Source organism: Grus americana, chromosome 5, assembly GCF_028858705.1.
Source record: "Grus americana isolate bGruAme1 chromosome 5, bGruAme1.mat, whole genome shotgun sequence".
Lineage (NCBI taxonomy): Eukaryota > Metazoa > Chordata > Aves > Gruiformes > Gruidae > Grus > Grus americana.
In genome coordinates, this window is record NC_072856.1 from 11,977,992 (window position 1) to 12,221,895 (window position 243,904).

Sequence of the window (243,904 nt, forward strand, 5' to 3'; positions counted from 1 at the left end):
GTGTTAAACAAACTGAAGGCCTGAACTAAGAGCAATTTAAGAAATATAGCATAAGGTTCCTTCTTTAGGAAGATTCCCCTCATCCACAAGTGCACTGAACTTTGTACTTTTTCTGTCACAATTTGATTACACACAGTCAGGTACCCTGTACACTCTGGCATGCAGTAATCCAATACATCAACTGCAGAACTATGACCCAATCTTTCTTGCATTTAGCATGTGATTGGAATTCTTGCAGCATCATGAGAGAGAGATTTGGGTGCCATCCCATATCCCTCTCAGATTTAATTTTGAAAATTACTTACTGCATTGAAATGTGTGCATAAGCCTAGTAGCCCAAGAGAAAAAGAGAAGTGCCTTCCTAGGAATATACTTACAAATGAAAACCAATTCTCACTGCTGCTCATCAGTGCCCAGCAGGGTTGCACATGACATCTCATACTACAGCAGCAGCTTTGCACTTCAAGCAGCCTTGAGCTCCGTGGTTGCAAGATTCTGTTTATTGTAAGGGACGGTAATGTTATGTCCTTAATAAGACTCCTTAGCTATTACAAGAAAGGCATCTATATGTTTTTTAAAATCTCCCTCAAAGTCATTATATATAGGTACTTCATTTTCCTACTGCAAAATGTAAATCATTGTTACAACCTGAGAACCCATCTAAAATAAAATATCCTTATTAATCCTCACTGGAAACACATTACAAGCCTTTTAAAACCCTTCAAGGCTACTGAAAATGCCTCTTTTTTGTTTTTCTTCAGATTTTTTCAGTGAACTACCCAAACTGTCCAATTTTCTGCAGATGCAGCAACTAAGAGCAGCCTCCTCCTCAGGCTCTGTACTTTTCCTCTGAAGTCTACTTGATCTCTCCTACTCCATCAGAATCACAAACTGGTATCTATATCTATGCATTTTTACTGTTGTCTATATCTAAGCATTTTACCCAGGGAATATTCAGTGTAAAATACAGAATCAAATTTTGGAGAACAGACTAGAAACCAGGCCTGCTCTCTTCCAGGTAAATGCTTTCATCACTGGGATATGGGTTGAGGCATCCTTCCCTCTCTAGCCCATGCAATCCTGCCCTTTTTTCTGCACAGAGATACAGCTTTAACAGGAGCAGCGAGTCTTACCTCACCTCTGAATATCAATCCCACCCAAGAAGGGCATACTACCTGGTAAGGAGACTTTTCTGGAAGCTTGAGAAACATACCTGAAATTCATCAAGGCTTGAGGTAAAAAACACAATTGAATCACGCTTCACATATGTAAGACCATGGCAGGTGTGAAGACATGGGCTTTTCCGTACCCTTTCTGGATCCTCAATGGAACAGACACCTTCCAGTCCTTTCTACCCCTGTTCCAGCATCTATCAATTCTTCTGTCTCCTGACACAGTTGTCTCTCATCTTGCAATCTGAGAGATTGCAACTTTTATGTTTTTCACAGTTTTTGCCTAACCAACTCCAATTCCTGAATTTTAGCCCGTATGAAATTATTCACCAACTTTACCAGGACCTTTCCTCCAAGACTAACCTCAAAACATCCTTACAGGAAAACAGGAAAAACATACTATTAACACACTGGAGAGAAAAGCAAACAGGACATATGTGCATTACAGGAGACAAAATAAGATGTCTGTGGGCATAGATAGCCTATCTTCTGCTCTGAATAATTAAACATAAATGTGATGCCTTCCTCATGCCTGATCCAGATCAAATTTGTGGTTAAGTGATCTAGCAGAGCACAAATCCATTATTAATGACTGAAACAATTTGTGGCTTGAGTTATTTTATGTATCTAGCCTTACAAGTTGAGTACAGAGCCCATTAAAAACCAAAGAAAATACTTTATTGACTACAGTAAATTCTGAGAGGAAAAAAGAAATCACATAGTAAAAATATTTGAAAAAAATTGGAAAGTTCATGTTTAAACCTGATTATTCAGCCTGAAATGAAGAATTTTTAAACATGAAAATATATATCAACACAACCAACTCTAATTGGCTCTTTTGCCCCAAACCAATCCTAATTCCTAGTAATTGCAACATATTCAGTAATTATAGCCATTTAAAAGAGTGTATTTTATACCCTATTATTTAAAAACAAAAAACCCCCCAAAACCACCCCAGATTTACAGAACTCCATTCTGACTTCTACACTGAATTAAGACATATTTGTCTAAAATGAACTAAAGTAGAAGAGCCTTCTGATGGAAAAGGTACTAAAATTAACACTATAAAAATATGAATCCAGTATCCAGCTTTGCCGCCAAGTTCCCCTGTGACCCTGTACTCTCCATCTGTACAAGAAGAATCTTTTTCTTTCAACTGTACTGTCTAGTTAGACTGCATGCTCTGTCAGATATGGTCTAACCATTAGTCCAGATGTATAGTGCCATACAGAGCAGGACCCCGGCCCTTAGAGGATTTTTTGAGTGCTACCAAAATACATTAGAAGTCATGTGTTCTTTATGTATCTAGGCAGTAAACTTCTAGAGCTCTCCCTAATAATTAAAAACTAATTAGGAAATATATGCCAAAAGGCATGCATTCTGCCTGCTGACATGCAAGCTAAGCCATTTAAAGTAAATAGATTTTCTAAGAAGGTTCCTTCCATATCACGTTGTTTGGCACAGGAAAGGTAGTAAAACATAATAAAAACATGCAAAAATGTATGCTCTATTCTTAAAGGAATTTCTAATGGTTTTACTGTCTAAGCAGAAGGCCATATACTATCACAAACGCATAGGGACCTTGGAGCATTTAAATCTTCTAATACTACACTATGTATCTTCCACATGCCCCGGAACACACACATCACAAACACAACTCCAAGTTCACTCAACTGAGAACAGTAATCTAGTTTATGTAAGAATTGCATCTGAAGATGCCCATTCCTACAGGCTGCAAAGCCACCTCTCTGCCATGTAAACAAGAGGTTAGCAACATTCCCAAGATAGAAATTGTGACATTTCAGATGACAAACCTCAGTATTTTTCCCAAAACAACTGCCCTGAATCAAAATAATAAACTGGTCTCTTATTTTACATGTCACCTCATATCAAAATCATTCTACGAAGCAGGAAAAACAGTGGAGCTATTGGAAGATGACAAGGAACAATTAGAAATATTTCTGAAAAGTTCTCAGCAATGGATATTTTCCATCAACCTAAGAAGATCTGAGAATCACTCTCCATTCCTGCACTTGGAGTCTGTGACACTGGAAGAAACTAGGAGCAGTGTTTCCCAGAACCTGCCAAAGTCAGGTAAAGGGAATTGTCATGTTAATGAAGCAGTGTTAATCTTCCATTAGTTACTATTTGTTGCCCACTCCATCACTCCTTTCAAGGAGTCTTTAAGCAATCTTTTAGGTCTATTGGACAGGGGAAAATTACCTTCCAGAGACAATGTGGCTGCTTTCTGGGTTTTTTTTTTGCAGTTTAGTACTTTTCCTCATTTACCAGCTTTCTAAATTGTCTTTAGTAAAATTTGATCAGAATCAAATTTAGACCAAGGAACTGCAACATTAGTTGGAGAGATTATAGCAGAAAGAGACCTGCTTGAAAGCATCAAGAAAAGCTTTGATGCTAATCAATGTGCAATCCTGCAGTCAGACAGTACTGACAAACATGGTGGAAATGTAGTTTTATAACCAAATTTTCCCAAGCACTGGGTAATGTGTCAATTTGGTGGGAGTGGAGTTTATTTTCTTAGCAGTTTCTTGATATTACTTATTTCTACAAGGAAAAACACGCTACAGTTGCCAGTCAGCAGTGTTCTCAGGTGGCCAAGGCAGACAACAGCTGTGTCCACGATAGGCTCTGCCCAAGGAGAAAAAACTTCTAAAAGTCAGCTAATTTAAAGAGGACTCATCTTGCTCCTTTTGAAGTTACTGAAAAAGGTTCCGAGTAAAACTTCTACAATTTTTTAGCATACTCATTTTCTTACTCTTATGAATATTCATCTATCATTATTCTACCCAGATCATCTTATCAGTAATATAACAGATCCTTCTCTTGCCTACTGTTCTAAAGACCTCTTTTGGTCTTCATGAAATCCCAACAGAATTGTTACGTATGCCTGTGAAACCTTTTGAACACTGATCCTATCTTTCAATAAGTACCAACTGCCTCTGTAGAAATGATAGCATGACTTTAAAACAACAGGAAGCCCAAGAGCCACAAAATCTTTAAGCTCTTCCTTAAAATAAACTGCAGTGATGAAGTACTAGAGTAGCTTTCAGCCTGATTTAGCCATCTGTAGAACATTTATTCCCATTAAAGAGTCAGATTCTGCATTTACTGTTCTCAATTAGAGGTCACTGCTGATACATTGATATTAAGAAAAAGCATGTAAATTTTTTTTTTTTTTTTTCCCAAATGTGGGCTGTTCAGGTTTGGTAATGTAAACCCCATGTATTCTTAAAAGAACCGATTTTCAAAAGTCCTCACAGATCCTACAAATTTTTTTTTAGAAGAAGCAAGAATAGAAATGTGAAGCAGCATTACACAAATACTTATGCTGATTTTCACATTAAATGCCCAGCAGGTTCAAAAGAACGGACTGATATATGTACTCCAACTGAATTCCAGCAGAGCAGATCAAACTGGATGTTTGCACAGAGTTTCAGTGCTCAGTGGCATGCCATGACAGTTTTATTTCACTTCTCCAGGTTGTCTGGCAAACAGAAAGCCTTCTGTAGGCTCTTGCATGATCAAAAAACATGCTCTTTCCCCAGGAAGCCCTGCCACCTGCGAAAAGGTATGGCAGAAGCACAGAGTTTGTCCTGTATACCTACTAGGGCTGCAGGCAAAGGACTAGGCCACTGATTAGGCCCTGGCCTGAGCTTAAGCCAACTGCAGAGGACATGGAAAGCTACTGAACATGACAAGCGAAAATGCCAAAGGTGAGAAGCTGACAAGAGTTACAGATAGCACTGTGAAGAATGAATGCGCTTCACAGATGGCAATGGGGAAGTTACATGAAAAACAGATTCCATCAATAACTGAAGGAGAATGCTGGGGATTTTCTGGAGACCTGAGTTGTGCAAGGCCAACAAAAAGCTGAGATTATCTAGGTTATGGTATCAGAAATGCCATGGGTATAGAGACAACAAAACTGGGACCAACAGCTACTGGAAAAAGTAACTGGGGGGAGGAAGACAAGGGTGGAGAAAGGGAGGTACGTGGGCAGCGAAAAGGAGGGCCAGGAAATGGGAAAAGGGATAATAAGGTATAAAAATCATGCTGCCTTGGGGTGTCTGCTGGAAAGCCTTCTGCTAGATCATCTCGGCCTAAATCAAGACAATAACCCAAAACTTGTTGTTCCGGCTATCCCACACAGTCCAAACCAACTGCCATGGTGAGGAGACACAGGAGGAAAGGAGTACTTGTCCTGGCAAGCAAGGGAACACCCCAAATGGACAGATCAAGTACACTAGTATTGCTGTGACAGTGCCTGTTGCAGCAATGGTGCTACCCACAACCTCATAACTATCACTTATTTAAGAAGCTACCGAGTGTCTTTGAGTCCTGATGCTCTCAGAGAACTAAACACTACTGTGGCAATTATTCCAATGCTGCTGAATCCAGCTACAGTACAGAACCTAGCTAAAATATGCTGCTTTTATCTAGTGTCTGGTTATTGGATGAACAGGTGTCTTAGAAAGCTTATTTCCCAAAATGAAACAAAAGCAAAAACACTGAGGACAGCAGAACGCATTCACCAAACAGATTTAGAACTCAAAAGTCCCTTCAGAACAACTGATGTTAGGTTTTTGTGTTTGGTTTTTTTGAACCAGTACGTCAGACATGCAAGCCAAGACTTGCAAGCATGTACCCATATGAAAAACAAACAAGTCTTTGTGCCATAAAGTATAATTTTTTTTTTTTTTTAATAAATGGTATCTAGAGCATGGAATTCCCCGCACTGCAAATAGAAGAGAGTTACACCATCACTTACTGGCAAGAGCATGCTATTTATATAAAGACTCTATTAGCTAAAACACTTGTAACCAGGATAAGGACTACTCCAGGTCCTTACTACAGCATGATTTGCAAAGCGGTCTAAAGCTGCATTTGAGATACTCAGAACTAATTCAGATTAAAGATTAACATTTTGCCTCAATGGACAAAGCACACGACTAACACAATATGTTACATTCATCACAGCACTGAGTTTAACTACTGGCTGAATTTAGAGTTCTACCATCCTGTTATACCTGATGTATGGTTGTTGGCTGTATATAAATGCCAATTTTAACATTCTCTGACTTGGATTTTTACCAACAACATCTTTTGCTTCTCACTCTCAGAAGCAAGAAGAACTGCCAGTGGCTGTCTGTGCGTATTCATAGTTATTTCACATTTTCCGTTACATTTCTGAGCATCCTGTTTTATGGAGCTTGTATAAATACGTGGGCGAGCATCTGCATCACAGGCCATGTAACTGCAGAACTGTTAGATATTAGTAAGGAAAATATCTTTTCGATTTGAAAGATACCATTCTCACACCTCGGTCAGAAAGGATCACTTTCCACAATGCAGACTGCTATTGGCCAAACGCCTCTCTTCAAACCATATGCAATGCAGCAATATAAGCAATAGAGATCTGTAATGCAGGCACATAGGGTTAACGGAAGAAGAGGTTGGTTGGGTTTTTTTTTTCCAATAAAGGAGAATACAAACCCTTGAGTATGCTAGGAGCTTGCGCACCCAAGTATTTTAGGCTACCCAAGCAATGACACGCAAACAGGCTGACACTGTGCCAATCTTTAAAGTACCACCAGAACAAAGGACACAAAAGGCAGCTGTTTCTCCTCTAATCAGTGCACAGAGCTATCAAGGCAATCATAGCCTCTGCCAAGGATCCTCTAGTCACAACTCACTGATCAGCTGGACTGAACTGAAGAGGAAGACATAAAAAGATTGAGTCATGCTTTAGCTTCAACCATGTTGGGGGGCAGGGGAATGGGGAAGGAGGGAATCTGAGAAAATCTGGGAAGGAGGAGAACACAGTTAAAGCAAACTCCTAAATTAATGGAGGAATATACAGAGCAAGTCATCAAAAAGTTGTATACTGAAGAAGGGTTTCTCTCTAAATTCATCTAAGAATGCTAACTATCTTCAGAGCTTCTGCAGTCATTTTTCCTATGATACATGGCTGTCATTCTTTATTCTTTAAATAAATCAATATATACAAATACAGACTAAATTAATAAAGGCAACAAAAATATTAATATTTCATGTTTGATGGGACAAGACTGTTTTCTGACAGTGCTTAGTTGAAGTGGAATGGTCATTTTATTGCAAGCCCGCCAACTGCCCTTCCAGTTACAAAAAAAAGCAAGTTTGTCATATCCCCTTTCACTATACCTCTTTTCCAAGCCAAACAAAAGCACATAAACAGTCTAATGAGACACCTTGCAGGTTTAGTCCTTTCAGACACTGCAGATTCAGCTACATCTACTTAAATGCAGTTTTTAAAATAGCACTGAGGTATACCATTTCCACCGTGTTTGAGGAGCAGGAGCCATTCTAAATACACTATAAAACAGACATTTATGCACCAGCATCAGGCACTGGAAAAAATCTTCTCACAAAGCAAGAAACCATTAGGATTTCTCCCAGGGTGTAACTGCAGGGTTCTGAACCATCAATCTGGAAATACTGCATACAGACTTCTTGATGTAAGTGAACAGTGCTGCAGCCTCCTCAGCCCTTTAAATGCTTTGTGCAACAACTGCTGCTAAAAAAAAAAAAAATTTTAAAAAAAACAACCTGTTTTCTCATCTTTGATCTCCAGCCCCCTAGACATTTTTCTTAGGTCCAGGAAAATCAAACAATCCCAGAGTTTTTAAGATCCCTTTTGCATGTTGGAAACATTGCAGATACTCGATAATCCTCAGTTATGTCATCAAGAAGTGCCCTTAGGCAAACTTCACAGAGCTTCAGTGTTATTTTTAAAAAGCAGTGTACTTCTGAAACAGGAAACTGCTATGCACTAGTGGCCAAGAGTACATTATTAAGGAAAAAAGGAGTTAAGTCCTTGAAACGTAATGAGGAGGATTATTGCAACATGAAGCCACCCTCTTGAAACAGATTATATCTGGAAAAGAATTCAAGTCCCATTAGAAACCAATGGAAGCAAGTTTCAAAGAGATTGCAAAGTAATTCTCTTTCAAATTACTTAGTTAATTTAAATGTATTAAACCATTAAATTAACAGAACACGTTTAAGTTAAAGAACTTCCCTTAAAGTAACTTTGAAATCAAATCTCACTGGATTCAAGTATGGTCTAAAGGTTATTTAGTTTTAATTACCACATTAAAATAACCAAACCTTTATCATAAAAATATATACTTGAATGTGTTAGAGCCCATTTTACCACTCCATACGATTTTCTTCATTTCTTGGTCACACCAGTATCACCTGATTAAATGCAAAATGTGCTACTACACACTAACAATACAGGCTTCAATCTCTAGTGAAGCCAGTGTTTAGAAAACAGGACTAGAGACACTGCAAAGAACTTTGATAGCAGAACAAAAAATGACAATTAAATACATGTGTATAAAAGTATCAGAAAACAATTGCATTTTGGGTTCATTCTTTCAAATATACCTAGTACCTTAGATGATACAAACCACCACTGTTTTTCAAAAAAGTATTTCAGGTGGAAATATGCAGAAACAGCTCATTCTAGGATTTATGTTCATATACATATAACTTAAGTAGCATGAGGTTCTCCTGTATAAGTCACTATAAAAATAAGATTTTAGCTTATTTGTTTTCTACCTATGCTCACTACAAACCAGCAAGAGACAGGGATCTTTTAATAATTCTTTGCAACTGTATAGCAAAGGATCTCTTATAAAGGTAAATTAAGTGATCTGAGCAATGTCACTCCTGTCAGTGGCACCATTAGGAACAGCATGGAAGTTAATGAATCTCACAAATTTAAGGAAGGTTTTCGCAATTGTCTGGCTGTGCTCTCACTCTTTCAACCTGATTAAACTCCACTGACATGAAAGCTAGTTAGCTCAGAGTTCTACATTTGCCTGTAACCCTTTCTGAGACCGATGGGAATAAAGGAGGTCATTCCTGTCACGAGCAGTTTCTTGAGCGCCTGCAATTTCCAAGTCACTACGGCCCAAGCAATTCTTCAGTTTCTAAATACAGCTTTAGTGATGTCTGAAAATGTAAGGAGAATATAATCCAAGCTAGCTGTTCTAGCTACCTGCGTTAACATTAATTTAGTACCTTTTATACTGGAATCAGAATTACCTGAAACAGACCAATGATTACAATTCAGTGTTGTTCTGATTCAACAAGAATTTCAAAACCCAGAACTCCAATTGGAAATAGGCTTAGAATGTCTTATTACTCTCATTTGGGTTAATAGCCCAGTTATGATTCACTTACTTTCCTGTTTGCTGGACTTGATCTGCAGCTCGAGCAGCATCACAGTTGTTTAATTAATATAGTGCCAAGGAAAACGCAAATACTGTCAAATCTTAACTAGAGAAATGAGCTTGTAATGCTATTGTCAGTAGGCAAGCTTGGCTAACGTCCCTTAGTTCAACACACTAGGAAAATTTAAGTTGACTCAATTGTGCTTCTTATAGCACTAGCAGTAATCCAGACATGCATCGCCGCACACAAGAATATCCACAAAATCTTCATGACAGCAAGTTTCTCTTGAAGCTCCTTGCAAACCTTTTAGGTTATTTAAAGTTTCTATTCATGCGAAAACCAATGCAACAACAAGGTCCAGCTTTTTAGAGAGTTTGATTGTTATTTTTAACAATTCTAGTTTTACATGTTCATTAGAGCAAATGTGACTTTGCGTAGTGAATGGAGATCATTTCTCACTTTTTCTAGAGGGAGGCTAGTATACAGCCTCCTCTTCATACACAGGGAGTCTTACACATCCTATTAGGTTCTGTCCATTTCACAAATACCTTGTTGCAGCAAGCCAGCTTCATAATCCAAGTAAATTGATCACTGGGGGAAAAGTTAACACTAAAACCGCTAAGATAACCCCTGCAATGACACGGGATTTACCTCTCCGCATGACAAATGCTACTTTATAACCAGAGTTACAGATTAGGACCACAGCACTGTACAAACTTCTGTGTTCCTGCTGCCCATCAGTAGAAATTAGAGAACACATTCTGCATTATTTCTCCACGCACACTATCAAATAGATTCATGTGAAAACGTCTGATAAAGTATTTGGCTGATAAGAGTAAGTTTCTCTACATGCATTTTCTTTTGAACTGGTTAGGTTGTTATTAGAAATGTTTAGTAAATATACAACAAGAAAAAATTTCAGCAGAAAATGTTATGTTCGGGGGGGGCAGCAGGGGGGAACAGAAAAAACTCACAGATTTTTCCATACTTTTAATATAGCTTCTGTCAAAAAATGACTTCCTTGTGTATAAGGAGAAATTTTGGTCCTGTGTGTATATATAAATATATATATGTGTGTATATACATATATATATAAAGACAAGAGTTGTGGCTTCTGCACCATTTAAAAATTTCTCCCTATTTCTCTGCATCAACCTTTGACCCACACTCACTCCTGCCTCCACTGTGTTGATGTAATTGTGTGGGAAGTCGCTTTACAAACCAGACAATTGAAATACTTGATTTGAAGGTTTGAAAGAGCAGCTCAATGGTTAAATCATCTCCCCAGAATCTAAGAGAAATGTTGAACAGGATTTACATTCAAACATTCTCCTCCACTGTGCATGTATCAACCAGTGATTGATTTTTTTCCAGGGAATCTCCAGTTTGATGGGGTTTTTTTGTTAAAAACTGGAGATAAACTCAGGGGGGTGGGGGGACATGACAATAGCTGTCTGAGAAACAGTATATGACTAGGAAAACAAATATTCTTAAACAAGTCACAAGATAGGAATGTAGGTTTTCATCTGTGCCTAACCAGCAAAAAATAAATTATAGTTCATATGTAAGTTGCTTTGGTAACTGATAGATCCTTTCACCATGAAGACAGGATGGGTGGTATAGACTTTTTGACTCATTTGCCTAGGAACAGTGGCAATCTCTTTTTATGCACTGAGCCAGCTAGAAAAAGAAAATTCCTACCATTTTATGTAAACAAAAAAAAGTAGAGTCAAACAAATCAAGACTATCATTACCTGGAACTCTATGAAAATAATGTTGTGGGAACATTGACAGGAAAGCTGCAAAAAAGTGTTCAATCTCTTTTTGAGCTGTAAAAAAGTGACTAGAAATGTCAAAAGTTGATAGCTTCCCCAAAAGGGATTCTAAAACTTCCGAATTTATGTCAGTTGGTATTTCTGCATTTCTAAAAGACCAAACACAGAAAGCTCTGAAGTTACACTCTAATTCTGCAACACTGCTTTGATGATCACAGTTTAATGAGAAAAGCCACAGAGAAGAGTTGAGAGGTACTTGCTGCAGAACATATAATGCAAAGTAACAACATAGATGACATAATAAAGTAACAATAAAAGTGCTAACTGCTCTTTATGAAGAAAACAACAGAAATGCAACATAGAAAACTGAGGAAACTGATTTTCCAAAGCTTGATTCAATAGTGGTCCTTCAGCCATTTTCTTACTATACTATTAATTTAATTCCATACCCATTGGAGGCTAAGGGGGGAAAAGTTCATAACTTAGGAAAAATAATGATGCTGGTACAGTAGGATTATTGTTTTTTGTTCTGTAGTCCACTTAAAAACAGATAAGCCGTTTCCTCTTCTCTTCCTTCCACTGCCATCTTCCCCATGGCATGAAATGATTAGTAACCAGGCTGTCAACTATTTTCATGATGACACCTTACAAAAGAAAACCTTCAAGACTCCCAATAAGATGCTGAACAAACCTTAAGAGGTGAAGTAATGAAGCAAAAATGTAAAAATAAGTTGGTGCTATATTTAGGGCATTTCCAAGACAGAAATCATAACCCAGAATTGTAGCTGTAACTCTCAAACAAATAATGGTTAAAAAAAACCAAAACCCAAAACCAACCACCCCCCAAAAAAGCCTGTTGCTATTGAAACATCAAATAAAAGAGACTGGTTCTCAATGAATGTGTGCAAAGCAATAAAAAGGAGTACAAATGTAAACTATAACTGCAAGAACAAATAAAAAGATGGCATCTATGATCAGTAACAAGCCTGATGTGCCAAGACAGCCAAAGGAGAATCCAGGTAAGTTGGAAAAGTGGCAGATTGTTTCTATGGTATTTAATGTGGAATGGACTCTGACCAACGTACCTCGTACATCAAAACACAGGAGGAAAACACTTAATGGTAGATGCCATTTTTAATGCAAAATGTACTATCCTTCAATCTCTCCAGGACCTCCCAAGCAGAACTAGGAGTCTGATTCATTCTTTTTTCTTCACTTTTGCCACCTTTCCCTCCTTTAAGTGTCTATGGGGTTACATTGTTTAGAAGTAACATATACCTCGACTTTACATGTATTTCATATTGCAGATAGTTCCAATGAAACCAGAAAGACATTCATTTCTCTTGCTATATTTTCTGTTTCAATTTTAGAAGATGCAAAATTGATTCCTGTGAATTGTACTAGATTTGCCAAACATGGAGAGGAAATTCTCCATTTCTTCATACAATAGATAGGAGCAATTTAATTTAACCCATGTATCTTAATCCTGTCCCAGAGGGAGCATTTCTAAGTTGACATCTATACCCAGTTTAATTTTAATAGTTTAATCTTTGAAGTCATTAAAAGTGCTAGTCAGAACAGGATTACAGGTGCCTGCAAGTAAATTTTGTGTCTAAATACCCCAAGTGTGGTGTCAAATAGATACACTTCTTTCGCCCTGCTGTTTCCTAGAGGCCCCATTAACAGTACCATGAACATAGATTAACTATTAATCTCTTCCTACCTACAATTCAGGAAATTACCTGATACTTCAATTATCACTGCATTAGCCTTCTTTCTTTATATGACGTAGAAAGCACAGATGTGGTTAGCAACACTGTGCTGCATTTCCTTATACGCATGTTTTCTTCTGAGTTCAACTAAATAATTTCTCATAGACTGCTACGTTTCATTCTTAAAATGATTCCCACAGTGAATTGGGACAGCATGTTGGATCAATACCTTCCAGTCTGACTCTTCTTAACAAACTCCTGCACTAGCAGAGATACTCACTGTGCTACAGATCTATGTGTTTGGATCACTACCAGTGGGAGAAAAAAATTAAATGTTGCCAGTGTGTCAAAACATCTAAATGCCACTGCAGTATTTGTTTATGAATTGTGTGATTCAAGGAAAAAAGAAAAGTAGTTTCCCTTGCTGTTCAGGGAGATTCTTGCCATTAATCGCCAGAGTAAGAGGTAAGACATAGTCCTTTACATATACTCTTTTCCCTTCCTTAAAGCATCTACTTGTGAACCTTTTTAAGCTTGTATTTAAGCCCTCTTTCCCTTCCAGGCCTTTGTTTATCTCGTTATTTCAGATTAAGCAGATACTCCTCAGAAGTTTATCAGATAGATATTAATGGGGTTTTTTTCCCCAATACCTAGTCCACTGTTGCTACTACTACATCTGAATTCACACTCAAAAATACTACTGCAAGACATGTTCCCAAATGTAAAACAGAGTACAACTTCTTCCAGTTTAAAACTGTAACAAATCAGTCACAGTCTAAACAAAATACTAAATACCCTGTTACTGAAGCATAATCAAACTTAACAAGTGAGTAGTATTTAATGGAAAAACTGATCTACATGATCATATTGGAAAGCATCACTGTATCTCCAGCTCAGCTCCAGGCCTGCACGACTCCATCAGCTCCTTAGGCTTCCCTCAGGCAATGTTCAGACAATATTCACACATTAAGGAATGCTATTTCAGCACAGAAGCTAATACCAAGCACAATCTGTGATATTACCCTCAAATCACACCATTTTTCTTTATCATCAGTTGGCTGGTTTTGTCTTCAATATTAGAAATGTAAAGAAATAAATTTACATTTTTTTTAAAAATTCTTAATGAGCACATAAATGAACATAGGAAGTATTGTGAATGCGACAGAAATAGCCACTTGAGAGCTTCCCTGTATAAAAACTGATACAAAACCTGTTCTATATAGCTATATTATGCCATTCAGTTCATGTCTCTCTATTTTGCCAGAGGGAAGGTGAGAAAAGGAGGGAAGATCGCGCTTACAAACTTCTACTTTTCAACAGGAAGATCATGACAACTGACATTCTGAGATAATTATACAATCAAACCCATTAACAATTTGCATTTCAATGCCTAATGGAAACATATGTTTGGGATAAGATGGAATAACCACACATCCCAAAAATTAAGCAATTATGGATGAACACAGAGAGAAGAGGTTTAGGTTTACTATTATACATATTAAATGTCTGATGAAAAAAAAACTGAGGGAGGTAATTTTCCCAGTTACACATAAAGGCCTAAATATTCAAAGTGTCTCTTCTCATCAGTAAATGCCTGTATGATCATACTGTATGTCAGCTTCTCATTTTTAGTGAATGACTCAAATGCACATTCTGAGCACAACTCTGAAGGCTTAAGCTGCTCAGAATATAATTATTTCAAGATAAAATTTTTATTTTGTATTTCAGAACACAAACAGGAGTTAAAGAGTTAAACCTACCTTATAAATAATCTGTAGTTACATCATACGCTATGCCCAGAATTCAAACCAGTGCGAGACTCAACTACTGCTTGCCACTGTTTTGCTGAAAGTTCCTTCAAGAAAAAAAAAATAGAGCAGAGCTAGGATTGGGAAGTCACTCATCCTGTAACTTCTAGGGAACATGAGCTCTAAAAAATGAATGCAAAAGACTATGCTTATAACAAAGGATAATAAAACAGGTTTTTTGAAAATTAATGGATTCAAAAGAGGAAATGAAAAATGGTTTAAGCTGCCTTGTACTATCTTTTACCTATAAACTGGATAACTCCTTTTTAGCACAAGACCAGGCATGAAAATACTGCTGCAACATTCACCAATAGCTCCCCCAAAATTAATCAGACCTTAGGGTATGAGGTGTATTTGTAGATCCTGAATACTCAAATACCATTATCAAATACATTAATCATTATCATTGCCAACATTTTCAATAGAAATGTCAAAGAAAACTGAATATAAATACTAAAAGTATATTCTTCCAAACAGGAACAAGAAGTCTGTATCAGAGTAACGTGAAACCAAAGTACCATAGTACCAAATCACTTCACTTAGCGTGGACAAAAAGATGCTAGATTCCTGACTGCATTTAGTAGAGCAGATACTGCAACAAATAAGATTCTCCTCTCTGGATGGGATGTTTCTTGGTATTCATGCAGATGTTCTACAAGCACAGGTCCGACATCCCATTTGCTCTTCAATTATCCTTGCATTTGTTCCCCACTCCAGAGGCTGTAGATGGGGTCAGGAGACCATGCACAAACTGTCATCCATCTCTTTAGCAGACACTGACAAGGAATCAGCCTTGTCAGTGCCTAAAAGACCAAGGCAAGGAAGGCAGCCAGGGGCCACGTACAAGCTGCAATAATTTAGGCCTTCTTATGTTTGTACAATAACTCAGAGATGAGACTGGAATACAAACATGCTGATTTGGCATTTATGGGACACACATGGAGTAAACATTACTGACAACTGAAAAACTTTCTAAGTTAAAACAGATTGGCATACTTAATCTCAGTGCTGTTTCAAGCTGTTCAAACTTGCATCAGCTGTTTAAACTAGCATCAGCTGTTTAAACTAGCTCTGTGGGAGCAAAAGCCATCATAGTACAGAAGTTCCAAACTCAGCCTCGGTGCTTCACTTTCAGTCCACATAAGTGTTTACTGTAATATGTGGTCACAGGGAAGGCAGAGGAGGTTCCTTCATCCATATAAACTTTATCCCTTCTGCTCTGACTTTGAATCAAAGTAATGTGACATTGAAGTATCAGAGATATGAACTTCACAAATCACCTTAAAGAAATATAAATTTCAAAGCTCATTTGTGGCCAATATATGCTGACATTGTTACTGTCGAGTCAGAGCACCAAACATCTGAGTTGTGTCACTGAAATGTAATTATAGAGGGACAGCTGTGTGCTGTTCTGTGTGACCCTGAGGAGTAGTGCAAAATAAAATGCCACAGAACCAGAAGCATCCTGTGACAACTTAATGGAACACAGGCAAACAAAACCTATGCGTGATATATTTTAAATTGCTGCTTCTAATGGAGCATTACAGAACATCAATTAATGAGCAGTTTAGCTCACTGGCATAACCTAAAATGACTTTCAGGAGTATATTTAATAGAGTTAAATCTCTCTCGTATACCGAATGTATGAAATGGGTAGCAAGTGATGGAAAGGAATGCAATTTTGTCCACTCCACGACAACCACTTCTGTCTCAGAACTGTAGAAAAGCTACATCTCTTGCGTCACTTCACACTGGAGAAAGGAATGGCTTTATTTGTGCATGCTCCAAATGAAACAGATAAACACATACTCGTGTATGCAGAGGCTCTGCTGAGGATTAGGAGATGCAAACATTGTATTGGCATCCTCTCAGTCCCACGGTATCCCACTACCATCCACAGAGATCCTACTGTTCCAAGGACAGTAAGAAGGAGAAATAGGATTGGCCATGTTGGAACATCCTATAGTCTAGGGAAGGACATCCCTTCTGGGTCCGCAGAATAATGCTCCCTGCAATCCCTGGAAGCCTTTCTGTAACCTATATACTGGGAAGTTCAATGTCAAGGATTAGTGAAGAGCAATACTGTATGGCAGGGTGCAACATTTTTCCCCTAGACAGGAAAAAAAAGCTATCCTTGGATATCCAGTTAACCCGTGGACTTCTTGCCTCAATTTTCTGGGAGAAAATTTAAAAAAAAAGTAATTCTTTAAATTCAATTGATTTGGATTTTTCTTCTGAAAGGCATGTCAGACAAGTAATACTTTCTCTCTTATTACACATTATTTTATCCTCTGCTAAAAATAAAGATGAGCAAATACTAATGAATACAACATATAATCTGTCTTTTCAGGCTAAAAGCACAGAATTCATGAGAACAGAAATGAGTTTTATAAAGCTTTAAGGTAAAATAAAGTTTTCCACTGATATCCACATCTGTATACCTAAATGATGATGATTTAGCAGAATCTTTTTATTCACTAGCTCTATTAAAACACCCACAATTTTAAGCCAAAAGACTAAATAAGGTTAAATATGAAGTGAAAAAGAAAATGCATTGTGGAGTATCATGTCCACCAAGCACAGGGGAATTGTTTGCAACAGACTCATATTAATACATTCTCTTAATATCTGAGAATCTCATTCAAGTGCTTCTCTACGCAATTAAGCTTCACAAATTCATTCCCCATTCAGAAACACACTAGAATCACACAAGAAAAACTAACTCCACAGATCATCATTAACATGTTAAGCACTTTTTTTCTTAAAAAAAAAAGATTTCTTAAAGCCATGAGGTTAAATAAACCTCTTTAAAACTTACAAAAAAATACAAAACAAAACAACCAACCCAAACCCAAAAAACAAGCAGGTTTCAGGTTTATGAAGGCAATGCCTTAGTGTTACCACAGACCTAAGCTAAGAGTGACATCCAGTGGAAAGACAGTCCATACCCTCCTCTTTCTTCACGCTGTTGTGGAGACAGCTTTAGCTCAGATAAAATGTGTCCTGATAAGTTTATGTTATGAATATTCAGAAAAATGTCTGTCTTGTATTATACATGGCACTAGGAAGGCAGAGGTGTGCGAGAATGACAAATAGCACTGGATTTCCATGGAGTTGAAAGTTGTGCCACACCTTGATTCATGTGGCCTAAGAGACAAAATTCCTATCATTGTTTCACTGCAACAAGTTATCTGCCTTAGAGTTAACTATTAACCCAGGGAGCAATTGAAGATTTTTGCATAAAAGAATAACATGGTTCTGATAATAAATTTGCAAAGGTATTTATTGTCATACACAACTAATTACGTTATCTTTGGTAATACTCCAACTTCCTAATCGCATTTAATTTTACAAGGAAAGAGAGGTAGTATAAACATGGAAGCTGCTATGTTTTGATCTAATGGAGTTGAATAGTGAAAAAGCTAAGCAAAGGCTGACAAGGTGAATTTTTTTTGTACGAGATGGAAGCAACTGGAAGTGAACAAGACTGTTTCCCTGATTCATCTCTTTTGATATATACTCTTCGTGAGGTTACATCTTCAAGTAATTTTCCCAATGTATTCCGCATTAATAAAGAAAAGATAACATTTAAATTTCCACCATTCTGCAATAAAGCTAATGTATTCAAAAGATACTGAAGTAATTACAATGTTGAGTATTATTCCAAATTCCTAGACAAAAAAAGGCATCAAAGCAAGAACAAGTACTCATCTTCTTTTAAGAAAGGCACATTTTCAGTGCTTAACTTTCCATGCACAAAATCTAACAAGGCTTTAGTGTACTGACAATCTCTTAATTCCATCAAATTATTTTTTATAACTATAACTATGCATAGTATCAAGTACTGTAGCATAAGTGGGGAGAGGGAATTCATTATTCAGATACAATATTCTTTTCATAAGTAAATAGTGAAACTATTTTCCTTCAAAATTTCCTTACAGTAGTGGGATCTCACCAGGGTAGTAAGGAAAGCCTAAATGAATGATCAATGGCACTATCCAAAAGCAGAATTTCACTCCACAAAACCAGTTCCTACAGGCACAAAGCACCAATCTCTCAAAGACACAACAGATCAGATGTACATCTGCATACACAGAATCTCACGTCTCATCAGTATGTGCACATCAGATAATATTATAAACTGCTAAGTGTGCAACCAGCTGTGGGAATAAGTTGCATAGCTAACCAATATTGCATAATAGAGTGTATTTTAAAATATACAAGAAATCAACTAAAACCGAACACTTAAATATCCCCCTGTAGCAAACAGAAAATGTGTAAATCATCTAATTATTTCATTGGAGAAGATGGAGCTGGTTAAACCAGGAACATGACTGGATATGTGAAATACATCTTTCTTCAGAGACAGAAACAGTGGCTATAATAATCAGGAATTATTATAAATCTTATCAGCACATTTTGGATGGGAAACATGGAAGACAACTTGGATAAAAATAGAAAGGCATGCCTTGATGCACTGGGTATGCTATAATTATGAGTGGAATTTTCCTCAGCAGAGAAAAAAAAAGCTCTTGATTATCAAATCCTTTGAAAGTAAATTGTCACTTTTTCCCATCCATTTATACCTCAAGTCCTGCAGCTGGAGCTGCATGAAGAGGCATTTATTCTTTTTGTACTACACCTTTTAGTGGGAGATTTCATTTCAGTGGAAAATATATCAACCTTAATATCTAGCACATTTATGCAACAGCTCAAGAAATATTCTTTCTAAGGATGGAAGCATCAGTCTGCTTTTTTGATAGAACTTGTCAAAAGCCCACTGTTGTCTCACTGTAATTAAAAGCAGCCTGGAAAGTGAAAAAATAGTCCTACTTCTGAAAAACAGATGTAGTTACAGAAAAGTAAAAAGATATTATGAACCTAGTACTGAAAACACTGAGTACATGTTAAATTGCAGGCACTGTGAATAGTCTCAGTCATTTTTGTGTGGCTACTTAAGTAGCTACAACATGGCAAGTACAGTATAAGAATCACAAAAACATATTAAAAACAGAGGACAGTTCTTTCATTTGTTTAAAAGCAACATAGTTCCATTTAAATCCATAAAGCTGTGAATGCTGCATCAGTTAAAATGAGAATTTGACATATTTAGACAGAAAGGCAGCTGATAACAAAACTGCAGTTTACATGTGTTACCTGACCACACTGGGAAAAATTATGCAAACAGGGTGTTAGTGTCACTTCAGTAGCCAAAGAGTGACCGCAGATTAAATAGGCTTAAAGCTACAAACAGTGATAACCAGTTCTTGAACCCAGGACACCGAATCAACAGCCATTCCTATGAAGTCAACGTTGTGAAAGAAGCAGAGGAACACAGTAAGAAGACATTAGGAATGACTTGCATAGGCAGCACAGAGCAAGGGACTAGAGTCTCCTAAATAAGCAGAATAAGAGGAGATTAGAAAGGCTAAGGGGTAGAAAGGGATGTTTCTGGTCCTCAAATCTTGCTCAAAAACAGAAGAATAAAACAGTTCCCTCTGGTACAAATTCTGCAATGAGCAAAGGGAGGAAAGATCGCTGTGTCCACGCCAAAATTCCATCAGCCTGGGCTGAACTTTTATATACCCAATGGTTTGTCAGTAAAAGCTGACAAAAAATTGAAAGAGTAATGATATGGGACAGAGGGCAGCAAGTTAAAAGTCAAGAAAGAGTTGTGTAACCAGATTTAAAGAATTTGATATTAAAAGACAAAGGGAATTTAATTTCACAGTGCAAAGTACACCACCTAGGGACAAACCAAAAGAAGGAAGTATATATTAAATAAGACAACTGTACTGCAAAGTTGGTAAAAAGAACTAATGAGGCTCCCTGAAGGCAATTCCATGAATTTACCAGCTCACACTGACAATATGAGAAGGAAAAATGGGTACAAAGATTCATTGCCCACACAGAAAAACAGACACAAAATACAATGCCACTCTCAAGGCAGGTTTATGTTATTGCTAAAACAAATTCTGATTAAGTACGATCTGTGTATTCTTACTCAAGCTTCTGAGGCTTTGAGGGATGAGCAGTCATTAAGTTCAGAGCTCTAAGTTTTCACAGTACCTCATGTGGCATGACAGACAAATCTGAACAGGGACCCTATAACTACTCACCACAAAAACAGGAGGAAGGAGAACTTTTAAAGTATCCATCCTTTCTCTCAATTATTTTCTCTGTGTCAGGAATGTGGCCTGAAACACTGAATAGCACCATGCAGACAGTCATTGTGTTTTACTTGTCAAAACAGCTTCAGAGGGAATGCAAATCAGACTTACTCTTTTACAGCAAGAATTCCACTGGAACTATAATTAAATACAGAAGCAGCAAGATAAATCTGCCACTGGTACCAGGAAAAGCTCAAAAAGCATCACAAAAATAACAACAAAACATAAAAGAGGACACGAGCCTTCTAACAATGAAACAGTCTTTAAATGGAGTGGGAAACATGTTCAATTTGCTGTAAATTATAGCCCTGATAGAATACTGCGCATTAAGTAACAACATTGAGTGGCTGCTACAACAGGCATAAATTCTCCAGAAGTGCCCAGTACTACAGCACTGCCAATCAAAGCGAGTGTCTCTGAGGCGCTCTGGAAAATACCATTACAGGAATAGTCACTGCAGATGGCTTGTGCTGAAACAAACCCAAATGAATTCAAATAGCAATAACAGCCTTGATCTGCTGTGTTTGCCTTACAATTAATGGTCCAGGTTAACGCATTCCGTGAGGATCATAAGGGCGTCAAGAAGTTTTGGCGCGTTGGTGTGGTTTGTTGGGGTTTTTTGTTGTTGATTTTGTTTGGGTTTTGGTTTATTTTGTTGGGGTTTTCTTTATATATGTATTACAGCAGCATCTATAAGCATCACTAGAGCTTATATCACTACAGCATTTATTAACATAAATGTTAATTACTCTTTTTTTCACAAGCTTTTGAGAAACCTATGTGGTAAGGAATTTAAATACTCTGTATTGTATTCTACCATGGAAACGAGCATAATATGTTCTAAATTTTTAAAAGAAGGCCCATGCTGCAATCAAAAGTTTTGTGATTCAAAAAATCTGAGGGCAAAAGCTTTGAAGACTAAACTGTATGCCTAATTTTATCCTGACTGTATTAACATAGTGTTCTGCCTAATAGAAAAAAAAATTAATATTTAAGAATATTGATAGAGAGATTAAATTCTTTATATTCAGTCTATTAACTCAGCCATTGTCCGCCAGATAGAATATACATTATGTTGTATCAGGAAATGGCAGAACTGTATTCCATTAATCTGTATATATGTGAGAATAATTCTCTTACCTTAGAGAGGATTTAAACCATTTTAACTCATTCCAAACTGTGCCAGAGGGCAGCTGCACAAAAACTTGTATAAAATTGCCACCTCGCCAATGGTATCTATTCTCTACAAACCTTCCCTCAGGGTCTTGAGTGCATCAACAGCCCTTCAATACCCTGACCAGCCTGACCTGGGACCTGCACTCACACCACCACTGCCCAAGGACCTTGCTGTGAGACTGTGCTGTGGTCGACTAGGGCACTGTCCTGCCTGTGCTGTGGTCACCTTCGGCTCCTGGCTCATCCTCCCTCATGGAACAGCCCACATTTGATCTCAGTGGCCAAGATGTTAATTAAAAGCTACTAGCAGGATTCCCTCTTTCACAGCTACAGCAATTTCCTTTCCCTAGAATTAAAAATTTAAAAGTCTGTCTTCCCCTTCCAATTAACTTGCCAACTCCTTGTCTCATCCTCCACTTAAAGACAAGTTGGAAATCACTGCAATAACAGCAGAGACCACCATCAGTGACCAAGGCCTGCCAGAGACAACGCTGAGCCAGACACCCAGTTCTCAAGATTAAAACTGGTGTGCCGCTGCCGACCATGGCAATGAGGCATCATCAAGAGGGAGCACTGGCCTTTGCTCACACCCATCGTGGCAGCACAATGAAACTAATTAAATATGAGTAAAATATCTGGGAAAGAAGTCAATACTTCAATGATTTCATGACAAGCGTTAAGACTGAAAATCCAAATTATTAGTTGAATTTGGTCCAAGTGTCAGGCAGAATGTTCTTTATCTCACAAGGACTTCCAGCAATTTCTTCAGACTAAAACTCTTACAAATTTTAACAGAATGTATCGCTATGTTACTCTGTGAACACATCAGTGAAAATATTTTAGACTCATTCATACATAACTCTAGAGTACAAAGCAGTAACATTTAGAGAATTTAAGTGTTTTAATAAGCAAAATTTGGAGAAGAATGAGATAAAGATGTCACTACAGGATTAAACCCATCTTTAAAAAAAGGAAGGCGAGATGAAAACAGTATCAGTATATAACAGTTCCATTTCTATCTCCTTTCTTTCCACATTCAGTACCTAAATCACTTCATAATGTTTGCTTAATAACATCTTACTGTTACTCAAATTACCATCAAATTGTGTTCCTGAATTAAAGCATTGTTGGGGGTTTATTATCCCCAAGCATGAAAAAGTAACTACTGAAATGTGATACATGGACGGAGTCTCCAGAGACCCTGAAATGGCTGTCCCTCTGACATTGTACTCTCCCAGTCATTTGACTGTCATGATAATTCTGAACATTTATACAATTAAAATATCAATAGCACTGTTTTCCTGCTATTTTACAAAAAAAAAAAAAAAAAATCAAGTTGAGGAAGTCAGGGGATCCATATTCAAGTCCATGCTCTGCCTGACTCCCAGCAAGGCAAGAAAAACTGCCCTCAATCAAGAAGAGTAGAAATTTAAATCTAGATCTCCCACATTTCATGCTAGTGCTTTATGAATGATATGCATATTGGTGATAGACACATGCATACTTCCCAAAATAAAAAACCTGAAATTCTGACTTTGACAGCCCAATTTCAGAAAAATGGTCAAAACATTTCATACTATTCTGGCATGAAAGAGAAAAACAACTTGAAACATCAGGACTTCCTGAAAAATGGAAAAATAGGTGTATTAAGTGTAGATTTGCACAAGTGCCTTACTATGAAAACCCATTTTATCTTCTTGAGGAAGGAGGTAAGCAAGCCACACTTGCCCAAGTCCTAATTTATTTAGCCTCTCAGTGAACTGAGAGAGTGAAGACATGGTTTTTTGCTTTGCTTTTGATGTGGTTTTGGTTTTTTTAAAGGAGTAGTCAAGCAATGCTTCTTTTACAACTCTTAATTCCAATCTCTGCAAATCCCAGAGTATAAAGATTGAGGTAAGAGAATACTAAAAATAAAATTTACAAAGGATAGAGAGGAGAAAGAGAAGAGACAGCATTAAAAGTTGTCTTACAAGCCTGGGAAGGAGCTGAAGAACAGTGGCTTTCTTCACAGGTCCATAAAAACAACTCTGATATGTGCTATAGCATAGCATAGACTTGGACAGAAGTACTAGTACGCTTGAGTTTGATCTTGAACATTTACATATCTTCCAGACTGAACTGTCAAATGAACTTCACCCATCTTTGTTTCAGCTACTCTAAAACTACATTTCAAAATGTTTTAAATAAGGTTGCACAAAGCTGCCTTTAACTGAGAGCATGGGACAGGATATAATACCAAAAAAAATTAGAGGTAATCATTGAGTTCTACTCCTATGGTCCTAATTTTTATTAATTCACTCATTTTTATTGTGTCTTTCTCATTAAAAAAAGTACAATATCTCATGTTGTATGACATCTGTCATCTGAGATGTTCACATACAAACACTAAAAGATCTGAAATTTACTTGAAATATCTATGAGAAAGTGACTTTTTCCCATTTGCTTCCTACATGAGAAAATAAAGATTCTCACACATCAAAGTAAACTAAAATAAGTTTTTAAGCCACATTTAGGAACATTAGTAAATAGCTAAGTTACTTCCTTATCAGGAAGATAGACTCCACAAACTAAAAAAAAAAAGGGGGGGGGGGGCCTATGTTATAGGATTTCAGAAAATAGATATCAAATTTGGGAATATAGGGTTAAACACCATGTTTTCTGGCAACACAAACAGTTGCTTCATTTAAAAGCCCATTCTGCTTTGCCCTTCTGGCAGACGTCACCCTCCTTGTATTGTCTAGCAATGAAGAAACCAGAAATGGCAGTCAGCTACAGTCACTCAATACCCTCACCTCTTAAAAGCTCTTTGTTGAATTTATTTACAAAAATATTTGATGTGCGGGGGGAAGGAATTTAACTGTATTTTAGATAAAAAGTAAAGATATCTGAGTCAGATATACTACATAATGTATAACAGGTACATAACGTGCCACTAAAATCATCAGCCAAGTTCCCTGGTCAGTCAGATGATAGCTTTTACAGGCTAGTCTCTTCTTCATTGTAAAGCCCCTTGCCACAACAGAAGAATATCAAAAACACAAAAGAAAATCATGCCCTCAAGACAGAGTAGGAAAATGAGGACACCGAAATACAGTTTTCATGAGTTAGTACACTGGAACAGCTGAATTAAAATATTATAAATTATGATAATAATAATAATATCAGATTCTTTTCTTCTTGGTCAATATATCAAAACTTAGTTCTGCACGGAAACTTTTCAAATAGAATTCAGAGTTCAATTCAGTGGAAATTAAAGAGCTGCTCATCCCAACAATAGTTAAATTGAAAATCCTCAGAGGAAAATTGTTATTAAAATCCAAAACTTCAGCTTCCCAAATGGAAGTGTTCCATTTTGGCTCACTAAAGTGATTAAAGACATTTCAGCCTAATTGCAAGCTTTACCTCATTGCTGCACTACTCAATGTTTTGTTACAGGAATTCAGATTCTTTCCACTTTTTTGCATAATTTTTTTCCCACTACTTATATGAACAGTTTCAAAATCCCATGAATAGTTTCACTTTTTATCTTAGAAAATATTCTAATGGAAATCTTACTTTTCTGTATGTTACATAATGTTTTTTGGATGCAAAGATGAACGGTTCGTTCATATGACTAGCAATCTATTCATTCCTTTTTCTTTTCATATTTATAAAATACGCTCCTGGCTACACTAAGTTGTTTTTTTTTTAATTTCCCACTGAAACATATGCAAATGTCATAAACAGAGCTCTGGTTTAAGTAGTTCTATTAAAATTCATACATTGACTGAAATAACAGAAGAACTCAAGACAAATTTTTGCAAGCTTTCTAAGTCTGGTTCATACAGTTCTCTAGAACAAGACGGTTAAAAAAAAGTTTCTCACAGCTTTAGGTAGGTAACAAAAAAGCAAAGCAAGTTTAAGAGTCAACTTAAATAGGTTCTTTATAATAAATGTCAGTTGAATTCCTCCAAGTAGCAGTACTTGCTACTACATTGCTCTGTCATACTTCTCAGACTTCAAAGATAACTTTACCCTCAGAAGTTCACTGGACAAATGTGTGTACAGAATTTTTTTTTCTTCTTTTCAAATAATGAAAAGGCTGTAAAACATTCTCGTCTGCCTGCCTGACAGGTTCATAATCTACATTTCTCACACAGCAAACAGGCTGAAGAGAACTGAAGCTGACAGAAGACTTGAAATATAAATCACCATCATTAAGGGGTTTTGCCAAACAAATATAGAAATTGAAGTCGTGAGGAGTCTGGCAAAGAATGATGCATTTGTCATTTAAGCACATCATAACCCTCTTGCAGGTGATGTTGTGTGACACACAACAATATGGCATGCCTAAACGATAAAACATCAGCTCTTCACTGAACAAGTACACACTTATTGACACCTTGGTAAGCTACAATCACTTCATATTTCTATGATAAAAGAACAAAGAAAATTGCTTGTGGCGTAAATAGAAAAAATGTCCATGTGCATTATGTGCTTACAAGCAGGAAAGAAAAAGTTAGCTGACCCTTAGGAGCAGAACTAAACTGCTGTATTTCACCTTCATCTCCTCTCATCTTCTCATTTTACCCCCATACTTGGATTTCTCAGTATTATGCATTTCTTTTCTTTCCTCAAAAGGAGAAGAGACAACATTGGTCTGTTACTTCACGAGGTCAGTCACCTCACAAATAGGGATATAGACAAGACAGATGTTTAATGTGTCTTTTACCTCCGTCTTTACCACCAATGATGGGCCCTAGGACCCCCAGAGCCTCGTGCTGGAAGACTGTGACTGGAGGGATGATAAACTCTCAGCTGATTCACAATTTGTTCGAGACTTGCTGCTCTAGCAGGATGCTCATAAGTCTAGGGGGCCCAATGGGATTCATCCTAGGGCTGAAGTTATTGCAGGAACTCTCTTCATTACTTTTCAACAGTCTTGGGAATCCAGAGAGGTCCCAGTCAACTGGAAGCTAATAAATGCTGTCCCAATTTTCAAGAAGGGTAAGAAGGAAGACTCTGGTAAGCCTGTCAATCTCACTTCAGTGCCCGGTAAAATTATGGAGAAGGTTATTCTGTGAGTTAGCAAAAAATACTTGAGACACAACTCCGTCGTTCATCATAGCCAGCACAGGTTCATGAGGGGAAAGTCCTGCTTAACTTAATTTCCATTTATGACAATGTCACCCATCTAGTTGACCAAGGGAAGCCAATAGATACATGGGGGTTTTATTTTAGCAAAGCTTTTGGTACTGTCTCTCACACTATCCTTCTGGACAAAATGTACAGCACACAGCTAGAGAAGCCCATTATACATTGGCTGAGCAATTGGCCAACAGGTCAGGCTCAGTTATAGTAAATGGGGAGATTACATCAGGCTGTCAGCCAGTCACCAGTGGGGTCCCCTTTGGCTCAATTTTAGGGGAGTGCTCTTTGTTTTTTATAAATGATCTGGATGCAGGAATCTAATGTACATTAAGTTTGCTAATGATACTAAACTAAGTGGTGCTGTGGACTCCCTCGAGGGTAGAGAGGCCTTACAGAGAGATCTGGATAGAGCAGAAAGCTGGGCAATCACCAACCATGTGACATTTAACAAGAGCAAGTGCCAGATTCTGCACCTGCTATGGAGTAGTCCTGGTTATACATACAAACTGGGGGACAAGAGGCTGGAGAGCAGCCCTGCAGAGACCTGGGAAGTTGGGTTGATGGCAAACTGAATACGACTCAGTGTGCCCTGGCAGCCAAAAGAGCCAACCATGTCCTGGGGTGCATCAAGCACAGCATAGCTAGCTGGTCAAGGGAGGTGATTGTCCCACTCTACACTGCACTGGTGCAGCCCCACCTTGAGTGCTGTGTGCAGTTTTGGGTGCCTCAATATAAGGACATCAAACTATTAGAGTGTCCACAGGAGGGTGACCAAGATGGTGAAAGGTCTCAAGGGCAAGTCTTATGAGGAACAGCTGAGGTCACTTGTCTTGTTCAGCTTAGAGAAGAGAAGGCTGAGGGGTGCCCTCATCGCAGTCTACAACTTCCTCAAGGGGGCAGCAGAGGGGGAGGTGCTGATCTCTCTGGTGACCAGCAATAGGACACAAGGAAATGGAATGAAGCTGTGTCAATGAAGTTCTTCACTGAGAAGGTGGTTGGTGACTGGAACAGGCTCCCCAGGGAAGCAGTCACAGCACCAAGCCTGTCAGTTCACGGAGCACCTGTATGATGCTTAGTCATGTGATTTAGTTTTAGGTAGTCCTGCAAGGAAAAGGGACTTGGACCTGACAATCCTTATGGGTCCCTTTCAACTTTATTATACTATTACTCCTCAAATTCTTTGATTCTTCCTATGTCTATGAGTTATCAGAAGAATAAATGCATGATTCTTATGCTTACAAAACACCATTTGCCTGTGTCAAACAGTAAACCCTTACTAAGCATTTAATAATGCAATTCCAAAATAAAATTTTCACAAAACAATATTTACTATCCTGGATGAAAGTGGGATAAGTGTCAGTTTGAAGTAAAACAAAACTATGACATCTGCAATCCAAATAGAGCTAAGCTTCTTTCACTTTGTATCAGTAGTACTGTATTTAAATGGCTCAATTAATGGTAAGTTGAATATCACAAACTAACTGGCTAGTACAAATAAAATTCTGCAGTCAAAACACAAAGAAGTTACATTAGTAACATGCTTGGGATCTTGATAGTCAGATTCTCATATCTTGCAGTTGGAATGCGATGTTTTACAAACAAGCTTTGAGAACATACAAAATTAAAAGACATGAAGTAACCTGCTCCTGATTCAAGGTTTCTTCCCAATTGTCAAAGCTCACAGCTGTGCAGAGTCACTCAGAAATTACCACACTAATATTATTTCGCTCAAATACAATTTTACCTACTGTAGACAATTTTAATTTTATAAAATATAGTTCTTTGAATAGATTTGTCCCCTGTTAAAAAAACTCTTCCTATAATCCTAATACAAGGAAAGTATATTTTAAAATAAACTTCATGTCTAGTACAGCTGATGAGCAGAGAAGGACACAGCTAGCCTAAATCCTATGACAACCTAGGTTCTTACTTACATAGAACCTGTATTTTTGTTTTAACTGATATATCCTGATATCCTTAGTCTTCAGCAGGGCTGATTATGAAGCTGCAACATTCAGAATATAATTTTTATTTGGAAGTAGATCTGTTCTTTAGACAAATATGTATTTGCCATCATGCCAGAAAGTACAGCAGTATGCATCCTGATATTAATAACAATACAAATACCTGTCTAGGTCTTCTAGTTTTCAGTAAAGGGACAGAAAAAAATCCAAGCTTTTTACATTTGCAATTCTTCCAAACAGAGGACATAGTATAACCTGAAATAAAAAAACTGGATACTTCATACACTCAGAAAAAGCTGAAATTTTTCTGTACTAACATTTGCACAGCTCTAACACTGCTACTTACCACAGAATTCCCATACAGCAAATAGCTATTAATACTACTTCCAATTTCATGCTTAATTTATGAAATCTTCATTTAAACCTCCTTGTCATCAGAGGGTTAGAAACTCAAGATTAATTGTGCTATTTTTTTAATTTCAATTTAAATTAAGCATATCTTTGGTAAGTGGATCAGAGGACTCTATGGGATTTGGAGGGGTGGTTTGGTTTGTTGTTTTGTTTAAAAAAAACCACTCATTACTATCCTCACAATTTCAACAGATCAGTCTGTGAGAAAGGGCATCTGAAAATCATGATGCAGCAAAGATAAAAGCAATTCAACAGTAGCCACAGAAGATTCCACACTAAGAATAATTAAAGCATAAGTAGAATAAAATGATAAATACAATGAAAAGCATTGTGGTGGGTTGACCCTGGCTAGACACCAGGTGTTCACCAAAGCTGCTCCATCACTCCTCCTCAACTGAACAGGGGAGAGAAAAAAATAACGAAAGGCTCACGGGTCAAGATAAGGACAAGGAGAGATCATTCACCAATTACCATCATGGGCAAAACAGACTTGATTTGGGGAAAAATTAATTTATTATATTACCAATCAAATCAGAGTAGAATAATGAGAAATAAAACAAAATCTTAAAAACACCTTCCCCCCCACCCCCTTCTTCCCAGGCTTAACTTTGCTCCTGAATTCTCTACTTCCTCCCCCCAAGTGGCGCAAGACAGGGAATGGGGGTTGTAGTCAGTTCATGACACTTGATGACACTGCTGCTCCTTCCTCCTCAAGGCAGGACTCCTCACGCTGTTCCCCAGCTCCAGCATAGCCTCCGCTCTCCCCACAGGTCCTGCCATGAACCTACTCCAGCGTGGGCTTCCCACGGGGTCACAGCCTCCTTCAGGCATCCACCTGCTCCAGTGTGGGGTCCTCCATGGGCTGCAGGTGGAATCTCTACACCCCCTCATCCTTCCTCCATGGGCTGCAGGTGGATATCTGCTGCACCATTAACCTCCATGGGCTGCACGGGGACAGACTGCCTCATCATTGTCTTCACCACAGGCTGCAGGGGAATCTCTGCTCTGGCACCTGGAGCACCTCCTCTCCCTCCTTCTGCACTGACCTTGGTGTCTACAGAGTTGTTCCTCTCACTTCTTCTCACTCCTATCTCCAGCTGCAGTTGCCACAGCAGGGTTTTTTTCCCCCTTCTTAACTATGTTATCACAGAGGCACTACCACCATTGCAGATCAGCTCGGCCTTGGCCAGTGGCAGGTCTGTCTTGGAGCCGGCTGGCATTGGCTCTATCGGACATAGGGGAAGCTTCTAGCAGCTTCTCACAAAAGCCACCCCTGTAGCCTCTGTGCTACCAAAACCTTGCCATGCAAGCCCAATACAAGCTTACATTCAGATACTGTAAGAGGTATATTTTGGTGCTTGGTCTCAAATCAGAGTCTGTGACCTTAAGAGAAGTTGCCACATGCCCTACACAGGGCTCAAGAAGGGATAGAACAAACTTGCATCCACAGGAAAAGAGTAACACTGCCAAAAGCTAGTATAGAAAAAACTTATTTTTATAGAGAACAGTATGTCTCTAAATATCTTTTTCAGGTTTGATGGAAAGCATTTTCATTCACTAGAGATCTGTAGCCTAGATCTCCCCCCCCTTAAGAAAGGTATAGATTCCTTATAAAGCTGACTGGCATCTGTTCTACTCCTGTAAAACATGACTTAAGGGAAAAAAGTTTCTATTGTTCAGGAAAGAGCCTAGCAATCACTTATGAAATAAAAAGCTCAGCTTTGATTTTTCTCCTCAGAATAAGGGAGCTCAAATTTGTGTCTTCCATTTTCCCAGATTAACAAGAAAGCTGGAAACTATTCTACAACATTCAGCTGAAGCTGCACTGCTGTAAGAAAAATAATTCAAGACTTCTTGAGCCAGGTAGAAGGATCACATGAGAGTGCAACTCAGCATCTCATTAATGGTTCTTACATTTATTATTAGTGATAGTGATTTGACTGGAAGCCAGAACAAAAACTCAAGATATTTCTCTTCTCAGATAGATGGTCTATTAAGTGGAATATAAAAGTATCACACATTTTATTGATGGCACAAATACAATTACATGTCCTTTGAAGCCTGTTCACCACATACTTACAAAAAAGAGTAACAGTTCCTTTAGTTTCTAATGCTCAACTGGTCAAAATTGGGAAAGTTTTAGTCATACTAGGGAAATTTCAATTACAAATGCAAAACAAAAACAGACTCCATGCACTACCAGAAAGCACTTGCAAGCTTTTTCAGAGCTACAATTTAAACATGTGAATTTGCCAAAAATGATGCCTTTAAATGCCTAATCTTTTGGGAGCAGGAATAAGATTCAGGCTTTTACTTTAAGACACTGAACACATATAAACAGAAAACAGCCATGGAAAGACAAAAAGAATGCAAAATTCAGAATGTTTCAATATGCTACAGTCTTCCACTGTTAGTCTTCTGACAGGGGTTTGATGTTTTAAAGAATTAAATGTCCTATAATGTTTAGTAGGAGCAAACACAGGTCAGTCAGGAAACACGTAAGTTACATTTCTGCCTTCTGCAGTCTCATTTTCAACATGCAATGCTACAAGGAAACAAATGTGGCATTTTTCCATGTGCCTATCCATTAAACACAATCCTCCTCCAATGTAAACTTACCAGGGAGACAGGTAGCACCAAACTGACATCCTCAAGCGCTAAAATGTCTCATTTCTGCTTCCCTACTACAGTTCCAAGCTTGAAATCATTCCACAGTATTTGATATCATCTACCAGATAATGATATTCTTTCTCTGCCGTAAAGACAAAAAGTATTTTGAGAATAACTTTTTGGAACATGCAAAATAACCTCATATCTGACAATTGCAGCAACAGCTCTACACGGAGCAGAGACTGAACTATTCTCTCTACCCCTCACAGCTGACAGCTCCAACACATTATAACCTCATTTGTGGAATGCCTACCTGATTGCAAAACAGAAAATTTTATGTCCCTATAAAAACAGCAATATAAGATCATTGTTTGATGTTAGACCAGACACAGAACTCCTAGAGAGGAAATACAACAGGAAGTTCATTTAAAAATCTTCCCCAATTAAGTGTTCTTACCTCAGGTGATTAGATAAGTGCCTGAGTAGTAAAGATGTCCAAGAGAGTAATCAAACAGTTGGACTAACCAGGAGACAAATACTATCATTGTTTAATGGAAAGTTAACTTAAAACTAGCTGTTATTTCAGCAAAATATGTAAAAAATGGTGTGTTGATACTATTAAACTAAAGGAAAATATTTGGCATTAAACATGCTCAAACTGTTCACGTTGCTTGTCACAATAACATTCTTGATAAATAACTGAATAAATCTGAGTCAAGCTCAGTCTACTGCCTCTGAGGAACTAGAGGCTCATTACCAATATCATTATCTAAAACTAATTAGTAGTTGGTGATTATAGCCTGCTGGCACTAGGAAGCTGATTAACATTCCTCAGAAACAAATAGGGCTGGGGGAGGGAGGAGAGGGATGTTTCCCTTTTGCTTTAGCCTCAAATAGCAGAAAGGGAATTAAATAATTAACTATTTATACCTGTGCACATTGCAGACCAGTTTATTTCATTAATCTATAAAACACGGTGATGTTGGATGTGCTTGAGGTATTTTCATTGTTTGACATACATTGAGTTCTGAATTTTTTTGCCTAGTCAGATGACAGAAATCTTAAAGTGCAATTAAATATTTTATTACCATTGTTTAATTAAATAAAGACTGGATTAACTTGTCAAAGCAGACTTCACTGGCATGCTAGAACAGCATTTTCATTTTTCTTCATGAATATAATCTGCACCTCAATGCTGTGATGATTAGTATAATTACTTTAAATAGCACTGGGTGCATTAGGGGAGAGGGATAGACCAATTGCTGAGTATTCCATGGAAAACAGTTCCTTTCATTTCCCTAATAATATTCTATATAACCATTTTCCTCCTTTTTTAACTGAAGAATGAGTTCATTTAAAAATCCTGAACTGAAGTTTAGGTCAAACTTAAGCTTCATATCGGAAGAAAACCCTGCAGCATGACATAGTCTCAGTGTCTTATTCAGTGAACACAGTAAGAGTCAGACTTGCCAATAAACTTTCAAAAATTTAGATATCTGTATTGGAAAACTTTCCAATGTAAATCCCTGCCATAGTAAAAGGTCAGATGAGCAGGAAGAGGTCAAGTTTTACTCGATCTCTGTTGATTTCTATATGGTGAGAAATACATAACTGTGCATGTATACTAATATACACACATACACATGTATGGAGAGAAAACAGATCTGTCGACTCTGCTGCAAATAAAGTTGTTGGGGTTTTTTTGAAACCCTTTTTTCTTTTGGTTAATATTCTGAAGCACTAGATTTAATGACTGTGACACAGCTGGGAGGAGTCAATGCTCAACGGCACACTGCATCAAGAGCGTTACTGACCTCCAGTGGACGCAGGTGTTCAGCACCATCATGGAAATTCTTAAGGCTGCTGAGATTCTTCTTGAGTTTAAGTATTTTCCTTTATTTGGAACAGGACTATGTGAGATTATTCCATTGCTTTTATGAACCGGTAGAAAACTAGCACTCATGAAGTCCTAAGTACACAAAAATATGCTACATTAGTATTATAAAGTATATTTGGTTTTGACAAAAAAATTAATTACTTAAAGCAAGAAATAACATGGCACAAATTAAAGGACAAGCAGTATGCTGTATCTAAATTTAAAGTCTGTATTTGTGCCATACCTCAAATACAAGTTCTAGAAATTTTGTTCAAACTCATTTATTTGTAACAAGATTAATTACAGCTCTCACATAATGTGTGCAACATTCAAATTGTGCCTCAGTGCAACAAATACACAACTAGCATGAAATATTTGTACAAAGTAATGAGCAGTACCAATAACACTAAACTGGACTATGTTCATTACACTAGAACAAAATGAAAATGCTTAAGTTTCTTAAGCTTTGGATTTTAATGCAGGTATTTATAAGGCTGTATTTGTGATGCTCAGACTCAGAAGAAATATTCACAATTCACATACAGTAAGGGAAAAAAATTACATAGACCTTCCTGATTAGAGTAATAGTCTGTAACAAGATTGATACCTTTTATATAAATACATAAATACATATATAAAAAATGCTACAGAATTTTACAGTTGAAATTGGAGAGCATGCATTCTATGATTCTAACCTAGGTTAGGAGGACATCATGTGGCAGAATAACATATGAACAGACCCTGTAACTTTCCCACACTCAAAAACCCCCTCCGTCTACAGCTACTACCCCTTGCAGCCAAAAATATTAAATACTGCTGACAGACTCTATGTATGTAGAAACGATGTCCAATATCTGATATTAAGATAAAAAAGAGGATTATTAAGATGATCTGCAATACTGTTACAAAGGTGTAGATGAACGATTGGACTCAGAGGAGGTTTTCTCGGTTACTAAGCCCTAAGCAGCTATTGTAAAATTTTAGAATTACACAGTCTCATGTACAGGATTAAATTTCTCCCTTGTATGCATTTAGATCAAACTTTCTTTGGCAGAGCCCTACCAAAAGCAGTAATTTGTGCATCTGTGACCTGAAAGCATTCATAAGCAACTCCAAGGAACATATGAAAGAGCCTCATCCTACCTCATCAGTAAAATCTCCCCTGAACAACTCTGTGATTACTAGCACATGAATCCAAAAAAATACAGTGCTAGACAGGTATTTCTGGAACTATGTAATTTATGTTGCATTTCTCTAAAAAATCCGTATTATTTCCCTTGTCAGGGGCCAGTAATAAATCCTTAGACTATCAGATGAAGATGGAATCTACTTAAGCCTTAATTTTTAAAATTAAAAATAAAGCAATCTGCCTTAGTTATACTACTAGTCATAAATTATGGAATCAATTCAGATTGTTACGGTATCAGTCCAGGAAATCAGATAGAACTGGAAGAACAGAGAACAATTTTATAGCATGGCTAAGGATGGACAAACCTCTACATGTTTAGAATTTCATTTCAGATAATCACTGAAGACAATGGAAGTTCTTAAAAAAAAAAAAAGCTGGAAAACAGAAATTCTGATGAGATATTTCTCTTTCCTGTTTCTAGCCAGAAGACATAGGCTTGGGTCATGCTATTTCCTTTCACAAAAGCATAGAATCATTCCTGAAGTATTTTGTTTCACTGAATTACAAAAGCTATCATAGAGACATTAACATTACTTTTCAATGCATTCTAAAATTAAGTCCTCCCTATGGATGAGAAGAATTCTGTAATGCTGACTTTAAACACACAATTGAAATGTCCTGAAATATCTCTGTTTATAAGGCTTTTGTAATCACTCTCATCCTGTAACACTCAGAAAAGCCAAGCATTTCGTCCCATACTATAGTATCATTTAGCAACCCTGGCTCTTCCATCCTATTCCTACATTCTTTAGGAAATACATATTGACAAAATAATAGTTTGCACATTCCCATAACTCACTTCAGTGAGCTATCTTTAAATAAAGCTTGAAGCAAACCTCCTCGGATGAGTTTTGACAACCCAAGAAACTGCACAATCAAGTCTCCGAGCTGGGTAACTACCTTTCAAGCACAGGCTGACTAGCCATGAAGGCTGGACAAAGAAATCGGGTTTCTAATCAGTGGGGTCCCTGAACAGCATTCTGACAGGAGTAACTGGAAAGAAACAAACACCTACACGCACTATATTTTCATGTGTGTATCCTGCATTTTATCAGTTGAAAAAAAAGCTTACTTAGCAGTAGTGCTGTTAGAGGAAGGGAAGTCTATCATGGAGAGGCCTTCTCTGCTAGCAGTGAGCAGAGCTGAGGCCTCTGAAGTTCATGAACAGCATTTTTAAAACAATGCAGGATATCTCAGTACAAGTGACGTGTATGAAGAAGTAGTTTCAAGACTGAGTTTGGCTGTTTTTAACGGGATTTATGAGATGTAATACCTGCTGCAGCAGAGAGGTGGATTCTAAGATCCAAAGAGTCACTTCCAATCTCACATTCCCATTCTGCAGACAGAGTTTGGGAAAGTACTGGGAAAGTAATAGCAGCAACTTATGCCAAGACCATAGCTGTTCACTGCCTTGGTCAGAATCAAACTTACATACAAAAGAAACCTGCTTTTCAGGTTACCCTGACAAAAAAGGAAAAAGGCATGGCTAAAACCACACCATATAAAAAGGGTCATAGGGTCACTAAGTCTCCTAGCGGCTACATTAGGTAAAACTCGTAACTGACTCAAAAAAAAAAATTGTTTTTACCTGCTCTCATCGAATCTGCTGTTGAGTAGCCAACAGTATAAAGTTGTTCTTCTGTCATACCCTCACTTAATCTCTTCTACTTTTGCTTTTTCCTAGGCAAATACATCGACACAATATAAAAAAAGGGAAAAATCAGTATAAATGGAAGCACATTGGTGTTGCAGAGGAGGCTTCTATTTGAGCAACAGATCCCTCCAAGCCACATAAGGATTACAGAGAATGTACCACCAGAGCGTTATTTTATCTCCATGAATGGGGGAAGGGAAAAAGAGGTGTATTTACAAAAGAACATACTGTTTTTAGAACCCTGAAGGAACACTTCCCAAGGCCTATCTACCAAATACTCCCTGTGAGGGACAGAGAAATCTCTGCATGCCAGCAAGGGAGCTTACACAATGAGATTTCAGTCTCACCTGCTCTCATCAATCCTGCCTGGTAAAGCCAGTAGGATAAAACGCAAAAAGTAGGAATGCAAATTTCTTCAGCCACAGTGCTCAGACAGCAAGGAAAAGGCTTCTATCAGCCAGCATCCAAAATAACCCAAGGTCAGATTTCCTGGAACTCAGCTGCAGAGGGCATGCACTTGAGTGTACAACCCTCTGCCATTCTTGTATCTCCTGATTCTCTCCAGGCTACTGATTTACATCTCCCACCTGCTGGGTAGTCATATGCTATCTATCAGTAAGATCTATTCCCACTGTCTCACGGATTGCTGTTCTTCATCTCTGGATTGTTGAAGTTCAAAATCTCAGGTCACTACCCTCCAATACAGTTCCAAATGTAATCTGAAGGAGTTTCTAATTGCCTGAGACAGGATTGTAGTCTTGCTTGGCAGGTGTTTTGAAAGGATTTTCCATCTCATCTTGTTGCCTTTCAGCAGTCAGATGAAAAATTTCTTGAGCATCTGGGATGACATGTATTTGGGGTTTTACACTTAGTCAAAAAAATATTTATCCAACAGATGGAAACGTGATAAACTAGTCTCTAAAGTAAGCATGCCTTTTGAAAATCTCTTGCCTGAGTCAACATCCATAGTTGGCAGTAGACTGTTATGATTTCAAAAGTGTCATTGCATACAACAGAGAAAATGTCAGAATCAGTCCTCCTCCTTCTTTATATTAAAAAATGTGCTTATAACCTAAGAAACATATGGGTAATCTGAGTAATTGAGAAAAATCTAATACCTTAGAGGAACTATTTGTACACAGGATGAGTCAAAATTACATTTGTTTTACATACGGTAATCCAATCTTTGCAAAAATTCTCAATAAGGCCTGATCTACAATTAAAAGGTTTTGCCATCCTAGCCAGGTTGGCTAAAAGGATGACAAAAAAAATCACAACCCTAGTCAGTACTTTTATGCAGCAATGCACTCCATAAAGACATTTGAGAAAAGAAAATTGGTTATGAGTTTATTTTATTAAGCTGTAGAGGCAAAAGAATTATCTGTTTAAGTTGTTTTTATGCAAGTGGGGATTGCCAATGTAAGCACAGAAAACTATGGTAGGAAACAAACTAAACGCTGGACCTAAACTAAATAACATATTTAGCATTGGTCATCTTTGATATTTAGTTCCAGATCTGAACTTTGCAGACAGAATTTTTATCTACCTAGTAAGAGGTGGTACAGCTGTGTTTGTATTAGCAGGCCCAAATATTACCTCGATTTCCTTTACTTCCATCACATACTGTGGCCTCAGAGTTACAGAAAACTGGAAAACCTTCTGGTCATGTAGAGATAATAAACGCTTTCCTAACAAAAAATTAGTCACCCTAACATTTTGATTGTACGACTTATCACAAGCCACAGGAAAAAAAAAAGATGTGACATTTCATCCTGAAGAGCCTTTTGTCAATAATTATTCATGGAGGTAAAGTTCAGGAAAAATTGCTTTGTACTTCCTCAATGATAACATTTATGAATATCACAAATTAGATTGTAAGAGTATCTTTAAAGCTTTTGTTCTACTTTAAGAGACTTTACAGATTATCTGTACATAATATATTAACCAAATAAGTAAGTATAATCTGTTTATATTACCAGAACATACCTGTCTTTAGTCTTCACTTTTTTTTTCAATTTAAATATGCACTGCTGCCTTCTGGAATAGAAATTAATGAAAATGATCTTCTCAAGACTTCATAAACATGACTGTGAACTTGGAAATCAATTATTTCTGTAACACCTAATTTTTGGTAAAATAACTTCCACTCTTGTGCAGGACTTTCAACTTGACAGATGTCAAATAGCACCTTGAAGAAAAAAGAAAAAAGCAGCACAAAATATGTTGTCTTTTACTACTGAGAAAAAAAGCCAAAGTATTTCCTACATGAGTTCTTCAATCATCTGAATATATTCTTTTGAGATTATAGGCTATGGTCATTCTGTTAAGGTTATGGTAAAAAATTTCAGAGGTGAATGAAATTAGGATTTTAAAGTATACTAAGCTCATACAAAAAAGTTTTCAGTTTCCTTAAGTACTCAAAATGCTCAACTTTCAGTGATCTTGACTGTTCAGTACTTATGACAGCGTATTGTATCACATGTATCTAAATGCACCCGAGTGTATTTGAGAGTCATCTATTCAATTACAGTCACACAGATTTCAATAAGCAGAAATCTTTTGAGTTGAAATCTTTTTTTCTGGATCTCACTTACTGATATTGCCTACTTTTCAGATCAATTAAGTCCAGGTAATTTAAATTCTGAGGCATTTCCTATTTTTTAAATGTTTTAGTTTGCAGACTTAATACGTTTTCTTTTTCTTAGGATACATATATACCTTTTGTGATGATTTCTGCTTTTACTTGTAATTATCCCATTACAATTGGAATATAATTCCAATTGTATTTGAAGTTAAGTAAGTTTCACAGAACTAAATAATCAGATCACAACCCTATGGAACTAGTGAAGTTACACTCAAGTACAAATAATTTTTCCCCAGGAAAGTCTCTCTGAGTTCTACAGGTCTGCTCAGTGAGTAATTTTTGTGAAGGTATTTGTGGGGTCAGACCTTAGTACATAATGTTATACTTTCTTCTTTGCTGCTTTCTCAAAAAAGGTGCTTTTAACCTGCATATTACACTTACTCATTGCTCATAAATTGTCACAACGCCCAGAAATTGTTGTTCTTTCCCTCCATCTGTATCCAAAATTTTAAAGTAACCTCTGATTTCACCATCAGACACACTGAGGAGCTCCCACAGGTGTAACACATACTTCAGCAGAACTAATTCACCATCTTTACAGTGCTGCTGATAGATGTTTCAGCCTTAAACGTGTATTGAGAGCCACCATTTCTCAAAAGGCTTCAGAAGAAACATACTTTTAAGCTTCACTTCAATCAATAATAATGAACAAAGATTATATGGGCAAAAATGTTGTGTAGTTATTTGTTCTCTTAGGTCTCAAATCAGCTGGCAGTAAAAGTCCTGACCCTCTCTGTTGCAGTTATCATATGAAAGGTTTGAGGAGGGAAATGACATTTTGGTGATTTTTTTTTTTAACCACAGTTGCTTAGCTGCTAAATACATATGAACATGCAGAAAGATCCAGAAAACCAGACTGTGAGTTGAAGAGAATGCAAAGACCTGCAGGGAATTAATTAATTCTTACACATGCCATAGCCTTTTTTCAAAAAACAACCCTTAGGGATCAAGTAGCACTTAATAATCAAGCAATGGTGAGAATTACTCAGGACCTAAATATGATTAAAATGTGGATGTTCACAGTAAGATATCAAAGCTCAAATGCTCAGGGGTCAGAGACTTTTCAAATGTGTTGCACTAGACTATACTCTTCTTTCCCAAATGAGAGGCTGAGGACGCTGACAGAAACCTAGCAGAATTTAAAAATCCCTCCAACTCAAACAAATGAAATGCTGCTCACCAGGTGATCTTAAAATCAGCAGTATGATGAAGGGACTTCTCAACTCTGGGATTTCTGCTGAGTTCTGAAGGAGATATTGGATCTCCTAGCCAACTCCCTCGATATGTTATGGCGCTAAACCCATGCTAGCTTTGCTACCAGCCTTTCACAATCTGCAATCATGGGTTGCCAAAACCTGCTGTAGACTGTATTCTGGCAAAACTCCCACTGACCAGCATACATGCCGACGTAGCACTAAAGGAAGTACCACATGTGAAGCACCAATGCATAGGAGTTCAGAAAAGGGGAGACTTTAAAGAATGCTCATTTTACACATTTTTAAAAATACAATTTTTTAGTTATGGATTGATTTCCTTTACATAAAGCCAATAATACCCATGTTTAAAGCTACATAAATGCTGCAGCTATTGTGCTAAGGCTTGTAAAAGCTTTGGTAACAAATTTCTGTATGGCTCATTACCTCTGCTCACTTGATCAATTACCTATTTTTAGTAAAGTCTGCATAAAAAATGAAATGGCCTCTGTATTTTGTTTTTACCTATGTGGTATATATTATGTCACCAGTTTCCATTCAGAACCATACCAAACATCAGTGCAATAAAGCATTGTGCGTTCAGTTATTTAAACAGAGTTTGAACACTAAGATGTAGGGTTTGATTCCATCGTGCTTTAGTATTCCATTATTAGGCTACCTCATGAAAATGAATGCATTCATTGCTCAGAGCAAGTCCTGCTTCATCTGAATAAGACTGCGGAATCGGCCTCCTCCTATCGTCTTTCCTCATGGGCTTCTGTGCTAGAGCTCCTGTAAACAACCGCAGTCTCAGAAGACAAGCCTTGGCAAGAAATCCATAATTCTACTAATTTCACAAATGTTTGAATTACATAACCTTCTTCATTTCCATCATTATTACAGAACTATCATATTTCTCTGTATTCACTGCTGTAGTATTTTACAGTAACAACTCAGAAGAATAAAGGTAGCAATAGTCTCACTGTATTGTCTGCAACTAACACTATAGAATTAAGTGGTGTCCTGGATTTCATGCAATGTCTTAAATTTATCAGTTTTCAGATTATGGAGAATAAAATTTTGAAATCAGAGAAAGTTCTCTTAGCTGTAGCTTTACAAAAAGGTAAATAGTGAAAGCTTTCGAATAGTAAAATCACATATATAGAAGATACATTTCTGTCCATGTACCCTCCATTTTAGCTTTGAAACAGAATGTCATCATTTACCAGGTTAGTCCTTTGTTATTAACCTAACAAGCAGCTTCCATTGTGAACACTCTTATATTCTATCATGTCTCCCTCTCTCTCATCCTAGCATAGAGAATATATACTGGCATAATTTTTTTAAGCATCAGTGAATATAGAGATAATTTATTTTCAAAAGGGAATTCCCTACAGTCTGGCTGAATATGTTAGCTTTTCAAACCATCCAATCAATGGATGCATCTACATGAGTCTTTAAGTTCAGATCAGGAGTATGCTTTTGAAGCGAGTCTCCTGTTCATTCACTCTTACCTTACTTTGTTTCATATGGCTGAGATCAGAGAGTACAGCTAGATATCCCCCAAATGAAACAAAGCTGAAAGATACACTCTACAGAGCATCTAATGTGCTCCAACTATTACTGGACTTTCAGTTCACAGGAGCAAACTGGAGCTAGTTCAAAGCAGTCCTTTCCCCCCACTCACATATAATGTGGACATCAGGTTCTCAGCACCAACTACAGATTGGCTCTTATTGCACAACACTTTCTAACATAGACACGGACAATATTAGCTCAGGGCGGTGAGGAGGCTGGAGCCAAATTTTGCATGTATTTCCTTCTTACATCTCAGCTTTCTTCTTAATAAAATTTCCTTTGAAATTATTTTAAAAATAGATCTTTTTGTTTGCATAGGACAAATGGATGCAAGTTAGATTCATGTATGTCAGGAAGTTCAAGATGGAAACTCCAAGTTCTAGCAATAGCAGTCTGACATGTTACATGCATGCAAGTGCATGTTATCTGCATGTACAGAGATGAATATACTGAATGCGTGGTTTATATTGGACAGTTTAGCGGATTCCTAACGGGATGATGCAAGCCTCTCTTTAACCTATTTGGTGGTTTATATGGAATATACCTGTGTTGTTTAGTTTACATCAGAGATGTACGTCACCATAACCAGCATTATCTGTCACCTATTTTTGCAGTTCAAGGAGGGGCTAATTGCTGCATAGGTATGTAAAAGTGAGATACCATTTCCTCTATAGAAATGCTCTCTTCACTTTAAATTGGCAGAAATGGAGGGAGAAACTTATGCTATTTTCACATGTTCTGTGTCCTCTGCTACACAGTCTGCCTTCTTTGCGCACTCAGACAAGTGATAGATGATGACCACAAACTGTCTTGTGGGCTAGCCTGAGCAATAGCGTGCTATCACTGTAAGCGCCCGCTTGGCCTCATCAGCCTGTGTTTCTCTCCACTCAAGAAGAGTAACAATGTCTCTCACAGAGTCTATGCACACTTCCAGTAGGGCAAGAGTGAGAGGGTTTCAGCATCTCCCTTCCAATCTCCCATATCCTTGGCACAACTGACAGCACCACTAAAATACTATACTGAAATAGTACAGTGCAGTCCTACAGCTTTTCTCTATATCTCCTCAACTGTACTTTTAACTTTTTACTTTGTTGGCGACATGGACAGTGGGATCGAGTGCACCCTCAGCAAGTTTGCCGACGACACCAAGCTGTGTGGTATGGTCGACACACTGGAGGGAAGGGATGCCATCCAGAGGGACCTTGACAGGCTTGACAGGTGGGCCTGTGCAAACTTCATGAAGTTCAACAAGGCCAAGTGCAAGATCCTGCACATGGGTCGGGGCAATCCCAAGCACAAATACAGGCTGGGCAGAGAATGGATTCAGAGCAGCCCTGAGGAGAAGGACTTGGGGGTATTGATTGATGAGAAGCTCAACATGACCCGGCAATGTGCACTTGCAGCCCAGAAAGCCAACCATATCCTGGGCTGCAGTAACAGAAGTGTGACCAGCAGGTCAAGGAAGGTGATTCTCTCCCTCTACTCGGCTCTTGTGAGACTCCACTGGGAGTACTGCGTTCAGCTCTGGAGCCCCCAGTACAAGAAAGATACGGACCTGCTGGAGTGAGTCCAGAGGAGGGCCACAAAGATGATCAGAGGCTGGAGCTCCTCTCCTGTGAAAACAGGATGAGAGATCTGGATTGTTCAGCCTGGAGGAGAAAATGCTCCAGGGAGACCTTATAGCAGCCTTCCAGTACCTGAAGGGGGCCTACAAGAAAGCTGGAGAGGGACTGTTTACAAGGGCATGTAGTGACAGGACAAGGGGTAATGGCTTTAAGCTGAAGGTGGGTAGATTTAGATTAGATGTTAGAAAGAAAGAAGAGGGTGGTGAGGCACTGGAACAGGTTGCCTAGAGAAGTTGTGGATGCCCCATCCCTGGAATTGTTCAAGGCCAGGTTGGATGAGGCTTTGGGCAACCTGGTCTAGTGGAGGGGGTTGGAACTAGATGATCTTTGAGGTCACTTCCAGCCCAAACCACTCTATGATTCTATGACACTTTGCCAGACTGCCTCAGTTCCTAAATATGGCAAGTGAGCTTGAAGAGGGGAGAAAAAAAGTTGTGGTGTGTGAGAAATGCAAATAATAGAAGTGCTATGACAGCAAAGCAGGGAAAAGGGTTTAAACCCTACCTCCACCTGAAGCCCCATTCCATGGAATCACCCACAGCACGCAATAATTTCTATTTTTAAATGCTATAATTTCTAACATGAGTCAGTTACCAATCTATTTCTGATCTGAACAGGAAAGACAGCAGAACAACTTTAATCACAGCTGAACCAAAATTAGAACAGAAAATGGATCAGTTCAGTTCCTTTATTTATACTAACCAACTTTAGGTGTACCTATATGAGTCAATCAGAATAAAAGAAGAGTAGCCGTAAGCTCCTTCTGTAGATAGTGAGGATCAGAAGCTGGTTTAAAGTGTAATTCAAAACACAGAATTGGGTATCGGAAGGGGCCTGTTCTCTCCAAAGCTTTTACTTAGAAAACTGGCTAAGTCATTCAGCCAGCTAAATTAAGTGATCATCTAAGTGGTGGTGACAGTAGCATGCCTAAGCAATACCTCTAAGATTCACCTCTACACCACTTTGGTTTCATTATGGTGTTTGTGCAGATCCAAGCACACCAAGGCCCTGACAGAGATGGGGGCTTCTAAACACCAGTATAGAACAGAGCAGCAAGTTGAACGTGAGTCAGCAATGCACTTCTGCAGTGATGAAGGCAAACCACACACTCAACTGCATTAGCACACGCATAGCTAGCATATTGGGGAAAGCTGTTATTCCCCTTTGCTCAGCACTTGTGAGGCCACATCCAGAATACCCTTTACTGGAATACTGTGTCCCGTTTTGCACTCAGTATAGGAGAGAAAAAGACAAACTGGAGGGGGACCAGAGGCAGCCTCTGCCAATGGCTAGGGGACTGCAGCACATTATATGAGCTGAGACTAAGAGAACTAGGTTTCTTTAGCAAGTTAAAAAAAAAAAAAAAAGCTGCAAGGAACCCAAATGTGGTTTTCTACCACCTAGAGAGCAGTTACAGGGAAAACAAAAGCACACTCTTTCCAGAGGTGTGCAGGGAAAGAACAAAAGGCAATTCTGACTGTGCACAAGGAAAAAAAATCTTCACCATGAGAGTAGCTTATGCACTGCAGCAAGGCAGCAAGGCCCTAGAGAGGCTGCACAAACTCCATCTGTAGAGATTTTCAGAACCAAACAGGACAAGCCCTGAACCTCTGAGATTAACCATGCCTTGAGCAGGACTGTGAACTAGATGACCTCCACACATCACTTCTGACCTGAATTCTACAGTTCTAAAACTGAGACTCACACATGACACATACGAATATACATGTTAAAAATCAATATAAAGTAGTTTAAAAAAAAGGTCATGCCAATGTGTGACATTGGAAAACCTTTTTCTCCATGGCAGAACAGTGATAGTCTAGCTACAAAAATGACACTGACGAAAAGAAAAATAAATCCTTAGTAATAGACTATGATGCTATTGAGGACATCTTATTATTAGAAGATCAACAAAACAAGCTCGATGGCACTAGAAATGCAATCAACCACCAAGATGGCAGATATGAACTCATTAAAATATTAAATGTATAAGCTTTGTTAAAACTGCAGAAAGACTGCTGTCTGTACAATCTGCTGAAGCCCTGCTAACTCATCAATCTCATAATTCCTTTGGAAAACTTGCAAACAGAGAATTACATAAATCAAAATCTTACAGAGGAATTAATAAAAATATGGAGGTATCCTGATGTACAAAGATATCGATTGTAGTGGTTAACATATAAATAGCTCTTATTTTAATAGCCCAAAAGACAAAAGTAATATTCAGCAGCAAGGCTGCCCTTAAAGCTAGTTGCATGTAAAAAGGAAAAAATCTGTGTCTTTTTCCAAGCTATTTTGACTACTAACAACTCAGGTTCAAGATAAATTTAATATGGGTAATATATGCAGCATGTTTACATTTGGCGTTTACAGCTGCACTTAGGTAATTTTATAGATGTATGTATAGATAAGCATAGGGTCAGGCATGGATACAGCAAACTGCTTAATACAAAGATGGAGATTTCTTGTTTAGTTGCCTAGCAATAAGATCTGACTCCTGAAAGCTAACAAATACTGATTAGAGAATGCAATAGAATTATTTAATGTATCATACAAAAAGGAACATAAGGCAATTGAAGAAAGGGAAATGCTAGGCCAGAAAAAATCAATTCTATCCAGTGAAACCTATTCAGGAAATACATGATATGAAGAAACTACAATATCTAAATTAAAGAAAGCCTCAGTCTGTTGACTGTCAATATTTTTCATCATTCTTCTTTTAGCAGAAAGTCTAATTCCATGTTGGCTAATGGATCTGGCTTTTGAATTGCTGTGTTTTAACTTTGTTCAGCCCCCTCAATAGAGTTTGGAAGCTAGAGAGAGAGAGATTTTTAAAAATTTAACTGGATTAACACGATAGCATTTCTCTTCTTGGAAAACACAGTATGATACTAATTGAAAGTTTGATGACATTGACTACACTGGTGGAGGGGCAAAAGCCCACACTTGTATTTTATTTGTTATGAAGAGCTTTAAAATTGCACTGATGCCTTTTAACACATTTATAAGGTCTCTTCTTTCAGTTCTTTCAATATTACAAATGTTTTTCTCTCAGTACTTTAGAGGTAGAAGAGGAAGGTCACAAGCTAAGGATAGGTAGCATACTACAAGTCCAGCATAGATTGGAAGTATTTACTTCTGGGCGTAGTACTGACATTGATCGTTCCCCTTATAATCTAAATTTAAATAGATTATTCTACATTAAAACTTGGAAAACAGAGGCCACTGGATAGTATTCCAGCATTATAAGCAGTGTGGACTTGTAATACACTATTTATGAATTATTTAAACTTGAAAGAAGACACGTGACTCCTCTTTCCAACCTTTCTTTAAAACATTCTTTTTTAACAAAGCCTCTAAAACTGTACTTCCCAAAACCTGCTCCTGTTGGAGCTGTCACTTAACAGTATTCCATCTGCTTGGTACAGAAACAGTCATAAAATTCCTTTCATGTGTCCTGTTATACCAGCATAAATCTACAATAACTCCACAGACTTCCTGTGTGACGCACTCACTCGGGGTTTGTCTACACAAGCAAGTAAACATAAAGGGAAACTAACCTCAATTCAGACCACAGTACCAACTGTGAACTAACTCCCAGTGTAAACATTCTTACCACACAGAAAGCAGCTTTTCCCACTCTGAATATGGATTAAAATACTTCGAACAAAGACAGTTCTAGCAAAATCCAAAGGTGTAATCACATTCCACAATACAGTGCTTTACAAAAATAAATTAAAGTTTCAGTATCAGAAGCAGCATGTCTTTCATCTACTCATCTATATCCTGCTTCTCAAATGTTCTCTAACTTAATTTAGGGGTAGTTTTAGATACTGTACACAGCCTTGCATTTTGGCATGAAAACACCCTTTCACTGTTCGTAACATACATAGAATAACCCATAACTTTGTACTTAAACAGCACTGATTTTTCCACTAAGACAATGCCTTTATTTCTTAATCTTCCTTCCCCAGTTGCAGAGACTGCTACACAGACTAATTAACTACTTCTTGATTTGGTCTTGTACTGTGGCTCCTTTGTCCTTGTTACAGCAGTGAAACACCCTTAAATGGGACATAAATTATATTTACTACATGAAATGTCTTAATAAAAAAGGAATTTACATTACTGATTTTTCTGTGTTGTTCAGACACTATAGTGATGGAAACTACATAAATATCTAGAAAAGCAAAAGCAGATAAAAATGAAGGACACACAAGTGAAGATTTTGACGTGTGAATCATGGTAATTCAACCACTGCTAATTTACTGAGATACAAATTGATTTGCTGTTTCATTACAGTACTTTATGTATAATAGTAATTTACAGATTTCTAATACTTGAATCACCTATGCTCCTACCACCTATATGCTGGGATGAAAAGCATTGTTCCTAGGTCTTTCTAAACACATTTGAAATTTTGAGACTGTATAAAAACGTGTAGTCAACCCTCTCTACCCATCTCTCTCACAGATCCCCAGAACAATCTGGCACTAAGGAAATCCATGTGGTCAACGTAAAAAATCATAATCTCATTGGAAAAAAACTGTAGAGGCAGTGGGGACACAGAGGTGGCTCTGATCTCTTGTTGATTCTCAAAAGTTTCATACACCTTATGTGGTACAAATAGTGACTTCAGAGTGTTTCCAAAAAACAAGAAATTAGATAGAAACCTCCAAGGTAGGAGTAATTAGTTTCCTCATTTGGGGCAATGCGGAAAACTTTGCATCTATTCTGATATCATAAGTATAGAACCCAACTTTTACTTTTTTTCCTATGTCATAAGAAATAAAAGCCTAAGGTATTAATTTCAGTCACATGCACCCATAATTTGAGCTCTGCTCTTCACTCCATTTTTTTTATTTTGATCTCTTTGTCAAGTCACAAGAAATGTAACATATTAAGTTTGAACTCTTAATTCATTTTGAACTCTTAATTCATTGTGACAGTAGTACACTGTCTACCCTACTTTCATATTTCCACATCACTATTGGCTTAAACAATATTCAAAGATCTGCTGTCAATTACATAGCAAAGATCATGTCTAATTTGTAAGATGAACTGAAAGGAACTGGTATTTATAAACATATCTACTTACAATACTCACACTTGCAAACAAATCTATGTTGCCAATGTACAAGATAACGTATCTTACTTGGTGTATTATGACAGTAACAGGTTATTCTGCATTTGACATTTTCCAGTGCTTCACACTGCACAAGAAACCACAATACTTCATGTTCCCAACCAAGATCCCATAATCTGGTTACTTATGGTTACTCCAGTGTGGAGAATGTGGAGGGAGACGCTCTGGTGAGTATGTATACACCCCCTGTATGAAGTATGACTACTCTTTTCTATCTTTTTATCTAAATTACACACCAGCAAATAGACAAGAAACTGTCTTAGGAATTACATTTCATAATAAAACGTATGTTACGCATATATGTAGCCCAATACATTTTTTTAGTCTGGCCTAATAGCAAAGGTTATCAAGCTAAACGCACTATAAATTCTACTCATAGTATCATAAGCAAGGTAGCAATGCCACTCTTTCTTCAATTAGATGTCACTACGGTGTACACTGCTTTAGGTAGTCTCATCCTCTTCCTTTTTTACCGCTCAAACCACAAACCTTGCTTTCAGTATCTATTTCTAAAATTCCTTTCAAAAATTTTTAATTACAAGGCCTGCATAAATCCTGCATCTGAATAACAAAAAAGACATTTTGGTGCAAGCATATTTTGTATACTTTTATCTACAGATGTGGAGATTTACACTTCCTATCTAAGTAACCATACTTAAAATTGAGATAAAGCAAGTGTTCTACTCTCTCACTGTAAGTAGGAAACATCCATCCCACTTTCTGTGTTTGTCATCCTCTTAGCAAGGTACACCTCAGGTATATCCTGCCTGTCAGGCAAGATATTGTCCTTCAAGCAAATCCCTTCGAATTCTCCTCTTAAGAAACAGTCCATGAAAGCAAGAATCAATGTTATAGTAGTGTGACCATAATTTTTTTAGATTATAGTTAATGACAGTTGTTATCCGTAATAGGTTGTTAACAACATACAGAGGAGATGGCATCATATGAGGCTAGATCATCAACTGACATCAAAAGGAGGCCAACAGTGTTCTCAGTTCTTTTTTTTCCAGGCAGCCCTAGCTGCATTAGTAGTGATTTCCCTTCAAGAGCTCAGTGACAGCAATTCTGAGAGGGGGCAGCAGAAGTCACAACTTTGGATCTTGTAAAAGAACCAATGGTTTGAAACATCAGTGCCAACCCTTTTAAGATCAGCTCTAGCAAGACTGAGGAGTGAGATTTCTGACATCAGGGGTTTTTCTTTACTTTCCAGTAAAGTTTCTAGCTGCAAAACCTTCTTTTGGATCCTGAGGTTCACAGATTCTGAGACCTTGCTGGCCTAGAGTATAAATACTGAAGCATTTCTTTCCTCTTTTTCTTGATAGCTGGCTAAACCCCAAATAAAACAATGAATGCTTCTTAGAAATATTTACAGGGATTGGGAAAAAAGATATTAAATAGATAATATTTTTATATGAATTTACATGTGAAAACATAAATACCATGGTGATGTTCTGCATTTTTTAAAGCAGCCCAAAGACTTCTTTTAGATTCTTTCTGCATAAAACATGTAAATCAATGAAATAGCAGTTTGAGTAAAGGAGCAATAACTAACTGATCAAATTTTGCCATATCAACTAGGATGTGTTTTCTGTTGAAATATCCTTGATCTTCATAAAGACTTGTAACTTGTGAAACCTATCTATCCTGCAAAGATTTGTGGAAAGAGATCACTATCAGAATGGAGGAAGTCACTAATGAGTTTAATATATCAGCGACACAAATACCAGATTTTCAAATGTTGTATCTTACTCAGAATTTCTGCAGATCTGGGCAGTCACTGGACCTGAACATGAGTTACAATTTCTTTTAAAAGACTTTTTGTTCTTATTTCCATTGAGAAGTGACAACAATCTCCAGCAAGGATAGAGTTAAATTTCCTCTTCCACTTTCACACAAGTGCTCAAGGTAGGGTAAAGAGGCTGCAAACTGGGTAAGATTACGCTCAAACATTTAGACGGTCTTGCAACTTTGATAAGAGGAGAGAAAGGACTTCAGAGGACGTATCCAAAACATAGCTGCTGGAAGGTAGAGTACATGCCCAGGTGGGTTGGGTTTTTTGCGTGTATTCTATCTGATGTTTCTGTAGCAGTTACGATACAATTTGTGCAGGCTGAAGCTTGTTACAGATAAAATCTGTTTTCTGTAACTTGGCTTCTACTGCTTTGCAACTTTTGCTAACAGAATAAAGAAAAAACAGTTAGAGGGGAGCACTCTGCACCCAAAGTTCACCTCTAGTCAATTCAAATGGAGTATAACTGTTCTTGGCATCTTTCTTTGCCTTGCCTCTTCATGTTGTACTGCTGCTAACAATTCACAGAGCAATCGTCAGTCCCTTTAAGTGTAGTCTTCTTAAAGAATATCTTTTCTGCAAGTGACCCTCTTGGCAATGCATTATCTGTAGATACAGTTATGTGTTAAGGAAGAGTATAATGTTGGTTGATTACAGGTAGGAGGATAACCTCCTATCCATAATATAATCTACCTTTGTACTAGTTCTTCCTCATCTTAGTCAATTGATGTGACTACACCTGTTGCCTACCAAACTTCATTATTTATGTCCTGGAAAATAATGCTTACATTGAAGAAATTCATGGTATCCATGGTCCTTGCTAGGAAATAACAGAGGTTAAGGATGCCACCCAAAGGTGTTGTTAAAGAAATAAATGTACATTATCTTTGTACTATTAATTGAAAGGCACAAAGATGAAAATCAGCAAGCTGTATCTTTTGTTTATGAGGAAAATGTAAGTCAGGAAAAGACAAAAAAGACAGAACAAAAATGAAGTTTATGCTAAATAAAGCACAAGTGATCGTTTTCCATTTTTAGTACACCCAAATGCTATAGCCTATGTCACTAATATTTGTGCAGGAGTAATGTACCATTTGTTTTCCTTTTTGTAACTGCTAGTGTTACCAAAATAAGCATTTTTTTTTCTGTACATATTCTATTTGAAATCAATCCCTTATGGGTTCTGATTGGCATAAAAAGTGAAACTGGGAAATGTGGCTTAGAGTACTGAAAAAGGAAAAGAGTTTTATAAAAACTCACGGAATATAGCTATTGTTTCACTCCACTTTAAAGGCAGACAGCTTTAGTCCTTATTTACCTATATGAGGTGAACTGCTTTGCTTAAGTCCTTGGACTTTTCTCTGTGGCATCTATGTAGGTACACACAGGAAAAGTAATCCTACTTATCTTTTTAAATTACCAGTTCAACTGTGCTATATTTCTAATCAGACATTCTTATTGCTCAAAATTAATTTGGTTGAACTGTTGGTTTGTTTGGTGTTTTTTTTAACATACTTAGAAAGTGCTTTAATAATTTAGTTTAAGACATCCGGCTGAAAGAATCCAAGTTCTAATTTCGATTAATCCAAAAACTCTGTGCATTTGGACTCACCTTCCAGAGTGTTCTCCTGCTGACGCATCCTCAGCCTTGCACTTTTTGCATTTGTCACAGTGCTATCATGATTCTATATCTGTTTGGCTGAAAGACATAATGCAAGTATATTTACAATGTGGTTGCTGGAAGCAAGATGAATGGGGAGCTGGCTAAGAATGCATTTATTACTTAAGAAAATCAGGACCAAAGAAGAGAAGGACAAGTGTAAGGAACACCAGAAAGCTTTTACCAAGCTAACTGAGGATGGAAATACCGATTGGCAGGAATAGTTTTGACATCATCTGTATATGTTTTGGCTTCTCTAGGTACTTTAGTCCCTTAGAGGAGAAGGAAGCTGAGCTCTTACTGAAGTTTTCTACTGTAGCTTCTAATCTGCAAAAGTGGACAAACCAAACTGTGTCCTTCAATCAGAACAAGCTTTAAACTTAAATTACTGACTCTTGTTTTTCTTAAGCTTTTCCACCAATGTTATTTAGGAAACAACAGTAATAAACCTATCTAATGGAGCTAGATGAAAATCAGAGTTAGTATATTTGAAGCAAGCACCCTATAGCTCTGCTTTCAACTAATTCTCTGAGAGCTGCTGCATTCAATAAACTACTCAATAAAGTATACAATATAGATAAAATGCTGAGTCAAATTAATCCCTGATAAAACTAACATTAAGTCAGTAGTTAGAAGACTATGTCCTTTTGTGTTCATTTAGAGCCTAAACAGAGTTCCACTTGCTAAAAATACAGTACTAAAAGTCCATAGAAGGAATAAAGGGTTTTGATTAGCTCCAGTGTTTTTTATTTCACCCTCTTAAATACTTCAATCCCAGCAGGCTCAGCTCTCACAGTATGTGAACAATGCTGAAACCAGAAATTATCTAGGAACTTAATCTTTAAAAAATTTTGTAATTCAACCTAATATCATCTCAATCTAGGGATCCAGCTGTTTACATCCGAAACAAACGTGTCCGTGGCAGATGTGCTAACTTGGATTCACTGTATGTGGGAGTTCTTTCGGACACACAGCATGTAAACGCTAAGCCTGAAAGCCTTGCAAAATTAAAATAATTTCAGTAAACCATTTATATTAACCAGAATAACTACTTAGCATGAAATTATGCTTACTTGTATTTTTTCACTTAAAAAACCCCAACAACAACAACAAAAACCAAACCAAACGAAAAAACAGAAACAAAACCATTTCCTTTTTACCAAGGAAATCCAGGGAAAAATGCCCCAGTTGGAGATTCTTCTGTTTACAGGTATTTCACAATAAGCATATATACAGCTTACCTCTCTCCTGTCACCCCCCGCTTCACCTTGCAACCCTACATGAGATTCCTCACCAACCATAATACAGCAATTCCTGCAGCTGCACGTGAGGTTGTTGCCAGGTGGCAAGGCCATACTAGCTCAGAACCTGCAAAACCCCTAAGTTTTCATAATCTTTTCTTCCTTCCACTTTTACTTAAAATTGCATAAGAGAGAATCCAGAGAAATGGGATCATGTTATTCAAATACATCTCTGAAGTCCTTTTTTGCCTTTTGTAAATGATTATTAATTTCCTAAGTTCACTAAACTTGTGAAGCTGGCTAATGGGAAATAATTCTATGGTGCTGAAACGGCTTGTATTGCCCCAGAGTGTTAGGTATTTTCAATCCGCAGAACACATTTAACATTTTCATAGAATCATAGAATGGTTTGGGTTGGAAGGAACCTTTAAAGGTCATCTAGTCCAACGCCCTGCAATGAGCAGGGACATCTTCAACTAGTTCAGGTTGCTCAGAGCCCCGTCCAACCTGACCGTGAATGTTTCCAGGGATGGGGCATCTACTACCTCTCTGGGCAACCTGTTCCAGTGTTTCACCACCCTCATCGTGAAACATTTCTTCCTTATATCTAGTCTGAATCTACCCTCTTTTAGTTTAAAACCATTACCCCTTGTCCTATCGCTACAGGCCCTATTAAAAAGTCTGTCCCCATCTTTTTTATAAGCCCCTTTTTTAGTACTGAAATGCCTCAGCAAGGTCTCCCTGGAGCCTTCTCTTCTCCAGGCTGAACCATCCCAACTTTCTCAGTCTTTCCTCATAGAAGAGGTGTTCCATCCCACTGATCATTTTTGTGGCCCTCCTCTGGACATGCTTAAGTTTTACTGTATGATGTAAAATCATGCCACATGAAGCCAGAAATACCTACTGGCTAGCTTCAGAGTCAGCTCTAGCTTTTTTTTTTTAACATCTGAGAGTCTTTAGATGTTTGGCCTGATTTAGGTCATGTTCTGATACTGGTTTCAGTTCTCTTCCCCTGTCTCTCTTCCCAAAGTAAGTATAAGCAACAATTTGGGTACAAATGGGAAAAAGCCTCCTTTATGCAATTTCTTTAGAAACCAAACTGATTTCACCAGGAAAAAATTACATAATTTCAATGAGTAGCTGCACTTGCTTTAAATGGATAAAGGACTAAAGAATGCCAATATAAAAATACTGTACAGAAATGCAAAACAATTTTAACACACTGTAAGTAGACTGGATTTAATAAAGGGAACCATAGGTCAAACAATGGAAATGCTGTTTATTGTAATCTAATGGTTTCATGTCCTTGAACCTATTTAAAAATACAGGTTTGTAATAACATGCTTATATGTACAAGTAATCATCTTACATTAAGGAAAGATTTTGAACTTTTCAGACAGTTAACAAGGGAGAACTGAAGGACTTCACTGACTTCCAAAAGGTTAACTTGGATTTATAACTGTTTGCCTGACTTCCCTGTAGTTTTGCTTTCTCTTGATGACTGAAAATGCTAAGTAGCTTTTCCTCACCCTTTTTCTAGCTCCAGTGGATCTTTGATCCCTAAATAACAGAAAATCTGGCTGTTACAGAAACCTAATGTAGTATTAATGCTATCCTTTGTCATTAATAGAAATCATATTAACAGCAATCATTGATAACTATCATATGTGAATATTACCTTAAATTGTAAGAAGACACACTACATTTCTGCCCATGTAAAAGTAAGGCAAACAGCAAGGAGTGCCTCACTACATCCAACAAAAGCTCTTTTCTACAAGCAACTAAAAGTATATGCATGTTCTGTGGTGTATTCCTAGTGTTTCCTATGCACACAAACTGTGACACAGCATTTTCTGCAATGAAAAAGATAATACAAAATGATTTTGATAACACCAAATGCAGCATTTTAATAATAGTAATTTACTATCCATGCTTCTGAGTTCATCAATAATATATTTTTATAAAGATAAGAGTAATGCAATGCAGCTATAGGACACTCTGATGCTCTTCCAGCTCAATCAGCTGTAATTTGTGTTCAGCTTCAGTAGGTGTTTATGAATATGGTAAGTACTTCATATAGAAGATGACTGCCACAAAACCACTTAAACAGCCAGATTACAGTGGAATCAAGCCAGTATATTTTAAAAATGATACTAGGATTATTACTTCTTAAACGTTGTACAATTAAACCACAGAACTCACTAAGACATAATATTGGAAAGGCGTAAAAGGTATCGAAATTAGACATTAACATAGAAAATGGAAATACTAATAACTATAAAAATTACAAATTATAGACATGCTTTAAGGTAATTCAAACATGAGCTGGTAATGGTTAGGAGAAAGAAAAGCTCTTCTCTTGACAAATAATGAAAATGATAAATTTTAAAGCCTTCTTACTTTACTGTAAAGCTGGTGCTAACCAACGTCAGAAACAGAACATTGCAGTATAGCACATTCACTCTGCTGATGCTAAAGAATATGAACAAATCTGTCATTTTAGAAGACTAGAGAACATAAAAATTTTGCAGCTTACATGTTTCACTGAACTAGACCTGCTGAGAAGACAGTCACTGTTGGGTTTGGATTTGGGGGGGTTTTTGGTTGTTTTTTTCTTTTCCTAAACCATTCTGGGAATACATATGCAATCTTCCTCTTTGAAAGTTATGATGATTATGCATTAGTACAATTATATCAGCTAAAAATATTCACTGTTCTAAACAGGACTCTGAAAGCAAAGCGAGCTGTACTGTTATGGGCACTGCCTCACTTTCCTTAGTTGCCTGTATAAACATTCACTGACGAAATACCACTATCTCTGACACTTGAGTATTCTTGGCAGTTTTCACTGGCTAACTGTAAAGTCACACCCCAAACATCTTTCCAAATTTCTGACAAAGAACCACCATAAGAGTCCTGTGCAGTTGGAACTGTCAGACTAATTGTTATAATTAAGAAATCTATCAAGTCTTTAGGGTCTTAAATAGAGAATAAGGACATTTTTTAAAAAAAATATATCTGATAAAGTATGAAGGACTGGTTCTGAGCAGCAGGAAATCCAGGTGCTGAGTTAAGGTATAGGGAACAGCATTTCCAAAGACAACTGGATGAAAGCAAAATCATTGGTTTTATTAGATAGAAGACTCACTGAAATCTGCTGCAAAGGATTTTCCAAAGAAAGGGAAAAGAGAAGTGACCTCCCATGTGGTTAAGGTCCACAACTGTTTAGAAGGAATGCTCTTGCCTCAGTGAGTATTGTTAAATCAGCCTCACTAAAAATAATCTCTACAGATATTCATAAGTTTAATACCAGTATATGCTCTGCAAATTAATATCCTGTAGAGAACAACCACAAAGCTTTCCGCGACACTTTCACACCACCCATACTATATTGTACAAATTAGGCAGAAAACCAATATATTAGTGCATTTTTCCAAAAGACAATGCAAACAATTCTTCTAATAGTGCTTCTACACAGTATAAATGGGTTTGCTGTTAAGAGCATTCTGCTTCAGTGGAAGTGCCAAAAAAATGTTTAAATGAAAAATATAGGTGTGTTTTTCAGTTTGGGTTTGTTTTTTGTTGGTCTTTTTTCCCCCCAGGCCTTTTTTCTACAGTACAGCTCTCCTCGAGACAGACTTCTATTGCAGGAAAAACTGAGTACATTTGGTTAAAAGTTCGTGACAGCTGCTTCATTCATGGGGTGGGTAAGAAACTATATATACGTGGCTTTGGAGAAAAATGAGGCTCACTTGAAAAGGCAGGCAGAAAAACTGTTTGGAAAGTAAGTAGGTGCAGGAGGTGATTATGTTGGAGAAATTAGCATAAAGTAAACCAGGGTGTGAATTTTCAGTGAATTACTTTGCAGTAATTCTCCACATGGAGGCTTTGGTTCATACTCTATGCGTGTCTATACTACATTAATGGGGCACTCTGCATAAAACCCAACCTAGCTAGATCCAAAACCAGTACAGTGATGAGATGCAGTATTTACTGGGGATGGTAGAGTGCCACATAGCTACAGCTACCCTGTCATCAGCACTCTGTCTGGAATCTCCACCCAGCAGGGCTCAGCTTTGTAATCACTGCAATGCAACCTACTACACAAGGTAATCACAGTGATTCCAGCTTGGCAATAGTAAGAAAAACCTCCCAGTTCTGCAAAGCTCCTTTCCCACATTTTGTGGGTTGTGTTGGTAGATGACAACAGCCAGTCCGGGTTCTGAGCTATGCCATATGCACAGCAAGAGGCATCCCTCTTCCTCTCAGCCAGATACTGCATCTGTGGCAGCAACTCCTGTTTCTGTGCCACATAGTGGTAGCTTCTTCATGACACTTTACCGAATTCTCCTGCAAATAACCAGTGGCAGTGCACTCCAGTTGGAATTCTGCATAGATTCTGCAAGTTCAGACTTGCAGAAACAAATCCAGAACTGCCACTATGTCAATTGTAAAACAGCTTATTTGAATTAAAGCATCACTGGTGTTCAAGGCAAGTGGAAGACAGAAAGGGGGAAAATCCAAGGGCGGGGGGGGCAGGGGGATTTAAACAATGTACTAAGGTGATTGATGGGTGCAAGGTGATACTGAAACTGAGAGCTATTAAATTCCATTTGCTGATTATTATTTTTTAATTTTTTTTGTGAAGTCAAGGGGACAAATTAAAATATATAGGTATATTTGTTACTGAATAATCATATAAACAATTGGGCTGCTACATTCTCAGACATGAATAATGGTGTCTTCCACATTAGTTTATAGAATTTAAGAAGTAGGTGAGATGTATAAAATAGAAAGCATTTCACAATCGCTTTTGTCCTCTGTACTAGGGTTCATTGCTTTCATCAATTGTACTAGTGCAGCTGGTCTATAAGGCTGACAAAGTGTGGCACAGATGTGAAGGAAAGCTATGAGCAGCCAAGCGCAGAAACTTCTTAGGTTCCCACCTGCCAAAGTCAGTGTGAGCTACAGAATAGCATACATCCTGCTGGCCTTAACATAACGCAGGATTGAGCCCTAAAAAACCAATCATAGTTTTAAGAAGTACCTACCATGTTTTACAGGTTTCCCATTCTCTTATCCTCTTCCTCCCCCCACCCCACCCCCCAAAAAAGATAAATTCTCATTAATTTTCACTTATGGGGTCTCTCCCCTAAACAGTGTTGGAATCCTTATGCTGGCAACAGTGCATGAGAATATTCTGCCATCCAGTGCAAAACAAAATCCTTGCTTTTACTTCCATTTTTAATATTTGCAAGTATTTTTATTACATTTTACTCTGAGAATGTTTATTTCAATGATATTAACTGGTTTAAATATTGGTTTAAATCCTGTTGACTTTGCTGTTGCTTCTGTGCCCATTGACCCCTTCTTTCAAACTGGATTCCATTGATTTCAGTGGAGTTCTGCACAGTTCTGTTGTTCCAGATTCACATGGAAGGTCCAAGATCTTGCAGTAATATGACTATTGTTAAATGCAGGAAAGTGTTATTATATAAAAATTCTGGTATGACAAGTACCCGTCACTGTTATGTCCACACTTATGCAACACATATGTGCTCAAAACTTACTTTCAGGTAGTTTATTCAAGATTTTCCTTAACACAACCTGATAAGTAAACTGTCCTTAATGCTTACGGGTATGAGATGGGGAAACCTATCTTGAACAAACTTCATCCCAGCTAAGATGCGATGTAAGAACTCCTGTATGACAGCACCTTTTAGGCCTTATATAACCCTTGGGACATTGTGGCATGCTGTGTTGAAAGCATTAGGAACGAGGTTGGCTCTGGGAAACTTGAAGTTCTGCAATATCATTTGTTTGGACTTGCCGTCTATATGGTTCAAGAGTTATTACATGTATCACTTTCTCCCAGTCATCTGAATTATGAGTCATACAAACTGAAAGCGGAAGGCGTACGTGTGAACAAAGCAGATGTGGATGTTTGTGGAGTTTGTTGTCAGGTTAACTTAGCTCTGGTTTTCTGTCCTGCCCCATCTAGGGCAAGTAAGTTCAAATCTTTGACAAGTCCAGGTAGCTGCTACCTCAGTGACAATCTGGGACAGAGACCTGACCTAAAATTTAAAACCTCACACCAGTAAGTCTCTGCAAGTCTCCCATGACTCAAACTTCCACCTACAGCTAAGAGCCTGGCCATCTTTGTTTAACTGAACAGGAGCAAGAAAACCCCACATAAAAATGTCTCTCAAGAATCCTGGTTGTCCATGGGTTGCCTGCAGGACACCCTGCCACGGACAGGCCAGCTAATAGCTAAAAGCACATGCAGAGATAGAAATAGTTTCCAAACCCAGAAAGCAAACCTGAAATTGGATCCGTACAGACAGGCTCTTGGAGCTCAAATGGCAAGTCTCCTCCTTCGGATCTGATTGCAAGCTCAGGACTACAGTCTGTAATCAGCTAATTTTTTACCTCAACTAAATTTGAAATGTGGGCTGACTGAAGTGAAACCTAAGCTTAAATATATTTATTAAATAAAAAACCAAACAAAAAAAACCCTTATGAGAATACATATATATTAAACTACCCTTCTATGAACGTGACAGAATCAACTGTAACTCACACTCTAGGCCTCTAGAACTGAGGCTCTGTCATGGTTGAAGCACACGAGCAAGCAGCGAAGGAAAGAGGCAGCCAAGCTACCGCCATTAACCGAGTACGCCACTTGCGCAAATTTCTCTTCCTTCCTAAGCCTCACCGCCAACCATGGGGCGTAACGGCTTTCGCGAATACGGATGCTGCACTGCGGCGGTGGCACAGTTCAACCAAACTTCCTCCCTCCTCCGCCCACTTCGACGTTAAGACCATCCCCTTTCTCGGTTGTGATTGGCAAGACGGGCGGAGCCCTTGGCGGCGATTGGCGGCTGCTGGAGGGAGGTGGGGTAGGTTGTGTGAAGGGTAATAAAGTTAGTGGGGCTGCCTCCGTGCGCTTTAGACGCGGCAGCGAGTCGGCTCTCTATGGAGGTGGCGGAGGGAAGTGTTGGGCCGTTGCTGTTCCTGCTGTGGTGACTCGGAGACTCGCCCTGTCTCGCGCGCTCCCCCCTTCCCCTCCCCAGCCCCGGTCCCCGGCTCCCTTCCCCTCCCCCCCCTTCTCTTGCCTTTTCCCCTGCCCTTGGTAGCCGCCGGGACCCGGGGAAGCTGACAAGGCCTTAGGGAAGGTGAGAAATGCGGGAGTGGCGGGAGAGCGATCTGGGGCCGGGAGGGAACGGGTACTGTTGCTGTAGCCGTCGCTTAAAATGGCGGCTGCCCGAAGTGGCCGCCATTTTCTTGTCGGCCGCTTCTCACTTTCTTCCGCACAAAATGGCGGCTCAGGTCGATGGCGGTTCGTGCTGTCCGCTTTAGCATTAACGCAGACGCTAAACGAGGAGTTAGAGGAGATCGGCAGCCTCCCCGAGGCGCGGAAGGGAAGCCGAGCAGAAGCGGTTGGAGTTAGAGCCGCATATCTGCAGCAAGGAAGATGTGGTCTGGTAGTGCCGGTTTGTAGCTCAGCCTTTCGGGGGATCCGATCGGCTGCAGGATCCTCGTCTCTAGCTGTGGTCTTTGGGGGTCCCCGGTGCCCGAGAGGTTTGCCCTTGCAGGGGAGTAGCCTCGATACACGTAGCGTGCTGCGGTTTTTAGATCTTTTAGTATCAGTATTGCTAGGGGGACGGAAGGAGGGGGTGAAGTTACTTGTTCCCGAGAGGATGGGTTTTTTCCGCTCATTTACTCCTGTCTCTGTTCTGAGTGAGCGGACTACCGGATAGCTGTCCTTGTTGGCAGCAGCCTCGCCTTGCCCATGTTTCCTGTTCAGGCTTGGGCGAAGTCTCTGCTTGAGCGGAGGTGGTGATGCGGGGGATACCGCCAGCTTCCCCCCTCCCCCGCGGACCGAGGTGGGGGCCGCGAGTGGAGGGCGCCGTATCCGTCGGCGGCGAACGAGCGGAGCCCGCTCACTTCCCTCGCAGAGAACAAAGAAGCGGCGGAGGTCCTGGCGGCGCCTGAGCTTGGAAACGGGCGGCGCCCGGTGGGGGAAGGGGAGGCGGTTCGGTGCGCCCGGAGCCGCCAGCTCCATGCGGCAGGGTAGCGCCTGCCTCCTGCGGGGGGCGCCCCTCCCGCTCCTGCAGCCCTTTTGTTCGGCGGCAGCCATGTTGCGAGCCCTTCCGCGTGCCGCCGGTGGCGGTGTGCGGAGGGTTGTCGGGGCGCGGCGGTAACGGCCGCCGCCTTAGTGGGGAGAGGTGCGTTCTGTTGGGCGCTTTTCAGGCTGGCTTTCCGAGGAGGTGACTGTGTGCTCAGTATTATGTGTCGGAGCAGATCTGTGATGGAGCCTCAAAGTGCCTGTAGGGTTTTTTTATGTGCTCCCCAGGCCTGTCTATCCCCGTGATGAGCTTTCTGCTACGTGAGCAGTGCAATGAAAATCCTCCTGCTCCTGCAAGCTAAAGTTTGAGGTGGGGAGGGGCAATATTTATTTTCGTCATTTTATAGCTTAATTGGCCCTTTGGACTTAGATCTAGACTACATTCCTATATTAAGTGTGCATTTTGTGATCTGGTACTTCTCACTTTGAAATTTTGACTACTTTGTCTCGCCATAATTATAGTTTGTAAAACATACCAATAAAGGATTCGTTTAATTATGGTGTACTAACAAAAAAAACCCTCTTTCTGCTAGTGCTGTTGGCAGGTTGACAAGGTAAATTTGAGGATTTTACTTTCTCAGTTCTTAGTTTCCTTATGTCTCCTCCCTCACCTCCATTGGCAAATATGTCGATAATTATGAAATTTGCCTTCCTGTGAATATCCTGAGTATTACATAAATAAGAGTTTTCTTGCCTTTTGTGAAGTTTAGTGTTTGAGGGTTCCCCTTCTTAAACAAATGTTTGTACTTCTATTGTACGTTAGATACCATGCTAGTAAAACAACTATAATATGAATGCTTGATTTGTCTTTCTAGGTTTTGTTTTTCCCCACCCCGTCAATTTAATTTTATTCTTTTGAAGATTCTTCGTTGTCAAGCCGCCAAAGTGGAGAGTGCGATTGCAGAAGGGGGTGCTTCTCGTTTCAGGTACTAGTGCTTTTTGTTTGTTTGGACACTTGGCAGTGGAAACTGTCCTTTGAGGAGAATTTAAAACTTGTCTCATGTTTATACCAAAACTGATAAGTAATTGAAAAAGCATTAGGATTTTGAACTTACACAGGATTACATGGTTGTTTTTAACAGTGCTTCTTCAGGCGGAGGAGGTGGTAGGGGTGCACCTCAGCACTATCCCAAGACTGCCAGCAACAGGTATGTCATCTTGCTGTTTGATTTGGCATGATTTTCAAGGCAGAGAATGCTTGATGGTGAATACTGACCTGAAAATAGAGTATCTTAAAGTTTTACAAGGAGTACCTACTGAGTTCATGACCTGTTAATGTACTCCAGTCTGTGGCAGGAAAGCATATAATCTATTGAAAGTGTGGCATGAGATGCACAGACTTTCTCATGCATTCCACTTAGAGGGTTTTCTTGGGTGTCTTTTTTATTGTTGAATAAATTTGTTGACAATATTGTTGAATACTATGCAGCAGATGTTGCAGTGTTGGTAAGGGTAAGTGCATGTTCCTTAAAACTAGTAACATAATTAGCTTAAGTAAAGCAATACTGAAAGGTTAAAAGGTCAGTTCTTGAAATTGTTTGTGTCTCTTTAACAATCATATTCTTGAAAATTTTACAGCGAGTTCCTGGGGAAAACCCCAGGGCAAAACGCTCAGAAATGGATTCCTTCACGAAGCACTAGACGAGATGACGACTCCGCAAACGACAAAGAACGACATGATGCAATCTTCAGGAAAGTAAGAGGGTAAGTTCTTTGTAAGATAAATACTTTCTTTGTTACTGTTTTTTTCAGCAATATATATCTCTAATAAATGGGCTGGAAGAAAGGAAGATATGTGGATGTTGAGTTCTTTGGGGGGAGTGGAGTGGTGTCCTTTGGAGGGAAGGATGCAGAAACTGACAGGCCTGCAGCAGCAAACACTTGAGATCTTGTGAGAGGATTATTCTTTTCAATAATACTTTACATTCCAAAGATCTCCCCCCACCCCCAAAAAAAAGGTTTGATGGAAAACTGCACATTTCAATCTTCAGTAGACTTAAGAAGTAAAGGTAAACTTGGATCTGAAATCACTTGTCGTGTGCTTACAATATCTGTAATCTGGATTTTTATTTTTGTTTGTTCCTTTTTAGCATACTAAATAAGCTTACTCCTGAAAAGTTTGACAAGCTATGCCTTGAGCTCCTCAATGTGGGTGTAGAATCTAAGCTCATCCTAAAAGGGGTCATACTGCTGGTAAGCTGGCTGCATTTCTTTTAACTACAGTTTTCTTGCATGTTACAAATAAAGATGTTGGCTGGTTTTGATGGGATACAGAAGTAACATGGCTAATGTGGTGTTTGATAATCCAAACATACAGAAATATTATTCCTTCCTTTTGTGTCAAAAGGTTATATTGGAGGAAGTAGACTTAATGCTCTAACTTTCTGTTTTGGAAATCTCAAGAATCACTAAATGTGATTAGGGGATTTTTTTTTTTTAAATAAGATTGCTAACTAGCATCTTATTTCCTTGCCCTGCCTCTTCCTGTTTTCTTAACAAACAAGCCTAGTGGTCTTAGAAGAGCTACCATGGGTGACCTGGTACACTGATCTCTCATGTCACTTTGTATAATCTCAGATCATGTTGGTGATACCAACTTCGGTATTCTGATGATAAAATTTGTCCCATTTGATGGCTAAGGATTATGGAAACTCTTTATGAGCATAGAGCAAGTTTTTCCCTTTGCTTCAACATTAAGACTAGTATTAAAACAAAATCCATTATTTCTGTATATTTGAAATAGCATAAAATAGATGGTCCAGATCACACAGTGGTAATATTCCATTGTGTGTCTTGCTAGTAATGTTTGCATCCTACTACATGCTACCTTACTCAAATTTATTTAGATCGTAGACAAAGCCCTTGAAGAGCCCAAGTATAGCTCACTGTATGCTCAACTATGTCTGCGGCTGGCAGAAGATGCACCCAACTTTGATGGCCCATCAGCAGAGAGTCATCCAGGACAGAAGCAAAGCACAGTGAGTATATCTCTCGGTCTGGAATGATAAATCTTGCTAGCATGTACAGTTGCACTGATTAGCTTAATTATTTTCTTTGTTCTCTTTTCTTAGACATTCAGACGCCTCCTAATATCTAAACTTCAAGATGAATTTGAAAACCGAACCAGAAATGTTGATAGTAAGCTTTAAAACCACTTTATTATGGAATTTATTTATCTTCTCTTTCCACAGCCATGTTAAACAGGCTTCTTTGTTTTTCAGTCTATGATAAGCATGATGGTCCCCTCCTCCCTGAGGAGGAGGAACAGAGAGCCATTGCCAAGATCAAGATGCTGGGGAACATCAAATTCATTGGAGAACTTGGCAAGCTTGATCTTATTCATGAATCTATCCTTCATAAGTGCATCAAAACAGTGAGTATTCAGATTGGGTGCGGGCTGAGAGCAAAACAGGACTTTTAAATTAAAAAAATTATGTGTTTATGCTGCTTTGGGAATCTTTGAGCATAAAATGCCATAAAAATGTTTCCTGACAATTATCTACCCCACTGTTTGAAATAAACAGTCTTTGGTATGATTAAAAAGTAAAATTGGCTTTCTTCAAAGCCATGGGAATTGTCCTCAAGATCTAGTTTGGCCTAGACAGAAGTACCACAGGTACTTCAAAGTACATACACTTATGAATAATAAGTACTTCAGTTAGCAATTCTTAAACTAATTTTCAAGTCCACTTGTCTTCAGAACAAGATGAAATGTTTCTGTATGTGCCTGTGTACAAAGCTGTTGCTTACTATAAATTGTCATCTATAAAATGTTGAAATACCTAATTCCCCTTCAATGTTTCAGCTTTTGGAAAAGAAGAAGAGAGTCCAACTCAAAGATATGGGGGAGGATTTGGAGTGCCTCTGTCAGATAATGAGGACAGTGGGACCTAGATTAGACCATGCAAAAGCCAAGGTATGTGCGTATCCACTGTAGTCATTAAACCAGTTAAATTCTGTGGTTAAGACTAATTGCCTTCTGTATTCAATGTTCTATTCATAAGTACAAAACCGAGGACTGACTTTCAGAGCGCAAGAGTGCCAGCTACTGCTCCTGCATCAAATCCCTTGATAGCAAAAGGATCCAATCTTTGAAATGGTTTTAAATGTCTTTCCAGAATGCAGTTAAGGTCATTAGGAAGTCATAGAAGTGAGTGGCATTTCTCTAAATGCTGCTTGAAAAGGTGGGGTGAGGAACTCTATTCTGAATGTAGATCTGACATGTATTTTGGACCCTGACTTGCAGGTTCTGAATGTAAACTTGAAATGGTGTCATAGTAATGACAACTTCAGCAGGTTTTTACCTTTGACTCAGATGAGATGTCTTGATGCATTAGCTTTCCTTAAGATCTACTGCTGTCAAGGAGACTGAGATGGCAGGAAAGGGCAGGCTGTTCTTTGATCTTGGATGTCTTGGATGTGGTCACTTTTCCTGAAAATACTGAAGACATGGATAGAATTATCCCTGACTCATAATATCACTTTTGTTCCCCTAGTCCTTAATGGATCAGTACTTTGCCCGTATGCGCTCCTTGATGTCAAGTAAGGAATTGCCAGCAAGGATTCGTTTCCTGCTGCAGGTATGATGATAAAATGGCTCACTACTTCCTTTTTCTTGCAAAGCTGTCTTGAATCCTTTCCTAATAATTCACTTTGTTCCAAGGATACTGTGGAGTTGAGAGAACACAACTGGGTTCCTCGCAAAGCTTTTCTTGACAATGGACCAAAGACTATCAATCAAATCCGTCAAGATGCAGTAAAAGTAAGTGTTGCACATAAAGTCTTGTGCTTGGCTTTTGCTTAAGTGTTAAAGTGAATCCTTGGGCTGTTTACTCCATGCCACAAAACTTATGCTGTGCACTTAATGAGTAGCTCTCACAGCACAGTATGATAGTAAGGGGTTAAGGATTAAAATCAGATTGACTTTTATAGTTCAGGGCTAAAAATTTTCTCAGGGACTATTACTCCAAACTGATAAAAATTCTAATTCCTGTTTTAAAGGATCTGGGAGTTTTTATTCCTGCTCCTATGTCTCAAGGGATGAGAAGCGACTTCTTTCTGGAGGGACCCTTTATGCCACCCAGGATGAAACTTGACAGGGACCCACTCGGAGGGCTTGCTGATATGTTTGGACAAATGCCAGGTATACTGAAACTGCAAGGCAGATGTGATAGCTGTGGCTGTACTGTATTGAGCAAGTACTAAAATTGTTTGTCTCCTTAATTCAGGTAGCGGAATTGGTACTGGTCCAGGGGTTATTCAGGATAGATTTTCACCCACCATGGGACGCCATCGTTCAAACCAACTTTTCAATGGCCATGGGGGTCACCTCATGCCTTCTGCTCAATCCCAGTTTGGAGAACTAGGCAAATCTTTTCTGAAAAGTCAGGTAAGGAAGAAGTTGTTCACCGGATGACTTCAGCATGTTTAGAAGCTCTTCTACAGATGCGTATGTTATGGATTATAGTCTGCTTATGTTGAAAGACTTCCTCAGATTTGATTCTGATAAGAACTGATGCTCAGCTGACACAAATTCTAAACCACTTTTTAAATTGTGCAAGAGATGCAAGGAATACACTTATTTTTTTTTTTACTGCAAGAAAAGGTGCATGTGGCTTTGGTGGGTCAGAATGGTGTGTTTTAAATAAGATAGCCCTGTTTTTAGGGATAGATGCTACTCTCCCACCACCCCTGCTCCTTCTTTCTCCCTTCCTGGCAAATAGAATCTTTGTTCCTCTGGTCCCTCTGGTACTACTTACCATATGATGTACGCCACTCCATCATCTGCACTTCTTTCTCTATATCTCCCTTTCTGAAATAGGGGCAAAGCCAGCTCTACCATAACCAGAATCAGGGACTCTTATCCCAGCAACAAGGACAGTCGAAGGATATGCCACCTCGGTTTTCTAAGAAAGGACAGCTTAATGCAGATGAGGTACATTACATGCCTACATTACTTAAACCCTATTCTAAATATTGCCCAATGATTATAGCAAGACGCGTTATTATGAGGACTAATGCTGGAACTCTTTCTCCTCCTCCTTCTTTGTCCCTTCCTCTTTCACCTTACCCCCCTCCCTTTCCTTAGGGTATCCAGCGTCCTATGACCAAGACTGAGATATGAGGGCAATTTCTTGGGGTCCTTTCCCCCACACCTCCCCAAGAACACTACTCTGACATCAGTTCCCATGCATCATATTGATAACAATACATTTAATTAAAACTTCAGAAAATCCTGGACTTCAGAAACTTTAGAAATCCTGAAGTGCTGGACCAGTCTAAATTTTTTTGTAACTGGCTAATAGGCAAAATATCAAATGCAAAGTAAACTGCATTGTTATCTTGAGTGATAACCACATTTGTATCCTCATTTCTGAGCAATTGATAGAGTTCTATCTTGGCTGTAAAATACATCAGCAAACATGCTAAAGTTGGGTCTCTAACATACTGCATCTAAACGGAGCAATTCCAGATCTTGATACCAATGGCACTAAATACCAGTAACTTGCAGCAACTTGTGATTCAGCGAGTCGTGCTTTTGGGGGCGTTTCAGTATATATGTGGCTTAATATTTGAGTGTTAACATTGTAGAAGTGGAAGAGTCATGCTTCAAGTGGGATCAGTTGGTGTGAGTCCATGGCTGTGTGTATTCTTGGTCAGCATACTTGCAACAGTTTGAGGTTTTTTTCTGACTTAATCTGTTTACAGATTAGCCTGAGACCTGCTCAGTCTTTTCTAATGAATAAAAACCAAGTGCCAAAGCTTCAACCCCAGATAACTATGATTCCTCCCAGTGCTCAACCACCACGCACACAGACACCACCTTTGGGACAGGTAAACAGAAAAAATTACTGTATATTGTTGGCTGTAACTAATTTTTTCATGCATGTGAAACTTAGGCTGGTTTCTAATACAGGAAGGGAGAGAGAAGCCTTTCATTGCACAGAGCAGGATATAGGAAAAGAAAGTACGAAAACCTAATTTGACTGTCATCTGCCTTTGTACATACTTAATCTTCCTCTACCTGCATGTATATCAAGCTTATATACTGCAAAGAAACAAATTCTGGTATCTCTTTCAGCCTCCTCAACTTGGTCTTAAAACAAATCCACCACTTATACAAGAAAAGCCTGCAAAGACCACCAAGAAACCACCTCCTTCTAAAGAAGAGCTACTTAAACAAACTGTAAGTATTTAATAGTGCTTTTTGAAGCCTTGTATATGTTCTTTTAAAATGAATGTTTTATTTAGCTATACTTTTTTTTCTCTAGGAAGCTGTTGTGACTGAGTATCTGAACAATGGAAATGCTAATGATGCTGTCAATACTGTGAGAGAAATGAGAGCTCCAAAACACTTCATTCCTGAGATGTTGAGCAAAGTAATCATTCAATCCCTAGATAGATCAGATGAAGACAAAGAGAAAGCAAGCACTTTGATCAGCTTGCTCAAGCAGGAGGGAATAGCCACAAGTGACAACTTCATGCAGGTACTGCAGTCTGATAGGCTCACAGTCCCTGTTGCTTGGCTGTTCATGGTGTTGAGCTTGCATGAGGGCAATGTGCAAATTTTTCCAAGTCTTGTTGATCTGAGGAGGTAAAAACATAAACCTGTGAGGGGCCTAAGAAGTGATGAAAGGAAGAAATATAGGTACAGGATTTCAGGAACTGGAAATGAAGAACCTCTTGGCAAGTGATTCAGTGCAGAAAAAAAATGTGGGGCTCCTGGGTAGTGAGACTACTACTGCTTGCAAGAACAAAATTCCTTCAGAATTTAAAATTGTGCATGTTCACTGTTTCTTAGGCATTCCTGAATGTATTGGATCAGTGCCCCAAACTGGAGGTGGACATCCCATTGGTGAAATCCTACTTAGCACAGTTTGCAGCCCGTGCCATTATTTCTGAACTGGTGAGCATTTCCGAACTGGCTCAACCACTGGAAAGTGGCACCCATTTCCCTCTCTTCCTGCTTTGCCTTCAGCAGTTAGCTAAGTTACAAGATCGTGAATGGCTAACAGAATTGTTCCAACAAAGCAAAGTGAATATGCAGAAAATGTTGCCAGGTAAGAGTTCCATATAGCTCTTATGACACCTTATGTTACTGTATGCAAGATGGTTTTTTCCTTTATGTTTTTACACCAGAATAAAACAATGTACAAAGTTATTTTGATGCAAGTAACTGTCATGATTCCTAAGAATGGTGTTTCTTAAGAGGTGATTAGACTGAACTATTGACTAGGTTTTGATTAGTACCAGCACTTAAGTGTGTCTTTCTTGTTTACTTGTCAGAAATTGACCAGAACAAGGACCGCATGCTGGAGATCTTAGAAGGGAAGGGGCTTAGCTTCTTGTTCCCGCTTCTGAAACTGGAGAAGGAACTGCTAAAACAAATAAAATCGGATCCATCCCCTCAAGCCATCTATAAGTGGATTAAAGATAACATTTCACCCAAACTTCATGTAGATAAGGGATTTGTGAATATATTGATGACCAGGTGAGATACTATCTTGGATGTAGTATAGTAGCATGTGTTCAGTTAAGTAACTCTGTAAAGGCTGACATGTAGCTCTGTGCAGAAAAAGCTATGGTACACAGGGAGATAACTGTTCTGAGTGGATCTTCCGTGTATTGAATGTCCACTGTATTTGAGAAAAGCATGTCTCTAGGCTTGCATTGGTGTCAAGTATTGCATTTTCTTGGGAAGAAGTCTAGACCTGTGCGTTATTTCTGAAATGTTTCAGAGCTGTAACAGAAGCAAAACAAGGATTTGTGGTGCACAGTCCACCACAATACTAATCCACTTGAGCATGCACCTAACTGCTGATACAAGTAGGGAGAGGTTTTTTTAGAAATAGTTAGCAAACTGAACTTGAGAGTACTTGTATTACTGTTCTAGAACATGAAATCTAGCTGGTCTAACAGTTTACAGAACTTAGTTGGGGTTTTTTGTTCAGTTTCTTGCAGTATATTTCTAGTGAAGTAAACCCACCTAGTGATGAATCAGATTCTTCATCTGTTCCATCTAAAGAGCAGCTAGAGCAGGAAAAACAACTGCTGCTTTCCTTCAAGCCGGTAATGCAGAAGTTCCTCCATGACCATGTTGATCTGCAAGTGAGTGCTTTATATGCACTCCAGGTGCACTGCTACAACAATAACTTTCCAAAAGGTATGTGATCTTACCCAGAATTCAACTTTTGGTCTGCTTGCTTGTGTTTGTGTATGGCTTTCAGGCCTGGCACTATATTTCTTGGAGTCAAGTAAGCTGTTTGAAAGGCGATAAAGCTGATGAAGTTTAAATTTACTTCCACAGGCATGTTACTGCGCTTCTTTGTTCATTTCTATGACATGGAGATCATTGAAGAAGAAGCCTTCTTGGCATGGAAAGAAGATATTACTCAAGAGTTTCCAGGGAAAGGCAAAGCTTTATTCCAGGTAAACTTGTTAACTCTATTCTAGAGTTGTCTTTTTTTTGTGATCTCTGCTGCACTGGAGCCTTTGAGAAGACTTTCAGACAGTGTTTAAGACCTGTTAATGTCTAGAAACCTCATGGAGTATTTAACTAAGAAGGAGTGAGGCAAGATGAACTAAATCTCTTGTGGAAACCTACATGTAGTGCAAAGTGTGGCTGAAAGATTTTTAAATGAGATTGGGGGGGGGGGGGGAAGCAGTGCTCTGCAGAAGCAGATAGTGGGGAAGTAATTCCTGCTGCCTTCAACCAGTTTTATGTAACTGCAGGTAAACCAATGGCTAACCTGGCTGGAAACTGCTGAAGAAGAAGAATCTGAAGAAGAAGCTGACTAAAGAACCAGCCAAAGCCTTAAATTGTGCAAACATACTGTTGCTACGATGTAACTGCATTTGACCTAACCACTGCGAAAATTCATTCCGCTGTATTGTTTCACAATATTTAAAGCAGAAGTATGTCAATAGGATATTCTCTGCAAAAGGTTTTTGTAGTATGTCTTAATAGTCTACAATAAAAATATTTTAGAGTATCTTTAATGTTTAGATAACAGTGTATTAGCAGCATGCAATAATTACATCATAAGTTCTCGAGCAGAAGCAGTCTGTTGCAAGGGTCTTCTTTGCTGCCAGTTATCATAGGCTGTTTTTAAGTTAGAAAACTGAATAGCAACACTGAATACTGTAGAAATGCACTTTGCTCAGTGTAATACTTGAGTTGTTGCAATATTTGATTATCCATTTGGTTGTTACAGAGAATCCTTAACTGTAATCGATGGTTGTTGCCGTAATAGTATATTGCCTGTATTTCTACCTCTAGTAATGGGCTTTATGTGCTAGGTTTTAATATCCTTGAGCCTGGGCAAGTGCACAAGTCTTTTTAAAAGAAACAGTTTACTTGCACAAAAACTGATCAGCTGAAGAGATGGTTTAATGCCCTTTGAAAGAGGTTTTTGTGGGTGTGAAACATGACATGGTGAGAAATTTGAATTGGTCCCTCTTTATAGTACTGAAATTAAGTCTACTTAATTTATCAAGACATGTTCATGCCCTGATTTTATATACTTGTATCTATCAATAAACATTGTGATACTTGACTTGTTTTTGAATGTCTCCCAGTAGAGAAGCTTTGACTGACAACTAGTTTACTTATAGAAGGAAACATCAGTGGGAGTTGACATAGTCTGGGACCATCTCAAGAGTCTTAGGATAGTTACCTTAATATGCAAATGAGTTCTGAAGAGGGTCACAGATAAAGAGTAGACACTACACATCTGCTGTGACAGGAAGAAAACTAAAAAATTCTGAAGAAATGGTAGGAGTTTGCCTTGTGGTCCAATGTATGCTTTATCAGTGAGTGTATGCTTTTTAACTTCCTAATGCTTTGAACTTCCCAGGTCATATGCATGTTTAATCAAGTGACACTATAAGCTGCCTGTTTCTCAAATCAGCAAAAAAAAATCCCACAAAACAGTTTAATGATGTTGCATTGTACAGGCTTGAAATGTCATCTATTAAATACTCGAAATAACTTACTTCCTAGAAGCTTGTCCCTAGTGAAATTTTTTCCTCATTTAACTGTTAAAAGGTGATGTATTTGTAATGGCAGAACAGTAGTGTCTCCTTGGCTGAAATTTGTTTCTGCCAGTGATGGAAGTGCTTAAGACTACATGCTGTCTTCTGCATTGTGGGAGGTAAAAAGGTGGAGCATGATACTACTACTAGAGATCATAAAAGGGCTTGCTTTGAGGGGAGGGATAGTTTGCATTTATGCACCTGATAGTGCTGTGTCTGGGGGAGTGGGCCTACCTCTTACTTTCCTGGCAATTAGCTGTGAAAGACAGGCTTCCTGATCTGTAGCTACAAGTAGTGGCTTCTTGCCTACTTCAGTAAGGTTCCTTCAGTGACTTTCTCCAAATGCCTTGGTAACTTGCTCTACAGCGTGTAGCCCAGTAATTGCAGAGGTACTGTGCTACTGTAAACAAAATGACATTCATAAGTGGTATGTAACTGAATTGCTATCAAAAATTCTGTGACGCACTGCTTCTGCATTTCAGAAATGTGTATCTAGCAGTAAATGGGAGAGGAGGATATTTCTGTGGATTCTAGCTCAGCTGAGAGGAAAGCACTACCTCTACTTGAGCATCTTGAGGTCAGGAGCTGGCTGCTTTTGGTGTAGCTGCAACTTCTGTAACGGGTGAGCAGTGACCTCATGGGGCCTCCAAAAAAGTTCATAATAGTATGTTTTTCCTCCCAGTCGTGACACAGTAGTCTTCAACTTAGGAAAGTATTTCCTTTCCTGGCTGTAGTCTGTAGTGTAATGGGAGTTGATGCTACATCTGTAGGGTTTACTCCTCACTTCATGTCCATTCTCAGATAAAGATGCTTATCAGGTGGATGTCCTACATACTTAATAAGGTTCTGCAGTTAAATAGCCTTTATTGGGATAGAGGAACATAAGTACAGTTTCTAAGCTTCATTTACTCCCAATGAATTTTAAATTCTGTTTCAGAATTGTACCTTTAAGTGTAGTAAGATGAAGTAGTGAAATTTGGCATTGTTTCAATAACAGGGTTTTTTGTTAGTTTCATTTGTGTTTTAAACTTTGCTGTTAGAGCTGATCAGTGGTGCCTGCCACTAGAATACTTGTGTACTTCAGTTACAGGTTACTAGATACATGAGGCACTTCATTCCCATGTGCTGCAAAGCTGAAGACAGGGAGGAACCACAAGTTATGAAATAACAGTCCTAAACAGTAGTTTCCAACTAAAGTGGTAGGAGGTGCAAGTAAAACAATCCCTAGTTAAAATTTTAGGAGAATAGAATCAGAATCTGCAACTATTGTTTGCCAAAGTTTTGGAGAAGGTTAAGCTGGCAGCTGTAGATTATTTGATTAGCATAACTAAGCCTTGTATTCTTGCCCAGTCTAAAATGTAATTACTACACTCTTACCTACTTGTGCATGGAGGCTTTGCTGCTTGGCTTGTTTGTAACTAGTCACCAAGTTAGGAATGCTGTTACAGAAGAGTAAAACTGTCAAGAACCATGACCAAACTGTGGAATAGAACAAATGCAGTAGAAAATGCCACTAACTGTAGAATTGCTCGCCATTATGAGCCACTTGCAAGATTGACATGCAGTTAGTATGAGCAGATCTGGTTTCTTGAAACTGGTATATAAATGGTTCTTATAACTGCAGTGTATACATAAAAGTGCTCTTTTTTCCTTATCTATGGAAATACCATCTTAACTTGATCATCGGCTGCTTGTTAAGTTTTTGGTGCTTGACTGCAGTGCTTGTGACTTAATCTGGAAAAGGGGATGAGTGTTCAGTTGATCTAACTCTTGTGTGGCTTTTAACTATGAGTTGTTGCATTGTACTTTAAATGTAAATAGAGCTTACTCAATTTTAAGTAGTAAAGTCACAGTCAAAATTAAACCAATGTAACTGATCAATGATAATGGCTTTTATTAGTATTAATTGTGCTAAATGTTAGGTATAACTACACTCACAGGAGCATTAGAGAAAACTGCGTATTAAACACACTTGCTACCAGTTAGTCATGAAGTTTACCTTCTGAAATACTGAACTAGATTGCAGTCACAATTCAGGAAAGTTCACTTCCATGTGTTGGAGTTGCCTGGTGTGCTTGACAGCATGTCCATTTAAATGAGTCGATCCATATTAGATGTAAGAGAAGTTACGGGTTATTGAAAATGGCCAGTTGTGAATTCTCACCTTTTCCAAGAAATCAAGCCTAATCATTGGATTGCTGTCTGTCACTGTTTATACCAGTAGAAGACTTTTTAAAGCTGCAATTGTCCCTGATGCTTAGTTATATTAAATTGGGATATTTCAGGAGAGTTCTGATCAAAGTTTCCAAAAGTTGAAACACCTTCAGTATTTTTGTTGAGGAACATGGGAGGAAGAAGCCAGAAGTATGACTTAGGTGACCTGTTTTTGTAGCAGATGGAAGCTTCCACCTGAATGCTACTTGGATTTGGAGGGTTTTTTCCCCAGAGTAGTGAATAAATCCAAATGATTAGATAACTTCAGCACAGTCTTGAATAATAATTGCTGTGAATTTTTAGAAAGCATCTGAAACATGAATTATCATAGCTGATGTTGTAATCTAGGCTAGCAGCTGCAGTGGCTGATAAAAAATGAGTTTATTGCCAGTTCATGCTTATTCTCTAAAACTGGTTACCAGAGAGCTTACTCTTACATGTACCTGAAGAAAACTACGTTTATTAACTGTTGCCTGCTGCAGTGCTTACTTCAAATACTGCTCATCGAAGGCCTCAACTGTGGCAAACAAGTACATTGGTATGTCCTTGTCCTGTGTGCAGGGGGGTTGGAGTATGTGGCACCACTGATGTCACAAGTATTCCCCTAATCTAGAACAAATCAGGAGGAGGTTGGTATTTTCAATATTGATGAATGTTATGTTGAAATAATACAGTATTGCTGAGGCATAAGTGTATGCTGTGGTTAAAACAGGGCCTGGAGTCAAGTATTTTTGGAATATTGTCACCATGTGAGACCTGTATGTTAGCTTTGAAGAGTTGCTTAAATAATTAGTTGTTGAATACAAACCACTCTTGAAGCCAGTGACTTCATACAATTATGATTTGAAAAATAGGAAAATGGAAATGAGAATGTGAGACTAGTGGCAGAATGTGGCAGATGTCACACAGAGTACTCAATTATCAAAGGCACTTGTGTGAAGTTGCTTTTTCCCTCACCTCACATAAATTGCCATATCTTCTTGTAACTTCATCATCACTGCTTTTTATCTTGAATGATGTTGGCCAGAGACCAGTATTGAGCAGTCATCGTGCCTCTACAAGCAGATACGGTCTCAGTTCAGGGGGGTAAAGTCTGCTTACAGGCACACCTATAAATTAGTACAGTTACTTGTATGTTGTATCTTCAAAAGGAAAATAAAAGTAACTGTATGCAGCTGAGATTGAAGCTACTCACTGTAATAGGAAAGGAAAAAAATTGTACAGCAGATCTACAGTTGGCAGATGTTAGGGTTTAACAGAACTACTAATAGTAATTTAAAGAACTCTGTATCAATACAGTTTTGAGACTTCTGCAGAGTTCTTCATCTGCTTCCAGAACAACAGAGACAAGACATCCAAAGAAAGCATGCCATTGCTTCAAAAATAACTGCATGGAAAAACTTTGTTATCTCATAAGATATAAAGCAGTTACAGTATCTCCCTAGATCTATTCCTGTCCATGTAGTGCAGAATAAACTTCGCTTCTACATGACCAAGAATTCTTGGGAACAAAACCAGGCCTTTACCTTTGAGGCTCAGGGACTGAATAAGATTCTTGAGGTAGAACGAGTTCCTGGAATGGTGTGGCTTTTAATGTTTATGTGATACAGGCACATCTGGATTCATTTTATAGAGCCCACATCCATTTATCCATTTCCTGTAACAGATTCCATACAGCTGATAGTTGGAGACTAGTGAAATGTTATTTTTAATGAGTTGACTAAGCAGCCATGACAACAGAGTTGCACTTGGCATAAATAGATGGCTGGAGTGAGGAAAGCAACTATCTGAGTGGGATTTTTATCTTCAAATATTTTGAAGTTTATAACAACATAAAACTTGCATTTAGTTTTTGTTTATGTTAGCAGTGAGAGTGCCTGAAGGGTCTGATGTGTGAAGTGTTCCCAGAATTTTATTATCATCTAAGAAGCTATGCAAAACACTTTTAAGTTTGAAAGGAAAAAGGATCTTTAACAGGTTTGATACAGTACATGGAGGATGAAGAGTTTATAGAATTTGTTCTGTTATAAAATAGATGGTTTTGGTAGGATGAAGTTTGAGAAATGAAAGGTAAGTTAGCAAGAACATTAAGAGTTAAGATTGAAATACAGGTGAAAGTTCGATTTACATTTCTATGGTGATTCTGTTTAAGCTTTTAAGGAATGATTGCATGTTCTTTCAGACTTCATAGACAGTTGAAGATTTAATCACATTAGAGTATAGAATACTGGGCAACTGGCCTTTCCCAGAGAAAGCTTGCAGATGTGAATTAAATATCCAAAATAATACTAAATTACACCAAAGTTAGAGATCACTGTGGTAGAGGCTTGCTTTGTTTCTGCTGTTAGCCAGGGCTAGCACTACCATCTGCATGAGCTGAGGGACCCATGGTATTATCAGATACTTGACAATACATTTTATTGGAATCAATCTCTTAATGGTTTTCCTATATATTTTATATATATTAGTCAAATTATGAACCCAAAGTCTAATACACTTTCATGTTGGGAATTTACACTCTGAGAAAGTGAACTTTGCAGATTCCTGTGATACTACACTGCCATTATGATTCAGTGATAGGTGACATACAAATACAAGTCTGGAGAAGCAGTTCACAGCTGCTCCTTTAGAAAACAGTTAATCTCCAAAGTAATAGCAAAGTAATAAACAAGGCACCAAGCATGTGTGTTAGGCCATCTCTGCATTCCTTCCAAGCCAGATGCATAAAGTAGGGGAAGTACTTAAAGCCTTGGGTTTTTTTCTATGTGTATCTATATACACACAGATGTATATTTTGTGTATGTACATTACATACATATTATATATATCCCCATTTATTTGTATTCTTTTTGTTCCTCTTAGAGTAACTGAATAGCATCTATTATTTTAAGCTTACATTGCTTGCTGAGTTAACATTTCAGATTCTGATTAATAGTAGAAGCATTAATACTAATCGCCCTTTGCAGAATCATAGAATCATTTAGGTTGGAAAAGATCTTTAAGATCATCAGGTCCAACCATAAACCTAACACTGCCAAGTCCACCACTAAACCATATCCCTAAGTGCTACCTCTACATGTCTTTTAAATATCTCCAGGGATGGTGACTCAACCACTTCCCTGGGCAGCCTGTTCCCGTGCTTGATAACCCTTTCAGTGAAGACATTTTTCCTAATACCCAATCTAAACCTCCCCTGGCACAAGTTGAGGCCATTTCCTCTTGTCCTATTGGTTACTTCAGATAAAAGACCAACACCCACCTGGCTACAACCTCCTGTCAGGTAGTTGTAGAGAGTGATAAGGTCTCCCCTCACTCTCCTTTTCTCCAGGCTAAACAACCCCTGTTCCCTCAGCCACTCCTCATCAGACTTGTTCTCTAGACCCTTCACCAGCTTTGTTGCTGCTCTTTGGACACGCTCCAGCACCTCAATGTCTTTCTTGTAGCGAGGGGCCCAAAACTGAACATAGTACTCGAGGTGTGGCCTCACCAGTGCTAAGTACAGGGGGACGATCACTTTCCTAGTCCTGCTGGCCACACTATTTCTGATACAAGCCAAGATGCTGTTGGCCACCTGGGCACACTGCTGGCTCACATTCGGCACCTCATTCTCGGGCGCTAATTTGCCAGATACTTCCATAGATGCACAAGAAGTAATTCTTAAGTTTAGCTGACACTGAGAAAAAGCTTGCTGTTGACATTTGCTGAAATAACAGACCTAAAATACAATTTGGGAAAACCCCTAAATGTGACACACACCAAAAAAAAAAAAAAAAAAGAAAATCTCATAAAAGCTAAAATATGAAGGGAAGTGGTAGATGGATACCAAATGTATGCAAGCCTGTCCTCGGAAATCTCCCTTTAAGTTTTAGAGTGTGACCAAGACTCACATAAACTTGATCCTACCCCATTGTCCTTGGGGAAGAGGGGAAGAAGAGGGGTAAATTATGTCTAAAAGTGGAAACTAATTTGAATGAATAACAAAGATAATGTCTGAGCTACTGTTTTGCTGGATGGGATTCCTCTTACTTAAATTTAACTATCCAAATGTTGAGTGTCTAGACATCTATACGCTCCTTAGGCAACAGACAGAAACAGGTTCCTCAGAAAGTGATTCATGCCACCTACCTTAGATAGTTATCTTCAGATAGGATGATTTGCCCTTGGGGGATGCCAGCCCATGGCTTGTACGAGGCGTCTAGATTGCTAATTTTTAGATGTCTGAAGATAAATGAAATTCATCTAAATCACTTGGCCATACAACACTGAAATAAAATTTGCCATAATGCTGTATTAACACATAATTGCACTGCACACAAATTGTGTGCTGTCCCAGTGCTCTGCCATGATTAGGCACATCCATGTTCCAACACCTGCTGAAGGCATAGCACAATGTCCCTAAAAAGCATTAGCATTTATAGGTGCCTGTTACTTCATCAAGACAACTGAAAAACTGCAGTTGAATCCTGCTCACAGTGTTGATTTTTTTGTTTAGTTGGTTTTGGGTTTTGTTTAAATATATATCCCATGAGCTACTTAGACCATGTTTAAGAAAATATATTCCACGTGTTGATCAAAATTGTCATCCCCACCAGGTAGTTGCAAATCTGAAGGATTTTACTTTGAGAAAAAGAAATCTGTTGGCTATGGAATAACCAGCCTTACTGTATCTTTTCTCCTATATCCCAAAAGTTACAACACGTGACTAAGATGAGCTAATCAGATTTACTAATTCTTAAAAAGCAATGATAAAAATGCCTCCTCTTAACTATTACTAGAAGCAACGTCTGCATTTGTAGCAATTAACAGCATCATAAGACAATTGACCAGTGAGTTCACAGCAAAGGACATTACAATTGGGCATTAAACTAAATCAAATTGGAAGGCAGGGAGAAGGATACTAAGTAATAGTATGTAAGTAATACTAAGTATTAGGATAAGCCCGTAAGTCTAGGGAGACAGTCACTATACTACCCTTACTGCAGTTCTGATTCACTGATTATATCATCTGTGAGCTTGTAGGTTTGTCTAATGAAGGTCCAAAAGATGAGATGAACATTTCTATAACCCAGCATCAAGCACAACTCAAATACCAAGAAGAAATTTCCTAGGCAGTTGTTTAGTTGGGTAGCTTCTTCATAAAATTCTGAAAGAAGCATCTAAGCTGAAACACATCTGCCATGTCCTTGATGAGGATTCCTCAGGTGTGACTGGAACCCTTTGTACTAGCTACCTCTCAAGTGATTCAGAGCACTACAGGTGCCAGTAGGAACTAGAACCTTACAAGTCTTAGGTACCTTGGGCACCAGATAAGGCTTAGTATGCTTCAGGCACCAGGAAAGTATCTTCTCTTTCCCCTATACATTAGAAGAGCTAACTACAGCATGATAGTTCTGTTAGAGTAAGATAGCTGTCAGTCTTCCCGTGATTTACAAGCTGCTCACTTATACTCATCTGGGTTTTGGGAGGGTTTTTTTCTGGGTTTTTGGTTCTGCATCTCATCCCCCCTGCAATGATTGGTTTGTGGTGAGTTTTTTGGTTTGGTAGTTGGTTGTTTTGGGTTTTGTTTTTTTTCCAAACAAATCTTCATGGAAAGTTTCCACAAACAAAATAAAGGCATGTGATTATTTGGCAACCTCAGTGATTGTGCAACTATAACCACAGCCGATGCTGAAGCTTTCCAGAAGATATTGATTAATTGCCTACAGAAAATACTGTGTAAAAGCAAAGCAGCTTTGTAGTGATTTACTTAAGACAGGAAGTGAATCAGGACAGGTCTGGCCCAAAACCTAGTGCTTCAATGTGGAGATCAACAATAAAGATTAACTTTTAGCAATAAAGGTTTAATTCTGTAAGACAATTCTGGCCCTAATTTGTTTGCAAGGCATACTCTTGGCCAGGACTTCAACCTTTCTAATAGTAAAATTATGTGTTTATATTCTTCTGGTTTTAAATTAAGCCATTCAAAAACAAACCCAGGTCATTTTCAATAGCCTTTCTACTATGAAGAAGGAGAAAGAGGCTGTTGTACATGTTGGAGATAGTATCCTATTATTAATCAAGCAACAATGCTTGCCATTTTACAATCAAATAAGATACAATTTATGCTTCAAAGACCTTGCAGATCAGGCAAAAAGGGTCTGACATGAATTACAGGAGACTGTATTCTCCTGTTGTGAGTTAATGGCCAAAAAGGGTAAGTCATCTAGAATGTGAGTGAAAAACATTGACCGAATCTGTATTTTTTTTTTTGTAGAGTGATATTTTTTTGCCACAGTAACAACTACATATGCTTTCAATAATCTAATTAAAGAAAATAAAATGGTTATAAACAGAACAACAGTTCAGCAAAATGTTACTGCATTATTATTAAAAACCACCATCATAATAAAGTAATAATAAATATGATTTTAAAATACAGCTGGAGATCTGAACAAATTTGGGTTGGAGTATTTTAGGTAGGTACTGTATGAATCAATAAGAAATCATCCTGGCCCAAAGCAGCTTAAATTCTATTCAAGTCACATAAATCATGAAAGGAGTAAGATGACTGAGTGATTGTTACTCCACACATAGGTATTAGTGAGAACACGCAACATGAAATTCACGTCTCCTGATACACGATTTGTGTCCCACCTCTTTGCCCACCTCCTTGTCCACTATGCTTTCTTACACGTTTCTTAAAAGTAAGATCAAAGACAAAAATGTAAGAAAACAGTAAGAAATACTACATCGCTTCAGCTGGAATAAAGAAATGGGACATTCTGCAAAAGTACAATTGCAGGTAACTGCTAATGTTTGTAGGCAATTTAGGCCAAGACAGTGAGCAATTGAAAATTTGCAATTCTTTTTTACTGAGGATCATTTCAATGTAAATACTAGAGATGTTACCAACCTTTCTCTTATGTACAAGCTTGCATTGCGGCCAGCTGATGCAAGTCTTGGGTTCTTCTTGGATCACAGCACTATTTGACTGAACTGGAGAAATCAGCTTAGATCCATGGTGTAGATATACCACGGCAGTTCAGAGAGGTGGTCAAGGCACGTTTTTCTGCACACAGTCCATTCACACTTAACTTCCTATTAGGAATGCACATAACTCAACTGATTATGCTGCTGCTGCTGCTTATAAAAAAAAAAAGTACCTCTGGCAACTGCAACCATGGAGTGTATGTGTGAATGACTGTCTCTAGATGATGTCTTTTGTGATATATTTTTTCTATTTTTTAATGCATATTTTGCTTGATTTTACTGTTAACAATTTCTACTCTCTGTTTTCACAGTTGGATAGATCAATAGCTCTTGCATATACACTGAAAAAAAAATCCTTTCCCCTGCACTGTTTAGAGACAAAGGAAATTGAAACACTCGTGGGCAAAGTGAATGTCTCTTTGAACATTCATTATGAATAAGTGAGTGCAGAGCAAACGAAAGCCAAAATACAAGATCCAAGTTAGAAATATGGAGACCCAAGTAATTAAGCAGCAAGATCATAAATAATGTATGTACTTTAAGCACTAATCTGACACATCATTTCTTTTTGTTTCTTTCCTTTCCTATCCCTTATACCATTTTGTTATACAGTAACACCTAATTACCTTATAGCCATAACTCAGCTAATGCTTGTAAGGCTCTTTTGCCTTGCACAAACCACGAACAGCATACAGACTGGAAAAGAGATGAGGAACACTCTAAGAAAGAGTTACAGGTTAAGACTCCTGTAATTACACATTCATCCCCTGATGCAGTGACCCTAAAACAAAGCAGATGAATAAATATGAGGACTAGTCTATATGAATACTAGGCAGAAAACCCAGTGCATACAGGTATACATCTAGGGAAATGCTTTTTTATTGTCTAACCAGCACAGTCTTCATCTATAAGGAGCAGGAGCACTTAACAGAAACTCAGCTAAGTGATAATAATCTGAGAAATAAGATCTGATCAGAAGTAAATTCTGATATTGAGACACAAATTCCAACTTCCTGTAGTTCATCAGGAGAGTGAACAAGTTTAATATCTCTGTTAGAACATCATCAGAAGCCCACAAACATGCCCCAGAAGTAGTTTGCGCCCACCATTAAGTGCAAGTATTCTTAACAAGTATGTCCTTGCTGAAATTCAGAAATAAGTATGCTGGAGGTTAAAAATGTACGTCTCTGGAAAGTCAAGATCATTTTGACTACAATGACCAACTTGAATTTGTGCATGAATATGCTTAGGTCCTGCAAACCTAAATGAGTCATAATTCCTCTTTCCTATTTAGTGCTAGAAAATAGTTGCTGACAATAATTCTTCCTCCCTAGCTGGTCCAAGACAGCTCCCTAAAAGAAAAAAGAACGTTACCTTTTCTTAGACAAGACCGCCTTAAGAATGGGACATGTACGAGACATAATTTAGTACAGCATGGCAGTAAGATAGCAGAGCCAGTTTAAAGTAGGTTGAACTCTATTGAAAGTTGGAACAAACCAGAGTTATCTGTCTTGAAAGAGTGGAGATGGATGAAGAGATGTTTCATATTCTCTGATGCCTCTTCAAAATTGGTAGTAAACTGTCATCAGTGCAAGGGAAATCAAGACTGGTATTTATTAGTATCTGGTCTCTGCTTGAAAGAGTCTTGCTTAACACAGTCTGTTGATTTAGCAGTGCCTGTATAGCCAGAACCTTCAGGTGCAAAGGTGAAAAGACAGTGAAGACAATTTTCTCTGAACAGACTTGTGGAAACAGCCAGAGGGAATATAACATTGCAAGAGATTCTTAAACTGCAACCTCCTCTGTCCTATTACAGAATGAGCAGCTAGCAAAGATTAAGTTCTCTACTACTATCTTTGTGACCTGAATTAGAAAGTCACTTATGCGTTAGAAAATAGGCCTACGCCAGAACATCCCAGGCTATATCCGTCACTGAAGGTACTGTGTAACCAGTGAACTGCACCTTTGACAGGATGCCAGTGATCTGAGCCCTAAAAAACCCAGAGTGGACCCATGATATTCCTCAACATGTCCAAGAATGCTTTGGCTGTTGCAATTAGCATATGGTATTTGCACAGCCTTAAAGAGAGGCAAGAGAACAGATTCATCTGCTAAGAACTCTGAAGGGTTCAAAAACCTTTAAAGAGCCAGAGCATTGCTTGGACCCTTTTAAGGCAGCAGAAACTACCACTGAAGCCACTGCCACCTGATGCTCACTCTAAGGTACTAAACAGAAACTGTTTCTTTGGCTTAAGCAGGGTATTTGTAATTTTAACCAACAAGGAATGGGTGGGAAACCATGAGACTCTTGTACGCTCATGAGCTAAACACAGTCTATCTGGAGTTCAAGCAACACCATAACAATGTTGGGGGCATCTCTGAACAGTCAAATACAGTGACATGTATAAGATAAGGATGATTATTTAGAAGCAGCAATACGGACTCTTTAGCATCTATCATTTCAAATGGAGCTATAAGAAAAATGTAAACTCATTAAAGTGTGCCGATACAACATAGTTTGCAGGCCAAATACTTAGCCAGTCCCAGACTCTGGAGGTTGCAGAGAAAGGAGGAATTTTTGCCTAAGGGTAAAGGAAAAATTAAAAAGGGTAAGAGAACAACCCAGAGAGACAGATCTATCCCCGACAATAAAATAAACTTAATTCAAAGAACATGACTATGATGACCATTCTTAACTTCTCTCAGTTAAGGACCAAAGGAAACAAAGACACGTTATGAGCTGTATGACTATACAACTGTACCTTCTACAGGTTCTACTAAGACTAAAAAAAAATCCTACATTTTCAAGTATTTCTAGTATAAACCAGACAAATTTTGAGTGGATACGTAGACTGAAGTTCACAGATAGGATAGAAATACTATACATTTTCAGTATACTTACTTAGAATTTCTCTCCTAAGTATTCCCATATTTGGTATTCCCTTAGATTCTGTCTCCAATTCAAATCCTCTTCTGTAGAGCAACTACACTGTTTAGCTAAATACTAAAAGACTATTATTAGGAGAACAGTAAGTACTACTAGCTGAGAAGAATAAGTATTTGGTTACATATCCTTTTTCACATCCATTTTGTCAATTTGTTTTGTTATCCATATTTTAATACTGACTTTGTCCTTGCTGACTGCAGCTCCAGCTGTAGGAATATTTCCAGATAATTTCTGAAGTCAAGATTCATTTACTCTAAGTTAGCTACTACTATCCATCAAGTAGATCATCAGAGCACTACATCGTAAGAGAAAAAGAAACTGCACAAAACAAATTAGGAAGGAAACTTATATTAAAACTTACAGGCTTTCTGAAACAACATATCCACAGTATTAATCAATCCCTAATGTAGCAGTTTAAATCTGTGCAGGAGGAAAAGGCCTTGCTACAACAAACATTGCTCTGAACAGTGAAATATTTAGCAGGGAAAGCAACTTACTCCCAGAAAGAGGCCCTTCCTTATAAAAAGAACTGATATAATTTTAGCTGCAGTGCTCCTACCATAGGTCTTGCCTCGTCCAAAGCATTCCTTGGCAGCACATTCCCAAATACATTCCTGCACCTTGCTCCTATATGTGTAGACCACTGTTGTTTTCAGTTAAATTAACAGAAGTGCACATTTAGAAAGAGAATGAATCAACTGACACACAGATGCCTTGTTATTCGGCAGTGACAGCTACTCCTTCCACCAGGTACTCACCTGGAAAAGTTTCTGAAAAAAAAAACCCCACCCAACACTTTGAGTAGCTGGATTAAAAACAAAACAAAAAAACCCAAAACCCAAAGCACGCAACAACTCAGCCACTTAAAAAAAAAAAATTAAAGTCACATTTGACGTGTTTGTTCTGTGAAGAGCCTAGTCTATAAGTTTCAGGTACGAGATAATTTTTTTTTAAATCAACTGCTTGCTAACAGCAAACTCTACACAATCTTTTTCTTCTGTATTCTAGAGAAGACGTGCTTACACATGAGGAGAGCAAAATGCCAAGCTGCAACAGAGCTCAATAGGAAACACTTTTCATACAGTCATGCAACTTGTTAATGGATGCATAACAGAAACGAGGAATAAAATACTTCTATAGCAATGCAGTATTACACTTCTAACTCTCTGTATTTTATTCTGCAATGGATTACTGCTATAAATAAAGGAATTTAATAGCTGCAAGCCAACCACCTACTTCAGAAGGCAAGGAATGCTGCCAAGGGAGAATGACAGCAACATTATTCCACCGCTGCACTTCCATAAAACAAGCATTAGAAAATATGAATTAAGCTAAAACATAGCTTTCTCTCCAGTTACAGCAACACGTGACTTTTATATATAAACCTTAATCCTTCCATTAACCCTCCTAATCAAAGGGAAGAAAAAAAGAAAAGCTGACTCCTGCATTTTAGGTTTTGGGGTTTTTTTTCCCCTTTTGCTCAGTAAAAGCAGGGAAAGAGAGAAGCAAAAGCATCCCATCCCTTCTTTCCCTGCTGATTGGCCTCTTGTATATCATGCATCACAAGGCCTTTCAAGTCATAACCTCTTCTTACAAGCCTCCTTTCTGACCGTGGAAAGCTCAAAAAATGCACTTACTTACTCAGACAACAGATGTATGGAAACCCATTTTACACTTACTGAAAATATTTCACTCCCACTGGATGTCAGATCTGAAGACCCACTCAGCACTTTAGATAGCTAACTTTTACCTTCAGAAAATATATTTTGCTACATCCTGCACTAAACCAAGACCTTCAGACCTTTCCTAAGAAAGATACAATTAATAACACAATAGAGAAGGCTATAACACTGAAGACGTATTTAAGGCAGAAAAAAATTTCTAAGATCCTATAGTAAGTGATGTACATTTTCTTTTTCATTCCTACTGTTAGAAGCTGGTTATTCTCATCCTTGCCATTTCTGCCAGTGCTCCATTTGTTTCACCTTGCATGTATTAGTTTTCCTTAGTTGCATTAATTTCCTCACACTTCTTTCTTGATAGCTTCCTAAGTGAAGCAGTGCGACATCAACTGTACATACCTCATCTATGCACTGTTTCCTTGTGATTCTGAAAGAGATGAGCACCTGGGTCATGATTCTCTTGATAGGAGAATCATTTTCTAGAAGGGCCACAAATTTCCTCAAATGCATGTTTTCAAAGCTATCTAGCTTCCAGTCCTGGACTGTCACAAATCTTCCACCTAAGTGACTATATCAACAAGAAGACCAAGTTAAGATTCAGTTTTGCTCTAATCCAACAAGCATGATAGCTGTTCTTCTATTCTGAATGTTACCAAGCATGTAAGTTTTATGTAAGACCACATATAGAAACTTGATCCCAAACTGAGCCACAAAAAGAGACATCTCAACTGTTCTACATTCTGCTTTGCCTGCTATGGTTACTAACAGCCCACAAACACATGAAAAAACCATACACAATGAGAACAGCTAATGCTCACAGCAAACCAGAAATAGCAGCATGGGAAACTTAGCTTTCAGTTAGTACTTGAAGTGAACTATCAGTAGTGACAATCCAGACCTCCTAAAAGCAAAGCAACATAGTTTAGGCTATAGAGTCTATTAAAAACAGTAGCAATACACTATCTAGATATACATAATGTTCTTTTAGCAAATGCTTAACATAGGACTTGATGACCAATGAAAAAAGTTAGAAAATAAAAAAAAATAATTTTGGACTGGTGCAAAAGACTGATTTTTTTTTTTTCCCCAGAACTGCAGAAAGAAATCAGATTCACTTTAGTCTACAGCAGAGCAATTTTTCATTGTTGTCCCAGAATATATTATATATAAGGACTTAATTCCAGAAGTCACGGACTTAAACTAAAATAAAGTTACAACCATTTCCTCAAAACACACTCCTTTGTAAAATTTAACATTTTCAGGTTTTCTGCTTATACTTTTTAAGGGGTAAAATAAACCACTCCAAGCAAATAAGCAGGAACAGTTTATTGTGACACTGGCAGCTTTACCCTTCCTTCTCAAGTAATACGGAGTTCTCTAATTTTCTTTTTACCTGCCAATTTAAATATTTCATCTACATCTGCATCATTACTTTACAAAACTTACTTTAATATCTGCATCTTTTCACCCGATTAACACAAAAACAGAAGGAAAAGAAAAAATTCTTGGAAACATAAGGAGTTGTATCATGGCAAATGTATTCTTTAATAGAAAGTAAGAAAAACCTCCCTACTGACCTTTATTCAGAATGAGGAAAAAGATAAATATCCATAGCTCTTTGTTCCATTTGGTAGGATTTTAAGATCCATCTATGCATGTATAAGCACAGAACACACGGTTTTAGCCACACTGGAACCACCTAGAGATTTTTATGTTCCATAGTTTTTACATGCATTCCATCCTTGGTGTGCTGATTATAGTAGAGGGATTCTGTTCTTCACCTACAGCAGTTTCAACTTAAGAATACACCATAAGCCAAATGAGAGAAACATCCATTAATTGCTAATAGAAAGAATCACAGGAAGGTCTCACAACAGTTTACTAAAACATTAAGGGTTTTTTAAATCACAGTTTTCAAATATAAAAATTGGATTTTCCCCATAACTGAAACATATTTACATAAACATTTTAAAAAGATGGTCTGTAATTTAGATCTAATCACTGTCATCTGAACCACCTTCAGATCCCTCATCATTGGATCCTTCTGGTTCAGATTCATTACCAGATCCTCTGCCAGATCCCTCGTTGTCAGATCCTCTCTCAGAATCTCTGTCTGAGTCAGCACTGCGAGAAGCTGGGCGAGATTCATTTTCTGAACCACCGGAATGACTTCTCCCCGACTGTACAGACTCATTGTCAGACTGCTCTGAATCTGATCGCCTCCTTTTTCTAGCCGACCTGTCACTGTCGGAATCTTCCTCAGATGGGTGGACACTGGACCTCCTTGGACTACCTGCCTCGCTACCAGATTTGTTTCTGTTATCAGAATCACTATCAGAAACAATACGTTTACTGTGCTGCTGTTCCCCGTCATCTGAATCACTGTTGCTATTTCTAGCATGTCTGTAGGGAAAAGAAAAAAGATCCAGTATTAAAAGATGCTATCCTTAGCTTAAAAATAAAATGAAACACCAGGATTTAAGTAATGCTAGTGTTATCAGAATGAGAAGAATGAGTGGAATTAATTTGCAATGGAAAGCGATGTTGTGAGTACAATGAAAGGCTTCTCATTATCTTCATATTATCTCATTAACACTGCAGTTTCTTTTGAAAACATGCATTGAAACTCTAGTACATACAAAGTTAATTAAGATTCTTACCCATCATCAGCAATTTTGAGTTTATCCTCATCAGAAGAATCATCACTTGATGAAATGATGGCTTTTGATTTGATCTTTCCTTTCATTGAAGGAGGCAGACGTTCTGGTTTGGGCTGTATAGAGGAAAAACAAAGGGTTGTTTGTTCATATGGCTGGTTAAAGCATAGTGCCCAAACGTAGAAACGTATTCAGAAAACCAGATACGCTTTTAACAGTTGTTCTAAAGTTGTCAGATCAAAATTTTCCATTTACTATCACTTAATTCTAGATGGCTTCAGAAATGTCCTTTTCATCCTTGAAACAACTACAGCAACAGGGGAGGAGGACAAAAATAAGCTCGAAGGCAGTTTGCTACAAGAAGTTTTGTTGTAATTTTCAACACTAATAAATCTCTCGAGTAGGGTAATACTGAAGTCCAAATGCATATTTAGAAAATGATGCAGTTGCTCGGGGGTTAACTTACAGCCTTCTTTTTCTCTGCTTTGGGTGGACGTCGTTTTTTAGGCCTTGGAGCATTTTCATGTTCCTCTTCATCGCTCCCCTCATCTGCCTTCTGGGGTCTTAAACAGAAATGTATTTTTTATGATGTAAATCATAACATCACAAAAAAAATTAACACATGCAAAAATAGCAGTCTCAAGAAATGTCAGGTTGATCAAGTGTTACTCATACTTCTTTTGCAGAATGGCTGTTTAAGTCTTATAATGTGCATGTATAAATAAAAATTAATCACGTGACCTCTTAACAACCATTCATTTTTTAAGTCTTTATGAAAGACTGCATGAGATTATACTTAAAAGCCATACTATTTCTCAGGGAGGTCTAACATTAAAATATCATACCTCCTCCTCTTCTTCTTCTTTCTCTCACCCTCCTCTTCTTCCCCATCTTGTTCACTACCACTGCCCTTCCTCTTCTTTTTCTTTCTAGACATGGGCAGATCTTCATCACTGTCATCGTTGACAAACTCATCAAATTCCCCTGCTCCTTTTTTGGAACGCTATAATAAACGAAAACCCCACAATATAGCCTATTATTCACCTTCCAGTTAAAAAGCTACCAAAAAACAATTCAAAATAGAAATTATCTGAACAGGTTTTCAAAAATAAGAAAATATAGACCTTCTTGTGCTAGTTTTCCCATAATCTCTAGATTGATGTCATTAAGAAACTGACTCCAAATTTACACATAATAAAACAATCATCATCTGTTACTTTAACAGCTGAATAGAACAGACTTTGGTAATGCCACCGTGCTTGGAACTTTTAAGTATGAGCTTCTAATTTTCACACTTACATGGGTATTAAACCTGTGCAATTTCATTCAGTAGAGCCTAGGAGCTTGAAACTAAAAATGGGTGCTACTGCAAGAGACCATACATTAAAAGGAGAAAAATGAGGGAGATTAAAAAAAACCCCAATAATAATAATCTGTTCTACCCTGCCTCCACCGCCACCACGTTTTTTCTCCTTTGATCCTTCTACTTCACCAGTGAACATCAGAATATTCTTGGTTTTCTCCACATATTGAGCTCTTTGTTCCAGAAGTTTCTTCTGCTCTTCTTTTTCTCTTAGGCGCTTCTCTTCCTGAAACAGAGAGAAAACTAACCGTTACTATTGTATTCGCAGATCTGCAGTGATATAATCACAGGCATATAAATTATTTGCTGACAAGAAATTGTAAAATTGACTTTTGACAGTCTATGTCATAGCAAAAGGTCCACGTCAAAAAAAAAAAGTTTTCTACAAGTCTGTGGTAGACTAGGCAAAAGTCCAAAAGAACTTTTGCACCAGGTGCTTCCTCATCCAGCCTATCAGTACAGAAATTTGATAAAATTGATGCCCCAGAAGGTCTGTTATTTCATTGTAACAATAAAAAAATTATTTCTGAGGCTATGGGGAAGAAAGAGTAAGTATAACCTGATAGCTGTAACATCTTCTGCTAGTGCTTAATATAGCTAAGAAAAACAGGTACTAGACATTTTATCCGTAACACCAGGTACCACTACAGAGCAACAGAGGCATATATATTGTTGATAAGTATACTTTTTAAAAATATAGTATGCAGAATGTAACAGAACAAAACCTGTTCTTTAAGTAGTTTTTGGCGAAGCAGCTCCTTTTCCTGCTCTTGCTTCGCACGCAGCTCCCTCTCTTCTTCATCCTGCTTGCGTGCCCGAGCCACATGATATTGGGCTTGACTCAGTAAGTCAGAGCATTGCCTGTAACATGCAATGTTTTCAAGTAAAGGAAGGTGGCAGGCACATACTACAACAAGAAACAATTTTATAAAGGGCATGCATCACAACACTATGTTCATATCACTAAAGGAAAAAAACTTACTAGCACAAGAGTAGTACAAATTTTTGAGTACACAAAAGCACTTCCTAATAAGCAAGTTTATCTTTAAATTGCAATATATAATTTCAGAACATGCTGCTTCACACTTAAAATTTAGCTAATTCCTATACAAAAAACCCCACATGAACATAAAAGGAATCATCTCAATTAACCTGGACAGCTTCAGAAGTATGGTTAATAAGAACTTGAATTTAATCACAACATACCAGCAAACCTTATCAGAAAGGCAGGTAGAAACTCAATCTTAAAAAACCCAATTGTGTAAGAGGTAAGGTTGCATAAAGTGTTCAAGTCTCATGAAACATTATAGCAAGGTGCTTTCGATACCCTCTTAGAAATGTCATCGTAATAGTAGCTTTTAATATTAAGATTGAAATTCTCTTCTCTGTGCAAAGTGCTTTAATGACACCCATTTAAGACGCACAGTGCATGGTGGCCAACAGATGTTATTTGTATATGGCTATGAAAATTCTAGAAGAATGCGCAATAAATGAAACACAAGGCATACCGAGTGAAAATCTAAGAAATAAGCTTACAAGGAAACTGATTTGAACAGGCTTGTGTACAAACTCATTACCCTAAGCAAAAGTCAAAGCAGACTAGACTCTGCAAAACAGAAGTTTTTTGTGTTTCAATAACTGACCCATGCTATTTACCCATGAACTACCTCAAAAAAATCTCTATGAAAGCAAACCCTACTGTTAGATTATTATGTTTACAGTCAAAACAGTAAGAGCTAGAGATGTTTAAATAAACATCACTGCACTCTCATTGATGGAAAAATCGCCATTAAACCAGTTAAAGTTTCACAGGCTCCAGCTAATGACAGACACCAGAAGTTGAGAGTTTTAGACCACACAAAAACGTTAGAAAGCAAAGACAGGAAAAGACTGAAACAGTAATAGGGACTAACCCTGCACTTGTGCTTCTACTGTTCTAAGAAACTGTCAGCTGAAATTTTGGAATCCAGTTTTAGTATGAAAAAACAAGACAAAGATATTCCACTTTGTATATGAATGAAGGACCTGTTTGTGGTTTGGGTTTGTTGGTTTTTTACCTGGCTTCCGTAGCAGCAAGTGCCAAGTCAAATCTCATCTTATCACCTACTTTACTCAAGTAACTGAAGTACCTGCGGAAAAAAAAAAAAACCAACCAACAAACCTCAAAGATGGTATTACTTACATATTTATTATAATTTTGCCTTCAGCATTTACTCCTGAATTACAATCCTATAAAACTCCTACAAAACTCAACAGATGAGGAAACCTCACCCATTTTCTCTGTGTGCAGCCCCTTTCAATACAACAGCATAAAAGTACATTCAGCGTTCTCCAAATTTAAAACATTCTAAAACCACTCTAGATCAAAACAAAACCCCAGAAAAATTATAAAGAGAGTTCTAAGATGTCATTTATTGGCTCTTAGCTGACCCCAGCAGATTTATTCTGTATCTGTCACAGCTTATGTGCTTGAAACCAGCAGAAGAAAACAAAGGAAAACTTATTTTTTAAAAATCCTTCCAGAACAGGCTCCTTGAACTTAATTCACAGGGACCTGTGAATACAACATACCTTCAAGTAGATGGGTAAGCTATGACGATCAGTGTTTTGAAAACAGTTTCTCCAATTCATTTAAAGGAAAACAACTGTCTAACTTTCAAGGTTGCCACAGTTTCTTCCCATACTCCATCAGAGACATTTTAAATAAAGTCTTTTTGTGCTAGACTGAATTCAAATTCTTATGCATATGAAGAAAGTAAGTCCTTGCTCAAGTTTTAGATTATGGAAAATATTTTCCAAAATGTGATAGACATCTGAATTTTTAGCTAACGGGTACAAAATAAAGGCTTTCATGCAACTTTCTCAAGACAATAAATAAAAAGCTTCCAACTGAACTTAAGTTATAATTTGTGTTTGAATGTTCAGTTTGCATTATGTAAAGCACTAGCATTGTGAAATGTTTGTATTAAAGGCTCGCTTCAGTTGACAAAATTACTGAAAGGCAACATCTATCCTTGACATAACAGTAGAGCAAGGAATGCATAAAGCAAGCACCAGCTATACCAGCAATACCTAGGAGCAGAATAAATGGTTGAAAGCTTTTTGTTCAAAGATGGTGACAACTGGATCAGATTAATCACATTGTTTTCTGCCGCACCCCCCCCCCCCTTTTTTTTAGGATAACTAAAAGATCTCAAACACACTTAAGAAACTGCTTCTGTTCTTAAGCCATGACAGTGTTTAAGGCTTTACTTGTAAAAGGAAGGTAAAATCAGTCTTCAAGGAGTACCAGTCATTAACTAGGCTTACATAATATATATAGATTTGCTTTTGAGCCCCATAGGTTGTTTTGAAAGAAATCGTCAAAAAAAGTATTAAATTCATAGAATAATTTTCAACATTTTTTTCAACTATGCCCTTCCAGGAAGAAATGTATCTTGGTCATAGTAATACAAAACCCTTTGAGAAATACATATTGGCCACCTGGCCAAACAAAACTGGATTTGGAAAGCCAAGTCTGTATAAGTAGCTTTGTCAGCCCCACTCTTTGTTTTCCTACTAGAAACTCTAGAATTACATACGGTGTTTCATAGCAGATGATTGCTCTTCTAACCAGATTGGTGATGTATACTACAAGTTTACTGTAAGGGAACAACAAAATAGATTATAATGATTAGAAATAAATCATCTTTACCTGTGGGCTAGCTCCAGTTCTTTCACTGCATTAAGCACCTCCTTTAGATTGCTTTTTTCATCTTTCAGGACAGAGGTAGCTAGTCTTTGTAGCACTAAAGCCACATTAAACATAAGGACTGTATCACTTGGTGCTACATGCCTCGCCTGTAATAAAAAGTATGGTTTAAATATATTCTGCAATGTAATACAGAGGTATACTGAAGCAATATACAGAGAATAAGCACCATTATTTAAACCCCAAAGTATCAAATTTAAGAGAAACAAACATGCATCAACTTACAGTAATTTCATTTTATGATATATGTTGTTTTATATTCATACCTTTAACAAAGTTTGTTTGCATTCTTGTAATTTGCCACATTTGAAGAGTGCCCGGGCCAAATATAGCAATACTTCAGTATTTTGATGCTTATAGAACTTTCTGAGGCAGTTTTCATACTGAAATGGGAAAAAAAAAAAATCAAATTAAGAGGTCACAATGGTTAGTTATTTTGGTCAGCTAACTCCAGCAAATGTTTCTATTCCTAAAAAGCATTGCTGCTAATACGCCTTTTGTTTTTTAAAGTAGTGTGTCATGCCTCATGGATGCCTCCTTTTCATTAATCAGAAAATTCTTTCTGCTATTCTATAGCAAGTACCTGATTTTTCTAGAAACTGGCAGCAGTCCAGGAGGCTCTGCAGGTCTTAGAAACACAGAATACTTTACAAGTACCATCTACTGTAACAAAGTCCAACAAACATGACTCATTGTAAAAGCTCTCAATTATTCTCTGCAGTATGGGGGGAAAAAAAACCAAACCAAACTATTTTCTTTATTCGTATAAGATATTTTACAAATTGAAATATATTTAATGTAGTAATTCCATATATCTGATGCAATTAATTAAAAAAAAAATTCACATCTTTCAGATAACTCCATGTCAAATTTGTTCTGTCCACTTAGCTGAATAACTTGGCATGCCAAGGGGTATCTAGTTGTTCTAAAGTATAAAAGACAACTTCTTACTACAGGGTAAGTGGGTCTAGAATCAAAGTTTTAAACAATTATGAAACTTCAGTAACAAGTGCCTTTTGTTTGACACACTCTTTTCTTAAGAAATCATTCACTCTTTCTAAACCTCCAAAATAATAAGAAATCCAAAGTCATTTTATTTCCAGCTTAAATGCAGAAACTGCCCTGAACTTTAATGCCTGAAGTTACTACTCTTGGATTGCACTGTGTTGTGAGCTCCCAATTTTCACTCACCTTTAGAGTCAAAGATTTTCTATTTAGCTTAAGTCTGCCTTGCAATTGCATGCTTTATGGTAGAGAACTCACTAGAGTAAATGTAGTGGCTGCAGTGAGCTAGGTTATTAAATTCAATTTGTCTCCCTTTGAGTCCAATATCACGTATTTTAGACTGTGGCTTGTACAGACTACATAGTAGAACCCAGGGAACAATAAAACACCTCAGTAAATACACATTTCTACTAACAGCTTTACTTAAATACATTAGCAGACGAGTACCTTTTTCTGACATATCAAAAGGTGAAAATGATACCTAGTTTCCCCACTGTAATTCACTGCTTAAATAATTGCTAAAATGAGATTTTAATTAGGCTTTTTGTCAATAAAAACAGGTAAGGTGTTAAAAACACAACAGACCCCATGCAAACACAACAGAATGAATCTGATCACGTTACCAAAGCTTTTTAACAGTAGTTCACTGGAGGATAGCACCTACTAAGGTCTTGAGCAGTAAGAAAGGCCCAGTATCTCTTCCTTATAATCATCACAAAAAGCTTCAGGATAGCTCTGAATTAAGTATTTTTGAGCCTCAAGGTGGATTCAGTCTTAATGAAACAAGTTTGTTCTGAGCCTCCATCCTGTCCAACATAGGCTTTTTTTAAGCTTACTTGTATGCTTTTGATCAGCTAATTGAGTCAATTTAGTTAGAATAGGTTGATACTTGGAAGTTTGCTTGCTTGAGCAGGTTGAACTAGATGACCTCAACAGATTTCTTCCAACAGGAATTACCTTGTGATGTTAATTGTGGTGAAACAAATCATGGCACAGTCAGCTTTTCAGACAGCTCTGATTGTTATTTATGTAATCACTTGCAAGAACAAAAATAGGAAGTTTTGCTATTAAAAAAATCCCAGCAGCAAACTGCATTTACTTACTTCAGTAACACCTGAATGTAAATCACATACAATAACTACACTGACAGAAACCTCTCTGACTAAAAATTAATTCCGAGACCAAAATTCTAACCCAATTATGTTTTAACTCTGCTACAAAAAAAAAAAAAAAGCATGTAAGTTGGTAGGTACTTTGTTACCCCTGACATTGGCAGTTTGTTTTTAAATCTAGACTTGACAGGCAACACCATGCTCAAAATAGACCTATAACTTGTTAAAATATTATTCAGAAGCTTGCACAGCTGCTATGGCAGCAGAGAAACATCCAGAAGTCATCTAACCCAACATATTATATAGTTCAATTTTAGAGATTTTACCATCTGCACAGCACTGATGTACTGTTTCTGTTCTACGTAGATATGTGCCAAATTCAGCCACACATCACTGATATCCGCTGTTGCCTCTCTCACTTGGGCAAAAACATCACGAGCTTCACGGAAATATCCTTTATGTGCCAAGACAGCTCCTAAGGGGAAAGTATAGCGTAAGTTTCCAGGTTCATGTACTATGTACTCCTACCAAAGAAAACAAAATATTGCCTAAATAAAGTTCCCCATTAAAAACTAAGTGACATAGCTGCCATACAAAAGCTATTCTTTCCTCTGCTCTACTACTTAGTGTTCAGGCCCTGCAAAAACAATTCTATACTAAAGCATGAAACAAGAATATGATCACCTCTGAAGGAAAATTAGAGTCTAATACTCACCTATGCCATTAGCAGCATACAAATTCTTTGGATCATTTCTGAGTACTTGCTTGTAGATTGCTAATGCACGGTCTTGATGACGCTTCTCCTGCAGAAAGACATATCCTGATTGATCACTCGTTTCTATAATAGGGTATTAAAAGATCTACTCAGAAGTTTTATGGACTATAAGATGCCAAATAGGCATCAAGAAATGTCTCTGAGTAGCTAACATCATACAAAAATTAAATAAAGCCACACACAGGGCAGAGATATGCCCATTACCTTTTCTCTGTCTCTTGTGGGTTGATGTAGAGTCTGCAACCAGACATTGCCAAGAGCCAGCATAGAATAAGTATCATTTTGTGTGGAGGGCTGTTTCAATATTCTTTCAAATTTCTTCTGTCCTGGACCCCACTCTTGTTTAGCCAAATGAAGATTGCCGATCAGAGACCAAGCATCTGGATGGTCCTAAATAAAAATTCACTGTAAGTTGCATAAGCACTGTTTTCCCTTAGAAGGTTACTTTTGCAAGTATAAAATGCTATTCTTCTTAAATAGAACTCCATATGTTAAAAAACCCAAAAAACACACAGAGAACAGACTACAGTAGTTCTCTCTTCTTCCCCTAGTTTATATGAAAAAAATGCAACAAAAGGAAAACAAAAGTTAAAGTTAAAACACTTGAAATACTAACTTAAAGGGTTACAAACCTGATTTATCTGAAGTGCTTCTTTAAACCAATCTGAAGCCTCATAAAAATTTCCTTTATCCCTAGCCATAGCTCCCAAGCGCAAGTAGCCTAAAATTAAGAGTAGAAGATAAAATAAAAATCAGGTAACAGGTTAAAGTCATCTCAAAGAAAATATCGCCCATGCCTGAATTTCAAAAGCAATCTTTTCCTTGATCTGCCAAGGACAGCAAACATTGAGACAGCTTTCATATTCTTCTCAGAATGAGACACACCGTGTGAAGAGGAACGGCCATCCACAATGGTAATACAGAAATTGCAGGTTTCTAATAGTTAAAGCAATGTAAATGTTTTTAATTGGTTTCATAAGTTAAAGACGATTGAGAAACCTCAAAGAAAGAAGGATGCATCAGTTACATAATTCTCCTCCCTCCACTTTAAACAGCCCTCCCATCCCTGCAAGCTGTGGGAAGAGTATCAGTTAGCAGGTAACAATGGAAAACAAGCAGGAAAAAAGACTATAGATTAGGCTGGGGCATGCCATGTGCTGCAGCTTGCTGAGCAAGTGCTACCACCTCACCTTTGCAGCAAATATCACAGATCAGCTACTTGAGGGCAAGAGGAAGATCAGAGTGAGGAGAAAAAACAGGATGTGCCCTAGAAGCTGTGCTAACACCCTCAACAGCCCTTCTTCCCTGGAGGAAGGCCAAGGTCTAAAATATAGTGATTCTCCCAAAGGGCCTCTATTTCCACCCACACAGGTAGAGTTGCAGAGCCTGGGAATATCAAGTGGATGGCCTTGATTACACCTGAGTGCTGAGGTGCGAAGGCTTTGCTGGGGGTGGGGAGCAAGTGAGCAAAGGCATCCAAGTCTAGATAAGCTAATTTTGCTAGGTTTTTGGAGTACAGTATGATTTACCAATAATTAGAAGACCTAAAGCTGGATATTGGACTGTAAGGATGATGCAGGCCTTAAAAAAAAAAAAAAAAAAAGTAGGGAAAATAGTGGGTAGGTAAGCAGGCCCCAAAACTACTAAGAAAAGAAATGAAGACAGATATAAGGAGAACAAAAAACACTCTACATGGGAAGACTTTCGGTATTATAAGAATAACTTTGGAACTAAAATACCAAACATTTCTTACAATCAACGTAATTAGGATGTTCTCTTAAAATGTTTTTATACAGCTTTTCCGCTTCATGAAATTCACACATCGCTTCATATAGTCTGGCAAGGTTATAGGACGTTGTTACAGAAATAGCATTGTAATAATGCTCATCATGTTCAGCTTCTGCTTTTGCACGATCCAGTGATGCCAAAAAATATTTCTAAAGTATAAAAAGAAAAAAAAGGAATAAAGCACTCCAGAATATTCTTAAAGGAAAACTTCTGGGTAATCAAGAAACTCAATTCAAACTTTGAATAATTACATACCTTTGCTTCTCCTAGGTTTCCCAGCCTGAAATGCAGAGCACCCACATTATTCAAGATCTCTGGTGGGACATCAGCCTGTACTTTCTCTTGCAGAATACGTGTGGCTGTACCATAAGCTGACAATGCACCCTTTACAAAGAAAGAGAAAGTAGATGAAAGAAATAAAAGAATGAGCTCTATGTGCTCTTATGAAAAGCACACACATAATTCACCACATGTATATTAACAATACCTGTATATCAGTCTGTTCTAGAATTTGGGCTAGCTCAATCCATGCCTCTACGTCATCAGGATACTGTTCTGTGACTTTCTTTAGATGTCCCTGAAAAACAGCAGAAAATAATTATGCCTCTTTGCAGATGAACAAACTGTTTATAAAAACAATAAATAAAATCAAAAGAAAGAGTGAAGGTATTAATCTTAATACTAGAAAGATATACCATACTGCAAAGGAAAACATCCTAAATGTCTTCACAATTTGGTCATGAAAAACTTGCATTAGTTTCCTACCTTCATTACTGTATTTTTCTGTAGAACGTAACACCTGATTGAAGTCTTAACAGAAGCAGAAACTATTACACCAACATGAGAAGCTAGAAAAATTACGTCTACCATTCTTTGCATTTATTTACCCAACAATAGATTTAAACCTCCTGTCATTTTTTTAAAAAAAAAAAAAGCATAACATTGTCCTTCCAGATAAGCTAAAACAAGTGTTTTCTGGAAATCACTAGCTAACGTACCATCTTTAGAGAATTTTAACATATACGGAAAGAATTCTGCCCCTCTACCAAATACAAATGTGAGGCTGAGGCTCCTCTAAATTCCTGGACTTGCTTTAGCCAGAGCCCAGTAGAAGTCTCAGTTCTGTCCAGAACTTGTGACTCTCCACAGTTAGGAGGATGTCTCGTGACAGCCAATAGTAAATATTCTGTATCTACAGCGAAATAACCCTGAGTTAAGGTACAGCCTGATTTCAAGTCTGATTTTCAAGTTCTACCCTTGTATGCAAAAGTATGACGCTGGCAGAAGCAAAACTCACCTTTGCAATATCCCGTTTCTCCTGGTCTTCTGAAGCTGCATAAAGAGATCCAAGGATCTTCATAGTTTCATAATTGTTAGGATAGGCTTTCAAAACTTTTTCAAAGCATTGTGAAGCATTCTCTTTGTCCCCTCGATAAATGTACATTTGACCCAATCCAAAAAATGGAAGGACAAAAGAGGATGAGGCAAACTGAGTGGCCTGGTAATAATACTGGAAAGCTTGATCATAATCTTCCTAAATAAAAAGAAGTAAATAAAGAATGGGCAGTATTTTCACGGGCAAGCTTTGTATGAGCTTTCACAACAGAGATTTTAAAGTGTAATCTCAAAGGAGGCTTTTAAAAACTGCCATACCTGTACATGAAAAGACCTAGCCAGCTGATAACAACTCTCTGCCTGCATTGCTTCAACTTCTGTATTATGGAAAGCATGAAGAGCCAAGTGTTGCACTTTACCATAGTCCTGAAAAAAAAGGAAGTTAAATGAAATTTGAAAGCCTTTATTTATAGTTAAGTAATTTATTATTTAAACAAGGATAGCTGGAAAATACATAAAGCTTTAGCCATAGCACTAACTAAATTAATGACAACAGATTTAGTTTCAGTGGTTACTGTTCTTTTTTGTATCTCGTATTTTAAAGCACGGAAGAGGGGAAAAAAAAACCCCAAAACAACCAACCAAACAAAACCCCTTCAGGACACAAAGGTGACCTTGACTTAAGATGTAAGTGTACCTTTTCTTGGCTTTCTTGAGAAAAGTTTATATAAAATTTAAGTCAAAACTTTACACTTGTCCGTTTAGATTAACAGTTCTGTATTAGGCACCATTTAGTCTGATGAAATGAGATTGAATTTAACACCAGAATCCTTGCTGTTCAGAGGTTATCAAATATTTAACTGTAAAATTCCATAGACCTCTTACCTTCTTGAAGAAGAAGTGATTAGCCAAGTGATTCAACACCATTGGATTACTGGGATCAATTGTGTAAGCCCTAGAGAGGAGTTGAACACCATTCTTGATGGAATCAGCCTAAATGAAACATTGAGAGGTATCAGCAGCATCTCAATAGCTGGATCTTATTAACATCTTCAAAACTATTCTTCAGTCTAGGCTGATGCAGAAACTCTGACAAAACCTTGCTGGGCTCACAGAAAAAGGTAAATTCAGCTACTAGCTTATCTCCCTGCAGTTTATAGATGGAAAATGGGAAATGAAGCCACCACACAGGCATAGAAAAAAGCAGAGTAGGAGTTTCTAGGGAAAGAAGGAAATACTTAATCTTGGTGTCCTTTGACATTTCATACTTACACTCTGATAGCCTTCCTTCTACTGTTCAATGTCCCCAGTTCCTGTTTGGTTTAGGTTTCAACTTTTTACACAACAGTGAAATGAAAATATTCTCATGTTCAAATTCTAACCAAGAACTTCAGATGTTGAATTAAGAGCTACTAGTACTCAAGTTCTAATTTAAAAAAAAGGTAGAAGTTTCTGGTGTTTACATAGGAATATCATTATATCAATTTACTCTTTTCTAGAGAAACTTTACAGTTTAAAAAAAGTCTTCTATGGCTACGAATTTACTTACCTACAAGTTCATATCCATAACTGACAAAATAACTGCTATTTATTTGGGACACTCATTAGATCTGTATCACAAGCACATCAGCTTAAATCTGTATTTATTTCTGAACAAAACCACCAAGAATGGTATCTAGCAATCATGTAACATCTGTGCTTTACTTTGCAATTACTATCAGCAGAAAACTATCTTATTGAACAGATCAGGTTTTATGAGGTTGAGACATAAGATTAAGTCCAACAGGCAGCTAAAAAACATAAATTCAGTTTGAAAAGACATTATCTTTCCAAACTTAGCATAACAGTATACCTTGATTAGGAGATACTGAATCACTCTTCGTTTAATTTTCAAAGGCAAAGAGGTTTTAAAATCACACTATGTATATATTTGAGTTCTCCAATAATTTGGGTCTCATATCCAATTTCAACCAAATCCAATAGATGGTTAGTTCTCAAAGCTCCTAAGCACTTTGATTAAAGAAAACTAGAGATAAGACAGACCTCAATGAGAACACAGTGTAATCTCAACTCTGATTTGACATCATAACATCTTCTAGGAGGGAGAAACATTAGAAATATCTAAGCACAGAAAAGATGTCGTAACCCAGAGAGAATCTTTCCCCCAAATAAAGTGTTCTCCCTCCTCTATGTCATCTCTTCAATGTTATACTAACTTTGCTGTGCAAATTGTGAAAAGTTTGAAGTAAAGCACAGATGATACATTTCTTAGAAAGAACAAAAAACCATATTTGAGCGGGTCAGCTTTTAATCACAGCTTTTCGAAGCTGAAGGTGAGTGGGCTCATCCCTTGACTTTAGTCAAAAGATCTTCAGGGGGAAAAAAAAAAAAAAAAAAAGATATCAGATTTCATTAGTTTCTTGCCTAGGGAATTATTTTTTAAAATTTAGAATATTTTTGGTTGTCTCCATAGTTTTAGGAAAGAAAACTCTTGTGCCCACATTTTTGAGAATTATTCATGGAAGTCTTAATAGTTATTTTTTTTTCTCATGAGATAGTAAACTAAGTAATTTTCAGACATTCTGTGCTAACAAAAGATCTTTCTAGGGAGCTACGTGCTATACAGATAGCATAACACTAAATTTTAGCAACATACAATTATGTAACAATTTTTTATTTTTTTTTTTTTAACCACTCAAAGGTCCCATCCTCCACTGATAACTTCCTTATCATGGATTAACCATCTTGGATCTTATGATCCCAATTAAGCTATATGAGCATATGTATTTTTCTAATGATACAACATCTAGAGAGGCAGAATCATCATTCTATTGTAGTTTCATCAGCTTAGTTAAAATTTGTTCTTGTCTACTCTTTGGTTTACCACGTGGCATGCATGCTAAGGCAGCTTGAATGCAACTTTAACACTTGTTTCAAAGCTTATATTCTTTAAAACCCAGGCTAATCTTCAGGGACCAGGTCTTTTACCTTGACCTTCCTGTTAGCATGATGCTCTTTTAAAACAAAAAAAATTAAAAAAAATAAATTCCTGATGCTCTGGAATAGAGCTGCCATTACAAGTGAGGTCTCAAAGTATTTGAGGACTTTCAGAGAACCCTGAGTACCAACTGATTTAGTTAGCCTTCACAGAGTCACAAATGACTAAGTAAGGCTGGCTATTATAACTATTGCTCATTAAACTAATTTTTTTAAATCAGCACTTTTAGGGTTTTTTTAATTGATTGGACATACATTCACACATCTCACCACGGATTTTTATTACTTTAATTAAAACAGTTAACCTAGCACTGTTTCTCTGTACTTAACACCTCTAGAAGCAACAGACTAGAAGATTTTTAACAAGAGAAGAAAGTTATTCAGAATATGCTGCTCACATCACAAGTACATATCCATAACATCATTCAATAGTGGCCCATACTTAAAATGATTTAACCACTAAGTTGTCACCCCTTTTAAAAACTGGACTACCTTTCAAAGGATAAGATGTTTGTTTTTGCAGATAAGAAGAAAGTAAACTGAGTATAGATTCTTGTCAAGTCAGACCCACCTCTTTATTATTGAGTTCCAGAACAGCCAGTCCAACCAAAGCCCCTACGCATTTTGAATTTAGCTCCAGAGCCCTGCTGAACGCTAAGCGAGCTTTTTCCAACTTGTTCAGTTTCACGAAGCAGTGGCCCATACCTAATCGAACCTCAGCTAGAGAACAAGATGACACCATTCAGAATCCCAAAATTTCAACTTTATGACTTTTTACATTCTGGACATCAATTAAAGTGAAAGCAGAATTTTTAATATTTCTTTAAAGCCTGTAAAGCCATCTAATGATTTGCTGTTTTTAAAGGCAGCCTCCCACACTTGGCAGCAAAACTAACTTTAACAGATTAGTAAGATTTTATTTCTTCATACACCCCAGAATATCGGTCTGTATCTCCAAAAGACTCTGATACTAAACAAATAAATAATTACTTTTATGGAACCGTATTAAAAAATAATAGAGAAAGGCACTAAAAAATTGCCAGATGAAAGGGCTGGAAATTTCTTATGCAGGGTAAGTTCACCTGAAACTAGTCAGCCTCCAGAAAACGCAGACAAACAAACAAGTTAGCTAGACATTCCTCCTCAAATGATCAACTGTTTCACTGCTAACAAAATGCTGTTTATCATCCTCTAACTTCCATGATCATGTACAGATGAGCTAATACAGGTAATTCAAATCACATTGCCCTTTCAGACTGCCTATGAACTAAGAATACAGAGACATTTATACAGTAATTTCAAATCTGTGTACGTGAAAAAGGAGAGTGAATGAAAAATGTTTGTTTAAAAGTAAGACTTGCATTTCTAAATCCACTTTTGCAGCTACGATTCTTGTGCTAAACCAGACTACAGAATACACATCAACTTTGTAATAAATTCTTTTTCAGATAGGTTATGGTAAAAGTATGCCACATCTCTTAAGAGACTTTATTTATGATCCTCACGCAAATACCCTGAACTAATACCTCTAAATCACATGCATCAATTTTACAGCCATTACTGATAAGCTTTTCTAGATTTTTACATTAAGAAAAATCATACAACCCCAGGAAAACCCACATCATGCACTTCAGGTAGAATTTTACTTTTCATGTCTTGTTTCAGTATTTCTTAACCCTTATTCCAAGAGTTCACATATAGGTTCTGCAACAGTCTCAAACAGTTCCCCTGCTACCATACAATTTTAACTTCTCTTACATGCAACTTCTCATTTTTAATAGCCCTTTAAAAAGTAATAATAAGAAAAAATGAGAAGTATTTTCCTAAGCACAATTTCCTTCTCTAACAATTAAGGAATGCTCCAAATCAACAAACACCTGAAATCCTCTATAATGATGGTTGCGTTGTGGGTTTTTTTGACAGATACAGATCACAAAAAAAGTCTTTAGGTATTTCAATGAGGAAGACCTAAGTTATTTGCAAGCACAGTAAATATTTCCACTAACAAATACTTTCTGTCTTACCTGGGCAACCGGGGTTGGTACGCAATGCTTTCTTGTAGTATGCAAGGGCTCCTCTATAATCTTTCTTGTTGAAAGAAATGCACGCTTTACCTGTTATAACATACCAGTTACAAATAAATCAGAAATATAAACAAAGCAGTTATAAATCAGAAGCTCATAAATATTTGGTAAACTTGTGCTGTGCTGACTTTCAAAAGTTATAGTTAAAAACTAACATAAAATTCAGACAACTACAACTTTTATTATCTTTGATAATGTCAAGTATACAAAAAAAAAATCAAACATGGGAACACATTAAAATTTACATTTTCATGGTTTGCTGCAGAAGCTTAATTCTTTCCCGATCCAGAAGACAGACACTTACTAAGACTAGTTTAATTAGCGAACAAATTAAAACACAAGTCTTACAGCCTGCTGACCCCTCACTACTGGTTTCTTCACCTTTAACAGAACATACAGCTTCATTGGCATCATCAGGGAGCTCTAAGTAGTCGGACTGGATGTATGCCCACACGTCTCAGAAGATGCTAGCTAGCATTATGACTTTTCCTAGCTTTTCCACCTACGTATACTTCCCATGTTTAAAGTCATCTCTGTCATGCGATTCTGGTCAAAAGTGCACACTTCTTTATCCCATTCTTTCTCTCTATTCACATACACACTCTCTTCTTAAGCACATAATTAATCCAAAACTCAACTAGAGAGACCAGGGTTTTACACAGATACCCATGAACTCATACCAAGAAGGGCAGGAATATTATTTGGAGACTGGTTGAGCACGAAGTGGAACTGTGCATCAGCTTGGTCCATCTTATCACCTTCAAGGAGACAAAAGCAGGCTCTTCCCAACAAGTGATTCTAGATAAGGAAAACAAAATTGCAATACATTTAACTTTGTAAAATATGAAGATTAGACTACAAATATGGATTTTTAAACAGATTTTGGTTTTACCTGATCATACATGATAATTTTGTCAGCCATAGTATACAACAAGGTAGCTTGCGTAATGAGCTCCTTCTTGTTATCTTTGTTCTTCTCCTTTCGAGCCTGCTGTACATAGTATGCTGCCAGAGTATCAAGACACGTCATCTGATCTTTTTCATGGTCTCTGTAGTCCAAGTTACCATCTATGCGTGCAGCTTCCAACAGCTTCACAAAGTCTTCTGTTTTTCCTTGTTTGTAGTATTCCAGCTATAAAACATACAGTTTTAACAGACAATACTACCCTAGAGAGTAAGCAACATATCAAGTTGATGCTTTAGGTGTCACACAGATTCTTCTTCCAGAATGTAGGGATAAATCAGACATAAATGTAGGGATAATCAGACAAAGGCATTCCGATACCACCAAATATTTTTCTGTCATCATCCCAACTTAGTATTTTTACGTGAAACACAAGTCTTACAGCCATTTATAAATGAAGAATCAACTGTTTTTCCTCTGAACTGCTTTGAGGTTTTGTACATTTCACCATACCTTCCATAGTATAGATACTGCCCCCTCATTTTTTATGAGGTGCATAATCAAAGGCACAAACCAGGAAAACTATGGATTGAGAAAAAAGACTTAGAAAGCAGGCCTCAAGCAGCATTTTTTCGTGAAAAAAGATTAAATCAAAATCTTAATATGCATGTCAAATCAGAACTATCTGGCCTAGAGTCAGTGACCGAATAACCCCATTAAGTTCCTGTTCAGAATTCAGTTATCCCTGGTCATAAAAGTAAGGAAGTGGAAATTATTATTTGATTTTCTGAATATAATATTTAAGTATACGATTTCTAGATATACTAACCGCTAAGGCAATCCATATGTGCAGTTGAGTGTGTTCCTGTTTCAGTATACTTATAACTTCATCACCCTCAGGCAACTGATCGAAGTCAAGCTCAATAACCTAGAACCAAACAATACAGATTTTCTTTTCACAAAGCATTAATAATGTTATCTATCACTGAGCTCGAAGGACATTTCAGAGCACAAAACATAATTTTCTTTTCACAAAGCATTAATAATGTTATCTATCACTGAGCTCGAAGGACATTTCAGAGCACAAAACATAATTATTTGTGTTTAGACACGGTAATGGACAAAGAAAGAAGTGATAATGTATTGTATTATGTACAAGACAAAAGTGATGGTCTCTCACAAGTATCAGAGAAAAGACAGCCCAATGTTTGGGATACTAGTCAGGGACAATAAGCAGAGATGCTAACTCAACTGTTTTCACCATAGACTTCAAGCTCAGAATTTGCACAGTTCAGCTAATAACCAACTTGGCTGCATCAATTTCTAAAACTTTTCCTACAGGTAATACAAAGATCTAGGATACAGTCAAAATCTTCCAAGTAATCAGGTGTCAGAGAATCAATGCCTAAGACTTATCCCACAGCTCCAAAATTTTACAGTCATCTTTACGCCCAAGAAAATGAAGAGGTTGTTGAAGTGGCAAACATTATAAAGAATGGAGTAAACTTCTGAATATTACAACCATAGTCATCAAGAGCAAATTACATGAACAACTTTTCATCATACAAGCATTATTTTGCAAGTACTATTTCCCCATGTTGATCTACTCTTCTGACACAGAAAGTGAGGGGAAAAAAATGAGGAAAAAGGAACAGATATTCCCAAGGTGGGATGTTTGGGACCACATTTTAACTGCCTGTTAGTTCACTTACTACTCAGTCACGCTTCAATATTAGTCACCTACACTACAATTTAATTTTACAGCAAGGAAGAGGCGCAGTTGTTGTACCCAGACTTGTACCCCGATTACCAATGCAGGGACTCTTTCTCCAAAGCCTAGATTAGAGCAATCCAGTTTATAAGGGCTTATAGTTTTGACTATGCAAAACTTGAGAGTACCAGCAAAAATATTTCTGCTACTATCATTATTTTTAGTTTGAGTTTGTCTTGCGCAGTACCTCCTGTTTGACAGATAATGATGTTTTTAGGTTTGGGCAACCCTTATGTATAAACTAAAATAGTAATGAGAAATAGATATTATCAACACAGCAAATAAACATGGAAGTTAAAAAAGGCAGTTAAAAAAAGATATGTTATAGCAATCCTTAGTGATTAATTCAGAACTTCGGGATCGAAGTAGTCCCAGGCATAACTTGAACAGCAGCACCAAGATCAACTATTCATGTTGACATCTCAGACAGAAACTTCTGTCACAGAGAAAAAAAGTCCTCCAACATGTAACCTACAGAGAGCAAAGCACCTTCGTGAAACTTAAAAACTCAACGGCACTTGTATGGAAGTTTGTTAGAGTATGGACATATGTTCACAAAATACATTCTTCAACCTATAAGCAGTATGTTTCAATACCTTATTTAGCTACAGTATTAATTTAGTATCTGCTGTGGAATGACTCAAGTTCAAACTTTATAATACCCTTTAAATTTCCAAGTACTTCTCTTAAATCTTTTTAACCTTGGCTTGTAACAGTCTACCTTAAATAAAGAAAAGTTAAATAAATTTCTACCGCCACATTGAAATAACTTTACAGAATGGACCAACTGCCCTACCTGTATCTATATGCTGATTTAAGAACATGCATGCTGTTTACAAATCAGCGCAGTCAGAGAAATTAGTGTCTAACGAACTAAGGAGAGAATTTAGCTGGACAAGGCTGTTCTCAACAGATTCTTCACTCCTGAAGGATGCATATGCCTGAAGCATATATTGTGGGAGAAAGGGCTGCCCCTTCCTCACAGACATGTGGTACCGAAGGACCCCGGGCAGACTGCCTGAATGTTCGCAGCGGCTCTCCTTCACCAGCAAGCCACTGGACAAGGACAGGGAGGTTACGGCTAGCAGAGGGCAGACACTGTTCACCGAGGGGCACCGGCGAAGGCAGGTTCGGCTTTCTTTCCACCAAGCGAAACATCCGTGACCCCAGCAACTCGTCCCGCTCAGGGAAGGGAGCTACAGTCCCTCTCGAGCCCGGGACAAAACTATGAGAGGAAGCGACAAACGCTCGCACTCCTTCCTTCCACCCCTCCCGGGACCAGGCCGCACCACCACCTCCCAGCCCCCGACTCGCCTCATCGGTGTCCCGGAGAGGGATCTCGATAGACCCCCGCGACATGATGGCGACACCGCTGTCCGCTCAGCCGCCGAGCCGCGAGAAGGCAACGGCCCGCTCTGCGGGCACTTCCCCTCACAAACACCGAATGACCCGGACGTGCTCGGGGGAAAGGGCGGGGAAGGTGGGCTGGCTCCACCCCCGAGGCGCAAAGAGCCAATCGCAGCGACGCACGAGCCTCGAGGGCCGCCTCGCGCCTGAGGAGAAGGGAGGGCTTCGAGGCTGGGCGCGCGCGGCCCTGTTGCTGCGGCAACGGCGGCCTCGCGGGCGCCCCTCAGCGAGCGCCAAGGCACCGGCGGGCCGGGAGCTGGGCGGGCGGGCGGCGCCACCAGCGCTGTCTCCGCCTCGGGCTGGAGCAGTACGTGTTGCGCTGTGAGACCTTCCGTGCGGCTGCTCGGAGCGGTCTTCCGTGTGGTGGCATTTTAAAATGTCAGCAGTCTCCTCAGGACAGAGTGAGGGCTTACTGGCGACTTGCAGACAGGTATTAGTCCCGCTAATTTATACATATATATCACATACTTACCTATGGAAATAGAGAATACCAAGAGATACTGCTGTGTGTTCATACACACACACTGATAAATTAAATAGATTTGTACCTGGTTGCTCTCTGGTCTTGAGACCACGACTCCCTCAAGTTATGCATCTCATCATATCATTTTAAAATCACTAAAGATTTCCAACCAAATGCATTAAAATGTGTAGATTTTCCCTTTTTTTGGTGGAAAACCAGATAATGTGTAAATCCAAATACATATTACATGACTAGCTTAGGTGGTGTAATATTGTTAATATATATTTACAATTTTTTAGCCACAGCTTGGCCAACTATTTTCAAATTACCAAGTGTTTTAAATTACAAATACTGAATCTGATAAAATGCTGAATCCTGAACCTAGGCACTGATCCTGGAACTTGGTTTGTGTGAGGCATTCAGCCACATGGAGGTGCATGAGTTACGAAATTGGGTTCCCAAATTGTTTTTTCCCAATTATGATGGCAGATGCACTGATCTATTTGGATAAAACACAGCATGCATAGTAACATATGACAATCTTAGTTATTTTGCAGCTATACCAAGCAAAAAAAAAAAAGTAGACTAAAAGATCCTCTGGCACATTTCTACTAAGAAGATTAAAAAATTAATAAATCTGTGACCTTACTTACACAGCCTATTACACCCTAAAGCAAACTCAATTTTTGCCCTGTAGCTAACCATCTACAGAATACAGAATTTCAATTGAACAGATAGTCACAACTATAAAGCATTAAATTACTAGATTTGATTAAAAAATTGTGAATTACTATAATGATGTAGTAGTAACAACTAGCTTACTTGCAGTGTCACATGTTCTCTGAAGCCAAAGCAGGTAGTCTTTTTAATTACTTAACATATCAAATCTCAACTTCTGATTTTTATTTATGCAGTAATTATTCTGAACTGAGTTACCTGATCCAATGAAGTATAACTAGCATTTCTCCTACTCATATAGGTCTTTGAGTAGGTATGTGTCATAAGTACCTTTTGTAGAGAAACTTTTGCATGTGGCAAAGCGGAGTAACATTGAAATTCATAGGAGTGAAAGAATGTGTGCTTTGTTCATTACAAACATGCCAAAAACAATGTTATGCAGAGCAAGATGCTAATTAAGAGTTCCTAAGCTTACATTTCTGCTTTATAGGCTGATTTTTCACAAAGAAACTACTTTTTAGATATTTTAATTAATGTTGAAGCAATTCGGATTGAAAAGGCAACTATGAAAACTATTGACTTTTATATTCTTTGAAGCAGGAAGACTCCTTTTTCCATATACACTTTTTTTTTTTTACTTTCTGAATGCTTAGGAGCATTTTAAGAGACTTGTTGCCTCTTGCTGTCTTTTTATTTCATTGAAATTTTTACTATAAAAATTTAAATTAGTACTTTTAAACTTGGATTGTTATCAATATCAAACATACTGATATAAATAGAGAGTAATCTATAACAAATTGAACTTCCACTTGAGATATGTTATATAGACAATGGAAAATAATATTTAAAAACTTCATTACCACATATAATTATAAGCCTCTTTCAGGAATGAAAATTGAGCTTAACTAAGCTACTAGAATAGCATAATAAAAAGGCTTCTACCTACCTGACCACTACTCTTTGTAAGCAAATTACTATTTATGTTTGAGGTGTGTATGCTTAAATAAATAGGCCTCCATTTAGAACAGTTGAGTGGTGAGATCAGGGAATTTTAGTAGTAAAGTTAATTTACTTTTGATTGTTAGAACAAATAACTTCTTTCTTCAGGGTTTTGCATTGGGTTTTTTTTTTAGAATAAAGATAGGTATGGTTTTAGAAGTCTTCAGAATGCAAATTAATTCCATTCCAACAGTGTGAACCATTACTCCAGTAGTCTCTTGTTAACTTTCCCATTCTGAGCTGTGAAAAAAAAAAAAGAGATTCTACATTGGTGGTTTGAAGAGTTGGGTGTTGCACATCAGGGAGCAGTGAGGGCCACGGCTCCCCCAGGGAGGGAACCCAGGAGCTGAGCACATACAGCCAGCAGGGCAGGGGCTTTGCTAGTGAGACCCACCCCAGAGTACCTGAGTAGGGCAGATATTAGGCAAGTCCACAGTGATGAAGCAGGTCTGAGGTGAAGCTAGAAGGGCCAGCCAGTGAAGCAGGGTCTAACACAGTCTAGTGATGGCCGGGCAAGTTCTTTCTGACAAGACAAGGTAGAAGTCAGTCTTCAGGCAAAGGTCCAGATCAGGGGATATCAGTGGCTAGGTACAAGCCTAGCTATAACTGAGCCAAAGACCAACACTTTTATAGTGTAGCTCAGACTAGGACTGTAGGTCCTGGGGTGAGCTTAAACGGGCCTCCAGGATGTACCAGGTGAGTCTGGTCAGGGTCATTAAAGCTTATTAATGCACTAAAGGCCCTGGTATGGTGTATGTTATATTCAAGAGAGAGTAAATAGGTTTAGCAAAATGCTGGGGTGTTTGGTTTGTTGTGTTGGGGTTTTTTTCTTTTCTTTTTGAATTTACTTAAGAAAGTAGTAAAAGTGGAGCTAATAGGTATATCAATTATTTTAATAGGTAGTTCAATATTGTGCTGGTTTCAGATGCTATTGTGTTTGTGTATCTCAAACTTGCTATGGTAAGGAGTTAGGAATTCCTGCCCTACTAGTAAGGAATATTGAAGCAGACTGTATTAAATGTATGCTGAACAATATTAGAATTATTTTCTTATGAAACTAGCTTTTTTAAATTTTTGTTTTACTTTATTTTAAAGTGATGTGAAATGTAACAAGACAGAGCTGTGAGAATGAATGGTCTTTACTGCTTTATGTTAATGTTTTACTTGAAGGTGTAGTATTTTTACAGACCAAGAAATATTTTGTATAGCTGCCAAAAATGTATTATTTTATATATAGCCAGGATTGTTAACTTGTTGTTGTTGTTCACACTTCTTTAAATGATTGTATTTGCCTTATTTGATTAGTATAATTATGTTCTACTGGGTTAGATAGTCACCCAAATCTAAAGAATTGTTTTGCAAACAAAAGCTTTAAGGTGTGTCTGTAATAGCTTGTGTTTTACAAGCAAGTTGTATATTTGAAGATGGAGAGAGAATGCTTTTGTGTTTAAGGTATAAAACCCTGAGATGCTTATACTTCATGTGTAACTGTACTACTGACTTCTTTCTAATCCCTATTAATCAATTAACTGGTTGCTAGCCTTTATTAGAGCTCTTATTTCTATTAACCATATGCTTATTTGAGTTCATAGTATCAGCAACACTAACAGCAAAGTAACTTGAATTATAATTTCTAACATCAGTACCTAGTGTTAAAAAATTTGCTTGTGCCCTGCAAGACCTGAAAGATGCAAATAACTCCACAAAAAATGGTGTAACACTAGATTTGGTCTAAATATTCTAGTATATTCTTTGAGTCTTAAACCTGTTACTCTACTGACCCTCTTACCTAGCACTAGTATGCCAAGTATTTCAGCTTTGTACAAATCCACTTCTCTTTACTATACCATTGGTTGTAGTTTCCCTGGGTTGCATAAAATGTAACATGTCTGTACTCAGGAATATCGTGGAACTGAGAGCATAGCTGCACTACTTTTCAGAATCTTTCTTCCTGTGGGCTGCAGGGAAGCTTTTATGTTTATTTTTCTGTGGCAGATCCTTGTTCTGACCCTGGTATGGTTCATGGTTGGCTTTCAAAGGATGATTTTTTTGGGTAGTTTTTGCACTGATAGCCTTCTGCTTTCTGTGTATTGCATTTAGCTTTGTTTAGCAGGTATGAAAGTGTAGCTTTAAAAAAAAGAAAAATCACAGAAACAGTGTAGTCTTAGTTTTGCTTTATAGAGGTTTTCTTAGAAAACTCTAGAGAGGCAGTTGTAGGATGCAGGAGACTTTCATTCTGTTCTCTGTGGGGCTAATGGACAATGAATAGTGCCATGAAATGTTAGTAGTACAAATGTAATTCTAGAAAATTAATTTTTTAATGTTTTTAAAACTGACAAAAGTTCTAAATATAAAACTGTCAAGGAAACACTTTGTAAGTACGGTATCATTATTGCCACCTTCAGGCAACAACAGGAATGATTCATTTTCTGAGTCACTATCCAGCATTCTGTTTACAGAGGATTTGGGCTTATACTGTGAGGTTTAGTATTTTTCACAGTCACAGTCTTGCATTTCCCTATTGGAGTCATTTTTTTTTTCTTTGGCCTTAGTATGTTCCAACATGTCAAAAAAATGTTTATTTGTTCCAGGAAGCTGTGATTGATAAACCCCTAATTGTTCAATGATACATTTTATTTGAATGATAAACACCTTGTATACAAAGAGCTACTTAGTAAAGGCAGAATATATTTATTTTTTTCCTTCTCTTCCTGGTGAAGGCTTTTTCAGGGATTATGCAATCGCATTACAGATTTAAAATGCATGTCAGCAATTAATAGGACAAGTGAGGATTATACAAAAGACGGTAGAGGTATCAAATGAAATTGCAGTGCTGAAATGTAAAGAGCAAAAGTATCACTGTTTTCTAGTGTAGATGGAATTTGTGTCTTTAATCAGTTTTACACCTAGAGAGAAAAATGAGTTTTTTCCTAACTTGCTTACGATGAACTTCATTAATTTTGCATTCTGTGTTTTTAAAATAGTTTTACAAAAGCTTGCATTTGAACAGAGCAAAAGTTTTTAAAAAGAAAAAAAAAACTGAGATGGAGACTACACTGATTATTCTTTGCCAAAGCTTTCTTCCAGAAGGACTCCTGAGTTTTGATACCATGTTCTTTGAAATGAAAGTGCTCAACACCTAGATCAATATTACCTAATGTTTTAACAGAGATATTAGTAGCTAACCCAAGAATATTGAAATCTAGCATCTTCATAATTCTCTAGTCTTTTTGATAAAATTAGTTGTCATATAATGTTTTTTGGCAGGTACTTTGACATAAAATAATGACGTTTCATAATGACAGTTATTTTTCATAAAATACTTAAAATATGCTCTCTATATTCAGTGAAATGTTATCTGTGTACCAAAAATCGAAACTAAGAAAATACTACAGAATCAGTACAGAACTCAATGTTGTCTTCTACTATAATTGCACTTTTGAAAATGTTGTGGAAGCAGTGGAAGGACTACATCTAATTTAAAGTATCTCATCCTTGCTTTGTATCACTATTAAAACAATTCTTTTCATTCTAAAATCTTGCATGATCTCTAAAAAACAGGTTTTTAACAGAAAGTTTAAGGAAAGGAAAACACATTATGCAAGCAAGTACTTGAGTGTAGAAGTCAGTTCCAAAAATAACAATGAACACTTGTGCTGAAATTCTCAGGAAGGATGAAGCCTGAGAATCAGCCTGAAGATGAAGAGAGCTTTTGGGAATATGTCAACAAATCTTTCACTTTTTCCTGGGGGTGGCTGGTTGTTTTCAATGTCCTTTTCATTAATGTGATTTATGATATAAACTATATACTGACTTCTATACATAGAGACACAAAAATTAATTGTTTTTTCTGTTTAATTTCTAACATCCATAGTCTCTTTTCTGATTATTTACTTTTATGTCTTCCTTCTTTTTTTCTTCTACAGAACCCTTCCCACTTTTGTTTAAGCACTTAAAGTGATAATGTTTAAACAGATTGATGACCTTACTTTTTGTGGGCACATCTCTATCCTGCCAAATGAGATCCAAAAGATCTGTTCAATAGCCTGTGATTGCAAATGCCCCCAGTCTTGTTTTTAAAAAAAAAAATAAAATTACAAGTTTATATAAATCTCTTTTGCAGCACACAGAATTCTTCTCAAAACTTAAAGCCTATTTCTAATGTGCTTAAAAACATGGAGAGCAAAATCCCAAGTCTGCATGAGGAGAACGTTGAATGTCATGGATGTTGCAGAACCTGGGTATGATTTATATTTTAATTCATAAATTCTTTGGACATCCTGCCTGTGTAGATATTCTGAATATGTAAGTTTTAAGATGTAAACAGGAGACCCAAGCTTGGAAGTTTGGGTTCTGTGTTGATTTTTAAAACCTATCTTTTCAGTATTTTTTCTGGGTAAACATGTAAAGCTATTAAAAGCTTATTTGACAACCTTTTTAAGGTCAATTTTTTAAATGTAGAATGTCAAAGAAATATTTGTGTTTTGAAATAAAGTGTGTATATATATACATACAGAGATATATATTTTCTTCTTCCTTACACATGTGTACTTTATATAGTATATTATAAAATATATTATACATTAAATATTATATGTTATGTATATATTTAAAATAATAAACTGTAAGCAGCCTAGCTCTTATGTCTGGTTACATATACATGAACTTAGATTTCATGGATATTTCCCTTGACCTTAATAGAAACACTGTTAGAATACATAGCTACAGGTTGAACAGTATTTACTCCTAACCACAGCAGTAATAGTCAGAGATGCTGGGACTTTATCAAGGTTTATTTTAAGTCCTCACCAGTGTATTTTCATACAACTTCTCTCCCCTACTCCCCCTCCCTGTCCTCTGCCATCTCTCTTACTTCTTACAAATTTTTGTTGGGCACACTAATAACTTTAGGTCCCCTCAAGATGCAAACTGTTATTCTACTGGATCTAATTACTAATTGTGATGTAAGTATATTTTCTGTAATGTATTTTATCCCAAGAAGGAAAAGTGAACTTTTAAAACTTGACCTTTATGCCAATGATTCTATATAATGTCTTAACATGTGTCTTAATGGAAAACACTTTATTTTTTATCATCTTGCATTGTGGATGAAAAACACAAATCAGATTACTCTAAAACTCCAGTGTAATAGCACAATGTGTGTCTAGCTGTTAATTTATTTAAGAAATGTCTGTTCTGTGTTTCTGTCTAGCACTTGATGTGTTTATTTCCACATTTTTCTTAGAAGGCCAGGGACATTTTGTTCCGTTATTTGAGAAGTAATGTGGATGGATGCCATACTTGAAGACTATTTTCATACCTCCTATCAACATGTAACTCAAGTTTACAATTAACTTGATCCATGCGAGTGGAGCCATTGATTCTTAACTTGACATGTGCCTAGCTATCTTCTTGAATTAAAGCCTCGGATTGGAAGAGAACCAGTAACTCTTATCAGCCAGAAGCAAATGTTATTTTAAGATGTGAGGAGGTATTCTAGGTACTGGTTCACCAGATAATTTGGAACCTATTTCCATGTGTTGCTCTGAGTATAATTTCTTGCTCAACTTCTAAAGCCATGTGGCAAGTGGATAACACTGTTGTGTGAGCCACATGAATATCCATTTTAAAAGTAATTTAACTGAACAAGTAGCTGTTAACTGCAACTTCCCAGAAGCAGGTAACAACGTCTAGAAAGAAAAATAACATACAGTTGTAAGTTTCCAGGCATTCCTTTTCCCCTTCTCAAGATACCTTTTAAAATCAGTATTCCCTGAAACACAGGAAGATATTGGACTTATATTCTCAACCCATGTTGTTAATGGAGTCTAGGCTACAGTTCACAGCAGTAGCAAACTACCAGACTGGAAATACTGTGTTGCAAACTGCCTGAAAATTCTTGGTTTTGTGTATTAATAGAACAGTATCTATCATCCTTAAAGTGAGTAAGACTGAATAGCGTGACGAATGAAACTGGCCTCTCTCAGTAAGTTGTGTATGGATGTCTGCCTGGAGTTCAGAACTGATTTCATTTGCCAAAGGGCAGTAGTGGTACTGTTAGTGTCTTGTAGTCCTCTGCTGGAATTGCTGTCCATGATGCAGTATGTTTATAAATAAAACTCTGTTTCTATCTGTAAGCTCAGCCTGGGATGTAAAGTCAAGTTGTGTTCTTTCCGGCTTGCACATCACCACTAATAGAGCTGCTGCTGGAACTTAGTCAAGAATTCTGTTGATTCAGAAGCCAATAAAGAAACTCCCAGAACTATGTTGCCTCTGCAAGTATGAGTAAAAGTTTATTTATATCAGTCAAGTGACTATGCATGCATACATATCAGATCATGTAAATGAAGGAAGATGCAACTTTCACAAGTTACTACTGATTATTATCTTACTGGGTAAAGAGGGGCTTCCATTTTTGATGTTACCTTCCTAAGTAGAACCTGCCAAGAGTTAATGAAAATAAATTACACCAAAATCCTTTCTTTACTAAAGATTGTAACAAGTTTACCAAGTTCTCTATTGCTTGCACAATTTTGTATATGTAAAACTATAGCTGCGGCAGCTGGAGGTTAATGGCTGCTAATTCTTCTGATCATTCTGAGCTTCCAGGTTTGGGAGGTTTCTTTATCATATCCTTTTTAATCTCTTCTGCCTTCAAGTTACCTGTGTGGACTTGCTATTGTAGCAAGGAAGGCTGATAGTTCTCTTTGGAGCTTTTTAACATGCTTTGGTTAGGGTTGTTCTGTGCCTCTGAAGGCTGCTGTGAGGTAGTCTAAACCTCTATGGCATGAGGGAGAAGAGACCTACTTTGACCTTATGTGTGTATATACAGTTTCCAAACTGACCTTGTAAAGGTATTGATTGCTTATGTTCTCTGCCATAAACCTAGAGATTCAGCCTGCTGTACTGATTTGAATATTAAAGAACATTCTTCAATTGTTTCCTTCCTTCATCATCAGCAGAGGGCAGTATTGAGGTATAAATAGAATAATAATAAAGTGAAATAAGTGTTGCCATGTGGTTTCAGTTTTCCTTCATAGAATCACAGAATAATTTACCATGAAAGGGGTCTCTGTAGGCCATTGGGTCAATCCGTGTCTCAGAGAGCCAAATACAAAGTTAGATACAATCAATATGGTCATGGTAATGTGTCTACATTGAGTATTCTATAATAACCTGCAATCAGATTAGTTTTCTCTCCAAACCACTCATATCCAGTTGTGAGACTGAATGCAAAACATGCCCAGAGATGAAGTGTAGTTATTTTGTCTGAATAATACTAGGAAAAAATGTTTAGCCATTTTTGTTTACAGGATCAGGAAACTATTTTTTAATGATTGCTCTTATGTGTTCTCACAACTTTAATAATAACAGGCAAGCATCTGAAAAAAAAAATAGTCCTACAAATATCTTGTCTGTTACTTCTGCAAGGCAAGATTGACTAGCATAGTTATATCTATGTAGCTTCTGTTGAAACAATGTCTTGTTGGTTTTTTTGCTTTTAAGTATAGTTTATATAGTATTTGCTACTCAATAGCATGATATTTTTTCTCCTACACCTTTATTGAAGAACTGAGATAGTGATAGGCAGAATTTACAAAAGTGAAAATTGTTTTCATGTTATAAAACTTTTTTTCCAAGATGTGCTGTATTGAATTTGGACAGATTTCTAGAAATCAGAGGCTTCTCCAAATCACTAAGTTTTATTCAGGAAAACTTTTTTTAATATAAACACAGTCTTAGCCTGTCATCATTACTTGAATTAATTCCAGTTCCTTTTCTCAATCTGCTTGCTTATATTAGCTAAAATTTTATTGGCTAAAATGGTGAACTGTTGAATTTTGTAGGATAAAGCATTTTCCTTTAGTTTATCCAGTTCTGCAATGCTTTTCAAGAGTGTATTTGAGAAAAAATTGCAGCCTTCCAAGCTGTGGAATAAATGTGTATTGTACCAAATACAATGCTATGTTGGGAAGTTTACTGACACTCATATCACATAAAAGCACTTCCGACATTTACTGTAGCCGTTTAGATGCACTGTAGAAAGTGCTGCTGGGACCTTAGGTAGATGCAGACTAGGCCAAAAGTGTTCTGTTATCAGTACCAAGCAGAGCTTGTGTATGATATGTATTTCGGTTGTGATCAGAACTTTGGCAGGGATTATATGAAGTTTTATAAGTACAGTTACAATGCTTCAAGGCCTGCATACCTTGAGTGGGCCCAGTTTGCCTACCAGCACTGTGTTCCCCAGTATCTCCACTTCCTGAAGCAGCATGAGACTGCTTTTTCTGCCACTGTTAAAATACCCGTTAAAAGTTGCAGTCAGAGCCAAATGAGTAGACAATGTATTTTGATCACTGTTAAGAAGCTTTTGTCTTTGATAAATGGGAATGTTTGTCCTGTATGAATAATACAAAGTCAGAAAGTATACTCCCAGTTACTATGATATTTAAAAAAAAAAAACCCACAATATTTTTAAGAATTCTCAAATATTCTTAGTCTCAAAATGCTGAAGTTATCTTTATTTTTTGTTTAGGTAACATCAGTGGAGTTTTTTCTACTTGATTTCAATAATAAAGATTTTATTAGACATGCAGATGAGTAATACTAGCTGTAGAACAGAGGTAGGGATAAACATCTGTGAAGGTAATGTGATAGTCAAGTGTGATGGAAGATGATGGCATGGAGGTGAGAAAGTACTTCTGTAGTAAGTTTTAAATGATGTGCAGTGTGGAAGACACAAGGCACAGAAAAGGAAAATCAGTTGAGGACAGCTAATGACAAATACTGTCTTTTCTGAGTACTGACTGAGACTGTATAAAAACTAGGTTTTAAGCAACACAAAATTCACAGCTTGGCAGTCCCAGCAGTGTTCATGTGCCCAACTATAAACTTGTATCTCTCCTGCAGAAAATGTAGCTCAAAAGGGGTATCAGGGGCAATGATGAGGGACAGACCAACCGTAACAATGTGGAAGTTATGAATGGCCTTTATTTAAATTATAGCTCTTAAGTCCCAAGGTACAGTGCTGAACAACACTGTAAACAATAGCATATTTAGCACTCCTGCTGACAGTCTTGCAGTGAGCGTTTGGAGTGTTCTTGGCGAAAAGGAATGCAAGGTTATGCATTGTATTGTCCAGTAACTGAAGAGTTGAGATATATGAAACAATGTGAGAAAGTAGCTGAATTATACATGATAAACTGCAAAAAGAGCATATCCCTAGTGCTTTCAGAGGTTGATACTAAATCTACAAAAAACAAGTAATGATTTTAGTTATGACCTTGTGAGATCAAAGTTATTCTGATTGATTAGACTCAAGCACGTAGCACTACAGATCCTTCATGTAACATCCTGTGTTTTGCTATTCCCCTTCCTCCCCACTCACCCCAAACCCTAGCATGTTGCCCACAAATAGCAGCCAAGCAGTTTCGTACTTGGTTAATGAGATTCTATTGTGTATACTCTTTAAAAAAAAGAAAAGAAAAATTGTACATCATTGTTTAGATTTACGTGACAAGCTTTACTTCATCTTTGTAGCAAATTATAGTTAGAGTTTTGTGATCTTTTCTGTTATCTTAATATATATAATATTTAGTTGCGACTTTTCATAACTTTTCTGTGAGGATGACCAATTGTTCTCTTGTGTAGTTTATATTCTGTTACTATTCTAATGGGATGAGTGAAGAGGATATTGTTTATTTTTACTTCCCTCTTTGGGCTTTTGTTTGTGACACTTCTCTGAAATTATCCATATGTTTCCTTAGAAGTTTTCAAGTAAGAGTTAAGTTCATTATTATACAGAAAAGGATGACATCCAAGGTGCTGCTCTTGTTTTGGCAACTTGAACATTGTTCAAAAAAATCTTGTTTAAAATAAAATCAGTAGGATTTACTGTCAAGGATGTTTAAATGCTTCTTATATTGTGGAACAAGTTAGAGTGAATTTAAAATCCTTCCTTTACCTAAATTTATTCTGAACTTTAAAAAAAAAATTGCCTGGGGGAGGGGAATTTCATATAAGCACTTGTAGGGGCACTTAGAAACATATGTTTCTTGGATTCCTGGAACTGGAAGCAACTATACGTAGTGCATCTTCCCAAATCCATGTAGCTAATTATCTACAATAAACTTTCTAAAAGGAAACAGACTAGATCAGTATATCTCATAAGAAAAGTTTTATGTGGGTGCTCTACTTCTGATCTGGAAATAAAATTAGTAGGATTTTTCCATTTATTTTGGAAAGACTGACACTGGTAATGGTGGATTATTTTTGCATTCTTTTACAAGTGAAATGATGTAGACAGAGCAACCATATAAAGGAATGAAGCAAGCCTTTTGCCTTTCTTTCATTCATTCAACTCTTTTTTTGAAGAAATGGTAAATTACTTTAATAGCTATATTTCCAGAAGTGAGAAGGTGTATCTGTACTTGGTTCTGTACAATGCCTGTCCTAATGGGCTTCTGAGCTTTAAGGTTTGTAAATTCTACTATATTCTTTGAGTCCAGTTCTTAACCAGTAACTCAGCTCGCAGATTATTTAATGACAATTTTGTAACACTGCAAGTAGGAATAGAGGTTTGGTACTGAGTAGATGGTACAGCACTGAGGAATAATTGGCGAGTTGGTATTATTTAAGTAATCTATTTTTAAAGTTGTATTATTTTTCTTATTCATAATATTCTGTAAAAAAAGGAAAAAAATGAACCTGAAATTCTGTAGCGGTTGAATGTCTGAGTAGTTTATGCGTAACTAGAGCAGTGAATAATGGCTACCTTACCTTGCCATGTGGCAGTAAGCTTGACTTTTATGGACTATTGATAGCCAAATCAGTTGTTATGTTTTTCCTAGCATTTTCTTGTGTCTATGTTTGAAGACTCAGAAAGAATGCCAATTCAAGGACCTTCCAGCAAGTACGCTGTATTTTGACTTGGCAGTTCAAAACCATAAACCTTAAAAGGCCAATGCTAACCCCGCTTACTTGTGAAGAAGATAGGACCGTGCTCAAGTAGTTCTTAAGCCTGCTAATTCATTTAGTATATATTTTCTGCTAATGCACTTAGTATGTTCTATATAGTACGTGTTCTGTGTGACATCCAAACAACCAAAACATTGTGTAATGGAAAGGATCTATATTTTGACGACAAGATTAGGAATACAAGATGCTTTACAATCTGGGTGAGAAAAGAGTTTACATGGGAGTTAAGTGCTGTGGACTGTAGGGCAACTTACTGCAGCTCCTAAAAACTAAATGCATATGTGAGCTAAGCTGGGTGCCCCATGAGCAGCAGTATCAATGTTGTCTTGCTATGACTGCAAAAATAATAAGGTTTTTATTAGCATATTCACAACCTTTTGTCAACTTTGTGCAGTTGTTGTGTACAGTGTTACATGCAGTGCTGTAAGCAAACAGTGGTTTTGTCTGAAAAATACAAACCTACTACTGAGCAGATGAAGGGGGGGGGAAAAGCACCTGGAGATAGACAAAATTCTATGCTGAGTGTTTAAATGTCGCACCTTCTTGTTGTGCTTATGAAATGCTAACCAGTTTGTTAAATTTGTTTTCTAAATGCAAAACTTCTTACATGAGGATGGCTTTAAGCCAATGCCCATGCTGGAGGGTAGCAAGTGACAGGCAGCTGCTTCTACAGGCAAGAAGCTGGAGCCAGTAGCGTGGAATATACAGAGTAGTGGCATCTGTTGTATTGTTTGTCTGGACTATATTTACTCCATATTAGATCAGCTCTGAGGAATGAGATTGTGGTTTAAGAAATACTACTTCTTAAAATGGCTTTGTTTCCTAGATGCAGAAAGCTTGGAAGAAGGGGACAACAAAGCAGTAGCATAGGCAGACTTTTCTGAAGAGGGATGGGAGGGTGAGTCAGCTTTCTCGTGGGCAGGCAAAAGACAGGAAATCCTACCTCATATATATGGGTGATGGAGGTATGCAGGAAAAGCCTCCTGAGAAAGGAAAGCATTGTGCAGGGAGGTGATGGAACTGACATGGTGGTTGTTCTGGGAGATTGGATCCCTGCTGTTTTATAGTGGTTGGATGTGTTTGGGAACCTGGACGCCTGAGTTTTAGAAGCTTAGGCCTAGAAATTTAGGTCTGTTCTAAGACAGGATCTGCCATACCCATTTTGTTCTTGTAAGTGTTCCTTGTTTGCATGAAAATAATTGGACATGAATCTTATATGGATGCTTGTAGCAGACTGTTCCTTGCCCCATGTTACATCTTAAAAATCAACAGAAATATGTTTGGAGGCTGTCTGTTTGGCTGTGGGTTGTTGGTTTTTGTGATGGTGGTGATGTTTTTTTCTGGAAACTGAAGTTTCAGTTTAGTTATGAAGCACCTGTGAAAGCATTAATGGCATGGCATAGCCTTAGCCTCTCTTCTGATTCTGCCATTTCTATTCATGTGCATGTTAGACACTAGTGCATAAATAGCTTCTAATGCATGTGCTGCCTCATGGTTTACAAAATACCATGGGACATGCCTGCTAACCTTTGTGTCCATGTTTTGTTTTGGTTGGGTTTTTTTACTTGACTAAAGTTTCTGGGTAAGGCTCTAGCAAAACAACAACAAAAAGTATACATACTAGGGGTATTGCTTGCATGGTAAATTTTATGGACTGCATATTATAAGCATTCAATTCTCTGCCAACTAATGCACTTCAAGTGAAAATTTATGCATCAGAGTTTCAGGGATGCTATTTTATTGGCTTGTGTAAATAGTTTGTTTCCCCCCTCCCTTTTTTTTTTTTTAAACTGTTGTGTTAGCAGTGGCTGCTTGTCTCCTTAAGTCCTGTGGTTAAGCAGACAAGTGCTTAGCACAAGCATAGAATTTTATTAAGCTTATAACTGGCCAGATATTTTCTTCATGGTAAAAGCCCAGGTGAATGCATTGTTCTTAACAGTATGGAAAACTCGATATTAATTGCCCAAAATTTGGAAGATAAGTGTCCAGGTGGCTTGGGTATTGCCATCTGATGTTCTCCCAGCTCTTCTAAACTTTGTTTTTCCCTCTTATGTCATATTGAATGTACAGAAGGAGCCGGGATGTTGAACAGGTTTGCTTTTGAGCTGTTATCCTCCAGAGAATTATCAATTATTACTGATCTCAGCATTTTGGAAGGGTAGAAAAGTGGAGCAGTTATGGATTAAATTATGCATACTACATAAATTTTGTAGAGACTATCTCCTACAAACAAAGGCATGGAAAAATACTGATAAGCTTCAGAAGCACTCAGTGTTTAATAATTATAGATTTGTATCTTCTCTTCTCAAAGACTACAGGAGAAAGAGGACTAGGCCTGGTGGGGGATGCTGTGAAGGGATTCAGTTGTATCAATGAGGTCTTTGTAGGTATATAGAAGATTTGAGGGTACAGGGATGGGAAATGGGGGAAGAAGGAAGAGTGACTCCATCCTCTCTTAGCTAGCATCTATGAAAAAGAATGAGACAAAATAAATTGTGGATAACTTAATACTTAAAAGTATTGACCAGAGTTTTGTAATACACAGTGAAAGGCAGTTTCAAAGTGTTTACATATAAATTAAATTGCTTTCAAACATATTGGGGTGTGACTTGTAAGGCCAAAAAGTTATGATGACACACAGTGAAAAATGATAATGTTTCTATAAAAGCTTAAGGCCAGGAAAACTTATTCAAACTTTACAAAAAAGTTTACAGCAATTATCTCTTATTAGACTGATAGGTGTAAAAAGAGAAAGCTTTCAGAAATCAAGAGAAGTGCTGGTATGCTTGAAGGCTTATCTGTGTTCCTCTAACTTATCAGTTAGTGTAATAAAATATTTCCTGTATGGGAAACTGAGTAGTAACTGAAGTGGTAACAAGTCCGAAATACCAGTAGGGTTAGTAAAGCTGACTGTATTCTCTACAGGAGGGAAAAAGTCCAGAATTCTCATTAGGAGTGATATTTGTCAGACAAGGATTTTAAGATGAGACAGAGCACTCAAATACCTTGCAGTATAGTATAACAATATCTGCAGGCAGTTGGTGTGGATGAAGAAGCAATGCTCAGATGGTAAGCTATTTATGACAATAGCAACTTATGATATAATTAAGTGAAATATGTAGAAAAGCAAATAGTAGAACTACAGTTAAGAAGTTATGAAGATTGTTGGTTTCCAAGTACCAAATGGCACATGAAAGACATCAGTTTATCCAATTACAGTCTTCTGTGACCCTCTCTTTACCTTATGTGACCTAGCCACTGTAATATTCAAATAAAAAGCAGTAACTTACAAAATCATAATCAAGATGCAAGTTTGATCCTCTGACTGTTATATTGATTGCCCTCTTCCTTTTGCTGGGTATTCATGAGTGGTTTAATTCTCAGTATTTTTTTCTTTAAAAAAAGAACCTAAAAAACCTCAAAACAAAAATCCAACACAAAACAAAAAATAACCACAGAAAAATTTGCAAATATTGCAATAAAATTAAATTCAAAATTTTTGCCTGTTTTTCCTCAAGACAATTTTTAAAGCTTTCACATGAAATTCACTAGTTTAGAGTTACAACTAAGTTTCAGTAAACTAAGCATTTGTACATGGAGTATATCATGATGGGATAAGTAAACACATTTTAACAATTTAATGCTTGGCTGTCTTTCCTGCCACTGCTGCCTCCTCCCTCCCACCCCATGCTTAGTCTTCCTGACATTACAACTTAGCAGGTTACTAGTAAATGAGCCAAAAAAGCTTTGCCTTGGCACACTTCTGTTGACTTCATCTGGGTTTCAGTGATGAAACCCAGAGATGAAATGGAACCACAGGAGTTCAACAATCTGCTAATAGCACAGTGTTGCAAAGCATCAGATGTATCAGGAATCCTGTTACAGTAAAGTCACTTTTCCTGCAACAGTCCTTTTCTGAGAAGTTGTTTGTGTGGGGTTTTTTGTGTTGTGGTTTTTGGGTTTTGGTTCTTTTTAGCCTGAGATTGAACTGCAAAATCTGCAGCGCATTCAAACCTAAGCTCTTGTAACTGAAAGTAAACCAGCAGTGTAAGGATATGTCTGTGTATCAAACTAGTAGAGAAAAGCAGAAATTATAATTAGGTAGGATTTTTAGAAGTAACGTACTGCTAGTGTATAGCAAAGAGGGGTTTTTGTTTAGTTGGTTTTTGGTTGGTTTGGGTTTTGATGTTGCATAGATATTTTTTGTTGTTTTTTCCCAGGAGGGAATTATACTTGTGTTGTCTTGCTGTTTAGCAGACTGATATTTCTCCTCTTCATAACTATCATGGGATGAATTTTTTATAGCAACGTGATTGTGTTAAAGCAAGTGTAACAAAAACCCAGGGTGATGGCAATGCTAATTGGTGTTACAGCCAGTTTATATGTAGCTGATAAAACACGCTTTTACACTTGTGTATTAGTTGTCCTATCACACACTCATTAACATGACATATATGTGCTTATATTTTTCTAAAGGAAGCTGTTTGATAGATAGTAACCATCTCAAGCAGAAGAGGGAGAAACTTAATCCACTGTTTAACTACTCATACTTTTTTATGAGAGGAGAAAATGAGTCATAACTCAGGCAGGGGAAGAATAAGATAAATAAAAGCTGCTCACAATAGCTAATAATAATTACAAAAAATACCATGCTGGTCGTAGGATCTCGCTGTTGAGAATAATACATTTAATAGCAACATTCCTTGGTAAATTCATGAGAATGAGTATCAAAATATTGAATAGGGAATGCAGGCATTCCTTCTTGTAAGAAGTATCTTGAAAGGCCTTTTTTTTTTTTTTTCAAGGAACTGAAATTTAAGTTCTAGGCACCATTATTTTTTTCTTCCTCTTCTGCTTCAGCAGCAAAAGGCCTACATCCAGTCAGTATATCCATATGTGTCTTGCTATATTCCTGGCGTGAATTTGCATCGATTTCCTTTAAATGTGGGATTGCCACCATAATGTGTAAGCACATATTATAAAATTCAAGCTTCCCTCCACATAAATTTCTTACAGATTCTACAAAATTAAGGTAATAAGTTAGTGTTTAGTAGTGAAAACTGATTACTTACTTTCAAAGGGAAGTGTTAAAAGTAAAAATTTTGTTAAGATATACTCACCCTTTCCTGTCTTTACTCTTTTGGCATATAATCAATCATAATGATGCTTTTGATTAAGACTATTGTGAAGACAGATATACATAAATGATAAATTTATGTGGTCTGAATTTTAACCAAAATGGCTTTTTGTTCTCATCAGCTTTGCTTCTACTTAAGGTAAGGGGAAACTATACAAGCTTGTTCTTCAGTCATTTTTCAGGAAAAAAATATTTAGAACACTTTTGTTACTGCTTTTTAAAAACAAAGCTAAAGAACTTCTATTTCAATAAATAATGGAGAGAGAAGAAGAAATGGGCAGAGTACTAACTTTTGATCATACTTACCCATATATCTTCTGCAACAGAGTTCCTTATTTAATCCGAACATTGTTGTTCCTGACATTGTAAAAAAAATACTGTCACTATCTGAAGAGCTTGCAGTGTCAACCTGTTCCCTCTTGATATATTTAGTCAGTAAGAATAAGTTGAGAGAAACTGACTTAAATAATTTCACCAAGTAGATAGATTTGCCGAGTAAAGCTATTTTAAATATTTAAAAGTATGAAGAGGCATTATCAAAGGGACATATAGATGGTACTTATTTGCTTTAGCCTCCAGCAGAGTCTTTATGCATCAGTCAGTGGAGAATGCACAAATACCTAGAGTTTATAGAAGTAAGGACTTCAGTATTGTTGGGTTAAATCTAGTCAACTACAATGTAATGAATAAGCCATTGGAAAAATACTGTAAACTAGGAAAGGTGTCATTCTAGATGTAAAATAAGCATCTGTGCTCAGTGGGCTCAGTTTTATATTTTAAGGAGAAAGAAGATACTTTAATAAAATACTTTTAATGAAAGAAAATATTGATAAATAATGTTGTTCTATTGATAAAGCAGCAAAGATCTCAAAATACAGCCACTACTCTTGGGGGAAAAAATCAAATGAAACAAAGAATTTGTCAGAACAATGTAAAAGAAAGGCAGAAAATCCAACCATTACTGAGGCTGTGATAAGTAAGACTAATTCATTTCTGCCATCTTCCAAGGCCATGTGAACTTTAGTTTTCAAACTAAACCCAAAATCTAAGTATCATCTCTATTTCATACCAGGTAAAAATGTTTAGGAGAGATATTTAAAGCAGTAGAAGGAAAATTGTAGACTAGAGTGCAAATACTTCAAGCAGCTCAGTTGCGGCTTTCTGACAGTGAAAAACATAGAGGTTTCCACAATGCCTGAAAAAGGACAAAATCCTTTTCAAAACAATGAGGAAGGAGAGCAGGTGTTGAGCAGGTAGAATGTAGAAATAAGTGTTCCACAAAAGTGTGACCAGATAAATATATGAATTTGTAGGACTTCAGCTGTTGTAAATTATAATTATATATCCACTGGAATGGAAAATAGATGTTTAATTGATCTCATTGTTTACTTCCTTAAGATATTATGACTTCAACTTCATGAATAAAGTTAGAAATGACTAATGTGCTGAAATGTTTCAAGTATAATACTCATCAAACTTAAATAATTTGAAATCTGTATGAAGACTTTTATATAAACTTTGCAAATAGAGGAAAAGATTCTTTGAGTGGGAATACTTTCTTTCCTGTCTTAGCATGAATAAAATATTGCTGCTTCTTGACTATATAATGACACACAAGGCTTAAATTATTATGAAACCTGCTTTTTTCAGGTGCCAAATGCTATAACAATTTTCCCTTGGAGATGGTTCCTTCAACCATAAGCATGCAAAAAGGTTGTCACAGATATCACATGCTATTAGTAATAATTGTAGTCCCCAAAACCTTCAAACAAAACCTATTTCTAAAGAGTTCAAAGACAGTAAAATTAGGCCCTCAGTTAGGAAGTGATATTTAGAAGGCTTTTTTTGCTTAAAACCTCTTAAGCAGATGTTTCAGTGCAATTGCAAACGTGTGTTAGTGTATGTATTGTATAGTTTATATCAGTGCCCTGAATTTTTGTCAACAATTATGATTAAAAGACATTCTTCTGGTGTCATACTGTCACCCATTGTCAAAGATACATTTATTTTCAGTGTCTTTGGATTAGTTAGTATTAGCCCTATATAAAAGGGATGTCCATTATGGCACTTGTTGGGCCTGTACCTATGCTGCTCCCAATCTTTCCCAGCCCTGTCTGACCTTGGGAACCTTTGAAGTTTTAAGTTTTGTAGGAAATAAATGGAATAATCCTGTGTGACTTTGTGGTTTTGCTTAGTTTTTCTTGCATTATGCCAAAACAGAAGCTCTATTAATCACATCTTTGTCTTCCAAAATATCTCAGCTGGACATTTTTCTTCCTTCAGCCTTTAGCTGAAGAAAATTTATGCAGCTGACCCTCACAATTTTTAAAAGAAAATCTTTACTTGGGCATCTGGCACAAAAACTAAGTATTTAAATGACTAGTTGTATTACTTTTTGTATCGTTGTCCTCTGAAACATGAATAAACCTGGAAAATAAAATCACTAGCGTTTAATATCAGAGGGTCAAAAAACAAACAAAAACCCCACAAAATAACTGATAGGCAGGTCTCAATTCTATTCTCTGTGTATTTTCAGAAATCAGCTTGCAGTTGTTAAATTAAACTTTAAGTCTTAAGTTATACTTGAGTTAAAAGCAATCTGTAATATAAAGTTAAATCTGACCAGCTCTTGGTTTCATGCTGTAAACAATGGGCATGTTTATTAGCACTTGCATATTTCAAGTAGAATTTTCAAAGCACTTATTAATGTAAAATTGGCTATTTTGAAAGAAGAGATCTAGCATTAGCTCTTTATGCTAGAAGAGGCATAAATGTGGTGCAAAGTAAATTCGTGTGAATTCCTTGTTATTTTTCTGAGTATCTTTTAGGTAAAATCAGTTTGCAACATTTGTAGATGAGTTTTATAATTTCTCTGTCTTGCAAAAGCAATTTTAGCAGTACAGTGCAGTTTTAATTTGTAAAACAAAGTAATACAGTGCAATTTAGCAAACACTTTAGACTTCTGAGATTGTCTTTTCATCTTATGCTCAGGTATTCAGTTTCTCCCTGTCTTGAAGCTTCCATCTGTATGGTGTTGTTCATAGTAAATATATACAATCCACTTGCTGGCTTTATATCCGTGGAGGAAAAACAATATATTAACATGCAAAATGGTTTGACTATTGAAAGAGTGCTGTGTAAGAAACAAGCAACCCATATTGGTTCAGATTTGCTTCAGTAAGTACTCCTTTTGCGTATAGCAAAGTTTCAGCCCCCTGGGGATAGATTGCTAAGTGTCAAAACAATTTTTCACGTTTTCTGAGAAGTACCAGTTCTGAGTTTAACAGTGAGCTCTAGATCTTGAATTGGAAAAACAGTTATTTAAAAGTTTATAACCATGTTGTCTGGAAAGTGCAAAGAAGTTATTTATTCTGAGCAAAATAGAAAGCTGAGGAAAGGGAAATAAAGATAGATGAAATCATGAAGAATTATGTAAAACAAAAAAATAGAATACTGTTTGGGATGGCAAGCCATATTAGAGAAACCATTGAAGGCCAGGGTTTCTAATCATGTTTTTTTTGAGCTAAACATATGAGTGATATGCTTTTGTTGAGGAGAAAGGTATGTGTTTGAAGACATCTGAAGTTAATTACTGCAGTGACATTGTAGCTGGCCCATTCCTTAGGCATTTTTTTGTGTGCTACTTATTTGGAGATATGTCTTTATTGAAGGAACATATGACGTGGTATGGATAATGTAGGCCAAAAAAACAGGTCAGTGAGATGGGATATTTGGTATTGTAGAATTTACAGTCTTCGTTTCTGGCTCCTGACCCACCAGGCTACACGTGAAATCTATAAAGTCATCTTCTATGGTCAGAGAGGTTTGAAGACTGAAAAGCATGTGGCAGCAACTCTCAATGTTCAAACACAGCAGTTGTCACATGTCAGCTGCTACAAATATTGAAGTATGTGCTCACCTGCAGCTAAACAGATATTGAAACAAATTTCTAGCATATGAGGTGAAAATGCTTTGCTTAAACCTCAGTGGTGTATAGCTGATATTTGATCATTCATTAACCTATAATAAGACTCATGTATAATCATTCTTCTGTGAACTGAAGCTTTAGGAGAAATTTAAAATGTCATAAGAATCAATTAAACTTCTTACTAAACATTTATCTGAATACTATTCTCATATAAAAATATGGCAGGCTAAATCTTGAACCAGTTCTCAGATGACTGTCATTCATTTGATGTAATGGCTGTTTGATTTCCTTTTTTAGTTGCTTGCTACTTCAAAGTATTTTATTGCTCTGTTCTAAAAACTGCATTAGTTTATCTGTTGCTGCCCTTTCTAGTGTCAAAAGAATGTCAGACTTGTTCTGGGAAATGCAAGTACTCAAGGAGGTGATGAAGCACTGACTCCTTTCCTAGAGACTCAACTCTGTGCGGTCTTTCCTCAGACTTGCTTTTGGAAGTGCTCACTACAGAACAGCATGTGGAAACAACAAGCGAGTGTGCCACTGTTTCAAGTATACACAGTTAACAGCTGGTTGCTGGTGCTTGTGGCTGTGTAACTCCCATCAAAGTAAAGGTTTAGTAGAGTGTTGTGGCACTAAAGACTCTGTTTTACCCCCTGGGAACTACTGCTAGTGGTTTATAAATGTTTGTGGTTTCTCCTTGTGAGAGCCTCTTTTTCATGAAGTAGAGATAAAACAGTACTTGCATCTTGAATTTACTATTTACTGTACAAATTTACTATTTACTATACAAATTTATTGAATACTTGCTCAGCTCTAATAATAATAATAGGAATTGGCCTGCTTAGCAGCACGGATACTACCTGCAATCTCTTGGCACCACTTTTGTAGTGTTTCCTTTTTATCTATTGTTCTCTTCTGAATAACAATACCACCAATATACTTATTCTGTAGTACATGACTTGTTTAAGAGAACCTTGATAAAAGTTATCTTTCAGCAAGTTTAAAATGTGATCATTGATCACTGAGTCTAACAGCTGACACAGTTTTCACTGGCCTTTTCCTAGTTCCCCAAATGCTCAAGAAAAGTAATGTTTTCCCCACTGGAAGTTCATGCTCCCCTCTTGTTGAAAGTTCAAAAGCAGTTGAAAAGTTCATTAAGTAATGCTCGTTCTTTTTGTATGCTGCAGGAGCTGCTGTGTAGATTCAGTTAAATGTTGTTAAAGGACTGCAATACTTTGTGCACAATCAGCATAACTTTGTCTAATACTCTCATACTTAGTAGGAGTTTGTTAACTTTAATTTTAATGCATGCTCTAGTATATATGTTAGTAGTCTCTAAGAAGATGGATTTAAGACCAATCTTCTCCACTGGACTTTGCAAATGTGCTGCTGCTTTTTTCTTTTATTCTTTGATTTGTATGTGTGATGGATAGCTGCAGCCCATTTGTTGTCAGATTAGTGCAGTTCATTTTCCATGTGAAGAATTGCTTGTAAACTGCAGAACAACAGACAGTAACTTTCAAAACACCAGAGTTTCTGTAAAGAAATGAGACCAATAAATCAAATTTTAAAAAAATCTATTGAAGAGAATAAAATCCTAAGGTACTTTAAAAGCTATATTAAATGTAGTCATGTAAAAAGTATAAAAGGAATCCTTCAACTCCATCTATTCTTTTTTGCTAGGCCATTGTAGTCTCTTTAGATGAGATACCCCAACCATTTCAAGCAATCTTTTTATTTATAGAGGTGAAATAGGGGAAGTGTGAGCTATTTGTTCTGAATCTATAGCAAAAGCCACTCTACTTCATGATTTGTAATGAAAATATTGTTGCCCTATTCAAACACTAGAAGAGTGACCTCTGAAGAAGCTGATCGTAATGTATTTTGTTCTTGTCGGCATGTTGTGTCTTGTCCACTTGGGTGGCAGGGCATGTTGTGTATGCATGTGTCTTCCTCTTTTGCTATAAGTTTGAAAAATGCTATCAGGTTTTCCTGGTCTCGTATCTTAAGTTTCAGCACAGTAAGTGGGCAGTAGAATGTGAGCTGGTAGTGATTCAGCATGTAATCAAATGGGGCGAAAAATATTTTTGCTTTATTGGCAAGGTAAACTGCAAGGTAAATTTTGAGAAGAAAAATAGAATAACTATGTGTACAGATGTGTACAGACTGTTCCAAAGCTGTGTTTTGTCTGTGATTCCATAAGAAAAACTGGCACTGTGCATCTGTGTGTATTTGCAGGGCTATGGTTTGTACATAATTCAAAGCCAAATGTATTTGTACTTAAGACCTATTGTGTTAGGCTAGTCTCTTAACCAGGCAAAATATAACTGAGGGAATCCAATCTACTTCACATTTTGCATTTAAACTTATTTTAACATGATAGGGCTGTGAAGTTACCCTTGAAAAAGGGAATGATGAGTCAACCTTCTTGAAAGAGGAAATTATTTTTTCCCCCGCTTCTGTCCCATGAGATTCCCCAGGGTATTTGACTTTGCTAAAATGGCTCATTGTGGAAGTACCAGCAACCTTAGATATAAAGAGTAAGAACAGAAATTTTCTCCTTTTAGGAAGAGAATGAGTGGTTGTAACAGGTTAGACTGTGTGAATTGGGGGCAAGTGTATGGTGATATGGTGTGAGGAAACATAAAGCATTTATGTTGGTTACCAGCTCTGTTGTGCCTGCTTAGGAGGATGCTGTCACCATAAGGCTCATTTCTTAACGTCTCTTCTAGTGTTTCTTTCAGGACAGTGAGGTCATAGTGTGGTATCTAATGTTGAGAACTGAATCTTATAGATAGTGAAGATTTCTAGATAAAATACATCCCTAGTTAAACTTATACATTCAAAAACCAAAACGCAAGATAACTTTTTTAGTTTGTACAACACGGTCAGTTTGAGGTCTGTTTTGATCAAGAGTGGTATGAACTAGATCAACAGTCATTCATCTCTGTTTTGTTGCAGAGTTGCTTCTCATCTCATTTTCCTTTTCAGAGGAACAGTATGACTGCTGAAGCCTCCAGATGCCAATACAGAGGCCACAGCATTTGCTCACATGATCTTTAAAGTGAATCCAAAAGCTCTTTATTTTTGAACTCATCTTCCATAGTTTCATTTATTAGAAGTTTGTCTTCCAAAGGTGGATTAAGCTGTGCAGTTGCAGAGGTGTGGAAGCCAAGGTTTTGACTAATGGTATTAGGAATCTAGTAAAATGTTTGAGTGAGTAGACGTGATGCTGGGTGTTAATGCATAGAGTGGTTTATTGGTGCAGTGAATCTAATCTTTTTAGCGTTTATACATAAAAACCAAACCTTGACAGGATTATTAAGTATTAATGAAATCCACCAAACTATGCATATGTCTAAAAAGTATAATGTGTATGAAACAGTAAAGTTAATTTCTGATGTTCTCTGGAAGATAGTGGTGTGAAAGAGGCACTAAATGGACAAGTGCAAACAAAATTAAAGACCCTGTAGCTCAGAGACAGATAATGTCTTAACTGTATGTAGCAGATTTTTGTCCCTCACTTCCCAAATGAGTAAATCTGGCCTATCAAGTGGGATGATAAGAGATGGATGCTAGATCTATTTTGTCCCTCACTTCCCAAATGAGTAAATCTGGCCTATCAAGTGGGATGATAAGAGATGGATGCTAGATCTAGTAATTTTAATTACCTGGATTTGTTCCATTGAAATGTGGTTGCCAGGATATTGTTGCCTGAGTTATATAGAAGACAAATGCGGATGCTATATTCTTGCTTGTACAGAGTGTAAGGATGACAACATTTTTGCAAAGTTTTCCCATTTGAGCATTTCTCATGTAGTTCAAAAACACTGTTTAATAGTCATATCTGTATACTTGAAGTATTGCTTTATCTCTGCTTTTTAACATGAACAGAGAAGTTACTCTATGTGAAGAATCCATCTTGAATGAAAGAAACAAGAGAGACCTCCACAAGGTAAGAGATTAAATTTGAGACAGATATTTTCACTTCACTTCTGGTTTTATACTTGTATAAATCAACATGTTCAAATCATTAACTGAGATTACTGCTCCACCAAATCTCAGTTTTCTCGACTAATACAGGATTTTACAAGCACTAAATTGAAGTAGGATAATTCAGGCTGCTGCTTCAGATGACTGGCTTTGCAAGAATTCATAAAACTGTGGCCCATGTGCACTGTAGACTGGAGTGTGACATACCAGTACTAAGGCAGCACAAACAAGCTAGCTTAAGTACTAGCCCAGCAATGGCAGCACAAAGCTAATTAAGTTATTGCAATGCCCAGACTGTCTTCTATATCTCACTTAAAGTTGGCTTTCCTATATTTGGCCTTGAGCATTTGGACTGTACAGGTTCAGAAGAGGACTTCTTTTTTTAAAGTCAATTAATGACATTAAGTTTGTGGGGAAAAGAATAAAGTTACTCCTGCAGGACAAACATGCAGTTATCCCATTGTAGATAAGACAGCATGGGTTGCAAAGCTAATGGGCTTTAAAAAGAACATATTTAGTTTTACTTCCTTCCCTTTCTTAAATTTGCATATATAAATTATTTGAATGTAGAGCATGTCTGGGGTTCTCTAATCATCTATGAATGATTAAAGAGAGTATAAAATGTATCTTCAGGATACAAAATGTTTCAGCAGTTTGATTTAGGGTCTACACATTTGGATCAGACTTCACTGATTTTTGGATTTTTCTTCTGGCTAACAATTATTACTTACGTTGCTGAAAGCTTTTTGGGGATGGTTTGTTTGTTGGTTTTTTTTCCTTCCTTTAAATGGTTCATCAGTAAAACATTCCATAATCCTGGTTTTTAAATATGCTAACTTGTGGTCAGAATTTCTAATAATTTCAGGTCTTTTCCTGGGAATGATGTCTGCTTAACATGTCTTCTTTGCAATACTGTATCTTCATTCTCCCATGCATATTTAAACAACCCTTCTTTCCCACTCCTTGTTCCTGTTCTTTGCAAGAGTTAAATTCTTCTAACAGTCAGAAGAATTGTCCCAAAATTCCTGTGATTTGGCTAAGTAACATCTTATGATAATAAGGCTTTTCTCATGGTCAGGCTAAAAGATGATCTTTTTAAAAAAATTATTTAAAAAATAATATTCTTTTAACAAATTATTAATTTAAAGAGTTTATTTTATCGTTAATATGCTTGACATATGCTTGTATATATATGCCTATATTTCAGCAGCACTGAAAATTCTTCCATTCAATATCTTGAAAACAGAAGGGGTTTGTTTTGGAGGCTTTCTGTGGATGTTTCTCTATATTGGTGAGGGAGTTGCAGCCTCCTATTGAAAGCCTGGGATTTCAAAATGATATCAGAGGACTGTACAGTTTGCTGCATCTTTAGCACACCAAAAAGTACTGGTCCAAGTCTGAAGTTGTGTGAAAAACAGAGGAATCTTGCAATCTGGACCGGAGATAGTGTCAAGAAGCAAGGTGGCATTAAGACAAATTAAATATTTCATCCAAGCTTCCAACTGCTCTGTTGAACTCTGTTAATCCACCTTTGAAAGAAAATGGTGTGGCAGACAATAGCAAAATGAAGCCTAAGTTAATGCTAATGATCAGAAAAATGTGCCTGATTATTATAGCGCATCAGGGAAAAGCAATTTGTAATAGGCATCCACAATTTATCTTCACTTTTACAGCATGTTACAAGGATTCACCTTGTGATCTATGGTAGTCCTGTCCATCCAGTGTATGAGTCACCACAAAGGATTAACTCAGCTGGCAGAAAATATTTTGTGAAAAGTGGTGTGGGAACTAGGGCCTGAGGAAGAAGATGGAGGTTGAATTTTTCTGGGCAAATAAGAAGGTTACTAAATGTGGCAGAGAGAATTAAATTTATTAATTTAAAAAGCAATTGAAGAGAGAGAAGAGGAGGGGAATGGGCTTCAAAACAGTGAAACTTCAAAAAAACCCTGTGAAAACAAACACAAACCCCCATTCTCTGAAATTATTGCTGGACAGCTCTGATCCTCTGTATATTTCAGTCTTTCTAATCTTGTGCTTTCTTATCTTTCTTTTTTCCCACATCTACAGTACTCTACATGTACATTAATTTTTGCTGTGTATTTGTGTACATATATCAATATTTCACATTTCTGTCTCTGATGCAATTTGTAAATGGCAGTTTTTTCCTGTCTCATGTTGTCCTCTCCCCAACAACACTGCGACATCCATGTGCTGAAGGGTACGTTTTGTCATTACCAGTAGCACCAAGTTGGGATGAGTCTTTTCATAAAACCATGTTACTGTACGGGTAGTGAAGAAATGGCAACTGTCCTTGTAGCCAGCTTCTGCCCTAGAGACAGCATGGGTGACAGCTCCCAGTTTCCTGAGTGGTTCTGATTAAGTTGTGCTGGAGATTTTATGCACCCATTTTTAAGAAGCTGTTTAGCAAAAAATATTTTTTTTTAAAAGCACCTATTGTACCACATTTTTCTTAAATTATAAGAACAGTGTTGACAAAATGTTAGAATACTACTTCTTAAGAACACAGCATATGAAATCCAGTGAACTATAGGTTGATCTAGCTAAGTAGAGGGACAGAGCATGGAAACTATAAATAAGTTCTTACAATTGATTCCTCTGCAGATGGGTAGACACACAGTCACCCATTATGTAACAAAATTTACCTGTCATAACATGTGTTACCAAAATATACAAACAAATTAAGGTGTGTACAAAAGGCAAGGCAATATTACCATACTGAAAAGGGACATGAGGGTAGTCTCTGGTAACCAGACCTGATATTGAATAATTCTATTTTGTCCAAAGGCATTTTTAGGCTTCTGACCTAAGTGTTTAAAAAGTGGATAGTAAAATGGCAAGTAACTGTTAAGTCACTCTTAGAAGGGAAATAATCCTAAGCTTTATTTGAGGAAATCCTGGAACTTTTCAAATAGTACTTCTATTTTATGTAAGCTTCCAAGAATTTCAGTATGCATTGACACGCTTGACTCCTTTGGCTCTGGCATTTTTTCCTCTGCTGGTGCTTCACAGTAGTAGGAGTCTAAATACCAGCTGTTTTGGAAACATCCTGAATGTTTGGGTTTGTCTTGTTTGTCTCCAAGGGCAAGTAATTGACTAACAGATTCCTCACATTACTCCACAGATATGTTGTCTGAGGGCTATAGTTCAACTCTTTCAAAAATGATAGAAGTGATACAAGAAACAATAGTTTTGAGGGAGTCCTAAAACATCATGAATTCTATTTAATGGTATGAAAAATACCTAATTTCAACAAAAAGAAACAAATCTTCCTTTGCTTTTGTCTTATCTGCCTGAAACAGTCTGGGGGATGAAAGATGTCCAGGATCTCTGTCATCATTATTGTCTTCTAAACCATGAAGTTTGTCCAACTTAGTACACTATATCCTGACTAGGTTTTTGCTGCTTACCTTGCCTATTTCTTACTGTCTTTCCCTTTCCCAGCTTTGTGAAGATTATGCTAGTCTCTTCTTTGTTTTTGTGGACTTAGTGCATGACTTCTTCCTGAGAGAGGACTTGTTTTCTTTTCTTTTTTCCCTTTCTTGTTTAAGGAAGGGTGACTTCCGAACTGTAGCTTGTAAAATTGCATGTTATTTGTATGTACTCATTTCAGATTTAATTTCTTTTTTTTAAGATGGCAAACTGATCATATGTGATTTTACATCTTAAGTTTTTATATGTATAATTGCCTGATATCACATAACTGTGCATATTTTCTTCTGTAGCTGAAATAACTTGTCTGCACCTCACTGTTCTATTGACTGAGTTGCTCCCAATTCGTGCTGTCTTTCTCAATTGTTTGCTTTTTACTGAAGGTTTTCAGAGCTTTATTTCAGTTGCATGTCAACTCAGTTACTACAAGAAACTGCTTGTGAAAAGAGAAATCCAAGTTAAAGGTTTTTTTATACTTTGGGCTGTAAAATTTTGTCAAAATAGAAATATATTTGAATCTGTTGGGGAAAATGTATTTGCCAGATACAGCATTCCATTTTTCCTGTGCAAACAAAGTAGAACAGTGATAGCTATGTAAACAAATACCAATACAGATTTTGACATGATCGGACTTTTGAGGAGAAAATACAAGAATCTAGCATAGATTCAAGAATACAAGGACTAGCAGCCATTTGAGACTGAAACCTGAAAAGAAACAGAGAAGTCTAAGAAATGCAAAGAACATGTAAGTCTTAAAATAAAACAGAAAGAGCATAGTAGGTTTTCTTTGAAGAGGCATCAAAGCAGGATAGAAAGCAACTTTTAAAGTTTATCGGAAAGGATTAGCCAACTGTGCATTTCCCCAAAGAAGGATCAAATACTGGAGTGAACAAACATCACTTTGAAGCCCAGTATTTTAATGTGCTTGTTCAGCATCCTTTTTGGGTTTTTCCTCTGGACCAAACTTGGCCTTGCAAAAATCAGTAGTTCAGGTCTGTAAAAGCAGCTGTTCCTATAGTCTAAAAGGTAGATGGGTGAAACATGATATTTAGCATGCTTTTTTCACCCAAGCCCTGTTTTGTTGGGGGGGGTGGGGGGTGGAGGGGGGAAGGAAGTTTTGTGCCTAATAATAATATTGACTTAAATGTCTCTTGTTCCTCTAAGGTAATAATTGCTTCCTGTCAAAACTGCAACTGTATGGTTTTCAAAGAGGACTGAGATTTCAGAAGGAAGGATTGTTAACTTTTAGTGGCTAGTTTTAACAAAAAAATCAGCAGTTTATATTTACCTCTGTGCATTAGTTATTTTTCCCTGGCTTATTTTCTCATTAAGAAATTAGGATTCATGTTTGTGAATCAGGTAAACAAAGGGTTTGGGGGCTTTTTTTATTTTCACTTTCCTAATTTATGACTTAGTACCTCTCCTCACCAACCCATCTGAAAATATTAAAGGATATACTATACTTTCTTTATGGGCTACTACACTTCATTGTTTAAAGTGACTTATATAGAGGAACATATTTTTAGGTAAATCCCTTTGGTAGATGTATTTCATGCTCGTAACTGAGTGTAAAAGGTATTTTACATACATTTTTAGAGACATAGTTGTCCATATAAGTAATCATATGCAAATTTGTCAGGTGCATAAATGTAGGCTGTATTGCTTGAATATTTTAATGACATTAAGAAAAAAGGATTGTGATACCAAGAAAGTGTCTTCGTACTGCTAAAGCAATTTTTAAAAAATACTGCAGTGAAGAAACTTTCAGTTTATGGCATAACTAGTATCTGGCATAACTGATTGTGATATGAAAGATCACCATGTGGTTCTGAGGATGAGGACCAGAATGAGGGTTATTTTCATTGTATTTATATTGAGGAATCAATCAAAGAAAAAAGTTTTTCTTGGTGTCTTGATCAAGTTCCTCTATCCTGCACCATTAAATCCCTTCTAGTATTAATAAAACTATAGAAAAGATATGTGGATTTCAATGGTTAAAGAGGGATGAAAGTTGTCAAGCAGAATATTCTTGAGGAAACAACTATTTTTCAAACTGCATATTGTTTCAAAAGTTGTATGTCATCTTAACTTACAATTGAGGCGGGGGGGAAGAGTATGCCAAGTAAGTGAAGTTATAAGTACTTTTGCATAGCCTGGAGCAACAGCTTGGAGAAGAGTGACTTGTACTGAAATCTCAGGCTGCCTGGACTGCTATTGTTTTATAGCTATAGAATTTGTGTGTCTGAATGTCACACAACTTGGAACTCTTGCTGTGGAACCGGCTACTCTGCAACTGATAGCCTTCCTTGGTTTATTTCTCTGCCTGCAGCTGCCTTTTATTGTCCAGCTCTTCCCACAAAGAATGTGTAATTGAATTGTATTGTACAGTAGCCAGACTTCAGAGGGAAGTGAAACCAGAAATGATTTGCAGCTCACAGGGAGGAAGGAGAGTCGTAAGCTTCAATTGACAAGCTGCTTTTGAGAATGATGCAGGCACCTAGGACAAGTGCATGGCTTTTCTGGAAAATGGAGACAGCACTGTGAAATGCTGTAAAGCCATGTGATTAACTCAAGAAACAGTGGGAGCATTTCCAGGGAAAAGGAACGCTGATAGTCATTTTTCCTAACTGAAGCAGTCCTCTGCAAATACAATTAATGCTGTCAGTTAAGAGAGAAAGATGAAGCAATACTGAATAGTTTTCTTCCTACCCCTGCTAAAAGCTATGCAGCTTATTCTAGGGAAAACATTAATCTGTCAAAGCATATGCCACCATCATCTCAAATCACTGTGTGGAGGATTGGAGCATGTTTTTGTCCATGCTGTATTTACATTCCTTAGAGTATAGTGCACTGCACAGGGGATTGGGGCACATGCTTGTTTGAATCCCATTCAGGGTGGAAGAAAGGGGCTTTAGATGCCAAACTGCTGCCAGCTGTTCTCATCCTTTTGGTAAAAGCCCAGATATTCTCATGAACGTCTGTGGGATAGGAGGTAAAAAGTGGAGTGGCTTTCAGCCTGCCCTGTTTGATCTCTATTATAAAAATAGAAAAGCTGTTTCCACTCTGTTCCAACCCTGCCGGAGGGAGAAGGAGGTAATGTGAGCTCACTACCAGCCTGGGACTCACAGGAGTACTATATTGTACCTTATGCTACAACACCCACTTCAAAGCGTGGTACTATGACACTCCCAGATACAACGCCCATCTTTAATTTATATACATAGGTATACTTGTTTGCACAGTTATAGATCACACTGGTAATTTTTTTCTTACTAAACTTTACTACAATGGCAGCATCAGAATATAAAATGGCTGGACTTAAGGTTAATTGATACACTTAAGGTTTAGTTGAATTCTCTCAGTTCCAGGATCATCATATCTCATCAAAGTTACTGGATTCTTACATATCCCCGATTATTGTCTTTCTTCAGGTAAGTAGCTCTAAATAATATTGGAGTTGTTTTGGTTTCATCTTGGATTTGTTTTTCTTTTTCTGTTATGGGATAGTAGGTAAAAGAAAGGTCTGAAGCAGTTGTGGATGAATATTGTATGTTTTAGACAAAGCAAACACTATCTCAAAAAGCAGAATCACTTGCTCTGGTGATTGAAACACAACACTGAATGTTTCATTGCCTTATTGCAGTATGAGATGATCCAACTCTGAATATGCATTTCCTAGTAAAAGCATGTCAGTCTCTTGTTTTGTGAAAGTTCAGTATATCATAAGGTGACGTTTCTATTTTATATATATATATGTTTAAGTATAGGTTAGGGTATCTGATTATCAGATTTTTTGGTGTTAATTTTCTTTGCACAAGACTGCTGTTAGAGGCTTAACATTTCTTTTAAAAGATAAACATTTTTTATATAATCTGTGTATGATGAATATGTCTAGGAAAAAAAGAAAATCTCGCTCACAACTAAGAAAAAAAAAACACCCAAACTGATTTTGCTGGTGTTCTTGAAGAAAAACACTTGCGTCTTAAAACTAGGACATCCACATTGAAGAATATCCTAGGAAGATAACATACAGAAAAATAGGCCACCTGGTTGCCCATTAGGAAACACTCACCAGGAAATTATGATCAGACTGAAGTGTGGGAAGAAACGTAGAGAGGGGGTATTAGGTTTTAGATTTGAGGTGAAAAAGATACAATCTAGATCAGAGGGAAGGATGAAAAGGGAGTTGTGGAAAGGAGCAGGCAGAGAAAGGATATTACAGAGTTTCATGTTGATACTGGTATATCTTTGCAACAAGTCATAAAATTGATTTAGGCAGTTCTGGAGGCATGACAGAAATGCTGTCTGCTTTAAGGGTGATCTGGCAAAAATTCTCACTGGAAATACATCCTTTTAAACGTTGGCAAAGAATGAGGCACCAGTCCTACACCCAGCAGCTACTTCTATGTGAAGCTAGTAAAAAGTAAATAAATGATTTTGTTAATCCCAGCTTTCTCCTTGTAATATTTTTTTGAGGCAGACAAAAGCATTTAGCTATGTACATATACATATGGTGATGCTGAATATGCACAATCAATTAATGTTGTATTTTGAAACTGCCAAACTCTTAGCATGTGCTTAGTAGAAATGTGTTATCTGAATTTAAAAAAAAAAAATAAAAAATTGGATAATTCCAAAGGGACAAGCAAAAGTCATGGTTGTATCCACTGACTAAATCTTCTTTCTGCAAAACATCAAGTAACTTCTTTAAAATTTTCCAAGTGTGTTCTTACGTATATTCAGAATACATAATAAATTTTACCTTATTTTTGGGAAACGGTTGAACCATGCTGGCTGAAAATCAGTGTTTTGAAGCCAGTCACTTTAACCAAAATGATCACAATTTTGTCACATCTCAAGTAAGTGAAACCGCAAAATTGCAGTGTTACAATGGGAAGTAACAGACAATTTTATCTATAGACATTCCTATTGATACTCTTTTTTTAAGTAAGTGCACTACATTAAACTTCTCTAAGGAAAAGTACAAAGACACGAGCCATCAGATGAACCCTGCAACAGTCTGGCAGCAGCAGTCATCCAATCAATAAAAATGTGAGTTAACAAAGTTTCTCTAGAACTTCAGAGGTGGAAAAACATTTTCTTTTTCACAAGATGCTTGGAAATTTTACAATAAATTACAGAGTAAAATTTCAGCATTGAAAACAAGTATTAACCAAAATCATTTTCTGGTCAGGGTTTCTACTTATTTTTACTTTCTGCTGTAGGAATGGAGATCAGTTACTGTCCCTGATAAAAGCTTCCCACATTACTTCCTGATAAGTTTATTTTTACCATGTGGTAAATGTACTATTCACCCTGCAACATTCTTAAAACCAAGGGCTGTTAATTGAGTCTGCAAGCATTCTGGATCAATATGGGTAGGATAAGCTGATATCAAGTTTCGCGTGTGATTAAGAATTATTAATTCAGCAAGGAAATGTCAGCTTAAAGGCTAAAACATGTCTGTCTTATGTCCTTTTCCTAAGAAAAAGCAAAGTCATGCTTTTCTTTCTATGGATTAAAGTTTCTTCTTGCAGTATTTTAATTTCCCTTTTCTTGGACTGGAATATGATAGGAAGTCCTATCAGTATTCAATATGAATACTGAATTCCGGAAGAAGTATAACTTTATTATTTTGGCCTAGATTAGCGTAGAGTACAGTGCTATGCTATTATATGTACGTACATCCATGTGAAAGGAGAAGCCTGTCATTCTTTTGATTTATTTTTTTTCTCCTAATTCTCCGCTTCTGCCTAACTTCTCACAGGCATTTTTTAAGTCATAGTGAGTATTAACCTCTTCAGATTTCTAAAAAGATTCCCAGAAGAGTCATTTTTAAAATTCATCCCTCTTCTTTTGCTGGAATCCTGCTATTGTAGATCCCTTTTCAACACCACTCTCCCCACTCCCCAACCCCCAAAACTGAAATAGAAAATGAGCTCTGGGAGGTGTTCTCAATAGATAATTACTTACCCAGTGGCCATGATTGCATCAAGTCTTCTGGAATATTTTCTTTGATTGAAAAACTTTTTTTTCCCAGCTCCCAAAAAATCAAAAGTATGAATGCAATTTTTTTTATTTGGATCATCTTACCAAAAAGTTTTTCTGTAGAACACAAGGCAATCATTTAACAATGTATTAAACACATTACTTATACACATGCTAAGGTTTCAATTACTATTAGCAGTAATTAAAGATGAACCTCAGAAAACAGTTTATTAGACTAAGTGAAATGCATCAATGACCTTGGAAGACCCTGTGCTAAAAAGTATTTGATATATTTAGCCTCTTGTCATGCTAGATTTTAAGGACATAGAAACAGAGTAACTTCCCTGCCCACTAAGGTTTAAATTTCTGATAATGTTTTGCTTTCTCTGTTAACTATTATGAGCATCTTAATATGGTGCTTTTATTGGACCTTCACTTTTCAAACCACTTTCTTAAAGGCAAGAGAAAAAAAAAAAGACATGAATATGGGAAATCAAAATATAATGGTTTCTGTAAATGCTTTATGTAACATTTGTCCAGAAAGACTTGGCTATTTAAACTGTGCTCGTCAGTTTGGATCATTTTATTGATTATCTGGCAATGAATGCTAGTAAGCAGATAGACATTTTGTTTCTTGGACTCTGTCTGTTTCTCGTATAGTGATTATTAGCTGGCTATTTTGAGACTGAGAAAAAATGTTAGCTTTATAAACAAAAAGACTCTTTATGGCTTAATTAGTAGGTTTTTTGCAAGCACTTTGAGTACTTCTAGGATCTCAAATTTTTCCACGTAACATGGACCAGTTTACAGGATCATCTGTATGACCTCAAAGCAAACTTTATTTATATTGTCAATATAAATGTTTTCTTCAAAATGACTGGGCTCTAGCATGTCTCCCTATCTTGTTCTGCAGGCTCTGATTTTACTCTGCAATTGCATATTCTTTTACCTTAATATTTCTGATTCATATGAAGAGTTTCTCTTGTGCTGTAAAAAGTTGGAAGCAAAACTCCTGCCTTTCTGAAGACTCATCTAGAAAAATATCATAAAGTTTTGTTAAAATTTGCATAAATAATCTAGCATAGTTGATCAGCTGACTGGCAGAGTGAATATTGACTAAATACCATCCTGTTCAACCTACATTTTAGTTCAAGTATACTAGATTCCAACTGAGATTTCATATTCAGCAGAATGAGTGAGTCCCAGATGTGGTAAGTCTATTGCATGTTTTTCCTTGGTTTTGTTTTTTTTTTTTGTAATGGATTTACTTGCAGACCTGTTCTTGTTTTGGTGTTGGTTTTTTTCTTATTTCTGTCTGGATAAAGCTGGCAGACAAAATTGCCACACAGTGTTAGAGTTGCATACATAAATAAGATCTGCATAATGGATGCCAGCATGTGTGATAAGATGACTTTTGCGTGCATTGTGTAGTGGTAGCAATATACAAGCCAGAAAACCCACAGAAAACACAAATCAGATGCTCATTGGCATTTGTGAGGTAGACCTGAGATTGAGAGAAATTAATTCTAGATGTAGTAGTACAAAAGTCTTAATTGATAAAAATACTTTCAGGATGTTTTTAAAACAACATATGAAAAATCATAAACTGAAGTCATAAAACTTCATTTTTAAGTGCAAATATCATTTCTGCAAATTTTTACCCTGCTGATTAATACTATTTATACTTTAGGCACTGAATAAAGAATAGAGCATATAGTCATGTCTTGCCACTTACACTTTGTCAGCTATAACATGCCTTTTTTATCACATGGATGATAATTATGTATGGGCAGAAAGGATAAGAAGCAGTATTCTTACTACCATGTATTTTAAAGTCCTGAAGCATAAATTCTTCAAAATAAGGAAATTATTTTATATAATTCTTTTCTAGGCATTACTCTACTACAGTGGAGAATTTGTGGCTTTATCCTGAGCCCATCAAAAGCTCAAATGAAAACACCTACAACTATTTCTACCCAAATAAGCCTTTTGTGTTAAAGTTCTTATCTTTCAGACTGCCTAATTAAAGCCAAAACTAGGAAAAAAAGTGCAGCAAGATCACTTGTCTGCTGGTGCTCAAAGTTTGCACTTGGAAATGGTTGTGCCCCACAATGAAGATACTGCATGAAGTCTTACTTATACTTCAGTCCTAGACGCAGAACTCTCAATTATTTCAGTATGACCAGGATTTTACTGTTTGTGTTTATATCTTCAAAGGCACAAGTAAAAATGTTTAAACTTAGGGAGTCCAACTCATGAAACTTAGGATTGATACATGCTGCACTACTTTTTCACAGTTCTATGACTTATGAAAGATCAATAAAACAGGAAGTTAACTGGTAGGGGCACATACATCTCCCTGCCAGGCTGTATGTATCCTACGGGGAACTACATCTAACTACTCTGAGATACTTCAGAATATTTATAAAAGAATAATTTTATGCTATGCACTACTGTAATACTGGCAACATAAATATGTTGGGTTATATGAGAAGGAGGAAGGGGAGTTTGCTGCTACTGTATGAGGCCAGCTATCTGTATAAGAAATGTTTTAAAAGAACTGGTATCACCAGATCTTAAAAAACAAAGCGGAAAAAAAAAGCCCTATGAAAAATGTTTTGTACAGATTACTATGCCTTCTTTATGTCACTGAAATTCGGGAATGAAAGAAAACTCCTTAACACCAATTTAGCATTAAGAAGCAGGCATTTCCTTTATTGCAGCGCTGGGTGTCAGGAGGATAGTTCCTCTAATCAGGCACACCTAATGCTGGTTCTCTTGTCATATTTATACACAAATGTTACAAAGATTACAAAGTGGTACACTCCCCGTTACAATAATTGGTTCATATTTCTTCGCCTAGTATGCAAACTAGAACGCATGCTCAGTTCCTTTCTCTGCCTCTGTCTTTTGAGTAGGTGGTATAATTTGGGTAGGGGGCTTACGGGTCGGTGGTCGTGGGGACCCTGGCCCAAATTACCTTTCCCCTAGTTTCTCAATATTTCGGTGTTGGTAATTGTTTGCTATATGCCTCAACAAGATAAGGATGTTGCTGGAGGCAATTAATGTCCTCCCTTTCTGCAAGTATGTACATAAGGACCTTGAAGTGTCTTGTAGCTCTTCCTTTTTCTCATGATGTGTAGCAGGTGCTCATTCTAAGAATCGTTAGCCTTCTACCTAAAGTAACAATGAATAGTTTCTTATCACATATAATACAAGTAGGCCTTCATTACAGGCCTTTCTTCTTGGCTACGTTTTCTTATTACGTATAATATAAGCAGGCCTTCGTTACAGGCCTTTCTTTTTGGCTACATTTATACAATGTTAACCATTTAGTTAAAATAATTAAATTTTAGATGCTAAGATTTCCTCATTCAAAAAGTTAGATTTTAGCTAGCACGTTTTACTTGCATTTGGCCAGAGATTCATGTTAAACAGATCTCTGGGCAAAGCACCTGCCAAAGCATTGAGCATGGTATAGGATACAAAAATATACAAGCAGTTTCAGGAGCTGAAGACTGATGGAAGCATCATTTTCCCCTTCTCTTGAGTACCTCCAGGGTCTTACTGTGTCCCCTAAAGACTACTTAAACATCAGGAGTCATGTTTGTGTGGTGCAAGTGGATGGGCCAATCAAAAGCAGTAGATGCCCAGAGCCTGGAGAAGGATTACAGATCAGCAGGAGAGCACCTGAAGTGCAGCACAAAGACATTCCAGCTACTCCAGCCGCTATGCTTCATCACAGGTCCAACTTAAATGCCTCTATGCAAACGCACATAGCATGGGGAATAAACAAGTGGAGTAAGATGTGCGCACGCCTGTGCAGCTATGAACTTATTGGCATCATGGAGATGTGGTGGGATGGCTCCAATGACTGAAGTGTTGGAATGGAAGGATACAGACTCTTTTGGAAGGACGGGCAGGGGAGATGAGGAGGGGGTGTCACTCTCTATGTCAGTGACCAGCTGGAATGCATGGAGCTCTGCCTGGGGATGGATGAGAAGCCAACCAAGAGCTTATGCGTCAGGATTAAAGGGAGGGCAGGGACAGGGGACATTATAGTGGGATTCTGCTACAGGCCACCTGACCAGGGAGACAGTGAATGAGGCCCTCTATAGACAGACAGGAGCAGCCTCACATTCATAAGCCCTCTTCCTCATGGAGGACTTCAACCACCCTGATGTCTGTTGAAGGGACAACACAGCAGGGCAGAAGCAATTCAGGAGGTTCCTGGAATGCATTGATAATAAGTTCCTTCTCCAAGTGACAGAGGAGCCAATGAGGAGAGGTGCCATGCTGGATCTTGTTCTCACCAACAAGGAGGGGCTGGAGAGGAATGTGACGCTCAAGGGCAGCCTTGGTTGCAGCAACCATAAAATGGTGGAGTTCAAGATCCTCAGGGCAGCAAGGAGGGCACACAGCAAGCTGACTGCCCTGGACTTCAGGAGAGCAGACTTTGGACTCTTCAGGGATCTGCTTGGTAGAGTACCATGGGACAAAGCCCTGGAGGGAAGAGGGGCCCAAGAAAGCTGGTTAGTATTCAAGAATCACTGCCTCCAATCTCAGGAGCAATGCATCCTAACAAAGAAAATGTCGGGCAAAAACACCCGGAGACCTGCATGGATGAACAAGGAACTCCTGGACAAACTGAAAAAAGGAAGCCTACAGAGGGTAGAAGCAAGGGCAAGTAGTCTGGGATGAATACAGAGAAACTGTCCGAGCAGCCAGGGATCAGTTTAGGAAAGCTAAAGCCCTGATAAGCAACAAGCAAAGTTTCTGTAGGTATGTCAGTGATAAAAGGAAGACTAGGGAAAATGTGGGCCCCCTCTGGAAGGAAACAGGAGACCTGGTTACCTGGAATATGGAGAAGGCTGAGAGACTCCACTGAGTCTTTTTTGTCTGTCTTCACTGGCAAGTGCTCTAGCCACACCGCTCAAGTCACAGAAGGCAAAGGCAGAGACTGGGAGAATGAAGAACCACTCACTGTAGGAGAAAGTCAGGTTTGAGACCATCTAAGGAACCTGAAGGTGCACAATTTCATGGGACCTGATGAGATGCATCCATGGGTCCCAAGGGAACTGGCAGGTCAAGTTGCCAAGCCACTACCATCATATTTGAGAAGTCGTGGCAGTCCAGAGAAGTTCCCACTGACTGGAAAAGGGGAAATGTAACCCCCATTTTTAAAAAGGAAAAAAAAAGGAAGACCCAGGGAACAACAAGCTGGTCAGTCTCACCTCTGTGCCTGGCAAGATCATGGAGCAGACCCTCCTGGAAACTATGCTAAGGCACATGGAAAATACAGAGATGGTGACAGGCAGTATGGCTTCACTAAGGGCAAATTGTGCCCGACAAATTTGGTGGCCTTCTACAATGGGGTTACAGTGTTGGTAGATAAAGGAAGAGTAACTGATGTCATCTACCTGAACTTGTGCAAAGCATTTGACACTGTCCCACACATCATCCTTGTGTTTAAATTGGAGAGACATCAATTTGACAGATAGACCACTCAGTGGATAAGGATTTGGCTGGGTGGTCGCACTCAAAAGAGTTGTGGTCAATGGCTCGATGTTCAAGTGCAGACCAGTGACAAGTGGCATTCCTCAGGGGTCTGTATTGGGACTGGCACTGTTTAACATCTTTGTGGACAGTGGAATTGAGTGCACCCTCAGTAAGTTTGCTGATGACACCAAGTGTGTGATGAGGTCGACACGCTGGAGGGAAGGGGTGCCATCCAGAGGGACCTGGACAGGCTTGAGAGATAGGCCTGTGCAAACTTCACGAAGTTCAACAAGGCCAAGTGTGTGATCCTGCACATGGGTTGGGGAAATCCCAAGCACAACTACAGGCTGGGCAGAGAATGGATTCAGGGCAGCCCTGAGGAAAAGCGCTTGGGGGTGTTGGTTGATGAAGAGCTCCACATGAGCCAGCAACATATGCTTGCTGCCCAGAAAGCCAACTGTATCCTGGGCTATAGTAAAAGAAGTGTAACCAGCAGGTCAAGGGAGGTGATTCTGCCCCTCTACTCTGCTCTCATGAGACTCCACCTGGAGTACTGTCTCCACCTCTGGGGTCCCCGGTACAAGACAGACGTGGAGCTGTTGGAGCAAGTCCAATGGAGGGCCATGATGATGATCAGAGGGCTGGAGCTCCTCTCCTGTGAAAACAGGCTGAGATAGTTGGGGTTGTTCAGTCTGGAGAAGAGAAGGCTCTGGGAGACCTATTAGGAGCCTTCCAGTACCTAAAGGGGACCTACAGGAAAGATGGTGAGGGAGTGTAGTGACAGGAGAAGGGGTAATGGCCTTAAGCTGAAGGTGGGTAGATTTAGATTAGATGTTAGAAAGAAATTCTTCACTGTAAGGGTGGTGAGGCCCTGGAACAGGTTGCCCAGAGAAGCTGTGGATGCCCCATCCCTGAAAGTGTTCAAGGCCAGGTTGGATGAGGCTTTGGGCAACCTGGTCTAGTGGAGGGTGTCCCTGCCCATGGTAGGGAGCTTGGAACTAGATGATCTTTGAGGTCTCTTCCAACCCAAACCATTCCATGAAAAGAGAACTGAAACTCTGTTGCTATAGGTTTCTCCTGTATCAGGGGCATTAACTTAGATCTCCTTTACAAGCTGCTGATTTCATGAAGTTTCTAGGAACTTGAAAATATTCTGAGATCTCCATTACTTTAACAAATTTTGGCTAAATTTGGCCAACAGTGGTTATAGGATGCTAGACCAATGAACCAAGCAACTGAATTGAAAATTTTTATTTCCCAGAGGATAATAGGGTAGTGCTAAAAGGCAGTAAGCAACTTGTTCTTGCCCAAAACTTGTTTTTGGGTTCAAAGCAGTCTTTGCTATGAAAGGGATGCATACAGATTTAGAAGAAACATGACTTCTACTGCAGACAAATGAAACATTTGACACTTGTGGCCTAGAAATTCTGAGAAAATCAAGCTGAGAAATGATGGATTACAGATGCTAGTAAGACTTCTGTCTTTGAGGATGACTAGATGGCAGACTGTAATCATGCTAAACCACAAGAGAATACTTCAAAACTTGAGTTTGTGGGTAATAAAATAATAATTCAAGAACACAAAGAGATATGTTAAAATGTCTTGTCAGAAAGCCAGTAACGGTGCAAAGGGCTATAAGTGGACAAAGGACATCAAAGCCTGAAATGGGTTTTGAAACACCCAGCTACTCCCATTGTCTTGGGATCAAGCTTAAATGCCAGTTAGAAGTTTTTTTTACTATATTGATTTTTGGGGAGAAAGAATGTCTTAAGTGTGGAATAACACACTAATACAAGCTCAAGCCTTATGTGGCACATATGAGGTACCCAGCCTTTTATTTACTTATGTTACAGGGACTGTGCTACGTTGCAATCAACTCAACTTTGCCGGCTTCTCCTACAAGCAGCCTCATGTTTCCATGCCTCACTCCCCTATGGAGTGTGCTTTCCAACTCAGATCATCAAATCCTTACTTTTCTTTGTCTGATCTCTTTCTGCCTTGATGCTCTTATTAAATTTAGTGTTATTGTTTATTCTCTTAAAGCAACCCTAATTTATCCTCTCCAATCTCACTATCTAATAATTTTACAGACTTTCTGGTGTGACTTTTTTGACATTTACCATCTTCAGCTCTCTTGTCTTTACTTGAATTGTGAATGGTTTTTGAACAGGGTTTGGCTTGCTTATATTTAACAACTTTACCTGACATAAGCAGAACTCTTAGTTAGGATCTGTGGATGCAATTGTAAAAACTTATAAATAAATAATCTGAATTGGCTAAAGGGCTGGAGTAAGTTTTATGTCCGTTTCAGAACTTAGCTCTGAATTACATCTCCTGCAGGTATCTGAATATAGTATGGTAAATGTTTTGGGGTTGGGTTGGTTTGTTGGTTTTTCCCCCTCTTCATGTTCTGTTTGTAGCTACATTCTCTCGTGGGATACAGACAACTTCTGTGGACTTCAATGGGAATTATTCATATTCTGCAAGTGGAGAGCAGAGCCCATGACTGGACTGAAGCCAATGTTCTTTAAAAGTTCACATGCCTTGTATTGACTTTCTAATTTAGACTCTTCTGACCAAAGGCGGGGGGGGTGGGGTGATGGTGTGCGGAGAGAATGAAAAATAGTAGCAGCTGTTTCAGTAAAAAATTCTAAGGGTTAACATAACATGATGCGAACTATTTCATCTGTTCTTCCTACTTGCCCATTTTAATCAGAAATGAGTAAGTAGAGCCTTATATGCAGTGAACTTGAAGAATGCTAATGGGATGTCTGCATCGCGTTGTACTCAGAGTACTTATGCCAGAATAGGAAAGCCTTTTATTCTGTAATTCTCTGAGGCAAGAAAGAGGCTTTCTGAAGAGTTACTTTAAATTTAAACTCTCATTCTAATGTTAGACAGCCTGCTGGATCTCTGAGTTAAAAATTGCTTCAGCTTTAGTTACTAGAGCCAGATGTAACATTGACCTTAAATGGTAAAAGCTCCCAAGAGTGAAAGAGAGGCTGGCCTGAGGGGAAAAAGAGGAATAACTGAAGTTTTAGGTAAGTAATCTCTATAACTGAGAATAAGCTCTTTTTCAGCCGTGAAACAGAACGGAACATATTTCTTCCTTAAAGGTACAGTACCTTGTTGTGATACCGAGTAGTTGGTGCTTTCTACCTCTTCCCCCCCACCCTCTTCAAATTCTACCTCTTCTTCAAATTTTAGCTGCTTAAAAAGTGGGTGTAGTTAACGAAACCTAGTTCTTCTTATGTACTGTTTGAGAATATACAAGAATGAAAAAGAAAAAGGTGTGTTAATTATACCGAGACTTGATTAATAAAGGTACGTAGTCAGTAATTCAAGGCAACCTGATTCACAGATACCGTTGTCTGTATTGTGCTAACTATTAGAGAGTCTTAGTTAGCAGCAATACATGTTATAAGGAAGCAAATATTTAACAGACTTCTTTTTTCTTTTTTTAATTATATGACTTCCCTTCCCACACGCTTGCTTTTAAGTGCCGGGGTTGTTCATTTTGATGGATTACCTACTTGTGCCTGGAACCTATCTTTTAAAAAGACATTTCCAGAGCATTTCTTTATACAGTATATGTTTGGTTTTAATCCTATTAGAGGTAAATTAATACCATGAAGTTGTGTTTAATTGGAATGCTGTACAGAAAAAAAACCACAAGAAAACCCTTCAAATGTTAAAGAATGCTTGCTTGCTTTGGTATGAAAAATCACAATATTTACATTTCCTGATATTTCAGTCTTCAGTTTTATCTGTGCTGTTTGGTAGGTACTCTGCACTGAAGTGTATCTATTTTCTTGGCAAATTAAAACACTTTTTTTTTCTTACTAATGTGCATGTTAAGCTCTTTTTCAGACAGCAGTATGTAAACAACATGAAAGAATGAGGTCAGTACAAGGAAACGATAGCTGAAATTGAAGACTCAGATTTCTGTTACTTACTCATATTAGTAACAACTTGTGTTAGTGAGTTGATTTTTCAAATCGTATATAGCATGGTTTCATCTGGTGAAAAATTCTCTGCCGCCAGCAGTGAATTTCCATCTTTGCGGAGTGATTAGCCAGTAGTTTTTAGTTTATGCTATGCAAAGATTGGGTGAATTTAGAGTTCTGAGCATAGACTGTTCCTGCAAGTGCGAACAGTTACTGCATTTATATTTGAAATGGTAGGTGGTGTGTATACTTTAATGAAAGTTCACTTCATCCAGTTTCAAGAGAATATGATAAATGAATCTTACTTGTTAGAACATTTCAAATCCGGTTGCAAAACTTGTAATTAATTTTCCTTTCATTTTTCTTTAGACTATCAATACTGAACAGTTTAGTACTTCTAGGTTAATCTCCTAAGTGACCTTCATGTTTTAAATCAACAGTTACATCCCAAATCAACAATTATTCCCAAACTTGGAGCTTAATAACCTAATGATACAACCCATAGAAGTCTAAGCTTATCAGAACTAACAGTGGAAATTAAGAAACAATCCAATATATTAAATGCTGAGTACTAGAGAGTCCTCACTCTATTAATATTCTTGTATTTTCTAGCCTCCAGAGGCCCTCGTTCTGATTTGCTGGTGTTGCATATGTTACTTTACTTGTGATGTTTTATGCATCCCTTCATCTTGTGCAAAGATGTGCAATTTTAGACAGTATTTAGAAGGTGTTTAAGTGTTAATAAGTTATTTTTAACTTTGTGTGTGGACTGGAATAACTTAGCTGTGTCTAACTCCTCCCCATCTGAACTAAGTATATATTTCTAATATACAATATCTTGTAGCATTTCAGCAACTATTGTTCTTATTCTATACAATTCAATTCTTTTTTTATTTTGTAACTTAGAATATGTTATATAGTGTCTATATATAAATTTATCGTCAGTAAAGATGTTATGATGACAATAAGTGTAATTTAATATAAAAAGTACAGGTTGCTCTGTACATTGTGAAAATTGTGTGTTAACATCAGCGCTATGATAAAGTACCTAGGATTATCAATGTATTTAATTTATATAAATCCATTTGCTTTACATCCCTCTGGATTAAGCTCTAAATTGGCTGTGGACATGAAACCTGTACCCCTCCCTATCTCTTATCTGTTTATATGTCCAAGTCAGGTTTAATAACTGTAATCCTATTTATCTGGGACCAAAATAGTGGAAGTTAATTATCTAGCAGCCAGGTTCATAGTTCTGATCTTTAACACCAGCTTCTTCCATCCTCCATTGGCTCAATCTATTTTCTGATAGTTTTTAATGATAGTATGGTGTCAAATCACTTTTTGAAAAGTTGGATAAGACAGAGTATGGCAACTTGAGGGATAGGGAGTTGGTACTGAGAAGAGACAGATGTGAAAGCTTCTCTTTTCAAGGGTCATATGTGTACGTTCCTACATGTCATGGAGTTCTCTTGCCTCATTTAGTTGCTGCTGTTAGAGAAATGTGTAAGTCCGGGAAAAAGAAGCATCAAATGGCTTGTGAGTGCAAGGGGAAAGAAGAAGCCTTGCTGTTTCAAGGCTTGTGGGCTATTTAAAGATCCAAGGCATTTGTGGGCAGAGAGATCTCTTTTCTGTCCTAACTTACAGCCTTCCTGTACACTAAGCAGAAGAATTTCCTTGTGATGTGTTCTCCACTTGTGCTTCCTTTAAAAAGTGGGTCAAAGAGACATTTTGGATCTCGGTATCACTGACAGAAAGGAAATCTGAGTGGGTGATGGATCTTTGTAAGCTTATAAACTAGTGACTCAAGACATGAATTATTGCTTATGTACACGTGTAGTGGTATGTTATGGAGAACTAAGACTGTGAGTGTTATGGTAGCACTTTGAAATAATAGCTCAGTTTCCCTCCCTGGAAAGGAGGTCCTAAGAATTCTGAAAAGGAGAGAGGAATTTGATACTTAGGGCAAGTGGACTTGTAGCCATAGGTTTTGTTGGAGAGCTTGGGCTCTACCAGCAATCCAGCATTTAATCCTCTTCAGTAGGTAGGTCTAATAGGCTTTTTTTTATTTTTCTTTACTTTGTTTATTTCAATGTGTCTATCATTAATGTTACAATCTGGAAGAGAAATTCAGTTTTACATAGGAATTACCAAATATATTAAGTATCTGAAAGATTTAAACAGCAACAAAACTGGCAACAATAGCCACCACCACCCAACTAATAGCTGAAATGAAGAATACCTTACCATCTGCTAGAACTTTTACCTGCCCTTAAAATGTACAAAACCCAGAGTCTTTAGGTATCACAATTCATCAGGGACCTGTAATATTGTAAACCTGTGGGTTTGGACAAGTAAGGCATGTGGAATAAGATTTTTCTAATTTTTTTTATATGTTAACACCAATTGTTTGGAGGAGGGAGGATGAGAGGGGCAGGGAGGGAAACATGAAAACTTGACGGGTGATGTAAGTCAAGTATGTATGTAAACCTGAAAGTTTCTTCCCCCAACTAATGCAATTTCTGCAAAAAGCACAAATGAAAAGTTGATATAACAACTGGGGGGCGGGGAGGGGAGGGAGGGCGGTGCGGCCGTGTTTTATTTGGGAGCTGCACACTTTTTTCTTACCAGTTGTAAAGCTTTGCATCCTGGAAATGGACATGTGGTAGAAATTCTGTGCTGCTGGGTCAAGTACAGCAATTGCTTTGGGCTAGGGGCTTGCCTTCAGAGTAAAATTATTACTGTTTATATAATGCTGCAGAATGTTTTGTAAGTTATACATGGGGAATTTGGCTCTGAGCCTTTGCTTTTTAAATCATCAGCAAAGTTTCCATTCACTTCAGTGGTGCCAGATCAGGCTCTTGGTGAATGCCACAAAGGTAAAGGCTATGTTAGTTAGCGGAAAATAATAGTCTGAGATCTAGGAGAACGAGTAGAAGCAGTTGGTCCATTTTCACCCATCTCATTTTGGACTTAGAGGGATGCACAAACAAATGGTAGGATCCGTAGAATGAGATCTGTTTCTGAAATTTGGGAAAAGAAAAATCCACTATTTCATTTTCAAACGTTCCCCTAGTTTCTCTGAAATGTCTCTGAAAAGGCCTTTTTAGAAGGAAGTGTATGCGTGCAGGTAGTAGAATATAATAGAGCATGATGTCAATTAATATTTCCTGTTAAAACCTCCAAAGCTGTGCTGAACTGTGTTCTAACTGCAGAATAGAAAAATTGTAAGTAAAATGTCTAACACTAAGTTGAAGGAGAGCTTGTGGAGAGGAAGGGAAATTAACAATGTATAAAAATGCACACATGCTTCATAATTTCAGCCAATTAATTTCCCATATTTTTCTTTTAAATAGTGAATCAATGTGACTGACCTCTGGGCTCATGAAAATTGCACAATAGGATTAGGGGCCTAGCCACTCCTAGGGTGGAGTTTGTGCCCAGAGGAGGTGTTAAATCAAGTTGGCGTTCTGCACATCATCTCAAACTGGAAACAAATCTTGTAAGCAAATCTAAATATTGTGCTTAGTTCCCTATGCAACTATAGTTGCGCCTATCTTCTTGACTTCCCTGAGAGCTGTTGGAGTTAATAAACATCATTCCTATTCTTCGACAGGTATCATTATCAGCATTTCTAGGTATAATTATCAACATTGCTCTAAAAGCTGTTTTTAGTAAGTGTGGTAGTCAGTGGAGGAGACTGTAGAAAACCAAGCGGGTGTATCAGAATTCCTAAGTATCTTAGATACTTAAAGCAAGATTAGGAGACTTGAAAACTGCTCTGTGTTTATTCACGGAATTAAGTGGAAATATCTGTGAGGGACAGGGAGAAAGAATTTGTGGGATATATCTGAAAACCTCAACATGTAAAACTCAATTTTTATCTGCATGCTGAGCTTTTGAGACCTGTTTCAAATCTCTCCTGCATAAAACACAGCATTAAAACATCCCTTCCAAAACTCATATATTGTGTGCTAATGGAGTAGACTTACTGGGATATTAACAACCCTATACCCTTATAAGAAGCTCTTGACATTTCCTGTTGGATTCATTTTTTAAAGTCTTCGACATTTCCTGTTTAACAGATTTTAAATGTGTTTTGTTGGTAAAATGGCAAACATCAACCATCCCACTCTATACAAAGCTGACATATAACCATAACAGAAAGGTGAATAATACCTAAAGATCCCCCAGGAAATCTGTCCTGTTGCTGCTTGGTATTTCCATGTCTAGGACTGTGTTCAGAAATTACATTAAACACCAAGTGGTGTTTTTCACTGCTCACTTGTAGAAATGATACAGAACTTAAAGGACCCAAGAAAAATACTATACCAGAGAAAAGTAGCCTTTCATGTTATGAAAATGATGAATTGTATTTCCTTAAACCACATAGCAGGTCAAACTCACTTCTTGTAAATCACTGTTGCTGTGTTTGGAATGTGTGGAGCTCTGCCCGTGTGCGTGAACTAAGGGTCTGTCTCAGTGGATTTTGATCCCTCCTGAGAATCTGGCTCCACTGAATATGAAAACAATTTCCTTTTTTCTGTTGCTTAACAAGTAAAGATCAGAGTTGATTAAAAGGTTTTTTTTCCTTCAGAGTATGACCTTGTAAATTTCTTGCACATCTTCTTACAAAATGGGCACAAATCAACAAAGTTTTTCACTTGATCTTGTTCTCAGGTAGTAATTAATTATATACTTTCTCAAAACAAAATCCTTTAGACTCACAATATGCCTTACACTTCTCTGCTTATATGATTCAGAGGCTGTGAAGTTGGGAGGTTTTTTCTTCCTTTTGGAGGTGGGTACTGAGCATTCATCTTGTGTACTTATCTTCTGAGCATCTGCTTAGAAAATAAAACAACGTGCCATTTTGACATCCAAGAAAGTGCTATAAAAAGTCTGTTGCTATGTTTAAATGCCTACACTCAGTTGCTATAGCAATAAAAATCTCAAAAATGATGTACAAATTGCCACAGTGCATTAACAGCCCTTTCTGGGACAGGGAGATTGTGGGACTGAGAATATGACAAAGATGCTCAGTATATTAGAGGTGGAGTTGCCACATAGTTCTAGGAGCCCTGTGCTCAAATCTGTGAGCAAATTGTGGCCTAATGGTATAAATCCCAAAGTGGCTGTGTGAAAAAGGGCAGTTGGATCCCAACTTAATTCAGTTGCTTCTTCGTGACTTGTGTGACATAGTTCAATACTTCAATCAACTTTGCATTTCTGTGCAAGAGAAGTTGCTGAAAATGTTCACCTTTCTCTAAATTCCTCCAGTCTCATGATATCAAGTGTGAAAATCAGCATACAGAGTGCATCGGACTGTGTAGATTTCCTCAATGTAACATTATAACAGTCTGAAATGCCCTTGCTCCTGAGGCAGCTATGGGAACCCTGCTATCAAAAAGAAAAGAAATTAAGTAGTAGCTAATGGAATCCTTAGCATCTCTCTGGGGCTTAAAGCCTTGAACATTCAGTTGCTTCTTGAAGACAGCAGGAAATTCAACTTCCTTCATAAAACATGGCAAGTAAAGGCAGGCACGTTATTTTGGCAACTATAAGTTCAGTTATGGAATTGAATTGTTACTTCAGGCATTTCTATGCCTTGTTCTGTCTTCTACTGAGCAACAAGTTAGGGGAAAGAAGACTTGCAAAAATTGGAACCTTCTTTGAAAGCAATGTAACTGTTCTGTTTATTCCTAATTGCTTGAAGAATCCTCAAGGTTCAAATGAGATTGGCTCGAACTGCATAGCAGTGTGCTGTTCGGTTTGAATAGGGCAATCCACAGCAGCCACATAATTCTTTCAAATGTTTTCATTGTTTTCATTAACATATACTTTGAAGTCCACTTGAGAAGTCTGATACCAAGAATGTATCGGTAGTAGAAATACATATTTTTAATGTTTGTTTCAGTTGTTAGATAGCGATTAATGTTCTTGTTCAGGGGTCACTGTGCTGGTAAACATACAGGTAAAGTGATTCTTAGAGGCACTATTGTGCTCTGTAGTTTGAGGGCACACCTAAAGTGTCTAATACTTCTAAGTATGTTTGGGTCTATTTTGTAAAAAGTGTGAATAAACTATTGCCATGGATGTGGCTTAGTTTTTCTCAAAGTAAGAGTTACAATGTTACATAGATAGTAACAGCTCTCATTTCTACTACAGAAGAGCTTGTATTTGCAACCTCATAGTATTTTTCTGTAATAAATTTTGGGCATCTTTGGAATTTAATTTTAATATTTCAATTTTGGTTTTAACTGATGAGAAATTTGACAGTTTGTAGCTTTATAACTGTACAAACTTCCATGTGCATGGAAGCATGTGTCTTTCTCAACCTCTATGTGGATCCTTTGTTAACTTTCCTTCTCAACTGTTCTGCATGGAGCACTGGACAATCACCTTTATTCTTAAACAAAAATATCAACAGGACTGATTGTGGTTTTGGTTTTTTAACAGATCTCATAAAGGAGTCCAAATGTTAGATCTGTAAATATTTATTGATACTTGTTAAATTTTTCTTATAATTCCAGTGATTATCTTTTATGTCAAGCATGGGAGATGCTTCTGTGGTTACACATAGTGTGCCTGTAAAATTAGCATATCTGTGCTTCATATACAATAATGTAACTTTTACCGTTGACAATGTGTGGTTATATGAATAACCGAATTGGGGAGGAAGAGAAGACAATGGGAGGAGATGTGTGAAACTTATAAACTGTAGCTTATGTTTCCTGAAACTGTCAAACACTTGAAATACAGAAACCTGATTTTCCTTAGAACTGTCCCCTATACATATAGCACCCTCACCACCATTGTTGCAACATCAGTTTATTAAAGCTATTCTGTATAGTCTCTGTTTCAGATGCTGTACCCCTGAACTTGCATCTGCCATGGAAATGCAAAGTGCCTGATACCTGCCATTCCCTGGGTCAGCTTTGGTTGAAACTGTTCACCAGCTTCAAAAGTTATTGCAGTGCAGGGGGGGAAGAGGGAGAGTTGAACAGACAACATGACTGCTTAAGCCTTTTTCAAGGAAAAAAGAATTACATGGCTATTGGTTGGAGACATGTTTCTCATTGTTTATTGTCCACTAGCCTTCTTTAAAGTGTTAGCTATGCATTTATTCTTTCCAAAATCTATTTTTGGTCTTGTTTTCCTTGGAATAAAGATTGTGCTGTTATTCTGGTTGTCAGCCAACTATCCTTCCCCCTTCTTCCCTGCCTTCCATTCCCTCCCAGTAGCCTTCGAACTTGTCCAACTTGTTGAATTTGGCAAGAGAGGATCTCAAAAGTATCACATTCCTGCAAGTGAAAATCAGCAGTGTGGTAAGAGAGGAGAGATCCAGCTTAGTGCTGCTAAGGGGGAAAAGCTCAACTCTGAGCTGAAATCATCACTGATTCTGTTTGATCTGCCAGCTGGCAACCTGGCATATGTGAAGCTCAAAACCAGGCACAGCAAATGCTGTCTCTTGTCCCTCCAGACTGGCAGAAGATCAGGAGACAAGTGAGCTTATTATGATGAGGGAGATAAGATGCAAAATCATTAAAATAAAATACCTGAAGAACAGGTTTTGTTACCTCAGCTACTTAGAAACAACTTGTTTCTTAATGTAGAGAGACATGGGTTACAAAACTGTCTGTGCACTGATATCTTAACTTTATTTTGGAAAACTTTTCCAAAATAGTGTGTGAAACAGATCATGAAAGCTACATGCTGATAAATCTGTGATTTCACACTAAGTTCTAATAGTTGGTGGCAGTCCATATGTCTGTCATCTTTCCAAAGCAGTGCAGAGCACTGTTAGATTGTAAAACAGACCATCTATTTTGCAGATTTTTCCATCAAGGCTGCAATGCCTAGAGGGAAAAGATTGGAGGTTTCTGCAGTCACTGGGAACAGGCTATAGACTCTACTGAGTCTGCTCTTCAGGCATGTCAGTCAGGCTCATGGGAATGTTGTTAGTGGACAGGTTCTTCCCATGGCAAACAAATGTCAGCCGGCCGGGTAGAGACAGCCATTCTAATTGGACTTTCCTTATGTAACAGATGTTTTGAAGCTCAGCCAGGGAGAATAAAGTAATATCCAGAGACAGCAGCCCTCATCTGCTTTCTGGTCATTTGAAGAAGGCAGCTGAGGATCAAGAATCCCTTCTCTGAAAATTTCCTTGCATCTAAAGTGGTTTCTCCACTAATGATGTCCCTTTGTGCATATACGAGGTCAATATGCAAGCTCTAAGGTTGATGAAACTCCAGGAGTTCCACATCACGGACACTGCTCACTTGCACCTGCTCCTTTAGGTACTCTCTTAGTCACCTGTCATAGATTTAGTTTTTTCTTGAAAATATACAGCAAAATACTGGACTCTCTCTCTGAAGATTACTCAGGGTATGCAAATATTGGTTTTATGGATCAGATCGTGTACTTTTTTTTTCCTCTCTCTTGATTTCATGGGTTTTAAATAACATTGGGAGACGCAGGAATGCTAAACAGATGCTCACGAAACCAAAGATAGATGGTGATACTGTTAAACTCGCCCTCTGGCTTCCTTTACCTCACTTTAAAAATTTCTAAAGACCCTTTTTGTTGAAGTTAACTTCAGTAAAAAATGGCAGAATAAGATCTCATTTGTTCTTAAGTAAACTGACAACATACTTTTTTCTGTTAGGCACTGATTAATTATTCTGTGATTAGTTGGAAGAAATTTACTTGTGTTAACATCCTGTTTTCTTTCTTTGCTTGATTATCTGTTTGGGAGTAGTTGTTTGTTTTGCTTAAACAACAAAAACCCTTTTCTGTCTAGATAACATTACATTTGTTTCTTTTTATGTTTAAAACAGGAAGCTCTTGCTTACAGCATTCCAACCATCAGCCTGCTGAATTTTCACTATCCTTTCTTCACCTGTGCTACAGGGTGCTCTGCTGACCATGACAGTCCCAGACCTTAAATTCCTCTGATAAGTAATATCTAGCTTTCTGGTTGCATTTTAAATTTTACTTGTGTTATTTGAAACAGTTGGGCTAATTTCTCATTTGCAGGTCTCATCCAGTGAAGTTAAAAGGAGTCTTGTTACATAGGTTACCTACTTGTTGTTATGACAATTTTTTAAAATATTTCAGTAATTTGTTTGTTTGATTAACATGTATGTTGGCCATTTGCTAGTTTTTAAATTTTGATTAAATTGTTCATAAAAATAGTATAAAAGTTATAAATGAGAAGATAGGGAATGCTAAGAAAACGTTTATATAACACCCATTTCTGTGTTCGTACACTCTTCTATTGAGGATACCAGTGGTAGCTTACTGTCTGTGAAAATGTTAATCCTTTACAGTCCAGATCAGAAACTGAAGTTAGTGAACTGGAAGATTAAAATAATTGTTGGATTGCCTAACTAATATTGAAAAGCTATATCTTTGTCCATAATTCTCAATCATAATTCCCACTGAGTTCAATGCTCTGCCTAGATGGATGTTCAGGGATGGAAGTTATGTCATAAAACTCTGTATGTAACTATGCATTCTTACTAACTGAAAGTGCAATATGGTTTGGGTATGTGACAAAAGTGAGATTTAATTCAGAAGTGCAGAAGACCAGACAGCTACTATTAGATAATATGATGAGTTTTACTATCATGAATTTGATAATTATGACCTCTCCTGAAGCAGTATTATATAATACCAACAGCTCATAAACAGTTCAGGTGAAGCAGTAAGATACAGTGGCCAGTTTCACTTAAGTGCATTGGGGAATGATTGTTTTTTCTTCACAGTGGTAAACCTTAGCTATATTAGCAAGTGTTTATTTGAAAAAGCTGCAGAATTATGTTGCTAGTATTTTGAATGTTCTGAGGTTCTTAAATAGATCTTTTGAAAACCAAACAAAACCCAAAAAAAGCTCAGCTTTCCCAAAATATTTGCAGGATGTAATTAAAGATGCACCATTACATAGGGAAAATATACAGTGAAGAACCAGATCTCCTGAATAGTTCAGAACCAAACTGTTGCATCCCTCACTTTCTGAAACACGCGGTTCTAGTATTTTCTGCTGTATTTGCACTATGAAAGAATGATTTAAATTGATGAAACTTCAGTGTTCTGCTCAGTTATAAAGGTTGAGTAATGTACTAATGCAAAGCTTATTCAGCATGTTTTCAATATACATACGTCCCTAAGGAATATTAACCCATCATAATAAGGGTTACAGATGCGTAGCTTTGTGAAAGTCAATTGAGCAAATAACTTCTGCATGCCTTTGCAGAGAAAATTGCCTATAGTTGTAGGAATACAAATGAAGACAGAGAATGAACCTGATGAGTAAACTAAATAACATTCCATTACTCCAGTCTACTGAAAAAATTTAAAAAGAAAATATAATTTTTAATACCAAAAGTAGTAATATTGTGTAATTGGTTACACTCTCACTGAATATTCATGAAGCTCTGCAGTACAAAGTTCAGTTAATGTATTGGTTATAATTAAAAGAAGCTATGTGATTGAAATTTTATTTTTTATTCAACTTAGTTCAAAAGTATGCTTAAAATGCACTGATAATTGAAGTGGTTTTTTCTTTCACATGCGTGACAGAAAAGCGTGGTACCTTTTACTCAGGTTGGCAAATGAATTGTTATGGAAAGTATGGTAGGTGTCCTGTTTGTTTATCTTCTAGATTCTGTTGTTTGTTCAGAATTATTTCTGAGTTAAATGGATAATGAGAATTTTGGAAAAAGTCATAGCTGGCTCTGACTTTAAATTTAAATATTTAACAAAAACACAAAAATGGTACATTCAGTTAGTAACTTTATCCTCTTCATTCTGTAAAAATATACTTTTTTTCCTCCAAGAGGGTTAAAAACAAAACACTTGAAGGGAACACTTAGAAAATGAATTTGCCATTAAGTGCCATGGAAATTAAAATAAACATTGTTCTAACTAAGAAACATTAACAACAACAAAAAAGTTTCTGTTGGAAAAAATCTTTACATACCTTAGTAACACTTTCAGCATGATTTGACAATCTTATTTACACAGATCAAACAGCATCATTGGTATTAATTTATCTTTAGATTTAGTTTTATTTTTTGCATAGATATAGACATTGTATATCTTGTTTGTTAAGCTAGCTTGGCAAGTGTTACTTGTTTGTATTCAGTCATTACTTATTACAAAGAAGAAATAAAGGAAGGATATGAAAAAGGTTAGTGGAACTTAGATTAAATGTTCACAGAAAACCTAGGAACTCTAGTTCTAGCTTTTTTATTTCTATCAATTTGTGAGGCAAAACAAATGGGGAGATGGTTTCCTAATGACCGCAGCCTGGGATTTGGATAGAAGAGAAGGCTAATAAAGAGAATTAAGATTTTAATTCTTAAGAATTTAAGTTCTTAGCCAATAAAATTAAGAATTAAGAGAAGGATAGAAGCTATCTCTCTTGAGCCCACTATTCCTTCCTCTGCTCCAAGCAATTTATTTGGAAGATAATCTGAAGTCAGTCATTTCAGGAAAGGGGGATATGTAAAAAAAAAAAGGTTAATTTTAGCCTACTGAAGTTTGTCTCCCTGGGCTTCCCCTGTAATCATCTGAGAAGAGAGAAGTTCCTCCAGTGTGCAATTCACAGAGTCTAAATTAAGTTCCTGATTTTAGGGCAGGAACTTAAGTTGACTTAAATAAAAAACCAAACCAACCAAACAGGAAACTTAGGGAGATAAATGGCCTTAGGCTAAAGTAACTCTCCATGAAATGTCCCCTTTATACATATTTTCATGCATCTCAATCTGTTGAAGGCATGTGGTATTATAATAACTCTTTTATTGAAAATGATGTACAGAGTAGAATAGGTCTAGGCTGATTTTCTTCTCTTGCTCTTTCCCCTGCAGAGAACATGAATTTTAATGTTACTGGTTTTGGAAGAAACATTTGAAAGAAATCTTAGATTGGTATTTAGCAACTGTATCCAGCCATATCAAAATTGATGAATCTTTGAATGAAAACAGCATTTTCTGTTTACAAGTAAAAGCAAATATCTGCATTGTCCATAAGGGGTGGGGTGGGGGGGGGGAATAAATCACTTCCTTACCTTATCAAGTTTTGCTTTCTTTACATCAACAATAACAACTGTACTAGGACTAATGTAAAACTAGTGTTTGCTTTGGTTTAACTGAATTGATAAAGAGAGATAAGTATAGCAGAGAATGTTTCATAATGGGAACCAAAACGCAATTTCTAAGACAAAACTGCAAACATGAGAGCTTCAAGGGGAAGAGGAATATTGAGATGAGAATTTAACTTTTGGATATTGGAAAAACTGTTTTCTGAAAAGATCTCTAATCGGCTTTTTATGTGCCAAAGCAAAAAAATTTACAAACCCCATCTTCTTTTTCCTTGAAGAAATTGTCATCATAGTGATAGAACAAGCAAGTTATATTTTGCTCCTACTTTGTGGCAAATGCGTGTGTATTGATATATGTTGTTTAAATAAAGTTCTCAATCCCGGTGATTTTTAATTGGAAGAAAATACACCATTTTAAATGCTTGATACTGAAGCATTGTGTTTGCATCACAGAAGCTTTGAACTTGGAATACATATGTGATAAAGATGACTAACATTTCATAAGAATTCTTTTCTGGGCCAAGACAAGAACTGGAATAAAATCTTTTAAATAAGAAAAGGCTTACCTGTAAAACTGACTATGGAAGCAATCACACAAGGTAGACTGAAATTACATATATTTCCCTTGTAATAAATCTGTTGCTTTAGTGATGTATAGAAGATTATTTTATAGTTTAATTAAATGGAATTTATTCTTAAGACAATTTATCTTTACAACCAAAAAGAGGAGATATGAGAAAACTCTAATGGAAGCAAATAATTTTGAATAAATTAGGGACATAAGGCTATTATATCCTCAGACATTTGCATTTGGAGGATGCATGTGCAAAAAAGGTCAGCAAGCCCAGTCTTAGCTCATTTATCAGTATTATGTTAGCAGTGCTACAGTTTTGTGGGACAGATTCTCAGCACTGAGAAGTTTATACTTTGTGTGCCATAAAGGTATAATTTAACCTGTTTGACTCACCTCAGTTGAAGATGCAGTAAACTAAAACAGTGTATTCCTGTCCAGACCCATTCTGCATGAATACTAACTGTTATTCCACCTTTTTCTCTCCTCTTCCACAATAAATTTGGAAACATTTATCACCAGGATTGAAAATAATTGTTTGGTTACTTTCTTAAAATAAAGCTTTACTTAGTTTCAGGTGTAGCTCCCAGTACGCACTCTGATATGTAGCTGGGGAAGATGTTTTGCAAGATAACAAGGGCCATAGTAGACAATAGAACCCAAGTATATGGTAAAAGCATGGAAAACTATATAATTTTCTACAAAACATGATGTTTCATTTAAAATTATTAGATTGAAAAGGAGGCACTTACTAGTCTGTTATCAAGAGATGACTTTTTTTTTCCCAAAATTTTCATACTGGCTATATCCTGAGTAGTCAAGCAAAGCTCTTGTGATGCCAGTGGGGAAGAATTTTGGCTTTTTTAGTTCAGAAATTCTGAATTACTTTAAGTTCCTTAATGTACAATTAATTGTGCTTATATTAAGAGACTCCCCTTCCTCCACCCCAAAAGACAGATGCTTGCTGCTTTCTGAGTAACTGTCTTCTGGGTGAAGGTAATAATGGAATAGGTATTCAGAGACCATGAACGAAGCGTAATAGCTCTTTAAAAATGAGAATCATTCCCTGCTTGGTATCATATTCCTTTGCTTGTCTGCACTCCCAAGATTTGATGTTAGTAAGATTTCCATGCTTAATTGGGTCCTGCAGGCCTTACAGCACAAGGACAAGATGTGGCCCCCTAAGGTTAAAAGCATAATATTTAACTTAGTGTTGCAGTGATGCAGCACAGGGAAAACTTGGAAGTTTAGAGGCAAAGAAATTTACAGTCTGACTCTTCAAAGCCTTTCTGTAGTGAGTGGAAGCTTTGATTGTGCTTTTCATTACTGGAAAAGAAAGTAGGTTGCTTACAAAGTTTGGTAGACAAGAATTAAATATAGTTTGTCTGCTTTGATTTTGTGCAAGGACTGTTAAGTTGTCCATGTACAGTTAGCCTATGATGTAGAATCTAGCAATAGCCCATGAAAAGTTATAATGATATATATTATCTCTTCATTGTTAAAGTAATCTCATTGTGGAATTTCTTTTATAGAGTCAACTTACTAGGTATACAAGGGACATATTACAGTGTGAAATAACTTCTAAAGTTGTAAAATCATATGGCTGATATGTAGTATTTCTAAGGGGTTTTTTTTTGAAATTTTAATAGCTCAGGGGGAGGCCATCCATCATATCTGAGACCAATTGTTGGTGTTTTTTCATTCCCTTGCCTACTGAGACCTGATTTTTATACTGGCTGAACTAGAAAGAAATATTAATTAGAGAAAGAGAAGAGGTACTTCCAGCCTCTGTCTCAGAAAGTTTGATTAATTCCTTTGCACTGTACTGGTATAGATTCTGTGGGAGAAAAACAGTGGGAGTTGCAAGAGCATCTTAAAACATTCTCTCAGTTTGTACCACTGATTTGAGAAGAGATTATTTTCATGTTTTTTCTGACTCAGCCACATGTGAGGTGTTGGGAGCAGGAGTGTAGGCAGCACCGTGCAACTGAATATATGTTATAGGTAAGGGAATGGCAAAGGAAGAAATGGGTAGGCTAAGATAATAAGAAAGAAAAAAGATGGTAAATGGCAATAATCCTTTATAATCAAGGGGAGTGTAAACCTTCATGTGAGTCTCAGTTTCTTGATCTTCTGGGGAAAGGAGGAGGGGATGGAAGATTCTATACTGGTTTTCACCTGTGTCTTCTGTTAAATAGTATTGCAGTCAAATGGAAGTTTTTTCATGCAGCTATAAAATTGGGAATGTCAGTGTGTGTGTGAGCAAATGTGTGTGTGTGTAAGACTGCAAAGTTTGAAAAGTTCTGACTCACTGTCTTTTCTCCTGTGAAATCCAGTACTTCTTGTGTGAGGAATCTTAAAGAACTGAGAAGACTTTCAGTGACCTGCCACCCAAGTAGCCTCTTAAAAACATCTGAAGTTTGTTCATATGCAAGAATCTAAAATGTGACAAAGCAGGGAGATGCCAGACATTCTTCAGACTGAGATATGTTTACTTCTTCAAGAAGGCTACTTGGGAATCCAGCACGGTACCATCCTATGGCAGCAGGATCTTAATCCTGGCTGTGATCTTAGCATGTACTGTTTCGTATTGACTAGAGAAATGTAAGAAGAAAAGTCTTTTTCTCCCATTACTTTCTTCTCGCTGTTGTTCCATCCATCCCTTCCTTCAGCATTGCTAATTACTCACAATGGGCATAAAGGCAATTTTCCTTTGTTCACTTTCTGAAAATCAGTTTTTCAGAACTTGAACCTGTTTCCACCAGTGAACAGGTCATGCAAACTGTTCACTTAATCCCACATGAGGATCATGTTTACATTATGCCAAAAGCAGGAACATTCTTTAACCCTCACTGTTTTCAACCATCTGCAGGTTAGGGCTTTCCAGATCCAGAGGCTATGTAACTAACTCTCCTCTGAATGCATCTAATCTGTTTTTGAACTCGTGTTATATGCTGTAATTCTTTTACAACTTCCTGGGATAACAAATCCAAGTTTTTAATTATATACTGTGTGAAGGAGCTTCTTTTGTACTTAAACTGTTGCTTAATAACTGCTTTTGGCATTCTCATCCTTGTGTACTGTGAGGAATTGTGAGCAAATAATTAATAGGCCACCCTCTCCAGTCTGTTCATGTTGTTTTAAATTTCTAACCTGTTTCTATCCAGAAGTGTTCCTTTTTCAAGCTCTAGTCTTCTTTTGTGTGGAAACCATTTGCAATTTCTGACCATTATTTCTTCTATGTACCCTTTGCATTGATGTTGCTGCTTTTTTTTTTTTTTTTTTTTTGAGATGTGACTAGGACTGTTTTGAAGATTTGGGCATAATATGCTCATAATGTGTTGTTCTCAGTTCTTTCCTACTAATTCTTAACATTCTTGCCTTTTTGGCTGCTGCTGAATGCTATTTTCAGAGAACTATCCAAAGTGACTCAGATCTTTTTCCTAACTGGTAAAACATAATGATGGGCCCTGATTTAGCTAAGTATATTTTATGGTTATTTTTTCCCCATGTGCATTGGTTTGCATTTTTTCAGCAGTGTATTTCACCTGCCATTTTATCATTCAGGTGCTCAGTATCCCATAAATTGCCTTGGCTGGCTTTAGATCTGATTATCCCATGTCATCTTTAATCAGCTGTACACACTCTCTTTTCCAGATTCTTTGTGACTGTGTTGAACACCACAGTCCCTGTGAGAATGTAATCTCTGCAGCAGAAAAGCAGACCTCTAACTCCTACCCTTTATTTTCTTCCTTAAATTACACGAGGTCTTTCCCTCTTGTCCTGTGAGAGCAGAGTTTCCTTAAGATGTTTGGTAGAGAACTTTGTCAAAACCTCTCTTTGAAAATACATATTGTCTGTATGAAAATGCTTGTCGACTTCTATAAAGAAATTTAATGAAATAGCAAAGTTTGGAATGCTGTACAGCTCTGTCTTAATTTATCATTCTCATACCTGCATCTATGTAGTAATAAAATATTAATTTAATTTCTTATGTAGGACATTTATTATCTTAAAGTTAGGAACTAGGATGAAAGCCTTAAGTGATAATAAAATTATAAAGCAATCAGCCCTCAAACAAGAGATTTGTTTTGGCAGAATAGTACCGCACTTCAAGGTCAGCATCAAAATATTGAAGGAGGGGTTTGGGAAGAATGAGCACCATTCGTTGCTTATACTGTTTGCCTTTATCTCAGTCTCTTTAAGGGTTATTTGCCCTACACTACCTCAGGTAGTTAACATGCAGCTTTTTGTCTCTGCGTTTGCCAGAATGTTGTTCAGAGGCATTCTAAAATGCCAAAACTTTGATTAATAATGAAACTTTTGAAGCATTGGTATTTCAGCATTTCTTCTATTTTAGATTAGTCTTTTCTGTGTAGTTTTATGGTATTGTTAAAATTACAATGACTTGCCATATCTTCTTTTAAGACACATTTTCTAAATATTTTACCTTGGTTTGTATTTTTTATTTGATAATATATTAGAATAATTGAATCTTTTTCATTCCATAACTTTCTAGAACTATTTTAAGTTTAAAATAAAGTAGCCACATTCCATTACTTTAATATAACTTTGTTTAGTTTATTCAGTATAAGGAAAAAAATATTTAAGGTAAGGCAATAAATCTCAGTGTATACAGACTATATACTTATTGTATACAAATTGTTTATAAGTAGGCAAATACAGAATACCATTTTGTCTGATTTGTGTATGTTATAAAATGAGCTTAATTAGATACACATCACAGTTTCTTAAGACGCTAACAACAATAGCAATATTGAAGTCTAGCATAGCTGATAAAGCGCTATGAAATAGGGCTAGAAAAGATGAGTTCGGGTAGATTTAGCTCAGATTCAAGATGTGAATGCTGCTCCTCCCCCACATTGTCACCTTGCTCCTCTGTCAGAAGTTACCAAACTTTTAGCAGCTACAGTGGAACAGGACATGTCATACAACCTCTGTCATTAGCAGCTTGAGCTAAACTGCTGGTTGCAAACTGAGATGACTGAAAGGCAAGTATGTGCTTTATTCACTTGCTCTTACTGTGGAGATGGTGCACTCTGGAAGAGACACAGAGAACAACTGGAGTGGGATCTTATATTTCTATTGCAAATCTTGACCAATGATATGTCCTGTTTCTGTTTTAAAGTCTCTTCCATGGGTAACTGCTCCTTTTACCCCCTTTTCACCTCCTCCATTTTCTTTTTAGGTTTTGAGGTCAAAATTTTAAAACCCAGTATATAAAATGTACACCCCAAAGTCTATAATTCTCTGTCCCTGCAGAAGTAATTGTCTGGTTTAAGCTCACCTCTTTGCTAGGGGCTCCCTGTGCGCAACACTGATAAAAAACATAAGAAATGAGAGTGAGGTTTTTTTAGATGTTGATGAGATGAGATAAAGTGCATAAAGCTGGTACATTGTTTTTGGATCAACTCCTGGATATAATCAGTGATGGAATGGTGTTGGCTAAATAATTTTATCAGGGAAAGATTTTGACAAATTGGATATGAGGAACATTTTGCTACATTTGGCTTGTGCTATTCCAGAAGAACAGAGCTGTTGTTTGCCTCAAAGCTTTGTTCTGAACTGTCTAATTACCCAGAAAAATACAGCTTTTTGGTACAGTACATGCCAGTCAATCCATAAAAATTCTTTTCTTATTCCTGATTAGCTTTGATCTTTATTATTAACTTTCCTACTTCTAGGTTTTGAGGAATCGTTGAAAACTTCAAAAATAAGGTTAGCAAACCATCTGTACTTAAAGACTTAGAGTTTTGTATTTGGTAGCTTTCTAAAGAAAATGAAAAGTTGTTTTTCTTACTATGCTTTCTAGGAGATGCAAACCAATAAGGATAGTTTCCAAAGTAGAGTGCAAATTGTAAAGTTCCTGTATCTAGAACTTTAGCCAGTAACCCAAATGGGCCTCGTTTACTTCCATATGAATACCCATAAATCCTGCTGAGAATGATACTTCATTCACTTAAATCTGGTTTTAGGAGCTTAGCTTTGACGTTGCACACTTGAAAATGCTGACTTCAATGTAGTTCGTGTTCAGTATACATCTGTGTTTCCTCAAAGTGAGGAAACCAGCAGTAGATGGTTAAATTCTTCTTTGAGTCCTCAGTGTTAATATCTTGAAGGTCAAGCAGTATAGAAGGATTGAGCTATGTCATGGTTTAACCCCAGTCAGCAGCTAAGCACCACACAGCCGCTCACTCACTCCCCCTCCAGTGGGATGGGGGAGAGAATTGGAAGGGTAAAAGTGAGAAAACTTGTGAGTTGAGATAAAGACAGTTTAACAGGTAAAGCAAAAGCTTTCCATGCAACCAAAGCAAAACAAGGCATTCATTCCCCACTTCCCATCAGCAGGCAGGTGTTCAGCCGTCTCCAGGGCTCCATCACACGTAACGGTTACTTGGGAAGACAAACGCCATCACTCCGAATGTGTCCCCCTCCTTTTTCTTCCCCATGTTTTTGTGCTGAGCATGACGTCATATGGTATGGAATATCCCTTTGGTCAGTTGGGGTCAGCTGTCCCAGCTGTGTCCCCTCCCAACTCCTTGTACACCCCCAGCCTCCTTGCTGGTGGGGTGGTGTGAGAGGCAGAAAAGGCCTTGACTCTGTGTAAGCCCTGCTCAGCAATAATGAAAACATCCCTGTGTTATCAACACTGTTTTCAGCGCAAATCCAAAACACAGCCCCACACCAGCTACTATGAAGAAAATTAACTCTATCCCAGCCAAAACCAGCACAAGCTACTATTGGAGTGGATGATCTAAGATCTCTATTTGTAAGGAAACCTGCAAAATAAAATACTGAATTTTCACTTTTTGGCATTACCATGTTTTCTCAATCCTGGGATTCTGTAGGTAAAGACTTTCAATGATAGATATAGTAGAAAGGCAGCTCTGGAATTTTTTTTTTTTGTACTAGCAGTAATCTCTCGTCCCTCATTTTGGATTCTGATGAAGCCTAAGGGCAGATCTTTGACAACACAGGAAATAGGAACGTAGTTTTCTTTTCTTGCAAACAACTGTTTGCTTTCATTTTCTGACCATCCTTTCTGCAAGTCAACCAATATCCTCTTTCTGAAGTGATAAGCAGTATGCTTTCTCTCTTTTCCCCACATTAAAGAGCTCAGGTTTATTTTTCCTCGAGCCACCTTATTTGCATGTCAAATAAGGATAAAACAAGGGCAGATTTTCTCCTGCAATTTTGGCTGTGGGTGCTAGACTGCAGCCACTGGGGAGTCTCCTTCTGGGACACTTTCTGTTCCTTGATCCTGGCCATGTATAGTTCAGGCCAAGTAGCTGAGTTTGTCACCTAAGTGCAGGAGAGAATCATGACGCTTAACTCCTCAGGTTAGAGATACAGCCAGAGGGTACTTGAGAGAGGTTTGCAAGTACTGCCTGAGATTAAGTCTCCCTCCTGGGATACTGATATTTTCAAACTAGGGACAGTAGGCAGAACCTTACTTTTAAGTAATCAATTGAAGTACGTGTTGTTAGTTGTAATGCTCATACAATGCACTGCTGTATTAAAAGTTTAGTCAGAACTCAACTGCCCTCAATTTTTTTATTTCAAGGACTTGTTTGCATTGCAAGTTTGGAACGTGCACCGATTCAGATCAGAAACCTGAACAAAGTATGGAAAGCCATAATGTGGGCTGCTTGTAAAAGGGTTCATCTCACAAAGCTTGCCAAATGGTATTTATGACTTTCTGTCAGTGCTGTGGCTGCATTATGAAATACCCTTCTACAGAATGCAAATGAAAATTTTATTGTTTAAGATATAAGAACAGCTGTGTCATGCGCATGCCTAATGGAACTGTTTCTGTGCTAACACACTATTTCCATGTGATGAGTAAAGTTTGGAGTATTTATTTTAACTCAGTCTTAATTACTACATTGTCCTGCCTGATAGAATACATGTGCAGCCCTCAAATTATTAAATCAAATACTCTTTGTTGGTTTCACCTTGAAATTCATAACTGTGTCAATTAGCACAATTAGCTGAAGAGGAAACACAACTCTGAGGAGTTTGTTGCTGTTTCAGCTGATCTATGTATCTCAGTGGAGAGTCATCCTATCTATTGCTAAGTTGGCCAGTAAAATGCACATTGAATTTCTTTGTTAAATTCAACAGTAGCAAGGTCTTTAGATATTGTGGGTCTTTGTTTTTAAATTCCAGTACAAAAAAAAAAAAAAAACCTTCCTCCAAACTACTGGAAGTCTGACTTTATATAGTACATAAGTTGAACTCTCTGGTAAATAGGCTGCCTCTTCCCATCACATCTTTTAAAAATTAAATTTAAATTAAAACCAAATCAGGGAATACTTACTGTAAGAACTTTATAGTATGTAAATAATACTATGTGACTACATTGGAAAGGTACTTTTCAGCATATTTTTAATACAGTCCCAGAAGCATACTTTCAGTAGTAAGGAATAACACAGTCCACAGAAAACAGCAGATGATTCAGCAATACAGGCAAAAGACCTTCTGCAAAGTAGGTTTGCAAAATCTTGTATTGCTTTAATAGATCTTTTGAGCAAGAACAGGGCTTTTGGCCCTGATTATGCATTGACATCACACCTGAATGAGACACTGAGAACTCCCCTCCCGCCTTGGATAATACTGAAATGAATGATCATCCTTTGTATCATTATTAGTAATTATTATTAATTATTATTATTACCTGTTTCTGAAGCTAGATATTGATAAGAGAAATTAGCATCGCTGCTGGCTTTCAAGTTGTTTCTATTTCCAGCAAAAGAGCCTAAAAGATAGCGTTACAAAATGTTATTGCTTATTCACAGTTCTATATCATATGTTAGTAGGAGGGAAGACGTATATATGTTGGGTTTTGCTTCCTCACAGACAGCTAGGCCTGCAGAATCAATGTGTAATCTAGGGATAAAATTAGACTGTTACTAGCAAAAGCAACAATTCTTGTGATCTAATATGCAGCATCCCTGTATCCAAGTTGGGACATTACAGTCTAGATGAGTGAACTACTGGATCAGTGAAAAAAGCAGCTGAATAATTAGATTAAAATAATGTAGTTAGTTCATACTATTGGTATCACACGTGAAGTTCCTTGAGGGTCTATCCATTTATTAGATGTGGAGGATAAGTAGAAATACATTCTCATCAGATCTAGCTTACCACGTCTGGTTTTTGGGCCCACAGGATGTTGATAAACTTAAGGAAATCCAGGGAGAGCCACTATGGTAGTCAGGAGGCACACATCCTGTGAGGGGATGCTGAGGGAACAAACTGGTATTGCTTAGCCTGGCAAAGAAACTAGTTGCAGTCTTGCAATATTTAAGAAGATGTTACTAAAAAGATGGACTCAGGTGCTTTACAAAGGTGCATGGCAAGGGAATGAGAGATAATGATCATAAAGTACAGCAAAGGACATTCTGACCAGATGTAAAGGCAGAGTGGGGTGGAACTGCTGCAGAGTAATTAAACATTGGATCAGATCTACCAGAAATTCTGCAATTTCTGTCCTTGGAAGTTTTCTAACTGGACGAAGTCCAAAGCAACTTAGTCTAGTTGCTTCAATGATGACCCTGCTTCAAGGAGGAGTTTGGTCCAAATGACCTTCTAACCTAAAGAATCCCTTGATTCTGGGAATTGATCCTCCAGTCTGGCCATTATACAGTAACATATAAGTTAACTGTAGTCAAATAAGCAGTCAGCGGTCAAAGTCCACACAATGGCTGATTATTTGAATAAGTTGATACTGTAAGTATTCCTTTCCTGGGATACAACAATATTTAAAAAAACTCGATGGAATTGGATTCATAATTCTTTTCTCATAAACAAGGAAGTGAGACACACTCATCCTCTTTTGGGTGTGTTGATTTTTGCAATGCAAACAGAGACATGTATGTGTGTCACTAAAGTAAGCAACTGTGAATCTGATTTTGTCCAGGAAGCATAAAATGAGAATAAAAATACTTATTTTGCTGCATTGCTATTTATCTATGCAAGATGGAGAGCTAAGTATAATCTCGTGCTTGAAAGACCACAATTTCATTTTAGGATCCCAAAGCAAGCTATTTATTGTTGGTTTGTTCAACAAAGTGTGCCCTCTGGGATTACCCTTTGTAATTGAGAAAGAATGAATTTTGTTTAATTTCTTCATTTGGAAAATTTTTTGCTTGACTAGCAACAAGACTCCTGGGTCACTAAGCAATAGTGTTCTGCCCTAATTGCCTTCAACTTATTTATGTTTCTAAGTTAGGCCTTTGGTAGTCGTTTTTTCCAAATTATATAAGGTTGATATCTAGCTGTCCTGGAAAACAGAATAGTTTATAGAATGCTCATATGTAAAAATTGCATTTGAAAATATTACTTCATGTAACAACTTTAAGGGGTTTTTTTAAGCAAGAATGAATTGGCACCAAAGAACACAATTTTTTTTCACTCTGATCTTATCTGTCTCCCCTCCCCATAAGCAAATTTGTTCTCTTTTTACATTAACTAAGAATATAGTCAAGTGGCAATTTGAGAAAATATAGTCTCAAGTTCCCAACTCTGCCTACAGCATAGACAAAAATAAATGTGTAACTAGAATGTGATATATAATACACGCAGCCCAGACAGTAGAAACATATCTAGGTTTCTCCAGATCTGTGAGAAGGAGTAGAAGAAAAAGAAATCCAAATGACTCTGTGTTACTGAGTACATGATGCTCATTTAGGCAAAAGCATGTTTGGTGGTAATACTGTCTTCTGGTATTTTTAATACTACTATCATTAGCAATTTCTGTTGGGTGATTTATCAATGTACTGGTTCTGCATCAGAGAGGTCTTTCAGGACCACAGAACAAAGATTGATGATGCATCCTAAACAAATTTGCACGTTTCTTTCAAATAGTAAGTTGTTTAGGAGAAGGAAGAGACCAACATTTTTTACTCACATACCATATTCAACTTTTTTTTATTTTCTCCTATTTTAAAGTCACTGCCTTTATCTTGTAAGACAATAGGTTTTTCTCCAGATACTTCCTAGCTCTAGATTTCTTTTGAAGTACCCTCCTGAATGACACTTAATGTACTGTTCTCCCACTCTTATCTTCACACTTTCTTATATGCTGTTCCTTATGCTTAGAAATCCTTACTCTCCATGCCAAATATCCACCCACTCCGTATTCACATTCTTCCTTTAAACTGCATTTCCTTAAAGTCTGTAAAAAATAATCTGCAAGTTAAAAAACATACCAACTCTGCCTTGAGATCTGACAGATTTCTGATCATCAGATTTGCTACTGCAGGCTGAATTCTTAACTTGTGCATAATACTGAATAAATCAGGGCCTAATTTTTCTTTAATATTACATGTATTATCTTTTTCACCGATATATGTATATTTTTTTAAAGTACCCCGAAGTTCAGCCCAGCTGGTTTCCTAGAGACTCTGGTGCTTGTTGTCTTGTTCTTGTCATTCTAGCTGAAAGCCCACTGACTGGAGGGAAAAAAAAAAAGAGGTCAGTAAGAAGCAGGAGGAGGTAAAATTTGTGTTTGCAAATTAACAGAATTTATGGAAACAGCTGTCTATGAATTATAGAGCAGTGGGATTTTTCACATTGGGGGTTTTTTCTATTTGTGGGGTTTGTGTGTGGTTTTTTGTGGGGCTTTTTTTGTTTTTTACACAAAACAAGGGAAAGAATTGTTGAAATGATAAAAGCGAGTTTGTTTAGGAGTGATTCATTGAAATTTAAAATGCAGTAGGCATATCTAAAAACTTCTGGTTGGTAAGATCTGTTAGGCAGTTATGACTATTTCATGACGTAGTTTGGCAACTGGCATACTTGTTCACTTTGTTCTTCATGTGTAGCAAAGGTTTGTATGTGGCTTTGGAAGAGAATTTCCTGTGAGGTAAAGGATCTACCATAATTAAAAACTTTAACTGGAGAGCTTTCTCTAAATAAGGATTTGAGCATAAACCTTTAGTAAGCTCAGTGAAATATATAGATGGCTTTCACTATTTTGTTTTGAAAGATTGAACATATGACTTCATATTCACTTCAATTTCTTCTACTTTCTGAAGAAGCTTCCTTGCTTTTGGCTAAGAAGTACGCATGAGTACTTGGAGAGCAATAAAAGAACAAAATAGACCATGTAGATTAAAAAAAAAAAAAAAGGAAGGGAAAGGAGAGATACATGCATTGTTTTCTCTTTTGCCACAGAGTCCTTGGTCATATTAGTTCTCTACCCTGGAGAGAATGTCTTAAAAGTGACCCTGGAAACAGCTGCCAGTAATTTAATGTAACTGTAGTTAGTGCTGGATGCAAGCCATTGAATGAGGGGGAACAGATGTGTAAAGGTCTAGAATCCCTGAGGAAGTGCCACCTCCCTTTGGTTCTCCTGCCACAGGCATCCTGTTTTCTCCAGCTCGGGATGCATGGAGTGCCAGGTTCTTGTCATGGCGTGACTGGGGAGAAGCCTTTGCTCCAAGAACCTTGCAGATCTGTCCTTTTCCATAACTCCCTTTGGCAGTCCTTCCTATATGAGAGCTGGGTCCAATATCTTAGGCACATACTTAACCAGATAAAATTATGTTATTGGAATTTTGTCTTAAGCCAATTAGTTCAAAGAAACCCCCAGAACGAATAAAAACTACAAATGAATCAGAACATATTTTTTGTGAACTTGTATATAATTCTTAAAACCATTTGTTTTCACGGGGAGGTAATGCTACTTATAACCTCATTTCCTTAAATTCTTTTTAGTGCTAAATAAAAACAAAACCTGAAAATGAAGACTTTGTATCCAAAACATAGTAATTTTTAAGAGTTTGATTCATGCAACATTAACTCCTAATTGCCCCTAAAAAAAAAAAAAAAAAAAAGCAGAATCAGAAAACTTTCAGGCTGCCTAAAATACACTTACCTTAAAAAAAAACACTTTTTTTTTTTTTAATCTGGGTCTAGTAGTCTAAAAAGTTTGTGAAATACTGCTCCTCAGTATTCGTAAAATATGTACATTTTTCAGTTGTTTGCTGATTATCTGCAGCATAAAATTCAGCCTAGAATTCTTGCAAATAAAAGTTTGTAAGCCACTCCTCTGATTACTTTGCTGCAAGAGAAGTAAATCTAAACAGTGACTGCTAAGACAACAAAAATTCTAACTATTGCTAAAGCAAATTAAACTGGCTGGTAGTATTTCACAGCAAAAAAAATGCTATTTTCAGATACAGTTGCAATCTTTCAGTAAGTCTTAGATTTCCATTTAACTTTGTTATAATAATTGTCTGTGAGTGAAATTGGGTCCAATTGTTTTTTCTGTTAATGTATGAGGGAAAAGAATAAAGCTGGGACTTGAATGGATCCTATTGGAGTTAAGTACATAACTCCCAGGAAACATTATCCATTAAACTCTGTGGGAGTTAGTTGTTGATTTCTTTAGACTCTGATTAAAAAATTTTAGATACATAACCAAATGAAATGACTTGTTGTAGAAATTGTTCCTATTGGTAGTGGACCAGCATCACCTCTCACCCCCAAACTTTTTGTTTTTCAGTCTCAGCAGTGTCATGACTAGCCATTACTAGACATAGTCTTCTGAGTGCTCTCAATCAGGTCAGGCTGGACATCCATCAAAAGAACATTTAACTTTCTGCTTGACCTAACTTTTCCTTTCTCTCATTCAAGCAGATTATTGAAAACCATCAAGTTTTATGTGTTCCTGAGCTATGAGGAAAACAGGAAGCAGAAAAGGAGATTCTTTCCTGTCGTGCTGCTCTGTAAAGCAAGTCCTGTATGGGTAGCTTGTAGTCCTGAGGAAGACTCTACCCACCAAGTTTGAGTCAGAAGTTTTTTAGAAGCTGGGGACATTTTCTGTATTATTCTTCCAGTTTTATTAGTTTCTTCCTTCAAAATATTTTTGTGACAGAATTACTCACATTTATTGTTTGTCTCTGAGATTGCAACCTGAAAGTGTTCTGATTTTCATGAAATATTATTTAAGTCACTCAGGAATTAATCTCAATACTTCTCAGAATGAAAACAGATGCTTTGAATTCATGTAGTAGTTGCATACACTTTGCATACTCCAGTGGTATTATTCAGTATCTTATAAACAGAAACACCACTATGTCTTCCAGATTTTACCTTGTACAGCTGTATGCATATTTACATGGATAGAACTCAGATCATTACTGTTATTACAGAGATGCCTTATATTAGTCCTGGGGCTATGACCATGTGTTTTGGTAAACTGACTGAAGCAGTATCTTAATATTTAGCAAACTTAAGTATTTAGTATGAGAAACCACTCTCTTGTCATAAAAATCAGATGCAGTAGGAAACAGTCATTTTTTTTCTGTGTTGCAGGCAATAAAGAAAGTGTCTTCCAATTTCCATGTAGTATCTCTTGTCACATAGAGTGAGAATGTAAATGAGTCAGCTTTAGTTGTGATTTTGGTTTTTCCCTTTTTCAGTGAATATTTCTATTATACAAAAATTTTTAAGTCCTAGTGCAAAGTATTAAAGGTTTCCTATTAAGATATTTTGGATCTGGTTTTATAGGTTTTGTTTGGTTTGTTTTGTTGTGTTGTTGGGTTTTTGGGGGTTTTTTTGAGTTAGCTAATGTATGCCAACAAACTTTTTTTGTGTATCTTCAATACTATAACTATGGTTTGTGTTTGAAAACTTATTCTGTGGCACAAACATAATAAAAACATCCTGTTTTGCTCACGTGTGGTTTGAATGAAGTAAGTTTAGTGCTTTTTAAGTACTTCAAAGCTACAAAACCTAATTCAAAATACTACATTAATTCCATATGCTTTTGCAGCTATACAAAAGGATTGCAAAAAGACACCTTTTTAATACAGTAATATTTTACAACCACTTTGCAGGACAACAAAGAAAAGAGTCACAAAAAGCAGCTCAGAATTGTGCAGTTCAACTGTGCTCATGAGTATGCAGCTCCCGTTGTTGACAAAAGAGAGTTGCTTGACTTGACTGTAGGCAGTATGAGGTCAAGAAATATTAATAAAATCCTTTCTTAACTGTTTATTTATGCTTTTTTATATATATTCTTGTTGTGATGCAACAGAGCATTTGAGGTCAACTGCCAAGCTATCAGTGGAGATGGAGTAAAGCACCTTTATCTAAGCCTTCACTAACAGAGTACTCAGCTGTGACTCAGAGAGGGTAAGTTAACTGATTATACTTAGCTTTCTGTACTAGGGTAAAATGAGTTGCAGAGAGAATGCACTGAAAGCCAAGGGCCTCTAAATACTTTTCCCTTTTATGGAATAGAGCTCCCAGTTCACCATTTCCTGGAGATTGTACTCTAAGCCTACACAGTGGTAAAAGAAAGTTCTCTGCATTCACTGATCTATATCTGACTACAAATTTGAGCTCAGAGGATCATTTTTTTCCTAACTATTTTAAGCAGTAAGTTTACAATAACAGACCAAAACATTAAAAAAGCACTCCTCTCTTCTTTCTTTTTCTTACTTTTTTTCTTTACATTGTCTCATCTTGGTGTGGGAATAAGCAGAAACTAGTGAACAGGATAGGTAATTTGTTGTGGGTTTTTTGACTCGTTTTGTAGGTGCAAAAGGCTTGTGCAGACTAAGTTTGTAGATCTTCACCCACATCCGCTCTTCTCGTGACATGTGAGTTAATCTACAAATATTTAATTTTAAAAGGTAATTTTGAAGCTCTCGCAATTTCTAAAAGACTGGAATCTTGAGGGGGGATCATTTACTCTGATAAAACACTATGATAATCTCATTACATCCTTTGATAGGACAGGGATAGGCCAGACAGAGTTTGATCAATGCCTAACAAAGAAATAACAGAATCTTGAAATTGTCTTAGTGACTAGGATGCTAACATGTGCTTATGCGCTTTGACTGTCTTTAGAGTGCAGATGTATTTTTTTAATCTATCCTTTCAGTATCTTCAGGGACAATAATTACAGTTGTTTCAGTTGGTATCTCACTGTATTGCATGCATTGTTAACATTTCCTTCTTTGACCGAAACATGTTTATGCTTGTGGAAAGGAGATAAAGCTGGCAAAGCTAATGGCAGCACCATTCCAAAGGCTCTTCAGCTGGCAGATAAACCATGCTTAGAACCAGGATAGTTGTGCTTTCTGCACTTTGGCTCAGGGTTCAGTAAGGCTCTAAGCTGTTTTTGTAGATAGAGGTGTGAATTTCTGTAGGTTCCAAGGCTGTACTCCTCCCTAATGCTCTACTGAAGAATTAAAACTGCACCTTCCAGGGAAATAAATTTTCCAAGAACAATTTTTTCTTTTCTTCCTACATTTGTGAGATGCAGATAAGCTCCTCTAATTCTTGTGAGAGCGTTCTCATGAAGCCCACGTTTTTATACATTTTGACTCTCTCTGACATTTACTAGGGCCATTTTCATTGCCCAGTCACATAGGCATAAGGTCACCAGCAGTGATGAAAGAAGAATGTTTACTCACTAATATCTTAAGGTTCCATCCTTTCCTACTATTAGAAGGCAGTAATTGATACAGAAGATGACAGAACTACTTGCACAGCATGGAGAAAGAAGATGGCTCCATTGGTTATATCCATTTGCATTTACAAGATGTGATGTTTGTGCTGGTTAAGCATCATAAAGTTTTTAAAGGATCTGGACTAATGATTTTAAGAACACTGTACAGGTTAAAAATAAGCTTTTAGACTGAAAAAAAAAATCATTCAGGAGTTCTAATTCATATATCTTATGAATTGAACTATGTCCTTATTTATTTTGTTGAAATACCAGTAAGTAGTAGTCCTTACTTTGGCGGCAGCAGTGCAGTCAAGGTGTGCAAAGACTGCATTTGTTTTAAGAAGCCTCAGCATTGAATAATACGCAAGCTTCTGCTGCTCCAATACAGTCTTCAGCACTGGGGTTTTCTGGAGAGATATGAGAAAAAAATAGAAAGTCAGAAGAAGAAATTTTCCTACTGATCAGCACCACAAGGACTTGGAGCTTTTTCCTATTTGCAGGATAGCTCTGTAAGGAAGTCAGAGTAAGGTTCTAATTGTGTCAGAGACGAACTGAACTCAGTCTACTCCAAATCTGGGGGTTGTTAAGGTGGCGTAAATTCATCTTTCTACCCTCCGTTCGCCCTTGGCTGTACTTTCTGTGCTGCATCTCTAAGACAACACAGCTCAGGATTTGTCCCTTACTATTCTTAGACAAGCCTGATGATTTTTTTTTCCTTAAGGTTTTTTTGCTTTTTAAATCTGAGAAATGAACTGAAACTTGTGCTTAATAGCCCTTTCTTGTTTCAATATGACTTGCATTACTTTAAGTTTAGTATGTACTAGGAACTCAGCTAAGACCGATAATAAACCACTTTGATGCAGTTCCTTATACAACTCCATGCAGGACTGCAAATACACTTTGGCCATGACTTGAAACATTCCTGATTTTTCAGGCCTGGCATTCTGTTGAGTTGAGCCTATCAGAAGTATTATAAATTCATAAGGCAAACACTAAGACGGATTAGATAAACAGCCAAATTTATATCTTCTCTTTTTTGTTTTTGTTTGAATTTGAGTTCTTGCAAACTCAGAAATTGCATAGGATGCCAGGATTTTGTTACAGAGATGAAAAGCAAGTCCATGTCACTTTTTTTAGTTACCTCGCTTCTGTCTGGTCTTCATGTTTTGTTAATAGTTTGGTGACTGTTGTTTGATACAAAAATACTTAACTGTTGAAACACACAGATGTTTAATGCTATCTGCCCAATCTCTGTGAGTTTATTAAAATACATGTAATCGTGTCTTTTTTCCATCATGTTAGGGACTTTAAAGATATTTTGCCCTAATAAATGTTTTTAAATCTTCTTTTTACTCATAGAAAACTCCCTCTACTCTTATTTGAGGTCAGAGGTGGATAAAATCATGATACAAACATGAGCTTCCACTTACTGCAGTAGAGCTAGAAGTTCAGGTTCAAAATGTCTACAAAAGCTTGAAACATGCTGTTCCTACAGCATATGCTGCTCTGAAAAAAACTATGCTCACTGTTCAAAACGACTCGCTCTCTTGGTTTTCATAATGATGTCATATATGCTGCATCTTTTCTACAGTCTTTATCAAAGAACTTCAATGAAATAATTATTTTTTCTGACCACACTAAGACTTGTGTAGAGATCATTTTTACCATCTATTAGTTCTGCATTAAATTTCAGGTGAGGTGCCCTTACATTTGTCTTCTAGTAAAAGAGAAAATTAAGTTTCCAATATAATGTGAAACAAATCCAATAAAAGCATGGGTCATAGCTGCTTCTGTAGTCCAAAGTTTTCCCACATTCTGTAGGCTTTACAACACAGAATTTTTTTCTGTGAAAGCTGAGGTGAGGAACTTGTCACTACTGAGGCTGCTTTAGTATTTTCTGTGAATGTTTTTCTTTTTTTTTTTTCTTTTTAAATCAACATGAGTATTTTGGCAGTTCTAACTGTCAGCCTCAATAAACTGACATGTTCCTGAATCCATTTCTTTGCCCTTTCCTGAAATGGAAGGGAAAACTGTAGAAGGTTAATCTTACAACACTGATAAGTGCCTTGAACTTCAAATCATCTCCCCATCTCAACCTCTTTGTTCTATCGATCTTGAGTTACAGAAGAGTAAAAGAATTGAGATGAGATTAGTAATTCAGGTTTGGGAGAAGATAACATGTTTTGGAGGGTGAACCTGAGCTTGTTGGGTATATTTATCTCCTTGGTACACTATTGAAGTTGTTACATTACTGTTTGAGTGTATAGCTCCATTCTATACACAGCTGTGAATTAACTGCAAAGGGAATATAGTTAGCTTTTACTAGTCCGGACAGAAACTGTGTACCAGGCTGTCTCTGATAACTGCATTGTCTGTCACCTGTAGGCACCCCCAAGGAGTCGAATATTTATTTATGAGGACTGTTCCTTAACTATCCGGTAGGTGTCATAGTAAGTCTTGTAATACATACACTGTAGCTATAAGGATTAGTGCTTAATATTTCTCATCTTCAGCCTACTGTACAGGCTTTAACGCTAATAATAGCCTTGTGAAGGCACTAGCTCCTGTTGATACTAATAAAAAGAATTTTCTCAGCTAATATGTAGTGATTTTTTTTTTTTCCATTTGGGCATTACTGCTATTTGCTTCAGAAGTGTCTTGCACAGTGTTGTCTTGTACTGATGTGCACCAAGTCTTTGCACAATTCACCTTCAAAGGAAGAGTGCCACCATCTGGGTTTGCAGTTTTATTCCTTTCTCTGAGGTCTGAGATCATGCTCTGTAGCATTAGGACTTTGTTAAGTTACTAAAAGGCATATCACAGATATCCAGGATGCTGTTTCCTCCTTAGAGCATTTTTAGAGAGAGTAGTTTGGTCACAGCCAAAACAGTCACAGTAATGAAGAAAAATCTGTGAAATGGAGGGAAGAGATGGAAATAGCAACAAGAATGGAAGGTTGTCCATTTTTAATGCATTTACTAAGTTATACTTGACCTTGAAAGCTTTAGTTAATAAAACACAAAATAGCATTTTTAATTTTAAACCTTAATACTGTTTGTTATTGTAAAGTGATCTCCATGATAGTGCACAGAGTTTTAAATGGATTTGATTTGTATTTTTGGCATCTAACACAGCCTGCGGATCACAAGGCCTCTCAGTGCTTATGCCTTCAGGCTAACTTGAAACAGCTATTCTCAGCAGTGCATGGTCCTGTTAGTCCACATTGCGGTTCCACGTGCTTCACGCTGTCCACCATGCCAACCTTACCTGAAGACAAGGGACAATCAAAAGAGGCACACCACCACAGTTCTCCAGCCAAAGTAAGCACTCTTACAAAGAGGTTTTCTGACACTTGTTGGAAACCTAAGGCTGAAACCTGTTTGTGTATATGTAGGACTTTATAAAATAACATCTAATCATTGCTATGTATTGGTGTGTTTTGATTAATTGATGAAGCTATGAATGATCTTTCAGTTGATATTCTTAGAATTCTTCAAATGTTTTATTGGCTAAGGAATGAGAACTGAAGTTGCTCAAGCACTTGTTTATCAATTTGATCTGGAGGCTTATATGTCTGTCTGTTCTGAACTATTTATATCAAAGCTGTCCAAAAATGTCCTTTGTGATGTTATTACAGAAAACTTTAACCTTTGAGAAAAGAACTTAGGCTCACAGTAGTCTTGAAACATCTAGTGTTGCCTTTACAGATATAGAAGATGCTATGCAATTCATGTGTGCATGAAAAATGGAAATCTTTTTGGTTTGTAGTCTTTCTCAGTGCTTTATTTGCCACAGGAGTAGCTGAACATGTACTGGAACCATACAGAGAGCAGGTGGGTGTTCCCCAGACATATTCATCATTTTGCTACTCAACTTTGTGGCATCTACATGTTTTTACATGTTTTTTGCAGATAAATATTTTATGCAGATGAGAAATCAACAGGAGATTATACTTCTGCCTCTTGAATAAGTTATGCCACTGATAAAAAGTAATTTTATGTTCTAATAAAGTGGAGGAGTTTTTTTAATTGTTAGCTTAGCTGAAGTAAAGAACCTTACTGTGAATACAAAATTACAGGTTATCCTGTTTTATGCAAACGGGTATAAAGAAAGAGAGGATTTATAATCTGGCACATTCTCAGTTAAAAATGTATCACTGTCACTGAATTTGAGGACACTGTATTCTACACTTTAGGTGAAAACATCCGCTACTTTAACATTGTTGGAAAATATTGTCAGCAGTGAGACCTACACTGATTTGTCATGCATTCCATCTAAATTGCATGTTGTGCTGAGTGTTAGTTTCCTGGCTTAAGATAAACACCCCAGATGGATGCTAGTTCATCAGACTATTAGCTGAGAAAATATATTAGGTCAACAAGATTTTATTATTTTTTTCAACTCACCCATGTGAAGGATATTTTAGTACAAAAGACTTGCTGGGTAGAACACACCCAAAGAGAAAAAAATGTGAAAAGCTAGCAAACATCAATGAATCTAATCCAAGTGTGGTTGTCAATTGGGAGAAATGAAGAATTCCAACCACCTAATTAAAAAAGAAAAAAATTCTTAATACATTATACAGACCTTTTAGAGGTGGTTCTTAAATGAACTGTGATAATATGATAGTTCATGAATCAGTTAACTGTGCAAAACACTTCGTTTTAGAGAAATTGTTAATTTTAGTCACAAAGTAACAGTGGAAGGATTAACCAACACACTACTCATGAGCCTACTTAAGGATTGCAACTAGTCAGTGTTGTAAGAATTTCATCTTGCTCATGACTGTTACCACTCTTGGGTCTTGCTGCAGCCCAAGTTCTACAGCATGACTATATAATAAGTAAAATAGCTTATCATTGTGAGATAAGGACTTGCAAGCAAGGAGAGGGCATCGGAAGGAGCTAATAACTGGCAGACTTGTTTTCTGCCATTGAACAAAACTTTCCAACTCTAGAATCTCATCTAAAGTGCTGTCTGGTATCTAACAACTTCCTCATTCTGTTTCAGGAGATGTTCCTCGCCTTTTCCCTGCATGCACAAATGCACACATATTCACAAAACAGTGCCAAGAAAAAAAAAAAGAACCTTACATCACATGTAGTTTTTTGCTTACTTCAAGTACCTTTACATGATGGGAAGACCTGGGTTATATTTCTCAAATTCATTTTGAGAAAACAAGTATGGTTTTCCATTTCAGTATTTCTTACAGCAGCCTATGCTTCACCATTCTGACTAACTCTAAATAACATTAATCAAAGTATTTGTTAGCTCTGTGTTCTTTAGGGAAGTAGATGTGAAATTGCCAGTAACACAAGTTACTTGAGTGCAGTTAGCTTAATTAAAAGAACTTTAGCCCCTTGTTTGAAAGTTTGTCTGAATTAATAGTATGTAGTTGAACTCTTAGTTTGTGTGCTGGCTTGTTACAGTAAGCATTCAACATTTTAGAAGTGTTTTATACAGAATTATTTCTCCCACTATAAATCATAGGACTTCATAGTCAGATGTAATTTTTAGATATATCCCTATTTTAATTTAATTAGTTTTATTTCACATAGCATAATATAATATAACAATATGCTTTCACTGATACCCTTAAAAACTTACTTCAGGTGCTTAATATTAAAAATGTAATTTCTATATGTGTAATGCATACCTGCGGCAAAGAAAATTAGATCATTACCAGTTATGTTAAGATTTATAGTGGCCTATAAATCTCTCTACACTTTCAGGGTTGGTTGTGAACTGCCATCTTTCCCTCTTTTAAATCAAAAATCCCTATTTCTATTTCCAGCATTCTCCTCTCTTTGTATCCCAAGCACTATTTTACTGGCTTTTCTGACTGCTCAGGAAAAGTCTGTCTCAGATGTTCATACTTCTTGTACACTGGTTATTCCATCATTCCACCTTCTGCATTTCTTTTTTTTTGTGTGTTATTCCTATTTAAATTTGTATTGTACTTTTATCAAATCACTGCATGTTATCTGTTTTTGTTCTGAAGATGTCCTATATTTATTTTGTCTGTTCTCCTGTCTGTTTCAACTAGATGCAGTTAAAATTTAATTTCATTACCTTAGTTGTTAAACTCTAAGCTCAGCACTTCATTTAAACAGCTAAAATTAAGCTCATTTAAAACCCCATCTCACTCAAAATACTGCTTTCTGAGATGCGTAACTTTTCCGAGGCCTTCCACATAAGTGTCTCTTTCAGGCCAAATTTGTTCTGAAATTCAGTTGACCTTTAATTAATTTCTAAGAATACGACCAGGTGGCAGAGATTTTTTTTTTCCAATGCTTTAAAGAATTCAGGTGGTATACAGTAAAGCTTTGTCATCTGACTGTCCTGGCAGGGTAGATCTTTTAGCAGAGAGATTTTTATTTTTTCCCCTCCATTACTGTTCAAATCCATCCAAATTTGGCTGGATTATAAAAGTCTTAAAAATGCATTTTCTGTGTGCTTAGTGAGGGCTTGGAAGAGTTTAACAGCCAGAATCTCTGCAGATCCTATTCACCCTGTGCATCCATGAGCCTCTTGGATCTCCAGTTACGGACCAAACTGCATGTGCCATCCTTTCAGCCCTGCACAAGTCTCCCTGCAAGACTGGATGGCACATGATCATCCTTGTAGAGCATGTGGATCGGTTCCCACCTGAGTCACAAAGTTGGAGTCGGTTTTACCCTACATTTTTACGGGAGGAGGGCTTGGGACAAAAAGGAAGCAAAGACTTGGTAGCAGGCAGTGACTGGTACTAGGAGATGAGGCAGCTGTTGGGATTAGCTGAAGAGCAGACTTGGCCGGAAGCTCACACGGAGACGGCAGTTACAGACAGGCAACGGGAGGGGAAAACTGTAACGTCTTTGTGCAGATGTACAACTGTGAGACAGCTTAAGCTTCCTGTTAAAGCTGCTCTTCCAAGATCTGTGTATAGCGACCTAACTACTCTTCAGAGTATAAAGGTTTCTTTTTATTCAAGCCAGCTGACCCTGCAAAGAGCTTCATGCTCTGGCTCTTCCTGCCCCTCTCCTATACAAATGTACCACAACAGGAAGCATGAGTTTTCACCTGTGCAGAGGCTGAACTGCTATGCCTGTTGACCATGATTAATGTATTCTACCTGACTTGAACTAGCCTTGGCTACAGCCTGTTTCTTTTCTTTTTTTCTTTTTAATGAGCTGGTTTTAGAGTCCTAAAATGGACTTGAGTGACTTTAAGGCTGATGTTACGTCATTCAAAAGCTTTTGCTCTTTGGCAGTCATGGGATTAGTATAAACAATGTGCATGTGTACTCAGCTGCTTTGCCCTACAAGGAGGGCAGTCACCTAAATTTTTGTCATTGACTGTTAGGCAAAATACATTGTTACTTAGTAACATTTTCAAGAATACTACTAAAAATTGCTTTCAAACATCATACAATGTCAGCTGTGCACTTGCATCACATAATAGATCATACTTTTATGTTCTAACATTTCCGATATTACAAGGATATTTTTCTTCATATTATTTTCTTGGCATGTTTCCTATCCTGCTTTCCTGTGACAATGTGAACTTGCCGAGGAACATCATATGAGAATTATGAGTACAGAAGTGTGGAGCTGCATGGAATGTATTTATTTTAGTTAAAAAAAAGTGCTATTTACAACAGAATCAAGAATTCTAAATCATATGTCCAAACCAAAGCATATTTTATTGCCTTTGAGAGGAAGAAGGGTTATGCTATATACTTTAATATTATGCCATTGTCAAAATGCTTCTAGAGTTCTTTGAATTGATCAGAAAATACATTGTTTCAACAGGAGTAAAATGCAGCACTGGGACAGATGTTGAAAGGAGTTCTACTGTATCTGATAGATATTAGCAGTCATGTACCTGTTAGCTTTCTGGATGTATAGAGTTCCATTTCAATTTATACTCTTGGCTACTTGTTTATTGTAACAAACCTTATTACTACACTAATTTCTCCACATGACATGACATGGTGTCAACCTCTAGTAGGTAAACATTCTTAAAAGGAGTAAGCAAAATTGACAGCAAATGCTATTTCAGTAAAAGCAAAATGATGTTTATAATGGTTGAATGTAATTGGCTTTGTGCCATGGATAGCAAATGTGCTCTTTGAGAAAATCCAGAAGCATCGCTTCCTAGAGAGGTGGTCTGTGACCCAGGCCTGTGAGTGTTTAAGAGGCATTTGGACAATGCCCTTAATACCATGCTTTAACTTTTGGTCAGCCCTGACCTGATCAGGCAGTTGGACTAGATGATCATTGTAGGTCCCTTCCCCTTCCCCTTCCCCTTCCCCTTCCCCTTCCCCTTCCCCTTCCCCTTCCCCTTTCCCTTTCCCTTCCCTTCCCTTCCCCATTGACAACTGAAGTAAAAATTTCTTATGAAACTTCAGGATGTAGTTTTTAAAAAGAAATTAGACTCCAAATAACTAAATAAAACAAAATGCTTGTACATGCCAGTGCCTAGCAGAAGCAATTAGGATTTGAGAATTTACAAATTATTCTTTAAATTTTACAAGTTGATTGATGGTAGTCCCCTGCCACTTTTGGGAAGCTTTCCCTCTAGCTATAAATACTCACACTGCTATGATATGTTCTACTTATCTCATGATTGTGCTCTAAAACAAAAATTGCAGCTTCTAACAGGTGCCTACACTTTCCGCCCTCTGCATGATTTTGTGAATCACTTTTTTCAACTTCTTGACTGACTGTAAATGCCAGATTGCTTATGTAGCCTTTCAACAGTACAGGGATTAATTATTTTTTTTAATTTAATTTTTCTCTTTTTGTGAATCTGAATGTAGTACATGAGGTAGAAGTAATAATTTTTTTGCTACATATGAGAAATCCACAGTTCTTTATTCCAACTTGATGCATCTCCATTTGGGATATCTCACAGGACACAGATTCCTTCTCTTCAGCTGATTGGCATCATTGTGGTAGAAGGTGTGAGATTAAGTTCTCGGGACAAGTTCTTATATTTTTAAGAAGGCAAGCATACATTGATATTCAGTGCCAGTTTCTTTTGTCACTTAAAAATGATATTGTGTTTTATTAAATATTGCAGTTATATTTTTTAAAAATATTTTTCCAATTAATGTGAGGGAAAATCAAGAAGAACACTAACAAGATAACCTTATAATTATTTTCTGGTTTTTGGATAGCATGTGTACACTTAATACTGCATTTATTCAAGCTTGCATTGCACACTAGGACCATTTGGAGGTTTTGTGTGTCTAATTTAGCCCTGTTATACATAGCCGCTTTTCACTCTTGCATTCAGCTCGTAAGTTCACTAAGTGCTATACATGTACTTCAGTAAAGGAATGTTTTGCTCTGTGAAAAATCAGTTTGTCTACGATTTTAAAGCTTTCTCATTAGTTCCATGCTGATCGAAGTTACCTTACGTGCATTAAAAATTTGTAAGGAAAACAGATATTCCAGGTGTCCATTATCTCTTTTTAGCCATTTAAGTATAGCCCTCTAATTCACATTTCTTTTACCAAATTAGAGCTAATTCTCACTTAGTCATTTTCTCTTTTAGCTAAATTGAGCAATGCACGTTATTTTCCACATAGAGCATCAATATTCATTGTTTTGAATTTCTGTTTAACCACACTTTTATATTTGTCACAAACCATTCAGGACACTACTGTTGAAGGGACGACATGCAGTACACCTTCTATTGTTCTTCCAGAGAATGCTGTTACGCCAGATGTAGAATTCGATAAAAATCTGGTTAACAGGTACTATATACTACATTACCAATCTATGCATAAATTGTACAGTAATTCCAGGAGCTATGTTTCTAAAATATTGCTTTGAAATGTATATTGTATTAAAATATTATTGCTGTATCTCTATTTGTAATTTGATCATACTGTCTTTGCATTTTGATGACGATTTTTTGGATGCAGGGAAGTGTGTGTGTGGAGGGGGCAGGAATATAATTGATACTAAAAGAGTTTCATATAATACTAGGCCTGCCAACCTGACTCAGTATACTTCAAATTTACATGAACTTTCTTGTCTTTCAGAATAGCATAATTTGAAACTAAAACAAAAATATAAGTTAAAGTTTTGTATAATTTGGAATAAAAGATGTAACTTTTGAAGTCTATCCTTTTGCTAACAAATAAAATATGACCTGGTAAGGAAAAAATTGTGTGGTCAAGTCCTTTTGTAGACATACTGGAGTGTGCATGTGTGCACTACAATCCTACACCTACTGTAAGGATGACTGACAGTTGAATTCTTCTATGCATGGCAATGTGCAATACTATTCTTCTGTCCGAATTTTAACCTTTACTTAGACCCAGTCAATGAGCAACTGAGACCAAGACAAGTGCAACTGAGTATTTTTGTGTTTTCTGAAGTATTCCTCCCCCCATGGAAACTTTAAATTCAGTAGCTAAATCCCTAATTCTGGTATACTAATTATATATGTACACCAGTAATGCTGCCTTTAATCATATAAATATTTCCACTGAACCAATAAGAACTTTGTAGACTGATGTAGAGTTAGGAAATTAATACTTGTAAGACTTTTAAAAAATTACTATTTTTTAAATACTAATGCCTCCCCAAGGTGTGCTCAATCATCAGTGTTGACTCTTGCAAATGGGTGTAACACAAAGCCTGTGTTGTCTGTTCCCTTCCTGAATTAAAGAACTAGCTATATTACCATCTTATTACAATACATTTGGTATCATGCTGAAAAATAGACATTGTGGCAATAATATTTGCAGTCTGTTGTAATGGTTTTGTCTGTTGAAAGGAAAATGCAGCAACAAACTATGGTGTTCTTAAAAACAATCTGCTTGCATGATCCTTAAATTACTAAAGTGTGTTTTAATGAAGAAGGAAGGTTTTTGGCAAAAGATGGACTTGCAAAGTATGACAGTTTGTACAATAAGGTTTGTTTGTGAGGGCAGAAGATTTCCAAAGAAGGCTTATGATCATAAAAACACTTTGCAATTTTTACTAATAGCTTTTGCAAGTATTTTATTTATTTTTTATGCTTAGCATTTTGTAGTTTTATGAACTGCTGAAAATGCTTATCTTCTTTTTACAGGTTTAGCATATTATATATCTTTCAGAATAAATCTACATTCCAGTCATGTGCATATTATCTTAGTATTGCGTTAAAATACATACTGTTTTATATAACTTAAGGTTATGCTGGTGAAGCTACTGTTGTTGTATATGGTTTCTTTCCTAACAAAAATTGTTGGTCATCTGGCATTGCTGGCTAACTTACTTTCATAGGATAATATTCTGAAATATTAGAATATCATGATATTATTAGCCAGCATCTTTGAAATTTTCTTCTAAAGCTAATTAAGATATGCTCATTTAAAGTCCTAAGTTGAAAACATTGGAAATTGAGTTAGTGGACTTTTTTTTCTGTCTAAAGAACAGATGCAAGTGTAGGCTTCTTTTCCAGCTCTCTTCTTTCCCTTTCTCCCTTGTATCTGTTCAGTCCTCCTTCCTGTTTCGATGAAGCTGCAAAACAAACTTCTGTAGCACCTAGAAACTGGGATAGGACCTCATTTCTGATCTTGTGAAATAAAATAAGTATCAGTTGAAAATTGAAGTAGATAATGTTTCTAAGCTAGACAGTTGGAAGAACTTAAATGTCTAGCTTGAATACTATAGTACAGTGAGTTTTAAAGCAGACATTTGGGCCTGTTTAGGTAGACAGGGCAAGAATACCACCTTGAGGTTAAGCATGTGTGAAAGCAAGCTGTTGAATGGAAATAATAATCCTGTTTGAAGTTGAAAACTTCAATTTTGATTTGAATTAAGGTTATTTTTGGCCTTCTGATAAAGCATACTTCTTGACTGGGGATTTTTAATTTATTGACCTGCCATTAGATTTAAAATATGAGAAAAAAAAATCAGAAAGTATTGATCATAAATCTATACTATAATTTGCTTGTGTGTTTAACATGTACTTCTCCAAACTTCAAGATTATTTAAGACTCAGAATTATAATGCAGCCCTTTAAAAGCAGCATTATTTGCTGGATCAGCATTTAATTTTCTGCAGTCATTTGAGACTTTCACCTGGTTTTCAATCTAGAAAGTTCCCATATTGCTATACAGGAGTGTCAATGAAATGTGCCTAAGAAATTATTTCAGTCATAAAACTTAGTTTAAGAAGCACTAAAAATTTACAAAGACTAATTTTTTTTTAATGTACCATATTTACATGAGTTTTAAGTCATGATAATGAACTAAACAAATGTAGTTTTTCTGAGAAATCAAAATTTCACAGTATATGAAGTTATCATCAAATGTCAGAACTCCTTTGTGAGAGCAATTTCTGTAATTTTCTTTCTTTCTGCAATCTTCCTCCATTTTTCAGTTGTTTGGAGACAAGAGGAATTGCAATAAAACCTTTTTGTTTGGTTTTTTTTTAATCAAAGAAAAGAGCTTTATTTTTAATGTTAAATTTTCATAAGGAAGTAGAACTTTTTTTTTTGTGGCATACTCCCATAATTTTTGTTTGTTCATTTTTCTCTCTAGGCCTCGTAGTCCTCATAGGAGACATTCTAACCGTACCACTAGGAATCCAACAAATTCATTGACTTCCATTGGTAAGAAGTGATTATTCATTTAAGCTAGGATGTTTTCTCAGAAAATGTGACATGCAATAAAAACCTAAATATAGAGTCTGACTGTATTGACTACAGCTTTTTTTCTGTGCATGCATGCATGTCTGTAATGCATGCACTGGTTTTGTGACAAACTGGAAACCAAGCTTATCTGGTGACTATTCCAATACTCTGAGGTTTTAAAGGGAAACATCCTTTCTACTATCACTAAGGAACCTAGTTCTTAGGCATCTTTAAATAGATGCATCTGTATCTTTTTTCTTTTCTCTACTAAAGCACCAGTAAACATCAGAGCCCTGCTGCTTCTCTGATACTCAAAATATTCAGAATAAAAATTCTGTTTTGTAAACTCAGATTGCTTTTAGTAATTGAAATTCTATTAAGGGCTCTGATTAATAAGTCCTCTTTATGTGTTTTTATTAAGAAACTCAGATGTGTGGAGTTGTTCTTGACCAATATATTGAACTTAGGCATGGGGGGGTCATGGAACATTTCTGAATTTTCTAGTATAGAAATTGGAATAGGATTCCTGGCAGTCTCAGCAAGTATTTCTTATAAGAAGCACTGATATGCTCATGATGGCAGATCATGCATCCCTAAGGTTAGAAACATAAATTATAGGTATGATTCTACTTTCTCTTATATAGAAGTTATTGCATGAAGAAAAAAAATCAGTTGGTACCTCTGCAAGTAAGCCAAACTCTCTCTGCTATTAACAGTGTATACACCTTATTTTTTTTTCTTTCTGGTAGTCAAAACTGAGAGGTCAAAACCCTTTCCAGCAGAATTTAATATATTGTTACACATTTCATTTCCCTTTTTATAGATTTGTGAGAGTTAATTTGCTGGAATTAATTGGTATTTGTGACATGACAAAAATACAATAATAATTTTGTACACCTGGGATGCTGGGCTAGTTTCACAGAAATAGAGAACTGGAGATTTTTAAATTTAGCAGAACATCCTTAACATTACTTTTTTCTTAATAAGATAATAAAATATTTTATGTAAGTAGGATTTCCACTGTTGTACTAGAGTTAGCTTCTCAGCCATGCAGTGAGAACGTGCTAACCATTTGTCTCAATAACAGTCAGAATTAATCCATCCTAGTTTGTGATTCTGATGCTCTCATAACTGGGTACTCAGTTGCATCAGTATGCCTATAAACATGTAATTGAGAGAAAGCCCACTGAAAGATTGTTAAGAGGCTTCAAAGAGTTGTGACTTGCCATGCACTTGCTCCAGTTTTGAGATTGGTCCTTTAAATTCGTGAGTAAAATGTGGGGTTTGGCTGCTTGCATTCAAGGGGAAACTTCCTTTATTTGTCATGTAAAACTAAGATGGAGATTCACATCCACGTATATCAGCTCAGATCCACTTAACACTTTAAAATCTATCCTGCTTGCCAGCAGTTGATTTTAGAGGCAGCTAAACTTGTGGAAACTAAGTAAAGTTATGGAACTATACTTACAGAAATCAGACTTATACAAAAGAATGATTTTGCCCCCATATTCAGAGATGCAGCAGCAAGAGTTGCTGGATGTAATTTGAAATGAGCCAAGCTCTGAGTATAAGGAACTTTGCACTCACTATAGAGTCAAGCATTAGAACAATCTGCCCAGAGCGGTTTTGCATTCTCCATCCTTAGAAGTTTTTCAACACCAGATTGTCTTGAAAAACTAGCAACCTGGTCTGATCTCACCACTCATTCTGCTTTTAACAGGTTGGACTAGATGACCTCCAATAGTCCTTTCCATTAGTCTGTGATTCTAAGATGTTACTTTTCTAAGTTACGCATTTTCTAATTAAACCTGTTACAAAATGTCTTCTGTTTGAGGTCTGACTAGCCTGAAAGAAATGTAACTTCATGGACATATGCCAAATCATAAACTTGTAGACCTGAAATAATCAAGTATTCTTTGAACACTTGTCATTTGTGAACAGGTGCTGAGATAGGATGCAGCAGGAGAAACTAAAGGGAATTCATGGCAGAAGGGAAAATGGTAGCCAAGGGGAAGGGAAATGGAAGTGGTGAAGAGGCAGAAAGAAAGGCAAATATAGAAAGGCAAACATGTCGAGTATAGTGAGGAAAACTTACCTGCTCAAGGAAGATAGAAATTACCATACTTTGCAACTCTCCTCTTTTGCTGGCCCAAGGAAAGTGCCACAGGAGGTCCTTCTCTCAAACTTTAACACACAAATCTTAATGTAAAATAAAACAAATATTTCATTAAAAATAGATTGCTTTGAGAATATCCAATCTGTGTGCATGCTTTTTGACAGCCTTGAAATTGAGCTAAATTTATGGAAATTAAAAACAAAACACACCATGCCCCCAAAAACCCCAAACAACCAACCCCACACCCACAAACCAAAATCCCTTGAGTTTTTGCTGCTTGCTTATGTTCTTAGCTTTTCTGAAGACTGATTGTTCTGTAATGGCTCTTGTCAAATTTAAAAATATTTTTCTTTTATTACCTGATGACTTCCCTCTGCCTCTCCCAGGCCGTTCTTTAGTAAGTTGTTCTTATTGCACAGCAGTGTTATAAATTCTCTCTTCCCTAATAGAGGCATCAAGCTGGGAAGAGAGACAGTCACAACTGATATTTCTTAGAACACATTTTATTCACTAAGCTGTTGTTAATGTGATTAAGTTGTTGTCAACACCAGATAACTCTTCACACAACACAGTCACTTATTCACTCATGTAGCTAGTTCACTCATGCAATCACAACTTTTCTCATAGTTACCTGAGAATAAATGCCTGACTTGCAGTCTGTTGTTGATGCTAGTGTCTGCCAGTGGCCTTGTACAGATTGAGCAGACTCTTGGTGATCTATTTATCAGTTCTCGCAGATCCAACCATCTCACTAATTTGTAGAGTTTATCAATCCATGAAAAACTTGCACACACTACCTTATCAGCATATATGTTTTCTTTCTTTGGCCTGTTGTTTTCAGGTAACTCTTTCTCCTTACAAGCCTAGATGTTTATAGAAGCCATTCACACCAACTCACACAGAAAGAGCCTTTCCAACAACAACATTCTTTACTTAATCATAGCCTGGAGAAGTGTAAAAATTAGTGCTTGAAGTTTAGTGGTTTTGACCAATTTGGAAGCCAGGGATTAACAGGTTCTTTCTACAACTAATTAAAAATTGTTTAGAAAACAATGCATTAATCTAAATGTCTGAGCGTAGGGCAGTGGCTTTCAGTTTGTGGTCCATGCATTCTCCTGGGTCACATATCTAACATATCAACATAGAATCATAGAATGGTTTGGGTTGGAAGGCACCTTAAAGATCATCTAGTTCCAAACCCCTGCTGCGGGCAGGGTCACCCTCCACTAGACCACGTTGCCCAAAGCCTCATCCAACCTGGCCTTGAACACTTCCAGGGAGGGGGCCTCCACAACCTCTCTGGGCAACCTGTTCCAGTGCCTCACCACTCTAACAGTAAAGAATTTTTTTCTAACATCTAATCTAAATCGACCCTCCTTCAGCTTAATCCCATTACCCCTTGTCCTGTCACTACACTCCCTGATAAACAGTCCCTCCCCATCTTTCCTGTAGGCATGAACGGGCATGAGGAAAAGCAATCTCTAACAATGCCCTATTTAACCATTGGATATTCTAGTAGGTTTTGGAATTCCTTTGGAAAATTCTTGCAGGTCCACCACATGGTAGATACTGCTTTGCTTTTTGAAATAGCATTATAATTCTCAGGCTTTAGCTATTCAGCTTCTGCCTGCAGTTTTGCCGGATGCAGCTTTACTGTTGCTTCTGCATTTGTGGGAAAGCTATCTGCATAGAATAAAATCTTTATACCTCTAAACTCTGCACTTTGTTCTATAGATTATTTGATGGAATCACCTGTATGTTAAAACCAGTGTGCATGTATCTTTGCCAGGTGAGTTTGTGGGACCTTAGCCTTGAAAAGCTGGACATACAAAATCCATGGGAAAAAACTTAAGTGTACAATAGAAATGCCGTGACTGCTAGCTGAAATGGATCTAATGCCACTTTTACTGATAAATTAGAAAAACTGTGTTGGGGACACAACCGGAAAAGCCAGTTTCACATATCAGATCATCTTTGATCATAATGACTTAATCTTAGTGGGTTATCTGTGTTTTTGAGGACTTGCTCTAAACTTGAGAATATAACGACGTGAGAAATGAGCAGACATGAATGTTTGTTAAATGCAATCTCAAAGCTAAATTTATAGATATGTTTTGTACTTGTTACTCTGAACTGCCACAACCTATCTGGAAATATGAGATACAGCTCTAATTCTGACGTTTTCTACCCAGACAACAGTGGTCATGTGATTGATCTGGTAAATGATCAGCTACCAGATGTCAAAATATCAGAAGACGACAAAAAGAAGAATCTTGAATTACTAGAAGAAGCAAAGAAAGTAAGCGAACGATTTCTAATGCGCAGAGGCAGAAAGTCAAGAAGCAGCCTTCCGGAGTCACCAACAGGTAGGTGCAGATTATGAAAACAAGATTTTGTATTCTACTTCAAAGATCTGCAAAGGCACATATGAGCATCTACTGTAATGCATACATTACTACTGTATACATACACTTTGTTAATTTGAAGGTCAGAATCTCTCTGCTCCTCCTCACAATTCCATATAAAACAGAAATGACCAATCTCTATATTCAGATGTAACAGTGGAAGATGGTGTAAAGGTTTTGAGTGCCTGAACAGCACACTGCAAACACTGTAACAGGAAAGCATGAAGTATTTCTATTGGAATCTAAAAAGTGATCACAAATTTCTATTTGTGAAGATTTTCTTCCTAAAGTTCCTATTGTACATAAAATGAAATTTTAATGGCAAGATTCATACTGCTGAAAAAACAATTCCCCCAGACGTATTTACACAGACTTTTATTCTTAACGTAGTCATAAACTAAGCTAAATGGACCAGATCCTCCTTTAAAACAGCAGAATAAAATGTATTGTTCTAGTGTGTCAATTGAAATTATTTTTTCCCCTCATATGAAGTCTTTGAAAACTAGGACAAAATGCCATTTTATCATGAAGTAGGACTTTCATTTAGCTTTGAAATGTCAATTCAAAACAAAGTTCTATCTTAAAATTGGCTTGGCACTTTCTGGAGGAAAAAAACAACTATAATTTTTAAAATTAATTTTTCCTTGTTCTTTTCTAAATTCCTTGGGAAGCCTTCTCTTGTGTCTACTTCTCTGCAGTGCTTACAGTATCAGAAAACTCAGGAGAATAAGGATTCTGTGTATCAACAGACTTGTATTAGTTCGTGGCAGGTATATGAGATAAAACCTGTTCCCAAGTACAACTTGGCAATTAAAATGACTTGTCAAGTTCTGGACAAACATGACTGATGGCTATGAGATTCATGTTTTAATTTTATCTGAATTTTTAAAATGTAGATGCTACAAACCTAGAAAGTAAAATTACCTTTTTGTTTTTGTCTTTGTTTTAATGAAGCAGTTTCCCCTACACTTAGTCCTAAAGTTTCACCAGTAGCATCTCGGAGCAACTCTCTCACTCTTCCACTTCCATCAGGTAAAATGATCTATGCAGGCTCAAACTTTAACTTATAAAAGCTAACCAAAAGTATATTTTTTTAATATCTCTCGAGGAGAAATCAAAATCTGTCGATTCAGGCATCTCCAGAATATGACAAAGCTTATGAATGCCCACAATACGTATTTTTACATGTATATTTTTTGTATTATATTTTTATTCCTGTGGTGCTGCTAAGTTATGTGTTCTGTTTCTTTATTCCTTTCAACAATGGAGTTTTCACTCACTATATTTTAGATAATTTTATCCCTTTTTAAATAGTATTTTCCATGTTTAAATTTTGTCCTTAATATGTTACGTGGAACTGTGCATATATGTGTTTGCTAATGCTGTAGTAGTAAAATTTTTGAGCAAAACATCAGGATATGCCCTAATTATGTCTGTGCCTTTTTAGGGTCTGATGTATGCACAACCACTAGTGTCGAGTCAGTATCTCCAGGGCAGGTAAGAAAGAGCTGAATAGTCTGCACAGTAACCTGGTTATTGCAGTACTAGATTATACTATACTGTTTTACTAGTCCCTGAGGAAAATGGGATATTTTGAATACCATTTTATATACCAAGATTGTATTATTAATATGTTTTTTCTGCAGAGTGAGGGACTAATAACGTTAACTCTGAAGACAAAAATCCATGAGGTGACAAGCGCTGAAGGATCATAGAGATCTGTTAAGTGTAGAAAATGGAAGAAGATCCAATATAATCCTAATCTATGGAAAAAACTAATCCCTAAAATTACGTCATAAATAAATGTGACAAGCAGTGTAAAAATTAAGAGATTCAAAGTTCATCTGTTAATATCTATATCTAACATTTGCAGCATAGATCTCAAAGATAACCTTGTAAGGCAACTTTTTTCCTCCTTTTTTTGCTAGAATAACAGAACTGTGAAAGAGGATGAAAGGCAAACTGCAGAGGTAAGTGTTTCACATTGTGTTGAAAAAAATCTGCCTGTTTTCTTAGCGCACATATGACCTATTTATGTGACTAAAAAGGCTAAAAGACTATTCACTGAGTGAAAAGAAAAAACAATACTGCTCTAAGAAATTGTGAAGCACCTGCAAATATAGTGGAGGACAGTAGGCTTACGGCTAGCCTTTACAGCCTATCGTGCACCCTGCTGTAGCTCAATTCAAATAAATATACTAAATACCTTTATAAGTTAAGTAGAAATATCTTCTAGAATCACTTTGGTGTATGTTTAATTTTGTGTACAAGTCCATGGCTTTTTCCCTTGGGAGGTTAGGGACTAACAGAAAACAATCAAAGGAAAGTAACAGTGCTATAAGATACAGGGTTAAAGGTGTGTGTTCAGACAAGCCTTACATTAAGATGATGAGAAACTTGGCTATATGAGGATTGCTATAATGGACTCCTCTGGAATGTGAGGAGGTTATCTCAAAAGTTCAGAGAAGAGATTCCCGATTCAGTGCTCTTTCAAGTGCCTTTTAAAAATTATTTCTCTCATCAACAGCACATGTTTAAAAGCAAATGTCAGTAAAAAGGAAATAGCTTTTTACAGTGAAAATCTGTCCTTGAGCAGGGGAAAAGAGAAATCTGCTCTTGTTTCTCTGCTTTATGTGTGTCCCTCTACTTTCAGAGTGCTGCAAAAGGATTAATTGATCGCAGACAGAATGATCAAAGAAAGATTTCTCAGGGAAGGTTGGTTCCTCGTTCTGCTGGTTTTGAAAACTCCAAAGAGAAGCTCTCAGAACAAAAAGAAAACTTTGATCCACGTAAACATATGGATACTTTACCTAAATGCTCCCCTTCAGGTGGTGATGGTGGCAGAATGTCTCTTAACACTTGCATGAATGTTTGTGAAAATGAACTTGGAAAATCGTTCCTCAAGAAAGCAAAAGAAAATGATGTTCCTTTAAGAACCCATCTACCAGGACCAGGAATAGCAAATATAGACTCAAAGCTAAAAATTCCTGTTCCAGAAATGAGGGACCATAAAGTTTCATGTAAACCAGAATTTAAACTGTGTGGACTGCGTCCTCCTCTACTACGGGCTGTATCATGGGATAGCTTGGAGCCTGGACAGAAAGATAAAACACCTTTAAAATTACCATCTGAGGAAGATAAAAGCTTTGTTGTTGGTAATAAATCCAGCAATCAATTAAAAGCATTCAAAGACCTTCAAATCCAAGTTCAACCGGTTCGAATGCAGAAATTGACAAAGCTCAGAGAGGTGAGTCCTAGTCATCAGTCATATCCTCTTTTAAAGTTATTTTCATACCTTAGTAAACTTTCAACTTACTTAACATTATTTTTATCATTGCAAGAAACATACGGTAATATAATGGGAAACAGTTTCAGCAAAATCAATACAGTATTGTATCGTGTTTTTCCTTTGAAACTTTAGTAAATTGTATCCTGTAATTAAATTCCATGGAATTATTCTTAATTCTCTTCAAATATGCATCAACTGCACTGTGGTCTCTTCAATATGCACATATGCTTGTTTGCATATACTCTTGCATATGCAGGTTTTGGCCCCCAGAAAAAAATTGCGATACTAGTGTCAAGAAAGTACTAATTGCTTTCATTGTAACAGAAAGGTGAGTCTAAAACACAATATATCTCATTTTTTGCATCGTTTACATGACCTGTAAACAGGAAGCAGTTGATTAACAATCATGTCATTTATGAAACATACTTGGGAGTAAAATGATCTATTTTGATTTCTAAAGAGAATTTTAGATCTGAGGAATCTTTCCTTCCTCAGGATGTAACAACATTCTCTTCAAAAGGGTCGCTTATGCTCTTTTACTTCCTTTGCTTCCGTGTGCTTTTTCTGCTCCTTTGGAATTGTCCTCAGATCCACAGGCTCTCACAATATATTGACTGACTGATTTCTGTGTGAGTGGGCTGAGACCTACCTATAAACTGAAATCTTTAACTGCAGTTTGGAGACAGTTGCTATACTCTTGTTTAAGGGCTTACAGGCCTCTGCATATCATATACTATTTGTAATCTTTCTTTGGATTTAAAAATCACTTTTACTTTCTTTGGCTGAGTGTTTTTGAGTCCTGTATTGGTTGGTATTCTCCCTTCTAAGTGCAGTAGTCCTGTCATTCAAGAATACTAACCTTTGCAATAACATTACATTTGCAAGATCTCAGGGGACAGGAAATTGTTTTGCTATGGTTTTTTGCTTATTGAACATTCTCAGAAAATGTCTCAAAGTGTCCAGAGTTTTAGAACTCGGTGTCCCTGAGAGCAAGGGCAGGTAGAGGATGGCCATACTTACAGTTCCTAATTCTCACATGGTGCAAATGTGTGAGCTTCTTGAAGGATAGACTTGGACTATGAAATTTTTAAACTAATCCTTTGTTAAATAATTGTCTAAATAATTGGTAAAAATTAAGAATTAAACCCTAAGAATTAACCAGTGTATTGAAAAAAGTAGAAATGTCATGAAATGATAAACCACCATCATCATAAGCTACCATGTGTATATAGCAAAAATGACCTTTGAAAAGAGAAAAAAAAAAAGTGGTAGTTACTTTCTGTAACAGACTAATAAGAATATTTTCTTTGACCTGCAGTAGTTAATATTTTAAAATGAACACAGGGCTTACAGGTGAGGAACTCAAATTCTGCATTTTGATTATTTCATTCACGTTCTATTGTGTGGGAATGGCAGCTTAGTTATTAATCTTTTCCTATTTGTATATATAACACACGTATAGTTAGCATATATGTACTAGAAGTTTTGATTATAGACACAATTGAGCCATATAATTTTGAAAGTCCTAGAAGCTGGTAAGCACAAAGAGTAATTAGAATCAGAAAATTAATGCACCATGATTTTTAATTCCAGTTAGGTGAGACTTGAACTCTGTCTCCAGTAGGAATTGTCTACTTATAAACAAAAGCAGGTGTTTGTGAATTGTAAACATATTTGAGAATATGAAAGGAGAAAATGAGGAGATGATAGAAGGAGAAATAAGATAGCAAGGTTTAATTGCTGAGTATGTTCTTCCCTACTTGTAAGGAACAGGGGCAGAGTACAGTAACAGCAAAGTATTGACTTGCAGCTGTAACACACCAAGCTTTGGTGTGAATAAATCCTACTGAATAAGTCAAAGTGATAAAGTCTCAAATATCTGATTTTTCTGAATTTTCTCTCCTTTCTGGGATACTACTATGGCTATATCCAAAATTACTTTTCCCGCTCTCATTTATTAAAACTCTGATTTACCAAAACTCAATTTTTCTACTTGAGAAAGGGGCACATGTTGCAAATCTCTGTTTGCCTCACCAGGGATTTTTGTAAATAATGCATGTATGAAATTTGAAATGTGTAATATTTAAGAGTGTGTGTGTGAATGTACATGTATCCATGGAATGTAGCATCTGACTATAACTTAATATCTCCATTATATATAAAGTGAACATTATATTTAGTGGTCTCATGGCAGTGTTATTTAAATTGAGATTTCTAGTTGAGTTACTTAAAAATGTTACTGTTTTTCTTAACAGGAGCATATTTTGATGAGAAATCAAAATTTAGTCGGACTTAAACTTCCTGAACTTAGTGAAGCAGCTGAACAGGAGAAAGGTGCAGTATCATAAAAGCGGGAAGGAATGTTTGTTACACATTGATTTTTATAATTGACTAATACGGAGGGGGGAAAAAAGAGTATTTTTCTTCAATTGCCATAGTAGTTGTAATGAAGCAGTCATGGAGGAAGGTAGTAAACAATGAGTAAGAGAGACCAATAATGGAAGTACCTGAATTTCTTGATGATCTGAGCCAAGAAGATACTAGGTATTATTACACCCAAATGAAAAGATGCATACCTGGAACAGAATCTAGCTTGTACTTAATAAAGGAAGGACTGTCTCAAGTTTTAGTGTCTTTCTGAAAAAAAAGTTTCAGCAGTGATGGATTGAATGGATGTGACCTCTGCAAGATATTGTGGCCGTAAGGGAGAATTTGATCCTTGAAAGCATAAACAAGGGATGGAATGCTTTATTCCTGCTTTTTTGTTTTAGTATACGTGTGGCAAATATTGGAATGGCATGTTCACTTCTGGTCCACAGCTCTACATCAATGTGGATAGGTAATAAGGCCAGAAAAGAGACATAAATATGATTGAAGAATTGGAAAAATATAAAAATACACCTTTCAATAGGTGTGTGGGGGTTAGCTCAATTTGTATGATTTTTAGTAAGGAAAAGGCTTAAAACTCTATGTAAATGAGGAAACAGAAATCTGGCACCAAATGTTTTTTTCCAGTCTAACACAAGCAAATAAGATTTGATGCCAGTAAGCTGCATCTAAAAAGGTTCAAAATAGAATTAAAGAGCAAAGATATAATCCTGAGAACAATTCAACAACTGGAAGAACTAAATAGCGGTAGTCCTGAGCAATCAATTGAAAATATTTGAACCAAAACGGGGTATTTGTTTGGAAGTAAAGTCAAAAGTTGTTCAGAGTGTTTTTGAGGCCACATTAACTGAGATGGAGACAGTTAACATGAAAGGAGCTGAAACTGATTGTCCAAGATTTGATCCAAAGACAATTTCCATTTTTCCTAATACTGTTCATGTTGCTAATTCATAGATTTGTTTTGGGACTGTTTCATAAGGCCTTGAAGTTTCTGTTACACAGGGAGATGGCTGAGATACTACATTTCATGTTATCTCTGGAAACAGACTCATCTTCAGTCTGAATGAAACAAGATTAAAAGAGACTTCTTGTCCTCTTTCTGTATTTAGTGATTATATCTTTGGATTCTTAGATATGGTAATATTATTCCTATCACTCTGCTAATATATCATTTCCCAGAAATTATTTAGCAGGCTCTATTTGAAAGTGTGAAATAGTTGCTATTTTACCAGCGTGTTACATAATTTTGGCAGATTTGAAACTTTTGAGGAAAACATTATGAAACGCTAAGCATTATTTTATCCAGCTTTTCAGCCAAGATTTCATGAGCATCATGAGCTTTTTAAAGTCTACTAACTTATCTAAATGATACCCAGAACAGTAAGGGTCAACTCCTTGTCCTCAGTGGGGAAAACAAATGAGGGGTCAAATCCTTAGATCATTTGTTAGGGAGACTTACTTCCTTACATTGTCATAAAAGCCACCTTGTGCTTTTTAACTGGAGTAGTAGTTTTGCTTAAACAATAGGAAATAGCCAGCTACTTCATTATTACTGTAATGCATCGAATATACTGGCTCCATCATGTTTTGCTATCAATGCCAAGTTATTGTGATCATCTTAGTAAACACAACTTTGCATCTACAGATATTTAGATAAGTGGGATATATTAGATCTGGAGACATTGTGGTGTCAGGCTGGCTTTTTATGGGGACACACGACTGTTCTTAAGTAAATACTGGAATTTTTAAATATAAAGGAAATGCACAGAACTAAAATGTAGCTAGAAAGAATCTGTTATTTTCTGTCTTTCGTGTTAATGCTCTCCGCATTTACAAAATTTGAGCTTTTTCACACTATTTGTTCTGCAAGTCTAAGAATTTGTTACGTCAAATGAACAAGAGAGCTGTGCAAAGTTATCTTCCCAAGTCTGAGATTCAAATTGGGGAACCTGACTTTCCTATAGAAGAGTCCTTCATTAAATTCTGGAAAGATAGAAGGAGATAAGGGAATTATTACATATGAAATTAAATAAAATTAAAATAAAAAAGTTAAGTAACATGAATTATTAAAAAAAAAAAAGTTTGAGCCATATCTTGGTCTTTATGAAAGTGACGGAAGTAGAGAATGCAATTATAACCTTTATGTCCTGTATCAATGAACATGCTGTGCAAACAAGTATATGTTGTAGATTCATCACCATAAATGGTGCACAAATTCTGTAGTATAGTATATTATAGTAGACTCCATCTTGGCAGGTAGCATTTAAAGCCTTTGAAAATGACAGTACTCTATTACAAAATCTAAGCTAAAATATTCCAGAAATGCGTAACTGTAGAGGTAAAGCACAAATGCGAAATGTTAGGTTAGATGTTCCAGTAATTAATTCGGGTTCGGTTTGAATTCTAGGAAAGATACTAATACAATAATTATTTTACACTGCATTAGAGACTGTCAGAGAGCGTATTGCTTCAGTCTTTCTATGTGAAGGATGACAGTTGTACTGATTACTTTTGTTATCACTGCTCTAAAGACAGGTGATCTTTACTTTAGCAATAAAGGACAGATGAGTCAGGTATCACCATATGCAATAAAGAAAGTAACATTCTGCGCGAAGGGATGGACTTTTTTGTGTTGGTCACTTTTGCTCCCAGTAGAGTTGGGGTGAAATCCTCGCTGAGTTTAAAAAGGACACAGGCTAAAAGGTCCTATCTGGCTCCGAGATGCTGACTATTAATAGTTAATGTGGGACTTTTCAAACACCATAAAAAGATTCTATCTTTAAATGTTTTCAGGCCCTTCACCTCTCCCCTCCCCCACTGAAGAGGAAGAGACAAAGAATAGCTCTGATGTCATGCCCAGCATTCCTGATGTATTGCTGCGAAAACTACGAGTGCACAAATCACTTCCAGGAAGGTAAAAGCTCATTAGAAGTAGAAAGACATCATCCGGGGAAGGCACACTAGTGGTTTCCAGTGAACTCCCTTTACAGGGATCCATATCAGTAGAGAAATTGCTGCATCTTAAAATGTGCAATGCAGATTTTCTGAAAAATGTTGAGGAGTCCACTGACTTCCAGTAACTGGCCAACTTTTAAAATTAGTTTGTAAGTAAGTTCCACATTAAAAGTCTGAAACCTAACTTGCATGCTACAAGTACAGATTTTCCCACCAGTCTGTCCACTCCTGGTTTACATGATTGCTGCTGCAGATATAAATTCATGTCAAAAATGTTAGTATTTCTTTCCCACAGAAAAATAATCAGGTCAGGCAATGGAAAATTTGGACATGTAAGAATTCTGTAGTTTTTCTGCAAGTGATGATTTTTCAGCGGAGTGGAGTTTATTTTGCAAACCTATTTGAAGGACTTGCTTGCAAATTCCCTGATCTTGGGCTGTGCAAGTAGGCACTTATCAACAGATTGCTTAACACCTGCCATGGCTCAAGAGTTTCTCTGTTCCCTCTTATGCAATTTGAAACAGTATGTCTGCATGTTACAGATGTGCAGGGTAGCACCATACAGGGGGTCATTTGAAACTAGAGCTATTGTTGCATAGTGCAATGTAACTACAGCAATAGACATCCTCTGGTCCATACTCTTCTGAGGTGGAGTCATAATAGACTGTGCCTGCCAGGTATTTGTCCAGACCTTTAGAAATACCAATTTTCCTTCTGATTTGAGTTTACTACTATCCAAACTTAACATTTCCTTGACAGAATTTAAGTGGAATTTGGAATTTTCCTTTTTGGGGAAAGGTTTATGTTAAAAATTATACAAAAATCCATTATTTCAGAAAATATTTTACTCTGGCCCAAGAAATATATGGACGAAAGCTCAAGTGAAGCGTTTATCACCACGTGCCTTGGATACTTTGCACCACTGATAACTTTAGAGAGTGAGCATTTTTTATTTTGTATTGCATTAGAATAAAGCTAAGCTTCTTCCATATTTCTGCATAAGCCTTTCCTTTGAGAGAAATAAAACCATAACAAAAAAATCCTTATTAGGCATTAAAACAATTCCAAACATATTTGGCCAAAACTATTCCTAAATTCACCTATGTGTTTTTATACTATAAATACCAGAGATCTTCAATCATTTGAAGCATTCAATAAGTGTTCTCTGTGCAGATAAAATAAATATTTAACTTTTTTTATGAAGAAACTGTTACATACAACATTTTATATAAATGAATGCATAAGGTAAGGAAGTTCTAAGAGACCATTGCTTCATTGTAATCAAATACTGAAAAGAAAAGTAATTTCACAGCTAAGTGCAAAATAGGTAAATGCTGAACTGGCTTTGAGGATCAGATAATATCAAGATCTTCTGTTTTTCAGGTAATGTGCTTTAAACAGTTGGCTTAATCTAGTGAATAAATACACACATAACTTTTCATTCTTACTATAAATTTCTCAGAATGTTACTAGCCAAAGGAAAGATGCAAATTTTATCATTCTGTGCTGTGTTTTATAACACATACAGATGCTTGAATTTCCTTCTAGAAGGACTGCTCCTTCTAGTAGGCTTCCCCCTGGAATAACAATAAGTAATATGAAACTAATACTTTAGGCCCAACTAATACTTTAAGCACAAAATGGTTTTCCAACACAGGGGGCATACTGGCCTCCCTTAGAAGGGAGTTACTTTAAGTATCTCTAAATAGAGTTACTACTCTAAGTATCAATATTATTCTACCCAACAAGAAAGATCTGCTGCTCATTGATGATAGATGTGTTGATTTTTATATTTTACGATTAATGGTGCAATGAATATTACAATAATGTCTGAATTTTCTGAAAGTATCGTCTGCACGGTACATGACAGCTGTGTCAGTTGCAACTCCTGTCACTGGCATCCACCAGAATTTGTGTATACAGTCTTGTCATTTCTTTCAGATGTTTTTCATCTGTATTCACTTGCATAAAACTGAATAGCTCTCTGATGTTTTGGAACAATTATGGGGAATATGAACCTGTAAATTCAAACACATGGAATGACTGCCTTGAAGTGAGATCTTGCAATATAATGTTGCCTATCTCATTTCTTTTATAATACTCTATGAAACTGCATTTTGGTAACTTTTTCTAGTTTTTGTATAGTCAGTAATCATTCTTTTAGTAGAAAACTCATAAAACTCAAACATATATTTCGTCAGTGCCAGAATCAGGGTCAGAATCATTGTTAGATAAATTCTAACAAAGTTAGCATCCAAAACAGGATAATTCAATATACAGTGAGCTGGGGTTTGGGTTCTGCCCATCTCTGATTATCTGTGATCATTATTATGAGGTTTCAATTGTTGACAGAAGGAAAACAGGTAAAGATAGTAATCTGAAGTATAGCATATTAAGTCACCTGCAACTCCAAAAGGGTAACTTCTGTCTTGCTCTTGTACTCGCACTTTATCACTGTGTAGTGCAGAAAGCAGTATTTGCAGCTGCCAGAAACTTTGGCATGTTTTTGCCAATACTCAGGTGATACTGTGCTGTTGCTTTAAAAAAAAAAACAAAACCAAACGTGGTGTTTAGCCATAACAAGTACAATTGAATTAATTAAATACTGGTTTCACCAAAGAAACCGTAAAATATTTAAGAAGAGGATGTCTTTTGTTGTTCTTTTCAATTAAATATTACAATAGCTTTGTTTTTAGACACAAAACTAATGAAAATGTGAATTTTTTGCTTTTATTTCTAGCTCCCCTCCACTTACTGAAAAAGAAGTTGAGGTAAGTATGTTCTTAAACTCATTATTTTAGACATGCCTCAATTTTGAGTGGATACTGTACGTCTAAGGGTGGTTATTAAAACCAGGTAATGGGATTTTAGGTTTTTTCAAAAAATATTTCTTAGGAAAAAAACATATTGAGCTCAATCAAAATAACAATTTTATGAAATATGGCAGTTGTCCCAGACAATATAAACTGTAAAAAGACTTAGAGGCGGAATAACAGAAACATTGTTTGTGCATTGTTTTTCGTAAAATACACATTCATTTTGGAAATTACTGTAATATAATTTAAAAAATTGAGATTAAATGAGACTAGAAAATAAATGAGTTAAATTGCATTTTTATATTGGCCAATAGGAGCTTTGGGGCAGTTTTTGATGATATCTTGCAGTTAGTTTACATAACTTCTACTTTTTCAGTTCAAGTAAATTTTTTTTTGTAGGTTGCTCTTTAGCTTGCTGGCTTTGTTTCTTTTTTTTCATATACCAGTCAAGAAAAAGATTTTGTTTACATAGCTCCATTCTAAAGGAGCTGTTGGTGCTGTGTGCTTTGCAAAGTATTAATCCTAAGAAATAATGCATCTGGTAAAGAAAAAAACCTATCTTTAAAAGCAGGGTGCAAGAGAATAAAAATGTTAGCACTTAATCTTTTACTGGATTGAGTGGTAGGTGTTTATCCCTTAGGTAAAACAATGCTAATGGTGAGATCATCCCTGGACTTCCTCTGCACAGACTATCTGTTTAAAAACCTTGGGGACCCTTGGAGGAAGTCCAGCTAGAAAACAGATCCATTGTGATTCTCATGCTTCTGGTAGGCTACTTCCTTCATTGTGTCTCTGCTGTACTGATCTTCCAGAAAAACATGCAGGAAAATAGGCAGCAACACATTTATCCATATATTAGAGGAAGCAGAGAGAAGCGATTTTTTTGAAACAATCTAATGTAAAAAAGTATTTTCAGTTTTCTGTTTCAATACTTATTTAAGCACCAAAGTTTGTTAAACATATCTTATTCCTAAGTCGTTGTTGGAAATTACATTACTGTGACACTTAAAAATGCCTTTTTTTAATCCAAACAGAATGTATTTGTACAACTTTCCTTGGCCTTTAGAAATGATAGTTATACCTTGGAATCTAGAATTAACCAAGCAGAGAGAGAGAGAAATCTTACTGAAGAAAATGCTGAGAAGGAACTGGAAAACTTTAAAGCAGCCATTACGGTAAGAAAACAACAATAATTCTTTTTCTGAACTATGGTGTACATGAAAGTGCACACACATTTGAAGTACGCGTGGCTATGCTTGCTTACACCTGTTTTAAATTCAGTCGCAAAACTTCATTTTCTGCTGCACAAGCTCCTTACTGTAAGCTGCCTACCACTCTACACAAGAGAGCATTTTCTGACAGAGCGGGCCACCATTGCTGGAAATGCACAGAGGATGTTACCCTACTAACACATTTCAGGAATAAATACTATTAATTTACTGCTCAGTTCTTAGAATAAGCCTGTGACAAAGCTAAGAGCATTCAGAACTGAAATTTGAGCACTGATCCATGCTCTCCTGGGCAAGACCTTCTTTAGCAGTAAATTTGAGGTGTCCAGTTAGATGTGATACTGAAATGATCTGAGTCCTGAGATCTGTGACTTAAAAGACCTCTTAACTGCAAATAACAGAAGGCAGTACAGGAAAAGAAACAGCAAGGATTACTTAAGGAATACATGCAATCCCAGGGTCAGGTTATGGGCCTGAATACATTTTCATGCCAGTTGTCCCTGATGTTCTTTTATCAGCAGTAGTTTTCAGTCCTTCTTGCCAGCTTTCTCTGGATTTTCTAACTGAAATGACAAATATGTATTGTCAGCTTATGTGCTGCATGCATTGTTGTACAAAAAAGGAAGGGATGCTTAGATACCATGCTGCTAAATGAAATACCTGTAGACCCAATTTGCATGTTACAAGGAGGTGCTGCCATAGATTTGAGTAATAGGAGAACATACAATTCTCCCATTTACTTTATCAAGAACATCATCAGGTAAGAAAGGATACAATTAAAAAAAGATTGTAATATTTACATCTTTTCACCTGGAATTTCAAATCTGCATTTCCAGATTAATTGTTCATGGGGAATTTTAAAAGATTTTGAATGTTTTGCTGCTCTTCCCTCTGTTCTCTGTTTAAAGAGTGAGCAGAAACCACCTATTAAATCTCAGAGTTTATTTATTATAATAATTTATTATAATATTTTGTATGTATACACATTTTTACAACTACTGTATAAGGGCTCTTTAAAACTGCAAACAATTAGTCAGTTAGATTTGACATATATTTCTGTTAAGAATCCCTAATTAGGCACCAAGGACCATGTTGCCAGCATGGGACAGGTGTGATTGGCTTTTTCCTCCTTCGTGCAGTTCACACGCTACAGTCTGGCTTTTACAAGCTTTTTTACATAATTTATAGCAAAGTGGAAACTGCAATTTCATATGAAAAGTTTTGTTCTATACAAAGGAATAAACTAACAAGCAATTAAATGAAGTGATGGCTTCTGTATAATCTGTATCATATTAGACCTAGATTTGTTCCAGTCTCAGTGGGAGGTTATCTTCATTTCTGTAGGACAGGCACATGTCATATGCCTCAATGACAGCTTTACCGATCTTGATGATTTTTTAATCAATCTTGCGATAATTGATGTTTTATTCAAAAACCCAGCTTCAAGAGAAAGCTGATTTACATGAACTACAGATTTGTTCGAGAAAATAAGCAAGTTACAGTTGCCAATAAAACTTGCAAATCTGAAATTCTGTGCATGTTTTTCTCAAATAGATTCCCTTATGGCTACTTGCAGTCAAATTTCGGCTGCAATTTGTTATCACACTAGCTTCAGTGACAAATAAGTTTAAGATTTTTTTGTGTTGCAATTATTGTCATTGTGCCAAATTCATCAGTATCTTGGTTGTGTTTCTATACTAAAAGCTTGCACTACAAATGCAATTTCTCAAGTGACTCTACCCAAAAAGTTAATGCACATCACTCCTTTCTTTTGAAAAGAGTGGCTTAGAAGAGGAGGAGGAGGAGAGGTTATTCTTTTTAGGCAGATCATTTCAATGCATTGACTTATTCTTGCAGTAGTACAAGTGAGGGGTTGCAGAGAACTAGGGCACAATGCAACTGGTCAAAGGGAGAATTGTGTGAACAGCAGCACAGTGATTAAATACTTAAGACACCTCAATGCCAAAACTGGTGCACCCTGAAAATGCACTTTAAGAATATAGGAATCATCCAGCATCACAAAGTCTGCCTGTATGTCTCAACTAAATGGTATTGGGCTTTCTCATATCAAACTTCCCTGTGAACAGAAAACTCGTTCAGTGAAGAGGTGTTCACTAAGGCGTTGGCCAATAAGACATCTAGATTCGCTCTTGCTTTTGGTAACTAATACCATGAAGTTATATGTTTCAGTAATTTTCAGTATTAATCTGAGCAATCAAAGTGACGATATTAATCCAGTGCATAAATGTGTGCATTGATTGACAAAAAATGGTCAAGAAATTGCAATTGCTATTTGATTTACAGGCCACATTGGTTTTGATTACTCTTTTACATTTGGAATTCTTGAGACTATAATGTCTTATTTTCCAAATAAGTGATGTATCATGGAACTGAAAGAACATAAATGGCCTTCTTAACATGTTGTGTTCAGCAAATTAAAATGTTCTTTGTGTTTTGGCAATCATTTGTAAGTACTACTTCTAATAAGCTTGGCATTTGTAAAGTTCATAGGTACCTAGGCATGATTCATCATTAATTTCAAAAGGAAAAGTGTAGCAAATGTGCTTAGCCCTTTTTAACTCCTCGAATGTTTGCCTGCAATATGCAGTGAAGCACCATTCTGAAACAGAGCAGCAGCACTCTCTACGTTATCTCTGGTGGTAGTGATGGCACTCCTCTGGAGCTACTTTGTCCACATATAGCTCTGCCTAGACATGTCTACCCCACTTCTGTGGCTCAGGCTACTTCGTCTGAACTGAAAGTGCCAAAACATGACAATAAAGCTTGTGTATTTTCACTTCAGTCTTCAGCTCACTTATGGCATCACTATGAACACAGAGAAGCTTACCAGAAGCTATTGGAGGATATTGCTGTTCTGCGGCGCTTAGCTGCTAGACTGTCTAGTCGTGCTGAGATGGTTGGAGCTGTTCGCCAGGTAAGAACATCCTGGTGTCTAACACATATCCTGGCTGCACATGTTCACCCTTTCTCTTTTTCAGCCATAGCTGGAGGTTATATTAACCCTTTTAATTTTATTCACCATTTTGACAGATTAAAGAGGTTTATTGTAGTATCTGATAAGACACCATTTCAATCTGGAAATAGAATTCAAACAGAAGATCACCCATGAAGCTATTCAAAATCTGTACAATACGAGCATATATATTATTCAGAAATATAGCTACATCACAAGAAACTTGTTTAAAAATCAGTGCAGCATAAAAAAAACTTTTTTGGGTCAGAAAGCTCATCTAGTTCAGTCATCTGCCTTTGGCAATAGCTTAGTCAGGCAACTATAAAGAATATAAGAACAAAGCAAGTATAAATGAGCACACAGCAATACCCTCTCAGGTTCAAGACTGTTGCGTCTGCCCAGTAAAGTAACTAGACTGATGCCAGTGACTAGGACCTTCGAGGGTTTGAAAACAAATGTATGTATACCACATAACTAATAACATTAGGCACACAGGCATATTGTATAAATATATGTTAAAATAAATTATGATGTTCTGTGGATATATATGAATGCATGTGTATTTGTGTTCTAATTAGCTTAGGAATTTTCAGTCATGGTGGTACCATTATTTCTTTAAGAACAACTGCTCCAGATTTAGCCCTGACAGGGAGCATAAACATAGAGGCAAATGATTTGTTTGAGAAGTGTAAAGTTTACTTGAGTATTTCCCTCTTTTCTTCCTTAGGAGAAGCGTATGTCAAAGGCAACGGAAGTAATGATGCAGTACGTGGAAAATCTGAAAAGAACGTATGAAAAGGATCATGCTGAACTAATGGAGTTCAAGAAACTTGCCAATCAGAATTCTAGCAGAAGCTATGGTGCATCTGGTAAAAAAAAAAAAAATTTGAAGAGTTTGTCTTGCTTTTAGAAAGAGAGGTGCTAGTGCTATTAATGATAAAAAGTAAAGTATCTTGAAACCTGTTCATGAAGTTCTGATCTACAGTAGATTTCAGAAAGTTATAACAGCTAAAATATTTCATCTAAACCATGCTTAATGCTATAGTACAGTAATTTAAGATCACTGTAACTTAGCAAATTCTGATGAGATCCAATGACATTTTCACTGGCCTCTTGCACATACGTGTAGCTTGCACAGTTTTAAGGCAGCTACCTCTTAGATGACAAATGATGGTAAAATTTCGTTATTAAAAATGATTTTTTCTTTTTGCAACCTTTTATTTTCTAGTTTATTGGAAACTGAAATACTCATATTTTCTTTTGCAGAAACTTGTATATGAAGGCAAATAGCGATGTTTTGCCTGATCTCAGTAAAGATACTATTGGTTCAATTTTTTGCAATTATTTCAAATTTCTTCTGCAGGTCTAATTTAGACTAGAACTGTATGACAGATAAGTATGCAGTCGGTACAGACCTTGTATAAATATACTATATTTGAGTTTAAAATACCAGTAAGGGCTCTATTAATATTATTTATAGATATTCATATAGTCTAAAACTGTTCTTTATCTACTATTTTTATGCAGAAGATGGAGTACCTCGTTCATCTAGATCCATGTCTCTTACTGTTGGAAAGGTATTTCTACAATATAATGAAAATCAAGCGATCATTTTGTGTAGTGAAATTTCTTTGTCTACATACATTCAGTTTTTTAGTCTGTGTTCAAAACATAGTGTTGGTAAATTTTCAATATTGTTCATGTAATTTAGTGCAAATGCTTTGTAATTTTGGATACATGATTAAGAATGACTCTGTGCAATAATGATAATGCTTGCTGTGAAGCTATAAATAATAAAGGGATCTATTTATTTAAGAATAATTTTATTCCAGGCCCCATACCTGTGCTCCAGAGAATGGCTTAGGGCCTGTGCTTTATTCTAGTTCCCCAGCGAAGAAAATGAACATGGGATCAAAACTTACTATATGATCAGGGATTCAATGATCATACCATTTTCATTATCTTAAGAATTATATTATGATCAGAGTACCTTTAGGTGTAAACAGTTATTTTTAAGTGGGGCTCATTTTTCAGTTAGCATCAGAATATCTTGTTTGTTTTGACAAAGCATTCAGAGTGAGATATTTTCTCAGATTGTTTTGGCTTGACTAATTAATAACTTTAACATGGCCAGTGTTCCATTTCTGCAAAAATTCCAAGTGCTGGAGATCAAGTTTATTACAAAACTTCCTAAAACAACCAGTGATTTGAGAGAGCCAAGTCACAGTGTGACCGTTACAAAATCTGGTGGTCAGAGGCATTATATTCAGTCTATTATTTCTTTTCATATTTTTGTTTGCTTGGGTTGTAGTTCTTTAGGTTTAGTTTATTCCTGCCACCTCTGAATGCTGAATAGAAAGAATTAGAGCACAGAGCATGCTGAGAGCAAGACTGAATTTCAGAATGAGAACCAGATAAGTTGAAACAGACGTCCAAAAAACCATGAAATTTAACAAGAACAAGTAGAAGTCCAAATAATAAAGAGGGACAAAAAAATCCCCAAAACACTCACATGGACTGCCTAACATGGCTGCAGACTCTGGAGTATAGTTTTTCAGGACCACATTAGATAAACCTCTGTCATTAATGAATAGTTATAGTTGGTTTTGCCTAGAACCAGGATCGTGGAGTAGGTGACTCCTCCTATATATTTAGTAAATCTGTGTTTAACTCCTTTCCTGCAAAGTTATCTAGAGCATAATCTTAGAAGTATTTGGATATGCACTAAGATGAAGCTGTTAGATGCTATATGTGCTTGGATTTTTTTTTTACTCAGTGGAAAGTGTAGGTTTCACTAAGTGTATATCGTAGAATGAAGTATTTGGTTACTTACCTGATGACAACATGATCTATGCTTGAGCTAGAATATCACAGAATCCTAGAATAGTTTGGGCTGGCGTGTGTTTATCACATAAAGAATTTCCATGGTCTTTGGGAAATGTAAGCAATATCACATGAGGCTAGACATCTAACAAGTTAAGGGTGGATGACAAGGCTCTGTTCTTTTGTGGAGGGAATGGATATTATTGTTTCTGTCTCTTATAATTTGTAGCTTTTAGAAATAATTAGTGTATCATAGTGGGTACAGTATATCATAATGGATACATAGGAAGAGAAGAGTTTCATGTATAACTTCATTATTTTCTGGTCATTGTGACACTGGCACTTTTCCCATTGTCATTATTCATCTGGTTTAACCAAAGATAATAACCTCTAATAAGAACTGACAATAACAGCTCAGAACATATCTGTTGTGTGACTTAGACTACTGGGCTTTCAGTGTGGAGGGGAGAGAGTAGCATCCATGTACAACATCTCTTTTCACACTAAGCACTTGCTAAAACAGACAGTACTACAGGAAGTTTTGGGGCAAACCACAGCCCTAACAGCCATGTATCTTAATTTTGTTCCCAACTCTCCTTTCCCCCAAGGGACATTAATCTACCTCTTTGCCACACCTATTAATTTGTAGAATTGTGCTTCAGCCTGTCTTGTTGTATGATAGAAAAAAAAAATGTTGTTTGTCACAGAATATGCCTCGGAGGAGAGTCAGTGTTGCTGTTGTTCCTAAATTTAACTCCTTAAACATTCCTGGTCAGTCACCAACAGCTTCACCTATACCTTCAATGCCATCCCTGGTAAGTAATACCCACAGTTTAAAGATACTACTTTTCGTCTAAAATACTTTTGCATAGGGCCAAGCCATAGTTACTAAGAAATGTAAGCCCTTTCATTGGGTTTAATTTGTTTTGGCTCCATCCTAGTGAACAGGATGCACAAAGATAATTTCTGTTGTGTAAGGGACATAGGCCTTCAGAATCTACCTTCATAAATGATCACTTTGGACACAGAGCTGAATAGGGCTAGCTGGTGATTCAGAGGCATTAGACATTACTTGAGGCAATTTGCCTTTTAATCTTTAGTCACAAACTGGAAAGAAGCAGTAAAAATAGTTGTCCACTGTAGGAGAGACATTTTAACTAGAATCCATAGAAGGTGATTGGACTGCTGCTCGTCATTGCCAAAAAGTCCACTAAACAGAAAAGCATGTTACTAGTGTACAGAAATGTATGTGGTACAAATTTAGAAGTTCTGTGACGATCTGGGATTAGTGGAGCTATCATCCTTTGCCTTGACTTCTTGTTTATAAAATTTTAATAGATAAAATGAGCATCTAATCTGAACCTAATAAATCTATATAAATGCTTTGGAAGAAAACTGCTAGGCATACCAGCTGTTCAGAGGTGAGCTAAGATGGCACATAGCCTGAAAATTATGCAGTTTTCTGTTAAAAATGTAGGGCTATTTAAGTGAGGGGTGGGGCTGAGAAGCTAAATCCATTTTAGTTTTAAGAAAACAATCTGTGCAGTTTAGTTATTATGTACTTAGAGTCAATTGTTTCAGGAACCAAGTATGTTTATTTACTGTGCTTTGTTATGATTTCTTTTTGTTTCAAGTTTTCCATTGAAAACTTAGCAAACAAATTAATGTTCCTAGGACAATATGGAGAGAAGCAATAAAGTAGTTTTAATGTTCACTGATCAATATATGAATATTTGCTTGGAAAAAATAAGCAGGGTAGAAGGGAATGTTGCAGAAAATTCTTCTTGGTGTGCAAGTCCATTGTTTACTGTGGTTAGTAGGAGTAATTTGGAAGCTCCATATTAAAGATACCTTGCTCATGGGTGTGGTAAGAAAACCTAAGTTGCACATTGACATTGTCATTCTACTGAAGACTCATTTGAAATTAATTCATGGATGTAACATTTATTGCTGTTTTTCACTTACAGTCTGAATCACCTAGTAATGGAAGGAGCAATCTAACATCTACTCCTGTTCTGCCAGCACTTTTAGAAAAGTGAGTTTTCTCTAGGTCATCTCATTACATATTAAATCCTAGTATGAAATGAAAATGGTATCATTTCTATCTTTCCTAACAGAAGTTATACCAAGGCATCGGGTATTAAAATCAGTGACACGATATTGACTTAGGTTGATTCACGATCTGGTAACTGTATTTTACTATGTCACCGTCATATTGTTGTTTTGATGTTCAGAGTTTACAAGCAATATCTCAGAATTAAATCGAGCCTGCTATGATCGTTAGAACTCAGGAAGTAAAAAATGCAGCAGAAGACTTTAACGTTTAAACATTTGAGTACCCAGTAATAGAAGTTTGTGTTCTGCCCTTGCCTTTTCAACATGTGGCCAGCTAGTAAGAATCATATTTTGAAATACTATGATATCCAGCATAATTAAGTTTTTGTCATTTATATGAATAAACATAAGTATATGAAATTTAAAATCATAATTTATCATAACAGTAGATCATTAAAAATTTACAGAAGTCAAAACAATGATTGAGTAGTAATTCTTTTTTTAGTATAAAATTAATTGAACATTCAGCTAAATTAAAGCATTAGATTTGAGATTTTAGTTTTAACAACCTGGGACTTTAGTTATAACAGCCAGAGAAGTTTGCATTTTAAAATTAAAATAATAGATACACAAAAGAGATTTTTTTTTTCAGCCTGGTAACAAGCAAATACCTCAATATCTGTGTTTTTCTAGTACCTATAAATTGCAAAAATATTTTTCAGTAAAACATTTGCCCTTTTGACTCTGTATTACTTACCATTAGTAGGTGTCCTGGCTGGATTAAAGTGTGCTGGTGTTATCCATTTTCCATAATAGTTCCATGAGTCATTCCATGGGTTTAAATAGTACTACTTTCGGAGCAAAGTAATAGTTTACTATAAGGAAAGTAAAGAATTGCTTTGCTGGAGAGCATGTGCATCTACACATATCTGGAAAGAACTTCTAATTTCTTCCAGTTGAAATTCATGTACAGACTTAATTTCATTTTATATGAATCCTTAAAATGTAAAGCCTCTGCAGTAATAGAATACAAAGATGGGCAATATGAAAACATGTGAGACTGGGATGAGAACAGGAGGCATACTCAAGCTGTTCTACAAGGTCTTTGTAAACAGTTACCTTTATGGATACAGGTACTGTTGCATTTGCAAACCCATGTATGTATATACTTTATTCAGATGTATAATCAGCCTAGAAAGCAAAAATAAAAAATTGTCAGGCACCTTTCCAAATACTTATCTCTTTCAGGAAATATTGCACATTCTAATGAAGTTTTTTGCTGATGTTTCAGAAGTAAAACTTACTAAAGGGTCACATTGATTTTGTTTTTGTTACTACTACTACTTCTTTGATTGTTTAGACTTTTTGCAATATCACAGTAAAATATCTGCAATATTAATTTAAATTAAAGTTTGTTAGGATGCTTTAAATGTGCAAATTAAAAGTTTTTAAATATGTAGATCTCACATCAGTACAGAATATTGATTTTTCAGGTAGGTCAGATTAGTGCTGAGGCAGGACAAAATTTATCTTATGTCTTTGTTTTATCTCTGTGCTTTACTGAGAATGAATATGCAACAATTGGGAAAATAAAAAATGTTAACTATAGCACTAGTTGTTACAATTCAGTAGAACTCTGCAAAATGTAGACCATCTTTTGAAACTGTACAGAAATTCTGGAAAAAAAAAAAAAAAGAAAAATCTTACTAATATTTCCTACTGCATCTTAAGAAAACAAATCATGTTATCAAGTAACAGAAGTAGAACTTGAAATTCATATTTAAGCATAAGTATATATGCTGTAGTAATGTAAAATTACATAGTTCAGCACAATTTTGTATATTTAAGCACTTCAGGCTTATATTAATGTTATGTTTAAAGTCCAAGTGAAAATAATGTCTACTGTTAATATGACTTCTTGAGAGAAAATCCATTGCCCACAGATGGTGTCAATCAGGATGAATTATTCTGCCATTGATTTTAGTGCTAGAAAAATAAGGACTACGAAAAGGGTTAGATTCTAGAAGTCGAACTGGGATCCACTGTTGAGCTTATTAAACTTTGACTTAGATTTGCTAAGTCATGTCTGAATCACTTAAACTCTTTGTCCCAGACTTAAATAAGGACAGGTGAGCACTGCAGAAAGAGGGCAATATGTTATGGCTTATCTTTAGGCTAAATGCTCAAAGCTTTTACTTAAGAAAAGTTTTAGTGACAAAAGCTATATATGTATTTTTTTAACCTGTGCATCAGTTCAGCATATAAAGTCAGCAGAGAGGAGTACTTAAAAGGCAAATAAGAAAAATATTTTGTTAAATTAATATTTGGTATTATTTCTATTATTTTCCTCTGATGTAGCAGGTTGCAATTTCTAAAATGATTTTTAGAAAGTTGAGGGAAATATTTTTTAAAATAGCAAATAAATGCCATGGATAAGCTAGGAAACAAATGTTCTTTTCTTTTTTTGAAGATGAAACAAAATGCAAGTTTTAATATTTTAGAAACATATTAATTAATGTTCTTAAATTACAACATTTTGAAACTAAAATTTTGCTTAGTGTTTAATTTTTTTTCTTTTGAAAAACATTTTATTTCTCCAATATACATTAAAGAAGAAAGATCAGGAGTCACAAAACTGTATGTGATTGGTTTTGTTCAGTAGTATATTCCAAATACAATACATTTCAGTGGTGTTATTTTCTGTTTGTCTATTTCTTTTGTCTTGGCAGTGGTAAGACTAATGGAGAGCCTGACTGTGAAACCTCTACCTCTGTGCTGACACAGAGTGGGTTGGAAGAAATCAGTCCTGAAACTAAAGCCAAGATAGAAGAGGAAGCATATAACAAAGGGTGGGAATATTTTATATGAACTAAATCTGTAAATATGTGCTACCAGATGAGGACATATTTTTTATAATGTAATTTTAAATGCAAAATGAGTGACATAATTGATATGAGCTCCTAGAAGATGGTCATAATTGAAGCAACGTGGGAAACAATGTGAGTGAGCTTCACTTGATTTGCATCGTAGCGGTTTACTTTCATCCTTTATTAATGTTAGCCAATCTGTTGGACAGCAGTTATATCAGAGATTTTATGTTCGATGGGTGTTCTTACGTCACTAGTGTTCAGCTTCATGATGGGATAATTCAAAACAACTTAGTAAAATGTTTATTCTGAAAAGTGTACATAGAAGCTAGTTAAGCATAGGTATCAACTTCTGCAGTAAACTCATGTTGTTTGTGTCACAAAGTGCTTTACGCAACATGTTTTGGGGCAATTAACAGCTTTGGGATCTGTTTCTGAATGTCAAGCAAAGAACTTTGTACTATATGTGAAGAGTGAGACAAAAATTTTGATCCTCTCCTGCAGAATCCAACAAGCCATCTGTCTTTAGCATTGATTTGCACTTACTCTCCAGGAAAAAAAAATACCTAGAGAGTGTTCAAAATGATTGAAAAATAATACAGAAATACTTACCGACTCCTTTACAATAGGCAAAAGTTGTGCTCTGCACAACTGCAGATGATAAATTTGGTAACAGAGCCAATCTAATCCTCTGTTATGGAAAGGTGGCTGGCTGTGTGCCGTACTCGTGGTCTTTAGCTAGTTTTTACTCTTATCGGAGTGCTGCAACATTTGTGTTTTATTGCATGTAACAAAACATAAAGCTAATGTTTCATTACATAGGAACAGGTTTATGCAGCATGCTAGACTAAGGAAAATGTTTTGTGTGTTAAAGCTATCAGGAAGGCTTGAAAAAAACCAAAGAACTTCAGGAATTGAAGGAAGAAGATGAAGAGACGCCAAAAGAAAGTCATGATGAACATGAAAGTGAAAATGAAGATGAGATAAAAAACCTGAAAAGCAGGTGAGACAGTGGTGTAATATGTCCATAGAAGAGGACCCACTTTTTTTCTATTTGTGGTATGCAACCAAGTGTTTTATACTACTAGCTTGATATGTTTTCTTCCAGTCTAGGGAAGCATATTTGAAATAATAGTATTTTAACAGAAAAGCATATTCCAGGATAACATAGTTGTAAAATCCAAAACTTTCTATTTTGATACTTAAAATTGTATGTTGACATCAAGATGATTCATCTTGATGGGATTTTGTTTTGATTTGAGGTAAAAAATATTCCACAAAAGTTCTTTAGATGCCAGAATATATCTCTCAATAGACATACATTGTCTCATTAAATTTGTAATTCAGGAATCTGATCCTCTATTTGTGCCTTATGTCATTCCCAAAGGGTCTTCATAGGTGAGTCATCTTCAGTATATCTACAAGGTGAATGCAGATTAAGACAAGCTCCTCACCTATGTATGACTTGGACAGGCAGGTGCCTGCTCCCTCTGGAAGTTGTGTAGATGCAGCAGAACACTATTCTGGAGTTCCTGCTTTTCAGCATAGTGATGTGTTTATTGCATTCATCTGTACCCAATGGTCTTTGTCTATACTGGGGACTTTTGAATCCTCTGCTTATTGTCTTACCTGACACATTTGATGCCTAACTGGAAAAAAAAAAAAATCTGAATTTTTCAACTTTTCTTAGAGTTTATTATTGAGTTTGCTTGGTGGTTCTACCACCCAATTCAATGTATCTGCAATTTCCTGCATTTTGAAAGCAGAGAGACTTTTGCATTAGAGAGGAATTGAATGCTGGCCAAAGCAAGTAATATGTCCAATCCTAGGATAGAGTGGGGATCCTTACCTGCTCCAGAAGAATTAATTTCCAATCCATAACCATTATGGTTATAAACATCTGTTAATTTGAGATTTCAGCCATGTTCAGAAGGGCAGCCATTTCACTAGTCATGAAACTCTTAGGAAGAAATGTTTACGTGTTCTAATGTTTAGTTGTGTTGAGCAAGCTATAAACAGTGCAGAATTTTACATCACATCAAGCTCTGAAATTTGCCAATTAACAGGTAGGAGAAATAGAAGTCAAGTTTATGGTCTTCAGCCGTCTTGCAAATATCACCCATATCTGAGTGTAAAGTTCTTTTAAGAAGAGCTGAACAGTCTGATTCTTCTTAGACAAGGTGTTTGTATTTGGAAGAAGGATGTGTATCATACATCTATAAAACTTCTCAAATTGAAAAGCCTAAGGTAATAAATTTGCATATGATTAATATGTAACACTTTTCTTTCAATTTTACAGCAGACTTGAAGTCATCATTAATTATTTACATATACTGTACCCCAAACTGTGTAAACACTGGAATGTGGTATGGCTTGTAGTGGCTGCGATAATAATTTTTGCTGTGGTGTTGGGAATCTACCATTCATACAACTCCTGTGATGAAAAATCAGAGGGACCTGAAGGAAAGGCCAGCTGTTCTGCTGTCCATCAATATTCCTGGTGGAACTCAGGATTTCAACATGAGCAACACACTGAATAATAAAGGAACCACCATGAGTTTATGGTACCTGAACAAGTATGCATATTAGAACACAGTTTTTAAAGGTAGTGCTTAGTCATCCTTATGATTGTTAAATGTGATCTGTTAGACAAGTGAGTTACTCCACACTGTCAGGTTTGGAGATATATTGTGAACATACCTTGCCAAAATGACAATCTGATAAATAATCCTGTCTGTCCTCTTATTGTAAATGACTGATACAAATAAAGTAATGTTGAATCATGATGAGGTCGTGGCAGTAATCAGCAACCAGCAAGACATTTGAAAGAATGATTTGCACAGGACATCGACATCTCTGCTATGATTGTGAAGAAAATCATAAAACCTGCATTTGCAGTTAGTGCTTTACTTTGCATTTCCTTAATTTCTTGGTGATTGTTGAAATATTAATGGCTTTTAAGTCCTTCGGGTTTTAAGAGTCTGATTAAATTCTTATTCATGGTTATTGGGTAGAAATAGAAGCTCTTCTATGGAAGGTTAGAATTATGTTATCAGACCAAATGCCTTGCTGATAAAGCAATTTCATAAGAGGAATTATCTGTATGATTATTTAAAAGGAATACTAAGTACATGCATAAATGTGTTTTATGATATACTTTAAGAATGGGATCACCACTTTTTTGAAATGGAATACACAACAAAACCTGAAATGAGATCTAGGTGGCACAGTTGCTATCGTCAAAGAAATCTGGGAATTTCGGATATATCAGAGAGACATGTTTTGCAACAAATTTGTGTATGCCACTGAGTCAATACTGGTTACAGCAAAAAGTAGTTGCTGTTTGGAAGACTAGATGTGTTGCTCAAGCCCAAAATACAACAGTCTTGGACATGGGAAGTAATCTTCAATTCTTTAATAAATAAATAAGGTCTTCAAACCTCTGTATACAGGTGATCACACTAAATAGACTCTGCCCTACTGCTAGTACTAGGAATATCTATCTTCTGAGATCTGCACTAGGAACACAGTTCTGCGTACAGCCAAAACCCTACCGGTGCCTAGATGAATCAGGACATGAAAGCAGGGAGGAATTTAAAGAGGTCGCTGCATGTTTTTAGTAGTTCATGTTCAGAATCTGATGCCAAGTATATAACTGTTCTGATATGCTTTCAAAGCTGAACTACCAGGTCCTGACAGCTTAATCTTTGGCCCAGATTTTTTGAACAGTTCTGCCTATTCGGGAGTTGTGAGTTCTTACACAAGAATGTGAAAGCCCGAAATTTTTAGACAAGCAATTTCAAAATGGTGAAGCCATTATCTATGAAAAATGACACCACCTTGGGCTGTGAGAGCAAAATGCATGTTACTTGAGGTATACCATAGGTACCTGCTGAACATCACTTCTGATTAAAGATGAACTATGTTTGTCTTTCCATAGCTATAGGCTTGAATCTAACCACAATATCGAAATCAGTGAGACACTCGATTGCACTTGTGTCTTGCATTCTTCTGGTATTTTCTGACTGAATAACAGGTCTGTTTACCAACTGAAGGATAAGTATGTTATGAAGTACTGTAATTTCAGTTCAGATGCAGGTAGTATTGTCTTGTTTTCTTTTGATGTAAACACTGAACCTCAGGCTAACTATCAAAGAAAACAGATTTCTAACTCAGTCAGAAATTTAATTCACATATCTGGCACTAGTGACAAATACCCTGCTGGTGAATTTTGTTACATCTTTAGCCACATGTTTCTTAAGAGACATTTATATGGAGAAAGAAAATAAAAATAAAATTAAGCAATTAAGCAAACCACTACCACTTTTTTTGAGGGCAGGGAGTCTGTAAGTAGTTGGGAGGTTTGATTTTTATTTTAAAGTATTTATTGAGGAATTGTGTGCTTAAGGAAGTTCAAAAAGGATAATGGGAAAGTGTCATTTGGTCTAAAATTGTAATTGGTAAAGAATAAGACAGAAGAAGGTTTCTTGCAAATTACTTGGTATCTGTTTGGTTCAGTTAGAATATCTGACTATGAAGAACTACTGTGACATTTCACGTACTTTCAGTATTTGAAGAAACTTGTCAGTTGCTCTTTGAATAGTTCTTTATTAAAATCAGCTTCTTTAACAATATTCTTTAGAAATAGTGTTTCTAACTTAATAAGGCAATAAAAATTGAAGGTAAATAGTCCTTAAGATTCAGAATCCTCTATGCCAAAAATTATGGCACAAAATTAAATATATGATTGTGGAAATATTGGGCTGCACTGAGGAAAAATAATTAACAACGCCCATAATCCAATTAATTTGCTCTTATTTACATCTCCACTAATGTGGGTCCAACACCTTATTTTAAATACATGTAGAAAGTTATTGATATCGGTAGGACTCTTGAACTGCTTAATGTTAAGCACGTGCAAAGTGGTTTTTTTGGTTGGTGGGTGAATGAGGTCTCCATCCTCTTGAAATTCAGCACACTGGCTTTTTGTGGACTTAGTGCACAAGGGCGAATTTCCGTAAGTAGTTGCACTTATTTGAACTGAACTACTTGCATGTCTAAGGCAAGTTTAATTTAGCCACAAAGTTCTAAATTGTTCTGGGGAATGGACTGAAAGAGGCAAGAGATTTTAATGGGGATGAAAAGATGACATTCACTAAAAAAAAAAAAAAAAGTTGTTCTTTTTATAACTACTTTAAGCAAACTGTCCACTAAAAATAATGAACCACAGTGACTAACAGCACATTCAATGTTTTTGCTTATATTTTTCAGTTAGTTAATGAAGACACCTTTTTTTAATAGGAAACTAGATTGAGCTCAAAAACTATTCTAAATGTAATTTTATCTGTTGGATACTAGTTTGCTTTATCTGGAAAAAACCCCAACCTCTTCTGTGTTCAAAGGTCACATCAGATAACAAGAAATAGATCTATTATTTATGCTTTTAACACTGAAATAGTTTTCTTGAGGTGCAATATTTATTTTTCTGCTTTAACAAGACACGTTTATTGTTTTTCCTGCACAGCACAGATGTTTCTGGTAAAAGGAGTTTTAAAAGGGCACTATTTTTGTGTATCATATTTAAATTTGTAATATTGTAAGATTTTGCACAAGTGTGCTGGTATTGTACTGTATAGTATCACATACTTGAGTTTTGAAATAAAAGTATGGTTTCAAAGTCCTCAATGTTGCTACCCTAAAGGTTTGTTTTTCACATTGCGCTCTGTCTGCATATTAGTGGCTATGTTCTTATGAAATACATAGTGCCTTGTCTATTCTGCGTAATGTAGTGCCATGTTACACATACCAAAGGTCTTGTTCTTAGTCTTTCAGTTCTTCAGGAAAATGATGTAGAAGAAGCAAGCAAACTCCTGTTTCGATAAAGAGTTTGTAAGCAGGGTCACCCCTGTCATACCCTAGAAACAAGATGAGAGAGGAAACTGAAATATCCTGGAGAGAGTTTAACTCCTGCTTCAGAGGGAGGCTGCCTGTCACTGAGGAGGTTGAACACGGAAAGCCACAAGGGAGACTGTAACCAAAGGAGACTGAGTGAAAGGTTAGGATTCTTTATTTGCTTTGTGTTCTTGTAGGCTTGGGAGGTCTGGAAAGCCTGGGCTCTGCAAGAGCTAAACTGCCAGACCAGCAGGAAGGAGACAACACTCAATTTCTACAAAGAACAGAAATGTCACTTCTGGATCTCTGATGGTCTATATCAAGAAGAAAAACTTAGGGACAGCGACAACCTTGAAAAAGGAATGACTATTATCAGGAAAAGACACTGATATTTGTATTTTCCGCATAAACAGTTTTTTTCTTTTTAACTTGTTTCCTCTCCTGTTGTTCAGGCTTCAAGGTTCCTTTAGAAATGATTGTAGAGAACAGATAAGTCTCTTCTCCCATATCAAAAGTTTTCTGTTTAGCAATCCTTATCAGCATTTTAAAACATGCTGGCATGAGATGCTGGGAATTTTCCTTATAGGTTACTATAAGGATTTAGGTCAAAAGCTAAACACTCAGTTTAAGGCTGCTTTTTTTCACCACACAAGATGAAGACCCACAAACAGGTTAAAGACCTGTTGTACTGTTACAGTCCAGGTAAGTGATCTTCCACACGGTTTTGGAACAGCTGAAATATGAAAAGGAAGAAACCGAGCAAAAAAAGAAAAGTTACTTCAGTCTCATTTCATCATTCTAAAATTCTTTTCTCCCTCTTCTAACCTGTAGCTTGCCCTTACAAAACCATGCGATGGAGCTTATATTTTTGTTTGCTGTTTATCTCACTTTTCCAGCTAAAAATCATACTGAATATCAATAATGTGGACAGAGTTTGACTAAAGGAACTTTGCCACAGTGAGGATAATGGGCACAGAGTGTTAAAACTTGGAAGGACATTTAGCATGCAATTTTAAAATGTCTTTCTTCAAAAACCCAACTTTGATTAGTTTTCATGGTAGGAAATATTTAGCAGGTCAAGGTAAGCATGGAGATGGTAAGATTTTGTTTGATGTTCTCAGTGTTTTACAGCCACAGTCTACTAGTCCATGAGAGCTACAGAATAACTGTTAGTTTCTGCTCCTACATTGTGAATGCAAGTGAATCCACATTGAAATTGCTTCAGTGAGAGTAAGTCCAATTACAGTATTTCCGATTGCCATTGATTTGTAGAAGCAGGTATATACAGCACAACAAAGGAACGCATAGAAATTTGAACAAGAAATTTGTCTTAAGATCTCAAGGAACTTTATGAACATTCAGTTCCAAAACACAGCACAAACACAACCCCAGCTTCATTTCTTTATTGCTAATGGAGACATCATTTCATTAACCCCAGCATTCTCCACTCAGCCCTGTAGATACCTGTCTATGTTATAGTAAACCCATAACTGTATTATATGCTGCTGTAAGAGATTGGACCTGTGCCCAGATAAAAGTTAGTTCTATCTTAATACATTAAGTGGGAACTTTCCACAATGCAAACTGCAGTTTAAAGAGGTAGCTACTGTTACACTTGTGTTTACAGGACACAGCCTGGGGATGTAGGACACCTAAAAGTTTACTGAATCACAAACTGAACACAATGTAATAAATCCATCCTGTTGCAAAAAAAAAAGGCTCATACCATTCTGAACTGCATAAGCAGGGAAAGTAAGTTATTAATCAGTACCTGGCATTGGTCAGACCTCAGCTAGAGAGGAAGAGTGGGCAAGCTGGGGTTTCTTATCTGAAGGAAAAGTAGGAGCAGAGGCGTCTTTAATACATAAGAGTGTTGCAAAAAGTAAGGGAATAAACTATTTTCCATGTCTGTTTCCAACAGGAAAAGAACTAATAGGTTTACACCACAGTACGGGTAAGTCAGTGTAGACTAGGAAAAACTTCTTAACAGTAAAGGACAGTGAAGCACTGGATAGAGCGTTTGAGGAAATGTTAGGAATTTATCACTGGAAGTCTTTAGGAACAGGTTAGAGAAACATCTGTCAGCAATAACATAAATACAGCTGATCCTACCGACAGTAAAGAGAACTAGCTGATCTCTTGAACTCCATTCCTGCTCTATGTTTGTTGGAATATCTGAAAAAAAAAAAAATTATTTGCTAAGACTTCCTGAAGATTTTTTAAGTTATAGCTGTAAGGATCATCTGTGTTTTGAATCAGTCTATTGAAATCACTATTTGTTGGAACTTCACAAAAGGCAGCAGTAAAGGGACTGGCTCCCACCTCTGTCCCTACAGTCTCACAAGGAATCTCATTTACGGTAGTCTATCCCCAAATATGTGCAAAACTAAGTATCATATGTGTGTGTTATGGTACCTGTTTTTGCATTGGAACTCTAAGGCAAAGGAAGGTAGAAGTACTTCATCAAGACAAGCAGGACAGTAGGGAATCTATGCCCTTCCAATTCCAAAAGAAAAATCCTGCCTGGCATGCTGTAATACAATAGAGAATTCATTTTATTTACCAGATGAATAGACAACATGACTAATGAGCTGATAATCAGTAAAACAGGAAAAAACAGCAAAAGAAAAATTTCTTTCAAAGTATTTACTGACTTAGCAATCTAACAGTCTTATCTCCCTTCCTCAGATGTGTTTTCTGAGTCAGCAGTTAAATTTTCCAGCAAACCCTACATGAAAGAAAGTGTAAAGGGTGATTAGGGATTTCCAGTCAGTGACCTCACCTTTGAGTGGGACAGTCAACACATTTGCTCTGACATTCTTTCTATGAAGCAGTGCAGTGACAGCTGAAGTTGCTTTCAAGAAGTCATCTCAAAGGTGGTCTGACAGTATCCAATGCCTTAACTTTTCTTAGTACAGGAGACAAATCACCTTGAATTTCTTAATTTTCTGAGCTGGCGACAATGGCAACTTATTTTGGAGTTACCTCAGCAGTATTTTCCATCTGGGTTATGACATTCATGGCTCAAAATTACTTTATAACAGGTATGTAAAGTTCCACTTTTAAAGTCTCCCAGTTGAACTAAAGTACTTGAAACTACTAGTTGAAGTAAAGTACTTGAAAAAGTAGCTAGATTTGCAAACAAAAATGGGGGGAAGGGAGCATATGCAAATGTGTTTATGGCATAGGAAGCCACAGAGCTTTGAGAACACAGTGCAAAGAAAACTCTAGCATACGGGGGAACTCTTTCATTGTTAGTCTAATTTAATTGTTGTCTAAATGCTGCAGAATTATTGTCTAAATGCTACAGAACTGCATGTTTTAAAGATTTGCTATTGCATTTAGGATTAAGTTCACATCTATTGAAATGTGATTTTATTTTGTATTCTTTAAAATACCACAGCAAACAGTTTTGTACAATCCTCAGAGAGCAAAACATGCATGAAACCAGTTCTGGGTGTCCATAATAAAATGCCATCTTTAATGCAAAGTATTTTGCTCTGATTTGGCAATGTCCTGACACTGTCTTGATTTGCAACATTGAAGGAAATGCGTGGCAGGGATCTCGCAGTTCATCTCCAGGGCAGTCATGCCTGTCTCGGTTAATACAGTGCAAAAGTTCCTGTTTTATATAAATTATCTGTTTGAAAAAAATAACATAGAAAATTGCCGATATCAACTTCATCGCACAGTTCTTAGATAACCCTCCTCCCTCAAACATTATTATATGAACCTATTTTTTCAATCAGGGTGATATAATACTCCTTTCTTCTATATGTTAGTGAAATTTGAATGTTGCCTTCAAATTCCGTAATCAACTTGACACAATCTGTTCTAACTGCAGCAGCTACTAAGATATCTGCAGATACTCAATGTACATCAGATGTTTCACTGTAATTTTCAAGAAGTGCATGTTCTACCTACATAAACCTTTGTTGCAGACAATTGATTTTCTTATCTACTGAAAGGCTTCTGAAGGAAACCTGGACTGAGTGAATTAGATGCTCAACTCAAGTCCTGTTGAAATTCCACAGGATTGGAGTACCTAAAAACAGTAGTCTCCTCCAGCAATCCCAACCACTGAATAATTTTCACTGGGGAAATGGAGAGCTTGAGTCTCAGTTCCCCTCCAATCCTCCCTTGGGGTACCTACTCATGCTCATTGGTCCAAGAGCTCCAGTTAAGCTCAGGGCTGATCTCCAGCTGTGTCTTTGATCTGTGTTGTAGCATGCCCTGTCCCCTCCTGTAGTGACTTACTGACTGGGCTTCACGGATGGACCCTGGACTTAAGCTGTAGGTAGCCTTGTCTCCAGGATGGACTTCAGGCATGTGTTATAGGTAGCACCATCTTCTGCTGTTCCCAAATGGACTTTCTGAAGGAACCCTGCACCTGACTCATTGTCTTGCTCTCTCTGGGGCTGCCAGTGAAACCTGTCACTGTCACCACTGTGGTCCTGTTCAGGTGCTGTGGGACTGTGCCGTGGTTGGTGAGGGCACTGTCCTGCCTGTACTGCGGTCACCCTCAGCTCCTGGCTCCTCTTTCCTTGTGGAACAGCCTTATTCTTGCTGCTTCCTGACATCAGCAAGAAAAGGAAACTCTCTCTAATAAAGCAGAGTGAAGACTTGGGGCAAGGCAAAGAGATAGAACTAGCTTTTCCCCCCAAAAGCAAGAGAACTAATACACAATAGAGCCAATATCAATACCTTACAAGAATGGAACCATTTTCTTCCTGTCCTATGCCAACTTTGTCTTCTTGTGAGATTCTTCCGCCTAGGTCTTCCCAGATTTCTCACACAAGACCCAACTACTGAGGAAAATGTCCCATTATTAGGAGGTTAACTCAATAGAGCAAAGCTTAAAGTACAGCCATGTGCAGCTTGTGGACCAAAAAGGATAATATGCTTCTGAAGGATTAGTCTGTCTCCTGTACAAACTCAGTCGTCTTTAGAACAGAGTTCAGAGGTGATTTAAGTGACGAAAAGACCTGAAGAGGCTACTGTTCTCTTTCTGGATTTCTTCCTTGCACTGTAAAACCATCTGGAATTTAGACTGAAGCTGATAACTTTTCCAAAACTTTTCTCTTACTTCGCCATTTTGTTTTAAAAGGCTTAGTGAATTCTAAGGTACAACTTTGGTCCGTGTCCTACAGCCATTTTTCTTATCACTTAAGACTTAATTTTCTGGTACTGAATTTTTATATTGTGCTATGTATCTATCATGCCATTCCATGTAAAAAATATTTGTCCTGTAATTGAATGACTAAAGACTGTAACAGTTTACAAGGCTTCAGGAAATTTCATTCAGTCAGCTGCTCAGCTTTATTTGAGATTTGTAAGGTTGGTCACTGAGAAACTTTCATTCTCAAGATTACATTTTTTTAAAAAGTTGTATTAATTCAAATCTAAAGATAGGAAAATAATTGACTAAGTAAGCAGTAAGAGTAAGAGGGAAGTCTGAGCATGAAAAATAGTAAGGGGAGAAAGGAATTAGGCACAAACCCTAGAGGAGGAATGGGGTCTTGAAAACTAGGAAAGAGGAATTGTGGGATTTGCCTCAGCAGCTGAGACAGGGAGTTACTCAGGAAACCAGAAACAATTCTCAAGAGGACCGTAAGAGTTGCCAGTTAGCAAAAGGGAATCAAGAAAGTTTAATATTGGAATACCTCTCTGACACAGAAGCACTTTGGCCAAGATGAAGACATACAAGAGGACATTCATGAAGTCAGGCTGGCTGAAAGGAAGAAAGATGTGAATCATCTTCACACCGGGACCAGTTGGATAGACTTGAGGTCCTTGATACCTATGCACATATCTTCACTGAGTAACAGGGTTTCTCTGCATCCTTTTGCAATACATTTTGGCTGCTCTTATGTTCAAGTCAGGGCTGTATGCAGCCACGATTTGGCTATGGGGACTGCTCAAGTGTTCAGTGGCTCACCTGCCATGTGACTGGGTCTACAGCATACCAGGAAGTGCTAATGGGAGGCCACAGCTGAGAGAAATCCACCTAATTCAATGATTGCTCTGCCAAACATTTAAGTCCAACTAAACTAAAAGTAAGGACAGCAGAGACACATCTTTGACCAGAAGCAGTTTCCAACCCCACCATACCCAGTGGGAGCAGGAGTGAAAAGCCTGCCTTCTTTTGGCACTCTAAACAAGCATAGCTATCTTTTTATCCCCTTCTCATCATGGGAGTGGCTTGGCTGCTCATTCTATCTTTTCATTCATAAAATTCAATTTAACCTCTGTTGGTAAGAAATCATGGTGGATCTGCAGGCATCACTTCATCCTGCCTTGAGAGTTTGTGGATTGCCTGTATTCTGGTGCATAGATTTTATGAAGTATTCATTAGTGTACGTACCTGGTGGGCACACAGTCTGAAAAGCATGTTGAGCATGGAAGTAACACCTGTGGCTGTTGGTTACCTGAAATGTTTGCAATGAAATGTTGAAATGTTTCATTTAATATGGTGTCTATTGCATGTAACTAAAAAAAAATAATTTCCCAGCATATGCTTCTGGTGGAGGCAAAACAGTAATATCCTTTCTCCTTCTCTGTGTCAAACCCTGAATTCTGTCCTATGTCCTTAGCACAGGCTAAGAAAGTAGAGCAGAGGTAATCAGACCTAAGCTACGCCTTTCCTGGTGCAGCTGTCATGGATAACATGCCAGCTGTGGCTATCTAAAAAGCTGGATGAACGGCCTATGGAGGAGGAATGGGGAAAAGTATCATAAATTCACCTGGCCTATCCCCTCTTTTCCTGCTGCCTGCTAACCACTCAGTAAATTGAACACTTGACAGTGGCTGTGGGGTGGAAGCATCATGCCAAGCTAGAGAAAAAAAAAAAAAGATGAGGAGAAATAAGGAACATAAGGAATAATAAAATCTTTATAGGCATATTTTCTTGTTAGTGTATTAATTCCATGAAAAAAAATATATAATACCTTTGATAGAACTCACATTGGTTGAGTGGTGTACTGACAGAATCAGTGCCTCAGTGCAACTTTTAATTTTATCATTTTAACTTTAAAAAAAGGAAAAAAAATCTGTCTGATTACTCTTCCCATTTTGCATGAATAAGTATGACAAAATAAGAATGTCTTTAGTAAGAAACTGACTCCAGGTAATGACTCAAATGCCAACTGTATGTGCATTTAGTCTAATAACAGCCAAACCTCTTGAAATTCTAGACTATTTTGTTAGAAAATATGTGCTATTTTTCAAGTATACCTTTTTGCTACAAATTAGTTTTCTGATATCCTCAAACTAGAAACATTTAACAACGTTCAATTCAGTTGAATGTGATGTTAAAATCTTTATGAGGAATAAATGTTAATATTCAAATACTAACCTTGAATATTTATGTCTAAATTACAGGTTCCATTCTTTCACCTTGCAGGATCACAGGTGTAGGAATTTATCTTGAAGAGAAAGTGAATTTCTCAGAAGCAAGTAATGCATGTAATCAACTGAATCTACAATTGGCAAGTAAAGACCAAGTTGAAAAGGCTTTGAAACATGGCTTTGAAACATGCAGGTATATGACATCAGTTAGTGTCTCATTACCTTTAGTGAACTCCTTTACACACATCTGAGGCTGGTGATAAATCTAACACTAAAAGGACTGATGCTTTTTATTGTAGCTATGGATGGGTGAAAGACAGATTCGTTGTCATTCCTCGGATAACATCCAACAAGAAATGTGGTAAGGGCAACATTGGACTAGTGGAATGGCATGCTGAACACTTTAAAACATTTAAGGTTTACTGCTTCAATTCCTCAGGTATGTAAGCGTGACAACTACATTTTTGTGTTTTGGTTTGTTTTTTATTGTTTTTTTAATATCTGCATGGAAAAAATCATAACAAGTGAGTGAGTTCTTGTAATTTGTTGGCCCTTTCCCCCAGTCTTAAATGTTATCAAGCTGTATTTAGCTCTGAAAGGGAAAAAAAGCTTTGAAGAAATACAAAAGGTCAATTCAATTAATCTGAATTAATAATTTGGTGCTGCCATGAAAGCTCTTGACTTGCTTTTACTATTCTGTAATGTCAACACAATACTCTTAACATGTTTTGATTATTTAGGCACATTAATTTGAAAGACAATGAATCAAATCTTTAACCAGAGTGTCTGTGTGTGGTGTGTATTTTATTGCAAAAAGACCAATAGTGGGGCACTTCAGGAAAAGTTGAATGTTTTTTGAAAAAAGGAAATGTATCCAGGGAACTAAACTAAAATATAGGCTAGAACAGCTGGGACACCATAAAATTAACTAGATTCCCAATCTATTATCAGTAGAATCAAACAGCTTCCTTTAATGTGCATCATCCTATGTGTGAAAAGACCTGTCCTTCCCCTCATTCTTGACTCCATTCCCAGATTGAAGATACGACAGTGGAACTAACTCGTAAGTTAGATCTTCTCAGCACAATAGATCAATATGGTTTCTTAATGACTTTTGTGGTATTAACTAAAATAAATATTTAACTAGAGGCATTGTGTTCCTGTTAGTGACCCATATGTATGGTTATTATGTAACACCTATCCCAACAATTAGACCATGTGCAGGATCAATAAATTATTTCTAAGCAGTCCCTTGACCTTGCCAATGAGTTTTAGATAACAAGAGTAAGAGATTATGTTCAAAATCCTGAAATTTTTCAGGAAAGGTGTGTGAATAAGGGTTGGAAGGAGCAGGACAAAGATGAATAGGTAAGATATGCTGATGTAAAGATATAAAGACCTAAGACCATGTCTGGTGACTGCACGTTGAAGCTTACAAAGAGACTGACAATAACGCTGTTAGGGAGAAGGCTGTGCCTTCAGCAGTGAGACTTTGTTCATGATCTTGGGCCATTTTAGTGAAAGAGGGTAGGTAATATAAGTAGTTGGCTTACAAAGTATCTGACTGCTGATAAGAAAGGACTGCAGAGAGAAAGCATCATTAAAAATCGACTTATCACCTAACCTGTTAAGTTAATAATTACATGATTGGGCTAACTTAGTTTTTCTCTACAGTCCAGAGCTTTTAGTGATGAATGTGCAGGTGAATTAGCAATTAGGCAACATGCTCTAAAAGAAGCTGCTCCTATTGGTACTGTTATTTCTTCTGTTCCTATGCAACATGGTGTTTCAGTGCATTTCCTGCGTCAGAAATGTCGGGTAACGACAAAGCAAATTACTTGCTTTGTTTAGCTTTAATTCAAAAAACTTATACCGTTACAATATGTGAAGAAAGTTAAGCTTGCTGAATAGTTAGAAACTAACTTATAGTTATGTATATTTAACACTGGGATGATTTTGCATTTCTTTATCTTAATTGCCAAACTGTTGCCTGTTCTATAAATTTCAAAATATTTGGCAGAAGCTCATTCTGTCAATTTTCTTTGTGCCAAAGAAATGCCAAAATCACTTAAGCTGTAGTGGAAAAAGTAAAAAGCTGCTGCCATTTAGCTTTTTATTCTGTGAATGTAACTGCGTCATCAGACTTCCCACGGGGATTTATTTGGAGAACAGTACATACGTCGTTTCCCTGTTATTTATGTTGTAATCTGCTTGTTACTTTAGTGAAATTTTTATAGCTTTACAGAATATAGAACTTCACTAGAAAAGAAGAATTTTCACATTTTCACATGAACCTGATTCAGAACTCGGCTTTTCCATTTACATAGAAAAATCCACTTGCACCCACGTTTTTATGTAGACAACATTCACATCATTTAAATAACTTTATTCCTGAGTGTGCCTAGAGTTTGTTTCTTTGTAGCCCCCATTAGAATCATGTCACTTTTTCATCTCACACTGGTGCCTGCTTTACCTGAAAGTTTTACGAGCTATTTTTGTTTTCTGGAAATCAAAGTAGTGTTCCAAGTATCAACAGTGCATGCATATGTTTTGAACATATACATAATATAATAGAAATATTTTTGAATCTTGGGTCTGCGGTTAGGTGTCCTGCTCTGCAGGAGGTCATATTATTGTTTTTTTATATCCATTATTATTCTAAATACGTTTCAGGAGGAACCTTGTCATTGGTATGCAATTATAAAATGAGCACCACACTTGCTCAAAAAATATTTAATTACGTGAGTAATGATAAAAGGTGTGTAATCTGGGTTGTAGCCACACATTTGAAATAAGCATGCCTGATTTGGGTGAGGCTTTTGTGAATAAACAAATAATAATTTGCAGAAGGGAATGACTGAGAAACAATTTCTATAAACATGTGTGTACAGTAAGTACAAAACTAACATGCAACACAACTCTTATATATTTCATTTCCCTGCTGCAGATGTTCAGATTAATTCGTGTAAACCGGATCCAACTACAACCATACTACCTTCATCAAGTGCACCAACGGACTTAACTGCATATTCAGGCTCTGATTTGACCGAGAACATCACAGCAGTGCCCAATGTGACTGAGTCAGAACAATCCCTGAAAAATATAAAATTCCGTGTAATATGTATAACTGAAACTATATTACCAACAGAGGGGACTACTACAAAAATGCCAGAGGAATACTCATTGACTGACTCTTCTAGAAACACTTCCCAAGCTGCCTTTAAGAACGATGCCATTGTCTTTGGAGGTAAAGGCCATATGTGGTAGCTATTTAATCAGAAGAGCTACTTACATAGACATTAGTAGTAAAACCGTTTACTGCTATTTTTGTTTGCTGCTCCAGCATCTATTTTGATATAGCTGAACCTGGAGGCAGAATACGAGTCTTATGGTTTTGCAAAAACAAAGTTTATAAGGCAGAGGATTTGAAAATAATTTTTAAGTAGAAGTAAGATCTTAGTTTATACTTTTTGATAATATTTTATTATGAAATGGTGGAAATTCATTCTGGTTAATGTGATTTGGGGTAAATACATTTCTGAGAAAGTCTTAGCAAACACCATGTGCTCAGAATAATGGAAAACTCAGCAGGCTCTTAAAAACAAAGGGAGCCAAGAAAGTTTTAAGGAGAATTTTTGTTCTCCAAATATGGAGGTGTTGTCCAGATATGAGCTATGAATAAGGAATCCTAATATACAGCAACTGAGAGGTAGACTAAATATGAGGGAAAGCATTTTAACTGTAAGGATAGTTAATCACAAAAATGTGTTCTCTAGGCAGGTTGTGAAAACCCTCCAATGAGCAGATTAGACAAACATCAGGGATTGCCTAAATACCTGTTTTACTCTCTTGAAACACCTCCTAACACCTCTATTCTTGAGTTGATGTGTATGTACCTCTTACACTAGGCTATTTTTAGAAGAATCTGGATTTAGAAAGTCAGAATTAAGTACATATAAAAAATCTGTGCTTCCTCACTTTTATTTCTAGGTATCCCCACTGCACTTCTTGTACTGGCAGTCATCTTCTTCATTATTTCAGTTGTTCTAGCCATCTGCTATATCAAAAAGTAAGTTTTTTCTTTTTACTTTTTCTCTTGGACTGAGTTAACTCCTAGAGTATAACCAGTGAATATTTTAAATATATAGCTAAAGAGCAGAGAAGTAATGATAATGACATACCATTGTAGCACAAAGAACAAAATCTTAAACCCTGTTGTTATGCAGACAAAGTTGTTTGTTGCTGTTGCCATTCCCTGCTTTAGAAAAGTAACCAAAGACAAATATTGCCTATTTTTGATTAGTCAATCATGCCTAGTGTTAAACTTTTCCAAGTGTGCCAGAATAGCAACAATGAAGTGTGCACCTGTTTGTATATAAGCCTGTTTATACAGTTTTATTCTTGTTTCTTTCTATGTCAGACTCAAGGTAAAAGTTTTTTATTCTTAGACTATGATTGTGTTCAGAAAAAAATAATTATTGAACTCATTTGTCATTTGTAAAGATCTTCAGCAGAGTGCATCAATAAATCGTATCAAAAAGTTGTGTGCATTTCTCACACTCTAGCCCAGATAGCTTTATTGTTATGTACCACAAATCCTGAACATACATTGCCTGTTTTAAAAAAAATACAAAAATATTTCTTTTAAAAGCACACTGCTTGAAATAGCACAATGATCTAGCATGCCTCTAGACTCTGTGAGACTTACGTCTCTGTGAGACTTTTGCTTGAGTACAGTAAAGTTGATTCTAGATATTTTTCACTTTATTTCTTGAGTGATACTACCAAACTATGTCAGAGTTTGTGCTTTACTATCATTTTTTCTATTTAAAGGTACAAGAAAACTTTCCCATTTTCAAACAAGAATCAGCAAAAAGAAATGGTTGAAACTACTGCCCTCAAAGAGGCTAAGTCAAATGACAAAACACAGGAGAAGGAAACAAAGAATAATGGAAAAAAGGTAGAAGAGTCTCAAACCAAACCTGAGGCCACAGTAAAATGTCTAGAAGCAGAAGTTTAAGGGGAAGAAAGTACACTTGGTGGAAATATAAAACAAAGCACACAGAACTTAGCAATGCTTTTGAACATGGGTGATTGTAAATACTCATGAATGAATATTTTCTCTATCTTAACATAAGAAAACTTGTTTTTTAATAATTACATCTTTAACTATAAATGCTCTTGCAGAACATCATGTATCTTATTTACATGAAATAAAATCCATATTACAGCTCATTTTTCATCTTTATTAAAGAAGTAATTAGGAATATGCTATTAAAGACATGCAGTGTGTTAACTATTGGCATGGAAATTCAGATCAGTATATAATAAAAAGGTTTCTTTCGTCTGGCTGGAGGATGTCTGCTAACTTCATGTCTAAAATAAAATGATGATAGTGTAGCTCTTCCTCATGTAGATTAGCTTATTTCCATTAAGTAGTTGCATACAGTTTAAAAAAAAAAAGTCTGTTTACAAACAGAAGAAATAAGTATGTTTACAAGTGAGTAAAAAATCAAAAGATCAACCCACTGTCATTCAGATACCCAAGGAAGGGTACAAACATGCTGATGTTTATATATACACAGCAATTAATAACTTTCTTTGAAGATATCTTCATCATATCATAATTTACTGTTTTATTTATTAAAACCTGTATCATTTTTCTGCATCAGATATTTGACAGGGGAAAAAAAATCTTGAACTGTATCTCAACAGTTGTATTTAAGATCTTTTGTGTATATTTAAGTGTGGCTTTCATAATAAAGATCTCAAGTGGTATGGGACTTTACAGTACTTTGTAAAAAAATAAAGTATGGTAGATATGTTTGTCTGGACAATTTATTCTCATGAAAACTGTCTCACAGTAAAAAGCTTGTATAACCTTAATGTTACAAAAGTAATTAGTTGTTATAAAAGAACACAACTAGCAATTTATCAAATATTTTTGTGAATAAATGGTTTGGATAATCTCCTTCACATATAAAAATAAGTTGTTATGGCAAAGGAAGTTTCTTTTTAGATCAAGCAACGTGAAAAACATAGTCTTAAATAAAATAGCAATAGAACTGCTCACTTATATTGTGTTTTCTACAGGGTTATCTACAGGTTTCATTCACAGAAATTTAAAAATTGCTCAGTGGTTATATATTCCACTAGACAGTCATAGTGTATTGCTAATAGCATACTTAGAGATTGGCTGTGTTGGTTTTTCTTTT

The 243,904-nt window shown here is 36.9% G+C and overlaps 4 protein-coding genes and 1 non-coding gene across 20 annotated transcripts; 4 read left to right on the top strand and 1 right to left on the bottom strand.

Annotated features, from left to right (window-relative positions):
* The first annotated feature begins 61,902 nt into the window (after positions 1-61,902).
* Positions 61,903-72,893, top strand: EIF4G2 (eukaryotic translation initiation factor 4 gamma 2). Its single transcript, XM_054826461.1, has 22 exons — positions 61,903-61,964; positions 62,708-62,818; positions 62,975-63,040; positions 63,471-63,596; positions 63,983-64,085; positions 64,739-64,870; positions 64,964-65,030; positions 65,114-65,265; positions 65,698-65,808; positions 66,389-66,472; positions 66,556-66,654; positions 66,894-67,035; positions 67,121-67,281; positions 67,714-67,827; positions 68,601-68,726; positions 68,974-69,078; positions 69,164-69,379; positions 69,694-69,952; positions 70,179-70,383; positions 70,844-71,055; positions 71,200-71,321; positions 71,625-72,893. Exons 1-22 carry the CDS (start codon positions 61,903-61,905, stop codon positions 71,688-71,690), a joined length of 2,841 nt encoding a protein of 946 aa, XP_054682436.1. The 3' UTR covers positions 71,691-72,893.
* LOC129207723 (small nucleolar RNA SNORD97) lies at positions 67,869-68,022 on the top strand. Its single transcript, XR_008577528.1, has one exon. It is a non-coding gene; the product is annotated as a small nucleolar RNA SNORD97 (small nucleolar RNA).
* Positions 72,894-86,632: 13,739 nt separating the features above from the next.
* Positions 86,633-109,733, bottom strand: CTR9 (CTR9 homolog, Paf1/RNA polymerase II complex component). Its single transcript, XM_054827788.1, has 25 exons — positions 109,595-109,733; positions 107,339-107,437; positions 106,498-106,737; positions 106,286-106,403; positions 105,546-105,635; positions 104,093-104,241; positions 101,410-101,517; positions 100,843-100,950; positions 100,487-100,723; positions 99,677-99,766; positions 99,445-99,573; positions 99,155-99,338; positions 98,034-98,122; positions 97,606-97,791; positions 97,342-97,429; positions 96,953-97,101; positions 94,776-94,892; positions 94,453-94,598; positions 92,816-92,887; positions 91,484-91,619; positions 90,838-90,984; positions 90,241-90,398; positions 89,862-89,958; positions 89,399-89,511; positions 86,633-89,141 (listed from the first exon to the last, which is right to left on the bottom strand). The coding sequence occupies exons 1-25, from the start codon at positions 109,637-109,639 to the stop codon at positions 88,733-88,735; spliced, it is 3,504 nt and encodes a 1,167-aa protein (XP_054683763.1). The 5' UTR covers positions 109,640-109,733; the 3' UTR covers positions 86,633-88,732.
* Positions 109,734-110,003: 270 nt separating this feature from the next.
* On the top strand, positions 110,004-230,124 carry IRAG1 (inositol 1,4,5-triphosphate receptor associated 1). Of its 16 annotated transcripts, none has more exons than XM_054827683.1 (27): positions 110,040-110,117; positions 115,951-116,068; positions 135,761-135,821; positions 142,672-142,740; positions 182,491-182,588; positions 182,995-183,058; positions 186,298-186,350; positions 187,047-187,232; positions 193,557-193,657; positions 196,442-196,512; positions 200,842-201,015; positions 202,009-202,086; positions 202,502-202,551; positions 202,983-203,024; positions 203,708-204,301; positions 206,599-206,677; positions 209,525-209,645; positions 212,427-212,457; positions 213,537-213,677; positions 216,535-216,666; positions 217,433-217,574; positions 218,233-218,282; positions 220,236-220,343; positions 221,496-221,563; positions 224,313-224,432; positions 225,325-225,453; positions 226,750-230,124. In XM_054827683.1, exons 8-27 carry the CDS (start codon positions 187,167-187,169, stop codon positions 226,988-226,990), a joined length of 2,538 nt encoding a protein of 845 aa, XP_054683658.1. In that variant the 5' UTR covers positions 110,040-110,117; positions 115,951-116,068; positions 135,761-135,821; positions 142,672-142,740; positions 182,491-182,588; positions 182,995-183,058; positions 186,298-186,350; positions 187,047-187,166; the 3' UTR covers positions 226,991-230,124. The 16 variants fall into 16 exon arrangements, with proteins under 16 accessions (XP_054683663.1, XP_054683666.1, XP_054683665.1 ...); XM_054827689.1 differs by lacking the exon at positions 142,672-142,740 and adding an exon at positions 163,584-163,704; XM_054827688.1 differs by lacking the exon at positions 115,951-116,068 and having other exon boundaries at positions 110,004-110,117.
* A 2,992-nt stretch (positions 230,125-233,116) lies between these two features.
* On the top strand, positions 233,117-243,511 carry LYVE1 (lymphatic vessel endothelial hyaluronan receptor 1). Its single transcript, XM_054828459.1, has 6 exons — positions 233,117-233,386; positions 237,723-237,882; positions 237,989-238,128; positions 240,637-240,936; positions 241,680-241,758; positions 242,523-243,511. Exons 1-6 carry the CDS (start codon positions 233,305-233,307, stop codon positions 242,707-242,709), a joined length of 948 nt encoding a protein of 315 aa, XP_054684434.1. The 5' UTR covers positions 233,117-233,304; the 3' UTR covers positions 242,710-243,511.
* The last annotated feature ends 393 nt before the right edge of the window (positions 243,512-243,904 follow it).

What these genes read in the sequence shown, in the direction of transcription:
- EIF4G2 (XM_054826461.1), top strand. Translation starts at nt 61,903, where the DNA reads ATGTTGCGAGCCCTTCCGCGTGCCGCCGGTGGCGGTGTGCGGAGGGTT. An exon ending in TTCATAAGTGCATCAAAACA is followed by an intron (nt 65,266 to 65,697) that starts GTGAGTATTCAG and finishes TCAATGTTTCAG; the next exon opens with CTTTTGGAAAAGAAGAAGAG. An exon ending in GGATTCGTTTCCTGCTGCAG is followed by an intron (nt 66,473 to 66,555) that starts GTATGATGATAA and finishes CTTTGTTCCAAG; the next exon opens with GATACTGTGGAGTTGAGAGA.
- CTR9 (XM_054827788.1), bottom strand. Translation starts at nt 109,639, where the DNA reads ATGTCGCGGGGGTCTATCGAGATCCCTCTCCGGGACACCGATGAG. An exon ending in ACATCAGTGCTGTGCAGATG is followed by an intron (nt 94,893 to 96,952) that starts GTAAAATCTCTA and finishes TTCCCATTTCAG; the next exon opens with TATGAAAACTGCCTCAGAAA. An exon ending in AAGAAGAAGAAGAGGAGGAG is followed by an intron (nt 89,959 to 90,240) that starts GTATGATATTTT and finishes TTTCTGTTTAAG; the next exon opens with ACCCCAGAAGGCAGATGAGG.
- IRAG1 (XM_054827688.1), top strand. Translation starts at nt 187,167, where the DNA reads ATGCCAACCTTACCTGAAGACAAGGGACAATCAAAAGAGGCACACCAC. An exon ending in ACCACAGTTCTCCAGCCAAA is followed by an intron (nt 187,233 to 193,556) that starts GTAAGCACTCTT and finishes CAAACCATTCAG; the next exon opens with GACACTACTGTTGAAGGGAC. An exon ending in AGCAGCTGAACAGGAGAAAG is followed by an intron (nt 206,678 to 209,524) that starts GTGCAGTATCAT and finishes AAATGTTTTCAG; the next exon opens with GCCCTTCACCTCTCCCCTCC.
- LYVE1 (XM_054828459.1), top strand. Translation starts at nt 233,305, where the DNA reads ATGGCAACTTATTTTGGAGTTACCTCAGCAGTATTTTCCATCTGGGTT. An exon ending in TCAAAATTACTTTATAACAG is followed by an intron (nt 233,387 to 237,722) that starts GTATGTAAAGTT and finishes TCTAAATTACAG; the next exon opens with GTTCCATTCTTTCACCTTGC. An exon ending in TTACTGCTTCAATTCCTCAG is followed by an intron (nt 238,129 to 240,636) that starts GTATGTAAGCGT and finishes TCCCTGCTGCAG; the next exon opens with ATGTTCAGATTAATTCGTGT.